The sequence below is a fragment of the Trachypithecus francoisi genome, unplaced genomic scaffold (assembly GCF_009764315.1).
Source record: "Trachypithecus francoisi isolate TF-2019V2 unplaced genomic scaffold, Tfra_2.0 Lachesis_group12, whole genome shotgun sequence".
NCBI classification, from domain to species: domain Eukaryota; kingdom Metazoa; phylum Chordata; class Mammalia; order Primates; family Cercopithecidae; genus Trachypithecus; species Trachypithecus francoisi.
In genome coordinates, this window is record NW_022681457.1 from 114707220 (window position 1) to 114943984 (window position 236765).

Below are 236765 nucleotides of genomic sequence, written 5' to 3' on the forward strand. Positions count from 1 at the left end.
CCTCCCGGCCAGCCCCTCTTCCTGCCTTCCCAGACCCCCAGGGCCCCGAGACTCTGCATCCCTCACCCCAAAGATGGGGAGACTGGGAGGGTGGCTGCTGTTGGGGGAGGCCCACATCCTGCCCAAGGAGGCAGGGCCTGGACTCCAGTCTCCGGAACTGCAGACCTGGGATCAAATCCAGACTCTGCCAATTACTGTGTGTCGTGGGCAAGTCACTCGACGTTTCCGAGCCTGTTTCCTAATCTGGAACGTGGGAACAATCATGGCAACTGCCTCATTGGTGGTTGTCTGAATTCAGTGGGTGGGCACCACCAATGGTGTGCCAAGGGCAGAGGGGCACGGACGGAGAAGCAGCCTGCCTGGGGTTCAGGCAATAAGGGGGTGTATTGTCTGGAGAGAATTTCAAAACACTAAAACTGCCGGGCGCGGTGGCTCAAGCCTGTAATCCCAGCACTTTGGGAGGCCGAGACGGGCGGATCACGAGGTCAGGAGATCGAGTCCATCCTGGCTAACACTGTGAAACCCCGTCTCTACTAAAAAATACAAAAAACTAGCCGGGCGAGGTGGCGGGCGCCTGTAGTCCCAGCTACTCGGGAGGCTGAGGCAGGAGAATGGCGTGAACCCGGAGGCGGAGCTTGCAGTGAGCTGAGATCCGGCCACTGCACTCCAGCCTGGGCGACAGAGCCAGACTCCGTCTCAAAAAAAAAAAAAAAAAAAAAAAAAAAACACTAAAACTGACGGTCTGGCCTGCTTGCTGCTTGCTTGCTTTTGCCTCCACGCCCAGGCTACTCTAGCCCTGGGGCAGAGCACGGCCACCCCCAACACTTGACCTTCTCTTTGGGCAAGAGGCCAGGCTGCTGGCTCAGGGCATAGGTCTAGGGGGGGCCCGGCTGAGATGCTCCTGTACCAATGGATGATGCCCCAGTGACTCCTCAGTGCCCCTTCCCAGCCTCAGGCCTCCATCTGCAGAACAGGAAGAGGCCGCAGCTCCTTGCCTTGGGCCCTGGCTGCACCCTAGGTCCTGGCCTCCTCTGTGCAGCCCCTGAGGGATGGTAGGGGCCCAGCTGCCAGCACCTGGCAGGGCGGAGCCTTTAGAGCTGGAGATCTGCAGTATGCCCAGAGGGAGGACTGAGGTGTACCTTGGCTGGGGAGTTAGGAAGCTGCCAGAGGAAACAATGAGGCTATAAAAAGAGCCCTTTGTTTACTGTAGGTGTACATCCTTGTGTGTCCTTGTGTGAAAGAGGGGCCAGCTTGGTGGAGGGGCTGAGCTTCCAGTGGGGAAGGGACCTGGTGGAGTCAGTGGCAGGGCAGAGTTGGAGGGGGGAACTTCACCCCCCTGCAGTGCCAACGTAGCCTCCCCAGGTAGCATCTGATGGCCTCACTGGCCTGAGGTGGCCCCTCCAGCCAGGCCTGTGGTGTGGTTGTACCTATGTTCCCTCAGCAAGGCTCAGCCCCAGCCCCCAGCCCAGAGGCCTGTGGCACCCCTGCCCGCCCTCCCAGGCCCAGCTCAGACTGCCTCTGCCAGCTTGTCCCTTGGGAGTGAGTCTGGGGCTGGTCCTGCATCCCAGGGTAGAATCCTGCCACGCGGTCTGTAAACTTCTCTGACCGATTCAGCCCTCTACCCCATCAGAAGGGCTGAGACTGTAGAGAGGCCATACCCTGGGAGGCACAGCCCAGACTCTGCCCCTCAGGGTTCTATCTGGAACCTTCCTTCCTAGCTCTCGCAGCTCCTCCCAGCGCCTCTGGCTGGCTTTGGAGGTGAGCCCTGAGCTGTCTGGCTGCCTCCCAGGACTCCCCCAGGCACTGCGAGAGTTAACTAGCCTAGCCCGTGCCAGCTGGGCCCCTGCCGAGCATTGAGCCCATCCGGAAATGCTGGCTGAGGACCTACTGGGCGCTGGGCTGGGAAGTGAGATGTGGGACTGAGGCTGCTGGACAGGACTGATGTGCAAATAGGCAGCAACGGTGCAGGGCCCTGCGGGAAGGGAACATCCGTGCCAGGGAGTGGAGCTGGTGGTCCCAGGCTCACCTGCAGGGGGCTGAGGCGGTTGGGAGGGTCCCTCAGAGCTCCTGCACCTGCCCAGGGTGGTGAGGGGTGTACTTCTCCTTGGCTTGTGATGTGGCTCATGGGACGGTCAGGGCAGGGTGGCCACGGAGGCCTCTGGGTTTACTGGGGACCGTTGGTCCCTGACTCTTCTCTGGCAGCTGGACTCAGGGCGGGAGGCTTGCTCATTTCTGTCTTGGGCTTGCTTGTTTCTGCAGCAGAGCCCGCTTCTCCTGACCACTCAGGTTGCACCAGTGATCTCTGGAGCCCCTGAGGTCACATGGTGCCAGCTCCTGCGGTTCTGTTCCCAGTCTAAGGGTTCCCCCAAAAGGTCATGTCTGAGAGCCACTTGCTTTTTCTGGCACATTCCCAGGGAGGTCCCCTGGGAAGCAGCTTCAGAAGCAGAACATGTTAGGAGGGAAATTTGTCAGGACAAGCCTGGGAGGTTAGGCTCAAACCTGGCAGCTGCCCAGGCCCTGCTGGGGTTCCCGCTTAAGCTGCTGATGCAGCTGCCGGGGCTGGGCGGGGCTTGCTTTTCCCACCCCCTCCCCAGGCTGTGTGGTCTATTTGAGGCCCAGACATTGGTCCTAAGGGAGAAGAAGGGCAAGAAGGGGTGTCCTAGTTCCCTGGCTGGTAACCAGGGATTCACCCCATGGCTCCTCTGAGATGCTGGGAGGATGAGCAGATGCTGGTGTGCAGAAGGGGCCGAGAGGCTTAGGGGATTAAGCTATTAGTGGTCATTAGGCAGTGGAGGAGGCTGGGCAGCGTGGGGAGGGGAGGGTGGCATGGCAGAGAGTGCTTGTCCAGGAGTCCAGGTGGGTCTACAGCCCACTCTGCCACTCACCCTGGGTAACTCCATCCTGTGTGTCTGAGCCTCCAGGGACTGTGAGCGTCATTCATGTTGTTCCCCAGAAATTCCCAGCTCTCTGCCTTCCAGGCCCTTAATGGGATTGTATCTCCCCACCCACTTTAGTTTGAGTGTGGCCCTAACTTGTTCATCCAATGAAATGTGGGCAGAAGTGAGAGTCATTTCGTAATGTTCCAGAAGTGGCTGCCCCATCAGCCTGAGTCCTGGCCACGAGCAAGAGAGGAAGTGTGAGGCCGGGCGTGGTGGCTCAAGCCTGTAATCCCAGCACTTTGGGAGGCCGAGACGGGCGGATCACGAGGTCAGGAGATGGAGACCATCCTGGCTAACACAGTGAAACCCTGTCTCTACTAAAAAAAATACAAAAAAAACTAGCCGGGCGAGGTGGCGGCGCCTGTAGTCCCGGCTCCTCGGGAGGCTGAGGCAGGAGAATGGCGGGAACCCAGGAGACGGAGCTTGCAGTGAGCTGAGATCCGGCCACTGCACTCCAGCCCGGGCGACAGAGCGAGACTCCGTCTCAAAAAAAAAAAAAAAAAGGAAGTGTGCTGTTTCATGCCCTGGGCATCTTGGGCTTGCTTGTTTCTGCAGCAGAACCCACCTCTCCTGACCACTCAGGTTGCACCGGTGATCTCTGGAGCCCGTGGTGCCGGCTCTTGCTCTTCTGTTCCCAGTCCAAGGGTTTCCCCAAAAGGTCATGACTGAGAGTCACTTGCTTTTTCTGGCATCTTTGGCATCACAAGTAAGGCTGTCCTGGTCCCCACCCTGGACCCTGCAAGGCAGTCCTGCCTTTTGCTGTTAGGACTCAATCTGCCCTTCTCAGCATGCGCAGCCCAAGGCCGTGGTGATAGGGCTCCTGTTAATCCAACCTCATCTGTCATCCCCCTGTTCTTCCCAATCCAGCCCCCAGCCTCCTTTTGTTCCTCAGATGCTGAGCTTCTCCCACTTTGGGGCTTTTGTGCCTGCTGTTCCTTTGCCTGGAATGTTCTTCCTCCGTGGCTGAATCCTTCTTCATGTTCAGATGTCAGCTCCAATGTCACCCCCTCAGAGTGTCCACCCTGACCACCCTATTTTGCTTTCCACTCTTTTTTTTGTCTGTCATCCAGGCTGGAGTGCAGTGGCGCAATCTCGGCTCACTGCAACCCCCACCTTCTGGGTTCAAGTGATTCTCCCGCCTCAGCCTCCCGCGTAACTGAAACTACAGGCATGTGCCACTGTGCCCGGCTCATTTTTGTATTTTTAGTAGAGATGGGGTTTCCCCATGTTGGCCAGGCTGATCTTGAACTCCTGACCTCAAGTGATCCATCTGCCTCAGACTCCTAAAGTGCTGGGATGACAGGCGTGAGCCACCGCGCCTGGCCTTGCTTTCCACTCTGTAACACACTCCTGTTTCCCGGTCTTATTTTTTTATTTGTGAATTTCTTTGTTTACTTGTTTATGTTTCGCGCCTCCCGCCAGAAGCCAAGCTGCATGGTTGGATCTTGTCTGGCTTCTTCACTGCCGTGTCCTCGGCACCTGCTATTTAGTGGGCTTTCCACAAGGGCTTGGTAGATGACTGAATAATCATGACCTTTGAGTGACTTCTCTGCTGAACCCTCTGTGGCCCACAGGTACCCTGATCCTATTTCCTGAACCAAAGTGGTGCTGACAACAAGGAAATCTGGGATCTAGAGAGGAGCGCATCCTCTTGGCTTCACAAGCTCATGTCCCTTAGGGGATGCTTCAGTGGGGCTGGGCCCTGGCACCGTGTGGCACCCCTGTGAGCCTGTCTTGGCTGATAAATCCATTCTGGGCTGCTGAAGGGGCCTGAGGACTTGTCTGGGCAGACTTTTTGGTTTGACTAGGATTACAGACAACAGAAACCCAACTCCAGCTGGCTCCCATCTCTGGAAGGCTCTCAAGGTAGCTCACAGGATTAAGGCAATTGTGCAGGGACCAGGGCCTCAGGGACTGCTTCCCAAATACCCTTTCCCTTTAGGAGCATTTATTCTGTTTCTGCTTGATTTTGCCTGTTGGCCTCATTATCTCCTGTGACAGACTGGCATCTCCTCCTATGGGGAGACATGACCCCTGGCAACTTCAGTAGAAAGGAGGCTGTTCTCCCAGCACACAAAACAATCCCAGGGTGATCTCCTGACTTCTAGACAGACAGCAACGCGGGGCGCCACACCTGCTTCCATGTCCCACCTGGCAGACACTGCCTGGGACAGAGGTGGGTCTACTAGTTTGCCAGGGCTGTTGTAACAAAGTACCACACTCTGGGTGGCTTACACAACAGAAACTCATTTTCTAACAATTCTAGAGACTGGAGGTCTGAAATTAAAATGTCAGCACGGGCCGGGCATGGTGGCTCATACCTGCAGTCCTAACATTTTGGGAGGCCAAGGCGGGTGGATTGCCGGGTATGGTGGTGTGCACCTGTAGTCCCAGCTATTTGAGAGGCTGAGGTACCGTACCCCTGTACTCCAGGGTGACAGAGCGAGACCCTGTCTCAAAACAAAAATGAAAACAAAAGGTCAACAGGGTTTGTTATTTCTTTTTATTATTTATTATTTATTTATTTATTTATTTATTTTGAGATGGAATGTCGCTTTGTTGCCCAGGCTGGAGTGCAGTGGCCGGATCTCAGCTCACTGCAATCTCTGCCCCCCAGGTTCACGCCTTTCTCCTGCCTCAGCCTCCCAAGTAGCTGGGACTAAAGGCGCCCGCCACCGCGCCCGGCTAGTTTTTTGTATTTTTTAGTAGAGACAGGGTTTCACCGTGTTAGCCAGGATGGTCTCGATCTCCTGACCTCGTGATCCACCCTTCCTCGGCCTCCCAAAGTGCTGGGATTACAGGCGTGAGCCATCGTGCCCGGCCCGTTCTTTCTTTTTAAAATTTATTTATTTGTTTATTTTTTGGAGACAGGATCTCACTCTGTCACCCATGCTGGAGTGCAGTGGTGTGATATCGGCTCACTGCAACCTCCACCTCCCGGGTTCAAGCAATTCTCCTGCCTCAGCCTCTCGAGTAGCCGGGACTACGGGCGCCCGCCACTGTGCCCGGCTAAGTTTTGTATTTTTAGTAGAGATGAGGTTTCCTCATCTTGCCCAGGCTGGTCTCAAACTCCTGGGCTCAATCTGCCAGCCTCAGCCTCCCAAAGTGCTGGGATTACAGGCATGAGCCACTGTGCCCAGCCTTAAAATTTTCTTTCCTTCCTTCCTTCCTTCCTTCTTTCCTTCCTTCCTTCCTTCCTTCTTCCCTCCCTCTTTTCTTTTCTTTTTTCTTTCTTTCCTTCCTTCCTTCCTCTTCCCTCCCTCTTTTCTTTTCTTTTTCTTTCTTTCCTTCCTTCCTTCTCTCTCTTTTTTTTTTTTTTCTTTCTTTCTTTTTCTTTCTTTCTTTCTTTCTTTCTTCTCTCTTTTTTTTCTTTCCTTCCTTCCTTCCTTCCTTCCTTCTTTTTTCTTCTTCTCTCTCTCTTTCCTTTCTTTATCTCTCTCTCTTTATTTTTTTCTCTCTCTCTTTCTTTCATTCTACATTCAGACTCCCAAGCAGTAATTGGCTCCTTCTGACAGCTGTGGGGAAGGTGTCCCGGGCCTCTCTCCTTGGCTTGCGTGCAGATGGCCGTCTTCCTCCTATGTCTCTTCATGTCGTCTTCCCTCTGTGAGTGTCTCCTAACCTCCTAACCTCCTCTTTTTTTTTTTTTTTCTTCTTTTTTTGAGATGGAGTCTTGCTCTGTCACCCAGGCTGGAGTACAGTGGTGCAATCTTGGCTCACTGCAAGCTTCGCCTCTGGGTTCATGCCATTCTCCTGCCTCAGCCTCCTGAATAGCTGGGACTACAGGCATCCGCCACCATGCCTGGCTAATTTTTTGTATTTTTAGTAGAGATGGGGTTTCACCGTGTTAGCCAGGATGGTCTCGATCTCCTGACCTCATGATCTGCCTGCCTCGGCCTCCCAAAGTGCTGGGATTACAGGCGTGAGCCACTGCGCCCAGCCCTAACCTCCTCTTTTTGTTTTTTGTTTTTTTGAGACAGAGTCTCACTCAGTTGCCCAGGCTGGAGTGCAGTGGCCGGATCTCAGCTCACTGCAAGCTCCGCCTCCTGGGTTGACGCCATTCTCCTGCCTCAGCCTCCCGAGTAGCTGGGACTACAGGCGCCCGCCACCTCGCCCGGCTAGGTTTTTTGTATTTTTTAGTAGAGACGGGGTTTCACCGTGTTAGCCAGGATGGTCTCGATCTCCTGACCTCGTGATCCGCCCGTCTTGGCCTCCCAAAGTGCTGGGATTACAGGCTTGAGCCACCGAGCCCGGCCCACCTCCTCTTTTTATAAGGACACCAGTCTTATTAGATTAGGGATCACCCTAATGACTGCATTTTAACTTGATAACCTCTGTAAAGACCCTGTCTCGAAATAAGGTCACATTCTGTGGTAGTGGGGGTTAGGACTTCAACATCTAAATTTTGGGTGGAGGGGACATAATTGAACCCATGTAACAGTGGACATTCTCCCCAGGGGTATCCCCCTCCTCACCGGTTCAAACTCCCTGGCCGAAAGCATGTGGCTTACAACCTGCCGGAAGAGAAAAGGACCCCATAATTGTGTTAATTGCCACAATACCAGATCTGCAATTAATATGCCACAGAACAAAGAAGAAATCCACTAATTGCACATAATTGGACCTAAACCACACCCTCTGCAGAGCCAGAGCTCCCCTTCATCCTGCTCAGGGCAAATCTCTGGGGGAAGCTCAGAGGTGGGGACAGACAGGACAGTGGGGCACCCTGGTTGGATCCTGTCTGGAGCCAGGCACCAAAGCCTGGCCTTTGTGGCTAGAGTTAAGATAAAGGTGTCCAAGGGCCTCTTAGCTTCAGGCTGCAGAAGCGAGGTTTCCAGAGCTTTCTGCAAGTCCCAACACTGTGGCAGCCTGACTGGGGCGTTAGCAGACACCTTGGCAGACACCTGGCTCAGGGAGGAAGTGATTCAGGCGCTTCGGGGGTTGTTCTCTGCAGCACGGTGTGACTCACATACTGGTGAGGACTATCTGGGGCCCTGGGGCAGGTCTGGGTTGACTTCGGAGACATAACGCTCAGGGCTGCCATTGCTCCTCATCCCTAGAGTGGCAGACAGGTCCAGGGGCAGATGGGCGAGTGCTGCAGCACGATGCTCGTGTCCCTTCCTCCTGGTGCCCATCTCAGCAGCAGGCCTGAGTGCTCTGTGTCTCTGTGGCCCCAGAGACAGGCTACTGGAGACTGTCCTGCCCCTGCTTGCCTCCTGCAGCTGGAAGCTGTCCTGCTCAGGCCTGGAAGCTGGCACTAGCTGTGGTCTTAACATGCAGCACCTCCTGCCCAGCGCTGGCGCCAGGCAGAGCCTCCCCCGCCCTCCATCGTGTGGGGGCTGCTTGCCCTCGGCCTACCCATCTGCCTCCTCCTTCAGCTCCCTGGCTTGGCTGCAGCAGAGCAGGGACAGAATGAGGCTTCAGCCTGCAGCTCAGGTGGTCTTTCTTCACCCACTCGGCACAGCTCCAAGCTGGGCCTGTGCTGCCAAGGATCAGGGGAGGAAGGGGATTCACAGACTCCTCAGCACCACCCCTCTCCGGGCCACTAGGTCATCCCTACTTCCCATGGTCCGGGCAGAGGGCGAGGAGCCCATGTTGCTCCAGCGCACCTGCCGTTTGCCTCCCTGCCTTTCCCAGGCTGCTCTGGGCTGCCTCCCTGGCTCCTGCTAAGTCAGCTGCAGGGAGGCTCATTGAGAAATCTCGGAGCCCCATCCACTGGCTGTAAGGGGAGAAGCCTGTCTTCCTCAGACCAGCGGTCTTCTCATTTGCATCCCCTAAATCAATGCCCTCTGATGATCAAAGTACCAGTGCTGCAACTTCAATGAGGCCGGCTGAGCGAGAAGGGAGAGGAGGCAGGAATTGCCCTCCCTTCCTGCTGCCCTTTCAGGCCCAAGGGGAACTGGAAAGCAGAGGCCCTGGGGGATCCCTGGCAGCAGGGTGCACACAGGAGTAGAAGCAGAGACGTCCCTCCCGGGGTAAGCTTTCCCTTCCCGGCTTTTCCCACAGGCTGGACGGGGAATAGGGCAGTGGCAGGCTCCTGTCAACAAGGCTTGCTGGGACGTTCTGGACCCCCAGATCAGGCATCTGGAGATCCCTGGGGGTGTGGGTCAGCTCCACAGGGAGGGTAGGCTCTGGGAGGAAGGCACCTAGCTGGGTCTCCCTCATCAGAGACCCAGGGACTTAGTCCTCAGCAACTCAAAAAATTAGAAGGATTTGGCCAGGTAGAGGGAGGAGGAGAGGAGGAGGGTCAGCCACACCTACCCTGTTCATGCCCTGGGGGTTGCGGGATGCCCAGTAATGGTCCTAGCTAGAACGAGAGCCACCACTCACTGAGCACTCACAGTGGGCCGGACACCTCAGACACCTGCATTTCATGTGTTATGTTGTTGCTGTTTTTTATACATGTGTTTTTTTTTTGTTTTTTTGTTTTTTTGTTTTTTGAAATGGAGTCTCACTCCGTTGTCCAGGTTGGAGTGCAGTGGTACGATCTCAGCTCGCTGCACCTCCACCTGCTGGGGTCAAGCAATTCTCCTGCCTCAGCCTCCCAAGTAGCTGAGATTACAGGCGCACACCACTACACCTGGCCGATTTTTGTATTTTTAGTAGAGACGGAGTTTCACTATGTTAGCCAGGCTCAAACTCCTGACATCAAGCAATCTGCCCACCTCAGCATCCCAAAGTGCTGGGGTTACAGGCATGAGCCACTGTGCCTAGCCCATGCTTTATCATGTTTAATCTGCACAACATCCCTATGAGGCCCGTGTCATTACTGTCCCTATTTTGTAGATGAGAAGATAGACAGGAGAAGCCACAGAACTAGGAAGCTGCAGAGCCAGGATTAAATGAGAGAAGGTTCAAGAAGTGTATGGACACCTGAAAGGGCTGCTTGCAAGTGAGGAGGCATGTCTGCACCAGTGTGAGTGCGTGCTCTGGCTTGAGATGATCAAGACAGGTTTGTCCTTACATAGAGAGGACTTCCTGGCAGCCTACGGTCAGGGATCCCCCTCCCGCCACTGCTCCATCCCCGAGTCTTGGCTCAACTCTGACACCCACCATATAATGAGTTTTCAGAGCTGGAGGGGGCTATCAAACAGGATGGACACCAGCAGCCAAGCAGTTCTTCCACCTTGGTGCCCCTCTGTCTTCTCATGGCCTTGCAGAAACGTTCACCATCAAAGCAGTAATGTGGGGAAGAGCGTCGGCTTTAGGGCTACAGATCTAGGTTTGAATCCTGGCTTTACCACTTTGCTGTGTGATTTTGGGCAAATTGCATAACCTCTCTGAGCCCCAGTGTCCTCTTCTGTAAAATAAGGATACTAATTGTATTCATAAGACCGGGCACAGTGGCTCACACCTGTAATCCCAGCACTTTGGGAGGCAGAGGCTGGTGGATCACTTGAGGCCAGGAGTTCAAGACCAGCTTGGCCAACATGGTGAAACCCCATCTCTACTAAAAAGACCAAAATTAGCTGGGTGTGGTGGCGGGTGCCTGTAATCCCAGCTACTAGGGAGGCTGAAGCAGGAGAATCACTTGAGCCTGGGAGGCAGAGGATGCAGTGAGTCAAAATTATGCCACTGCACTCCAGCCTGGATGACAGAGCGAGACTCCATCTCAAACATAATTAATAATAATAATAATTGTATTGATTGCATGGGATTGCCACCAGCATGAAATCAGAAAATGAATGTAGATTGTTTCCTGGAGGGTTACCCCACAGAACAATGTGTGGGTTGTATTTGTATTTCTAGATCTCTGGGGGTGGGATGGGTGTTAATCCGTTACCCAGAAGAGGAAGGAGGAAAAAGAGCCATGTCCACAAACAATTACGTGAGTGGGAGGCTGGAGAGGACTAGATGTCCTGAAGTCTGACTCTGATTTTTACTGAAGTTTTCTGGCCTAGGGAGTTTCAAGGTCAAGGAAAAAGCACCAAAAAGCTAGGGAAGCCTCATCTGAGGCCTGGCTCTGGTACTTCTAAGCTGGAAGGTCTTTTTTCAGACACAGGGTCTTGCTTTGTCACCTAGGCTGGAGTGCAGTGGTGCCATCATAGCTCACCGCAGCCTCGAACTCCTGGGCTCAAGTGATCCTCCTGCCTCAGCCTCCCGAGCAGCTGGGACTCAGGCACCTGCTACCATGCCCAACTAACTTTTTTCTTTGTTTGTTTGTTTGTTGGTACAAATGAGGTTTCACTATATTGCCCAGGCTGGTCTCGAACTCCTGGCCTCAAGATATCCTCCTGTCTCAGCCTCATCAAAGAGTTGAGATTACTGGTACGAGCCACTGTGCCTGGTCAGTTGAATGGTCTTGACAAGCCACTCAACCCCTCTAAACTCCTGCTTCCCACCAGTTAAAGGGGAATGATAAGAACCTCTATCCAGGAGATTCCTGTTAGACCCAAATGCATATAGATGCTCTTTGAAAAAGGGAGTATACTTAAAAATGCAAATGCTGACATCCTACATGAAAATGGTTATGATAGCATCATCATCTCCTTAGACTTTTCTTTCTTTCTTTCTTTTTTCTGAGACGGAGTCTCCCACTGTCACCCAGGCTGGAGTGCAGTGACGTGATCTCAGCTCACTGCAACCTCTGCCTCCCAGGTTCAAGCCATTCTCCTGCCTCAGCGCCTCCCAAGTAGCTGGGATTACAGGTGCCCGCCACTGCTCCGGCTAATTTTTGTATTTTTAGTAGAGATAGGGTTTCACCATATTGGCCATGGTTCGCCAGGCTGCTCTCAAACTCCTGACCTCAGGTCATCCACCTGCCTCAGCCTCCCAAAGTGCTGGGATTACAGGCGTGGCCACCATGCCCAGCTCCTCCTTAGACTTCTTTTTTTTTCCCCCCAGAGACAGAGTCTTGCTCTGTTGCCCAGGCTGGAGTGTAGTGGCGTGATCTTGGCTCACTGCAACCTCCACCTCCTGGATTCAAGCGATTCTCCTGCCTCAGCCTCCTGAGTGGCTGGGACTACAGGCATGTGTCACCATGCCCAGCTAATTTTTGTATTTTTAGTAGAGATGGGATTTCTCCATGTTGTTCAGGCTGGTCTCGATCTCCTGACCTCAGGTGATCTGCCCGCCTTGGCCTCCCAAAGTGCTGGGATTATAGGCGTAAACCACTGCACCCAGCCTAGACTTTTTTTTCTTTTCTTTTCTTTTTTTCTTTCTTTACTTATTTAGTTTTTTGAGATGGAGTCTCACTCTGTCACCCAGGCTGGAGTACAGTGGCATGATCTTGGCTCACTGCAACCTCCACCTCCCGGGTACACGCCATTCTCCTGCCTCAGCCTGAGTAGCTGGGACTACAGGAGCCTGCCACCATGCCCGGCTATTTTTTGTTTGTTTGTTTGTTTGTTTGTTTGTTTAGTAGAGACGGGGTTTCACGGTGTTAGCCAGGATGGTCTCGATCTCCTGACCTCGTGATCTGCCTGCCTTGGCCTCCCAAAGTGCTGGGATTACAGGTGTGAGCCACTGCACTTGGCCTTTTTTTTTTTTTTTAAACCACCATACCCAACAGCCTCCCCAAGTTCCAACATATATGATAGAGCTATGGATAGAACCCAGGTCTCCTGACTGTAAGCTTGGTGCTGTTTCCTCTGTGCCATTTCCTCTGCAATGTAGGGGAAGCCATGACCCTTCTGCCCCAGTTTCCCTCCTCTTTTGCTCCTCCCTGCAAACCCAGCCCAGTCCCTTGGCACTGGGGTACTATGTGTGGACAGGCACGTTGTGTTTGGCTTGTGTATTCCCAGAGGGTAGGGATCACGTTTGCCTACATGTTGTGTGCTGCATAGTGCGTTGGGGTGTATAATTCGTGCTGCAGAATAAAATAGCCGCCGCCTCCCCGCCACCACACACACACACAAGGGACCTCCCCCGGCTGCCCATCCACAGAGGGAAGGGGAACATGCTGTGTGTTGCCTTTGGTTTTGCAGTGGGAGGGAGCATGAGCACAAAACCCCAATCCTCGTCCCACCTTTGGGGGTGCAGACATGAGCTGCCTGGCCTCTGGGGAAGGTGAAGTTTTCTTTCTCTGGAAATTCACCAGCCAGCAATAGCTGATGCTTCATGCTTGGGAATGCTCTTAGTTCTTCCTTTGCAAATGGAGAGCCATAGAGAGCGTTAGAAAGAGTCTGAAATAGGCTTGGTGCGGTGGCTCATACCTGTAATCCCAGAACTTTGGGAGGCCAAGGTGGGCGGATCACCTGAGGTTGGGAGTTCGAGACCAGCATGACCAACATGGAGAAACCCCAACTCTACTAAAAATACAAAAATTAGCTGGGCGTGATGGTGCATGCCTGTAGTCCCAGCTACTCAGGAGGCTGAGGCAGGAGAATCACTTGAGCCCAGGAGGTGGAGGTTGCAGTGAGCCGAGATCACACCATTGCACTCCAGCCTGGGCAAAACTCCGTCTTAAAAAAAAAAAAAAAAGTATATCCTGACTTCCTGGAGACCACAGAAGTGCCTCCTCTTCCTCCTCCTCCCTCCTCCTCCTCTTCTTCTTCTTCTTTTGACAGAGTCTTGCTCTGTCACCAGGAAGAGTCTCGATCTCCTGACCTCGTGATCTACCCACTTTGGCCTCCCAAAGTGCTGGGATTACAGGCATGAGCCACCGCGCCCGGCCTGAAGTGCCCCTTCTTAAGTTAGGGTTGCTGCCACTGCCAGAGTAGCTTAAGGCTCCTAGCCATGAACAGTAATGGGTACTGGTAATAGCAGATGGTGGTTAACACCTGCTCCTAGGAATCGGCCCTGTGCTCTGCTTTGTGCGCATCACCTTATCTCTTCCTCACAACCACCCAGTGGGGAGGGCTCGTCTCTGTTTTACAGATGGAGATGCTAAGATTGGAGAGGTGAAGGGCCTTGCCCAAGGTCACACAGGTAGAAAGAGGCACAGATGGCAAAAGGTACAAAAAGGCTTCACTGCAGCATTCTGTAAAAACAAAAGATTGGAAACGACCCATCAACAGGGGAAAAATATTCCTCAATAAGGGGGACTGATTAAATAACTGGTAAATCCACGTGGGACAGCACTACGAAGCTAGGAAAACAAATGCGGAGCCGGGTGTGGGGGTTGCACACCCGAAGTCCCAGTGAGTTGGGAGGCTGAGGCAGGAGGATCGCTTGAACCCAGGAGTTCGAGGCTGCAGTGAGCTATGATCAGTGATCACCACTGTACCTGGGTGATGTGCCTGGGTGATGGAACAAGGCCCTGTTTCTAAAAAAAAAAAAAAAAAAAAAAAAAAAAAAAAAAAAAGGGCTGGGCGCAGTGGCTCAGGCCTGTAATCCCAGCACTTTGGGAGGCCGAGACAGGTGGATCACGAGGTCATGAGATCGAGACCATCCTGGCTAACACGGTGAAACCCCGTCTCTACTAAAAACACAAAAAATTAGCCGGGCGTGGTGGCGGGCGCCTGTAGTCCCAGCTACTCAGGAGGCTGAGGCAGGAGAATGGCGTGAACCCAGGAGGCGGAGCTTGCAGTGAGCCGAGATTGCGCCACTGCACTCCAGAATGGGTGACAGAGCAAGACTCCATCTCAAAAAAAAAAAAAAAAAAAAAAAGGCTGGCGCAGTGGCTCATGCCTGTAATCCAGCACTTTGGGAGGCGGAGATGGGCAGATCACGAGGTCAGGATATTGAGACTATCCTGGCTAACACAGTGAAACCCCATCTCTACTAAAAATACAAAAAAAATCCCAAAAAAATTAGCTGGGCATGGTGGCGGATGCCTGTAGTCCCAGCTACTTGAGAGGCTGAGGTAGGATAATGGCGTGAATCCAGGAGGCAGAGCTTGCAGTGAGCCGAGCTTGTGCCACTGTGCTCCAGCCTGGGTGACAGAGCAAGACTCCATCTCAAAAAAAAAAAAAAGACTGTATGTACTGCGTACTTTAATGGAGTGATCTCCAGGATGTTTTATGAAGTAAAAAAGGCAAGATACAGAGTAGCAGGTATAGGTATGATTTGCTGCCTTGTAGCTAAGAAAAGGGAAAGACATATATACAACTATTTGCTTATTCTAAAAAAAAAAAAAAAACAACCCACAATGGAAAGATAAACTAAAAATAGAAGAAATGGCAACCTATAAAAGAAGGAGGAGATAGAGAGGAGGAAACAGGAATAGATCTAGGCTTCTCTGAACACCCTGCTTTCTAGATATGACTTTGGAGCCATGGAAATTTTTTTTTTTTTAGACAGAGTCTCACTCTGTCACCCAGGCTGGAGTGCAGTTGGCTCACTGCAGCCTCTGCCTCCCGGGTTCCAGCAGTTCTCCTGCCTTAGTCTCCCTAGTAGCTGGGATTACAGGCACCTGCTGGGCTAATTTTTTTTTTTTTTTTTTTTGAGACAGAGTCTCGCTGTGTCGCCTAGGATGGAACGCAGTGGTGCGATCTCAGCTCACTGCAACCTCTGCCTCCCAGGGTTCAAGTGATTCTCCTGCCTCAGCCTCCCAAGTAGTAGTTGGGACTACGGGTACACGCCACCATGCCCGGCTAAGTTTTGTATTTTTAGTAGAGACTAAATTTAGGGTTTTGTCAAGTTGGCCGTGCTGGTCTCAAACTCCTGACCTCAAGCGATCTGCCAGCTTCAGCCTATTTTTTTTTTTTTTGTATTTTCAGTAGAAACCAGGTTTTGCAATGTTGGCCAGGCTGGTCTCAAACTCCAGACCTCAAATAATCTGCCTGCCTTGGCCTCCCAGAGCCACAGCACCCAGCCCAATATTTAATATACTACAAAGCAAAATCACATTGAAATTTTACCAAAAGGAAGGAAGTGGACAGAAATGGGTTTGCACCATTCTGTCCAACCAGAGTCTTTGCTCCTAAGCACAGCATCATTTTCCTTCTCGTTAATTATCCCTTTTAACAGCAGTGAAATGACCTGGCCAGGACATGAGAACACAGAGATAGGGCCACACCTTGTACTTTCTGGGGTTCTGGGTGGACTCTGGTGGTGGTTCTGGGTGCTGTGATTCTTTTTTTTTTTTTTTTTTTTTTTGAGACGGAGTCTCGCTCTGTCGCCCAGGCTGGAGTGCAATGGCCAGATCTCAGCTCACTGCAAGCTCCGCCCCCCGGGTTTACACCATTCTCCTGCCTCAGCCTCCCAAGTAGCTGGGACTACAGGCACCCGCCACCTCGCCCGGCTAGTTTTTTTGTATTTTTTAGTAGAGACGGGGTTTCACCGTATTAGCCAGGATGGTCTCGATCTCCTGACCTCATGATCCGCCCGTCTCAGCCTCCCAAAGTGCTGGGATTACAGGCTTGAGCCACCGTGTGATTCTTTCAGTAAAGAACTTTCAGGAGTTGGCCAGGAGTGGTGGCTCACGCCTGTAATCCCAGCACTTTGGGAGGCCGAGGCGGCCGGATCACGGGGTCAGGAGATCGAGACCATCCTGGATAACACGGTGAAACCCCGTCTCTACTAAAAAATACAAAAATTAGCCAGGCGTGGTGGCGGGCGCCTATAGTCCCAGCTACTCGGGAGGCTGAGGCAGGAGAATGGTGTGAACCCAGGAGGCGAAGCTTGCAGTGAGCGGAGATCACGCCACTGCACTCCAGCCTGGGTGACAGAGCGAGGCTCCATCTCAAAAAAAAAAAAAAAAGAAAGAACTTCCAGGAGTTTCTAATCAGTTGCTTTCATCAAGATTCTCATAACCTTCTCCTGCTGCCGCCTTCAGTGGGTTTGTTCCTGAGCACATCATTAGGAAATCAGCTATAGTAACTGCTTACCTGCCTCCGGCTCCGCTCCACAAACACCCGCCAAGCCCACACTGTGCAAAACAGTAATAACATGCCCGCCTGAGAATGACTCCATGGCTCCACACGGCCGCATTGCTGGCTAAGAGATTTCCTGCATGCGATCTCATTTCATCTTCACTGCAACTCTGGACCTGGGAGCTCATGTCCTCGGTGAGGAACTTCAGGCTTGAGATAGGCCTCAACAGTCGGAGGTGGCAAAGCCAGGGCTTGCTCGAAGCCCCACCTTCTCACTGTTCGGGAGCAGGCTGGCTCCAAGCTGTGGGATCCTGTGCAGGGGTTATTTTGGTATCTGTGGGGGTAATTTCACACTGAGGCTAAGGCTCCGTTTTGGGTTCAGATGGACATGAAATTGAATCTCAGGGGTCCAACTTTCTAGCAATGTACTCTTGAGCAAATTCGACATTTTCCTCATCTGTAAAATAGGAACAATAAAAGTATCTTTTTTTGTTTTTTGAGTTGGAGTCTTGCTCTGTCACCCACGCTTCAGTGCAGTGACACCATCTTGGCTCACTGCAACTTCTGCCTCCCAGGTTCAAGTGATTCGCCTGCCTCAGCCTCCCAAGTAGCTGGGATTACAAGTGCCCGCCACCACATCTGACTGATTTTTGTATTTTTAGTAGAGACAGAGTTTTGCCATGTTGGCCAGGCCGGTCTCAAACTCCTGGCCTCAAATGGTCTGCCCACCTCAGCCTCCCAAAGTGCTGGGATTATAGGCATGAGCCACTGTGCCCAGCCAAAAGTACCTTCTGTAAAGGATTGCTGGAAGCACATATGATATGTTATTATCATGATATGGTATCAGCAACAGTCATCTCAGAAGGTGCAGCATCTTGGAAAATTTTCTTGTGTTCGCTTCATTTACTATCTCAGATAGATTCACTATACATTCAAAAGTACAGATCTTCCTCCACCAGCTAACAAAGCCATCTCCTTATCCTCAAGTCTATGTTCCCAGCTCAGGACCGGTCTGGGTGATGCCTCATTCCCCATGGCTCCAGGGACCCTGATGCTGCCGCTTTGTCAGTGGCTGGCTCAGCTCAGGCAAGGCCCCTCTCCCAGCTAACCATAGCATAAGCCTGAATCGATCCCCATCTCAGGGCCATTAGGAGGATTAACTAATCCATCATGCGGGAAACCTCTGAAATGTGGCAATGTGGCTGAGGCTATTGTCAGGCAGAGCAGAAACCGAGTTTACTGGTTCCCCCATTTCCGAGACTTTCAAGCTGAGCCCTTGTGGCCGGACTCACTCTCATGTGGGCGAAATCCCAGCAGGTGCAGGTTGCACTGAGCTCACCAAGCCGCCTGTCTGCCCCATCTGACGCTGGATCTTTTTGATCTATCTCTTTGTTTCTTGAAGGGACAGTAAGGGTGAGAAGATAAAGGGATCAGGATTCCAGACACTGAAGAGCTTTTGTTTGTGTTTTTAATAGAACTGAACACATTAAATTTCCCCTCTTGGCATCATCAGCCTATGGACTGCAAACATAGTGCTGAGATTAAACCTTTCCGATTTTATGTTTTGCAAATCTCGAAGGTCCCTGGAAATCTACAGGGTACATTTTTTTTTCACCCTCTGAAATATGATCTCCATAATAATAAAACCTAACTCAGCAATTCCTTGAGTTCATCACTATTGAGTACCTACTGTGTTCGCTGGTATACTAGAAGCACAGAAGTCTTCTTCTTGAGGGGAAAAAGAAACTCTTATATCTAGAAATACCAGGCTCTATGTGGCACTTTCATTTATTTGCCACCTAGAGCCTGGTATTTCTAGATCTATGTGGCATAATTTCATTTAATTCTCACAACTCTAAGAAGTAGAGATTGTTCCATTTCACAGGTGAGGAAAGAGATTCTGAAAGTTCCATAACCTGTCCAAGGTCGTCTGCAGTCGCAGAGGCCAGCACCGAAGTCCAGTCCTGTCTGACTAGACCATCTGGGTCCTTCCCACTAGAATACAGTGGGGAGGAGAAAAAGACACTGATGGATTAGTCAGTCGACAGCACAGGCAGCAGATTATAAAGCTGAACTGTTTGGTTAGAGCAGCTGGGGGCTGGGGAGAGAGGGCTGGCAGGAGGACTTCCTGAAGGAGACAGCCCAGAAGCTCCTTGTAAGGACCTAAGGCTCGGGGTATGGGTGGAGGAGAAAGTGTGATGTTGACCCTGGGAGGGGAGTGAATAAGAGGAGACAGTGGCAGACAGCATGCCCTGAGGTCAGCTGGGTGGAGGATGGGAAGCCCGGCAGAGATGTCTGGACCTGATGAGGTGGCAGCAGGGAGGCCCTCACTGAGTTTATAACTCCAGGAGGGGCAGAAGCAATGGCAACATCCGTCACCAGGGGAGAGGATGACTCAAAGCCTTGGCTGGAAGGAATGGTAGGTGTGGCTTGGAGCCTGCTGGGGCCAGGCAGGTGCTTTGGGAAGGGTCCAGCCAAGGGGAGTCTGGTCTTCCTCAACCCAGGGGAGGGGGAGCAGGGGAAGGAAGGACAGACATTAGCAAGATGGAATCTTTAGGCTTTGGTGCAGGATGCTTACAGGGAACAAGGTGCAGGGAGCTGGATTCTAGATTGCTTTTGAAGCCTTCCCCAGGTCACACCACACCGCTGTTCCCAGTTGTTCCAGGTCTTCCTGTTGACTGCAGGATCAAGTCCATTCCCCCAATCTGGCCTCAATCTATGTTTTTGGGCTCTTTGCCCACTACTCTCCTAAGGAAGTCCTCTGCGCCCCACAAACCAGTCTCCACCCAACCTCCAGTGCTGCCCAGCCTCCTCCACCCCCACCTGGAGCAATGACATTCATGGATAGCTCTTCTAGCAGTCTCGAAAAATGAACATTTTAGTGTTCAACTTTTTGCTGTGATGTCTCCCTAATGCGAACATCCTGTCCTTGAGGGCTGATTCTTTTTACAATAGTTGTCCCAAGGGGGGAGTCATTTCACCTTTCTGACTTAGTTTCCTTATCTGCAAAATGGAGCCAATAGTGTCTCACAGGGTACAGTGCCTGCACACACGCCCATCCACAGCTGTTCCAGGCCTTTCCTCCACTGTGGGGGGTGCCAGGGGTCCAGAGGAGAGGAGGAGGGGGCCGCAGGACGCTGGGAAAATGGGAGGACCCCAAGATCCCTGTAGGGATCCACGGTAGAGGGGGAGGACTCGTCTGTCCTCTCTATCCATTCGGACCTCCGCTTTTCTAAGAACCAGCATCGCACTATGTCACTGAGAAAGAGCGCGCACACCAGCCGCCTTTAGAAAGTCTCAAATAGATTCCTTCAGTCAATTCAGGACAGACTCCCTTGGGGCAGGTCCCGGGGCGGGAGCCGGTGCGGGTAGTGCTGTGCGGCCCTTGACTGTTTACCAGGCGCGTTTCGCTGACCTGGTCTCCTGGACCCCCTTTCGTGACTCCTCTCATCACCTCTACCGGGGAGACGAGGACCCCGAGGTTCTGGGAGGCGACGCGACCTGCCCTAAGTGACAAGGGTCCTGGGTCGCACTCCCCTCGCCGAGGTCTGCGCTCCTCGGCGGAGCGGGTGGGAAGGATGAGTCCTCGGGGTGGAGAAGGAGGCGCGGGTCCCCGGGTACCGCTCGCCCGGCCTTAGGAGCCCGGGAGCGCGCGTGGGGACGCGGAGTTGAGGCTCTCCAGCTGCGGCCGGGGAAAGGGATACAGTCCCCCGAGCCCCTCCCGGCCGCTCGGAACCCACCCCAGCCGCGTCCCCGCGGGCGCGCGCTCCAGGCGGGGCCGATGGGCTCGGAGGCGCGCCCTCTCCCGGGTCCGCCGCGCGCGCTCCCTCCCCTCCCCTCCCCTTCCCTCCCAGGCCCGCGCGCTCCCCGGGTCCGCCGCGCGCGCGCCTCACGTCGCTCCCCATCCCCGCCCCTCCCGCCGCCACCCCGCCCCCGGCCGGGTACCCTCGCCGGACCCGAGAGAGAGCGTCGCCGCCATCTTAGTTGCTGCCGCTGCCTCCAGCAAGGCGCTGCTCCGAGGCGGGGAGGGCGCCGCGTCCCGAGCGCGCGGCCCAGCGTCACGGCGGCGGCGGCGGCGGCGGCGGCTCCTCCTTGGATCCCCGGAGCTCGCCGCGCCGCGGAGCAGCCGGCCCCCGGCCTCTAAAGCTCCGAGAGCTCCGCTCGGCGTCCCGCGCGCCTCCCTGCCGCTCCCGCCCCGGGCTGGCGATGCTGCGCCGCCCCGCGCCCGCGCTGGCCCCGGCCGCCCGGCTGTTGCTGGCCGGGCTGCTGTGCGGCGGCGGGGTCTGGGCCGCGCGAGGTAAGCCCCGGGGCCGGGCCGGGCCGGGCCGCTGGGTCGGTGCGGGATTCGGGTCCCGGTGCGGGGATTCGGGTCCCGGTGCGGGAGTAGGGTCGGATGCCGGGATTCGAGCCGGGATGCGGGGAGTCGTCGGGTCCGAGCACAGGGAGCCGGGTCAGGGCGTGGGGTTCGGGTCGGGGGTCGGGCTCGCGGAGCCGGGGTGCAGGAGATTGCGGGCGCGCTCTGCGGGCGTCCCGGGGAAGCCAGGCTCGGTCCCGGGCGGGGCACCTGGGTCTGAGCCGCCCCCACTGCAGCCCGGGGTGGTGGCTGCGCTGATTTGGGGGGACGTGCAGACGGGCCAAAGGGTCAGTCCGCCTGCTCAGCGGCGCACGCAGGCTGGGGCTGCACCCCTGGGTGAGATGCTGTGTGTACGTGTGCTCAGAGGTGCATCAGGCGGGGGGTGCACGCACAGTTTTGGTGTGTGCTTACATAAGAGCCCACTCCTCCGCATCCCGTTTCCAAGATCCCGATTCTCTGTTGCTGCACCGCGGACACCACGGCTTCGCCCCTTTCCGCCTCCTCCCAGGGTCCTTCAGACGTTGTCTGTTTCCAGTGGAGCCGAGGCTGAAACTTCGTGCTTCCCTCCCACCTTTTCACCCAAAGGTGAAATCGCGATGAGATTTGCGACCGCGGGCTCACCCAGTGTTAGAAATCTGCGTCTCTGCTACCCCTGGTGCCTTGGTGCAGTTTTTCTGACGGTCATTTAGACCGTAGAGGGTTAGATGCCCTCTACAAAAACGAGAAATCCCTCTGGTTCTTTAGGATTGTAGGACCGAAATTATTTTATGGCTCGGTGGGAAGTAATATTTCTTGGCTAATTTATTATTAGCTTTTAACCTTCATCCACTTAACCTTTTAAACCTCGCGTGTTCTCTGATATTGACTGGTCTTGCCAACGAAAAGCTTACGCATTGCAGATACAGTATTTGCTTCTGAGTGGATCTTGAAATCGTAAACATTTTCCTTGGCCTTAGAGCAAAGTAATCTAGGTGGAGTCTGTAGAATCTACTGTAGGCTTAAATTTGTTCTGATTTTTTTTTAATCAAAAGAAATTTTGGGGAGGAGGATTGATAGAAATCCAGATGAAATGGTCATATTTGAATTTAGCAAGCTTTAAAAAAAATTTTATTTTCCCTTCCCTGGCATGACATAAGGAGAGAAGTGTGGTGTTCACGAAATTAAAGGGCAGAGGCGGGAAATGCATCTTTTGTTCCATGTTCCTTTCTAAACATCGAGGATGATAAACTTTGAATACTTCTTTTATTTCATTTCTGACATTCTGTTGACTCTGCCAGATTCAGATCTTAGTCACTAAGTATCTCATTGCTGGCCATTTGATTTTTAAAAGTAACATCAAACTAAGTTTGAAATGTTCTTTCCAGATGTGGGTTGGAGGTCTGAAACTCTAATATATTCAAGAGAAATGTCAAAGTTTTGCTTCTCTTGGGGAAAACCCACACATTTTAAAAATATGTGCTTGGATTGGGTATTTTGGGAACAGTTTAAGTATATTTAGTTTAGTCAGTGATACCATTTCTTGTTAAAATTGGTGCTTTCTTAAATAGCACCTACATTTGTTAGTCATTATTTAATTGCCTTGGTTACTTAAACAGCATACATTTCAACTTTGAATATCTTCATTACCCGAGACCGACAGAAATGTTTTGTGAAAGATGTGTTGACTAGTTGAGTCATTTGTGATTTGCTTTCTCTTAAGTTTTTCTTGGTGCCGTTAGACAGTAGTTCAAGATTCTTAGTCTTCAGAATAAAGACATTTTACACATCAGTTATTTGGTCGCATTGGTTTTTTGTTCAGGTTGCAAGTTAGAAAATGTCTTGGAATTATTACACAAAATGCTAATAAAAACAATTTCATTTTGAAATATTACAAGTGAATTTCATGTGTAAATTTAGAGTTTGGAGACACTCTGTGGGCTCATTTTAAGAGATCATTTCAACTCATATCTGAAATTTTTACTGCTGTAAGGCAGTACGACATGAACTCCTGTTCATGCTGTAGCTATCTTTAGTAATCGTTAATGTTAGATTACGTAGAGACTGCTGGAGAAAATGATAAATTTTCTAATATAAATTACATCTTGACTATTAGTTTTATAGAGACCCTCAAATTTTATTTTAATTATAGCTGTAGTTCTCAAGAAATGTTGAGTAGAGCTGGGCGCAGTGGCTCGCGCCTATAATCCCAGCACTTTGGGAGGCCGAGGCTGGCGGATCACCTGAGGTCAGGAGTTCGAGACCAGCCTTGTCAACTTGGTGACACCCCGTCTCTACTAAAAATATAAAAATTAGCTGGGTGTGCTGGTGGGTGCCTGTAATCCTAGCTACTTGGGAGGCTGAGGCAGAAGAATTGCTTGAACCCAGGAGGTGGAGGTTACAGTGAGCCAAGATTGCGCCCCTGCACTCCAGCCTGGGTGACAAAGCAAGACTCCGTCTTAAAAACAAATTAAGTAAGCCAAAATATTAGAAGAAATATCTTTGGCGTGCCCTGGATGGTCATGTCCGTCGGCTACCTGCCTTCTTCATGGAGATCAGGAAATAGAACAGTGAAGCAGAGAAAATAGAAAGCTTATGTGAATATTTAAAAAACTCAACCGTGTAATGCATTTTGAAGCCACATAATAAATAAAAATCACTGTTATTTTTCCATTTGCACACAGACTTAGTGAGGCCTCTTCTCACCATCCTATTTGAAATCATTTCTCTTCCTGAACCCCTAAATCCTGTTTCCCTGCAAACACTTTTTCTTGTTTCCATAGCACTTAGCCCATTCTAACATGCCTTGTTGCTTACTTATTGAGTTGTTTACTGTCTGTTTCCCCTCTGTAGAACATATGCCCCAAGATGGAAGGGTGTCTGCTTTGCATATGTTTCCCGTCAGCAGCACACCGGAGGCATGCCAGTATTGTGTGATTGAATGAATGAATGGGTGCATGGATAACAGCATTTCAGTTTAGACAGCGTAGTAGCTTTGCATCCTAATTTTCACTTCACAGATAAATGCTATATACTGAAAAAAATTACATAGTGTAAAGTAAACTTACATTCTTTTTTTTTTTTTTGGGAGACAGAGTCTCATTCTGTCACCCAGGCTGGAGTGCATTGGGGAGATCTTGGCTCACTGCAACCTCTGCCTCCGGGGTTCAAGAGATTCTCCTGCCTCAGCCTCCCCAGTAGCTGGGACTACAGGCGTATGTCATCTCACTGGGCTCATTTTTTTTTTTTTTTTTTTTTTTGAGGCGGAGTCTCGGTCTGTCGCCCGGACTGGAGTGCAGTGGCCGGATCTCAGCTCACTGCAAGCTCCGCCTCCCGGGTTTACACCATTCTCCTGCCTCAGCCTCCCGAGTAGCTGGGACTACAGGCGCCCACCACTTCGCCCGGCTAGTTTTTGTATTTTTAGTAGAGATGGGGTTTCACCGTGTTAGCCAGGATGGTCTCGATCTCCTGACCTCGTGATCCGCCCGTCTCGGCCTCCCAAAGTGCTGGGATTACAGGCTTGAGCCACCGGCCCGGCCTGGGCTCATTTTTGTACTTTTAGTAGAGACAGGGTTTCACCATGTTGGCCAGGCTGGTCTGAACTCCTGACCTGAAGTGAGCCACCTGCCTCTGCCTCCCACAGTGCTGAGATTACAGATGTGAGCCACTGCACCCGGCCCAAACTTACTTTCTACAGTGTGGATGTGGGAATTCATTAGTGGGTAAATTTTCAAGGATCATGGGGCCAGCCTCAGTGGCTCATACCTGTAATTCTAGCACTTTGGGAGGACTAGACAGATCGCTTGAGCGCAGGAGTTTGAGACTAGCCTGGGCAACATGGTGAAACCTTGTCACTACAAAAATACCAAAAAAAAAAAAAAAGTTCAAGGATCCATTCTGTTGGTTGCAGTATTGGGGATATTAGATCATGAAACTCTGTCTCGGCCTTCGAAGGCTGTTGCTCTGTGGCTACACCTGTCAGTCCCTTTAAAAAAATACTGTAATTTTCAGCTTTTTTGGAAAGATGGTTTCTTAATTTGTTACCTCGTTTTTCATAAGTAATGATGTGGAAAAAAGTCATTCGAATATAGACCTCGGTATTATCCATAGTCTAACAATGTTAATACTGAATAAAAGTAAATAACATTTATTTCTCAAAGGAGACCTATAACAGCTGAAGAAATAATAAAATACGAACAATATTGAATATATTCCAATTTTAGAGCATTAACTCCGTTAACTGGAAACTTCAGTTAGCTGGAATTCATCCTTTGGCTGGATATTTTTTGGGAGAAAAAGCATAAAACCAAGCAGTTTTATAGGAATTATTTTTCAAAAGGAAGGTTTAGGAGGTCATACCATACATTATATGTGCCAGTATTTGATATTTAAGCCAAAAACAGCAACTAATATTTCAGTTTTAGTTACGAAGAATATGACCAATAAATGAAATTTTTGTGGGATATAAAATATAATTATTACACTGAAACTAGAAAATGCTATAATTTCATAGAACTAGCTGCAGGACTTAGTGAAGCTTATTAAACCAAGTCTAAGTGTTTAAAATGAGGAAGCTGAGATATGTTAAAATTTTAGAACTAAGGAAAAAAAAGTGCTGAGCTATTTTTATTATTGCTTTCTGAGACAGGAAAATATGTTTTTTAATATTTTTTTTTGGATAGAGTTTTCATTTATAAGAGTTGAAACAAAATAGAGATCTGATTATCCTAAAAATCCATCAAGAGTCTATTTCTTATGTATTCTGGTTGAGGGCTTAGATAATTAAAACTTGTTTTTTCAGTGGATCTTAATTTAGTATGAAGAGTTGATTGAAGGGGCCGGGCGCGGTGGCTCATGCCTGGAATCCCAACACTTTGGGAGGCTAAGGTGGGTGGATCACAAGGTCAGGAGACGCAAACCATCCTGACTAACACGGTGAAGCCCCATCTCTACTAAAAAAAATACAAAAGATTAGCCGGGCGTGATGGCGGGCGCCTGTACTCCCAGCTACTCCGGAGGCTGAGGCAGGAGAATGATGTGAACCTGGTAGGCGGAGCTTGCAGTGAGCCGAGATTGCGCTACTGTGCTCCAGCCTGGGTGAGAGAGCGAGACTGTCTCAAAAAAACAAAAAAGAGTTGCTTGAAGAAATGTGTCTTTGTAAGTGAAATTTAAAATGTTGATTTGCTACAAAATACAGATTTTAGTAGTGTTTCAGGACTACAGATTCAAGATTGGTGGAAATGATTTACACAATGTTATGTTTTTGCATTAAGAAATAACCAAGGCCTGGCACGGTGGCTCGTCTATAATCCCAGCACTTCGGGAGGCCGAGGCGGGTGGATCATGAGGTCAAGAGATGGAGACCATTCTGGCCAACATGATTAAACCCCGTGTCTACTAAAAGTACAAAAATTAGCCGGGTGTGGTGGTGTGTACCTGTAGTCCCAGCTACTCGGGAGGCTGAAGCAAGAGAATCGCTTCAACTTGGGAGGCGGAGGTTGCAGAAAGTGGAGATTGCACCACTGCACTCCTGCCTGGTGACAGAGTGAGACTCAGTCTCAAAAAACAAACAAACAAACAAACAAAAAACAACCAACCAAATGGCCAGGCATGGTAGCTCACACCTGTAATCCCAGTGCTTTGGGAGGCCAAGATGGGTGGATTGCTTGAGTCCGGGAGTTCAAGACCAGCCTATGCAACATGATGAAACCCCATCTCTACTAAAAATACAAAAGTAATAGCTGGGCATGGTGGCATATGCCTGTAGTCCTAGCTACTCAAGAGTCTGAGGCTGGAGAACTGATTGAACCTGGCAGGTTGAGGCTGCAGTGAGCCAAGGTCACACCACTTGCATTCCAGCCTGGGCGACAGAGCAAGACTCTGTCTCTAAAAAAAAAAAAAAAAAAAAAAAGCCAAACTAACAAGCCCTCAAAAGTGGTGTTTTGAGGCTATGCAAAGGCCATGTATAGGAACCCTCAAATGGTGACAGCATCCCCACTGTGTCAGCCTGACATACAATACCCATCTTTTCCCTAAGAGCCGCCACCACCTGGGACCTAGAATGCTGATCGTCTGATTTGATAGGTTCTTTCTCTCCTATGTTTTAGGTGTATTTTTGCTCATTTTTTGATTTAGTTTTAGGATATTATTATTAGATTAAAAATTTTCACGAGATCTGTTACTAAAGTTTTTAGTTTTAAAGGTTCTTGGCAGAGATTCACATACTTCAAAGTAACAGAGTTTAAAGCAGTTTAAATACCTGTAAAACGGCCGGGCGCGGTGGCTCAAGCCTGTAATCCAGCACTTTGGGAGGCCGAGACGGGCGGATCACGAGGTCAGGAGATCGAGACCATCCTGGCTAACACTGTGAAACCCCGTCTCTACTAAAAATAGAAAAAAATAGCCGGGCGAGGTGGCGGCGCCTGTAGTCCCAGCTACTCGGAGGTTGAGGCAGGAGAATGGCGGTAAACCCGGGAGGCGGAGCTTGCAGTGAGCTGAGATCCGGCCACTGCACTCCAGGCCGGCGACAGAGCGAGACTCCGTCTCAAAAAAAAAAAAAAAAAATAAATACCTGTAAAACATCTGAAAGTTGGCTGGGTGCGGTGGCTCACATCTGTAATCCCAGCACTTTGGGAGGCCAAGGCGGGCGGATCACCTGAGGTCGGGAGTTAGGGACCAGCCTGACCAACATGGAGAAACCCCATCTCTACTAAAAATATAAAATTAGCCGGGTGTGGTGGTGCATGCCTGTAATCCCAGCTACTCCGGAGGCTGAGGCAGGAGAATCGCTTGAACCAGGGAGGTGGAGGTTGCGGTGAGCCGAGATCGCGCCATTGTACTCCAGCCTGGGCAATGAGAGCAAAACTCCGTCTCAGGAAAAAAAAAAAAAAATCTGAAAGTTAACTTCCTTCCCATTCTGGAAACCCAATAAGAAGTATGTGGTAGCATATCAGAAGAAGAGTCATGTTTTTGCTTTTTTACTTTTTTGGTCAGACATGAATAATCATCTTAAAAAGAATGAATAGAAATAGTGTCTCACTGTGTTGCTCAGGCTGGTCTCGAACTCCTGGGCTCAATCAGTCCTCCCACCTCATCCTCCCAAAGAGCTGAGATTATAGACATGAGCTACCACACCCGGACGAAAAATCGTCTTTCAGCCGTCTGTTTCGTTCTGTCTCATTCTCCCGTGACAAGAACTTCTGTTGAGTCTGCCACTTTTCAAGCCTACCTTGATCTGTACTTTCTCTGAGTCATTGTGTAGGACAAAGGAGGACCACCAGCTGGGCGTGGTGGCTCACGCCTGTAATCCCAGCACTTTGGGAAGCTGAGGTGGGTGGATCACCTGAGGTCAGGAGTTCGACACCAGCCTGACCAACATGGAGAAACCCCGTCTCTACTAAAAATACACAATTAGCCGGACATGGTGGCACATGCCTGTAATCCCAGCTACTCGAGAGGCTGAGGCAGGAGAATTGCTTGAATCCAGGAGGCAGAGGTTGCGGTGAACCGAGATTGTACCACTGCACTCCAGCCTGGGCAACAAGAGCAAAACTCCATCTCAAAAAAAAAGGAAGACCACCTTTGTCACGCCACTGCACTCTAGCCTGGGTGACAGAGCCAGACTTTGTCTCAAAATAAAACAAAACAAAACAAACAAGAAAACCCATCTTTTTCTGCATCCACTCCTTTTTTTTTTTAAAGTAGCTTTATTGAGATATAATTCACACACCATAAAATTCAACCTTTTAAGGCATACAATTCAGTGATTTTAGTATATTCACAAAGTTGTGCAGCCATCACCACTGTCTAATTTCAGAACACTTTTATCACCCCCAAAAGAAACCCCATATCTGTTAGCGCTCATTCTCCATCTCCCTCCTCCTCCATCCGTTGGCAATCCCTAGTCTACTTTCTGTCTATGGATTTGCTTATTTTGGACATTTCATATCAAGTGAATCATAATATGTGGCCTTTTGTGACTAGCTTCTTTTGCTTAGTATGATATCTTCAAGGTTCATCCATGTTGTAGCATGTATCAGGACTTCGTTTCTTTTCACAGGTAAATAATATATCCTAGTAGGAATATAACACATTCTGTTTATCCGTGTATTCATTGATGGACATTTGGGTTATTTCCACTTTGTATTTGGAAAATACTACTATGAACATTTTTGTACAGGAATTTGTGTGGATGTATGTTTTCATTTCTCTTGGATATATACCCAAGTGGAATTGTTGGATCTTAGGGTACGTCTTAGATTTAACTTTTTAAATTAAAAAAAGTTTTTTTTTTTTGAGATGGAGTCTCACTCTATTGCCTAGGCTGGAGTGCAGTGATGTGATCTTTACTCACTGCAGCCTCCATCTCCCGGGTTCAAGAAATTCTCCTGCCTCAGCCTCCCGAGTAGCTGGGATTACAGGCGCCTGCCACCATGCCTGGCTAGTTTTTGTATTTTAGTAGAGACGAGGTTTCACCATGTTGGCCAGGCTGGTCTCCAACTCCTGACCTCAAGTGATCCACCTGCCTCGGCCTCCCAAAGTGCTGGGATTACAGGCGTGAGCACTATGCCCGGCCTGTGTTTAACATTTTGAGGAACTACCGGCTGGTTGTACAAAGTGGCTGCACCATCCTGTATCCGCTTGACCTCCGTAATCCCTCACAGGAGCATTTTTCTAATCAAATACACATTTCACAGTTTTCTAGTTTGTTAGAATTTTAAGTTGAATTTTTTCCTAGTCTAGGTGCAAACTGGCATTTCATCTAACCAATTCCTTCCTTTGCCATTGTCTCTCATATAATTTTTACCCCGGACTTTAGACTTTGAGTTGAAAGGAACTTTGAAAGTTCTTTCCTCGATACTTTAAATAGCCTTCCCTGTAAAACAGACGTTTCCTCATACGTCCCTGTGTGTTGATCATTCAGCCTCTGTTTGAACTCTATTGCTATGGGGCCCTTGCTAGCTCACAGAGCAACCCTTTTCTTAAAAACATTGAGCCTTTGGTTAGGTTTCCTTAGGACTGAATTTTATCACTCCTCTGTATTTTTGCAGGCATCCAGGCCTACAGTTCATTGTTTTTACCACCTCACACATTAAGAGAGGCCGAGAGCATTGAGGCCTAGGCCTGATTTCTGTGGATTTCTCAGGAATGAGCCTAGCACAGGGCTGCACGTGCAGTGTTTGGGGGCCACCCACCCAGTCACATACAGAGTCAGTATCCTGCTTCCAGGAACAGGGCTTCACCTAATGAAAGGGACTGGAAAAAACATGACAATTCTCAAACTGCAAGAAAGTGACGGCCGGGCGCGGTGGCTCAAGCCTGTAATCCCAGCACTTTGGGAGGCAGAGACGGGCAGATCACGAGGTCAGGAGATCGAGACCATCCTGGCTAACACGGTGAAACCCCGTCTCTACTAAAAAAATACAAAAAATTAGCCGGGCGAGATGGCGGGCGCCTGTAGTCCTAGCTACTCGGGAGGCTGAGGCGAGAGAATGGCGTAAACCCAGGAGGCGGAGCTTGAAGTGAGCTGAGATCCGGCCACTGCACTACAGCCTGGGCGACAGAGCTAGACTGCGTCTCAAAAAAAAAAAAAAAAAAAAAGTGACATTTCTTTTCTTTTTATTTTTCTTTTTATTTTTTGAGACGGGATCTTGTTCTGTTGCCCAGGTTGGAGTGTGGTGGCACAATCACAGCTCACTGCAGCCTCGACCTCCCCGGGCTCAAGCCATTCTCCCACCTCAGCCTCCCGAGTAGCTGGGACCACAGGTGCACACCACCACACCTGGCTAATTTTAAAATTTTTTAGAGACAGGGTCTTGCTATGTTGCCCAGGCTGGTCTCGAACTCTTGGGCTCAAGCAATCCGCCCTATTTGGCCCTTCAAAGTGCTGGGATTACAGGCGTGAGCCCCCATGTCCAGCCGACATTTCATTCATTCATTACATTTTTGTTATGCTAGTTGGCTAAAAATGTGCTTTGTTTAAAAGTAAATTATTTTTTCTAGTCCTTTGATTTTATTTAACTATTCCTCGTTTACCCAATCTTCAAACATAGAAAACACTTAGAAATACGTCTTTATATTCAAAGGGAATTTTAAAACTCAGTAAAAATGGATATCATCTTTGTTTACATACTTGAAGTATAGCAAAGACATTTTTATTCAGGCTGGAGTTCTGTGGCACGATCTCGGCTCACTGCAACCTCCGCCCTCCCAGGTTCAAGCAATCCTCCCACTTCAGTCCCCTGAGTAGCTGGAACTACAGGCACACTCTACCATGCTTGGCTAATTTATTTATTTATTTATTATTATTATTATTATTATTTTGTAGAGATGGGGTTTTACCATATTGCCCAGATTGGTCTCAAACTCCTGGACTCAAGCAATCTGCCTGCCTCCGCCTCCCAGAGTGCTAGGATTATAGGCATGAGCCACCATGCTCAGCCTAAAATTTTTCTTATATAGTCCTTTTGAGGACCACTTCAAAACAGTTGAATGTTATAAATTTAAATTGAAGAAATATAAAACTTTAGAATGATTTGTATGAGGTTGTCTATTAAGTGGCTTTTTTTTTTTTTTTTTTTGAGATGGAGTCTCGCTCTGTCGCCCAGGCTGGAGTGCAGTGGCCAGATCTCAGCTCACTGCAAGCTCCGCCTCCCGGGTTCACGCCATTCTCCTGTCTCAGCCTCCCGAGTAGCTGGGACTACAGGCGCCCGCCACTTCGCCTGGCTAGTTTTTTGTATTTTTTAGTAGAGACGGGGTTTCACCGTGTTAGCCAGGATGGTCTCGATCTCCTGACCTCGTGATCCGCCCGTTTCGGCCTCCCAAAGTGCTGGGATTACAGGCTTGAGCCACTGCGCCCGGCCAAGTGGCTTTTGAAGAATATGATTAATTCCATCTGAAATGCAGAATCTAGTCACACTGATTTTTTTTTTTGCATTTTTCAGATGTAGTTAATGATGAAGATTGATAGAACTAGCTACATAGTCCAAGGGGCCAATGCAAAATAAAGTGTGGGGCCCCTTGTTCAAAAATTATTAAAACTTTTTTTTTTGAGAGAGTCTCGCTGTGTTGCCCAGGCTGGAGTGCACTGGTGCGATCTCAGCTCACTATAACCTCATCCTCCTGGGTTTAAGCAATTCTAGTGCCTCAGCCTCCCGAGTAGCTGAGATTACAGACATGCACCAGCAAGCCCGGCTAATTTTTTGTACTTTTAGTAGAGACAGGGTTTCACCATGTTGCCCAAGACGGTCTCGAACTCCTGAGCTCAGGCACTCCACCTGCCTCAGCCTCCCAAAGTGTTAGGATTACAGGCGTGAGCCACTGCATCTGGCTCAAAAATTATAAAAAATTTCAAGATGACAGCAGGTTTTTCTTTTTGTTTTTTAGACAGAGTCTCACCCTGTCACCCAGGCTGGAGTGCAGTGGCGCATTCTTGGCGTACTGCAACCTCCACCTCCTGGGTTCAAGCAATTCTCATGCCTCAGCCTCCTGAGTAACTGGGATTACTAGGCACCCGCTACCATGCCCGGCTAATTTTTGTATTTTTAGTAGAGAGGGGGTTGCACCATGTTGGCCAGGCTGGTCCTGAATTCCTGACCTCGAGTGATCCTCCCGCCTCAGCCTCCCAGAGTACTGGGATTACAGGCTGAGCTACCTCACCTGGTTGGCAATAGGTTTTTTTTTTTTTTTTTGAGGTGGAGTTTCACTCTTGTTGCCTAGGCTACAATGCAATGGCATGATCTTGGCTCACCGCAACCTCCAGCTCCCAGGTTCAAGTGATTCTCCTGCCTCAGCCTCCCAAGTAGCTGGAATTACAGGCATGCATCACCACTGGTCTGGCTAATTTAGTATTTTTAATAGAGATGGGGTTTCTTTTTTTTTTTTTTTTTTTGAGACGGAGTCTTGCTCTGTTGCCCGGGCTGGAGTGCAGTGGCCGGATCTCAGCTCACTGCAAGCTCCGCCTCCCGGTTTCACGCCATTCTCCTGCCTCAGCCTCCCGAGTAGCTGGGACTACAGGCGCCCGCCACCTCGCCCGGCTAGTTTTTTGTATTTTTTTTTTTAGTAGAGACGGGGTTTCACCGTGTTAGCCAGGATGGTCTCGATCTCCTGACCTCGTGATCCGCCCGTCTCGGCCTCCCAAAGTGCTGGGATTACAGGCTTGAGCCACCGCGCCCGGCCGAGATGGGGTTTCTCTATGTTTGTCAGGCTGGTCTTGAACTCCCGACCTCAGGTGATCCGCTAGCCTCGGCCTCCCAAAGTGCTGGGATTACAGGCATGAGCCCACTGCGCCCGGCCGGCAATAGGTTTTTAAACCAACCTAGGGGCCCTTCTATGCCTGGCTCCTGGCACATGGAGGGAACCGGTCCTGAGTACTGATAAACTTAGATGACAGAGTATTAATAGTCGAATTGTGGGCCCAGGGCCTGAGATTTTCACCAGAGCTGCTTGTGCTCTGTGTCCCTGCTCAACTGCACCTCTGGTTGATGCTCCTCCCTCCCCTTGGGAGAAGATGCCTGCCTTTCATTCTCCGTGGTCTCAGGGTGCAGGCTTCCCGGTCATCTTTTCATCCCCAGCACCCAGCAAAGGACCGGCTGTACTCCATTCTCAGTAGACAGTGAGAACCAATGGTAGCCAGAGGCTCATGGAAGACTAGGGTCGCTTATGATTTGTGGGATTAAAGCCCTTGTGTTAAGCAGATTATGTTTACTTTTTTTTTTTTTTTGAGACTGAGTCTCACTCTGTCACCCAGTCTGGAGTGCAGTGGCGGGATCTCGGCTTACTACAACCTCTGCCTCCCAGTTCAAGCGATTCACCTGCCTCAGCCTCCCGAGTAGCTGGGATTACATGCACGCACCACCATGCCCAGCTAATTTTTTTTGTATTTTTAGTAGAGATGGGGTTTAACCATGTTAGCCAGGATGATCTCGATCTCCTGACCTCGTGACCCATCCACCTTGGCCTCCCAAAGTGCTGGGATTACAGGCATGAGCCACCGCGCCGGCTTGTGTTTACTTTTATTTTTATTTTATTTATTTATTTATTTTGAGACAGAGTCTCGCTCTGTCACCCAGGCTGTAGTACAGTGGCCGGATCTCAGCTCACTGCAAGCTCCGTCTCCCGGGTTCACACCATTCTCCTGCCTCAGCCTCCCGAGTAGCTGGGACTGCAGGTGCCCACCACCATGCCCGGCTAATTTTTTGTGTTTTTAGTAGAGATGGGGTTTCACCATGTTAGCCAGGATGGTCTCCTGACCTCGTGATCCGCCTGTCTTGGCCTCCCAAAGTGCTGGGGTTACAGATGTGAGCCACCGCACCCAGCCCTATGTTTACTTTTAAAATGCTTTGACTAACTCATGCTAGTTTCTTATTATCTATGGAATTAGTAACAAGGATAACAAATAATTAAAATTCTTGGATAATCCCTAATCTTTTTTTTTTTTCTTGCCATGCTTTTCAAGCATTTATCAGACTAGTAAGTAAATAGTAAAATGAACTGACTTGAATTTCATTTTCTCCTTAAGCTCCCTCACTCTGGGCTAAAATTATTAAAGGAACAGTGGGGGTGGGGAGTAACAGGTGGGGTACAGTCGTTTTGAGTTTTCGAGCCCCTCAGTTACTAGTGCCTTGTGACTAGTCGGTAGGGGACCTTGATATCCTGACTGATTATAAAGCCCTAAGTTGGCAAGGTCAGAGCTTGCTTCTGAGCTGTCTGTAAATGTCCATTGATACCAGCTCATGATTCCTGTAGAAAACGTTTTCATTTGGCAAGGGTTTAAAAAGTCCGTGCCCAAGTGTATGAGAGCCGCCTCTTGTTCAGCTAGGAAGCAGCGAATACATGTCTTCTAAACATTCAGAGCCTTGAATAGAGAATAAACACTGGCTTAAATGCTTTTTTATATGAAATCTGACATGTTAAAGCCTCTTCTAAATTGGAGCACGTACCACTGGGATAGTTTCATAACATAGCCTTTTCCCTCCCTTCTGGTGACTTTAATAACAACTATGACGTTAATGTTTGTTTGAATGAAATAATGTTTTAGAGAGGTCATTAATGCCACTGGTTAATACATATTTGCAGATTCAGTTGGTAAAGTTTATTAACCTTGTCTTTTTCTAGACTTTTTCTGAGTGTTCTTAGAAGGTTTGGGCTTTTTACCGCTACTTAAAACAGTGCATATGGCAGTGGGTCTGAGCAGATTGTGTTGACTGAATCTTTCTTGTTGCGTGTAAAGTATGTCATACATTGTTGTGAGGGTCCCAAGAGCAAGAGAATTGGTCAGAGAACAGAGAGGAAAGAGGATCCAGAGGTGTGTGGAATGAGGCATTCTAGATAGATGTGGTCACAATTTAGATTTTATTTTCATTTATTTATTTTTAATTTAATTAATTAATTTATTTATTTTGAGATGGGGTCTCACTCTGTCGCCCAGGCTGGAGTGCAGTGGCGCTATCTCAGCTCACTGCAATCTCCGCCTCCCAGGTTCAAGAGATTCTCCTGCTTCAGCCTCCTGAGTAGCTGGGACTACAGGCGTACACTGCCACACCTGGCTGATTTTTGTATTTGTAGTCGAGTTGGGGTTTCACCATGTTGGCCAGCCTAGTCTCGAACTCGTGACTTCAGGTGATCTATCTGCCTTGGCCTCCCTAAGTGCTGAGATTACAGGCGTGAGCCACCGTGCCCAGCCTTTACTTATTTACTTATTTATTTTTGAGACAGAGTATCATTCTGTTGCTCAGCCTGGAGTGCAGTGGCGCGATCTTGGCTCACTGCAACCTCCGCGTCCTGGGTTCAAGCAATTCTCCTGCCTCAGCCTCCCGAGTAGCTGGAATTAGAGGCATACACTCCCACACCTGACTAATTTTTGTATTTTTAGTAGAGATGGGGTTTCACCATGTTGGCCAGCCTGGTCTCGAACTCCTGACCTTAGATGATCCACCTGCCTCAGCCTCCCAAAGTGCTGGGATTACAGGCGTGAGCCACTGTACCCAACCTGCCCGCCCTCCCTCCTTCTTTCCTTCCTTCCTTCCTCACTCAGTCTCACTCTGTTGGCCAGGCTGGAGTGCAATGGCATGATCTTGGCTCACTGCAGCCTCTGCCTCCCAGGTTCAAGCTGTTCTCCTGCCTCAGCCTCCCGAGTAGCTGGGATCACAGGCACGCACCATCATGCCTGGCTAATTTTTGTATTTTTGTAGTTTTTTTGAGACGGAGTTTTGCTCTTTCCCTCAGGCTGGAGTGTGGTGGTGTGATCTCAGTTCACTGCAACCTCCGTCCCCCAGGTTCCAACAGTTCTCCTGTCTCACCCTCCTGAGTAGCTGGGATTATAGGCGCCCGCCACCATGCCCGGCTGATTTTTGTATTTTTAGTAGAGATGGGGTTTCGCCATGTTGGCCAGGTTGGTCTCGGACTCCTGACCTCATAATCCATCTGCCCAGACCTCCGAAAATGCTAGGATTATAGGCGTGAGCCACTGCTTGTATTTTTAGTAGTGATGGGGTTTTACCGTGTTGACCAGGCTGGTCTCAAACTCCTGATCTCAAGTGATCCAGCCTTCTTGACCTCCTAAAGCGCTGGAATTACAGGCATGAGCCACCCTGCCCGACCCAGTTTAGATGTTAGAGAAGTGAATGCAAGCATGAGAACCGAGGAGAGGCAGGTGGGTTGGTGATTAAGAGACCGTTCATGTTATCTTCAGGAATGCGTGGTACAGAGTGGTTTGCACAGGAGCCTGACTGCAGAGATCGAAGGACTGAATTATTCAGGGCTGGGTGCTGACCCAGGAAGGGGACAGACCATCAGGCAAGTAAGGAAGATCCAGGTCTGTGTGAGCGCTCCAGAGTGGCTCCTGGAGGCTGGGCGGTGTGTGTCTGATGGGCTGTCACGCACATCCTGTGTCTTCTCAGGGAGGACTCTCTGGGAGGCGTCTGGGGCCAGCGGACAGTGACAGTATAAGGCCGGAGGTCTAAATCTTGGCAGAGAATCAGGGCAGAGCCTGGAGGGCCATTGTTTCCCCTCAGCTTGGGCTGTGGGTGTTTTCAGGGTGTGAGGTTTTCACTGTGGTGGACAGAGTGAAGCTAGGGACAAAGGGAGAACAAACATAGGCCCCTCGGGCCAGATCTGGTTGTTGCTTAAGCCTGAGGGAGAAGGGAAAAGGGTTTCCTGAAGTTTCTATTATATCTGGAAACTCAGCCCAGTGGCGCAGGAGACCAGATGAGGATTTGGGACAGCAGCCTTGGCTCAGGGTAGAGCAGTCCTGGCTGTACTGTCTTACCGTTTGGAAACCCAAGTACAGACAGGTAAGCTGGGGCAAGCTGGGGCAGAGAGCAGTGATGGAACCCTGGCATCTGAGCAGCCCACAGCAGTGGCCAACCAGTGTGAGTCCATGCCTAGCTCTGGTCAGATTGAGGCCTTTTTCCTGAGAGCTTGGCACTTGTTACTCCTCCACTCAGTCTATCCCCAGGCCTGGGTAAACTGAACTCACCCCTTGCTGAAATTCCTGACCACCTCAGCTCATGGGATCTTCTAGCAATCATTGGCAAACTGCCTCAACCTAGCTTTGTCTTGATACATTGTTTCCTGGTACCTAAGCCCTTTCTGATTTGAAAAGATAACTCAGGCCGGGCGCGGTGGCTCAAGCCTGTAATCCCAGCACTTTGGGAGGCCGAGACGGGCGGATCACGAGGTCAGGAGATCGAGACCATCCTGGCTAATACGGTGAAACCCCGTCTCTACTAAAAAATACAAAAAACTAGCCGGGCGACGAGGCGGGCGCCTGTAGTCCCAGCTACTCGGGAGGCTGAGACAGGAGAATGGCGTGAACCCGGGAGGCGGAGCTTGCAGTGAGCTGAGATCCGCCACTGCACTCCAGCCTGGGCGGCAGAGCAAGACTCCGTCTCAAAAAAAAAAAAAAAAAAGATAACTCATATTGATCTGTTTGGAGTTCAAGTGGGAACCCAAATTGTATCTTCCCCATGGAAACTTGTTATAAACAATGCTTATAAAGCTCCAAAAGTGACTGTCAGAAGCATACTTAACCCATAACAAGTGCAAATTGGGCAAATTGGCAGTAAAATCCAGCGCATGCATGCACGTGCATACACGCTCACCCACCATTACAGTACAGTGCAGCTGAGCCTTGAACAACCAGGCTTTGAACTGCAGGGGTCCACTTGTGAGTGGATTGTTTTCAACCAAACGTGAATGGAAAATACAGTATTTGCTGGCGGTGAAACCCGCATATGGGAAGCGCTGGCTCTTTGAATACTTGGGTTCTGTAGGACCAACAACTTGAGTATATGTGGGTTCGGGTATAAACTGGGGTCCTGGTGGATTCAGGTATAGACTCTGGGGTCCTGGTGGATTCGGGTATAGACTCTGGGGACCTGGTGGATTTGGTTATAGACTGGGGTCCTGGTGGATTCTGGTATAGACTGGGGTCTTGGTGAATTTGGGTATAGACTGGGGTCCTGGTGGATTCAGGTATAGACTCTGGGGTCCTGGTGGATTCAGGTATAGACTGGGGTCCTGGTGGATTCAGGTATAGACTGGGGTCCTGGTGGATTCTGGTATAGACTGGGGTCCTGGTGGACTCAGGTATAGACTCTGGGGTCCTGGTGGATTTGGGTATAGACTGGGGTCCTGGTGGATTCAGGTATAGACTGGGGGTCCTGGTGAATTCGGGTATAGACTCTGGGGTCCTGGTGGGTTAGGGTATAGACTCTGGGGTCCCGGTGGATTCGGGTATAGACTGGGGTCCTGGTGGATTCGGGTATAGACTGGGGTCCTGGTGGATTCGGGTATAGACTGGGGTCCTGGTGGATTCGGGTATAGACTGGGGTCCTGGAACCACTACCCTGGCGGGTACAGAGGAGCCGCTATCATTCTGTAAACCAGCAGTGAGGCGCTGGTTCAGATGGAGTGATGGGAGGCACTGGAGTGGCAGCGCCGCAGCATTCTGTGGGGGCGGCAGCCACAATCAGTGGCCCTGTGACTCCCACCTTGGATGAAGGGGCTAGGGGACTGAGGTACCAGAGAAGGGTTGTGAAGGAGGCAGAAGCCTAGTTCCTGGAGTCCTAGGTGACTGAGCCAGTGAGAAGAAAAGGAGCGAGAAAGTAGCGAGAAATCTGACTGGGATCTGCAGAAGGACGTCAGGAAGCCCAGGGAGGAGGGGGCCCCCATGCCCAGGCGGAGGCACCGCCTCTAAGGGCAGGAAGGTGTTGAGGTGGAGGAGAGGCAGGAGAGCTGCAAGCCGGGGCAGTGGGCCCTCTGCAAGCAGCCACCTCTGCAGGCACTGCCTCCGCACGGTGGCCATGCCTTTCAGGGGATGCTCACTGCTGTACACTGTGTAGAGGAATGATTTACGGCCAGACACACTTAGTGTTTTTCATCAAAGAATTTAACTGAAGTGTTGCTATTTAAAATCGTTACTTGAATTTACCAAGTTCCTAAATCTATATGAAGTAAATTTACTCCTTTGTATAGAGGCATTTTACTAAAGTCAGTGTAAAAAATGTATTTGATATAACTCCCAGATATTCTAGTGAGGTGTATCATGTATCACTTAATATTATCTCTGCTAGAAGTTGTCCTTTGTAAATAATGGTGACATAGTCCACGTAGTGACTTCTAATGTAAGAATGCAGTGATCAATTGCAGGCTTCCCCTTGAAACTCATCTAGGATGAGAGATGGGTCTCCCTAGGTGTGTGACATAGACAGGTGTGGTTAGGTCAGTGGGGTCTTGGTCATGTAAGCTTGGGAAGCGCTGTTAAAAACAGGTTTCGTTACTGCAGGGCTTCTCACAGTCTTGAATGTACTTGGAGGAATTGCTGAGCCGGGGGTAAAACCAACTCACTTGATCTGGGACTCTTTCTGTGACGCCTGTGGCACCAGTGTCCCAGGGAACGCACTTTAGGCAGTGCTGCTCCAGGCCTGTCCCCCGCCCTTACTGTAGAACGAGAAAACACAGTCCAAAACAGAATGAAAGTAAGGAAAATGACTTAAAATACTGCCTCTCTGATATCATTAGCATCAACATTTTGTGTCTGTTTTTATAGATTTCTTTCTTTGTAAAAATTAATCTACATAAAGTTTTAAACAAAATGCAATCATATTCTACAGGGTATTTTGTAACGTTCTCTTAAAGTCATGCATTCAGCAGACATTTGCACCAGGTATGGTGTGTAGTAGAATTGAACCCAACCTAACCCTTTAGGGTTCCCAGATTGTTTGGTCTCAGGACCTCTGGGCTCAGAAATTACCGTGGACTTTAAAGAGCTTGTGGTTACGTGTTTTTGTTTGTTTTTTCGAGAGGGAGTTTTGCTCTTATCAGGCTGGAGTGAAGTGGCGTGATCTCGGCTCACTGTAACATGCACCTCCCCGCACTGCCTCCCCTCTGGGTTCAAGCAATTCTCCTGCCTCAGCCTCTGGAGTAGCTGGGATTATAGGCACCCACCTCCATGCCCAGCTAATTTTTGTATTTTTGAGTAGAGACAGGATTTCGCCATGTTGGCCAGGCTGGTCTCGAACTCCTGACCTCAGGTGATCCACCTGCCTTGGCCTCCCAAAGTGATAAGATTACAGGCTTGAGTCACTGCGCCCAGCCATATGTGGGTTTTATCTGTGGATGTTTATTAGAAATGAAAAGTGAGAACCTATTAATGTAATTATTAAATTATTTAAAATAGCAATGATAAACCCATTGCATGGTGACTTAAATAACTTTTTTTTTTTTTTTTTTGAGACAGAGTCTTGCTCTGTAACCCAGGCTGGAGTGCAGTGGCCGGATCTCGGCTCACTGCAAGCTCCGCCTCCTGGGTTCACGCCATTCTCCTGCCTCAGCCTCCCGAGTAGCTGGGACTACAGGCGCCCGCCACCTCGCCCAGCTAGTTTTTTGTATTTTTTAGTAGAGACGGGGTTTCACCGTGTTAGCCAGGATGGTCTCGATCTCCTGACCTCGTGATCCGCCCGTCTCTGCCCCCCAAAGTGCTGGGATTACAGGCTTGAGCCACCGCGCCCGGCCTGTTTGCTTTGTTTTTATGAAAAATCTTTTCGGCTGTTCTCAGAATCTGGTTTTACGCATGGAATAGCTGTGCATGGGCCTGTACCCGGGCTGCTGGTCTTGGTGGGAGAGGTTGAGAGCTGCTCTTCTGGGCGCTTTGTTGGTTTGTTTTGGTGTTGTCCTTGATTACCAATGATTTGGCTTTTGCCTAGACTATATCCCATAAATCCAGTTTCCTCTTGAGAGGTTATCTAATCCCTTCCACCCTTTTATGATAGAATCCTTTGCTTTTAAAATCTGGCAGCATGCCTTCCCACTTAAATAAGCTCTGTTTGCTCGTATATTATTTTTGCATTAGAATGTTAAGTACTTTTAGCCGGGCGTGGCGGCTCATGCCTGTAATCCCAGCACTTTGGGAGGCTGAGGCGGGAGGATCACTTGGGCCCAGGAGTTTGAGACCAGCTTGGACAACAGAGCGAGACCTTGTCTCTACAAAAAATAAAAAATTAGCTAGGCGTGGTGGCGGGTGCCTGTGGCCCCAGTTACTTGAGATGCTGAGGTGGGAGGATCCTTTGAGCCCTGGAGCTTGAGGCTGCAGTGAGCCCTTATCGTGCCACTGCACTCCAGCCTGGGCGACAAAGTGAGACTCTGTCCAAAAAAAAAAAAAAAAAAAAATCAACTCCTGAATTATATGGCTAGAATTCTAGAAATGGAAGGGGCTTGAGAAATCATTTAGCCCAGCCAGCCTATTTTAGCAAAGAGGAAACAGGTGAAGTTGTTACTGTCGTCAGTGTGGTACTTTGGTAGTTCAGAATAGGGCAAGTAGGAACGAACAGGGGGATCTGGTCTGGGGTGTCTTTAACCCTGTTTCCCTATAATAGAGAAGATTCAGAAGGCATACATTCGGGTGAGTCTGTACCTCTTTCATGTACAGTTGAGTCAGGAAAGTAGATTATAAAATTAGAGTGGAGTTTAAAAAATCTGGATGGATAGTACATCCTATTAACAAAGTCCCATTATTTGAAAATTTGTAACACTTTTTAATGTGAACATCTCAGAGATTTGCACACTCTGTGGAACTCACAGTTGCAGAGTTGACAAGAGCTTTAGAAATGGTCTGGCTGGGGCAGCTTTTGATGTAGGATCCTCTTCATAACGTGGCCTGACATCAGTTAGCCAGGCCCTGCTGGAATTCTTCTAATCAGAGAGCATCTTTCTATTTTGGAGGGAAGCATTCCTTGTCAGAAAGTCCAAGGGTCTCAGTTCTGCTTAAATTTTGGCACTACAAGAGCGTAGTGGATCAGTTAGGAGCATGAACTCTGAACCAAACTGTTGAGGTTCAGACCCCAGGTCTGCGGCTCGTTAGCTATGTGATCTTGGACATCTTGCTTAATCTCTCTGTGCCTCAGTTTCTTCATCTGTAAAATGGGGAGGATAATAATAATACCCCTCTCACAGAGTGGGTGAGAGGATTGAACCAACTTTGTAAAATACTTAGAATACTATAGTAAACATGTGTTTGCGTTTTTTTTGTTTGCTTTGTTGAGGGTTTTTGCATCTGTGTTCATGAGAGATACTGGTATGTAGTTTTCTTGTAACATCTTTGGTTTTGATAGAATAATGGTGGCTGAGGCCGGATGCGATGTCTCACGCCTGTAATCCCAGCACTGTGGGAGGCCAAGGCGGGCGGATCACCTGAGGTCAGAAGTTCGAGATCAGCCTGACCAACATGGAGAAATCCTGTCTCTAATAAAAGTAGAAAAAATTCCCCGGGCGTGGTGGCACATGCGCATAATCCCAGTTACTTGGGAGGCTGAGGCAGGAGAATCACTTGAACCTGGGAGGCGGAGGTTGCAGTGAGCCGAGATCGTGCCATTGCACTCCAGCCTGGGCAACAAGAGCGAAACTCTGTCTCAAAAACAAACAAACAAAAAATAATGGTGGCCTCATAGAATAAGTGAGGAAGTATTCCCTTTGCTTCTGTTTTCTGGAAGAGATGTAGATAATTGGTGGAATTTCTTTTTTTTTTTTTGAGACGGGGTCTCACTGTCGCCCGGGCTGGAGTGCAGTGGCCGGATCTCAGCTCACTGCAAGCTCTGCCTCCCAGGTTTACGCCATTCTCCTGCCTCAGCCTCCCGAGTAGCTGGGACTACAGGCGCCTGCCACCTCGCCCAGCTAGTTTTTTGTATTTTTAGTAGAGACGGGGTTTCACCGTGTTAGCCAGGATGGTCTCGATCTCCTGACCTCGTGATCCGCCCGTCTCGGCCTCCCAAAGTGCTGGGATTACAGGCTTGAGCCACCGCGCCCGGCCAATTGGTGGAATTTCTTCCTTAAATGTTTGGTACAGTTCACCAGTGAACCCATCTGGGTCTAGTACTTTTCATTTTGGAAGGTTATTTACTATTTACTTTCTCTAAGAGATACAGGTCTATATAGATTGTGTGCTTTTTCTTGGGTGAGTTTTGGCAGATTGTATCTTCCAAGGAACTGATAAATTTCATATAGGTTATCAAATTTTTAGGCATAGAGTTGTTCATAATATTTCTTATTTATTTGTTTATTTATGTATTTATTTTTGAGATGGAGTTTTGCTCTTGTTGTCCAGGCTGGAATGCAATGGCTCACTGCAACGTCCACCTCCCGGGTCAAGCAATTCTCCTGCCTCAGCCTCCCGAGTAGCTGGGATTACAGGCATGCCCCACCACACCCAGCTAATTTTGTATTTTTAGTAGCGACGGTTTCTCCATGTTGGTCAGGGTGGTCTCGAACTCCTGATCTCAGGTGATCCCCCTGCCTCGGCCTCCCAAAGTGCTGAGATTACAGGTGTGGGCCACCACACCCAGCCTCTTATTTATATGTTTTTTTTTTTTGAGACTGAGTCTCACTCTGTCTCCCAGGCTGGAGTGCAATGGTGTGATCTTGGCTTACTGCAGCCTCTGCCTCCACCTCCCAGGTTCCAGCTATTCTCCTGCGTCAGCCTCCTGAATAACTGCGATTACAGGCACATGCCACCACGCTCCTGGCTAATTTTTTTGTATTTTTTTTCTTATTTATTTGTTTATTTTATTTTGTTTTATTTTATTTTATTTTATTTTATTTTATTTTATTTTTGAGATGGAGTCTTGCTCTGTTGCCCAGGCTTGAGTGCAGTGGCACAATCACGGCTCATTGCAAGCTCCGCTTCCCGGGTTCACGCCATTCTCCTGCCTCAGCCTCCCAAGTAGCTGAGACTACAGGCGCCCACCATCACGCCTAGCTAATTTTTTTTTTTTTTTTTTAGTAGAGACGGAGTTTCACCGTGTTACCCAGGATGGTCTCGATCTCCTGACCTCGTGATCTGCCCGCCTCGGCCTTCCAAAGTGCTGGGATTACAGGCATGAGCCACCGCGCCCGGCCCCTTTATTTATCTTTTTAATGTCCGTGGAGTCTATAGTGGTGTTCCCGCTTTCATTTCTGATATTAGAAATTTGTGTCTTCTCTCTTTTTTTCATAGTTAGCCTGGCTAGAGACTTATCAGTTTTACTGATTTTTTTTTTCAGAAAACCTGCTTTTGATTTTTGTTGCTTTTCTCTTTTGAGTTCCTTTTTCAGTTTTATTGATTTTTGTTTCAGTTTTTATTTCATTTTCTTGTGCTCTCTTTGTATTTAATCTGCTGACCTTTTTCTAGTTTCCTAAGGTTGAAGCTTATATAATTGATTTTAGTTCTTTCTTCTTTTCTAATATATATATATTAAATGCTTAAATTTTCCACTAAGCACTGCTTTCACTATATCCCACAGATTTTGATAAATTATATTTTCTTTTTCATTTAGTTCAAAACATTTAAAAATTTCTTGAGATTTCTTTTTTGATCCATGTGTTATTTATACATTTTTTTTTTTTTTTGAGACGGAATCTTGCTCTGTCACCCAGGCTGGAGTGCAGTGGCATGGTCTCCCGGGTTCAAGTGATTCTCCTGTCTCAGCCTCCCAGGCAGCTGGGATTACAGGCACCCGCCACCACGCCTGGCTAATTTTTTTATTTTTAGTAGAGACGGGGTTTCACCGTGTTGGCTAGGCTGGTCTGGATCTCTTGACCTCATGATCTGCCTGCCTCGGCATCTCAAAATGATGGGATTATAGGCGTGAATCTCCAGCCTGGCCTTTTTTTTTTTTTTTTTGAGAGATGGAGTCTTGCTCTGTTGCCCAGGCTGGAGTGCAGTGGTGCAATCTCGGCTCACTGCAACCTCCGCCTCCTGGGTTCAAGTGATTCTCCTGCCTCAGCCTCTTGAGTAGCTGGGACTACAGGCGCACGTCACCATGTCCCGCTAATTTTTTGTATTTTAGTAGAGACAGAGTTTCACCATGTTCCACAGGCTCGTCTCAAACTCCTGAGCTCAGGCAATCTGCCCGCCTAGGTCTCTCAAAGTGCTGGGATTACAGGCGTGACCCACCACGCCCAGCCTACAAATATGTTGTTTAATATCCAAGTATTTTGGGATTTTCCAGGTATCTTTCTGTTGTTGAGTTTTAGTTTAATTCCATTGTGGTGTAAGAGCTGCAGACATTGCATAATTTCTATTCTTCTAAATGTTTAAGGTGTTAAGAAGAACAGAAGGCTCTGGCATATTTCCAAATGGTTATTTTTCCCTTCACCCTGCTAGAAGTATGAGATGATTTTCTTTGATATTTATTATGAGAACCTGGTAGGGCTCCTGGAGGTTAAACTCAGAAAAGCATAGGAGGGACAGTGACTGGGTTTCCCTGGAATTTTTTTTTTTTTTGAGATGGAATCTCGCTCTGTTGCCCAGGCTGGAGTGCAGTGGCAGGATCTCGGCTCACTGCAAACTCCGCCTCCTGGGTTCACGCCATTCTCCTTCCTCAGGCTCTGGAGTAGCTGGGACTACAGGCGTGTGCCACCAAGCCCGGATAATTTTTTGTATTTTTAGTAGAGACAGGGTTTCACCGTGTTAGCCAGGATGGTCTCTATCTCCTGACCTTGTGATCCGCCCGTCTCGGCCTCCCAAAGTGCTGGGATTACAGGCGTGAGCCACCGCGCCCGGCTCCCTGGAAATTTTGACTCTCAGAGTTCTGCACGTTGAACTCCAGCAGTTTGTCAATTACAGCTTAGGTTTTCCTGCCCTGGCACTGGTTTCCATGGAGGTTTCTGCTCTGTAAATTGTGATTCCTTGTGTATTTGCCTGTGTCTCCAATTTTTAAAATTTATTTATTTATTTCTTTTTTGAGACAGGGTCTTGCTCTGTCACCCAGGCTGGAGTGCAGTGGCATGATCAGGGCTCACTGGATCCTCGACCTCCTGGGCTCAAGTGGTCCTCCCATCTCTGCCTCCTGAGTAGCTGGGATCATGGGTGTGCGCCACTATGCCCGGCTAATTTATTTTGATTTAGTAGAGATGAGGTCTCACTTTGTTGCCAGGCTGGTCTCAAAATCCTGGGCTCAAGCGATCCTCCTGCCCCGCCCTCCCAAAGTGTGCTGGGATTACAGGTGCGAGCCGCCACACCCAGCCTGTGTCTCCAGTTTTGGGGGCAGCAATTGCCTTGTGATCTCACTTCTCTTAGGGATCTGAGAATAGTTCTTGATTTTTCAGTTTGTTTGGTTTTTTTTACTTGTTATTAGGACAGAGTAGCAACTTCTAATCTCCTAACATGCTGGACTGGAAACTGGAAGCCCCAGCATCACATTTTAAAATGTACAATCCAGTGGCATTTAGTACATTCAGCATTGTGCAACTACCACCTCTATCTAGTTCCAAAATGTTTTCGTCATCCCAAAAGAAAACCTCATACCCATTAAACAGGCATTCGCTACTCACTTCTGCCCCCAGCACTTGGCAACCACTAATCGGCTTTCTGTCTCTATGGATTTACTTATTTTGGATATTTCATATAAGTGGAGGAATCATATGATATGTGACCTTTTATGTCTGGCTTCTTTCACTTAGCTGAATGTTTCCGAGTTTCATCATGGTTTTGAGGCTCACACACGTTGTGGATGTCAGTACTTCATTCCTTTTACGGTTCCTTGTTTGGGTAGACTGCATTTTGTTTGTCCATTCATCTGCTGATGCAGGTTTTAGGATGGTTTTGCCTGTTGGCTGTTGTGAGTAGTGCTGCTGTGATGATTCATTCATAAGTATTTGAGTACCTGTTTTCAGTTCTTCTGGATGTATACCTAGGAGTGGAATATCTGGGTCATACAGTTTTTCTTTTCTTTCTTTTTCCCTCCCCCTCCCCCTCCCCCTCCTCCCCCTCCCCCTCCCCCCCCCCTCCTCCCCCTCCCCCTCCCCCTCCTCCCCCTCCCCCTTCCCCTCCTCCCCCTCCCCCTTCCCCTCCTCCCCCTCCCCCTCCCCCTCCCCCTCCCCCTTCCCCTCCCTCCCCCTCCCCCTCCCCCTCCCCCCCTCCTCCCCCTCCCCCTCCCCCTCCCCCTCCCCCTCCTCCCCCCCTCCCCCTCCTCCCCCTCCCCCCTCCCCCTCCCCCTTCCCCTCCTCCCCCTCCCCCTTCCCCTCCCCCTCCCCCTTCCCCTCCCCCTTCCCCTCCCTCCCCTTCCCCTCCCCTCCCCCTCACCTCTCCTTTCCCCTGTCTTTCTTTCTTGACGGAGTCTCACTCTGTTGCCCAAGCTGGAGTGCAGTGGCGCCATCTCAGCTCACTGCAACCTTCATCTCCCGGGTTCAAGCACTTCTCCTGCCTCAGCCTCCTGAGTAGCTGGGATTATAGGCATGTACCCGCACACCTGGCTAATTTTTGTATTTTTAGTAAAGATGAGGTTTCACCATGTTGGCCAGGCTGGTCTCGAACTCCTGGTCACAAGTGATCTGCCTGCCTCATACAGTATTCTATTTTTAATTCATTAAGGAACGGCCAATCAGTAGCTGAAATATTTTAACATTCCTGCCAGGAAAGGGAATTTACCTTGTCCTCCCCTCTCTCTCTCCATACCAGCTTCTTTCATTTCCTAGCCAAGCCTCCTCTGTTCCTTCAGCTGTTTTTCATGTCACTTTGTTTCCAAAATCTCCACCAGCCAGCCTTGCCTTGTCTTGCCTTCCCTTCCCTTCCCTTTTTTTTGAGGGAACACGGTCTTGCTTTGTCACCCGGGCAGGGGTACAGTAGCATAATCATAGCTCACTGCAACCTCCAGCTCCTGGGCCCACATGATCCTCCTGCCTGAGCCTCCCAAGTAGGTGGGACTACAGACATGCACCATCACGCCAGGCTAATTTAAAAAAATATATATTTTTTAGAGATTGGGGTCTCGTTAAAGTTGACCAGGTTGGTCTTGAACTACTGGCTTAAGTGATCATCCCCACCTTGGCCTCTAAAGGGATAGAGTTACAGGCATGAGCCACCATGGCCAGCTTGATTGATTTTCTTTCTCTCCTCTCCCTCCCTCCCCCTTCCTCTCTCCCCATTTTCTTTCTTTTTGACAGGGTCTCACTATATTGCCCAGTCAGGACTCAGACTCCTGGATGGGTTCAAGGGTCCTCCTGCCTGAGCCTCCTGAGTCCAGCTTGATTTCTTTCTCTTTGGATGCCTTTCAGATGGGGCCAACGTTTTAACAGAATTCCTGACTCAAGGACAGCCTTGGAGTCGCATGGGGCTAGCGTTCCCTTGTCTAAGTGTCTCAGCAGCCTTGTCACACTGAATTTTATTTAACTCCAACCCCAAGTCCCCCTGCCACACGCCAGTGTTTAACCATGCTTCTCATCTTCAAACTTGATGTTTTGTTCTAGTGTGAGTCTGCATTTATCTCTGCTGCATTTCATCTTGCTGTATTTGACTCTCGACTCTGCTCCGTCAAGCAGTTTTGAATCCTGACTCCACATTCCATCTGTTCATTCTGGCTTCGTGTTATTTTCAAATTTGATGTAATGGTTGAAGAGAGCTAACCAAGTATGATGCCTTTGAAAGGTTACCAGAGGTCGTTGCAGGTTTCCATGCGTTTATTATTCACTGACCTTTTGGGTGGCCATTAAACCTGTTTTAAATTCACCCATCTTTATTTTCATCCAGTTTTCATTTCACCGTCTTGTCCTCAGTCACAAGGAAATTAGGAGATGCCTGGTCAAATGCTTTTTTTTTTTTTTTTTTTTTTGAGACAGTCTTGCCCTGTCGCCCAGGCCGGAGTGCAGTGGCATGCTCTCGACTCACTGCAACCTCTGCCTCCCAGGTTCAAGCAGTTCTCCTGCTTCAGCCCCGCAAGTAGCTGGGATTACAGGCGCCTGCCTCCACACCCAGCTAATTTTTGTGTGTTTAGTAGAGACGGGGTTTCACCATGTTGGCCAGGCTGGTCTCAAACTCCTGACCTCAGGTGATCTGGCTGCTTTGGCCTCCCGGAGTGCTGGGATTACAGGCATCAGCCACCACGCCGGCCTAAGATTTTTTTGGGGGGCGGGGCAGGGTCTTGTTCTGTTGCCCAGGCTGGAGTTCAGTAGTGCCATCATCGCTCGCTGCAGCCTCAATCTCCTGGGCTCAAGCAGTTCTCCTGCCTCAGCCTCCCAAGTAGCCAGGACTATAGGCATGCACCACCATGCTTGGCTAATTTTAAATTTTTCTGTAGAGACAGGGTCTCACTATGTTGCCCAGGCTGGTCTCTTAACTCCTGGCCTCAAATGATCCTCCTGCGTTGGCCTCCCCAAAGTGCTGGGATTGCAGGCGTGAGCCACCGCGCCCAGTGACCCCCCACACCCAGTGAACCACCACGCCCAATGAACCCCCGCGCCCAGCGAGCCCCGCAGGCAGTGAGTGCCGCACCCAGTGAGTCCCCGCACCCAGCGAGCCCCGCAGGCAGTGAGCCCCACACCCAGTGAGCTCCCGCGTCCAGTGAGCCCCCGCGCCCAGCCAGTGTCCTTTATTTCCATAAAATAAGGAAAGTACATTTTTTTCTTTTTCCTTCATGTCTTCCCCAATCTTGGACTGTAGTTCTCTTATCCTTCTATTGGTTCTGCCATTTTTAATAAAAATAAACCTGCTTCTTGAGTGACTCAGTGGCAGAATAAGATTGAGTGGTTTTGTTTTCTGTTGCTCTAAAAATGTTAATATTTGGCTGGGCGTGGTGGCTCACGCCTGTAATCCCAGCACTTTGGGAGGCCAAGGCGGTCGGATCACCTGAGCTCAAGAGTTTGAGACCAGCCTGACCAACGTGGAGAAACCCTGTCTCTACTAAAAACACAAAAATTAGCCTGTGTGGTGGCGCATACCTGTAATCCCAGCTACGCGAGAGTCTGAGTCTGGAGAATCTATTGAACCCAGGAGGCGGAGTCTGCAGTGAGCCGAGGTCGGCCCACTGCACTCCAGCCTGGGCAACAAGAACAAAACTCTACCTCAAAAAAAAAAAAAAAGTTAATATTTGTTTTATAAATGATATAGGAATTCTATGCACAAGCATTACTCTTTCTATTGTTAGTAATTTAGGAATGTAAATAGTAAAAGAACAAAAAAAAAAATAGGGGAGCAAAGACAGAATCTTGATTTTTTTTTTTTTCCTAATTAGCCTTCATGGATTTATTAGACAATCCTAGTCAGTTGGTGACAGAATTTTGGGTAATAACTGTTAAGAACTCGGCATTGATAATGAATACCATCGGGCCTTGAATACTGTGTGGACTGTTTTGAACTATATATGATCAAGTTTTCCGTTGTATGTGAAGGTCAGGAGACAAAAAACATATACAGAACTTGGAAATTACCCTAGTCTGTTATGTTTTGATTCAGGACAGTGCCCTGTCCTATTTTAATTCAAGACAAATGTGATCATGATAAAGAAGAAAGAAAAGGCCAGACCTAGCCTGTATTTTCTGATAACGTTGCAAAGTGGGAAATTGAAGGAAATCATGGCATGTATTGTTGTGTAGCTAAATTCCTGCCTGGCTTGGATTGTAAGAGTTAATTGAAGGCCAGATGTGGTGGCTCAAACGCCTGTAATCCCAGCACTTTGGGAGGCTGAAGCAGGTAGATCACTTGAGGCCAGGAGTTCGAGACCAGCCTGGCCAACATGGCGAAACCCTGTCTCTACTAAAAATACAAAAACTAGCTGGGCGTGGTGATGCATGCCTGTGATCTCAGCTACTTGGGAGTCTGAGGCACGTGAATCGCTTGAGCCTGGGAGGAGGAGGTTGCAGTAAGCTGAGATTGCATCTCTGCATTCCAGCCTGGGCGACAGAGGGAGACTCAATCTCAAAAAAACAACAGTTAATTGGTAAGTGAAAGTACCAGCAGGTGGAAATGTTCTGATAGTGATTTGGCAGTGGATTTGTTCCCCTGGTGCTCTGTATTTAATTCTGTGGAGAACTGCGTCAGAGTGTACATACTCTAGACAATTTGCCCGACTGGCTTATTAATGAAGGTGACTAGACAAGGTATGAACTGAGGAAAGCTCAGGGCTCTGTTCTGAAAACATGTTCCTCCACCAGCCTGCAAAGTGCCTGCATTGCTTACCCTGTTTTTATGTTAAATCGCTGAGGTTCTTTACAAAGTGTGAGTGCCTTAAGTCATTACCGATCATTAGCACCCACCTCCAATTATGTTTCTTGGACTAAGTGGCCAGTGTTAGTGTGGCTGTGAAGAAACGGGAAGTTGGAGCAGGAGAGTTCTGACCCGACTGATGGGGAAAGTTATCTGTTGGAAACCCTGACCCACCAGGGGAAGCTCTAGGAAGCTGGTAGCAGCATGGACAGAAAGGCAGTGGGTATCACTGAAGATGATATTCCCAACTTTGCGTTGTTTTGCCTGTGGGAAATTCCGTACGTTACATTTCAGAGGTTTTGAGACAATTTTGCTTCAGGGAGGCTGGTGCTAAAACACAAGCTAGCAGCAGTGGCTGTAACTGGTGCCGCTGGCAAGTAAATCTCTTAGAAGAGCAAAGCTGAAGACCCCACCTGAGGCGGGACATACAGAGGGCAAAAAGCGATTCAGAGTCAAAGTGGAAATTGCCCAGGAAGGCTGATAGCCTCCCTTCTTTGCTTACAAGAAAGCTTTCGAATGGGCTCCATTCATGAACCTTCTGTGAGGCCATTGTTCTCTGCTGGGGAGTGCATCAAAGTGTTCAACAGCAAACCTGTCAGCCCCAGGTCAGACTGATTGTCTCAGATTCGAAGCTGGGACCCAGCGGGCGCAGTTTAACGGGGTTGTCTAGAAGATCCTGCCTGGCGCCCCATTACGGCCCATGGCTGCCGTGGATGGTTGGGGGCGTGCTGTTTACTATCTGAGGTTTGATCTCCCCTCGTCTGTTAGGATCCTCGTTTTAGGCTGGGCGCAGTGGCTCACGCCTGTAATCCCAGCACTTTAGGAGGCTGAGGTGGGTGGATCACCTTATGTCAGGAGTTCGAGACCAGCCTGGCCAACCTGGTGAAACCCTGTCTCTACTAAAAATACAAAAATTAGCTGGGTGTGGGGGCACGTGCCTATAGTCCCAGCTACTAGGGAGACTGAGGCAGGAGAATCGCTTGAACCTGGAAGGTGGAGGTTGCCGTTAGCCGAGATCACATCACTGCACTCCAGGCTGGGTGGACAGAGCAAGACTCCGTCTCAAAAGAAAAAAAAAAGGGGGGGGGGATCTGCGTTTTAATCGAGATTTCTCCAGTTTCCCACCTTTGCTTACTCTAGAGAGAAATGTTGGAATGAGAGAGAGGCTGTCCACCTCTGTCTCTTCCTCTGCCCCCTTCTCACTCCGTTTCACAGAACTTAGCTCTGGAATAGTACTCAACATTCACATGTGGACAGCTGCTTCTGAGGGTACGGAGCTTGAGAAAACTAGCAGAACCCTGGACCCCACCCCTGCTCCCAGCCACCGTGGTCCAAGACCCCGAAGCTCCCTGGGGATTTTTACCTGCAAACCTGCTGTTGTTTCAGGGACCCATCTTCATGCATCCTCTCTGGGGTATTCTGGGATTCAGGCCCAGTGCATGCTCTGTTTCCAGGGATACGGTAGCCAAGGGCATGGTTCCCGACACCCGTGGCTGGAGTCTGTGTACCTGGTGATTAATACCCTACAGCCATCCTGTAGGGTGGAATCCCGTGACCCCAGGAGCACTTCCGCCCGGACTCTCCCAAGGTTACAGCCCAATCATGAGGGAGACCCCTTATTTCCTAAATGTTAAAGAGTGGCCTTTCCTGTGCATCTCGCCTGCAGCTTTGGAACTTCTGGAAGGATTGTGCTAAAGCCTTTGCTGCTGGAAATCTCACTGCTGTAGGTGGACATGAGGCTGTCTGCTGGAGAGGCTGCCACATCGCACCGGTGACATTCAAGAGAGACTGCCAGCCATGGCACGTGAGAGTCGTTTAGGAGGCTCAGGATGGAAGTCAGTGTGGAATGCCGGCATTGCTGTTACACTTGCTGCTTATGTTTTGCGTTGGTGCCTGGCCTGGTTTTTTTGTTTTTTTTCCTGAAATGGAGTCTCACTCTGTCACCTGGGCTGGAGTGCAGTGGTGCTATGTTAGCTCACTGTAACCTCCACCTCCCAGGTTCAAATGATTCTCCTGCCCCAGCCTCCTGAGTAGCTGGGATTACAGGTGCCCACCACCATGCCCAGCTAATTTTTGTATTTTTAGTAGAGACATGATTTCTCCATGTTGGCCAGGCTGGTCTGGAACTCCTGACCTCAGGTGATCACCCCGCCTCGGCCTCCCAAAGTGTTGGGATTACAGACATGAGCCACTGGGCCCGGCCAGAAATCTTAACATTAAACTAAAAAGGATTTGGGGCTGGGCGTGGTAGCTCACACCTGTAATCCCAGCACTTTGGGAGGCCAAGGCAGGCGGATCACTTAAGGTCAGGAGTTCAAGACCAGTTTGGCCAACATGCTGAAAAGTGGGCATGGTGGCGGGCACCTGTAATCCCAACTATTCAGGAAGCTGAGGCAGGAGAATTGCTTGAACCCAGGAGGCAGAGGTTGCAGTGAGCTGAGATTGTGCCACTGCACTCCAGCCTGGGTGACACAGTGAGACTCCATTTCAAAAACAAAAAAAAGAAAATAGAAGGATTTGAGCTGGGCGTCGTGGCTCCTGTAATCCCAGCTCTTTGGGAGGCCAAGGCAGGGGGATTGCTTGAGCCCAGGAATTCAAGACCAGCTTGGGCAACACAGTGAGACCCCCTTCTGTACAAAAAAATTTTTAAACTGGCTGGACATGGTGGCTCCCCAGCTACTCAGGAGGCTGAGGCAGAAGGATTTCTGGAGTCTAGGAGTTGGAGGCTGCAGCCTGGGCAACAGAGCAAAAAGCCTGTTATCTGAAGAAGTTGTGAACTTTGCTTTAGGAAGTCCTGCCACTGTAACTACAAACCTTCAGTTCTTTGTCTTTCAGCTTTGGGATGCTATATTTAAGCCAGGTTTAACAGCAGAAACATTAATTCCATCTGTTTTTTTTTTTTTTTTAATCCTAATTTTTAAAAGCACATTTGTGATCATCACACCCTGATTTTTCAAAAATAGCCTTGTGACTGTTGCTGCCTCTTGCCTTTCATGTAGCTGAATCCGCTGGAAGACAAGCCCCACTGGTCAGCAAAAGGGAGCCCACAGTGCCTGACCTGTGCTGTGAAATATGCGTAATATTTGATGCTGAGTATACAAAGTTGGATATATTCATGCCAGTGGAATTTTCAGAATTTTCAAAAGAAAAGTGAATTGAAATATATTGACGAAAGATTTTAATGGCAATCTCAATAAAATATTTAAAATGTCCTCAACAAAACAAAATCAAGACAAACAATGTATAAAAAGAATTATACACCATGACCATATAGGATCTAGTCCACATACATAAGGCTGTTTCAACATTAGACAGTCAGTAACTCACCTATCAACATGCTAAAAAAGTCACATCATACCAATTAATGCCGAAATAGCATTTCAGAAGATGCTATTCATTCATTCATGATAAAAACTCTCAAAGTTAGGAATAGAGGGGATATCTCTCAATTTGATAAATAACATCTACGAAAACCTACTTAATAAACATACTTAAAGGAGAAAAAAGAATTGGCAACATTGTGGAAACCCCTCAGCATTACTGTTCAAGGTTGTCAGTGCTTTCATTTTTCTTTCGTAGTGGAATTCAGAGTGAATCAACACAAACTTACCCTACAGAGAGAGAAATGTGTCTTGAGTGAAATTATTTGATACACCAAACAAGCAGATAAATAGGAACCCTGATTAGGTATTTGATGATATTAAGTAATTGTGAATTTTTAGGTAGTATTGCCATTATGGTTAGTTTTATTTATTTTACTTTACTTTTTTTTTTTTTTTTTTTTTTTTTTTGTTGAGACGGAGTCTTGCTCTGTCGCCCAGGCTGGAGTGCAGTGGCCGGATCTCAGCTCACTGCAAGCTCCGCCTCCCGGGTTTACGCCATTCTCCTGCCTCAGCCTCCCGAGTAGCTGGGACTTTACTTTTTTAGATAGGGTCTTGCTCTGTTGCCCAGGCTGGAGTGCAGTGGTGCAGTTATAACTCAATGCAGCCTCTACCAGCCAGGCTCAAGTGATTCTCCCACTTCAGCCTCCCAAGTAGCTGGGACTACAGGCATGCATCACCACACCTGGCTAATTTTTGTATTTTTTACTAGAGATGGATTTCCCCATGTTGCCTTAGCTGGTTTTGAACTCTTGGGCTCAATCAGTCCACCTTCCTTAGCCTCCCAAAGTGCTGGGATTACAGGTGTGAGCCACCTGTCCCAGCTTATTTTATTTTTTACCTTTAAGCTCTATTGGACTTGATATGGTTAGTTTTAAAAAGAGTTATCTTTTAGAGATGTATGATGCGGTATTGAGAGGGGAAGTTATACGATGTCTGACGTTTGCTTCAAAATAAATGAAATCAGTGTTGGGAGTGGGAGTGAAGTCAAACAAGATTCGCTCTACGTGGATCTTTTTTTATTTTATTTTGTTTATTTTATTGAGACGGAGTCTTGCTCTGTCGCCGCAGCTGGAGTGCAGTGGCACCATCTTAGCTCACTGCAAGCTCGACCGCCTGGGTTGATGCCATTCTCCTGCCTCAGCCTCCTGAGTAGCTGGGACTACAGGTGCCCGCCACCACACCCGGCTAATTTGTGTGTGTGTGTGTGTGTGTGTGTGGTGTGTTTTTAGTAGACACGGGATTGCACCATGTTAGCCAGGATGGTCTCGATCTCCTGTCCTCGTGAGGAGATCTCCTGATCTGCCTGCTTCGGCCTCCCAAAGTGCTGGGATTACAGGTGTGAGCCACCGCACCCAACCTAGAATGATCATATTCTCTATTTTTATTTTTTTGAGACAGGGTCTCACTCTGTCATGCAGGCTGGAGTGCAGTGGCACCATTTTGGCATTATGCAGCCTCAACCTCCCAGGCTCAGGTCATCCTCCCACCTCAGCCTCCCAAGTAAGTGGGACTACAGGTGTGGCACCACCATGCCTGGCTAATTTTCCTATTTTTTGTAGAGACGGGGTCTCACCATGTTGGCCAGGCTGATCTTGAACTCCAGAGCTCAAGCGATCCACCTGCCTCAGCCTCCTAAAGTGCTGGGATTATAGGTTTGAGCCACTACGCCGGACCCTTAGTCAAATAGTCGAATTCATAATGACAGAAAATAGAATTTTTTTTTTTTTTTTTTTTTTTTTTTTTTTTGAGACGGAGTCTCGCTCTGCCACCCAGGCTGGAGTGCAATGGCCGGATCTCAGCTCACTGCAGCTCCGCCTCCCGGGTTTACGCTATTCTCCTGCTCAGCCTCCCGAGTAGCTGGGACTACAGGCGCCCGCTACCTCGCCCGGCTAGTTTTTTTGTATTCTTTTAGTAGAGACGAGGTTTCACCGTGTTAGCCAGATGGTCTCGATCTCCTGACCTCGTGATCCGCCCGTCTCGGCCTCCCAAAGTGCTGGGATTACAGGCTTGAGCCACCGCGCCCGGCCGAAAATAGAATTTAATGGGTGCAAGATGAAATAAATTCTAGGGACAGATAGTGGTGGTGATGGCTGGACAACAGTGTGAATGTACTTAATGCTGCTGGCCTGTACACTTAAAAATGATTAAGATGGTAAATTTTTGTATTGTGTATTTCCCATGTTACAAAAACTTGTTTGGAATTTGGAGGAAAAATTAGAAGGCCCACTTTAAGCTTTCAAAAGTTGGAATTATAGGAAGTATGGATTACTTTGCGGATTCTGTTTCAAATTAATATTTTAATCTATCATGATACAAGCTCTGAGAGGGCAGGGGCTGTCTTACCTACCATTATTTTCTTGGTACCTAGAAGACTACCTGGGCCTCAAGAAAGACAGATGGATGGATGGAAGAAGGGGGAAACAGAAGCCCCTTCCCCTGGATTCTCCTGTCCTGTCATTCCTCCTTAGCTCTCAGTTCTAGCTGGGGACAGCCCTGTCTCCGTGTGCGGGAGATACCTAGACTCTAAACTACAGTCTCAGCCCAGCCCCTTCCCCTTCTAATCTCATCCCTGCAGCCACCTCTTCACCCCTGACTTGGTTCTCGGGGCTCTCCTGGCATCCCACCCTGAGGCTTGTGTGCAGGGGTCTGGTCCCCTTGCTTCCTTTTTAGCGTTCAGGGTGGGATGTGCACCACGGAGGAGGACATGGGGGTTCCTCCTCGATCTGTTCCTGCTCATTCCCTGGTCTTGTCTCATGACACCCCCATGCATGCCTTGCGCTCCCCAACACGAGGAGCCCCGTGTAGCTCTCAGGCCCTGTGAGCTGGGTAGTGGTGAGCCCACGCCCAGCCGTAGACTCCCTGGTGGCGGACAGGCAGGTGCCCCAGCCTGTGAGCAAGGGAGTGGATCCGTATGTGCAGAGCTTGCAAACTGCTCTCACCTTTCTTTCTCCTTCCTTCCTTCCTTCCTTCTTCCTTCCTTCCTTCCTTCCTTCCTTCCTTCCTTCTCTCTCTCTTTCCTTTCTTTCTTTCTTTCTTTCTTTCTTTCTTTCCTTTCTTTCCTTTCTTTTCTTTCTTTCTTTCTTTCTCTTTCTTTCTTTCTTTCTTTCTTTCTTTCTTTCTTCTTCTTTCTTTCTTTCCTTTCTTTTCTTTCTTTCTTTTCTTTTTCTTTTCTTTTCTTTTCTTTTTTCTTTTCTGACAGAGTCTGGATGGATTGACTCCACTCCCAGCTGGAGTGGAGTGCAGTGGTGCAATCTTGGCTCACTGCAACCTCCACCTCCCGGGTTCAAGCAATTCTCCTGCCTCAGCCCCCCGAGTAGCTGGGATTATAGGCATGCGTCACGACACCTGGCTAATTTTTAGTATTTTCAGTAGAGATGGGGTTTCGCCATGTTGGCCAGGCTGGTCTTGAACTCTTGACTTCAGGTGATCCACCTGCCTCGGCCTCCCAAAGTGCTGGGATTACAGTCATGAGCCACCACACCTGGCCTCACCTTTCATAGGATAACTACATTGCGTGTAACAGTATGTGGTGGTATGATGCTTGTCCTGTGAAAAGTGAATAAATGCAGGGAAAGTTTCACTGTACTATTAAAAAGATAATTGTTCTGTTAGCTTAAGAATTTGACACTTAATATGTGTGTTTTTTTGTTTGTTTTGAGGCAGGGTCTCACTCTGTCACCCAGTCTGGAGTGCAGTGGTGTGATCTCAGCTCACTGCAGCCTCCACCTCCCAGGCTCAAGCGATTCTCATGCCTCAGCCTCTCAAGTAGCTGGGAGGTCCCAAGTAGCTCACAAGTGCACCACCATGCCCGGCTAATTTTTTTCCTATTTTTTGTAGAGACAGGGTTTTATCATTTTGCCCAGGCTGGTCTCGAACTCCTAAACTCAAGCGATCCACCCACCTCAGCCTCCCAAATTGCTGGGATGACAGGCATGACCTACCGTGCCTGGCCTTAATGTGTTTTTATTTTAAAAATTAACTTCAAGCTGGGTGGGGTGTCCCATGCCTGTAAGACAGAGTGAGACCCTGACTTGGGGAAAAAAAAAAAAAAAAAAAAAAGAAATTCACATCAGTGTGATGCACAGTTTATTAAAGTGGCTCTTTTTAAAGTGCACAAGTGATGTTCATGTGGACGTTGTCGGTTTTCCTTAACGAGGTAGATATGAGTCAGTGGTTCTCAAGGGAGGAGGGAGGAGGATTGCCTCCAGGGGATCTTGGGGAATGTCTGGAGACACTTCTGGTTGGCACATCTTTGCGGGGAGGCTGCGGGCATCCAGTGGTTTTGAGGCTGGGCTGCTGCTGAACATCCCACAATGCACGGGACAGCCCCACAGCTAAACGTCGTCTGGCCCAGAAGGTCTGTCGTGCTGTTGAGAAACCCTGATCTAAATAATGTCTAAGCTATGTATTTGGTATTTCTTTTTTTTTTTTTTTTTTGAGACGGAGTCTCGCTCTGCCGCCCAGGCTGGAGTGCAGTGGCCGGATCTCAGCTCACTGCAAGCTCTGCCTCCCGGGTTTACGCCATTCTCCTGCCTCAGCCTCCCAAGTAGCTGGGACTACGGGAGCCCGCCACGTCGCCCGGCTAGTTTTTTGTATTTTTTTTTAGTAGAGACAGGGTTTCACCGTGTTAGCCAGGATGGTCTCGATCTCCTGACCTCGTGATCCGCCTGTCTCGGCCTCCCAAAGTGCTGGGATTACAGGCTTGAGCCACCGCACCCGGCCTGTATTTGGTATTTCAATCAACACTTTAAGATTTAGTTTATTTGGGATTCTGATGAAGAAACCCTTAAACCTGTGCATACAGAATCTGTCTAGAGATTCTTTGGAAGTGTTCAGTCTTTGGGAAAAAAAATAAGAGTAACTAAAAAATCTGTTTTACAGCTGGGTGCAGTGGGTCACGCCTGTAATCCCAGCACTTTGGGAGACTGAGGCAGGCAGATCACATGAGGCCAGGAGTCCGAGACCAGACTGGCCAATATGGTGAAACCCTGTCTCCACTAAAAATACAAAATTTAGCCAGACATGATGGATCACCTGAGGTTAGGAGTTCAAGAGCAGCCTGGCCAACATGATGAAAACCCCTCTCCACTAAAAATGCCAAAAATTAGCCAGGAGTGGTGGCACACACTGTAGTTTTATTGCACTTCAGCCTGGGTGACAGAGCGAGACCCTCAAAAAAAAAAAAAAAAAAAAAAAAAGGAATTTATGACTAGGGACCGTACTTAGAGACCCAGAGAGAATGCCTTTCTATATTTTTATTTTAAAACTGTGGATAGGCTGGGCGCGGTGGCTCAAGCCTGTAATCCCAGCACTTTGGGAGGGCGAGACGGGCGGATCACGAGGTCAGGAGATCGAGACCATCCTGGCTAACACGGTGAAACCCCGTCTCTACTAAAAAAATACAAAAAACTAGCCGGGCGAGGTGGCAGGTGCCTGTAGTCCCAGCCACTCGGGAGGCTGAGGCAGGAGAATGGCGTAAACCCGGGAGGCGGAGCTTGCAGTGAGCTGAGGTCCAGCCACTGCACTCAAGCCTGGGCGACAGAGCGAGACTCCATCTCAAAAAACAAAACAAAACAAAAAAAACTGTGGATATTTTACCTGTTCCAAATGCTTTTTTGAGGAAAAAAAGAATCAGCTGGAGATTTTAAACATAGAGTTTAAGACACTTTTCTAGGCAGGTCATCTTTGACAAAGGTGTACTAGTTCGCCTTTGGAATAGCAGGATTTTAAAATCGAAGCCTGAGAACTTGGAGCGTGCAAGGGCACCTGTCGCCACCTGCTGGCAGTGTTCCTTAATTGCAGGTTCTTATGATAGACCAAGGGTTAAAGTTGAGTCTGCAAATAAAACATGTAACATCATCTAGGATTTATAGGTGAGATGCCAACAGTCTCTTGAAATATTTAACTGTTGTTATTTAAGGGCAGACGTGATCAACCTATGTGTCCGGATAAGAGGCACACATCACACTCTTGTTTGAAACAGTGGATTTCTTTTTTCCGTAGAGATAGTCTTGCTCTCCCTGGGGCTGGACTGCAGTGGTGAGATCACTGGTTAGAGTGAGATCACAGCAGCCTCTAACTCCTGGGCTGAAACATTCCTCCTATCTCAGCCTCCCGAGTAGCTGGGACTACAGGCATGTGCCACCATGCCAGCTATTTTTTTTTTTTTCCCCAAGATGGAGTCTCGCTTTGTCACCCAGGCTGGAGTGCAGTGATGTAATCTCTGCTCACTGCAAGCTCCACCCCCCAGGTTCAAGAGATTCCCCTGCCTCAACCTTCTGAGTAGCTGGGGTTACAGGCACATGCCACCACGCCGATTAATGTTTTTTTTTTTTTTGAGATGGAGTTTTGCTTCTGTCACCCAGGCTGGAGTGCAGTGGTGCAATCTTGGCTCACTGTAACCTCCACCTCCCTAGTTCAAGCAATTCTCCTGCCTCAGCCTCCTGAGTATCTGGTATTACAGGCACCTGCCACCGTGCCCAGCTAATTTTTGGTTTTGTTTTTGTTTTTCTTGAGATAGAGTTTCACTCTTGTTGCCCAGGCTGGAGTGCAATAGCGTGATCTTGGCTCACTACAACCTCTGCCTCCCAGGTTCAAGCAATTCCCCGGTCTCAGCCTCCCAAGTAGCTGGGGTTACAGGCACCCACCACCACGCCTGGCTAATTTTTGTGTTTTTATTAGAGACAGGGTTTTACCACGTTTGCCAGGCTGGTCTCGAACTCCTGACCTCAAGCCATCTACCCACCTCGGTCTCCCAAAGTGCTGGTATTACAGGCATGAGACACCATGCGGCCAATTTTTGTATTTTTTTAGTGGAGACGGGGTTTCACCATGGCTGGTCTCGAACTCCTGACCTCAGATGATCCGCCCGTCTCAGCCTCCCAAAGCGCTGGGATTACAGGTGCGAGACACTGTGCCCGGCCTAATTTTTTGTATTTTTAGTAGAAACAGTTTCACCACGTTGGTCAGGCTGGTCTCAAACTCCTGACCTCAGGTGATCCCCCCACCTCAGCCTCCCAAAGTGTTGGGATTATAGGCATGAGCCACTGTGCCTAGCCTAATTTTTTAAAACATTTATTTATAGAGACGGGATCACACCTTGTCACCCAGGCTGCTCTCAAACTTCTAGACTCAAGCAGTCCTCCTACCTGGGCCTCCCAATTGGGATTATGGGTGTGAGCCACTGGAGGAACAAACAAAAATTAAGAAACACCTTCGCAGTATCTTTTGAATTCCCAGCTCCAAAGCTATCTTCTCCGTGAGGGAATTCATAAACCAGGGCAACCGATCTGATTTGTACATTCAAGGTTTCTTAAATATTCACTCATTTCCCAAATAGTTCCTGCGTGTGTGCTGAGCATAGTTCCACGTATTGGGAATTGCGGGAGATACCTAGACTCTAAACTGCAGTCTCAGCCCAGCCCCTTCCTCACAGTCCGTGTGTGTGTGTGTGTGTGTGTGTGTGTGTGTGTGTGTGTGTTGGGGAGGAGAAATAACACCACCACCTTTTGATACTTGGTGGGTGCCAGACACTCTTCTGAGCATTTTACTTGTAATGACCTGTGATTGCATGTTTAATCACACAACGACCTATGCGATGGGGACTGTTATTGTCCTCGTTTTATAGATGAGGAAGCGAAGGCCCTGAGGTTGCAGGCCCTTGGGAGCCCATGCGGGGACCACCCAGGCCACTGGGCCCCGGGCTCCAGTGCCCTCCCCTGCTGTCTTCTCCCCAGGTGTTGGAACAGAGGGACAGAGTGAGGGTGGTGAGAGCAGCAGGAAGGACCTTTTGAACAGAGAGCCCGAGTGAGATAATGAGTCCCTGAAACCCTGGCAGGATGCGAGAGGGCAGAATTGTAACAATATTAAGACATTATTTGGGCCGGGCGCGGTGGCTCAAGCCTGTAATCCCAGCACTTTGGGAGGCCGAGACGGGCGGATCACGAGGCCAGGAGATAGAGACCATCCTGGCTAACACGGTGAAATCCCGTCTCTAACTAAAAAATACAAAAAAACTAGCCGGGCGAGCTGGCGGGCGCCTGTAGTCCCAGCTACTCCGGAGGCTGAGGCAGGAGAATAGCGTGAACCCGGGAGGCGGAGCTTGCAGTGAGCTGAGATCCGGCCACTGCACTCCAGCCTGGGCGACAGAGCAAGACTCTGTCTCAAAAAAAAAAAAAGACATTATTTGACATTTTTCTCACTCTCTTAGGCTTCACTGTGGCATTTTCTAGAGACTGTATGCAGGGGAGCAGGGCAGCATGCTGAGTGCAGGGGGAGTGGGGGCAGAGATGAGAACCCAGGTGTCTTCTGTGAAAGCAGACAACAAAGATTTGCGGAAACGGAAAACTGTTGCCAGTTCTCTTAGTAAGCTTTGTTTTCAGAAAGTTATTTTCATAAAAATATTATTTATGTGAATGTATTATATAATGTGTTTCATTTTTAAATGAGTTAATAAGTTTTTTTTTTTTTTTTGAGACGGAGTCTCGCTCTGTCGCCCAGGCTGGAGTGCAGTGGCCGGATCTCAGCTCACTGCAAGCTCCGCCTCCCGGGTTTACGCCATTCTCTCGCCTCAGCCTCCCGAGTAGCTGGGACTACAGGCGCCCGCCATCTCGCCCGGCTAATTTTTTGTATTTTTTTAGTAGAGACGGGGTTTCACCGTGTTAGCCAGGATGGTCTCGATCTCCTGACCTCGTGATCCGCCCGTCTCGGCCTCCCAAAGTGCTGGGATTACAGGCGTGAGCCACCGCGCCCGGCCAATAAGTATTAAAATTATCTTTTTTTGTTGTTGTTGTTTGAGACATAGTCTCACTCTGTTGCCCAGGCTGGAGTGCAGTGGTGAGATCTCAGCTCACTGCAGCCTTCTCCTCCCGGGTTCAAGTGATTCTCCTGCCTCAGCCTCCTGAGTAGCTGGGACTACAGGCATGTGCCACCACGCCCAGCTAATTTTTGTATTTTTAGTAAAGACAGGAGGGTTTCGCCATATTGGTCAGGCTGGCCTTGAACTCCTGAATTCAAGTGATCTGCCTGCCTCGGGCTCCCAGAGTGCTGGGATTACAGGCGTGAGCCACCACGCCCAGGCTTTTCTTTTTTTTCTTTTTCTTTTGTGAGACAGAGTCTCGCTCTGTCATCGAGGCTGGAGCGCAGTGGTGCGATCTTGGCTCACTGCAACCTCCACCTGCTGGATTCAAGCAGTTCTCCTGCCTCAGCCTCCTGAGTAGCTGGGTCTACAGGTGCGTGTCACCACACCCAGCTGATTTTTGTATTTTTAGTAAAGACAGGAGGGTTTCACCATGTTGGCCAGGCTGGTCTCAAACTCATGACCTCAAGTGATCTGACCCATCTCCCAACACACTGGGAATTACAGGCATGAGACATCACCCCCGGGCTGGTTTTAATTTTCAGTGTAGTAAATGCTGATAGATAGATGGATGGATGGATGGATGGATGATCAACTGACTGACCAATCCATTTAAACAAAAGCTGTTTGGGGCCCTCAGTAACTTTTTGGTGAACAGGGACCTGAGACCCCAAAGTTGAAGACCCACTGTTGTAGAAGCTTCACTCTGGTTGCTGAGTAAGAACCGGGAACAGGGAGGCTGATTACTTGGCTTTTGTGGCCTTTCAGGTGAGCAGGAAGGAGGATAAGAAATGGCTGTGTCTGAGTGTATTCGTATGTATGTGGATTTTTTAAAAAAATGTAAACTACAGCAAACTTTTCCCATCTCTACCATTTTGAAGGGTGCAGTTCAGTGATGTCAAGTACATTCCCATCATTGTGCAGCCAGTCTCCAAACTCCTTTCATCTCACAAAACCGAAAGTTTATACCCATTAAACAATGACTCCTCAGGGTCTGAATTTATTTAGAAAGTGAAGCCAGAAGGATTTGCTCTTGGCTTGGATGTGGTGTGTACAAATGTCTGGTAAATGTTTCATTAATTAGAGAGGAGGCAGTGGCTTGGTGCGGTGGCTCACGCCTGAAATCCCAGCACTTTGGGAGGCCGAGGTGGGCGGATCATGAGGTCAGGAGTTGGTAGACCAGCCTGGCCAACATGGTGAAACCCCGTCTCTACTAAAAATGCAAAAACTGAGCGTGGTGGTGCTCGCCTGTAATCCCAGCTACTCGGGAGGCTGAGGCAGGAGAATTGCTTGAACCTGAGAGACGGAGGTTGTAGTGAGCCGAGATTGCACCATTGCACTCCAGCCTGGGTGACAGAGCAAGGCTCCATCTCAAAAAAAAAAAAAAAAAAGAGGAGGCAGCTTTGTTCTGGTCTGTCTTCCTTCCAGATGCAAGCCTTCACACCTACTCTGAGTCTTACACGTAAGCATGAGCCTCCTCCCCGTGTGCCACTCTGGGGAAGGTGCAGGTACAGCAGAGGTAGCATCACATCCTGGAATATTACACGAAGATCCTTCTGAATTGACTCACACTTACAGAACCTGAGTGGTTCAATAAGTAGACCCCGTCTACTTGGAAACAAAGTTTTGAAACCATCTCTTTCCATCTTTTCAGATCAGCTTAATCGAGGAGTCCCCTGGTTCATTCATACTCTGAGGTTATAATGGAAGCTGTTAACCCCCCCTCCTTTTTTTTTTTTTTGAGACGGAGTCTCGCTCTGTCTCCCAGGCTGGAGTGCAGTGGCGCGATCTCGGCTCACTGCAAGCTCCGCCTCCTGGGTTCATGCCATTCTCCTGTCTCAGCCTCCTGAGTAGCTGGGACTACAGGCGCCCGCCACCACGCCCAGCTAAATTTTTGTATTTTTAGTAGAGACGGGGTTTCACCGTATTAGCCAGGATGATCTCGATCTCCTGACCTTGTGATCTGCCTGCCTCGGCCTCCCAAAGTGCTGGGATTACAGGCGTGAGCCACCACGCCCGGCCGGAAGCTGTTAACCCTCTTAAGGTGAACATACAAGGAAAGTGGAAAGATTTGAAGTGTGGGACAGCGCCCTCAGTATGCGTGTGGAGGTACTACAGGCTCAGGGAGGGATTCATGGCCACCAGGAGGATGTCTGACACTGACTCCCAGGAGCCAAGCCCCAGGCTAAGCAAAGTGGACTGGGGCTAGTCTTCTCAGGGAAGTGAGGTCTGCAGTGGCCAAAAAAGCAAAAGTAGCAGTTCTGGTAGAGTATCAGTCAGGAAGGAACAAGATAGCACTTCTCCAGTGATCTGGGCCATCACCATGAGGAGGGTGGGGGTGTGTTAAGAGATCAGTTTGTCAGAGGCATTTGAACCAGGGTGACTCCATCTTGGATAGGCGCTGGATGAAATAAGTCTGAGATCTATTGGGCTGCATTCCTAGGAGGTGAAGGCATTCTGAGTCACAGGATGATATAGGAGGTCAGCACAAGACACAGGTCACAAAGACCTTGCCTATAAGGCAGGTTGCCGTAAAGAAGCTGGCCAAAACCCACCAAAACCAAGATAGGGACGAAAGTGACTTCTGGTCGTCCTCACTGCTCATTATATGCTAATTATAATACATTAGCATGCCAAGAGGCCCACCAGCACCTTGACGGTTTACAAATGCCATGGCAACGTCAGGAAGTTACTCTGTGTGGTCTAAAAGGGGGAGGAGCCCTCCGTTTCGTGAATTTCCCCATATCTTTCCAGGAAAACTCATGAATAATCCACCCTTTGTTTAGCATATAATCAAGAAATAACCATAAAAATAGCTGACCAGCAGCCCTCAGGGCTGCTCTGCTGGTGGCGTGGCCGTTCTTTCTTCCTTTACTTTCTTAATAAAGTTGCCTTCACTTTATGGACTTGCCCCGAATTCTTACTGTGTGAAGTCCAGTAACACCGTCTTGGGGGCTGGATTGGGACACTTTTCCGGTAATAAGTTAATGTGCTTAAGGTCACGCAGCTCATAATAGAGGAGACTGGAATTGGACCCCAAGCCTAACTCTAAAGTGAATTATTCTCTTTTTTTTTTTTTTTTTTTTTTTTTTAGGCAGAGTCTTGCTCTGTCGCCCAGTCTGGAGTGCAGTGGCACTATCTGGCTCACTGCAACCTCCACCTCAGGTTAAGGCGACTCTGCCTCAGCCTCCCAAGTAGCTGGGATTACAGGTGTGTGCCACCACGCCTGGCTAATTTTTGTTTTTAGTAAAGACAGGGTTTCAACATGTTGGCCAGGCTGGTCACGAACTCCTGACCTCAGGTGATCCGCCCTCATCAGCCTCCTAAAGCGCTGGGATTATAGGCGTGAGCCACCATGCCCGGATGGATTGTTCTTAAATACTCTTGTTTTCAGTCAAGTGGTGGGTTTTTCTGAAATTCTGCATTTAGTTTTATTTTAATACTTTATTGTGTTTTGCAACTTTGCTTTACATTATTGTTAGTAATACGAATTTAAAATTAATATTGGGCAGCTGGGCACGGTGGCTTAATGAGCGAGAGAGCTGAGATCGTACCACTGTGTTCCAGCCTGGGCAACAGAGAAAAAAGAAAAAAATAGGCTGGGCGCGGTGGCTCAAGCCTGTAATCCCAGCACTTTGGGAGGCCGAGACGGGCGGATCACGAGGTCAGGAGATCGAGACCATCCTGGCCAACACGGTGAAACCCCGTCTCTACTAAAAAATACAAAAAACTAGCCGGGCGAGGTGGCGGGCGCCTGTAGTCCCAGCTACTTGGGAGGCTGAGGCAGGAGAATGGTGTGAACCCGGGAGACGGAGCTTGCAGTGAGCTGAGATCCGGCCACTGCACTCCAGCAGCCTGGGCGACAGAGCAAGACTCTGTCTCAAAAAAAAAAATTAAAAAAAAGTACAAAAAACTAGCCGGGCGAGGTGGCTGGTGCCTGTAGTCCCAGCTACTCGGGAGGCTGAGGCAGGAGTAATGGCATAAACCTGGGAGGCGGAGCTTGCAGTGAGCCGAGATCCGGCCACTGTGCTCCAGCCTGGGCGACAGACTGAGACTCCGTCTCAAAAAAAAAAAAAAAGAAAAAAGTAATAATACTGGGGCCAGGTGCCATGGCTCACGCCTGTAATCCCAACACTTTGGGAGGCCAAGGCAGGCAAATCACTTGAGCCCAGGAGCTTAAGACCAGCCTGGGCAACATGGTGAAACCCTGTCTGTACAAAGAGTTTTAAAAAAAAAAGTAGCCAAGTGTGGTGGTGCAAACACATAGTCCCAGCTATGTGCCTGGAGTCCCAGCTCCATAGTCCCTGGGAGGCTGAGTGGGGAGGATCACCTGAGCCTGGGAGATTGAGGCTGCAGTGAGCCATGATTACACCACTGTGCTCCAGCCTGGGTGACAGAGCAAGACTCTGTCTCAAAAAATCGTAAAGAAATGAAAATGCTGTAACTTTTCAGTGATAGACTGAAAACAGAGATAGTCTTTCTGTAGCCATCAGTCTTTTTTTTTTCTTGATTTCTAGAGCAATTTATTTCTTATTTCTAGTTGCTTCATGGATTCGGATAATTTCTACTTTACTTATTCTGGAATTTAGAATTTCATCTCATTTGGGTCTTGATACCAGATTTTGCGACAGAACTGTGAACACTGCCTTCAAGCCTAATGAGAGTTTTATTATTTTATAGTAAGTGTTTGTCTTCAGAAGTAGTGGAGTTGAAAATCCTATTTCTAACCTCGTCTATTCTTTGTTTTAAACGCAGTTAACAAGCACAAGCCCTGGCTGGAGCCCACCTACCATGGCATAGTCACGGAGAACGACAACACAGTGCTCCTCGACCCCCCTCTGATCGCACTGGACAAAGATGCGCCTCTGCGATTTGCAGGTAGGAACGGGGTTTTCACTGACACTTGAGGAATCTGGCCCAGTCAGGAAGCGTTCCGCACATCCCATTTGGATAATGCTCAGCGTTTCTGAAAATGTCTCCATAGCTAAGGGTTATTTGTAGCTCCTTTGTACCATGTTTGTTTGTTTTTTTTCCTTTTAATAGTTGGGGTAGCTGACAAAAAGGCCTGTTCTTATAGTTGAAAAGCAAGCTGTTTAATTTCATTGCATCATTTTTTTCTTTGTCTTAATGTAGCCAGATAACACCTAGACTGGTGCATCCTTGGCTCTAGTGTGCACACGGAGTACGTGAGGAATGTAGAGACAGTGGGTCTGGGAGGACCTGAGATTCTGCCTTTCTCACCTGCTCATAGGTGCTGCTGGTGCTGCTGGTCCTCGAGTGGTGTGGAGCCAGAGAATCACAGCGCCAGGGGTTCCTTGCATTACCTAGATTTCCATGTCCTGAGAAGACTTATTTGAAGAAGTTGAGCAGTCTTTATAGAGGAATGCTTTTGGCATAGATTTTACCTTCAGTGAATTTTTAACTTGAGTTACTTCATAAGATTGTAGCCTCCGTCTTTATAGAGACAAACCTGTAGCATTGCTTTGGAGATTTTCATACTATAATAACATTTAATAACGTTTTCCAAGTCAGAGCTGTTCTGGCTTCACATTGGGTCCTTAACTGATGGAGAATGGACTGTGTCACCTTTTTTCTGCCTCAGAGTTGGAATTGACATTGTAAAGTTAATTTTTAAGAGTTGTTTTCGCATATTTTTCCAGATCAAATCTTCTCCTGCATGGCTGGGCACAGTGACTCACGCCCGTAATCTCAGCACTGTGGGAGGCTGAGGCAGGAGGATTGCTTGAGTCTAGCAGGTGGAGGCTGCAGTGAGCTGTGATTGTGCCACTGCACTCCAGCCTGGGCAACAGAGCAAGACCCCATCTCAGAAAACAAAACAAACAAAAACTTCTCATATTAAAGAGTGTTCTGGCTGGGCACAGGGGCTTACACCTGTAATCCCAGCACTCTGGGAGGGCGAGGTGGGCGGATCAACAGGTCAGGAGATTGAGACCATCCTGGCTAACACAGTGAAAACCTGTCTCTACTAAAAATATATATATAAAAATATTAGCCAGGTGTGGTGGCGGGTGCCTGTAGTTCCAGCTACTCAGGAGGCTGAGGCAGGAGAATGGCGTGAACCCGGGAGGCGGACGTTGCAGTGAGTCGAGATTGTGCCACTGCACTCCAGCCTGGGCGACAGAGCGAGACTCTGTTTCAAAAAAAAAAAAGACTGTTCTGTTTGCCTAGGGACAAATAAGAAAAATTGGATGAATTTGTATGAAATGTATGTTAATTTTACTATAGTAAGTTGAGGGAAATAAACATGAGTTTGTTTCTGAAGAGCTGTTTGAAAAATAAATGTGTACTTCATTCTGTTTAAGAGCTGCATCACATTTTCAGCACCCTCACCTGTGAACCAGCTTGTGCTGTAAAGATAGAGCCTTCCAAGTTGTTTTGTGTGTTTATTGATTTTCAGAGATAAATCTGATGAAAAGGACAGTAGAGGCAGTACCCCATGCCGCAAACACACATAGCATTTGTCCAGTTGCTGGGGTGATTATTTTTGTTTTTTTCCCCAGATTTTTTTTTTTTCTTCTTCTGAAACAGAGTCTTGCTCTGTTGCCCAGGCTGGAGTGCAGTGGCGCCATCTTGGCTCACTGCACCCTCCGCCTCCCGGGTTCAAGCAATTCTCTTGCCCCCGCCTCCTGAGTAGCTGGGATTACAGGCGCCCGCCACCATGCCCAGCTAATTTTTGTATTTTTACTAGAGATGGGGTTTCACCATGTTGGCCAGGCTGGTCTCGAACCCCTGACCTTGTGATCCGCCAGCCTCAGCCTCCCAAAGTGCTGGGATTACAGGCGTGAGCCACCATGCCCGTCCTAATGTATTTTTAGTAGAGACGAGGTTTCAATATGTTCAGGCTGGTGTCGAACTCCTGGCCTCAGGTGATCCACCTGCCTTGGCCTTGAAAAGTATTAGTGGATAGATCATTTTAACAGAATTATTTAGCTTAAGTTTTTGAGCAGTTTTATGTACATTTCTGACATTTTATGCATTTCAGGAAGTGACTGCAGTTCAGGCTTCAATATTTGCCCCCTCAGGTCCTCCTTTGCCTTGTGAAGTATCAGCGGTCCTGTTGTTCGTGCAGCGTGATCCTACTATGTTGTTAATAATTGATGCACTATTTTATTTTTTATTTTATTTTATTTATTTTGTTTTTGAGATGGTGTCTTGCTTTGTTGCCTAGGCTGTAGTGCAGTGGTGCAATCTTGGCTCACTGCAACCTCCGCCTCACAGATTCAAGTAATTCTCCTGCCTCAGCCTCCCATTAGCCGGGATTACAGGTGCCCGCCACCATGCCCAGCTAATTTTTGTATTTTTAGTAGAGACAGGGTTTCACCATGTTGGCCAGGCTGGTCTTGAACTCCTGACCTAAGGTGATCCTCCCGTCTTGGCCTCCCAAAGTGCTGGGATTACAGGTGTGAGCCACCATGCCCAGCCAATAATGCATGCACTTATAAAGCATGCATAGCAATATCCCAGGCACTACTCTACGTACTGTACAAATATAAATATGTATTTAATCCCCCATAACCATAAGATAATAAATACACTTTTCTGCATTAAAGGCAGGAACTGGAGGCACAGAATGGTTAAGCTGTTGCTCTGGGTATGTAGCTGGTCGGTGGTGCAGAGGCAGGGCTCCAGCCCAGGCAGGAAGGCTGTCTGCTATGATGCGGTAGCTACATATGTAACTGCACGAAGTTCACAAGGAAATAAGAAATGAAATATACGTGGAGTGTTAACTTTGTTTTTTTTTTTGAGACGGAGTCTTGCTCTTTCGCCCGGGCTGGAGTGCAGTGGCCAGATCTCAGCTCACTGCAAGCTCCGCCTCCCGGGTTTTACGCCATTCTCCTGCCTCAGCCTCCGGAGTAGCTGGGACTATAGGCGCCCGCCACCTCGCCCGGCTAGTTTTTTGTATTTTTAATAGAGACGGGGTTTCACCGTGTTAGCCAGGATGGTCTCGATCTCCTGACCTCGTGATCCGCCCATCTCGGCCTCCCAAAGTGCTGGGATTACAGGCTTGAGCCACCGCGCCCGGCCGAGTGTTAACTTTGAAGGAAAAAGTCGTATCAATGAAATACCTTTTTTTTTTTTACTGTATTTTTTTATTTTATTTTATGTATATTTCTATTTTTTTTTTTTTTTTTTTTTGAGACGGAGTCTTGCTCTGTCCCCCTGGCTGGAGTGCAGTGGTGCGGTCTCGGCTCACTGCAAGCTCCGCCTCCTGGGTTCACTCCATTCTCCTGCCTCAGCCTCCCGAGTAGCTGGGACTACAGACGCTGGCCGCCACCGCGCCCAGCTAATTTTTTGTATTTTTAGTAGAGACGGGGTTTTCACCATGGTCTCGATCTCCTGACCTTGTGATCCACCTGCCTCGGCCTCCCAAAGTGCTGGGATTAAGATATTCTAGATGAAATAATACTTATACAGGTTTATTTTTTAGAGATTCTCAGGCTTTTTGCTGATGTACAAAAATTGTATGTTGTGATATGTATATATTTTAACTGTATAGAAAAGCAATTTAAATCCAAGCTATAGTGGTAACTTGGTTGTATTTACCATAGTGGATAGATAAGTCAGTATTTTCCTTTTGGATATTTTCATGGGGGAAGCACAGTTACTCTTATATATAATATTTTTTCTTTCTTTTTTCTTTTTTGGAGATAATTCATATGCCACAAAAATTACCCTTTTAAAGTGTACAGCTCATTGAATTTTAGAATGTTGGCCAAAAACCATGCACCTGCCAACCACTGTCTAACTCCAGAACATTTTCGGCACCCCAAAAAGGAACCCTTGCACTAAGTAGCAGTCAACCCTCAGTCTCCTCCACTCCCCAGCCCTGGCAGCCACTACAGATTTCTCTATTCTGGATAATCATGTAAATGCACTGTGGCTTTTTGTGATGGGCGTCTCACTTCCAGCGTGATGATTTCACAGTTTACCTGTGTTAGGTGCCTAGCAGCCTCTCATTACTTTTTTTTTTTTTGAGAGCGGAGTCTCGCTGTGTCGCCCAGGCTGGAGTGCAGTGGCGCGATCTCGGCTCACTGCAAGCTCCGCCTCCCAGGTTCCCGCCATTCTCCCACCTCAGCCTCCGAGTAGCTGGGACTACAGGCGCCCGCCGCCGCGCCCGGCTAGTTTTTTGTATTTTTAGTAGAGACAGGGTTTCACCGTGTTAGCCAGGAGGGTCTCGATCTCCTGACCTCGTGATCCACCCGCCTCGGCCTCCCAAAGTGCTGGGATTACAGGCTTGAGCCACCGCGCCTGGCCTCATTACTTTTTTATTGCTGGATATTATTCCATTCTGTGAATAGACCACATTTTGTTTCTCTGTTCATCCACTGATGGACATTTGGTTTGCTTCTACTTTTTGGCTATTATGGGTCATGCTGCTGTGAACATTCCTGTACAGGTCTTTGTGTGGACATAGGTTTTCGGTCCTTTAGTATACACACAAGAGTGCAGCTGATCCCTCTGACTGAAGTGTGGGGTGCTGTCCCTCTGCTGGAGGAGTGGGCAGCTACATGGAGGGAAGGGAGCACCTGACCTGCTGCCATATCCCTCCTTACCTCCCTCCTTCCTTCCCTCCTTCCTTTCCTCCTTCCCTCCTTTCCTCCCTCCCTCCCTCCGTCCTTTCCTTCCTCTCTCTCTCCTTCCCTCCTTCCCTCCCTCCCTCCCTCCCTCTGTCCTTTCCTTCCTCTCTCCTTCCTTCCTTCCTTCCCTCCTCCCTCCCTCCCTCCTCTGTCCTTTCCTTCCTCCTCTCTCCTTCCCTCCCTCCCTCCATCTGTCCTTTCCTTCCTCTCTCTCTCCTTCCCTCCTTCCCTCCCTCCGTCCTTTCCTTCCTCTCTCTCTCCTTCCCTCCTTCCCCCTCCCTCCCTCTGTCTTTCCTTCCTCTCTCCTTCCTCCTTCCCTCCCTCCCCCCTCCCTCCTCTGTCCTTTCCTCCCTCTCTCCTTCCTTCCTTCCTCCCTCCCTCCCTCTGTCCTTTCCTCCTCTCTCCTTCCTTCCTTCCCTCCCTCCCTCCCTCTGTCCTTTCCTTCCTCTCTCTCTCCTTCCCTCCCTCCCTCCATCTGTCCTTCCTTCCTCTCTTCCTCCTTCCCTCCTTCCTTCCCTTCATCCCTCCCTCCTTCTGTTCCCCCTTCCCTCACTCCCTTCTTCCCTCCTTCCCCCTTTTCCTCCCTCCCTCCCGCCCTGCCTGCCTTCCTCCTTCCCTCCCTCTTTCCCTCCCTCCTTTACTTTCTCCCTTTGTTTCTTCCTCCCTCCCTCCCTCTTCTGTTGCTTTGGTGCCACCCAGCACAGAACCCTGCCCCCATGGTGCCACCCAGCACAGAACCCTGCCCCCATGGTGCCACCCAGCACGGAACCCTGCCCCCATGGTGCCACCCAGCACGGAACCCTGCCCCCATGGTGCCACCCAGCACGGAACCCTGCCCCCATGGTGCCACCCAGCACAGAACAGGACCCTATGAGACTGAGCAGGGAGGTCAGGAGCAGAGACCCTGGAGCTGACGGACTAGTGAGTGACTCGTAGCTCTTCTGCTTACTGGCTGTGTGGCCTTAGGCAAATTGCTTACCCTTTCTTTGCCTGTGTTTCATCATTTCTAAAAGGATACAGTGTCACAGACCTCACTGGTTGGGGGAATGTTAGCTTCTTTATTCATACATGTGAAGAGCTTTAAACCATGCCTGGTACGGTAATTACTACCTACAGTGTTTGCTGCTGCTGCTATTACTAATAATAGAATCTTTTAAAAATTTTTTTCTTTTTTTTTTTTTTTTTTTTTGAGATGGAGTCTTGCTCTGTCGCCCGGGCTGGAGTGCAGTGGCCGGCTCTCAGCTCACTGCAAGCTCCGCCTCCCGGGTTCACGCCATTCTCCTGTCTCAGCCTCCCGAGTAGCTGGGACTACAGGCGCCCGCCTCATCGCCCGGCTCGTTTTTTGTATTTTTTAGTAGAGACGGGGTTTCACCGTATTAGCCAGGATGGTCTCGATCTCCTGACCTCGTGATCCGCCCGTCTCGGCCTCCCAAAGTGCTGGGATTACAGGCTTGAGCCACCGCACCCGGCCTAAAAATATTTTTTCACTTAACATTTTGTGAGAAATATTTTCTCATCTTTCTACAAAAGTCGTTATAGTGTTGCGTTTTCTTACAGTTTCTTAAGTATTTTTTGGATAAGAGAGAGGCTAGACCTGGAGCCTTATTTTCATCTTAGATTGATTTGAGTGATGACATTGAGTTTAATTTCGCACCATGTTGGGGAGGGGGGTAGTGGTGGCATCTAATGTTTATTGAGTGCCTGCAGTGTGGCAGAGCTTGCTCTGAGGGCCCGGTGTGGGTTACTTTCTCTGATTCTTTTCAGCAGTTTGTTTTTGAGATGGAGTCTTGCGCTATTGCCCAGGCTGGAGTGCAGTGGTGCGATCTCGGCTCACTGCAACCTCTGCCTCCTGGGTTCAAGAAATTCTCCTGCCTCAGCCTCCGGAGTAGCTGGGACTACAAGTGCACGCCACCATGCCTGGCTAACTTTTTGTATTTTTTAGTAGAGACGGGGTTTCACCGTGCTCCCCAGGCTGGTCGCAAACTCCTGAGCTCAAGCAATCTGCCCGCCTCGGCTTCCCAAAGTGCTGGGATTACAGGCGTGAGCCACTGCGCCTGGCCTCTCTTCCCCAGTCTTATGCAGTAGACATGCCCACTGTCCCTGTTCTCCAGGTGAGGAACCAGGCTCAGCGTGTCTGCCAGCTGCGTGACAGCAGGAGAAGCTACTTTGTTCCCCACTTTATCCCCAAAACCTCCGTCAGTGCCTGGGACACAGTCACTGCATAGATACTTGTAGAGGGAGGAGATGAGTCTGCCCAGGATCACACAGCTCGTAAATGACAGAGCCACCTCAGGGCCCAGCTCACTGTGTGAACATTCTGGTTCATCGTGTGATCCCACTACAAGGGGTGTGTGTGTGTGTGTGTGTGTGTGTGTGTGTGTGTGTAGCTATAGGAGTTCACTTATCAGAGCTCTGAAATGAATGCACGTGCAATGCTGGGAGCTTAGTCACTGAAGCTCCTTGTAAGTCATCACTAATCAGACATTCACGATGAAGATCCAGTCTCACCTGGATTGTTTCCTTGGGGTGAAATTCAGGTACAGAGTCTTGGTATTTGTCAAGTGTTTTAGGAAATTTAAATGATTCGGTTTCTAGTTCTCCTCCTTCTCCTTAATCTGCTGAAAGCCTGAGTAGTCACAGGTCAGAAAACAATTTTTGCATTTTATTATTTATTTATTTATTTTGGAGACAGAGTCTGGCTATGTTGCCCAGGCTGGAGTGCAGTGGCGTGATCTCGGCTCACTGCAACCTCTGTCTTCCAGGTTCAAGCAATTCTCATGCCTCAGCCTCCCGAGTAGCTGGGGTTACAGGCGTGCACCACCACAGGCCAGCTAATTTTTTGTATTTTTAGTAGAGACGGGGTTTCACCATGTTGGCCAGGCTGGTCTCAAACTCCAGGCCTCAAGTGATCCTCCACCTTGGCCTCCCTAAAGTGCTGGGATTACAGGTGTGAGCCACTGTGCCCGGCCTATTTTTTTTTTAATTTTATATATTTCACGGAGAGTTACAAGCTTGAGCCTCGTGTGTGGGCCACAGGGTTGGGGCCTTGAAGATAATGTGTTCTGTTCTTGTCAGAAGCCGTGCCTCCTCTCCCTGCTTCCTCTTCAGAGCTCCTCCTTCTAGGAGGTGGTGGTGTTCTAGCAAGCTCTTCCCTGCCTTCCCAGATTAAGTATGGATGTTTTACGAGATTGGTTGAACCATAATGATACAGATAGAATCCAAAAGAACTTTCAGGGCAAGAATGGGAACTTTGTTTTCACTGATAGTCAGAGCCCACCCAGGGGCCTTGTGAAACTCTTGTCTGTGTTCTTCGTTATGAATGCGATTCCCATGTCCTGAGCGTGGCCAGTGGGGTTTACTGCTGCGTTTCACTGCCCAGTTTTGCTTGTTTAGCACATGTAACTGAACTGACCTTGTGTTTGCAGTAGTGAGTTGGTCGACCTGCATGAAATTGCCTTTTTTTTTTTTTTTTTTTTGAGACAGAGTCGCACTCTGTCACCCAGACTAGAGTGCAGTGGCGCGATCTCGGCTCACTGCAACCTCCGCCTCCCAGGTTCAAGTGATTCTCCTGCCTCAGCCTCCTGAGTAGCCGGGAGCTGGGATTACAGGCGCCCGCCACCATGCCTGGCTAATTATTGTATTTTTAGTAGAGAAAGGGTTTTGCCATGTTGGCCAGGCTGGTCGCAAACAACTGACCTCAGGTGATCCACCTGCCTCAGTCTCCCAGAGTGCTGGGAATATAGGTGGAGCAACGGCACGCGGCCTCCTTTTTTTTTTTTCTTTTTTTGAGATGGAGTCCCTGCCTCCCGGGTTCAAGTGATTTCAGCTGATTTTTGTATTTTTAGTAGAGACAGGGTTTCACCATGTTGGCCAGGCTGGTCTCGAACTCTTGACCTCAAGATCCCCCTGCCTCGGCCTCCTAAAGTGCTAGGATTACAGGCTTGAGCCACCACACCAGGCCAATTTTTTTTTTTTTTTTGAGATGGAGTCTCGCTCTTGTTGCCTAAGCTGGAGTGCAATGACGTGATCTCGGCTCACTGGAACCTCCACCTCCCAGGTTCAAGCGATTCTCCTGCCTCAGCCTCCCTAGTAGCTGGGATTACAGGTGCCCACCACTATGCCTGGCTAATTTTGTATTTTTAGTAGAGATGGGGTTTCTCCATGTTGATCAGGCTGGTCTTGAACTCCCAACCTCGGGTGATCTGTCTGCCTGCCAAAGTGCTGGGATTACAGGGCTGAGCCACTGCGCCTGGCCCCAGTTTTTTAATGTTGAAATATTAAAATATTTGAAAACAAAATGACATTTCACATGCTTCAGCGTAATTGAAGGCAATAATCCATTGAGTAACAATTTTAAGTAAGTAGCTGAATGTTAGGACAGATGCTTCCTCTTAACCGTGACTGACTTGAATGAACCCATTTTGGATGTAGGCGCCACCCAGGAAGAGTTTGGGATCAGTAATGGTTAAATACTAGGTAGCTATGCTAGGTCTTCTGGAGAATATAAAAAAAGCGTAAAAGTTGGTTCCTGTTCTCGAAGCCACTGATAATCTAGGTAAGAGGGCCAAGCCAACACTGGCAAAGGATACTAGGAAACTTGCATTTCAGCACCAAGTGACAGAGGCAACGATGGTGTGGGCTCAGGAGGCAAGTGCTGAGGTTTGGATGTGTGTCTCCTCCAGACCTGATGTGGACATTTTTTTTTTTTTTTGAGACAGTGTCTTGCTTTGTCACCCAGGCTGGAGTGCAGTGGCACAATCTCAGCTCACTGCAAGCTCCGCCTCCCGGATTCACGCCATTCTCCTGCCTCAGCCTCCCGAGTAGCTGGGACTACAGGCGCCCGCCACTATGGCTGGCTAATTTTTGTATTTTTAGTAGAGACGGGGTTTCACCATGTTAGCCAAGAAGGTCTGGATCTCCTGACCTGGTGATCCGCCCGCCTCGGCCTCCCAAAGTGCTGGGATTATAGGCTTGAGCCACCGCACCTGGCCTTTTTTATTTTTTTTTTTAAAGATGGAACTTCACTTCATCACCTAGGCTGGAGTGCAGCGATGGGATCTCAGCTCACTGCAACCTCTGCCTCAGAAAATCAAGCGATTCTCCCGCCTCAGCCTTCCGAGTAGCTGGGATTACAGGCCTGTACCAGCACACCTGGCTAATTTTTGTTTTTTTAGTAGAGACAGGGTTTCAGCATGTTACCTAGGCTGGCCTTGAACCCCTGACCTCAAGTGATCCACCTGCCTCGGCCTCCCAAAGTGTTGGGATTACAGACGTGAGCCATGGTGCCCCTACCTGAAACTTTATCCCAGTGTTGGAGATGGGTCTCATGGGAGGTGTTGGGGTCACAGCGGGTGAATCCTTCATGAATAGATTAATGTTATCCCTGGCTGTAGGGTGAGGTGTTGGGGTGGGGGATAGTGGGTGAATTCTCATTCTTTTAGTTCCCGCAAGAGCTGGTTGCTAAAAAGAGCCTGTGGTTGCTCCTCCTCCTCCTCCCCCATCCCTCTCTCTCTCTTTCTCCCTCACCATGTGATTTCTGCACAGCCTTCCGCTGTGAGTAGAAGTAGCCTGAGGCCCTCACCAGATGCAGATGCCCAACCTTGAACTTCCCAGCCATCAGAAGTATGAGCCAAAGAAACCTTTTTTGTTTATAACTTACCCAGCCTCAAGTCTTCCTTTGCAGCAACACTGAATGGACTGAGACAGCCCAGAAGTGGTTCATTAGGCAGGGCTCAAGCCCTGTAAAGGGTGGGTGGAGTTTGCACAGGCAGTGAAGGGAGGGGAAAGGTGGGAGCAGAGGTGGGAACTGGAGAGGCCTCCCAGGGTAGGTGACCAGGTCAGCTTGTGTGGCGTGGGGTGTGGAGGAGCACAGTGTTGGAAGTCAACTTGAGTCCACCTGATTTCCATTGCTAGGCTGAATGGATGCATGGGGTTTTCCAGTGCTATGCCCGGATCACCTGGGGTCCTGGTGTAGCGTGCAGGTTCCTGAGCTCCATGCTCGGTCACCTAGTCTGTACCTCCAGGAGTGGCACCTGAGAAATCCATACCAGCCAGCTAGGTTTGCGAATCCCCGATGGGCCACCTTCCCACGTCTGTAGACCGTCTGTGTTAGAGTCATCTGGCAGTGCTTGCTCAAAATACAGATCACTGGGCTCTGTCCCTAGAACCACCAAGTCAGAATTTCTATGGATGGAGCTTGGAAACCACATTTTTTAACAAGCTTCCCAGACCATTTTTGACACACTAGAATTTGAGAGCCACTACTGTAGTCCGTGAGGAACTTGCGAGAGCGTAACTCTTGGAGTCTATGTGTGGTTATTGTTATGCGTATTTAAGGTACCCTAGGCTGGGCGCGGTGGCTCACACCTGTATTCCCAGCACTTTGGGAGGCCAAGGCAGGTGGATCACTTGAGGTCAGGAGTTTGAGACCAGCCTGGCCAACATGGCAAAACCCTGTCTCTACTAAAACTACAAAAATTAGCCAGGCGTGGTGGTGCATGCCTGTAGTCCCAGCTACTTGGGAGGCTGAGGCACAAGAATCACTTGAACGCAGGAGGTGGAGGTTGCAGTGAGCCAAGGTTGTGCCATTGCACTGCAGCCTGGGTGACAGAGCGAGATTCTGTCTCAGAAAAAAAAAAAAAGGTACCCTGAAAAACTCTACTGATTAGAGACACTTACGAGCTTGTTCCAGAAATCAGCCTGGACCAGTAAGCAAGGAAGCCAGAGGTCACCAAACATCAGGGACAGGCCGGACACCCAGCCATTGACTGTGGGCACCAAGGCCAAGTGGAGCAGAGAGAAGTGGATAGTTGCTACTCAGCAAGTGTCCATTTTCTTTTTCTTTTTTTTTTTTTTTTGAGACGAAATCTCACTGTCGCCCAGGTTGGAGTACAGTGGCATGATTTCGGCTCACTGCAACATGTGCCTCCCCAGTTCAAGCGATTCTCGTGCCTCAGCCTCCTGAGTAGCTGGAATTACAGGCGCCTGCCACCGTGTCCAGCTAATTTTTGTATTTTTAGTAGGGATGGGGTCTTACCATATTGGCCAGGCTGGTCTCGAACTCCTGACCTCAGATGATCCACCCACCTCAGCCTCCCAAAGTGCTGGAATTACAGGTGTGGGCACCACACCCGGCCCATTTTCTCTTCTTTACAGCCCCTTCATCCCTTTCCCATTGGGCACAGATCAGTGGATCCACAACCTGTTACCCCACCTCCCCCAGCCAAGTGTGTGGACAGTGTGAGCTAGACTGAACAGATGCCCCTCCTCGAAGTTTGAATGGTGAGTGGAGTGCCAGTGGATGCTAAGAATAGTTACGGTTCGGGTCTGTCTGTCCAGGTGGTTTTGCAGTGGGACTGTTGTGGTTCCTATTTCCTGGTCTCCAGCCGCCTTGGCTTCCGCCTGTTTCCAAGTCCCTTTCTCTGGCCTACAGTCAGTTCCATGAGTTCTCGATAGTTTTCCAATCAGTTTCCTTTTGCTAAGTTACCTAGAAAGGATTTCTGTTGCTTACAATCAGAGAACCTTAGCTGTTATACGGAAGGAGTGAAGGAAACACTTGCAATATCAGAGCAGGGTCTCCTGAGAGCTGGGAGACATGTGGGAGAGGCCATCCTCAGATTAGGAAGAAGACTTTGACAAAGAACAGCAGGGCCAGCCTGAAGCTGGGGTTTCTCAAAGGCACAGATGAGGAAAGTGAGGGCAAAGTGTTGTCAGCTGAGAACCCTGCACATGGCTTTGGATATCCAGAAGTCAAATCTAGACTTTGTTGGGTTCATGCATTTTTCATATTTTTATGTTTTGCTTTAAAAAAAATTCCTTTAAAACAATTTTTTAAAACTTTTATTTTTGGACATGGTCTCGCTCTGTTGCCCAGAGTACAGAGGCTGCAGTGGCATGATCATGGCTCACTACAGCCTTAACATCCCAGGCCCAGGTGATTCTCCCACCGTAGGCTCCCAGGTAGGTGGGACCACAGGCACACGCCACCACGCCCGGCTAATTTTTGTATTTTTGGTAGAGACAGGATTTCACCTTGTTGGTCAGGCTGGTCTCGAATTCCTGACCTCAGGTGATCCACCCGCCTCAGCTCCCAAAGTGCTGGAATTACAGGTGTGGGCACCACACCCGGCCCATTTTCTCTTCTTTACAGCCCCTTCATCCCTTTCCCATTGGGCACAGATCAGTGGATCCACAACCTGTTACCCCACCTCCCCCAGCCAAGTGTGTGGACAGTGTGAGCTAGACTGAACAGATGCCCCTCCTCGAAGTTTGAATGGTGAGTGGAGTGCCAGTGGATGCTAAGAATAGTTACGGTTCGGGTCTGTCTGTCCAGGTGGTTTTGCAGTGGGACTGTTGTGGTTCCTATTTCCTGGTCTCCAGCCGCCTTGGCTTCCGCCTGTTCCAAGTCCCTTTCTCTGGCCTACAGTCAGTTCCATGAGTTCTCGATAGTTTTCCAATCAGTTTCCTTTTGCTAAGTTACCTAGAAAGGATTTCTGTTGCTTACAATCAGAGAACCTTAGCTGTTATACGGAAGGAGTGAAGGAAACACTTGCAATATCAGAGCAGGGTCTCCTGAGAGCTGGGAGACATGTGGGAGAGGCCATCCTCAGATTAGGAAGAAGACTTTGACAAAGAACAGCAGGGCCAGCCTGAAGCTGGGGTTTCTCAAAGGCACAGATGAGGAAAGTGAGGGCAAAGTGTTGTCAGCTGAGAACCCTGCACATGGCTTTGGATATCCAGAAGTCAAATCTAGACTTTGTTGGGTTCATGCATTTTTCATATTTTTATGTTTTGCTTTAAAAAAAATTCCTTTAAAACAATTTTTTAAAACTTTTATTTTTGGACATGGTCTCGCTCTGTTGCCCAGAGTACAGAGGCTGCAGTGGCATGATCATGGCTCACTACAGCCTTAACATCCCAGGCCCAGGTGATTCTCCCACCGTAGGCTCCCAGGTAGGTGGGACCACAGGCACACGCCACCACGCCCGGCTAATTTTTGTATTTTTGGTAGAGACAGGATTTCACCTTGTTGGTCAGGCTGGTCTCGAATTCCTGACCTCAGGTGATCCACCCGCCTCAGCCTCCCAAAGTGCTGGGATTACAGGTGTGAGCTACCAGGCCTGCCCTTCAAATTTCTATTTTTTTTTTTTTTTTTTTGAGACGAAGTCTTGCTCAGTTGCCCAGGCTGGAGTGCAGTGGTGTGATCTTGGCTCACTGCAAGCTCCGCCTCCCAGGTTCACGCCATTCTCCTGTCTCAGCTTCCCAAATAGCTGGGACTACAGGCGCTCACCACCACGCCCAGCTAATTTTTTTTTTTTTTTTTTTTTTAGTAGAGATGGGGTTTCACCACATTAGCCAGGATGGTCTCGATCACCTGACCTCGTGATCCACCCGCCTTGGCCTCCCAAAGTGTTGGGATTACAGGCGTGAGCCACCGTGCCCAGCCTCAATCTTAAGTTCCTTTTGACCATTTTAGATGATCTCAGGGGAATGAAGGTTTGGGGAAAGAGCCTGGGAAGGATTTGGCCCATTCCTAGGCGATCCTAGCTAGAGAGGTTGTCTGGGAAACCTGGTTGGGTGTTTTCAGCTTAGTAAAAGCAGGGTTTTAGGTAAATTTGCCCAGTAGAGCCAGCTGAATTGAGTGGGAGGGAGCAGGGCAGAAAGGAACTGGGATGTGAGAGGCGATTCTGAGAGGTCCTTCCCTGCAACCGATGAGGTTGTTCGAGGTTGAGAGAGGCTGAGTTTAGGATAGCGAGGGGTGGAGCTGCACCTTCATATGTGATGATGCCGTAGCATACATTTAACTACTGTGAACTGGGGCGGGCGTGGTGGCTCATGCCTGTAATCCTAGCACTGAGGGAGGCTGAGGCAGGTGGATCGCTTGAGCTCAGGAGTTCAAGACCAGCCTGGGCAACATGGTGAAACCCCACCTCTACCAAAAAAAAAGTAATAATAATTAAAAAAATAAAGCTGGGAATGGGTGGCACGCACTGGTGGTCCCAGCTTCTCCCAGCTTCTCGGGAGGCTGAGGTGGGAGAATCGCTTGAATTCAGGAGGTGGAGGTCCTATCTATTCCCCTAAAAATCCCTTAAATGTCTCCTTGGGACAGCGCCTAGTTCTACCGTCATTGTATCTCATGAGAGGTACTATGATAGCTGTAACTTGTTCAGTCACCCTGCCTTGCTGCAGTCCGATCCGTCTTCCTTATTAAAAGTAGAGTTTTAGGTTGAATGCACAGATGGCCACTTAAGGTGGGCGTAGGGCTGACCCTGCAGATGGCTTAGCAGACCCTGCAGTGATGGGCTCAGTTGTAAGGCTGGTGCAGAAGACCCAGGTCTGCCTGAGTTTTGCAAAGCCCACACTGCACCTGCCGCCTCGAACTACCAACCTGGTGAGTTGTTTTTTTAAGTCCTTGTAGGTAAAGGACCCAGCCTGACTAGCAATTTAATAAGTACTGGTGGATTTGAGGTACCATATCCCGTTGGTGGAACTCATTAAAGTAGCTAATGTTAATATTCAGAATATTGAGTATTCTGAGAGCTAGGTTTGTACCATTGCATTCCAGTCTGGGCAACAGAGGGAAACCCTGTCTCTAAAACTACCAACAAGCAGGAAATCTGCACTTACCTATGGAGAGACCTGTGTCAGGAAAGCAGACCACAGTCACCATCATTAATGTCAATTCAGGTGATGTGGAACTGCCTCGCTATTTTCTCTGCAGAACAGTCAACTCCAAGTCAAAAACTGAAGTTTTACCCAAATTAAAGCTGGGCAACCTAAATTACTTTAAAATGTATTATGCAATGTTAATATGCATCAAAACATGTAATATTGTGAATTAGCACATCCTGGAAAACATGTGGACACATCTGGTACTGGCAGGTTACTCATGGGTGGCTCTGTAGAGCAGAGACGAGCAAATCTTTTCTGTGAAGAACTAGATAGGACTATTTTAAGCTTTGGGGCCCCTCGGATCTCTTTCGCAATGATGTAACTCTGCAACAACCTCCGCCCTTGCAGTGTGAAAGCAGAGACCATACATTAAATAAATGAGCATGTTTGTGTTCCAGTAAAATATATTTATAGAAACTGTATTTGAGGCCGGGCTGGTGGCTCACGCCTGTAATCTCAGCACTTTGGGAGGCAGAGGTGGGCGGATCACGAGGTCAGGAGATCAAGACCATCCTGGCTAACACAGTGAAACCCTGTCTCTACTGAAAATACAAAAACAAAAAAATCAGCCGGACGTGGTGGCGGGCACCTGTAATCCCAGCTACTCGGGACGCTGAGATGAGAGAATGGCATGAACACAGGAGGTGGAGCTTGCAGTGAGCCGAGATCGTGCCACTGCACTCCAGCCTGGGCGACAGAGCAAGACTCCATCTCCAAACAAAAAGAAAAAAAGAAAAGAAACTGTATTTGAAATTCATGTAATTTTCTCATGTTATGAAGTTCTGTGTTAAAAGGTAAAAATTGTTTTTAGCGTGTGAGCTGTTCAAAATCAGGAACAGGTTGGACTTTCTGGAAACGACAGTTTACAGACCCCTAATTCAAAACAGCTCTGTCCAGGGGGACCTGCCGTGCCAAGGGGAGTGCTCTGCGTCCACTGTCTCCTTGCAGCAGCCACCAGCCACATGTGGCTACTGGACCCTTGAGAACCAGCCAGTGTAACTGAGGAACTGGATTCTTCACATTGTTTGATGTGCAGTGCAGGCGTACAGAGGCTCTTGTACACGTGGGGCAGCAAACAGGGACAGAAATAATCATGACACCATTGTTTTTAAACAGCAAAAAACAACTGATGGCATTTTCACACAATGGAAAATGATTGTAATAATAGCAAACATTTGTTAAGTGCTCTCTTTCTGCCACGCAATGTTTTAAGCACGTTACATGTTTTGACACGTGGATTCTCACTGTATGTAGTAGTGAAAATGAATAAACTATGTAACTACCTATCCCAGCAGGGATGAATGAATCTTAGACACACTAAGTTGCATGAAAAAGCAAGTCACGGCCAGGCACGGTGGCTCACGCCTATAATCCCAGCGCTTTGGGAGGCCAAGGCGGGTGGATCACTTGAGGTCAGGAGTTCAAGACCAGCCTGGCCAGTACGGTGAAATCCCATCTGTACTAAAAATACAAAAATTAGCCGGGCTTGGTGGCAGGCGCCTGTAATCCCAGCTGCTTGGGAGCCTGAGGCGTGAGAATCACTTGAACCCAGGGATCTGAGGTTGCAGTGAGCTGAGATGCCACCACTGTACTCCAGCCTGGGCAACAGAGCGAGACTCTCTCAAAAAAAAAAAAAAAAAAGAAACGAAAAAGCAAGTCAGAAAAACTACATGCCACGTGATACCATTTTTAAAACCTTAAAACCAAGCAAAATGAAACAACACTGCAGGGGAAATAAATGGTAGAACTATTATCAGAGCAAGGGAATTCAGGCCATGTTACCTTTGGGGGAGAGCAGGTGCCACCTGTGAGGGCCCACTGTGTTGAGGGGCAGCAGAATTCCTGACCTGTTCACATTTCCACTCCTCCATAGTAAAGGGTGTATAAGCAGCATGTATACTGACTTGGTAGAACAGAGCTTTCGTATAATAAAAACAATGACAATTGTAGCATCCGTATCGCTAGTTTCGAATCTGGTTTCTATTCACATTTAAGCAGATGCTCCATTAGCGGAGGGGTTTATGTTTGTTGCCTTGGTTGGGTACTTTGGATTAGAAAAACATTGTTATTTTTTTCAGTTCAAGAACAAAGGGTTAAAACCTTTTGCTCCGGCCGGGCACAGTGGCTCACGCCTGTAATCCCAGCACTTTGTGAGGCTGAGGCGGGTGGATCATGAGGTCAGGAGATCGAGACCATCCTGGCTAATATGGTGAAACCCCGTCTCTACTAAAAATACAAAAAAAATTTAGCTGGGCGTGGTGGCAGTCGCCTGTAGTCCCAGCTACTCAGGAGGCTGAGGTAGGAGAATGGCGTGAACCCGGGAGGCGGAGCTTGCAGTGATCTGAGATTGTGCCACTGCACTCCAGCCTGGGTGACTGAGCAAGGCTCCACCTCAAAAAAACAAAAAACAAAAACAAAACCTTTTGCTCAAATTTTTGTTTCATTAAATCTACTGGTGGGTTGAATGTTACCGAATCTAGCTGAGAGAATTTAGGTTGGAAATGAACATCTGAAAACTGCAAAATAACAAATAGATGTACTTCTTCATGGTTTGTCACTAGAGTGTTCATTAAAAGAAAAATCCTAATGACACCTGAGGGTGTTAGGACGCTTCATTTAAGAGTATTTCATCTCTAAATTAATAACTTCAGAATTATGCAGTAGTTCATGGTAAGTTGGATTCAAAGTGACATTTTGTTCCTGAAGATTAGGTTTCGCTGTAGCAATCCTAGAAGCCAGTCAATGAGCTTATTGTTGAATAATGTGTCAAGCTTTTCTGTGTAATTTGTGCACCTTTGACTTTTTTCCTTATTATTCGGTCTTCATTCTTTCCTGTATTACTGACATGGGTTTATCTTTTCTCCCTTTAGAGAGTTTTGAGGTGACAGTCACCAAAGAAGGTGATAAAGGGTTCTTTCTTCCCCTCTTATGAATATTAACCCACTAACTTGTTTATAAAATTGGGAATCAGCCCTTAAACAGAAGAAACTGTCATGCTCTTTTATCCTTATTTATTCTCCTACTTTGTTTCTATTTTAAAGTATATTGATGGAAATTGTATGTAACCAGACCCTTGGTTAGAAATATCTAGAAATCAGACATCCATTTGAACTGTATGGATAATACTGTACATTTTTGTTTAATCGAACTTCAGAGATTTGCTTTGTAACAATTTTCTATTAGTTGGAATTGTGGAAGAAGTGCAGTCTTATTTTCATGTGAAATAAGTTTTGTGGAGTTTTACATAGACATCAAAACATTTATACTGTTCTCCCATGGACAAGAATGGAAACATAGATTTTTAACTCCTAATGAAGCTTGTGAGCCAATTTAGATGTAGAGAAGTTCCCAGGCTGGTGTCTTTTTCAGGTTTGATAGGATAAAGTACGAAACAAAGGCAAGTCTAGCCAGTCCCTCCCATAATAGAAACTGTGTCTGAATCGTGGATGATAAAATAGCTGTTGAAATGGATGCCTGACGAGTTGGTATTTCTACCTTTCTCATTGAGTAGTTTGTTTTGATTCCCTAATTTTAGCCAGGCTCATTGCACAGGAAGACTTGTTTCCTTTGATTTTTTTTTTTTTTGACAGAATTTCTGTAATTATGGTGCTGATCCTATATCTCACGCTTCCTCCTCTCTCAACACATAACTGCGTTTTAGCTTCTCTCTGGTCCAAATCAAAACTGGCTGCCAGCCCTCCCAGGAGCTGGGGCAGCGCTGGTGTTCTCAGGCCTGGCTGTGTGCTAATGAGACTCCTTTTACCCTCGAGCTATCTAAGTGCTCCTGTGGAATGCCTGTCTATATTTTCTTCTCTCTCTTTTGTATTCCTGCATGAATGGATGCAAAGTAAACAAGTTGCTTGGAAAGCCAGAATCTGCTTCATCTTACTAAAGTCCCAGAACTTCCCCATGTTTAAAGCACAGTGCCCCGCTTTGTCCACGGACCCTCCAAACCCCTGGCTGCCGAATTGTTGTCATTTATTTTCTTTGGGGGTGGAGAGTGGGGGGAGGAGGGCAAGGTGCAGAGGATCTGCGTGGTAGGAATTCTAACCTGTTCTGCTTTGACTCCCTAGGTGAGATTTGTGGATTTAAAATTCACGGGCAGAATGTTCCCTTTGATGCAGTGGTAGTGGATAAATCCACTGGTGAGGGAGTCATTCGCTCCAAAGAGAAACTGGACTGTGAGCTGCAGAAAGACTACTCATTCACCATCCAGGCCTATGATTGTGGGAAGGGACCTGATGGCACCAATGTGAAGAAGTCTCATAAGTAAGCAAGCTGGACAAACAGTGAAAGTAACCCACCGAGTACATGTGTGTGTGCGGAACGAAAATAGTGGTGACTGTTCCCCGCTCCCCAAGACTGCGTTTTTCAAGTAGGCAGAAGAGAGTTCTCAAATATCCACAATTCGATTGTAAACTCTTGGAGGGCAGGAATCATGTCTGTCTACCCTTGTATACAGCTCCTAGCAAGAGCCTCGCTCACATTAGGCATATTAGGTTTTTGGGGGTTTTTTTGTTTGTTTTTTGAGATGGAGTTTCGCTCCTGTTGCCCAGGCTGGAGTGCAATGGCATGATCTTGGCTCGCCGCAACCTTCGCCTCCCAAGTTCAAGCGATTCTCCTGCCTCAGCCTCCTGCGTAGCTGGGATTACAGGCATGTGCCACCACACCCAGCTAATTTTGTATTTTTAGGAGAGACGGGGTTTGTCCATGTTGGTCAGGCTGGTTTTGAACTCCTGAGCTCAGGTGATCCGCCCGCCTGGGCCTCCTAAAGTGCTGGGATTATAGGCGTGAGCCGCGCCTGGCTTTTTTCAGATGGAGTTTCGCCGTTTCACCCAGCTGGAGTTTAGTGGCAAGATCTCGTCTCATTGCAACCTCCGCCTTCTGGTTTCAAGCGATTTTCCTGCCTCAGCCTGGGATTACAGGTGCCCGCCACCACGCCTGGCTGATTTTTGCATTTTTAGTAGAGAAGGGTTTCACCATGTTGGCCAGGCTGGTCTCAAACTCCTGACCTCATTATCTGCCTGCCTCGGCCTCCCAAAGTGCTGGGATTACAGGCGTGAGCCACCGCACCTGTCCTAGGTTTTTAATGAGCGAGTGAATAATTTTATCACACCAAATACTCTATTAAAGAAAGGCCCGGCCGGGCGCGGTGGCTCAAGCCTGTAATCCCAGCACTTTGGGAGGCCGAGACGGGCGGATCACGAGGTCAGGAGATCGAGACCATCTGGCTAATACGGTGAAACCCCGTCTCTACTAAAAAATACAAAAAACTAGCGGGCGACGAGGCGGGCGCCTGTAGTCCCAGCTACTCGGGAGGCTGAGGCAGGAGAATGGCGTAAACCGGGAGGCGGAGCTTGCAGTGAGCTGAGAACGGCCACTGCACTCCAGCCTGGGCGGCAGAGCAAGACTCCGTCTCAGAAAAAAAAAAAAAAAGAAAGGCCCTACGTTAAAAATTCAAAAAATCTGCGTCTCCCTTAGGAAGTTTATTTTGTTGTCATGTTTATCTTTTGCTGTAATTCCTAAGGGCATAAACTTAATCATTGTTGGCCAGGCACAGTGGCTCACACCTGTAATCTCAGCACTTTGGGAGGCTGAGGTGGGAGGATCACTTGAGACCAGGAGTTTGAGACCAGGAGACCAGCCTAGACAATGTAGAAGACGCCATGTCTACAGAGCAGAAACAGTTAGCCAGGTGCGGTGTCACACGCCTGTGGGCTCAGCTACTTGGGAGGCTAAGGCAGGAGGACTGCTTGAGCCCAGGAGGTGGAGGATGCAGTGAGCCATGATTATGCCACTGTACTCCAGCCTGAGTGTCAGAGTGAGACCCTGTCCCTAAAAAAAACAACAACAACAAAAAATTGGCCAGGCACAGTGGCTCACGCCTGTAGTCCAGCACTTTGGAGGCCGAGACGGGCGGATCACGAGGTCAGGAGATCGAGACCATCCTGGCTAATACGGTGAAACCCCGTCTCTACTAAAAAATACAAAAAACTAGCCGGGCGACGAGGCGGGCGCCTGTAGTCCCAGCTACTCGGGAGGCTGAGGCAGGAGAATGGCGTAAACCCGGGAGGCGGAGCTTGCAGTGAGCTGAGAACCGGCCACTGCACTCCAGCCTGGGCGGCAGAGCAAGACTCCGTCTCAGAAAAAAAAAAAAGAAAGGCCCTACGTTAAAAATTCAAAAAATCTGCGTCTCCCTTAGGAAGTTTATTTTGTTGTCATGTTTATCTTTTGCTGTAATTCCTAAGGGCATAAACTTAATCATTGTTGGCCAGGCACAGTGGCTCACACCTGTAATCTCAGCACTTTGGGAGGCTGAGGTGGGAGGATCACTTGAGACCAGGAGTTTGAGACCAGGAGACCAGCCTAGACAATGTAGAAGACGCCATGTCTACAGAGCAGAAACAGTTAGCCAGGTGCGGTGTCACACGCCTGTGGGCTCAGCTACTTGGGAGGCTAAGGCAGGAGGACTGCTTGAGCCCAGGAGGTGGAGGATGCAGTGAGCCATGATTATGCCACTGTACTCCAGCCTGAGTGTCAGAGTGAGACCCTGTCCCTAAAAAACAACAACAACAAAAAATTGGCCAGGCACAGTGGCTCACGCCTGTAGTCCCAGCACTTTGGGAGGCCGAGGCAGGCAGATTCCCTGAGGTGATTTTCACCCGAGGTCAGGAGTTCATGACCAGCCTGGCCAACATGGAGAAAGCCTGTCACTACTAAAAATATAAAATTAACTGGGCGTGGTGGCACGTGACTGTAGTCCATGCTTCTCTGGAGACTGAGGCAGGAGAATCACTTGAACCTGGGAGGTGGAGGTTGCAGTGAGCCGAGATCACGCCATTGCATTGCAGCCTGGGCGAAAAGAGTGAAACTCTGTCTTAAAAAAAAAAAAAAAAGCACTGCTGGTGGAAGTAGGCTGACTTGCTGCCACAATCCTGAGTGTGTTGCTGCACCTCCTGCCAGTTAGGAACTGCAGGTGTAACAGGGCTTTGGACAAGATAGCATAGAACAGGGGTCACCATACCCCCGGGCGTGGGCCAGTACTGGTCCGTGGCTAGTTAGGAACTGGCCCACACAGCAGGAGGTCAACAGCATGTGAGCGAGTGAGCATTACTGCCTGAGCTCCACCTCCCGTCAGATCAGCAGCGTCAGATCAGCGGCAGCATCAGGTTCTCATAGGAGTGCGAACCCTATTGTGAACTGTGCATGTGAGGGATCTAGGTTGCATGCTGCTTATGAGAATCGACTGCCTGATGATCTGAGGTGGGGCAGTTTCATCCCCAAACCGTCCTCCCACCCCCATCTATGGAGAAATTGCCTTCCATGAAACTAGTCCTTGGTGCCAGAAAGGTTGGGGACCGCTGGTGTTCTCAAGTCAGGCGTCTACAATTAGATTGTAAGCTCTAGTCTTTTCTCCACCACTTGCTAGCCCTTTGGCATTGTGCAAATTTAATTTTGTTGAGTCTGTTTCTATTTCTTTTGTTCTGTTTACCTTTTTTTTTTGAGGCAGAGTCTCGCTCTGTCACCCAGGGCAGAGTGCAGTGGCACAGTCTCGGCTCACTGCAACCTCCACCTCCAGGGTTCAAGCGATTCTCCTGCCTCAGCCTCCCAAGTAGCTGGGATTACAGGCACACGCCACCACACCCGGCTAATTTTTGTATTTTTGGTAGAGACGGGGTTTCACCATGTTGGCCAGGCTGGTCTTGAACTCTGACCTCTGGTGACCCTCCCGCCTCGGCCTCCCAAAGTGCTGGGATAGGTGTGAGCCACCATTCCTGGCCTTGAGTCTCAGTGTCTCCTTAGCACATCTACTAAAGAAGGGTATGTGGGTGAGATGGTGTCACATAACCCATTGTGAGGGTCAGACCGACAGCATTGGGATGAGGAGGCTCATGGTGAGCAGAGGGTGCAGCGCCCCAGTGAGTCACTCCTCTTTTTCCGCAGCGTAACGTTATTGTTTCCCTTGAAAAGGTCATATTTTGACCAAAGTCCTTGTCTGATTCAGAAGCATGCCCTGCCCAGTAGCCCTGGAAACCTGCAGTTGTCTTTATTTATAGCCAGGTCTGCTGGCACCCTAATTTTCTTGGTCACTGAGCTGGGGTATTGACAGGCTGGGGTAACGGCCTGCCCCTCCCGAGCGCTTCCATTTGTTGAATCAGGACCTGGTGAGGCCATGGTCTCTAGCCTGTTCCCTAGAATTAGGACAGAATTCGTTTGAACTCTCAGAATCAAACCATTTTATGCTTTCTCTGTTTCATACCCCTTCTTCCCTTGGCTCTATTTTTTTTCTGGATTTGGCGACAAAATATGTTTCAACTTTAAAATTGGAGAGCAAACAGACGTCTGGTATTGTTTATCTCCCTTCTGCCTGTCCTGTCCCATGTTGTCAAAAAAAACACCCAAGACTCTTTTATTTTAGATGATTGCTTTTTTGCTTTATTCTTAGGATATGGAAGAATTGACCCAAATCCCTCTTTTAACTTTCTGTTATCTCCACATTGAATGAAAAGCAGTGAATAACTTGGTTTAATTTTTGACTTCATCATATGAAATTCATGAAACAGGGTATCAGAAACAGGAAATTTTAAAGTAAGGCAGAATTGGTATCTTTTGTAAACACACACACACACACACACACACACACACACACACTGACACCGAAAACAAGCAAAAAAACTGTATTTTTCTCCCTCCCTTCATCCAGAGCAACTGTCCACATTCAGGTGAACGACGTGAATGAGTATGCGCCCGTGTTCAAGGAGAAGTCCTACAAAGCCACAGTCATCGAGGGGAAGCAGTACGACAGCATTTTGAGGGTGGAGGCCATGGATGCCGACTGCTCCCCTCAGTTCAGCCAGATTTGCAGCTACGAAATCATCACTCCAGATGTGCCCTTTACTGTCGACAAAGATGGTAAGAACGGAGGAGCGCGCTTTCCTTAGTTGGGTAGACAGTCCCTGCCAACCCCACTGACTTTACACCCCAGCTTCTGTGCTTTGTCAGAACTCCACGAAACTCACAAATTGGAGACCTAACCTGGTGTGCTTTTGCTTTTAATTGTAAAAGCATTTAAGTTCCTACTTTGTCCCCTGACAGCTTCTTCTCTGGAACCTGAAAGTCCTGTATTCTCTTGTTTTTTTTGCTTTCCCACCAAAATCAAATAAAAATCCTCCCACCTGACAGGGCTTTATTTTTTTAATCTTCTTAACTTTCAGTCCACATGCATCTGTATGAGACTGACCTTTACATTTAGTTTGTCTAATTTTCTGTTCTTCATTAAGTTTTTTGTTTTTGTTTTTGTGGTTTTTTTGAGACATAGTCTCACTGTGTTCCCCAGGCTGGAGTACAGTGGCACAATCTCAGCTTACTGCAAGCTCCGCCTCCCGGGTTTACGCCATTCTCCTGCCTCAGCCTCCGAGTAGCTGGGACTACAGGCGCCCGCCACCTCGCCCGGCTAGTTCTTTTTTTTTTTTTTTTTTTTTGTATTTTTTAGTAGAGACGGGGTTTCACCGTGTTAGCCAGGATGGTCTCGATCTCCTGACCTCGTGATCTGCCCGTCTCGGCCTCCCAAAGCGCTGGGATTACAGGCTTGAGCCACTGCGCCCGGCGTTTTTTTGTATTTTTAGTACAGACGGGGTTTCACCATGTTGGCCAGGCTGGTCTTGAAGTCCTGACCTCAGGTGATCCGCCCACCTTGGCCTTCCAAAGTGCTGGGATTACGTGCGTGAGCCACCATGCCTGGCCATGTTCTCCATTAAGGTAGAATGTCCTGCCACATCTTTTTTCTTTTTCTTTTTTGAAAGGTCTTGCTCTGTCGCCCAGGCTGGAATGTAGTGGTGCAATCATTGCTCACTGTAACCTTGACCTTCTGGGCTCAAGGGATCCTCCTGCCACAACCTCGCTAGTAGCTGGGACTGCAGGCACACACCTGTAGTCCCAGCTACTTGGGAGGCTGAGGTGGGAGAATCCCTTGAACCCGGGAGGCAGAGGTTGCAGTGAGCCGAGACTGGGCCACTGCACTCCAGCCTGGGCCACAGAGTGAGGCCCTGCTCCAAAAATAAAAAATAATACGACGTTTGCATTGTTAATTAATGCACAGTCCAGAATCTTTGATGGAATTATGGACGTTGCAAACACGTTCCAGAGATCTGTACTCACGTTCACAAAGCAGGCTTCTGTGCAGTGGGTGGGGTTAGGAAATCTCTTTCTTTTAAGAAAGCAAATGATCAGTGATCTTGTATTTAATACTTGAGGTGCTTGAATGATTTTGTCTTTTTAATTCTCTTAATGCATGTAAACAGTTAAATCTTAATGGACAGCCCAACATAACACTGGGAGAGTAAGTGGAGACTGAGTTGTGTAGCTCCGTCTCTTCTGTTGAAACTCTTCAGGGTGGATTTAGTGTGTGTTTGGGCTCAGGGAGGACACGTTGCAGGTTAAGCATCACAAGCATATGTTTATTTTTGGCTGAGTACTTACAGGGCTTAAAGTGTATGCATTTTATCTTTCCGCCTAGGACAACAAAAGTAAAACCAGCATGGGTTTTGCTTCTCACTGTTGTTTTTGCCCCCTGAAAGGTTATATAAAAAACACAGAGAAGTTAAACTATGGGAAAGAACATCAGTATAAGCTGACCGTCACTGCCTATGACTGTGGGAAGAAAAGAGCCACAGAAGATGTTTTGGTGAAGATCAGCGTTAAGCCCACCTGCGTCCCTGGGTGGCAAGGTGAGCCTCCTTCTCTCCCCGGTGCTCACATCTGTTCTTAAAACTGATATGGGTGGCAAGGTGAGCCTCCTTCTCTCCCCGGTGTTCACATCTGTTCTTAAAACTGATATGGGTGGCAAGGTGAGCCTCCTTCTCTCCCCGGTGTTCACATCTGTTCTTAAAACTGATATGGGTGGCAAGGTGAGCCTCATTCTCTCCCCGGTGCTCACATCTGTTCTTTTTTTTTTTTTTTTTTGAGACGGAGTCTTGCTCTGTCACCAGGCTGGAGTGCAGTGGCGCGATCTCAGCTCACTGAAAGCTCCGCCTCCCGGGTTTACGCCATTCTCCTGCCTCAGCCTCCCGGGTAGCTGGTACTACAGGCGCCCGCCACCATGCCCGGCTGGTTTTTTGTATTTTTAGTAGAGACGGGATTTCACCATGTTTGCCAGGATGGTCTCGATCTCCTGACCTTGTGATCCGCCCACCTCGGCCTCCCTAAGTGCTGGGATTACAGGTGTGAGCCGCCACGCCTGGCCACATCTGTTCTTAAAACTGATACGCCGCAGCAACCTAAGGTGTGTGTTTTCCTTCTCTCCTCCCCTGCTCATCTGTGGACCAACACAGGATGGAACAATAGGATTGAGTATGAGCCGGGCACGGGCGCGTTGGCCGTCTTTCCAAATATCCACCTGGAGACATGTGACGAGCCAGTTGCCTCAGTACAGGCCACAGTGGAGCTAGAAACCAGCCACATAGGGAAAGGCTGCGACCGAGACACCTACTCGGAGAAGTCCCTCCACCGGCTCTGTGGTAAGGAGACCAGGCGTTCCTGCATCCGGCTGGCTTCAGTGAAGGTGGGAGGGACCTTTACAACTGGAAGTACTTGTGTGTGTTGTGTTCCTGATTATAAACTGTGATAGAGAATCTGCACTTCTGAAATGAACTTTGCTGCCTTGCTGGCTAGTTTTAATACTGGATGGGCTTTGAATATGTTCAAACATCTTATTGAATATGTTGTGTATATGTGCAATTTTTTTTTTTTTTTTGAGACGGGGTCTTGCTCTGCTGCCCAGGCTGGAGCGCAGTGGCTGGATCTCAGCTCACTGCAAGCTCCGCTTCCCGGGTTTACGCCATTCTCCTGCCTCAGCCTCCTGAGTAGCTGGGACTACAGGCACCCGCCTTGTCGCCCGGCTAGTTTTTTGTATTTTTTAATAGAGACGGGGTTTCACTGTATTAGCCAGGATGGTCTCGATCTCCTGACCTCGTGATCCACCCGTCTCGGCCTCCCAAAGTGCTGGGATTACAGGCTTGAGCCACCACGCCCGGCCATATATGTGCATTTTAAGAACCACTGGTGGCCAGGTATAGTGGCTTATGCCTGTAATTCCAGCACTTTAGGAGGCTGAGGTGGGAAGGTCACTTGAGCCCAGGAGTTTGAGACCAGCCTGGGCAATACAGCGAGACCCCATCTCTACAAAAAAATTGAAAAATTAACTGGGGATGTTGGCATGCACCTGCAGTTCCAGCTACTCAGCAGGCTGAGGTGGGAGGATCACCAGAACCCGGGAGATTGAGGCTGCAGTGAGCCGTGATGGCACCATTGCACTCCAGCCCAGGCAATAGAGCGAGACCCTGTTTTAAAAAAACCGGCCGGGCGCAGTGGCTCAAGCCTGTAATCCCAGCACTTTGGGAGGCCGAGACGGGCGGATCATGAGGTCAGGAGATCGAGACCATCCTGGCTAACACGGTGAAACCCCGTCTCTACTAAAAAAAATACAAAAAATTAGCCGGGCGAGATGGCGGGCGCCTGTAGTCCTAGCTACTCGGGAGGCTGAGGCGAGAGAATGGCGTAAACCCAGGAGGCGGAGCTTGCAGTGAGCTGAGATCCGGCCACTGCACTCCAGCCTGGGCGACAGAGCGAGACTCGTCTCAAAAAAAAAAAAAAAAAAAAAAACCACTGATTTGAAGGAAGTATTTCTCCAACATACATTGAGAATCATCCAATAAGGGCTTCTATAGGAGTACATGGAGTGAGTTTTACATGAAATGAGATGTTTACTTACAAACTGAAGAAAAAGGCCAGGGTGCGGGGGCTCATGCCTGTAATCTTAGCACTTCAGGAGGCTGAGGTGGATAGATTGCTTGAGCTCAGGAGTTCGAGACCAGCCTGGGCAATATGGCGAAACTCTTGTCTCTGCAAAAAAAAATACAAAAACTAGCCAGGCGTGGTGGTGCACGCCTGTAGTCCCAACTACTTGGGAGGCTGAGGGAGGAGGATCGCTTGAGCCCAGGAGGTGGACGTTGCAGTAAGCCATGGTCACACCACTGCATTCCAGTCTGGATGACAGAGTGAGAACCTGTCTCAAAAAGAACGGAAGGAAAAATATAAGTAATACGATAGCTTTTGACAAACATGAACTAGAAAATCAAGACTAAAGATAGCCACATCTAACTTAGAATCTTCATAGACTTTCTATATCACAATATTGTGTGGAGAAATTGAGAGACAGAATTACTGGGAGACCCACCGGAAGGCTAGGTCTCTCTCTTTACTGTTGGCTGTGGATATTTTTCTGGCTTATCTAAATGAAGAAGAAGTGAGGTATGGATGGCTGTCATGGAAGATGCTGAGGGAAGAGCATGTAGTTGGCTGGTGATAAATCCCACTAAATGAAGCACTGTTTTCATAAACTGGAAGGGTCTTTTGTGTTTCAAGAGCTACTTGGAAACAGCTTTTCAGGGAGCATTTTCTTAAACTGATCAATCTTTTCACTAGCCTGATAACAACCATGAGATTTAGGTTACTGGTTTTCTTACATAATTGAAAATTATCCAGATCACTTGAGGTTAGGAGTTCAAGACCAGCCTGATCAACATGATGAAACTCCGTCTCTACTAAAAATACAAAACTTAGCCAGGCGTGGTGCCGGGTGCCTGTAATCCCAGCTACTCGGGAGGCTGAGGCAGGAGAATCACTTGAACCCGGGAGGTTGCAGTGAGCCAAGAGTGTGCTACTACTCTTCAGCCTAGGTGACAAAGCTAGACTTTGTCTTAGGAAAAAAAAAAAAAGAGCTGGGCGCAGTGGCTCAAGCCTGTAATCCCAGCACTTTGGGAGGCCGAGGCGGGTGGATCACGAGGTCAGGAGATCGAGACCATCCTGGCTAACACTGTGAAACCCCGTCTCTACTAAAGAAATACAAAAAACTAGCCGGGCGAGGTCAGGCGCCTGTAGTCCCAGCTACTCGGGAGGCTGAGGCAGAAGAATGGCATGAACCCGGGAGGCGGAGCTTGCAGTGAGCTGAGATCCGGCCACTGCACTCCAGCCTGGGCAACAGAGCAAGACTCCGTCTCAAAAAAAAAAAAAAAAAAATCAGCCGGGCGCGGTGGCTCAAGCCTGTAATCCCAGCACTTTGGGAGGCCGAGACGGGCGGATCACGAGGTCAGGAGATCGAGACCATCCTGGCTAATACGGTGAAACCCCGTCTCTACTAAAAATACAAAAACTAGCCGGGCGAGGTGGCGGGCGCCTGTAGTCCCAGCTACTTGGGAGGCTGAGGCAGGAGAATGGCAGAAACCCAGGAGGCGGAGCTTGCAGTGAGCTGAGATCTGGCCACTGCACTCCAGTCCGGGCGACAGAGCAAGACTCCGCCTCAAAAAAAAAAAAAAAAAAAAATCAAAAAATTAGCCAGGTGTGGTGGCGGGCGCTTGTAGTCCCAGCTACTCAGGAGGCTGAGGCAGGAGAATGGCGTGAACCCGAGAGGCGGAGCTTGCAGTGAGCTGAGATCCAGCCACTGCACTCCAGCCTGGGTGACAGAGCAAGACTCCGCTTCAAAAAAAAAGAAAAGAAAAGAAAAGAAAAAAAATTATCATGTGGTAAATAAACCAAAGGAGAAAACTAGACATTATGCTGCCACAGCCTGATGATGAGTATACTGGGGTGTGGCAACTCCGAATCCAACTATTCGTAATTGTCACCTCAATATATGTAAGTCAGGAGGTCTGGTGCATTTTCTGTTTTAAACCATGCATATAAGTATAGTGTATAAAATTTATTCTGTTTCTCATTTCATAGTATTAAGTGAATTTTTTTTCAGCAGAATAAACTTAGGAAGAATAGAAAGAATTTGAGTGCTTACTATATACCAGGCACTTTTTTTTTCTTTTTTCTTTTTTCTTTTTTTTTTTTTTTTTTTTTTTTTTTTTGAGGCGGAGTCTCGCTCTGTCGCCCAGGCTGGAGTGCAGTGGCCGGATCTCAGCTCACTGCAAGCTCCGCCTCCCGGGTTTACGCCATTCTCCTGCCTCAGCCTCCCGAGTAGCTGGGACTACAGGCGCCCGCCACCTCGCCCGGCTAGTTTTTGTATTTTTAGTAGAGACGGGGTTTCACTGTATTAGCCAGGAGGGTCTCGATCTCCTGACCTCGTGATCCGCCCGTCTCGGCCTCCCAAAGTGCTGGGATTACAGGCTTGAGCCACCGCGCCCGGCCTCTTTTTTTCTTTTTTCTTTGAGACAGAGTCTCCCTCTGTCGCCCAGACTGGAGTGCAATAGTGCAATCTTGGCTCACTGCAACTTCTGCCTCCCGGGTTCAAGTGATTCTCCCGCGTCAGCCTCCCAAGTAGCTGGGATTACAGGCAACCACCATCATGCCCGGCTACTTTTTGCATTTTTAGTAGAGACAGGGTTTTACCATGTTGGCCAGGCTAGTCTCCAACTCCTGACCTCAAGTGATCCACCCACCTCGGCCTCCCAAAGTGCTGGGATTACAAGCGTGAGCCACCATGCCTGGCCTTACGCCAGGTACTTCTATGTGTGTTTTAGCATAGTCTTTCCAGCAAGCCTACAGAGTAAGTGGGTATTGACCTTGTTATAGAGGAATTAAACAGTTGAGACTAAAGCAGATTAAGTAGCTTGCTGAAGGCCACATATTCAGGAGCTGAGGTTTTAGTGTGTGTGTGGTTTTTTTTTTTTTTTTTTTTAAGACAGAGTCTCGCTGTCACCCAGGCTGGAATGCAATGGTGCTATCTTGGCTCACTGCAACCTCCACTTCCCGTGTTAAAGTGATTCTCCCACCTCAGCCTCCCAAGTAGCTGGAATTACAGGCATCTGCCATCATGCCTGGCTAATTTTTGTATTTTTGTAGAGACAGAGTTTTACCATGATGGCCAGGCTGGTCTTGAACTCTTGACCTCAGTTGATCTGCCCTCCTCAGCCTCCCAAAGTTCTGGGATTACAGGCGCAAGCCACCACGCCTAGCCTCAGGAGCTAAGATTTGGACTAAGGTCTTCTGTTACTCTCTAAAAGACCAGGCTGGTCCAGCCAAGGCCTGCTGCTCTGAGTAATAGCTTAGTCAAGAAGGAGCTTGCAAAATCTTTTCCTGTGGACAAAAAAAAATTTTTTTTAATTTGAATGTGGCAATACGTAACAACAGTTGGAAAACATTCTTTGTGTTCTTTGACTTAGTAATTTCATTTCTAGGAATTTATTTTAAGGGAATAGTCATGGAGACACACAAAGCTGTGCATGCAGGTGAGGTTTAATAGGAAAAGGTTAGGGACAGCCTCAGTGCCCACCTGGGAGGCTGGTCAGTAAGTGATGCTGTATCTGTACAATGAAATGCTATTCATGCCAGGCGTGGTGGCTCACACCTATAATCCCAGCACTTTGGAAGTCTGAGGCGGATGGATTGCTTGAGCCCAGTAGTTGGAGACTAGCCTGGGCAACATGGCGAAACCCCGTCTCTACAAAAAACACAAAAATTAGCTGGGCATGGTGGCACGTGCCTGTGGTGCCAGCTACTTTGGAGGCTGAGGTGGGAGGATTGCTTGAGCTCGGGTGGTTGAGGCTGCATTTAAACCAACTCTGTACTGCAGCCTGGGCAACAGAGGAGACCCTGTCTCAGAGAGAAAGAAAGAAAGAAAGAAATACTATTCAGATATTTTAAATTACATGATAGAAGACTGTTACTAGGAATATATATACATATTATGCACATACATAGCAGGACTCCACTTTTATTTTATTTATGTATATTTTGAGACAGGGTCGCACTCGCCCAAGCTGGAGTGTGGTGGCACAATCACAGATCACTGCAGCCTCAACCTCCTGGGCTCAAGTGATCCTCCCATCTCAGCCTCCCAAATAGCTGGGACTACAGGGATACACCACCACACCTGGCTAATTTTTGTGTTTTTTGTATTGATGGGGTTTCGCCATGTTGTCCAGGCTGATCTCCAACTCCTGGGCTGAAGCGATCTGTGTGCCTTGGCCTCCCAAAGTGCTGGGGTTACAGGTGTGAGCCACCATACCAGGCCAGGACTCCCATTGTTCTAAGAAAACACATCATTTTTGGGTATATTTATCAAAGGAAGAATGGGTGTTTATACTGAAATGGTATAATTTGGATCAGATTACAAGAAATGCTTCTTTTCCCTTCTTTTTTTTTTTGAGGTGGATTCTTGCTCCGTTGCCCAGGCTGGAGTGCAGGGGCACGATCTTGGCTCACTGCAGGCTCCACCTCCCAGGTTCATGCCATTCTCCTGCCTCAGCCTCCCAAGTAGCTGGGACTATAGGCACCCACCACCACGCCCGGCTAATTTTTTGTATTTTTAGTAGAGACGGTGTTTCACCATGTTAGCCAGGATGGTCTTGATCTCCTGACCTTGTGATCCGCCTGCCTTGGCCTCCCAAAGTGCTGGGATTACAGGCGTGAGCTACCACGCCTGGCCCTTTCCCTTCCTTATACAAATCCATGGTTGTTACTTTTATTTTTGTAATTTAAAACCCTGATTTTTGAAGAGAAGTAAACTGAAAGGTCCAAGCATGGTGGCTCATGCCTGTAATCCCAACACTTTGGGAGGCCGAGGTGGGCAGATCACGGGGTCAGGAGTTCGAGACCAGCCTGGCCAACATGGTGAAACTCCAGCTCTACTGAAAATGCAAAAATTAGCCAGGCATAGAGGCGCGTGCCTGTAATCCCAGCTACTCAGGAGGCTGAGGCAGGAGAATCGCTTGAACCCTGGAGGTGGAGGATGCAGTGAACCAAGATTGCGCCACTGTACTCCAGCCTGGGTGACAGAGCAAGACTCTGTCTTGAAAGAAAAAAAAAAAAAAGTAAACTGGAGCCAGCAGATTGCCTAAGTGTAAGACAAGCATGTGCCTGGGGGCTTGAGGTGCGCGGGACCTCTGGCTCCTCACGTGAGTTTCACTGAGCACTGTGGCTTCAGGTGCCGCCGCGGGCACTGCCGAGCTCCTGCCATCTCCAAGTGGCTCCCTGAACTGGACTGTGGGTCTCCCCACCGACAATGGCCACGACAGCGACCAGGTGTTTGAGTTCAATGGCACCCAGGCAGTGAGGATCCCGGATGGCATCGTGTCGGTCAGCCCCAAAGAGCCATTCACCATCTCCGTGTGGATGAGACACGGGCCTTTTGGCAGGAAGAAGGAGACGATTCTTTGCAGTTCTGACAAAACAGGTAGGGTAATAGCTCTGCAAGCGATGCCAGGCCCCAGTGTCCAGTGGGGTGGATGCCGGCAGTGGACTCCCTCTCCTTTCCCAGGGCCCTCTGCCAGGCCTGGTGCTCGTAGGCCATGTGCTGTGCTGTGTGCCTGGGGCAAGTCCCCGAGAGCCACGGCCTGGGCATTTGGATATTTGCCGTTGTTGCTCAGTGGGGTCCACGGTGATCACAGGCTCCGCTTCTCAGGAAAGGCCGGGTGTATTTGTTTCTAAGCTCTGCTTTGGCTCAGCTGAAGAGTTCATTTATGCAGATGAAATTGTATCTTCAAAATCCATTCAAGAAACAGCTTTTATTTCTCCTTTGGGTCTTTAGTTGGCAATTTACCCGTAGAAACTGCCTTTGCAGATATGAATCGGCACCACTACTCGCTCTACGTCCATGGGTGCCGGCTGATCTTCCTCCTCCGTCAGGATCCTTCTGAGGAGAAGAAATACAGACCTACAGAATTCCACTGGAAGTTGAATCAGGTGAGTGAATTGAAAATGCACTAACAGCTGGGCAAGCTGCTCACGTCTGTAACCCCAGCCCTTTGGGCGGCTGAGGCATGAGGATTGCTTGAGCCCAGGGGTTCGAGACCAGCCTGGGCAACATACTGAGATCCTATCTCTACAAAAAAAACAACAACAAAAAAACCATGAAAATTAGCTGGGCATGGTGGCACACGCCTGTAGTCCCGGCTACTTGGGGAGCTGAGGTGGGAGGATTGATGGAGCCCAGGAGGTCAAGGCTGCAATGAGCCGCGATTGTGCCACTGCACTCCAGCCTGGATGACAGAGTGAGACTCCGTCTCAAAAGAAAAAGAAAAACACTAATTATGATCTTCTAAGAGAGAGTAAAGCAGGTACTGCAACCTTGCACATGACTGGCTGTGTATAGTCAGTGTATATTTATAATTTTATGATTTCTGTGTCTGTGGGTAATAGGGTAGCAAATTAAATCTGACAACTTTCCACTAAAAGCCTACATTTTCCCCCATATATTGTATATATACAGTATTGCTATAAAAATTGTGTATTTTATATTCAAAATACTGTTATTGAAATAAGCAGTTTGCTTAAAATTGGGATTGAAGCTGGGCATGGTGGCTCACACCTGTAATCCCAGCACTTGGGAGGCTGAGGCAAGTGGATCACCTGAGGGTCAGGAGTTCGAGACCAGCCTGACCAATATGGTGAAACCCCGTCTCTACTAAAAATACAAAAATTAGCTGGGCATGGTGGGTGTGTGCCTGTAATCCCAGCTACTTGGGAGGCTGAGACAGAATTGCTTGAACCCGGCCGGGCGCGGTGGCTCAAGCCTGTAATCCCAGCACTTTGGGAGGCTGAGACGGGCGAATCATGAGGTCAGGAGATCAAGACCATCCTGCCTAACATGGTGAAACTCCGTCTCTACTAAAAAATACAAAAAAACTAGCCGGGTGTGGTGGCGGGCGCCTGTAGTCCCAGCTACTCGGAAGGCTGAGGCAGGAGGATGGCGTGAACCTGGGAGGAGGAGCTTGCAGTGAGCTGAGATCCGGCCACTGCACTCCAGGCTGGGCGACAGAGCAAGACTCCGTCTCAAAAAAAAAAAAAAAAAGAATTACTTGAACCCGGGAGGCGAAGGTTGCAGTGAGCCAAGATTGCGCCATTGCACTCCAGCCTGGGCGACAGAGTGAGACTCTATCTCAAATAAATAAATAAAATACAATTGCGGCCGCACGCGGTGGCTCAAGCCTGTAATCCCAGCACTTTGGGAGGCCGAGACGGGTGGATCACTAGGTCAGGAGATCGAGACCATCCTGGCTAACACGGTGAAACCCCCGTCTCTACTAAAAAATACAAAAAAAAAAAACTAGCCGGGCGAGGTGGCGAGTGCCTGTAGTCCCACCCACTTGGGGGTCTGAGGCAGGAGAGTGGCCTAAACCCGGGAGGCGGAGCTTGCAGTGAGCTGAGATCCGGCCACTGCACTCCAGCCTGGGCGACAGAGCCAGATTCCGTCTCAAAAAAAAAAAAAAAAAATACAATTGGGATTGAGATCCTTGTGTTTATTTATGTGTCATTTAAAGCCTTGGCTCTCAAACTGTGCCAGGGAGCTCCAGGTGAATCAGCAGTTCTCGGCATCACAGAATATCTTAAATTTTCAAGGAACCAGCAATCTTGGCACCTTTCAGGTGCCACACAAACTGCTTCTTGAACTAGTTGACAGTTTTGACCTTAGATAAAGTTACATTCCTTTTGATGATGTCATGCCTTTGCAAAGCTAATTTTCTTTTTGGTGGTGGTGGTGGTGGTGAGGTTTTTTTTTTTTTTTTTTTTTGAGACGGAGTGTCACTCTGTCGAGTGCAGTGGGACGATCTTGCCCTGCTAATTTTTGTATTTTTAGTAGAGACGAGGTTTCACCATATTGGCCAGGCTAGTCTTGAACTCCTGACCTCAAGTGATGCGCCCACTTTAGCCTCCCAAAGTGCTGGGCATGAGCCACTGTGCCCAGCCGCAAAGCTAATGTTTTAGCAGTTGCTGTGATAAAAAGCAAATATCCTGTGAAAAACCCCACATGTTATAGGAAACAAGAGAGCACTGTAAAATGAGAAACCTCATTAAAATCAGAATAGATCATTTCTTCTTTTGAGGTAGAGTTGGGATGAGAAGGAAACCTTTGGCCTTATCATCATTTATTTGTCTTGTGGAGTTAGTGGGCAAAAGCTGACATGTTATATGTGCCTGCAGTTGCTAAAATATAATATTGTCTAAAATAATCATAGAATAGATAAAAGTAAAAGAGAATACATGAGAAAAGAAAAAGTATATGATAGTGGAAAGATGAAGTGGGTGTCCAGTTGGTAGCATTCATCTCTTTTTTTTTTTTTTGAAACGGAGTTTCGCTCTTGTTGCCCAGGCTGGAGTGCAGTGGTGCCATTTCAGCTCACTGCAAGCCTGCAAGCTCCGCCTCCTGGATTCAAGCAATTCTCCTGCCTCAGCCTCCTGAGTAGCTGGGATTACAGGCATGCGCCACCATACCGTGCTAATTTTTGTATTTTTAGTAGAGATGGGGTTTCTCCATGTTGGTCAGGCTGGGTAGCATTCATTTCTTATTGGTGTATTTTTTTATTTATGTGAGTGATTATTTCTCAGAAACTATTACCATAATTATTTTCAAGAAACTACAGAGGCCAGGCACAGTGGCTGAAGCCTGGAATCACAGCACTTTGAGAGACCGAGACAGGTGGATCACGAGGTCAGGAGATCGTGACCATTCTGGCTAACATGGTGAAACCCCATCTTTACTAAAAATACAAAAAATTAGCCGGGCATGATGGCGGGCACCTGTAGTCCCAGCTACTCGTGAGGCTGAGGCAGGAGAATGGTGTGAACCTGGGAGGTGGAGCTTGCTGTGAGCCGAGATTGTGCCACTGCACACCAGCCTGGGCAAAAGAGCGAGACTCCATCTCAAAAAAAAAGAAAAGAAACTAAAGAAAGGCGTTGTCCTGGAAAAATATTTTTCAACATAGGTAGACATTTTGGATACAGTTCTGTTATGGTAGCCATATTCTGTATGTATATATTTAGTATCTTCTAAGTATATACTGTTTAAAAATGTATTATGGAAAATTTCAGACTTATATAAAAGCAGACAGATTAGTGTAAAGAACAGCACTGTGTGCCCTTATACCTTCAACAACTGCCAACTCTTGGTCAGTCTTGTTTCATTGTTACCCCTATTCACTGCTGAAAATTTTTATTATGCCCTCAAATATTACTTAATAATTTTCAATAAATCCCAAATAGAGCATTTCATTCTTGTAGACGCCTATATGTCAGTACGTATCTCTGATAGACTAGCAAAATCACAACACTCTTTCACATTAAAAAAAAAAACTAACAGTAAAATTACTAATATGATCAAATAGCCAATGTTCAGATTCCAAGTAGCTTCATAAATGTTTTTGTTTTTACAATTTGTTTGAGATACAACCCAGATAAGGGGCCCGCCATTGCAGCTGGCTGATGCGGTTTCACACGCTCATTCATCACGGGATGGGAACACAGTTTGATTTGGGGTGCGCTTAGAGCTGATGTTCATATTTATTGAGATTATCAACTTTGAGTTGGAAAATAAAATACATGTACTGTGGTATACCTTATTCTGAGATTAAAGGCACTTGCTCTGTCACCAGGCTGGATTGCAGTGGTGCAATCTCAGCTCACTGTAACCTTTGTCTCCCAGGTTCAAACAATTCTTGTGCCTCAGCCTCCTAAGTAGCTGGGTCTATAGGCGTGCACCACCACACCTGGCTAATTTTTGTAATTTCAGTAGAGATGGGTTTTGGCTATGTTGGCCAGGCTGGTCTCAAACTCCTGACCTCAAGTGATCTCACCTTGGCTTCCCAAAGTGCTAGGATTACAGGCGTGAACCACTGCGCCTGGCCTAAAGGCACTTTTTGTTTTTATTCAGAAAAGGAATGGCCAGTGGCAAACTAACTCAACCCTTTAGAGGGTGAGTATCCGGCTTGCCCATACAGGAACTTCCTGGTGCTATGCTATTGGCAGAGCAGAACTGGGCAGCTCCCTGCTTGGGCTGTGTCCTGTGGTTAGTGAGCAATGCATGCCACGTAGTTTAGACATGCCCTAGAGAGGCTTGACTTCTTTTGGTGAGATGTATTTGCAGATATTTTGTGGTTAGATTTTCTTCATCCTTTTCCTTCTAGGAAGACCTTTGTTTTGGGTGACTTGGTTTCCATGGGCATTGATGAGAAGGAAAGTGGACATCTCACCGCCTCCCCTTCCCTTTGCCTCTGTAGGTCTGTGATGAGGAATGGCACCACTACGTCCTCAATGTGGAATTCCCGAGCGTGACTCTCTATGTGGATGGCACGTCCCACGAGCCCTTCTCTGTGACTGAGGATTACCCGCTCCATCCATCCAAGATAGAAACTCAGCTCGTGGTGGGTGCTTGCTGGCAAGGTAACTGTCATTGCCCCCAGCCCTCGACTCGAGAATTAAGTTGTACCTCTTTACTAGGTTGGTGGCAGCAGGCTGTGATCAGCGTCTTACAGCCTTACCTTCGTGTCCTGGATCTTTTCCTTCCGTTTCCTGTGTACATCCTGTTTGGGGACATGGCCGATGCCCCGCTCTAGCTAGTGTAGCTCTATCTGTGGGTGCTCCATAAAGGTGATAGGACTGACCACACCGTCACCTTTCCCGGAAACCCAGGAGGGAGCGTTGCACAGAGGGAGAGTGCAGTGGGGGGAACTGTTTTATGAATTAATCCGTCTATTGAAAGGTTCACAAGGACAAAGAGGCAACAGCAAGAGTCAGGCAGAGAAATAAAGGACACAGAAGTAGAAGCGTGCCTTGGACCTGGAGGACTCTTCCAGAGTGTTTATCACTTGGTGACCTGGTAGGAGGGCTGCGAGGGCTCTGTTCACCCTCAGCAAGGGCCACGCATGGGGAGGGTTCCCTGGAAGTCTGCTGAGAGGGGACACGGTGACCACCAGCCACCAGTGCTTGTTACTTGTACTTACCAAGTGGCAGCTTGTGTGCCAACTCCTTTATACACGTCATCTCACCTAAACCTTAAAATCCCTTTTTTATAGCTGAAGAATCTCAGGCCCAGAGACGCAACAAGCCAAGCGTCACCCAGCTGATTAATCAGGAGCTAGGGTTTTGAATTTTTTTACTTTGAAAAGCCTGTGGGCCAGGCGTGGTGTCTCACGCCTATAATGCCAGCACTTTGGGAGACCAAGGCAGGCCGATACCTTGAGGTCAGAAGTTCGAGACCAGCCTGGCCAACATGGTGAAACCCCGTCTCTACTAAATATACAAAAATTAGCCAGGCATGATGGCGTGTGCCTGTGGTCCCAGCTACTCGGTAGGCTCAGGCAGGAGAATCAGTTGAACCGGGAGGGAGAGGCTGCCTGAGCCGAGAATACCCCATTACACTCGAGCCTGAGCAACAGAGTGAGACCCTGTCTCAAAAGAAAAAGAAAAACCTCTGTATTCCGGGCCCACACTCAGACCCACCAGATCAGTGTTTTTATTATTGTTATTATTTTAATTTTTTATAAACATGGGGTCTCACTGTGTTGCCCAGGCTGAGCTCAAACTCCTGGGCTCAAGAGATCCTCCCACCTCAGACTCCTAAAGTACTGGGATTACAGGTGTGAGCCACCGCGCCCGTCTCAGACCTGGGGTTTTAAGCCCTTTTTTGTGCCATGGAGCCCTTGGGTGGTCTGGCAAGGCGGATAGATCCCTTCTTACTAGTCTACAAAATAAATATTTAGGATTTCAGGGCAGTGAGTTCAACTGAAATATCGTTATTAACATCCTGAAATACCACATTTGTGAAACAGTAACACCGGTGGTACTTTATGTTAACAAATGAAGACCCAGCTTTAGCAGCAGGTCCAACAGTGGTGTAAGTTCCAAGTCCTGAGGGCTGTGTGAGGATCCCGGTGGCAGCTGCAACAGCTATGGCCTGATAGGCAAACATCAGTGCCTTCTTTTGGTGACAAAAGTTGCAGTCATTGCTAACACTGCTGTGATGTGTAGCCTACATTTATAACCAAAGGAAGTGCTGAATTTCAGAAGTTAGTGGAAATAAGCATATCATTTTTCCTATCCAAGTTCATGGAACCCACCGCAGAGGTTCCTGATTGCCACTTTGACCCTTGCACTAGACTCTGTGCTGTGTCATTTCAAGATGTCATCATCAATTACTTTTTGATTTTTTTTTTCTCCCTGTGGAAACATTGTACCTCGAGTAAGGTTAGAAATTTATGAAAGATAGCTGGGCACAGTGGCTCACACCTGTAATCCCAGCACCTTGGGAGACAGAGGCAGGCGGATCACTCGAGATCAGGAGTTCGAGACCAGCCTGGCCAACACGGCAAAACCCTGTCCTTACTAAAAATACATAAATTAGCCGGGCGTGGTGGCGTGCGCCTGTAATCCCAGTTACTTGGGAGACAGGAGAATCACTTGAACCTGGGAGGCAGAGGTTGCAGTGAGCCAAGATCATACCACTGCACTCCAGCCTGGGCAACAGAGTGAGACTCTGTCTCAAAACAAACAAACAAAAGCCCCACAGATTCTTTAACATTCAGTTAACAGGAGAGAGGATCTCCTCTTCTTGTTTTTCGGTGGATTCTGCCACTTTTGCTACACCTTTGCCGTGGAGAGCTTGGGCTGTGGGCAGCGGCTTCACTCCCTTCTACCAGCGTGTTGTAGGGGAATCTTGGTGTGTCTGGAGGTTGCACAGTCCTATGACTCACATGGGCTTCGCCTGGATACAACTCTAGCTTTGCCCCTCGACGCGTCCCCACACAGCCGCAGCCCAAAAGGGGCCCCAGCACATCATAGAGGGGAGGGCTACAGGGCTGCAGGGCTTGAGGAGCGGCCTTTCTCCTACAACATGACCTGGAGAGTGCTGGTTCTGTGCTCAGCCGCCACATGTGGGCCTTTCTGGTAGGTCGTTATAGTCAGGACACTGGATCCAGGAGCTAGAGGAGCTGAAGGTGGTTAGGGTCCCCAGGTCCACAGTAGGCTATGCTTCCCTAGGTGGGTTCCTTAGCCTCTGCATCTCCCTCTCATTCAGAAAAAGTTATTAAAAATGTCTTCTTTCCTCTAGCACCCAAAGGTTAACCGCTAGACAGCTATAAACTTGTTTGGAGCTTCCAAAATACACGGACTTCCGCATGTTTACTTTGTACCAGGCTTTGGACACGTGTGTGCTATGCCGTTTTGTCTGCACAGTGTCCTCCCTATTAGGAGAAGAGGTGCTGTTGATCTGGAACTTGGTGTTGTTTATATCGGGAACAGCGCTGCAGCCCAGGCTCACCCTCTGTAGAGTGTCCCACTTCATAGCACGGACTGGGGAGGGGGACGGATGCCATGTGTATACTTTCATTCATCTTATTTTGAATCGAACGTATGTTTTGGCAAGGAGGATGTGGGAAGGTGGAATAAAAGAAGAAAACAGAAGCGTGGGGTTGGGGGTGGGAAATGTCACTTCTAGGAAAAGGTGATTCAGTACAGGCTTGCATCCAGATGGGTGCATCCCAGAGCGGGATCACAAAGGAATTCTCTCTTCTTGTTTTACACTTGGTTGCCTCACACCTGGTTTTCGAGGTCTGGTTTGAAGGCCCTAACCTCTTGGTCCTTTTCTGTTGTCTTTGTCTTGCTTTTCCACAGAGTTTTCAGGAGTTGAAAATGACAATGAAACTGAGCCTGTGACTGTGGCCTCTGCAGGTTGCTGGATTTTTTTCCTTACATTCGCTATTGTGTTTCATTTAAAGATGAGATACTGATTCATTCCACGTGTAGCATGAAATGCCCCAGTTGCATTTTGGCCCCGGACACCATCTGAGCCGCTTCCCTGCATTGCGCTTCCCCATTGCTTCATGGAGTTCCCTTTTCTGCCCATTCTGACCCCAGCTGGAGTGAGGACAAATGACATCTCAGGCAGTGCACGCATGGGACTTTCCCCCCCATCCAGTTTGACCCTGACCCCACTGCATGAGGCTCCCTGCTTTTTCAATCTCACAGGCAGGGTTTGGGAAGCCGCCTCGTGACTGTCATGCGGCTGAACCACAAGACAGGAAAAGACTTGTTTCTAGATATTCTGTCCTGGTTGGCAGTAAATTTTAAATAGACTGTTTGTTTGTTTGTTTGTTTTTGAGATGGAGTCTTGCTCTGTTGTCCAGGGTGTAGTGGCGCGACCTTGGCTCACTGCAACCTCTGCCTCCTGGGTGCAAGCAATACTCCCGCCTCAGCCTCCCGAGTAGCTGGGACTACAGGCATGCACCACCATGCCTAGCTAGTTTTTGTATTTTTAGTAGAGATGAGGTTTCGCCAGGCTGGTCTCGAACTCCTGACCTCAGGTAATCCACCCACCTCAGCCTCCCAAAGTGCTGGGATTACAGGCATGGGCGTTTCTTAGAAGCCTCAATTCCTAGTGATGATTTACAGTGCCTGATTTCCGTACCAGAATGAGACACATGCTGAAAATGTGTCCCTTTTCCTTCTTCAGTTTAAGAACAAGGTTTAGTGTAACCTGTTTTTGGCTCTTTGTTGTCATCTCTCAAGGGCCATTTTCTGGGTTTTGGTTTTCCTTGTAACATCTGCACATCTCAGCAGTCCTCAGGAGGAGGCAGGAAGGATGGGACTCAATACCATAGCATCCTTGAAATAGGCCGTTTTGTGCAGGGAGTATTTTAAGCCTCCCTTTTATCCTCCCTGCCTCGCTTCTGTGGGTTCATTCCCCAGGGCGTGCCAGGTAGAGAAAACAGCCACGTGGAACCCAGCCACCTGAGAAGGCAGTGGCTGGAGAGGCTGGTGGCGTAGGAAGTGTCACCATGCACCCTGGTGATGAGAACAGGGTAGGTAGGCCACCTTACCGGGGAGTGGCCAGAGGTGTGGGGACCCTCAGGGAACCTCTTGGCTTCAGGTGAGGCGCCCCCAACTCTCCCTTTCTCCAGGCCATGTGCATGATCATAAACGGTTTAATTTCTTCATTGCGCTTCCATGTAGATTGCAAGGCTAACAGGACATGGTATGAACTAACTCGCATGTCCATCCACCGAGCTGCCAGCACCGGTAACACCATCTTGAGTGAGAAGTGAGTTGGGTGATGCTGAGCTGCACGCCTGACTTCCACCTTTTCTCCCGACCCGAAGGTGGTGACCTGCACATGACCCAGTATTTCCGAGGCAATCTGGCTGGCTTAACTCTCCGTTCCGGGAAACTCGCAGATAAGAAGGTGATCGATTGTCTGTATACCTGCAAGGAGGGACTGGACCTGCAGGTCCCCGAAGACAGTGGCAGAGGCGTGCAGGTAATACGGAGCCCTCCACGGAGCAGCTCCACGGAGGCTGCAGCCCCAGAGGCTGGTGGGATGAGGGAGTCATCTGTGATTGATCCGTTTACTGTTGGGTTAAAGAGTTGTGTTTGCTGGACTTAAACGAGCTTTTCTTTTTCAAGTCAGCAATTCCAATCGACCCCAGGCCAGTCCCCTTTGAAGAGGCATCCATGGTTTCAGCTCCTGCAGTTACCGCCTTATTCCCCTTCTCTGTGTGTCTGATGTGATTTCAGATCCAAGCACACCCCAGTCGGTTGGTATTGACCTTGGAGGGAGAAGACATCGGGGAGTTGGATAAAGCCATGCAGCACATCTCATACCTGAACTCCCGGCAGTTCCCCACGCCCGGAATTCGCAGACTCAAAATCACCAGCACAATCAAGTACGTCCTGATTTTCAACAGTAGGCCTGTTTCACCCAATGACACTTGTATATTTAGGTTCTTAAGACAGCCTAACCCCTTCTGTAAGGAAAGGTGAGCCATCATGTGTTACCGGAAAGTGTGTAGGGGAGAGATCTGAGTGACATTTATGCATCATGTTTGCAAGTGTGTTCCTGGAGTGGCCCCGGCAGGTGTTAGTAGGGGCCTGTATATCCCACCTCCATGTGCCTTTGCACAGGTGGGCTCCAAGATCGGCTCCCAAAGCCCTGACCCTTCCCCATTTTTTGCTGGCAGGTGTTTTAACGAGGCCACCTGCATTTCGGTCCCCCCGGTAGATGGCTACGTGATGGTTTTACAGCCCGAGGAGCCCAAGATCAGCCTGAGCGGCGTCCACCATTTTGCCCGAGCAGCTTCTGAATTTGAAAGCTCAGAAGGGGTGTTCCTTTTCCCTGAGCTTCGCATCATCAGCACCATCACGAGAGAAGTGGAGCCTGAAGGGGACGGGGCTGAGGACCCCACAGGTAATGTGCTCTGTGGGGCACGGCCTCCCTTGCCTCGGCCAGAAACCCCGCTGTGGCTGTGTGACTTGCAGGGCTCTGTCTTTGTGGGATTTTGGGAGGTTTTAGTGTTTTGTTGGTGTTCTCTTGGGTGTGCTTCTGGAATCTGACCCGTGAGCTGGAGCTCAGGGTGATCTCTGGAATCCCATCTGGAGGGGTCTTGCATCTTTTCCTGGTCGCTGTCAGGCTTTGAGATGTGGCTTGAGGTTGAGGGGCTTGAGGGCACTTGCGGGAGACACTGCTTGTGCCTGCCAGGCTGGTCAGCCCATGGGGGCACAATGTCCCCACAATTCTTACTCGAGACACAGGAAACTCCCCCATTTCTTTTTCTTTTTCTTTCTTTTTCTTTTTTTGAGTTGGAGGCTCGCTCTGTCACCCGGGCTGGAGTGCAGTGATGCGATCTTGGCTCACTGCAGCCTCCACCTCCTGGGTTCAAGTGATTCTCCTGCCTCAGCCTCCCAAGTAGCTGGGATTACAGGGACCCACCATGACGCCCGGTTAATTTTTGCATTTTTAGTAGAGACGGGGTTTCACCCTGTTGGCCATGCTGGTCTCGAACTCCTAACCTCAGGTGATCCACCCACCTCGGCCTCCCAAAGTGCTGGGATTACAGTCATGAGCCACCGCATCTGGCCATTTCTTAAAGCAACTCAGGCTTCCGTCATTGGTCCTTACAAAAGCCATGTAGGTTTGGGGTGAGCTGGCAGGGCATCGAGTGTGTCCCGCCACGCTGGGCCCCACTGCTCCTACTGTATTTCTGGTTGGGCCTCTTTTGCAGTTCAAGAATCACTGGTGTCTGAGGAGGTCGTGCACGACCTGGATACCTGTGAGGTCACAGTGGAGGGAGAGGAGCTGAACCACGAGCAGGAAAGCCTAGAAGTGGACATGGCCCGCGTGCAGCAGAAGGGCATCGAAGTGAGCAGCTCTGAGCTGGGCATGACCTTCACAGGTAAGGGGACCGTCGCAGCCATGCTGGGGAGCCAGGCCGCAACAGGGGACCTTGAGAGCTCTTGGCTGGCTGCCGCCTGCCATCTGAGAATGTTGAGTTATCTTAGAGGGAGATGGGGAAGGAGCACGTTCACTGGGATCATTGTTGGCTGCATGCACACTCCTGTCTCCTGGACAGGAATCGGATGGGTAGCCACTACTCTCTGAAGGGGGAGGGTTGAGGCGTGAGATGGCATATCCCCCGCAGAGGGAAGAATGCCCCTGTGCACACTGCATTTATTCCCATGGCTGGAAAGCCAACTTGTGTGACCCGTTGGCCTAGCTAACCCGGTGTCTGATTGAGCCTGCTTGTGCTGACGGCTGCAGCCCTGCCCATGCTCCTGCCCTAAGCCACCTAGCAGTCTTCTCCCTTTCCATCCCTGCAGGTGTGGACACCATGGCCAGCTACGAGGAGGTTTTGCACCTCCTGCGCTATCGGAACTGGCACGCCAGGTCCTTGCTTGACCGGAAGTTTAAGCTCATCTGCTCGGAGCTGAATGGCCGCTACATCAGCAACGAATTTAAGGTGGAGGTGAGTACAGGGCTCCCACAGAGCAGGGCCAATAGCAGCAGTGAGTGAGTGCTCTGATTCGCAGCCCTGATGTGCACAAATGCCAACCCTTAGAGCATTCATGGTGGCAGCTGTACAGGCTCATGCTAGGGGGTTGCCTTTCCAGCCTGGGGCCTGCTGCAGGTTACACCTGGGCTTGTTGGAGTGACAGGTTATGTTTGGGGTGGGCTGGGGTGGGGGCTGCTCCCCTTTCCCCCGCTGCCTCAGCCTGAGTTGTAGCCAAAGGAACCTTGGAGGGAGGTGACAAAGAGCAAGTGGTAGTTACTGCCTCTGGGGCTTCTTGAGATTTCCCATGAGAGAAACAGGAGGATGCTGTTTGATTGATTGATTGATTGATTGATTGATTGATTGAGACGAGTTCTCACTATGTTGCCCAGGCTGGTCTTGTCCCCACTGGGCTCAAGCAGTCCACCTGCCTTGGCCTCCCAAAGTGCTAGGATTACAGGCATGAGCCACTGTGGCCAGCCAAGGACGCTGTTATAGAAAGAGCAGCACCCAGGGAACCAAACGTTCTTTGCATTTGTGCCCGGTCACTGGCCCTTCTGTGAATGAAGTCGAGTCTTCGGCCCAGGTTGAGAGGGGCTCACGCAGGGACCCGCACGGGCAGGACCAGTACTGCTGAGGCTGGTGATGGTGACTCACAGGTCACACTGACTAGAGGGCAGCTCATCCTGCTCTGAGGTCGTCTACAGACCTATCCAGCAGCTGCTTCCTCGCTCAGGCCCTCTGTGGCCTGGAGAAAATTGACCCAAAGTTACTCTTAGCAATGGAACATCTCACCATGCACTCAAGAGCAGAATGCTACATTCGGTGCTGCAGAACCGATGCCTGTTTTGTTTGAGCCAAAGGGGAACAGACTTGAAAGGAAATCAAGGGTAGTGATTGGCGTTGTCTTTCACACGACTGTGGTTTGAGGAAAAAAGGTCTACGCCAGTGCTTCCCAAACAACCCGTGGGGAGGGGCCCTCAGCTTGTTTTTCTGCTCTTGTTTTGAGCATAATCTTTTATAAAATGCAATAAAAATGGATTGCAGCCAGGTGCGTGGTGCTTGTCTGTAGTCCCAGCTACCTGAGAGGCTGATGGGGGAGGATTACTTGAGCACAGAAGTTCCAGGCTGCAGTGAGTCGTGATCATGTCTGTGAACAGCTGCTGTGCTCCAGCCTGGGCAGCACAGCAAGACCCAGTCTTAACAAATAATAATAATAATTAGAAAAGTGATACATTGCTGGAATGTCTAACAACACTAGATTGTTACAGCAGTTTCTAAGTGCTTATTACTCTCTTTTGTTTGGTTGGTTTTTATTTTTCTTTTTTCGTTTTTGTTTTTTAACTGCTTACTCTGGATTTTTTTTTTTCTCTGTCTTTTTCCCCTAGCTCCATTTGCCCCCAGCTGCAGTCCAGGAGCCACTCAGAGTGGCACTGGTCATGCCAGCTGCGGGACTCCACTGTCACCTCTTGGACAGGCTCAGGATGTCTCCAGCGTTCCTTTCTCTTTCTGTGCTGTAGGTGAATGTCATCCACACGGCCAACCCTGTGGAACACGCCAACCACATGGCTGCCCAGCCACAGTTCGTGCACCCGGAACACCGCTCCTTCGTTGACCTGTCAGGCCACAACCTGGCCAACCCCCACCCATTTGCAGGTAGGACAAGGGGAGGGAGACCGAGCAGAGATGCTCCATGCCGTCCGCCCTGCCCCCACCCCACCGTGGGCACAGCCTCCTGCTCAGCATGACTGCCGGTCAGTCCCTGTCCCCGTTATTCCCCGTCACACACAAGAAAACGAAAGTCCTCACAGAGAGCAGATGACGCCACCCGCAGCCATAGAGCAGGATGTGGCCGAGCCAGATTCAAGGCCCATGCTGAGCTTTTCCTGGTATTTCCTCCTGGCCTCTGGGTTCAGATGAAGCATGCTGTCCAGACCGTTTTGACCGGGCACAGCCGAGGAGGTCAAGGGCACGGTGGCCCTCTGGGCTGAGTGACCTCACTCACGCCCGCCCCCTCGTTCTCCCACAGTCGTCCCCAGCACTGCGACCGTTGTGATTGTGGTGTGCGTCAGCTTCCTGGTGTTCATGATCATCCTGGGGGTGTTTCGGATCCGTGCCGCACATCAGCGGACCATGCGGGATCAGGACACCGGGAAGGAGAACGAGATGGACTGGGACGACTCCGCCTTGACCATCACCGTCAACCCCATGGAGGTAGGAGCGGGCAGGCGACCTCCAAGACTGAGAGGCAGTACAGGCCAGGGCCTCCGAGAGGTCAGTATGGCGCGGCTCCTTCGGGTTCACACGCTTTCCATCGCATCATCTGCTCAGCAAGCCTGGGGCTTAGGTGTCTTCATGGGTAAACCGAGGCTCAGAGAGGCCTTATTCAAGGCCGTGCTGCCTACTAAGTGTGGAGATGAGCCGTGCCAGGGCTGGGCGCTCCTGGGCCATGGGACTCCTGAGAGAGTTCTCTGGTGGGGTAGCCGAGGTGCTGTCCCCAGCTGCTTTGTATGTGGGTGACTCCATGGGTACTGACTGGAGCTTTGTTTTCCCTTCACTTCTTTTTTGTTGTTGTTGAGATGGAGTCTCGCTCTGTTGCCCAGGCTGGAGTGCAGTGGCACCATCTTGGCTCACTGCAAGCTCCGCCTCACAGGTTCACGCCATTCTCCTGCCTCAGCCTCCCAAGTAGCTGGGACTACAGGCGCCCGCCACTATGCCCGGCTAATTTTTTGTACTTTTAGTAGAGACGGGGTTTCACCGTGTTAGCCAGGATGGTCTCGATCTCCTGACCTCGTGATCCGCCCACCTCGGCCTCCCAAAGTGCGGGGATTACAGGCGTGAGCCACTGCGCTTGGCCTTCCCTTCACTTCTGGCTACTCTGTCGCTGGGGAGGGAGACGCTGGGGCAAGTTCTCCTTCCTCTGTGGCTGTGGAGAAGAGAATGCCGGGTGACGGGGCTGTGGGCAGGGCCGGACTCACGTGGCCGTGACCTCTCCTTGCCAGACCTACGAGGACCAGCATAGCAGTGAGGAGGAGGAGGAGGAGGAGGAGGAAGAGGAGAGCGAGGACGGCGAGGAAGAAGATGACATCACCAGTGCAGAGTCGGAGAGCAGCGAGGAGGAGGAGGGGGAGCAGGGCGACCCCCAGAACGCGACCCGGCAGCAGCAGCTGGAATGGGATGACTCCACCCTCAGCTACTGACCCGCGCACCCAGCCACTTTGGTTTCTGCTTCCAAAGACTCTGCTGCCATCTGTTCTCCCAGTCCCAAGGGTCCACGATGTACAAAGTTATTTCAGCCAGTAGGTGTGCAGACCCCTCCCCGCCACGATCGTCGCCGTGCTTGGTGTGTAGGACCCTAGGCTCCCGCCTGCCCTCTGCCTGGTCGCTCTCTTCAGTCCCACGAGGAGCCGACACGTCCTCTCTGGCCGCCATCCGGCTCGCACAGGGGCCTCGCAGCGCCTCAGGCCCTGCATTTGTGTCTGGAGTCTCCCCCGCCCCGGGGAGAGGACGCTGGCCCCTCGCACTCCAGAAAAGCCATGCCAGCTGGACTCGTTGACAAAGGGTAAAACATGCTCACTCCCACCTGGTAATCATTTTTTTCTTTTTTTAAAAAAAGTTTTTATTTTTTCCAAACTAGTGCATGTATAAATAATGGCAGGATGGGGGGTACTGTGTAGATGATTAACTGACTTTTTAATATTTTGTAAATAAATCGGATTCCTTGTGTCCTTTGTGCTAGTGTAACCCGGGACTGGAATGTAAAGTCAAGTTCAGAGCTCTGAGCACGGGCTCTTCCCACCGGGCCCTCCCTCCCCCGACCCTGAAGGGAGAGGCCCAGCCCCATCCCAGCCCCTGCTCAGGTCTGAGTGTGGCCGGGAGTCAGGGTCACAGGCCTTTAGCTGTGCTGCTCAAGAGACTGGATCAGGGCCGCCCTTTGGCAGCTACAAGTAGCCGGGCTTCACCTTTGGGATTCGACCTGTTCCTAATTTGGCGTGGGGTCCGGGGGTGCGGGGTCCCTGGCCCCTTTTCCACACTCCTCCGACAGCAGCTCCCTGCGCAGTGGCCTGGTCTCACCGTGTGCAGCCTTGTGGTTTATGCTTAGATGTGCATTTCCCTGCTGGTAAAAGGAGACACTGACAGGTGTCCTGCAGACCGGCTGACCACTCCCTTCGGAGAAGGTAGGAGGCCTGAGTGATCCGTACTCAGAACGTCCAGCAGAGACCCATGGCCTGAAGGCAAAGTGCTGGAATTTTCCAAAACAGCCTGTTCTCTCCTGTCTCCTCCCCAGAGCCCCCGCCCCCGGGGGATGCCTCCTGCCACCGGGGGGGTTGAAATCCCTCTCCCCCAGGAGCCCTGCTGCTGTGCTTGGTGGTAGGGCAAAAGGAGAGAAAACAGTCATGGTCTAAAACCCACATAGCACTTTGCTCTTAGTTACATGTAAACTTTTAGATTTCTAAAACGGGTGGGCAATCATTCTGAATACTGTTCTGTGACCCTGACTGCTGGTTCTGAGGACACTGGTGGCTGTGCTGTGCTGTGTGTGGCCATCCTCCATGTCCTGTCCCTGTAGCTGCTCCGTTTAGACAGCGGACAGACACGCCCAGGGGACGTCCTCATGCTGTCACTGCGCGGTTTCCCTTCGCAGATGTGTATATTGATGAGTGACAGGTCAGAAAGTGTATCTGCTACAATAAAGTTCTGGTTCTAACTCCAGCCGGAGCGGGGTTTGTCTTCTCTCCTGTTTTGGTTTTAAACCTGCACTCCCTTGTTTCTTTTTGAGCCGAGAACATAAGAATATAAAAAGGCTTTTTCTTTCTTTTCATCTGCATTTACTTCTCATTTCAAGGTTTCACAGAGTGCTGGTCTCAACCCACATCAGTGATACTGACAACTCGCCTTCCCCAGACAGAAACATGAAATGACTTAAAAAAATAGAAAATATTCTTCTCGCCAGGCACACAAGACTGTACACCCAAACCAGAAACGCTGTGGCTGTGCAAAGTGTGCTCCCACGCCCGCGCACACAGGCGCACTTAAATAAATAACACACGCACGCACGGCTTTCCCCATTTCAAAAAGGCAGACAGTCTGGTGAGTTTCAGCACTTGCTAGGAACAGGCGTGTGGCCAGGGAGGTGCCCCGCGGGTAGCACTGGCTGCTGACGGACCCCTGGTGGACCAGAACAGAGCTGGCACCTGAGCCGCTGAGCAGGCGGCTACTTCTGGCTCTGTTGAGTTTTGGAAGACCTTTGAGAAATCAACGGCATCACCGGGTAGGTCCTGAGTCCACGGTTGATACGTGAGGATCACCTGGGGGCTGCTAAAAGCCCACAGTCCTAGCCCCATCTGCAGAGTTGGCTTCTGAAGGCTGGGAGAAGCCCTGGAACCTGCATTTCTAAAGCTGTTCAAATCCAGGCCTTTGGAGGCTTAAGACTAAGCCTGCACCATTTCAAACTAAACAGTCAGAGAGAAAGATCCCAGCATGTGTCCTCGCTCTCACACTCCGGGTACCTGAGCACTCTCACAGCAGGTTCCCAAAAGAGATCTGGCCTCATCCTTTTGTTAAAACCTGCTTTCAGAGGTGGCTTAGATAATGGCAGAGTGGGCCGGGCACGGTGTCAGGCTTGTAATGCCAGCACTTTGGGAGGCTGAGGAGGGTGGATCACCTGGAGGTCAGGAGTTCGAGACCAGCCTGGCCAACATGTTGAACACGTCTCTACTAAAAATACAAAAATTAGCTGGCTATGGTGGTACACGCCTAACCCCAGCTACTCAGGAGGCTGAGTACCTGGGAGGCTCAGAACCCGGGAGGTGGAGGTTACAGTGAGCCAAGATTGCACCACTGTGCTCCAGCCTGGGCAACTGAGACCCCATCTCAAAAAAAAAAAAATGAGATAATGGCAGAGTATTCGCCTCTGACCCGCCTTCGCCTTCGTGTGTGACCAGGGTGAGCTACATGAGGCCCAGATCTCTTTCACACGCCCTGAGGACCAGCGTAGATTCTCCTTTATGGGGCTGGGCCTGATCTGCCCAGTCGTAGAGGTGTGGTGAGTCATCTATTATTTTCTTACCTGCAAACAAAATCACTTTACAGCAGAGAGAGGTGAGGGAATCCTCGTACCCAAGACCCACTTGAAAAGTGGAGCGCAAACATCCCTGAATCTAGAGGGTACCCAGGGCACCTTGGGGAGCTGCCAGAACTCAGTCTAGGGAGGACACACAGGGTGGGTTGCACAAGGATCAGGGCGTCCTGTCGGACAGTAGGCACCAGGTGACTGCCAGGCGCCAGGACCCAGGCAGTCTGGCGGGAGGCCTGGGAAGAAGGTTACCCCGGGAGGAGAACAGTCTTTGCTGGGCCCAGATCCACCAGCTGGAAGACTTGGGGTGACAGTCCTCAGCCGAGAGCCAGGTGCAGCCTCGAGGGGCCCAGCACCGTTGCTGCACAAAGGAGGCATTTCCGTTTATGGCTGTTTAGCTCCTTAGACATTTCAAGTCATAAATAAATAACCAGTGTAAACAAAAGGCAGCTGTGTAGGTTCTTTTTGCAGTTCAGGCTCTTCAGCCCCTTTAGGACAACCAACGTGCCTGGTCCCCACGGCCCGCGGCTGCCTCCTCTCGGGCCCAGGGCTGGGAGGAGCCGCTACTGCCTGTTGTCCTTGGACACGTTGTGGGCCAGCCAGTTCACTTTGGTTTTCCAGCTCTCACGGAGGGCTTCATTAAACTTCACTCGGAAGTGCTTCAGCGCCTCCTCCTCTGTTTTCCCCAGTGCCAGGGAGTCCTGCAAACAAATCACAGCGGTGTCCGCGTTAAGGGGACCCGGACCTTGCTCTGAGGTGCGGCCCTCTCTGGGGACTGCAGAGTCACTGCATGAAGGGGTTAGCAGAGAGCCCCCGGCATCGCAGGAAAAGCTCTCGATTCCGATGCCACCCTCAAATGAAGGTACCAAAGATGTCTTGGCCCCAGAGCCCCTAGTTCCCAGGTGACCTCGCCTCCCCCACTGGAGAAGTGGCTCTGGGAGGAGCGTGGGAGCAGCTTCCTTCTGCAGGGATTGGACACCAGAGGGAAGGTCCTGGCAAGCATGTGTGGCCCCAGCAGCCTCACCGCCCCACCCTACCTTCTCACATGGAGAGGACACAGCAAGGGAAAAATATATATAAATATATATATATATATATATATATTTATTTATTTATTTTTTTTTTTTGAGACAGTCTTACTCTGTCGCCCAGGCTGGAGTGCAGTGGCACGATCTCGGCTCACTGCAACCTCTGCCCCCAAGGTTCAAGTGATTCTTCTGCCTCAGCCTCCTGAGTAGCTGGGATTAGAGGTGCCTGCTACCACACCTGGCTAACTTTTCTATTTTTAGTAGAGACAGGGTTTCACCATGTTGGTCAGACTGGTCTCGAACTCCTGACCTCATGATCCACCTGCCTCGGCCTCCCAAAGTGCTAGGATTACAGGTGTGCACCATCATGCCCGGCTAATTTTGTATTTTTAGTAGAGATGGGGTTTCTCCATGTTGGTCAGGCTGGTCTCAAACTCCTGACCTCAGGTGATCCGCCCACCTTGGCCTCCCAAAGTGCTGGGATTACAGGCGTGAGCCACTGCGCCCGGCCGAAAAATATCTTTTAGAAGGCAGAGGGAGCCAGATCTCATGTGGTCCAGTGGATACCTGAAAGCCCCACAGCCCCTGAGCACAGTGGCCCAACTCGGAGAGGTCGCTACACATCTGCCACTAGGTGGAACCATGCCCAGGTGGCTCAACTCTGCTCCAGCCACTTTCCCCTCCAGTGCCCACCAACCCTACTGCTGGGTCCTGGGATGGCATAAGGCACTCAGAGCTCAGTGCCCTTTGGGGCCTGCTGCACTCAGGGCCCTCCTAGGTCAAATTGCTCGGGGGCAGGCCTTGGAAGGCCATTGGCGATAGAAGACTCCTGCCCGGCACATACCTTGAGGTACTGGATGTCTTTGGAGCAGCTGAGCTCAGGCAGGCCTGCCGCCCGCATCAGGGCAAAGAGGTGGAGGAAGAGAAGCCCGTGGCGCCGCAGGATGGTGTAGGCCCTTTCACAGTAGCCCCGGAACCTGCAGGTGGGGGGCACAGGAGGTGAGGCTCTGGGACCTCCCAGCCACAGGCCAGAGGGCCGCTCTGCATTCAACCAGCCCCTTCCCTGAAGGCACCTGCCCTTGCCCTGGAAATGGGTGGACACAAGGCCCCCGGTTCTTCTAACTGACCCCCATGCCCCAGCCAGCCTCCTGCTATACGACCCACAAACCTGCCCACATTGCCCAAAAGGGGCACTGCAGGGCGGAGCAGGGGCATGTTCCAAACCCATCACCAGCTGGGGTGAGGGGCCAAGTTTGGGGCTGAGAGCTGAGCCCCATCCTGCACCCTGCCTAGGAACCTCTGCCTTGTTCCCTGGGGCCCCACACTGAGGGGCATCTGGTGGGGCTCAGGCACTCTCACCTTTCAAATTTCTCACTATTATTAGTCTTCCCCTGCTGAATCACATGGACAAAGTCATAGGTGAGGATGAATGGGACACGCTCGCGGTTGATTCCAAACTTGGTCTTGAAATTCCCCAGAAAGTGGCCAAAATCAATGTGGAACAGCTGAGGGGAGAGGAGAGGAGGGGGAGGATTGAGAAGGTGTCAGAGAGGAGAGAATCCAGGGGAGACAGAAGCCAGCAGGGCTGGGGGACCCCTCACAGAGCTGTGTGCCGGGCAGAAGGGCCAGCAGGCTGGGGTCCCCGCAGCAGCTGCCAGCACCACCCCCTATACCTGCCCACTCTCTCGGATCATGATGTTGTCACTGTGCCGATCGCCGATGCCCAGCACGTATGTGGCCACACAGTAGCCAGCACAGGAGAGGGTGAACTCCTCAATGGCTCGATCCAGGGCCTCCCTGGGTGGGGAAGATTGAAAACCATGGCCACACCATTTTGCAGCTCCTCCTACCAAGAAGTGGGTTATTACTCCCTCTCCCCTTGAATCTGGCCCTGTGATTTGCTTTGACCAACAGAACATGGAGAACACAACACCGGACATCGCTTGCAGATGCTACTCCAGAGCCAAGGCCTGAAGACACCTGCAGATCTTGAACCCCACACCCTCAATACAGAGCCATGGAGGGAACGTGAGGCTGCTAAATGAGGAGGCCACATGCAGAGGCATCACAGACAGCTGGCACCAAGGCCCCAGGAATGAGACGCGTTATCTCAGACCCTGCTGGCCCAGTTAAGGCACCAGATGAGAAGAGCTGCACGAGTGATTATGCGGAACCAGCAGAAGGGCCGCCTGGCTGAGCCCAGCCCTAAGCTGCAGATTTGTGAGCCAATCTTAAATGGCTGTTTTTTTTTTTTTTTGGAGACGGAGTCTCGCTCTGTCGCCCAAACTGGAGTGCAGTGGCCGGATCTCAGCTCACTGCAAGCTCCACCTTTAGGGTTCACACCATTCTCCTGCCTCAGCCTCCCGAGTAGCTGGGACTATAGGCGCCCGCCACCTTGCCCGGCTAGTTTTTTGTATTTTTTAGTAGAGACGGGGTTTCACCGGGTTAGCCAGGAGGGTCTCGATCTCCTGACCTTGTGATCTGCCCGTCTCGGCCTCCCAAAGTGCTGGGATTACAGGCTTGAGCCACTGTGCCTGGCCAAATGGCTGTTTTTTAAGGCCCTGCACTTTGGATGGTGTTGCATAGCAAGAGACTGATACTTGGGGAACAGAGACCTGCTTCACCCTAACCCAGACACAGGCTGGTCCTCAACTCAGCCAAATAGCCACAGAGATGGTCTGAGGCCCCTCCCCGCTCCTTTGCTCTGACAGGCTAGGCCTCCCACTCCACACCTCCTTTCTAAGAGGAGGGCCTGAAACCCACCCCGGGTTCTTGGACTTCAGCCAGTTGAGCAGGGCATCCTTGTTGAAGGCGGCTGTGGCTGCCATGTTGCTCTTGTTGAGCTGGATGTTGGCAATGGTGTCTGAGCGGAGTACCACCTCAATGAGGCCTGTGCGGTCCCCGGTGGGGAGGCAGCCGTAGGGGGTCATCCTAGGCAAGTGGGAAGAGGGACGGGCAAATGGCATGGTCAAGGGCTGTCCCTGAGGCCACCTGAGCCCCAGAAACTCATGGTGCCCCCAAAAGCCACAGAAGATGCTGTTGCCCACATTGCTAAAAAAGCAAGGGAGCGATGCTGGCTCCTTGGAGATGCCAGCACCAGCACCTGAGGTGCAGAAAGCACCATGGCTAAGCTCACGTTTGCTTGGAATAGAACCGGCCAGAGGCCTTGGGAGAAGATGCTACTGCTTCCCAAGATGGGCTAAGGGAGCCAGGGGTACCCAGGCAACTAAAGCAACAGAGCACGGTACACGCGAAGCCCCAGGAGTGGCCTTCATGCATACTGCTGCCCACTGCCTCCTGGCCTAGAGTTAAACTGCTCCCAGCTCTTCCTAGGACAGCCCTTTCCCCAGCTAAGATGGTCATGCCGCCTTCGACAAGGACCCTTCCAGAGGCACAGACTCCCAGGCTAGGCACAGACACCAAGGGACAGCGGGGTGGGGGCTCTCACCTCAGGTCCAGCCCCTCCTGCTTCCACAGGACGTCCATGAGCTGGATCATCTGCAGGGTCAGCATGTCCTGCCGGAGGTCTGTGCCACCAGCCAGTGGGAGGAGAAGTATGAGTTTCTGGTAGGTTCTCTGCTTCCAGCCACACCCAAGCTCCTAAGTCCCAGGATTCTGTCTTCTCCACCCCCACTCTAGGAGCACCCCAGGACCCCCCAGGGCAGCACAGGTAGGGTGTGGGGAGGCCAGGCCCTCACCATCCCCGTTCTTAAAGATGATGCCCACGCTGCCGCCGCTGCCTGCCTCCTCGTTGCTGTACATGATCCACAGGGGCTTCATCTTGGAGTCCATGAAGGTGCACTGCTCCACACTGCCAGGACAGAGAGCGAGCAGTCAGAGGGGGCTCCTTCGCCGGCCTCCCAGGGGTGGGAGGAGCCCTCATGGTGGGGCTTGGGCTCACCAGACTTCAGCCAGCAGGGTGCTGGGGTCGAGTGGGGACTGCAGGTGGGAGAGGGCCTCTAGGTAGGCCTCCTGCCGCATGCACAAGTGCATCAGCTCCTTCGTCTGGGGCTTGGGGGTCTTCTGAGAGCTCAGCTTGACGAAGTCGTTCAGTGCCTTCAGTTTGCTCAGTGCTTCCCCCTGGTGGGCAGATGGGAGAGTGGCAGTGGGCAGGTCCCAGCCTCCGCCCGGCCCTGGGGATTCTCAGAGGCTCAGGGCCGCCCCTGCCCATCCCCAGGGCCCTGAGCCTCACCTGCTTCATCAGCACCTTCATGTGGTGGGTGCTGCCCCTGCAGTAGGCCTCCAAGATGAGGCCGAAGCGCAGGGCCACTGACGGCACGTGCATCTCAGAGCTGGAAGGGGAAGGGAGGGCTGAGCCTCACCAGGCAGGACCACGCAGCCCTTCCCACCCAGCAGGACCTAGCGAGGCCAGGACATCCAGGCCTGCTGGAAACGTCCCCCATGGCCTTCCGGGGTGACTCAGGGGCTGGGATTCCCACAGAACGGCTGGGGCGAGTCCCGCTACCGGAGGTGCCAGAAAAGGAAGTGGCCGATCTTGCGGTTGGCCAGGGCCCGGTCCAGCAGGAATTTGGTCAGCTCGCAGTCCAGGTAGGACTCGTACTTTAGCACCTGCACCAGCTGCAGCAAGTACTGGAACAGCTCATCATCCCTGCAGGGAAGGAAGGCGCTGGGGCCTGGAGCTCCCTGACTCAGGACAGGAGGGAGCTCCCTCGGCAGCCAGACGGAGGCCAGGCAGGAGGGAGCAAGCCCATGGGAAGGTTCAGGCCCCACCCAGAGCCCACGTCCTGGCAGCCAGGACACAGCTGCCCTCTGGAGAAGTGGGGAGTGCCCAGCTGGGACTCACGTCAGTTTCCGCAGCGACTTGATGGCGAAGGAGCCTACATGGCAATCAGGGAAGCTGAAGTCCAGCAGCTCCAGGGCGCTCAGGACAGGCAGCTCCGGCCAGGAGCACAGCAGGTAGAGCATCTGCGGGGAGCAGAGGCCAAGGTCAGGCTTTGGGGTGGCCGGGGTCAGGGTGGAGGTGGCCAGGGTCAGGGTGGAGGTGGTCGGGGTCAGGGTGAGGGTTGGCCGGGGTCAGGGTGTGGGTTGGCCGGGGTCAGGGTGTGGGTTGGCCGGGGTCAGGGTCAGGGTGAGGGTTGGCCGGGGTCAGGGTGGTGGGTAGCCAGATGCTGTGGTCTGCCCCCAGCTCCACCCTCAGGTGCCCCTCCCCACCCACCTGGGCCACATCCTCGTGCTTGTTCCACTTGGTGACCAGCAGCAGCCGGGCTAGCGCCTCTGGGAAGTGCTCCTGGACTTCGTGCCGCAGCTTCCACACCAGGTCCTTCTCATGCTCATACAGCTCCCCAGACCCCCGCCGCTCCAGGATTTCCCGCAGCTGCAGCTGCTGAGGGGTATGGGCAGGGGTGAGGGCTCTGACTCCATGCCGGCTCCGTGCCCCCACCCCACACCCCCACCTCACTCACCTCCTCCTCAGTGACATGTACACACTCACTGTGCCGCCCCAGCTCCAAGATCTGCAACAAACAGTTGCACTCAGCGTCCCCCGGGGCCTGGACCAGCCCAGGCACGACCCCCAGGCAGGGGGTCACCACCCCGATCATCCTTGAGGGGGCGCTGTCCCGTGCATGGAGGCATATCCACAGCAGCTCTGGCCTCCACCCACGAGATGCCAAGAGCATCCCTCCCAGCAGCTGTGACAACCGAAAATGTCATCAGACTGCGCAGCATCCCTGCAGGCAAAATGGCCCCTGGGAAGACCCCAGATATGCCTGGTAGCCCAGCCCCAACATGGCCAGGGAGCACTCTCTGAAGAGCTCCAGGAGCAGGGCCAGGAGAACTCCTCGTCAGCCCCTCAGCCTCACGTGGCGGGGCCCCCACTGACCTTCTCCAGGGTGGGATAGTACACGGGGTGCGGGGCCACCTCAGGCAGGCAGATGAGCAGGGCGGCGGCGCTATCCGTGTTGGGGTTACTATGCACAGTGCCTGTGGGGTTCAGCAGCTCGCCCTTCTCATCTGAACACAGGGGCAGAGGAAGTTGTAGAGTGGAGACCAGCATCTCTGGGACCCTCACATTCCCAACGCCTCTCCCTCCCGGGCCTGGGCCAACCTGGGACGGAGGGCCACATGTAGAGACAGCGTTCCCCAGTCTTAAGCTGGTCCTTGTAGTCAAACAGCATGAGGTTGGCCCAGGCAATGGGGCAATCCTGCAGGAGGACAGGGCAGGTGAGGACAGCCACTCCGGGCCCTCCAGACCCAACTTCACTGCCCTCCCCCCGGCACCCCACCCGAGAAGACCCAGAGCCCAGCTAAGGTCTCCCCACCAGACCCCCGGGAGGCCCTGCCTGGGGAAGGAGAGGAGTCGCATTTTTCTCTTTCCTCTCAGGGCTCCAGAGGTGAAGCCAGCCGACATCTGCTGCCCCCTCCTGTTCCCACTCTCACCCCTACTCAGGCTTTTTTTTTTTTTTTTTTTGAGACGGAGTCTTGCTCTGTCACCCAGGCTGGAGTGTAGTGGCGCGATCTCGGCTCACTGCAATGTCCGCCTCCTGGGTTCAAGCAATTCTCCTGCCTCAGCCTCCCAAGTAGCTGAGATTACAGGCATGCACCACCACGCCTGGCTAATTTTTTTGCATTTTTATTAGAGACGGGGTTTCACCATATTGGCCAGGCTGGTCTCAAACTCCTGACCTTGTGAGCCGCCCGTCTTGGCCTCCCAGAGTGCTGGGATTACAGGCATGAGCCACCACGCCCAGCCCTCCTGGCTTCTTGAGAAATCCCCAGACGGCACAGCCCGGAGGCCAGCCCAACCCAGCTCAGCTCGGAGTGAATCAGCCCCAAAGGGAGCCACATCCTGGGACCATGACTCAGCACCCAGTCACTGCGCCTCCAGGCCAGCCACTAAGTCAGGCTTTTCTGCTCCAGGGATGACACTGTGCTTATCCTTCCATCCCAGGGCACTACCTGCAGGTTCCTGCAGGACCACAGCCCAGGCCAGATACTCTGAGGCAGCATGCACAGGAGCCCAGGAGCCCAGAGTGTCCCTCGAGCAGGGCTGGTGGCCAGACTGGGGTGGACGAGGAGGCTGGGGTCCACAGCAATCCCAGGACTCCCATCCCCAGGCTGTGTGCTTGCCGGGAGGAGAGTGGTGAGTGGCCCAGCAAGGGGCTGCGCTGGCTCTCCGGGGCCTGCACCCCTCCCCGCCGGCCCCGGGACCCACCGCCTTCTTGCACTTCTTCTTGGTGGAGCGAGCCTTCTTGGCTTTCTCGATCACGGCGTACAGTGCGAAGCAGAGACGGGCCATGCGGGGCAGGTCGCAGATGTTGATGTCGAACTCCAGCCGCTGCTTCCACACAGGTTCCGAGCACACACTCACCTCTGTGCTGGACACCGTCTTGCACAGCATCTCGTTGCCGTGGAAAAGCCCTGCCTGCACCACCAGCTGTAGAAGGTGCCAGGATGAGGGGTGAGGGGTGAGGAGGCCCAGCCCCTCTCCCCTCCCCTTAAGGAGGTGTCAATCTCCCCCTTGCATGTCCTCAGGTGGGTCTGAACTCTACTTCCCACACGAAGGAAGGTGGTGCAGCACAGGGAAGGCCTGAGGGGCACGCGTGGCCCTGGGGTGAGGGAGGATACCATGGGCTGGGCACGGGTGCCCTTGTCTCAGCTCCCCCAACTCTGGGGACCTCGGGACATGTCCATTCCCCACTCCAGGCTTCAGTTTCCCCATCAGGGATCCGGAACTCCAGGGACCCTTGCTCTAACATCCTAGGGCTCCCCGGACTTCTCAGATTCCTAGGAGTCCATGTGGGTGGGGAAGGACTTTTCCTGCCACCTGATGTCTGGCCCCCTCCAATTCCATCTGACACCACCCCCCTGGAAGTCCCTCTGATCCAATCCCCCTCGATTCCTGCCACAGGAACCCAGACCTGCCCTGCTTATACAATTTTCCCAGTGAAACACACTCCAGGCAGGAGAGCCAACCTGAGGACTCAGGTATCATGTCCTGCAAATAGGACAATAAAACCCATGCCTGCAGGCTGTTGTGATGGAGCGTGTGAAAGTGTGAAGACAACAGGGAGGGGGGCTCAGCCCCCGGGGGTTGAGGCAGGTGCAGCCCTCACAGGCCGCAGGCACCATCCTGGTGCCTCCAGGGAGCGCCACAGCCCCCGGCCCAGCTGGACCCAGCCCCTCTTCCATGCCCGGCCCCTCTCCCAGCTCTGCAGCCCCGGATCCCTGGGCTGAACCTGGCCCCACAACCTCCACCAAAGCCAAATACCCAGAAGGCTGCTTGGCCCACGTTTCTAGGAATGGCCTCCAGGGCCGACTGGCCCGCCCCCTTCCCACTTCCTGTTTTCAAGCCGCTCACAGCGCCCCAGGCAGGGATGCTGGGTAATGTGGTCAGGTGGCTTTCATGTGATCCCCCTCCTTCCTCTGCTGCCCCTCCAGGAAACAGCCACCTTGTTGGTGCAAAAAAACAGTGTCTCCCCCACCTATCCCAGGAGCCCCACCTTCATCCGCTCGTCGGCGTTCACTTTGCTGCCCTGGATGAGCTCGATGCAGAACGGCTGCTCCAGGGACCACAGGGACACAGAGGAGGGCTGGGGGCCGGGGAGGCAGGGCTGTTAACACGGCTCAAAGAACAGCTTGTCTCCCTGGCCGATGGTGAGGCCCGTGACCACTCGGGGGCGGGTGAGAGGGTCACAGGTTTGCGGCCAGGCTTGGGCCTGTCCACAATGCTATCCTTTACCAGAAAACCTGCCATGCGGGCTTCCCAGGGGGGCCCAACACCCCTGAGCTCTGCAGAGGAGAAGGGCAGCTGGTGAGCCAGGCATGGGGCTGCCCTGCACCCACAGCGGTCCCACAGGCTCCCAGCCCAGGACGCTGGGCAGCTGTGTTGGCTTCCCCAGCTCAAAGCCCCAACCCTCCATACCAAGGGCCCCTGGACCCATGGCCAGTAGCACCTGGAGTTGAACGCCAGGCAGGAAGAAGGGGTGGCTCGGAGGGGAGGCGGAAGGCGCCATCTCACCTTCTTTGCAGGAATGGGAGGCGGTTTGGCACGTGGTTTCTGGACCTGGGGAGCAGGGTTGCTCTGCTCATCCCGCATGGCGAGGATGGAGGAGGAATGGACCATGGTCAGGTGAGGGGTCAGCCCACTGTGCAGGCAGCTGCAGATGTACTGAGACGGGGCGCAGGGTGAGCGGCCGGTGGGGTGGCCCCAACCACTCCCTGGACACCAGGATTCCCAGGATCCCCCAAGCTGCCCACTGCCTGTCTCAGGCCCTGGGGGAGGGGAGGACTTCCTGCTGGTCTTTCCTGCCCCACCTCCACCTCTCAAAGACAGAGCCCATCCTTGTGCTCTCAGAGAGGGCCAGCCCTACCAGGGGATGCTCTGGTGGTGACCTAAAGGCCTGGCTCAGCAGGCTCAAGATGTGCTCAAATGTCAGCTCCCCAACTCCCACCCAGGACCCGTCCAGGGCGGCGGGAGCCCCAAGTGCAGCAGGCCTCAGCGGCCTCACCTGGAACTGGCAGAGCGGGTAGCTGCCGTACAGGTACTCATGCCTGCCGTTCACCTGCAGCGTGTAGTCTTCCGGCTGTTCCACCAGCAGCTGCCGGAACACCGTGGCCTTCTTCCGCAGGGCACAGGCCATCAGCGCCAGCGGCACGTCCTTGGTGGACACCTGGAAGGTGAAGCTCTCCTGTGGGGAGGAGGGAGGTGAGTCCTCTGCCCTCGAGGCACCCCGGGGTTCTGGGGCACAGGGCAGGGTTGCCTATTTGCCCCCAAGGACAGGGTCTGGGGAGTTCACGGACGACACTGGGAAATATTTGTTCAAAGAATGAACTGATGCCCAAAGCCCCGCACCACTTGGTCATCCTGCCACGTCGAGCTTGCCTGGGGGGACGTTCAGCTGAGCCCTACACATGCACAGACACCTGGCAAACACCATCTGATGCCACTGGGGGAGGGGGGCCTGCGGATGACTGAGGAGTTTCACGGAGGAAGTGCTCCCCATGGACAGAGCAGCCTGGATGCCGCAGGCTACGAACGGGCTCACCTCGCTGCCCTCAAACTTGACGTTGACTAGGAGGGCCCGGTTTGGGAGCCGCAGGGTGCCAGGCCCCCAGGTTCGCGCCGAGGGCTCCAGCTGCAGGGGGAAGCTGTACTGCAACCAGGCCTCCCAGTCCAGCTGCTGCCGGCGGGCGGCCGTCTCCTCGCAGAACTGGCACATCTTGGCACGAAAGTCGTTCACTTCTGGGTCACACAAGGAGTCAAACTCGTGGAGGCCTGCGGGGCGGGGAGGGCTGGGTCAGCGGGCAGGGCAGGCAGGGCCAGCCCAGCCACACGGCCCACCCGGCAGGGCTACCTTTGCCGATGAGGAGGCTGATCTGCGAGTTGATGAGCTTCTTCACGCGGTCGCCCTCGCGGGCCACCAGGCGCAGGACTGGCAGGAAGGGCTGCACGTCGCACAGACGCCGTTGCTCATCCTCCAGCTCCTGCTGCTCCGCCGTCTGGTTGATGCAGGTGAACACATAGGCCTCGGGGCCACTGAGCATGTGGAAGAGTGGCTCATACTGGGCGCGGTGCCACAGCAGCTGGGGGGACAGTCACCGGTAAGCCCCTCCACCCAAGGCAGCCACTGGGAGGTGGGAGGCTGAGGGCAGATGGAGAGCTGGCCTCCAGCCTGGGGGGTCCAAACCTCCCAGAGGGCAGAGGCAGACCCCAAGATCTGCGCTCTGTGCAGCCCCCCAGGTGCTGACCATGGGTGGACAGGCTTCTCTACTGCTGCCCTTCTGTGGGGGCAGCTGGGAGGTGCTGAGATCTGGGGCTGGCACCACGTCCTACAGGCTCCCCTGCCAGAGCGCAGGACTACCCTAGGTCACTCCAGAGATGGGTGGCCATGACCTTCACGCAGCCCAGCTAACTGTCCTGGGGTTCTTCACCTATTTATTTTATTTTTGAGATGGAGTCCCACTCTGTCGCCCAGGTTGGAGTGCAGTGGCACAATCTTGGCTCACTGCAACCTCCGCTTCCCAGGTTCAAGTGATTCTTTTGCCTCAGTCTCCCGAATAGCTGGGATTATAGGCAGGCACCACCATGCCTGGCTAAATTTTTTTTTTTTTTTTGAGACGGAGTCTCGCTCTGTCGCCCAGGCTGGAGTGCAGTGGCCGGATCTCAGCTCACTGCAAGCTCCGCCTCCCGGGTTCACACCATTCTCCTGCCTCAGCCTCCCGAGTAGCTGGGACTACAGGCACCCGCCACCTCGCCCGGCTAGTTTTTTGTATTTTTTTTTTAGTAGAGACGGGGTTTCACCGGGTTAGCCAGGATGGTCTCGATCTCCTGACCTTGTGATCCGCCCACCTCGGCCTCCCAAAGTACTGGGATTACAGGCTTGAGCCACCGCGCCCGGCCCTGGCTAAATTTTTTGTATTTCTTTTTGTTGGCCAGGCTGGTCTCAAACTCCTGACATCAGGTGATCCACCCACCTCGGCCTCCCAAAGTGCTGGGATTACGGGTATGAGCCACCGCGCCTGACAACCCTGATTTTTAAATGTTGGTAACGAACTCAAAAATATTTAACACAGCGAGGGGGCCCAAAGAGAATTCTCCATGGAGTGTATGCCTTGGGGTGACGGGCCTCCAGCTCTCCCAAGCAACAAACAGTTGAAAGGTTTTCACTGAGTCACAAAGACGATGGGAAAGGAGGAAAGTTCCCAGTGTTGCTACCAAGGGCAACGGCTAACTATGGTCTGTCAAGCAGTGAGATGGCGCCAAGCTGTGACAGTCTAGGGACTGTCTAGCAGCTCTATGTGCTGGCCTGGAGGGGTCCAAGGTATGTCATTAAGTGAGGGGAAAACCCCAAGATCTAGAGCAGCAGGTGTGAGTCAAGCCCATTTCCATTAAAACACAAAACAGGCCGGGCGCGGTGGCTCACACCTGTAATCCCAGCACTTTGGGAGGCCGAGACGGGCGGATCACAAAGTCAGGAGATCAAGACCATCCTGGCTAACACGGTGAAACCCCGTCTCTACTAAAAAATACAAAAAAAACTAGCTGGGCGAGGTGGTGGGTGCCTGTAGTCCCAGCTACTTGGGAGGCTGAGGCAGGAGAATGGCGTAAACCCGGGAGGCGGAGCTTGCAGTGAGCCGAGATCCGGCCATTGCACTCCAGCTTGGGCAACAGAGTGAGACTCTGTCTCAAAAAAAAAAAATAAACAAAAACAAAACATAAAAACCCTAATAAACATACTGATTAACATAGGCCAGGGGTTAGTAAACCACCGTTTTCCTGGTCAAATCCACCTGCCACTTGGTTAACCCCACAAAGCCACGCCCCTTCATTTACATATCACACCCAGGGCTGCTCCTGTCCTATAGTGGCAAGACTGAATCATGGTAACAGATAACAGAGCCAGCCAGCAACTGCTAAAATATTTACTATCTGGCCCCTGGGATAAATACAAATATGAAGAATCGGGACCAAATCGAGATGTGTATGCTATGCCTCTGCACTGTTTGCATTTTAATAACCCACATGCACAGCTCTGTAAGTGGAAAAATAAGACTGATTTAAAATGACATCTAGCTCAGGTGCGGTGGCTCACTCCTGTAATCCCAGTACTTTGGGAGGCTGAGGTGGGAGGATCACTTGAGCACAGGAGATCATGGCCAGCCTGGGCAACATAGTAAGACTCCAGCCGGGTGCGGTGGCTCAAGCCTGTAATCCCAGCAGTTTGGGAGGCCAAGACGGGCGGATCACGAGGTCAGGAGATCGAGACCATCCTGGCTAACACGGTGAAACCCCGTCTCTACTAAAAAATACAAAAAACTAGCCGGGCGAGGTGGCGGGCGCCTGTAGTCCCAGCTACTCGGGAGGGTGAGGCAGGAGAATGGCGTGAACCCGGGAGGCGGAGCTTGCAGTGAGCTAAGATCCGGCCACTGCACTCCAGCCCTGGCGACAGAGTGAGACTCCGTCTCAAAAAAAAAAAAAAAAAAAAATAGTAAGACTCCATCTATACAAAAATTAAAAAAATTAGCTGGTTACGCTGGCATGCACCTGTAGTCCCAGCTACTCAGGAGGCTGAGGTGGGGGAATCATTTGAGTCTAGGAGGCTGAGGCTGCCGTGAGCTATGATCATGCCACTGCACTGCAGCCTGGATGACAGAGCAAGACCCTATCTCAAAAAAAAAAAAGTATAGGCCGGGCGCGGTGGCTCAAGCCTGTAATCCCAGCACTTTGGAAGGCCGAGACGGGCGGATCACGAGGTCAGGAGATCGAGACCATCCTGGCTAATACGGTGAAACCCCGTCTCTACTTAAAAATACAAAAAAAACTAGCCGGGCGACGAGGCGGGCGCCTGTAGTCCCAGCTACTCGGGAGGCTGAGGCAGGAGAATGGCATAAACCCGGGAGGCGGAGCTTGCAGTGAGCTGAGATCCGGCCACTGCACTCCAGGCTGGTGGCAGAGCAAGACTCCGTCTCAAAAAAAAAAAAAAAAAAAAAAAAGTATAAAAATAAAAAACTAAAATGATATCTGTAGCTTGGGCAACATGGCAAGGTCTTACCGCTACAAAAATAAATAAATAAATAAAATTAGCCAGGCGTGGTGGTGTATGCCTGTAGTCCCAGCTACTCAGTAGGCTAAGATGGGAAGATCGCTTGAGCCCAGGAGGTCAAGGCTGCAAAGGAGCTAGGATTATGCCACTGCATTCCAGCCTGGGCAACAAAGTGAGATCCTTCTCAAGCAAAATAAAATACAATGGTATCTATATAAAGTTAATAACGTGAATAAGATGTTATATTGTTAACTCAAAAAAAAGATATGAAAGGTCATAATCAGAATTATCACAAAAAACAACACTGTACATAGAGGAGAAAACAGGCAATAGCCAAAGTATTCACTGTGGCTGTCTCATATGGCTGGATCAGAGGTAATTTTTTTCCTTTTTCCACTTTTTCTTCTTTTCCTACATTTTCTTTTTTATTTGTGTTCGTTTTTGTTTATTTATTTTTGTATTTTACAGACGGGGTTTCACTCTGTCACTCAGGCTGGAGTGCAGTGGCGGATCATGGCTCACTGCAGCCTCAAACTCCCAGGCTCAAGTGATCCTCCTGCCTCAGCCTCCTGAGTAGCTAGGATTACAGGCACATGTCACCACACAGGCTAATTCTTTTTTTGAGACATTGTTTTGCTCTTGCTACCCAGGCTGGAATGCAATGGCCCGATCTTGGTTCACTGCAACCTCCACCTCCCAGGTTCAAGCAATTCTCCTGCCTCAGCCTCCTGAGTAGCTGGGATTACAGGCATCCACCACCATGCCTGGCTAATTTTTTGTATTTTTAGTAGAGATGAGGATTCACCGTGTTGGCCAGGATGGTCTCAAACTCCTGACCTCAGGTGACCTACCCACCTCCACCTCCCAAAGTGCTGATAAGAGACGTGAGCCACCATGCCTGGCCCTGGCTAATTTTTTTATTTTTTATTTTCTGTAGAGGCAGGGTTTTGTCATGTTGCCCAGGCTGGTCTTGAACTCCTGGGCTCAAGCAATTCTCCTGCCTTAGCCTCCGAAAGTTCTGGGATTATAGGCATGAGCCACCATGCCCAGCCTTTTCCTAAATTGTAATGTCCATATTATTCTTCCAGTAGAAGGAAAAAGAAACTTAATTTTTAAAGACATCTCCCAGAAAGAGAAGAAGAAAAAACTCTCAAAGATGATCCATTACTTCTTTCGTTTGTTTTCCCTGCTCCCAAGTATAGCTTTTAAAATTCTGGGATAAGGGCCAGGTGCAATGGCTCATGGCTGTAATCCCAGCACTCTGGGAGGCCGAGGCAGGCAGATCACTTGAGGTCAGGAGTTTGAGACGAGCCTGGCCAACATAGCGAAATCCCGTTTCTACTAAAAATACAAAAATCAGCTGGGCATGGTGGCACGTGCCTGTAGTCCCAGCTACTTGGGAGGCTGAAGCAGGAAAATCGCTTGAACCTGGGAGGCAGAGGTTGGTTGCAGTGAGCCAAGATCGCACCACTGCACTCCAGCCTGGGCAACAGAGTGAAACCCTGTCTCAAAAAATAAAAATAAAATAAAATTCTGGGATAAGGTCCTGCCCTCCCACAGCCTAATGCATGATCCCTCAAGTCCCATGCTTAGTAAGGGGCACAAGCCCTTTTGGTCACAAGACAATATCCACCAAATATCATCCACATATTTTATCCTTTGACTCAGTAGTCCATCCTGAAGAGTATTCAACAAACCAAAATCTCTTTCCAAAGATGTTGTTTACAATTAGCCTATAGTCCCAGCTACTCGGGAGGCTGAGGCAGGAGAATGGTGTGAACCCAGGAGGCAGAGCTTGCAGTGAGCCGAGATCGCGCCACTGCACTCCAGCCTGGGCGACAGAGCAAGACTCCATCTTAAAAAAAAAAAAAAAAGAAAGATGTTGTTTACTACGGCAACAGCTTTAAAGACAAAAGACCTGTAAACCACTTAGGCAGCCTTAGGATGGAGTGTGGTTTCATATATGATGGCACATTCTAGCCTGGGCAACATGGTGAAACCCCAGCTCTACAAAAAATACAAAAAAAAAAAAAAAATTAGCTGGGTGTGATGGCACGTGCCTGTGGTCCCAGCTACTCAGGAGGCTGAGGCACAAGAATTGCTTGAGCCTGGGAGGCGGAGGTTGCGGTCAGCTGAGATCATGCCACTGCACTCCAGCCTGGGTTACAGAGCGAGACCATCTCAAAAACAAAAAACACCATTATTGGCCGGGCGCGGTGGCTCACGCCTGTAATCTCAGCACTTCGGGAGGCCCAGGCGGGAGGATCACCTGAGGTCGGGAGTTTGAGACCAGCCTGACCAACATGGAGAAACCCCGTTTCTACTAAAAATACAAAATTAGCCAGGCATGATGGCGCACACCTATATTCCCAGCTACTCAGGAGGCTGAGGTGGAGGAATCGCTTGAACCCGGGAGTTGGAGGTTGTGGTGAGCCAAGATTGCACCATTGCACACCAACTTGGGCAATAAGAGCGAAACTCCATCTCAAAAAAAAACACACACATACAAAAACCCCATTATTTATCTCTTAAAATTCTCATCTGAGGATCCCAAGTCTGAAAAGCAATGCATCTGTCCATCTGTCTGTCCGTCTGTCTGTCTGTCTCTCTCTCTCTCTGAACACCAAGGTCTGAGGACCGGATGGAGGCTGTACCTGCTTGATGGTGCTGAGGTTGGCATTGCGGGACACAGGGAAGTTCAGGTAGACCCCTGTGGGCAGCAGGAAGTCAACCACGACGCTCTGATTCTCCTCCTTGGTCCAGAATTCCATGGGGCAGTCCACCCCAGGGGGCATCCTGCGCTGTTACTTCCCAGATGCCAGTGGTCCTAAAAATCAAGCAATGGCAAAATGAGCTACCTCAGCTGGGCTGGGTGAGGCCTTTGGAAGGGACTCCCTGGAAAACAGTGGGGTCCTTGGACGGCAGGAAGCTCAGCAGTGAGTTCCCGACCTGCGGGCACAAAAAGCTCGCCTCCCTCAGGGCTTCGTCCTGCCCAGGGTGGCTTGTGGCTCCTACCACTCTGAGCCACGGCCTCAGCTGCCTCTTCTCCCAGGCAGACACTGCATGTCCTCCCCACAGCAGCACTCACAGCAAACCATCTTTCCTCAGGAACACACATCCACGAAACCCAGTCATGGCCACCAGCTGGCACAGAAGGGAGACGGCAGGACAGCTGGTCAGGGATCCTGAGACCTGAGAGGCCTAAGGCTGCAGTTCTTAGAAATACATTTTTATTGACTGATTGATTGACTGACTGAGCCGGAGTCTTGCTCTGTCACCCAGGCTGTAGTGCAGTGGCACTACCTGGGCTCACTGCAATCTCTGCCTCCTGGTTCCAGAGATTCTCCTGCCTCAGCCTCCTAAGTAGCTGGAATTACAGGCATGTGTTACCACATCTGGCTAATTTTTATACTTTCGTAGAGACAAGGTTTCACCATGTTGGCCAGACTGGTCTTGAACTCCTGACTTCAAGTGATCCGCCCACCTCAGCCGCCCAAAGTTCTGGGATCACAGGCATGAGCCACCATGCCCAGCTGTGAAATAATTTTTTGAAACAGGATCTCAATTTGATGCGCCAACTGGAGTACAGTGGTGCCATCATAGCTCACTGTAACAGAAATTCCTAGGTTCAAGAGATGTTCCCATCTCACCCTCCCAAGTAGCTGGGCCTACTGGTGCGCACCACTAAACCTGGCTAATTTTTAACTGTTCTGTAGAGACAGTCTCACTATATTGCCCAGGCTGGTCTTGAACTCCTAGGTTCAAGGGATCTTCTCACTCTGGCCTCCCAAAGTACTGGGATTACAGGCATGAGCCACCACACCCAGCCTCTTTGAAACTTTCTGACCAGAAACCAAAAGGCTTAAAAATGGCTTTGGTCATCTAATAATTGGTTAAAATATTCCAATCAGGCCGGGCGCAGTGGCTCATGCCTGTAATCCCAGCACTTTGGGAGGCCCAGGCAGGCGGATCACCTAAGGTCATGAGTTCAAGACCAGCCTGACCAATATGATGAAACCCTGTCTCTACTAAAAATAAAAAATTAGCCGGGCATGGTGGTGCATGCCTGTAATCCTAGCTACCCAGGAGGCTGACACAGGAGAATCGCTTGAACCCAGGAGCTGGAGGTTGCAGTGAGCTGAGATCGCACCACTGCACTCCAGCCTAGGCAACCAGAGCAAAACTCCGTCTCAAAAAAAAAAAAAAGAAAGAAAATTTCATACCAAACCCTCCAGTCATACCCACCCGCAGTAACAAAATGTTACAAACACAAAGGACCTGGTGAATCCCCTCTTCCAGGTCCCCTACTCCCTTCCCCACCTCTAGCCTACTCCACTGCAGGTTAGCAGTACCTGGAGTCTGATTATCATTTCCATACATGTTTTTTGTTTTGTTTTGTTGAAACAGAGTCTTGCTCTGTAGCCCAGACTGGAGTACAGTGGCGCAATCTCAGCTCTTGGGTTCAAGCGATTCTCCTGCCTCAGCCTCCCAAGTAGCTAGGATTACAGGCACCTGCCACTACGTCCAACTAATTTTTTTTTGTTTTTTTTTTTGAGACGGAGTCTCACTCTGTTGCCCAGGCTGCAGTGCAGTGGCGCGATCTCGGCTCACTGCAAGCTCCGCCTCCCAGGTTCACACCATTCTCCTGCCTCAGCCTCCGAGTAGCTGGGACTACAGGCGCCCACCACCACGCTCGGCTAATGTTTTGTATTTTTAGTAGAGACGGGGTTTCACCGTGTTAGCCAGGATGGTCTCAATCTCCTGACCTCGTGATCCAGGCGTGAGCCACCACACCTGGCCCTAATTTTTGTATTTTTAGTAGACAGGGTTTCACCATGTTGGCCAGGATGGTCTCAAACTCCTGACCTCAAGTGATCCACCTGTCTTGGGCTCCCAAAGTGCTGGGATGACAGGCATGAGCCACTGGGCCCGGCCTCCATGCATGTTTTTATATTTTTATTATACCAACACGTACCCACATCCAATTCCCAGTACTACTGTGTGCTTTAACTCTGCGTACGGTCAGGCATGGTGGCTTACACCTGCAGTTCCAGCACTTTGGGAGGCTGACACGGGTAGATGACTTGAGGCCAGGAGTTCGAGACCAGCCTGGCCAACATGGCAAAATCCTGTCTCTACTAAAAATACAAAAATTAGCTGGGTGCGGTGGTCCATGCCTGTAATCCCAGCTACTCGGGAGGCTGAGGCATGACAATCGCTTGAACCCACCCAGGAGGCAGAGGTTGCAGTGAGCAGAGATTGTGCCACTGCACTCCAGCCTGGACGACAGAGTGAGACTCTGTCTCAAACAAACAAACAAACAAACAAAAAGTCTGCATGTATACACAGAGTCTTCTGCAACCTGCTTTGGTCACTAACTGTGCTGTTTTTTTTTTTTTTTTTTTGAGATGGAGTCTTGCTCTGTTGCCCAGGCTGGAGTGCAGTGGAGGGATCTCGGCTCACTGCAAGCTCTGCCTCCCAGGTTCACACCATTCTCCTGCCTCAGCCTCCCGAGTAGCTGGGACTACAGGTGCCGGCCACCACACCGGCTAATTTTTGTATTTTTTAGTAGAGACAGGGGTTGCATGGTGTTAGCCAGGATGGTCTTAATATCCTGACCTTGTGATCCGCCCGCCTCGGCCTCCCAAAGTGCTGGGATTATAGGCGTGAGCCACTACACCCGGCCCCTTTTTTTTTTTTTTTTTGAGATGGAGTCTCGCTCTGTCACCCAGGCTGGAGTGCAGTGGCACAGTCTCAGCTCACTGCAAGCTCTGCCTCCCGGGTTCACGCTATTCTCCTGCCTCAGCCTCCCGAGTAGCTGGGACTACAGGCGCCGCCACCTCATCGGCTAACTTTTTGGTGTTTTTAGTAGAGATGAGGTTTCACTGTGTTAGCCAGGATGGTCTCGATCTCCTGACCTCATGATCCGCCTGCCTTGGCCTCCCAAAGTTCTGGGATTACAGGCGTGAGCCACCACACCCGGCCCTCACTGTGCTGTTCTTTAGATTTACCCAGGCAGACACACGTGGCTTTAGTTCATTTGTTTTATCTCTTGCACAATATTTCATTGTGTAAAGAAGCCACAATTAGAAGAGATCATGTCCTTTGCAAGAACATGGATGGAGCTGGAGGCCATTATCCTCAGCCAACTAATGTAGTAACAGAAAACCAAACACCATAGGGTCTCACCTGTAAGTGGGAGCTAAATGATGAGAACGCATGGACACACAGAGGGGAGCAGCACGCACTGGGGCCTGAGGGTGGAGGGTGGGATTCGGGAGAGGATCAGGAAGAATAACTCATGGGTACTAGGCTTAACACCTGGGTGACGACATCATCTGTATGACAAATCCCCATGCCACAAGTTTACCTATATAACAAACCTGCAAGGTACCCCTGAACTTAAAATAAAAGTTACATGAAGAAAAAGGAAAAATGTAACACTCAAGAAAAAAAAAAAAAAAGAAACCACAATTTATTTACCCTCTCTCTTGTTGAAGACTAAAGGCTGGTTTCTACTTCTCTTGGTTACTTTTAACGATGCTACAATGTATGTTCTTGAATACATCGCCCTGTGCTCATCTGAGAGTGCTTAGTGTTGGGGGCTCAAGAAAAAGACAAGGGGAACCACATACGTCATGTCCAGCTTACCAGAAGCCATTTTAAAAAGAGTGAAAAGACTGGGGTCAAGGTGGCTCATGCCTGTCATCCCAGTGCTTTGGGAGGCCAAGGTAGGAGGATCACTTGAGGCCAAGAGTTAGAGACTAGCCTGGGCAACATAGTGAGAGCCCATCTCTAAAAAAAAAAAAATTAAAAATTAGCCAAGCATGGTGGAGCGTGCCTGTATCCCCAGCTACTTGGAAGCTGAGGTGGAAGGCTCACTTGAGCCTGGGAGTTTGAGATACTATGATGATCACTGCACGCCAGCTTGGCAACACAGCAAGATCATGTCTCAAAAAAAAAAAAAAAAAAAAGAGAAAAGAAATTAAAAAAAAAAAACCAAAAAGAGTGAAAAGGCACAGATAAAATGAAGCTCCATTATGTATTTTATTTAACCCAATATATCCAAAAGATAGTCATTTAAACACATCATCAATAGAGAAAATTACTAATGAGATATTTTGACATTTATTTTGGTATCGAGTCTTTGAAACCTGGTGTGCGTTTTAAATTTGGAGTATAGTGCAATTTCATTTCTAGATTATCTATCATCAGAAATACTTGATCTCAGTGTAGATTTTATACAATCTACAGGTGAAAAGTAGATTCTGGCCTGTAATCCCAGCACTTTGGGAGGCCGAGACAGGCGGATCACGAGGTCAGGAGATCGAGACCATCCTGGCTAATACGGTGAAACCCTGTCTCTACTTAAAAATACAAAAAACTAGCCGGGCGACGAGGCGGGCGCCTGTAGTCCCAGCTACTCGGGAGGCTGAGGCAGGAGAATGGCATAAACCCGGGAGGCGGAGCTTGCAGTGAGCTGAGATCCGGCCACTGCACTCCAGCCTGGGTGGCAGAGCAAGACTCCGTCTCAAAAAAAAAAAAAAAAAAAAAAAAAAAAGAAAAGTAGATTCACAGACCCAGGTTGTTTCTTTCTTTTTTTTTTTTTTCTTTTCTGTTGAGACGGGGTCTCACTCTGTTGCCCAGGCTGGAGTACAGTGGCCCAATCATAGCTCACTGAACACTCCAGCGCCTGGGCTCAAGCGATCCTCCAGCCTCAGCCTCCTGAGTAGGTGGGACTACAAGCTTGCGCCACCATGCCCTGCTAATTTTTTTTTTGATACAGGTTCTTGCTATGTTGCCCAGGTTGGTCTCAAACTCCTGGGCTCAAGTGATCCTCCCACCTCGGCCTCTCTAAGTGCTGTCATTACAGGTGTGAGCTCCTAGCCAGACCCACTTTGTTCTAAACACACTTAAGGCTGGGCGCAGTGGTTCGTTCCTGTAATCCCAGCACTTTGGGAGGCCAAAGCAGTTGGATTGCTTGAGTTTGAGACCAGCCTGAGCAACATGGCAAAACTCTGTCTCTACCGAAAAAAAAAAAAAAAAAAAAAAAAAAAAAAAATCCAATAAATGAATCATACAGCAATTTTAAATTAAATTAAATGTTTTAAAATTCCATTCCTCACACTATCCACATTTCAAGTCTCAAGAGTCACATGTGGCATCACCTATGATAGGTATAACCACATCATTAACTTTACTAAATATCACCACATTGTCCCTAAGGCGGTGGTGCCTGTCAGCAATCCCAGAACCATGGTATGGTGATCAGTCTCTAGATTTTCGTCAACACTTGGTATTGTCAAATGTACTCATTTTTGCCAATCTGATGTGAATGAAATTATCTGTTTGAATTTGCATTTTCCTGATTTTCCATAAAACCTTTATTTTCTGCAAATAGCCTACTTACTATAACCTTGGCCCATTTTCCTGTGGGGTTACTTATTTTTCTTAATGGTTTGTAGAATTTCTTTATATATTCTAGATTCCACTCCTTTGTTGACGGAATGAGTGGGAAATATGTTCTAATGAGTCACCTTTTTGCTTTGCTTATGGTGTGTTTTTGGTGAGTAGAAGGTTTTTTGTTGTTGCTGTTTGTTTTGTTTTGTTTTGTTTTAGGAGACAGAGTCTCACTCTGTCATCCAGGCTGGAGTGCAGTGGCACAATCACAGCTCACTGCAGCCCCAACCTCCCAGGCTCAGGTGGTCCTCCCAACCTCAGGCTCCCAAGTAGCTGGGACTACAGGCATGTGCCACTACATCCTTTTTTTTTTTTTTGTATTTTTAACAGAGACTTTTAAAAAATGTATGTTTTTAGTAGGGACTAGTCCCAAACTCAAGTGATCCACTGGCCTCCGTCTCCCAAAGTGCTGGCATTACAAGCATGAGCCATCACGCCCAGCCTGGTGAGTAGAAGTTTTTAATGTTGATGCAGTCAAATTATCAATCTTTGCCTTTATGATTTATGATTTTTATCCTTTAAGAAAAGATTTCTCTACTTAAAGATCACATTCTCTTGGATTTAAAAGACTTGTAAAAATAGTTGAGAAGAAATACTTGGTTTAAGGCAGGTGTTCTTTGGGTGGCAGCACTGGCTGGGCCCAGGCCTCACCGTCAGCTGGACCCCAGCTGCCCTGAGGAGCGAGAGCTGCACATCTCTAGGCGCTGCCACTGCTGATTGCCACTTCCTCTGATTGCAAAACCACATCCTACTTTGGGTTCCTCTTGCTGAGAGTGGCCAGACCAAAGTCTTCCTTTTGTTTCCAAACTTGGGGGGGTGAGGCGTGGTGGCTCACGCCTGTAATCCCAGCACTTTGGGAGGCTGAGGCAGGTGGATCACTTTCAGTTCAGGCGTTGGTGACCAGCCTGCGAAACATGGCAAAACCCCGTCTCTAAACAAAATATAAAAATTAGCCGGGCATGGTGGCTCACGCCTGTAGTCCCAGCTACTAGGGAGGCTGAGGCTGGAGGATTGCTTGAGCCAGGGAAGTGGAGGTTGCAGTTAGCTGAGATCGTGCCACTGCACTCCAGCCTGGGCAACAGAGTGAGCCCCTGTCTCAAAAACAAAACAAAACAAAAAAACGACTTGGGAGAGAGTCAGGAATCCTGGAGAATCCACTTACAATATGAAATGGGCTTTGACCATGCTTGGAAAGTCAGGGGCAGCTTTGGCCACTCAGTCTGGTGAGGCCCAAGATGAACACATGAGGCATGAGCTCCCAGGGACTCCAACCCACAGCCTGGGTTCCAGGAAAACACACCCCTCACTCTCCTACCCCTTAGCACTCTGGAAATGAAGTCTTCAACACACCATACCTAAATGGGATACAGGGAAATACGTTCACAGAAAACCTCATTCCTAATAGAGAAAGTCTCAGACTGGTCTGCACAGGACATCAAATGCCAGGTCCTGTCACCCCTGAGACAGGACAGGAGAAAGTGGAAGTGCCTTCCCTCTCTCTGAGCCAAGAACCTCTCTCTAGCCCAGTGGCCAACCAGCCCTAACTCTTCCCTGAATGAAGCCCAGAGCCACAGCTCTCCAGTATATATGGGACAGAGATGACAGTGAGTACAGGGACTTCGGAAATGTCCCAAGAATGCAAACCAGAACCACCACTTTGGAAAACCGTTTGGCAGTATCTACTAAAGTTGAACATGCCTATGTCCTAGGACTCAGCAATTCCGCTCCTAAGTATACACTCCAGAGAACTGCAAATACATGTATATTTAGCAAAAGACACAGGCAAGAGTGTCTATGGCATCACTGTTCATGATGGCTCCGAAGCGGAAACTTCCCAAATGCACATCAACAGAATGAGGAATAGCAAAATGATGTGTGGCACTCTCTCTGAGCAGAATGTTATATAGCAATGAGAACGAACAGTCTACAAGTCCACACAACAGTATCAATGACTCTCACACACATAAAGCTGGGCAAAAGAAGCTGCCCACAAAAAAAATCTGTGCTCATGACTCCAGCTGTACAAAGAAACAAACAGAGGCAGAATGAATAAATCTATGGTGGCAAAAGAAGAAATAGGGGGCCGGGCGCGGTGGCTCAAGCCTGTAATCCCAGCACTTTGGGAGGCCAAGACGGGCGGGTCACGAGGTCAGGAGATCGAGACCATCCTGGCTAACACGGTGAAACCCCGTCTCTACTAAAAAAATACAAAAAAAAAAAAAACTAGCTGGGCGAGATGGCGGGCGCCTGTAGTCCCAGCTACTGGGGAGGCTGAGGCAGGGAGAATGGCGTAAGCCCAGGAGGCGGAGCTTGCAGTGAGCTGAGATCCAGCCACTGCACTCCAGCCTGGGCAACAGAGCCAGACTCTGTCTCAAAAAAAAAAAAAAGAAGAAGAAGAAATAGGGGTTACCCCAGGTTTGGGGGGAGAGTGACTAGAAGGGCGCATGGGAGGCTCCTGGGTGCTGGTAACTTTATGTTTTTGTTTTTTTTAAAATCTGGGAGCTGGGGACTTTTCAAAAACTCAACATACTCAGTCCAAGTGGTTCTGATAAGCTGACTTCACTCCTAGCTACCTGGATAGCCTGAGACTCAGACACAGCCAATCAGGGGCCTGAGTGTGCCTGGGCCATGGGGATTGGCTTGGAGGTGGGAATGAGACTTAGGCCCAGCCAATCACTGCATGTTATCTCCCTGACTATAGGGTTCCATATGACTATCAAGTCAGTCCAATGGGTTTTGACATTTAGGCTTCTCTGGGACTTCTTCTTGGGGTAGCAGAAATGACGGACTGTCTACCTAGAGCTGCTAGCAACTGTTTGCTGTCTTTAGGGGCAGAACCTGAGAAGAGACCAACACAGAGGAAAGGGGGGCTAAAGCAGACAGTACAAGCCTGGGTCCTGAGGACGAACTTTGATTCCCTGGATCCAGCCATGCCTGAAGCTAGGGTCTATCCCTGGACTCTTTAGTCTTATCAGCCAATAAACCCCCTCTGCCTTTGTTCCTTTTTTAACTTGCAGCAGTTTGAGCTGAGTTTTCGGCCGCTTACAGCTAAAAACATCTATTTTCATTACTGCAGCTGCACTTCCATTTTTAGAAACTTCTAGTGTTTAAAAAGTTTTTTCCCTGACCGGACACGGTGGCTCATGCCTGTAATCCCAGCACTGTGGGAGGCCAAGGCAGGTGGATCACTTGAAGTCAGGAGTTTGAGACCAGCCAGCTCAACACGGTGAAATCCTGTCTCTACTAAAAATATAAAAATTAGCCGGGCGTGGTGGCACATGCCTGTAATCCCAGCTACGCGGGAGGCTGAGGGAGGAAAATCGCTTGAACCTGGGAGGCGGAGTTTGCAGTGGGCCGAGATGGCGCCACTGTACTGCAGCCTGGACAGCAAGAGCGAAACTCTGTCTCAAAAAAAAAAAAAAAAAAAAAAAAAAGAAGGAAAGAAAAATTCTTTCCTTGGAAGTGGACCTGCCTCTAATAGTCAAACTCCGATCGCTGTGCTGCCCTCTAGAGGCACACATAGGAGTCCACAGGACCACTGGATGGCGGCCCCATCTGGCCCTAAGGCGTCTCTTCAGCCCAGGCATTCCCCAAACCACTCACTGTTCTCCCTATGATACAGTTTTTAGACCATTTGGCCACAGTTTGGTACTCCAAGCTAACAAGATGTTCCAGGGCAGCACTCTGGGAGGCCAAGGCAGGTAGATCACCTGAGGTCAGGAGTTCGAGTCCAGCCTGGCCAACATGGTGAAACCCCATCTCTACTAAAAATACAAAAATTAGGGCCGGGCGCGGTGGCTCAAGCCTGTAATCCCAGCACTTTGGGAGGCCGAGACGGGCGGATCACGAGGTCAGGAGATCGAGACCATCCTGGCTAACACAGTGAAACCCCGTCTCTACTAAAAATACAAAAACTAGCCGGGCGAGGTGGCGGGCGCCTGTAGTCCCAGCTACTCGGGAGGCTGAGGCAGGAGAATGGCGTAAACCCGGGAGGCGGAGCTTGCAGTGAGCTGAGATCCGGCCACTGCACTGCAGTCCGGGCGACAGAGCGAGACTCCGCCTCAAAAAAAAAAAAAAAATACAAAAATTAGCCAGGCGTGGTGGCTCTCGCCTGTAATCCCAGCTACTTGGGAGGCTGAGGCAGGAGAATCACTTGAACCCAGGAGGCAGAAGTCGCAGTGAGCCAAGATCACACCACTGCACTTCAGCAGTGGGCAACAGAGCGATACTCCATCTCCAAAAAAAAAACCCCCCAAAAAAGATGCTACAGACAGGGCCTGGCAGGTCGAGCTGTAGAAGAATGTTCTGGGCACCGAGCTCCTATTTGCTTAGCCTAAAAGTATTTCATGCTCCCCCACTCTCACCCCAAGGCAGATTTTTGGTGGCCACAGCACTGAACTCATTGGCTGCCAGCCCTCCAGGGATTTTTCACAGTAAGCCAGGTTCTCCCTGCCTGTACAGGAACATGAATTTCCTGATCGAAATGAAGGAATTCACAATTATCCTTGGTAATTTCATCTTCTGAACATAATTGGCTCTCATATCTTATTGGATTTTTTTTTTTTTTTTTTTTTTTTAAGACAGAGTCTTGCTCTGTCGCCCAGGCTGGAGTGCAGTGGCGCGATCTCTGCTGGCTGCAACCCCCACCTCCCAGGTTCAAGGGATTCTCCTGCCTCAGCCTCCTGAGTAGCTGGGATTACAGGGGCCTGCCACCCTGCCTGGCTAATTTTTTGTATTTTTAGTAGAGACAGTGTTTTGCCACATTAGCCAGGCTGGTCCTGAACCCCTGACCTCAGGTGATCTGCCCGCCTTGGCCTCCCAAAGTGCCAGGATTACAGGTGTGAGCCACTACGCCCAGCTTTGATTTGATGTTTTGTCTCTGTCACTCAGTCTGAGGTAGATTCATTTATCCCACCAGTATCTATAGAGCCTGATTAAGTGCCAGAAATTACACGAGGTGCTGGGGATCTCGTGGAAAAGGGACTCAAGTCTTCCAGAACTGGCCACTACAGCTGGAGCAGGGAGTGGTGGGCGTGGAGGGGAGGGTGTGGCATGAGCAAGTCGAAGAGTTCAACTGGGCTGGGTTTTGCACAGCCTTCAGAACAAGGACTGGCACCTACGGCAGCCCTGGAGGATTTTAGGTGAGGGAGTGTGGGATGTGATTCTCATCCACAACTATGCTGCTGGCTGCTGTGTGGAAGGACTGCGGAGAAGCAGGGACGAAGAGGAGTGGGGGGCAGGGGAAGAGACCAGTGCCACCAATGACAGTGGCTTGACCCAGAAGGAGACGTCACTGGAGAGCAACAGAATCCAGACATACTTAGACCAGAGGGACCCCTGGGGGCGGTGCAGGAGGAGTTTGGGCTTGGGAGATGGGAGTGGTGGTGGGAATTTACTGAGACATGGAAGGAAGAGATTTCTGGTGGGATAAGAAAGCCAGAGCCGATGAATCTATTAGACTAGATGAATCTCAGCTGCTTAATGAACATCTACGTAAAGACTGCCAGGGGCAAACTCCCCAGTTGGAGAGCTGGGGACAGATCTGTGGAGTCAGCAGGCTACAGTCAGATGTGGAGCCAGGGGGCAGGTGAGATGGCCTAGACACAGAGAGGGAAGCTGGGGTGGCATCATGGAATGATGGACTGTGACCAATCCCTCCTGACTCATCGAGAATCCTGAGGCATGACTTCTGTGTCCACATCTAAGTCATTCATAAAATATCCAAGGAAACAGGATAAGAACACAATTCCTTCCACCTTCCCACCTCCTGGCCAGCATGATCCACAGAAACAGCTGCGCGAAGCAGAGCCCTCCCGCACACGGGGTTCTCTCCAGGACACCACGCCACCCTTACAATCTGTCCTGAAATGTTCCCCTTGGTCCTCTTTCTGGAGCCCAAGGTTGAAGAACAGCGTCCCAGCTGTGAACATCTGAGGGATCTGACCTCAGCTACTTGAGAGGTTGAGCCACAAGAATCACTTGAACCGGGGAGGGGGAGGTTGCAATGAGCCAAAATCACGCCACTGCACTCCAGCCTGGACAACAGAGTGAGACTCTGTCTCAAAAATAAATAAATATTTTAAAATTAAATAAGTTAAAAAGAAAACAAATAGATAAACAAGATGTTTCAGGTAGTAAAAGCACTCGAATATAATAACAAGGGGCTTGCAGGGAGCATGTCCTTTGGATGGCGGGTCAGGGAAGGGTCCTCGGGTGAGATCGTTCTGAAGTTGAGGCTCAAGTAAGAGAAGGATCCAGCAAAGAGCCACAAAATAGGGTTCCGGGCAGTGGGGACAGAAAGTCCAAAGGCCCGAGCCGGGTGTGCTGGCTCACACCTGTAATCCCAGCACTTTGGGAGGCCGAGGCAGGCAAATCTCTTGAGGCCAGGAGTTCAAGACCAGCCTGGCCCATCAGGTGAAACCCTGTCTCCTTTTTTTTTTTTTTTCTGTCGCCCGGACTGGAGTGCAGTGGCCGGATCCCAGCTCACTGCAAGCTCCGCCTCCCGGGTTTACACCATTCTCCTGCCTCAGCCTCCCGAGTAGCTGGGACTACAGGCGCCCGCCACCTTGCCCGGCTAGTTTTTGTATTTTTAGTAGAGACGGGGTTTCACTGTGTTAGCCAGGATGGTCTTGATCTCCTGACCTCGTGATCTGCCCGTCTTGGCCTCCCAAAGTGCTGGGATTACAGGCTTGAGCCACCGCGCCCGGCCGAAACCCTGTCTCTATTAAAAAACACAAAAGATTAGCCAGGCAAGGTAGCACACACCTGTAATCCCAGCTACTTGGGAGGATGAGGCAGGGGAATCCTTGAGCCTCGGAGGCAGAGGTTGCAGTGAGCCAAGATTGTACCATTGCACTCCAGCCTGGGCAACAAGAGTGAGACTCTATCTCAAAAAAAAAAAAAAGAAAGTGGGACCAGGCGCGGTGGCTCACGCCTGTAATCCCAGTAATTTGGGAGGCCAAGGCGGGCGGATCACGAGGTCAGGACATCGAGACCATCCTGGCTAACACTGTGAAACCCCATCTCTACTAAAAATACAAAAAAATTAGCCAGGCGAGGTGGTGGGCGCCTGTAGTCCCAGCTACTCAGGAGGCTGAGGCAGGAGAATGGCATGAACCTGGGAGGGGGAGCTTGCAGTGAGCCGAGATCACGCCACCGCACTCCAGCCTGGGCGACAGAGCAGACTCCATCTCAAAAAAAAGAAAAGAAAGTACAACAAAGGCCCTGAGGCAGGAGGCAGGTGCCTGAAGTCAAGGGCCTGAAGTGGGGTGACTGGGAGAGACAGTGAGTCTGACCCTGCAGAGCCCTGCAGCCATGGTGAGGAGTCCAGGTTTGGTTATCACTGCAAGGAGAAATCACTGGAGGGTTTTAAGCAGAGGACTGAGGCGGCCTGATTTTATGCTTTACAAAGATGGCTTTGGCTGCTGTGGGAAAATGGAAGGGAGTGAGGCCAGAATGGAAGCAGGAAAGCAATGAGGAGACGTGTGCAGGACCCAGGCAAGAGCTGGCAGGGCTGGGTTGATGAGGGGACGTGCTGGGCTCACATGCCCCAAAATGCCCAAACTCATCCCAGCAGCCTACTCTTTTTTTGGCATGGGATGCAGAGAGGGTCTCGTTCTATCGCCCTGGCTGGAGTACAGTGTCACCATCATAGCTCACTGTAGCCCTGACCTCCCCCAAGCTCAAGAGATCCTCCCGCCTCAGCCTCCCAAGTAGCTGGGAATACAGACACAAATCACTGTGCGGAGCTTGCTTTATTTATTTTGTAAGGGCAGGGCCTCCCTATGTTGCCCAGGCTGGTCTCAAATTCCTGGGCTCTAGTGATCCTCCTGCGTCGGCCTCTGAAAGTGTTAGGATCATGAGCATGAGCCTGGCCTCCAAAACAAAGATTTCTGACCTCTACTGCTGCCATCAGAAAAAAATAAGCCAACTACCCTGAAAAAAAAATGTTATTCCCACCATCTCATCATCATCCTAGTTCACGGCCCACCAGGGAGGCCACAGGCCTGCACCCAGGCGGAGGCCTCGGATACTACACATCAAAATCAAGAGAAAGAAATATCCATGGCCTCAGACCTGGTAACTTTGGGAATTTGGGGATTATCCTAAAGAAGCAATTCAAAAGTCAAAAAAGCTCTATACACAAAGAGATTCATTGTGGTATTATTTGTGAAAGTGATAAGGAAACGTCTAAATACATGAATTAACTCAATGAAACTGAACACAGTCATCAAAATGACACCTGGGCAGACTACACAACACGGCAAATATTCCACACATTAAGTGCACATTTATCATTGTGACATATGCTTGTTGATAAAGCATGTTAGAAAGCATAGGAAGGCTGGCCATGGTGGCTCACTCCTGTAATCCCAGCACTTTGGGAGGCCGAGGCAGGTGGATCACCTGAGGTTGGGAGTTCGAGACCAGCCTGCCCAACATAGCAAAACCCTGTCTCTACTAAAAACACAAAATTAGTTGGGCGTGGTGGCGCATGCCTGTAATCCCAGCTACTTGGGAGGGTGAGGCAGGAGAATCCCTTGAACCTGGGAGGCGGAGGTTACAGTGAGCTGAGATCGTGCCATTGCACACCAGCCTGGGCTGTAAGAGTGAAACTCCGTCTCCAAAAAAAAAAAAAAAGCAGCATAGAAAAAATGAAATGTTATGAATGAATATGGATGTCATAATAACTTTATTATTTTAATTTTATAGGAAGGTTATGCAAATACATAGTTTTATTTCTTTTTTCTTCTTCTTATTTGAGACAAGGTCTGGGTCTGTTTCCCAGACTGGAGTGCAGTGGTGCAATCTCGGTGCACTCTGCCTTCCAGGCTCAAGCCATCCTCTCATCACAGCTCCCCAAATAGCTGTGACTACAGGTGCACGCCACTACACCCAGCTATTCCTTTGCATTTTTTGTAGAGACAGAGTTTCGCCACGTTGGGAGACTAGCACTCAGTCTCCCAAAGTGCTAGGATTACAAGCGTGAGCCACCACGCTCAGCACTTTTTTTGTTTTACAGACAGGGTCTCACTTTGTTGCCTATGCTACAGTGCAGTGGCGTGATCATGGCTCACTGCAGCCTTCAACTCCTGAGCTCAAGTGATCCTCTCAGCTCAGCCTCCCCAGTAGCTGGGACTACAGGTGCATACCACCATGCCCAGCTAATTTAAATTTTTTTGTTGTTAAAAAAATAATAATAAAATACACTTTTTGTTGTCTTGAAATGGGTTCTCACTATGTTGCCCAGGCTGTTCTCAAACTCCTGGGCTCAAGCAATCTTCCCACGTTGGCCTCCCAAAGTCCTGGGATTACAGGCGTGAGCCACTGTAATTAATTAATTTTAATTAATTTAAAAAATCAAGTACATGATTTTTTAAATTAATTAAAACTAAAACTCTTACAGTACAAAGTAGCAGTCCTCTGACCTCAATTTCCACATATATACCACACCCAATAATTTCAGTTGCTTCTTTAAGTATTTATCTCTATATTTCCATTTTTTATTTAAAATTTTTGTGTTTTTATACCTCAGGCAAAATTTTTAAAAAAATTTACGAAAATAGAGACAAGGTCTTCCTATGTTGCCCTGTCTGGTTTTGAACTCCTGGGCTCAAGTGATCTTCCTGCCTTGGGTTCCAAAGTGTTGGGATTACAGTCGTGAGCCACCCCACCATCAAATTTTAACTTCCTACCTTAGAAAATGAGTTTGGGGGCCAGGCGCTGTGGCTCACGCCTGTAATCCCAGCACTTTGGGAGGCCACGGTGGGTGGATCGCTTGAGCCCAGAAATTTGCGACCAGTCTGGGCAACATGGCAAAACCCTGTCTCTACAAAAAAGATAAAAAATTAGCTGGGCATGGTGGCATACACATGTAGTCCCAGCTCGGGGGCTGAGGCAGGAGGATTGCTTGAGCCTAGGAGGTTGAGGCTGCAGTGAGTCGTGATCGCACCGCTGCACTCCAGTCTGGGTAACAAAGAAAGACCTTATCTCAAAAAAAAGAAGTCTTTAATGTACTTTTCATTTGAATGACAATTTCCCTCAGAATTAATTAATTCTCAGAAATTTAAAAGCACTGACCCATTTTCTTGTAGTTTCTTTCTTTTTTTTTTTTTGGGACTGAGTCTCGCTTTGTCACCCAAGCTGGAGAGTGCAGTAGCACACTCTTGGCTCACTGCAGCCTCCACCTCCTGGGTTCAAGTGATTCTACTGCCTCAGCCTCCCAAGTAGCTGGGATTACAGGCACATGCCACCACGCCCAGCTAATTTTTGTATTTTTAGTAGGGACGGGGTTTCACCATGTTGGCCAGGCTGGTCTCGAACTCCTGACCTAGTGGTCCACCCACCTCAGTCTCACAAAGTGCTGGATTACAGGTGTGAGCCACCGCACCCAGCCTGTCTTGTAGTTTCTACTGCTGCTTTTGAAAAGTCCGAAGCTGGGCCGGGCGCGGTGGCTCACGCCTGTAATCCCAGCACTTTGGGCGGCTGATGTGGGCGGATCACAAGGTCAGAAGATCGAGACCATCCTGGCTAACATGGTGAAACCCTGTCTCTACTAAAAATACAAAAAATTAGCCGGGCATAGTGGCGGGCGCCTGCAGTCCCAGCTACTCGGGAGGCTGAGGCAGGAGAATGGCGTAAACCCGGGAGGCGGAGCTTGCAGTGAGCTGAGATCTGGCCACTGCACTCCAGCCTGGGAGACACAGCGAGACTCCATCTCAAAAAAAAAAAAAAAAAAAGTAGAAATGCCTTCAGTTCTAGAATGGTTTCCTATATACTTTTCCTTCCTCCGTTTCTCTTGCCTTTTTTTCTTGAGTTCCTATGTGGTGCATGTTGGGTCTCCTGGACTGAAGTCAATTTTTTCTATATTTTCTTTCCTATTTTCCATCTCTTAAGTCTTTGTGTTCTACTTTCTGGAAATTGGTTTTTCACTCTTCCAACTCTTCTGTGGAAATTTTTACTTCTGCTATTTTTACTTCTGCTATCTTAATACCTATGAGCTTATTATTTTATGAATGTGCCTTTTTTTCCCAAACAACCATGTTTGTGACTTCTCAATTTTGTTTTTTCTTTTTCTGTTCATTTGGGTCTCTGTCTTTCACACTAGAAGTCTCTCTCTGTCTCTCTCTCTTTTTTTTTTTTTTTTTTTGAGACAGGGTCTCACTCTGTCACCCAGGTTGGAGTGCAGTGATATGATCACGGCTCACTGCAGCCTCAACCTCTCAGGCTCAAGCAATCCTCCCACCTCAGCCTCCCAAGTAGCTGGGACTACAAGCATGTGTCACCATGCCTGGCTAGTTTTTTATTTTATGTAGAGAGAGGATTTCTCTACGTTGCCCAGGATGGTCTCAAACTCCTGGGCTTAAGCAAACCTCCTGCCTCAGCCTCCCGAAGTGCTGGGATTACAGGCCTGAGCTACCACGTCTAGCCTGTAAATCTCATTCTATGTGGGATGGCCCTTGGCTGCCCATTCACATCTAAGGGAAAGGCACTAACCCTGCTTGTACACAGGTAGGGCTAGTTGCTCAGTAGGCTTCAGTGTGAAGTGATAAAGCAATAAGCTGGCTTTCTTTATTCTTTGAGACGGAGTCTCACTCTGTCGCCCACGCTGGAGTGCAGTGGCGCGATCTTGGCTCACTGCAACCTCCGCCTCCCAGGTTCAAGCTACTCTCCCGCCTCAGCCTCCCAAGTTGCTGGGATTACAGGTGTGCACCACCACGCCCAGGTAATTTTTGTTTTTTTTTTTTTTTTTGAGACGGAGTCTTGCTCTGTCGCCCAGGCTGGAGTGCAGTGGCCGGTCTCAGCTCACTGCAAGCTCCGCCTCCCGGGTTCACGCCATTCTCCTGCCTCAGCCTCCCGAGTAGCTGGGACTACAGGCGCCCGCCACCTCGCCCGGCTAATTTTTTGTATTTTTTAGTAGAGACGGGGTTTCATCATGTTAACCAGGATGGTCTCGATCTCCTGACCTCGTGATCCGCCCGTCTCGGCCTCCCAAAGTGCTGGGATTACAGGCTTGAGCCACCGCGCCCGGCCAATTTTTGTATTTTTAGTAGAGATGGGGTTTCGCCATGTTGGCCAGGCTGGTCTCAAACTCCGGCCTCAAGTGATCCTCCCCCCTCAGCCTCCCAAAGCACTGGGATTACAGGTGTGAGCCACCGTGCCTAGCAACAAGCTGGCTTTTCAACAAGGTCCCCCTCAATGTCAATATGTGATAGTTTATTTTTTTTTTGTGAGATCAGTTTGCTCAGACAGAAGTTCTCCAAGGGCCTGCCCAGAGGCTGTATGGAAGCTGCGGTATTCGGGAAGCCACCCAGGAGATGGTCTCACTGCTCGACACACAAACTCCTCTCCTGTCCTGGGCTGGGCCAACCTCTCTGAAACACTGCCTGCCGGAAACCTGCCACCTGCTGGGGTGGGGAAGGGAACCATCTGGCTATGTGGCCTGGGTGGGTGGTCTATCACCCTACCATGCTCTAGCAAGTAATCTTCCTGCTTCCCGCCCACCCTGCACATACCACCTTTCGAAGCAACTCCATCCCCAAAGCTCCCATTCCTTTGCCTTTTCCACCTGCTTCCCCCATAGCCCAAGACGTTCGACATTCTCCACTCAGCTTCCCACTAGCCTATCGGTTTCCTGTCCTGAAAAGGTTTTGTTCATACCACCCTCCTCAACCATTTACTTTTCTGTTTTTTTTTTTTTTTTTAATTTACATTTTTTCGGCCGGGCGCGGTGGCTCACACCTGTAATCCCAGCACTTTGGGAGGCCAAGGCGGGCGGATCACGAGGTCAGGCGATCGAGACCATCCTGGCTAACACAGTGAAACCCTGTCTCTACTAAAAATACAAAAATTTAGCCGGGCGTGGTGGCGGGTGCCTGTAGTCCCAGCTACTTGGGAGGCTGAGGCAGGAGAATGGCATAAACCCAGGAGGCGGAGCTTGCAGTGAGCCAAGATCGCGCCACTGCACTCCAGCCTGGGCGACACAGCGAGACTCCGTCTCAAAAAAAAAAAAAAAAATTTACATTTTTTTCTTATTCCTTTACTTTCATTTTAGTGGGATTTTGAATCAGAGCAGAGAAATACGTATACATTCAATTGTTATGTTTATGTCAAAGTCTATAATAATACTTACTAATAAATAAAAATAAAGTTTTACAAGGTGCAGACACAGGTCAGGGCACAGTGGCTGACGCCTGTAATCCCAGCGCTTTGGGAGGCTGAGGCAGGTGGATCCCTTGAGGTCAGGAGTTCGAGACCAGCCTGGCCAACATGGCAAAACCATGTCTCTACTGAAAAAAAAAAAAAAAAAAAAAACTAGCTGGGCACGGTGGCACACACCTGTAGTCCCAGCTACTTGGGAGGCTGAGGCAGAAGAATTGCTTGAACCCGGGAGGCGTAGGTGGCAGTGAGCCGAGATTGCATCATTGCACTCCAGCCTGGGCAACAGAGTAAGACTCCATCTCACAAAAATGAAATAAAAAATAAATAATAAATAAAAGATACAGATAGAATTCTCTCTGAGGGGTTTGGGGGAGGATACTCCAACAAGGAAACAGTGGTTTTCTCTGGTGCAGGGTGGGGTGGCGGTAAGACTATAGACGAGTATGCTTGTATTTTTTGGTATTTTCCAAACTTGACATTAATTTCATATTTTTATAAATAAAAAAGCATGAGGATTAAAAATATTATTAAAAGGCATTTTCTGAGACAAAGATCAAGTCAGTATAAATAGATGTGTGGAAGAAATTCTAATCCTCCAACAGGGGTCTACATGATCCATGGCTTCTGCTTATATGCAGAGGAGCGCTGGGGTTCCAAAGAAGCACCGCAGGCCTTCAGAGGTAGGTGGGAGTGGGACAGGGTGCTGAGCAGAAGGAGTTCTGGGCTAGTTTCTCTTATAGTGGCTCTCTGTTTTGATCTGGTTTATCGGTTAAAATTCTGGTTTATATTTTTATTTTATTTTATTTTTTTTTGAGATGGAGTCTCATTCTGTCGCCTGGGCTGGAGTGCAGTGGTACAGTCTCAGCTCACTGCAACCTCCGCCTCCTGGGTACAAGTGATTCTCCTGCCTCAGCAACCCGAGTAGCTGGGATTACAAGCGCCTAACACTACACCTAGCTAATTTTTTGTATTTTTAGTAGAAACGGGGCTTCACTATGTTGGCCGGGCTGGTCTCGAACTCCTGACCTTGTGATTCGCCCATCTTGGCCTCCCAAAGTGCTGGGATTACAGGTGTGAACCACCGTACCCGGCCTATATTTTGATTTTTAAAAAGAGATCCACAATCATCAAACAAGTTTGGAAAGTACCAACAAAGATCTAGAGAAAATGAGGCTGAGGTTCAGGAAAAAGCCTTTAAGGACGACACCACACTCTAACCCCTTTCCATCCTGAAATGACAGTATTGGCTCCAGTGGAATTCTGGGTACACACAGAATACATTATGCACCGAAAGAGCTTGCAAGGGGACCGGGAGGTATCGCAGTCATGGAGCTCACAAGCCAGACCCAGCTATCCCAGGCTCCCAAATGGGTGTATGTACCCAACGTCCGGCCAGTGTCGGTGTCTGGCCTCAGTGTCCCCATTTGCACCATGAAAGGACTGCATTCATCTTCTAAGCTAATGTCCTACAACTCCAAAGAGCATCCTCTTACTGAGACAGTGACTGCCAGCTCTCTGGAGCTACAGAATGGTCCCACCTAGGGACTCCTTGAGAAGCAATACAGAATTATAAACATCCAATCCACTTCCTCCAGAAAACTTTTAATATTTCTCTCCCCAGTCTGGCCAGCCCAACGTTACCATGGCCAGAGTGAGTCAAATACCAAATGCTGCAGCTTAATAACGGGCTCCAGGACTCCTCAAAGCAAAGCCATTCCTTCTTTTCCCAGGCGGCAGTATCTCTCTCCTGGGAATGGCTGAGGTCTAGTTCACTTCCCCGTTCATTCGCTCCTAGCACCAATCTGGGTCACTCTCTTCCTTTGGGCATGCTAGTCCTATGGAGAAGTCTTCCTTTGGCTGGAGAGTCGGGGAGGAGGGGTTTTGTTCACATGCTTAACCTATCTACAAAATAACATCTCCTTTCCCTTCCCCCACGCACTTGGCCCATTCCCCCAACCTACCTCTCTGGAATAGTCCAAGCAACACCAGCAAAGCCCCCTCCGCCTGGCAGATTAAAGATGCTTTAGAATCAATGCGTGTCATCCCGCCCTGGCCCGACTCCTTATCTGTTGGAAAAAAAAGAAAAGAAAGAAAGAAAGAAAACTATTTTAACAAGAGAGAATTTCAGAAACCTGTGCATTCTCTTATAGGACGTTAGCTCAAAATCAACTGCCTCATCTCCGTCTCTCCTTTTTGCAAACCAATCACATTCCACTTGATCGGCCTTTCTTGCCATCTGCGTCAATGCCACCCCCAGCTCCCTTTGGTGGTACTGAAACCAACCACAGGAGCATTTCCAGTGCCTGGAGCAGGAATGTGCACTCAGATGACTCAGATCGTTTTTAGAGCTGTTTGTTGGTTTTGTTTGGTTTTTGAAAGCAAAGTAATTGATCTGAGCCAAGCCTGGGTTCGAGTTCCATTCGATGGGTGCAAAAAGCAGGTTGGTGAACTTGAAGTCTTTATTCCCCATGTGGATCTGTTTTCAAGGCCCAGGTCTAAAGGAAAACCCATCCCCTATTGGGCTGGAGATAAAAAGGAAGAGTGTGAGGGGAGAGGCCGCCCACTCCTTGCATCTGTGGTGCTTCTTCCCCCACCTCAGCCGCTCCAGGAAATAATAGAACCCCAAAGAGGGAAAAAAAGGCACTAGAGCACCAGCCCAGTCTAAAGACCCAACCCCTTCTCCCAACCCCAGGCCCTGGGCATAGCTACCTCCACAGCTGGGAGACTTCAGCCCAGAGCCCACTAGGTGGGCTTAGATTTAGCACAAAACCAAAACCACCGGCTTCTCCAAGAGTCAAACGGCAGAGCCCTAGGAACCCGCTGGAAAAGGCAGTTGCAGGAACACATTTCCAAAGGACCAAGCTGGAGTCCTCCCTGCGGCCTCCATCCCTGTAAAGATGCTCCCTTCCCTCAACATCCAGGAGAGAGTGGCAAGCACTTCGCAAGGCACTGCCACCAAACAGGAGGTCAGCACCAAAGGCTAAGGAAGAAATCCCTTCCATTGCTGACCAATTAAGAGACTGGCTAATACCCATTACCACGACAAATTATAGCAGCTCTGGCACAGGAAAATGAGACATGATCATAAGGAAAGCCCTTTCAAAACAGGAAAGACAAAGCAGAGGGAGCCGAGAAGGAAAAGAAGGAGAGAATTCGTCCTCAGGAATTCGGGTCAGGAAATAAGGAGCCAGGACAAAATCCACAAGAGAGCGGCCAGGGAGAAAGCGCTCCCCCGGGGAGGAAGCCGCAGGACCTCAGGATCCGGGTCTGCCACCCTCTAGCACCCCCCCCCCCCGGGTTCAAGGGCACAGCTCAGGAGGGACAGAGCGCAGGAGGCTTGGTCCCGAATCGGGGGCAGGGGGAGGGGAGGATGCGCACAGCCACTGCTGGGTCCCCGACAAGTAAACAGCCTGCCCCGAACAGGCGCGTCCTCGTACGAAGCCCGCTGGAGGCCCCACGGATCCCATCAAGGGCAGCAGCCGAGAAACCTGGGATTCCCGACCCCCGGGGGGCACAAAAGGAAGCAACCAGATTAGGAGAGGAGAGCGTCGCGCGGCCCACAGCTGAGAATCCCACGGCGAGCGCAACCCCCTGCCTCGGCCCCCCCAGCCCCCACGACCCCGGACCCCCGATCGCCTCCACCGACCCTGCCCACCCCGCCCCAGGCGGACAAAGCCCGGGGCTGGGCGGGGTGGGACGCCCGGCGGGGCTAGGGGCGGGGCACGGGGACCCCGCAGACGCCCGCACAGGTGGGCTCCGTACCGGGTGTCGGTGCCGGGGGCGGGGCCCGATCTCCCTGGAGACAGTTGCCCAGGGGACACAGCAGGCGGGTCCCGGAGTGACGGGAGGACGCCAGCCTCCGGGCAGCGGCGCAGGGCCGGCGGGGGCCGGAGGGCAGGCCCGCCGCGCGAGGTGCAGGCGAGCGGGGCTCGGCGGAGGGGCGCGGCCCGGGGCGGGGCCGGGACTACGGGCAGGCGGGGCGGGACGCCGGCTGGGGGCGGGGCATCCCCGGGGCTGGGGCGGGGCCGGGGCCGGCCGCGGCGCGGGCACCGTCGGCAAATTCTCACACCCCCAGCCGGGAGAAGCACCGGAGCGCACACGGGCGGCGGAGAGCGGAGTGGACGCTGCAAATCCTCCCCGACCCCCGCTGTTCTCGCCCGCAGGCCCACGACGCTGCCAGGCGGGGCCCTTGGGGTTCGCGCCCTGATCCCCAGAGCAACCGCGGGACCCCGACGGCGCGCGCACGCTGGCTCTGGCCTAGGTCTCGCCTTACAACCAATAAATAGAAAGCGCCACCTGCAAAACAAGGGAGGGCTGGTCGTCCACCAAACTGCTTTCCGCTCCCCGCTTTGCAAGGCATCCGCAGAAAGGGCGGGGTACTGGACCCAGGTCACAGAACCGGAGCCAGGCTCACCCGAGTAATTGGCCAGCCCGGGCTCTGGGCTCAAATCCAACCTGATGGCTGTTCCCCAGCTGATGGGCTTTCCATCGGGCGTTCCCTTATATATGAGATTTAGAAAATAAATGAGTGTACCCAGGACTTTCACTAATGCATCTACCCATTACAACGGGCGCTGTGCGTGCAGTAACAACGCCGAGACAATCCTTGCCCCGCACTTAAAAAAAAACTCCGGGCGCTCTAGTGTTTTTGTTTTTGAGACAGGGTCTTGCTCTGTTGCCCTGGCTGTGGTGCAGTGGTGCGATCATAGCTCACTGCAGTCTCTACCTCTCTGGCTCAATCGATCCTCCCACCTCAGCCTCCCGTGTAGCTGGAGTCACAAGTGCGCATCACTTCACCCAGCTAATTTTTAAAATTTTTTTGTAGAGGTGGGGGGGGGCTCTAACTATGTTGCCTACGCTGGTCTCGAACTCCTGGGCTCAAGCCATCCTACCGCGTCAGCCTCCCAAACTGCTCGAGCAGGCGCTCCAGTTTTTATCCAGGCATCTACACTGTAAGGTAGATGTTGTTCTCCCTTGGTTGTGACTGGGGAAGCCGAAGCTCGGCGGGCAGGGACTCTTACCCTTATGCACTCACACAGACACAGTCTGCACAGCCTCTTGGGCCGAGCTAGCCCTGGCACCAGTTTGGTTTGGTACTGAACCTATACCCTTCTTGCTCTGCAAGGGCCCATTTCCCCTTAGAATATTCTTTTGGGTCCACAGCACAAGACTTAAACCTTTGCCACAGGGGGAAGCAGAGGAGGAAGCGGAGTGCGAGCACCAGAATCAACCCTGGCATGTCCCGCGGAGTGGGAGAAAGTGGTTTGAAGAACATTCCTTGGTGGTCCTAATTGCTGCACGTGAGGTCAAGGCAGGGCCCGCCCATCCCAGGCAGATGAGCTCCAGGAGTCTTCCTCGTGCCTGCGAAGACGGCAAGGAGAAAACACGGCCGGCCGGAAGCCCCCGGAGAATCTCGAAGAAGCCCGGAATGAAAGGACTAGGCGGCGGGGACCCGGAACTCCCCAGTCAGGGCGCGCGCAGCTCAGGCCTGACGCTTCCCTCCGCCCTCGGCGGCCTCTGCGTCCTCCCAGCACCTGGCAGCCCTGCCAGGGGTCCCGGATGCCCAGAGCACCCCAAGGAGGAGAGAGGAGAGAGGGGGGCCAGAGTGGGAGGGGCACCCCCTTCCCTGGCCGTCCCTAGAAGTCACACACAGACATTCACTCAAAAAGACAAGCTTGCATGCAGATGCTTACACACAGACACAGGCGCAATCATGTAAACGGACACACAGAGACCACTGACGCTCATGCTCATACACGCGCTCTCGCTCTTCACACCCTGCACCAGGCGGGCACTCACCTACCCGCACCCTTGCTGCGCTTTCGCAGATCCCGGGACAGGGCGGAGCCCGGGCGGGGGGTTGGAGACCGCCCCCGGCCCCGCCCCCCACGCTCTCCCACCTCTCCCTCCCTCCTCCCGTCCTCCGCCTGCGGGAGGGGAGCGGTGCAGCAGACATCCGAGGGCAGCTAGGAACCCCTGACCCAATCGGCGGGTGAGTCAGGCCCCCTGCAGGCCACCCCGGACCCCCCAGGGCGGGGGATTTCCCCAAGATGAGCCATCAGCCACCGGAAGTCACGCCGGACCTTGGACGGGCAGACGGAGGCTGGGAGGAGTTCTGGGTGCTGAGCCCCAAACCTGGTAAGTACAATGATCCCGAGGCTAGGACACCAAAGAGATTTTCCAAAGGGCAAACGCGCTTCAGAGGTTCCTCCACCCCCATTCCCCACGTGTGGGAGCCCTCCTCCCCAGCGGCCCCGTCCTGCAATCGTCCCCCGGCGTGAAGACTTCCCATGATCTCCAGCATGGATGGACTGAAACACAAGTTTCAGTCAAGCTCAAACACAAGGTCCCCATCAGCAATGGAACCCAGTGATTCGCTGGGGGTTCAAATTGGGAATGTCAGGCACGGGTGTCTCTGAAGCCCAGAGAAAAACCCAAGATACTTTGAAATGGCAAAAGCCCCCAAAAGTCACTTTCCTGTATTGCCATGATGAACTGGAACTGCCCTGACAAATTCCAAAAAGATAGAGACCATAATAAATTGTTTGGAGAATAATTAAAAGAGTGAATACAGATGCATGGAAAATCTCTAGAACAGTGCCTGGCACTCATATTAAGTATTGGCTCTCACACATGGATAACAGACACAAGGAGACGAAGTGACTTGCCCCAGGTCGCACAACTAGTTAGTGGCAGAGATGGAGGAAAAAACCAGTCTCTAATTCTTTGTTCACAGCTCAGGTACCTTAAATCCTTTCTGAAATTGAGAGTGTAAATAATTTAGTGGATAAATAAATGAATTTGGCCGGGCACGGTGGCTCAAGCCTGTAATCCCAGCACTTTAGGAGGCCGAGACGGGTGGATCACGAGGTCAGGAGATCGAGACCATCCTGGCTAACATGGTGAAACCTCGTCTCTACTAAAAAAAAAAAAAACTAGCCGGGCGTGGTGGCCGGCGCCTGTAGTCCCAGCTACTCGGGAGGCTGAGGCAGGAGAATGGCGTGAACCTGGGAGGCGGAGCTTGCAGTGAGCTGAGATCCGGCCACTGCACTCCAGCCTGGGTGACAGCGAGACTCCATCTCAAAAAAAAATAAAATAAAATAAAATAAAATAAATGAATTTGACCACTGTTAAATATTAGAATAGACCTGGAACAGTGGTTTACGCCTATAGTCCCAGCACTTTGGGAGACCAGGGCAGGAGGATCACTTGAGCTCAGGAGTTCAACACCAGCCTAGGCCACATAGTGAGACCCCGTCTCTATTTTAAAAAGAAAAGAAAAATCAGAGTAAATTAAGGTGGGCATGGTGGCTCACTCCTGTAGTCTCAGCACTTTGGGAGGCCGAGGTGGGAGGATCATTTAAAGCCAGGAGTTTAAGAATAACCTGGGTAAAACAGCGAACCCTCGTCTCTACTTAAAAAAAAAAAAAAAAAAATTAGCCTGGCATGGTGGCATTTGCCTGTAGTCCTAGCTAGTTAGGAGGCTGAGGGAGAAGGATTGCTTGGCCCAGGAGTCTGCAGTGAGCTATGTTGGAGCCACTGCACTCCAGCCTGGTGACAGAGCAAGACCTTGTCTTTTTTTTTTTTTTTTTTTTTTTGAGGCGGAGTCTCGCTCTGTCGCCCAGACTGGAGTGCAGTGGCCGGATCTCAGCTCACTGCAAGCTCCGCCTCCTGGGTTTACGCCATTCTTCTGCCTCAGCCTCCCTAGTAGCTGGGACTACAGGCGTCCGCCACCTCGCCCGGCTAGTTTTTTTGTATCTTTTAGTAGAGACGGGGTTTCACCGTGTTAGGCAGGATGGTCTTGATCTCCTGACCTCGTGATCCGCCCGTCTCGGCCTCCCAAAGTGCTGGGATTACAGGCTTGAGCCACCGCGCCCGGCCAAGACCTTGTCTTAAAAAAAAAAAAAAAAAAAAAAAAAAAAAAAAAAGGCCGGGCGCGGTGGCTCAAGCCTGTAATCCCAGCACTTTGGAGGCCGAGACGGGCGGATCACAAGGTCAGGAGATCGAGACCATCCTGGCTAACACGGTGAAACCCCGTCTCTACTAAAAGATACAAAAAAAAAAACTAGCCGGGCGAAGTGGCAGGCGCCTGTAGTCCCAGCTACTCCGGAGGCTGAGGCAGGAGAATGGCGTAAACCCGGGAGGCGGAGCTTGCAGTGAGCTGAGATCCGGCCACTGCACTCCAGCCTGGGAGACAGAGCCAGACTCCGTCTCAAAAAAAAAAAAAAAAAAAAAAAAAAAAATCAGAATAGAGAAATTAGATTCCTGCCCTTCTACTTGCTACTAAAAGGGCCAATTCTCTTGTTAAATCCCCAAACGGAAGGCAGGGAACCAAATGAGCCTCTGCTCCCACTCACTGGAGCCCTTGTTCCCTTCAAGGAGCCCTAGAAGACCTGACACTTTGTGATGTGTGATTTCATCACACTTTTGCTGTGATGAAATCTCAACTTCTCCCGAACGCTCACCAATATCCCAACCTCCAACCTTGCTGGAATTCTGCTATTCTTTTTTTTTTTTTTTGAGACAGAGTCTTGCTCTGTTGCTCAGGCTGGAGTGCAGTGGCGCGATCTTTGCTCACTGCAAGCTCCACCTCCCAGGTTCATGCCATTCTCCTGCCTCAGCCTTCCAAGTAGCTGGGACTACAGGCACCCGCCAGCACGCCCGGCTAATTTTGCTTTTGTATTTTTAGTAGAGACGGGGTTTCACGGTGTTAGCCAGGATGGTCTCGATCTCCTGACCTCGTGATCCGCCTGCCTCGGCCTCTCAAAGTGCTGGGATTACAGGCATGAGCCACCAGCGCGCCCGGCCTCTGCTATTCTCTTTCTAACTCAAATTGGCATTCAGCATTTCTAGATGTGGTCAGATAAGACACCACTGCTGAATGGGGACAAGACCAGGAAGGCTAAAGTCAGAAAAAAATAAGATGCAAAGCCAGGCACCACTGAGGGCGCATGTAGCTGCAGCTACTCACAGGCTGAGGCAGGAGGATTGCTTGAGTCTGAGGCTGCAGCGTGCTATTGACAGCACCTGTGAATAGTCACTGCACTCCAGCCTGGACAACATAGTGAGATACTCATCTCTTTAAAAAAATTTTAAGTATAACCGCTGGGCGCAGTGGCTCACACCTGTAATCCCGGCAGTTTGGGAGGCTGAGGAGGGTGGATCACCTGAAGTCAGGAGTTCGAGACTGGCCTGGCCAACATGGTGAAATACCATCTCTACTAAAAATACGAGAATTAGCCAGGTGTGGTGGTGCATGCCTGTGATCCAGGCTACTCAGAAGGCTGAGGCACGAGAATCGCTTGAACCTGGGAGGCGGAGGTTTCAGTGAGCCCAGATCAAGCCACTGCACTCCAGCCTGGGCAACTGAGAGAGACTCCATCTCAGAAAAACAAACAAACAAAATTAAGTATAACCAAAAAAAAAAAAAACAACTAAAGACAACACCAAAAAAAAAACAACAACAAAAAAAACAGTTACATGTTTGTTTTTCATTCAATTAGAATAAACAGGAGGGCTCCAAAAAACAATCCTCAAAGGAGAGTTTCCATATTTTCTCACATATTCCAACCCTCGATATTTTTATTCTCAAAGCACAAGAATGAGGGACCTAATTACAAGAGACCCCTGCTCTCCTGCCATCCTTACATATTTTCATTTATCTTTGAGATTCTCACCCCCGGGTAACTCAAAAAGTGGCTCATCTGTAGTTAAAAAGCAAAGTTAATTAGCATCTGGCACTTCCTTCTTTCCTTCCTCAATTCTCCAACCTTAGACTAAAAGTCTGTCTTAATTGAGGGGCTTCCTGAGTTTGTGACCTGGGGCAGGAGTTGAGGGGTTGAGGATATAAGCAGAGAAGGGAAAGAAAAAAAAAAAAAAGCTTAGGTTTGCAGGTTTGCATCGCTCATTCTTTTTTCTTTTCCTTTTTTTTCTTTTCTTTTTTTTTGAGACAGCGTCTCACACTGTGGCCCAGGCTGGAGTGCAGAGACGCAGTCACAGGTACTCAACTCCACCGACTTGGGTGATCCTCCCACCTCAGCCTCCCAAGTAGCTGAGTGTGTGCCACCATGCCCAACTAATTTTTAATTTTTGTAGCGATGAGGTCTTGCTGTGTTGTCCAGGCTGGTCTCAAACTCCTAGGCTCAAGGGATCTGCCTGCCTCGGCCTCACAAAGTGTTGGGATTACAGACGTGAGCCATCACACCTGGCTGCATTGCTCTTTCTTTTTTTTTTTGAGACGGAGTCTCTGTCGCCCAGGCTGGAGTTCAGTGGCACCATCTCAGCTCACTGCAACCTCAGCCTCTTGGTTTCAAGCGATTCTCCTCTCTCAGCCTGCCAAGTAGCTGGGATTACAGGGGCCCGCCACCATGCCTGGCTAATTTTTGTATTTTCAGTACAGACTGGGTTTCATCATGTTGGCCAGGCTGGTCTCGAACTTCTGACCCCAAGTGATCCACCCTCCTTGGCCTCCCAAAGTACTGGGATTACAGGCGTGAGCCACTGCGCCCAGCCTGCATTGCTCACTCTTTCAAGTATCAACCAAAAAGCATGTGTAGCTCGTGGTTGCGGGGAATCCTCCCATTGAGAGATGGCCTCTGTGTCCCCTCTTAAATCTGAGTGGGCTAGGCTGGGCGCGGTGGCTCAAGCCTGTAATCCCAGCACTTTGGGAGGCCGAGACGGGCGGATCACGAGGTCAGGAGATCGAGACCATCCTGGCTAACACGGTGAAACCCCGTCTCTACTAAAAAATACAAAAACTAGCCGGGCGAGGTGGCGGGCGCCTGTAGTCCCAGCTACTCGGGAGGCTGAGGCAGGAGAATGGCGTAAACCTGGGAGGCGGAGCTTGCAGTGAGCTGAGATCCGGCCACTGCACTCCAGTCCAGGCGACAGAGCGAGACTCCGCCTAAAAAAAAAAAAAAAAAATCTGAGTAGGCTTGTCGCTGCCAAGAGAGTATGGCAGCAGAGATGCTAAGTGACTTGAGAGGTGGGGCCATAAGAAGCCATGCGACTTCCTCCTTGGTGTAGAATGCTGGCTCTTGGAACTCTGAGCATTAAGTTAGAAGTCTGGGGCCGGGCGCGGTGGCTCAAGCCTGTAATCCCAGCACTTTGGGAGGCCGAGACGGGCGGATCACGAGGTCAGGAGATCGAGACCATCCTGGCTAACACGGTGAAACCCCATCTCTACTAAAAATACAAAAACTAGCCGGGCGAAGTGGCGGGCGCCTGTAGTCCCAGCTACTCGGGAGGCTGAGGCAGGAGAATGGCGTGAACCCGGGAGGCGGAGCTTGCAGTGAGCTGAGATCTGGCCACTGCACTCCAGTCCGGGCGACAGAGCAGACTCCGCCTCAAAAAAAAAAAAAAAAAGAAGTCTGACTACCCTGACGCTGCCACGCAGTGACACAGCCCAGGCAAGCCAGAAACATAAACCATGTGGAGGCCCTCAAGTTGACAGTCCCACCTGAGCCCAACCTTCGAGTCATCCCACCCAGGTACCAGACATGAGTGAAGAAACTTCCATATGATTCCAGACCCCACCTGTTCAAGTTGTTACCAACCCCTTGAGAGTCTTCCCAGCTGATTCCAGATATCATGGAGCAGAGTCAGGCCGTCCTGCTGAGCTCTGTCTGAATTCCCGGTCCCTGGGACCGTGAGCATCACAGTGTTGCTTTACACCGCTGAGCTTGGAGTAGGTTGTTTTGCAGCAGGAGATCCCTAGAACTCTGAAGATTTCCTAAAATCCTCAAAACAACCCCACTAAATAGTTACGATAGTCATCTTCATGAGGAAACTGAGGCCAAAGGCATGCACTGGGTGCCACTGCACTCCAGCCTGGGTGACAGAGCGAGACTCCATCTCAAAAAAATAAAAAAGTTTCCCCTGACCACCTGGAAAGAAGATTCACACCCAGTTCTCGCAGGCATGCTTTCCCAGATGCCTAAGCCACGGCTCTTTCCACAAAAGGGGCCTTACACATGCCTCAAAGGATGGTCCTCTTCCGGAAATGAGCGGATGCTACAGTGAGAGTCACCCAATGACGCAGGAAAGTCGATCCTTGCTGAAAGCTCCAAAAGGGGCAGTAAATTTGGGACAAAGGATTTAAATGGCAGGGGCAAACTTGTACAATATCTTCTTTAAGAGGTGGTCAAATAGAAACAGGTTCAAGACAGACTTTGAATAGGTTGCGGGGCAAGTGTCTCTTACAGAGGAGTCACGGGGTCAGAATGATTTGCCCCTTTGAGGTTGGTTTCAGAGTCAGAATCTCATACGACAGAGAAGCTAGAGGTTGGACCTAAACAGTCCTTCCCCGCACACCAACAGAGTCTGTGGATGAAAGAGCCTTTTTCTGGAGAGAGTCCACGCTTTTTGGCAGGTTTTCAAAGGGATTTAAAATCTGAAACAGGTTAGGAAGCACTGGGTGATGTGGCTCTAGGGTAGGTGGAAGATGGCGTTTTTTTCTTTCTTTCTTTTTTGGAGACAGGGTCTGGCTCTGTCACCCAGACTGGAGTCCAATGCCATCATAGGCTCACTGCAGCCTCAGCCTCTTAGACTCAAGCGATCCTCCCACCTCAGCCTCTCAAGCAGCTGGGACTAGAGGCCATGTGCCACCATGCCTGGGTAGTTTTTTGTGTGGTTTTTTTGTAGACACGGGGTTTCCCTATATTGCCCAGGTTGGTCTCAAGTGATCCTCTTGCCTTGGCCTCCCAAAGTTCTAGGATTACAGGCGACAGCCACAGTGCCCGGTCGGATTTTTGTTTTTTTGTTTTTTTGGGTTTTTTTTTTGAGATTAAGTTTTGCTCTTGTTGCACAGGCTAAACTACAATGGCACGATCTCAGCTCACTGCAACCTCTGCCTCCCAGGCACAAGTGATTCTCCTGCCTCGGCCTCCCAAGCACCCTGGGATTACAGGCACGTGCCACCACGCCCAGCTAATTTCGTATTTTTAGTACAGACGGGGGTTTCACCATGTTGGGTGGGCTGGTCTCGAACTCCTGACCTCAGGTGATCTGCCTGCCTTGGATCTCTCAAAGTGCTGGGATTACAGGCATGAGTCACCATGCCCAGCCCAAATTCTTCTTCTTTTTTTTTTTTAGTTTGGCAAATCTATATTTTACAAACTTTGAATAACTAGTATTGATTCCATATGATTAAAAACATACAGTATGCATGAATAAACACATAAAATGTACGGCATACATATTTAAAACATCCGCATGCATAATCTGGAAGATCATGGCCTATAATCCCCAGATATAGGCTCTGCTGTAATTTTTGTTTGTTTAGACAGGGTCTCACTTTGTCACTCAGGCTGGAATGCAGTGGCGCGAAGCAATCCTCCTGCCTCATCCCCTCAAGTAGCTGAGGCTACAGACACACGTCACCACACCCGGCTAATATTTGTATTTTAGTAGAGACAAGGTTTCACCATGTTGACCAGGCAGGTCTTGAACTCCGGACCTCAAGTGATCCACCCGCCTCAGCCTCCCAAAGTGCTGGGATTACAGGCGTGAGCCACCGCCGCCTGGCCAGCTGCTGCAATCTTAAGATGGCCACATAATATCTCTTAAAACTACAAATTCCGGGAGACTGAGGCAGGAGAATGGCGTGAACCCGGGAGGCGGAGCTTGCAGTGAGCTGAGATCCGGCCACTGCACTCCAGCCTGGGCAACAGAGCGAGACTCCGTCTCAAAAAAAAAAAAAAAAAAAAACTACAAATTCCACTTCCCTTCTTCTGTCCCGACCTCAACTTAATCACACATACCCCGCCTCCCAAAACACACACACACTCACGACAGTCCCCCTGTCAAGTGTCAGCTATGTGGCAGTTCGCCCCATTCTCCTGGGGTCAGATCTGCAGCTGGCTACCTGCCCAGGCACTTAGCACTCAGGCCCTCCTTCCCCACCCGGCTGTCGGCTTAGGGGTCCTCCTCCACCTATCCTCATGGGATCTGCAGACAACCCTGTAAGCTCTGAGCTAAAGAGGAAGAAATCCTAGGGATGACATAGAGGGCTCTAGACACCTCATCCCAACAGTCATTGTCCTGGTCACACTCTCTCCTTGGCAGGGGTCCCGTGACAGTGCTTCTATTCTCAGAGCAGGTCTCGGGGCCACTCCTGCCCCTGGGAGCCTCTGGGACCGGGTCAGACTCTGTCCCACAGCACAGCCTCTTCATCTTTCATCAGGCTCGTCTTCAGGGCTACAGCGGCCAGCCCCCATGACTAGGCACCTGATGTCCATTTTCTCATTAAACATCATGATAAGCCCTGAAGGCAGGCATTCAGATTTATTAATGAGGAAAGTGGGACTGAAGGAAAGTGGGAAGGAAATGGGGTTGGGTTTATTCTGGAGGCTGCTCTTAACCACTGTACCACACTGTCTCTCCCAGGCCAGTGCACTGGAGCCAGATGGTGTCAACTGCCAGCTCAAGGACACCTAGGTCAACTTCCCAAAAGAGGCCCCGGGGTTGGGCAAGGAGGCCATGGAGACTGCAGAGGCCAGGCCTTGCTTGCCCCTGGCACTGGGGAAAAGGGGCACCACCCTAGCCAACTGGGGAAGGGCCAGGAACTAGAAGCTGCATCCTTCTGCCCACTCTCACTGTAGAGGATCAGAGTCCAAGACACCAACTCCATCAGACACAAGGACCTTCAAGAGCAAGGAACTAGGCTGGGCACGGTGGCTTATGCACTTTCGGGGGCTGAGGCGGGAGGATCACTTGAGCCCATGAGTTTGAGACCAGCCTGGGCAACATAGCAAGACCCCATATCTACAAAAAAATTAAAAACTAGCTTGGTGTGGCCAGGCACGGTGGCTCACACCTATAATCCCAGCACTTTGGGAGGCCGAGGTGGGCGGATCATGAGGTCAGGAGTTCAGGACCAGCCTGGCCAATGTGGTGAAACCCCGTGTATACTAAAAATACAAAAATTAGCCGGGCATGGTGGCAGGCCCCTGTAATCCCAGCTACTTGGGAGGCTGAGGCAGGAGAATCACTTGAACCCGGGAGGCAGAGGTTGCAGTAAGCCAAGATCGCGCCACTGCACTCCAGCCTGGGGGACATGAGCAAGACTTCGTCTCAAAAAAAAAAAAAAAAAAAAAAAAAAAATTAGCTTGGTGTGATGGTGCACACAGTAGTCCTAGTCCTAACTGCTCAGGAGGCCAAGGCAGGAGGATCCCTTGAGCCCAGGAGGTCGAGGTTGCGATAAACTGTGATCTCATCACTCTAGCGTGGATGACAGAGCGAGACCCTATCCCTAAGAAAAGGAAGAAACAAAACAAAAACAAGGAACTCTGCCTGGGAGTCCAAATAAGTCCTGGGAAGGTGGGGACGGGGGAGTGGGGGTGGGGGTACAAGTGAAAAGGAGCCAGGAAGCCCCTCTCGCATGGCCGCCTGACTCCCAGAGGCTTTCTGAGTCCTCCTCCCTGGGATCCGGACCCCCCTCCCCCAGCTAAGCACTTCTTCCTGGGAAAAAGCCCACATTTGGAGGCAGCATGGTGCAGGGTTAGGAGCAGCCGCTGCCACTTTCTGGCTGGGTAAGACTTAGGTAAGTTACTTCCCCTTTCTGTGCCTCAGTTTCCCCATCTGTAAAGTGGGAATCACAGTAGTACTTACCAAACAGGGTTATCATAAGGCTAATTAGCTTCGTATTTATTTATTTATTTTTTCTTTCTTTCTTTCTTTTTTTTTTTTTTTTTTTTTTTTTTTACATCGTCCAGGCTGGAGTGCAGTGGGGCAATCTCGGCTCACTGCAACCTCTGCCTCCCAGGCTCAAGCGATCCTCCACCTCAGTCTCTGGAGTAGCTGGGCCTACAGATGCGCATCATCATGCCTGGCTAAATTTTGTATTTTTTTGTAGAGATGGGGTTTTGCCATGTTGCCCAGGCTAGTCTCAAACTCCTGAGTTCAAGTGATCTGGGATTACAGGCATGAACCACGGTATCTGGCTAGCTTAGCATTTTCTTTTCTTTTTTTTTTTTTTTGAAACAGAGTCTCGCTCTATCACCCAGGCTGGAGTGCTGTGGCCGGATCTCGGCTCACTGCAAGCTCTGCCTCCTGGGTTTACGCCATTCTCCTGCCTCAGCCTCCGGAGTAGCTGGGACTACAGGCGCCCGCCACCTCGCCCGGCTAGTTTAGCATTTTCTTTTCTTTTTTGAGATGGAGCCTTGCTCTGTCGCCCAGGCTGGAGTGCAGTGGCACGATCTTAGCTCACTGCAGTCTCCGCCTCTCCGGTTCAAGCAATTCTCCTGTCTCAGCCTCCTGAGTAGCCGGAATTACAGGCACCCACCCCCACACCCGGCTAATTTTTGCATTTTTAGTAGAGACGGGGTTTTACCATATTGGTCAGACTGGTCTTGAACTCCTGACCTCAGGTGATCTACCCGCCTCGGCCTCCCAAAGTGCTGGGATTACAGGCGTGAGCCACCACGCCCGGCCCAAGCTTCGTATTTTCAAAGTGCCCAGGACACTGCCTGGCACAGGGTACGTACCACAAAACTGTTTATTGTTATTGTTATTAGATACAGAAACGGGAAGCTAGGTTAATGAAAATGGCAACTTTCAGCTGGCAAACGGCAAATCTCCTAAGTACAAATGCCACTGACAGGACCCACAGGAAAAGAAACTTTCCACGATGCCTCCCTTCTACAGCATGTGCCCTCAGAGTGAGGGGTTCCCCTAGTCTAGGAGAGATTTCTAGGTTGAACCTGCCTCTGGCCTAGGCTGTGTGATCCCTACATCTTACCCTGACTCCTACCTAGCAGAATCAGGGGTGAATAGTGCTCTCCATCCCCTCATCAAACACCCTGGCCAATGGTCTCTACATGCTGACCACTCCCGGGATGCCATGGAGTCAGGCCCTCCTTCCTGTCTCTGCATGCCCACAGAGGTCGCCATGCCTGCTCCAATCAGACGGCAGTTGTTTACCTGTGTCATCACATAATGTAATTATTACATAAGAGGGTGCACCCTGGGTGTGAAAAGAGCTGATTTCATGAAGAAAACAAAGCTGAGTGCTTCAGAAACCTAGTAAAAGACAAGTCACCCAATAAAACAAACTTCAGGTAGAATTATGGAATTAGACCAGGCGAGACAACTGTAAAAACTCAGCAGGAATTATTAAAATGTAGAAGGAAGGCGGGACGCTGTGGCTCACATCTGTAATTCTGGCACTTTGGGAGGCTGAGGTGGGAGGAATGCTTGAGCCCAGGAGTTCAAGACCAGCCTAGGCAACATAGTCAGACTTCGTCTCTACTAAAAATCAAAAAAACTAGCTAAGGCCAGGCATGGTGGCTCGCACCTGTAATCCCAGTACTTTAGGAGGCCGAGGTGAGTGGATCACTTGAAGTAAGGAGTTCGAGATCAGCCCGAACAACATAGTGAAACCCTGTCTCTGCTAAAACACAAAAATTAGCCGGATGTGATGTTGTGCACGCCTGTAATCCTAGCTACTCGGGAGGCTGAGGCAAGAGGTTTGCTTGAACCGGAGGCAGAGGTTGCAGTGAGCTGAGATCGCACCATTGCACTCCAGCTTGGGCAACAGAGCAAGGCTCTGTTTAAAAAAATTAAAAAAACAAAAAAGTAACCAGGTGTGTGTGATCCCTGCTGCTTAGGGGGCTGAGGCAGGAAGATGGGTTAAGGCCAGGTGGTCAAGGCTGCAGAAAACCGTGATCAAACCACTGCCCTCCAGCCTAGGTGACAGAGCGAGACCCTGTCACCCCAAAAAAAGTAGGATAAAAAAAGTGGATTGGCCGGGCGCGGTGGCTCAAGCCTGTAATCCCAGCACTTTGGGAGGCCGAGACGGGCGGATCATGAGGTCAGGAGGTCAAGACCATCCTGGCTAACCCGGTGAAACCCCGTCTCTACTAAAAAATACAAAAAACTAGGCGGGCGAGGTGGCAGGTGCCTGTAGTCCCAGCTACTCGGGAGGCTGAGGCAGGAGAATGGCGTGAACCCGGGAGGCGGAGCTTGCAGTGAGCTGAGATCCGGCCACTGCACTCCAGCCTGGGGGACACAGCGAGACTCCATCTCAAAAAAAAAAAAAAAAAAAAGTGGATTATACATTGCATGTACGCCTTATACAGAAAGATGAACCTATGGCCTACGCAAACATAAGCCCTTGGCCATCTAAGAGCAGATCAGGGAACCAACATACACTTATATGTTTTAAGTGAAGACGAAATATTTATTGGGAAGGGAGAAAAAACAGTAGCTGGCATCCATAGCAACTTCTCCAGGTGAGCAGTGCTGGAGAGGTATATAGGACTCTGTGTGGCCCGTCACAGAAAAAAATAAAATAAAATGTTTACATTTGAGGTAATGCATTTTAATAATTCTCTACCTAAACCAAAGTCAGTTACTCAACCAACAAATCACATTGGATTAAAGAGCTATTAAACTATTTGTTTCTCCACCAGGCACAGTGGCTCACACCTATAATCTCAACACTTTGGGAGGCCTAAGTGGGAAGATTTCTTGAGCCCAGGAGTTGGAGACCAGCCTGGGCAACACAGCAAGACCCTTGTCTCTACAGAAAATGAAAAAATTAGCCAGGCATGGCGGTGTGCACTTGGGAGCTACTCAGGAGGCTGAGGCAGGATCACTTGAGCTCAAGAGTTCAAGGCTGCATTGAGCTATGATGGCACCACTGCAGTCCAGCCCAGGAGACAGAGTGAGACCCTGTCTCTAAAAATAAATAAATGAATAATCTCGGCATTTCTCATCCTAATTGCGTCTAATGGTTCATCATCCCCTTTGGCCCTAATCCACATTTTTAAAACTCTGGTTGGAGTCACTGTGGTGGGAGTAGCGGAAGCCATAGAAAAAACATCAACTTCCCAGAGCACCCATTTGACTCTAAAGTTAGGGGAAAATATGCTTTATAGTAAAATAAACATGGATATATCATGGAATCGAATGTAAATTTAACATTAGCATTAAAAATAGAAGTTGCAGCTTCAAAGCGAGGTCGCAGTTGGGGTGGGCAGCTGCAGGCTAGCGCTGGATATCCCATCTCTTCAGGCTGGAGGGATGGTGGGAAAGTTGGAGAAACATGGCCCATCAGGGTCAAGGTTACTGCCAGCTGCCCGGCCATCTCCTACCCACTCCACCTGGGAACCCGCAGCACAAGGGCTCCTGGGGTGCTGCCTTGTGAGCCTCACAGGTGACACCAGAATCCACTGCTGTGGCCAAGGTCACCGGAGGGCAGACCTCACTGTGAGATGCCATACCTTCCAGTCCAGGCTCCTTGAGCGGGGCCAGGGGTGGCTCTTGCCACCATCCTGGGGGAAGAAGAAAATGGCCTGCTCTAGATCTCACTTCCAGCAGTATTTGCCTCAGATACCCAAGCTCCTTCCTACCTTGAAAGGCTAGAAAACACTGACAAAGCCAGATGTAGTGGCTCATGTCTGTAATTCCAGCACTTTGGGGGGGGCCGAGGCAGGAGGATCTCTTGAGCCTAGGAATTCAAGAGCAGCCTGGGCAACATAGCAAAATGGGATATTTATTGACACATGCTCTGTGCATTCCATCTGAGTCATTCATGGGAAGATCAAATAAGGTAATGGATGAATAAAGCTTACTACACAAGAACTCATGACAAGAACACCTGTCATTAAAATCCACTCTGAGCCAGGCTGAGCAGGGCTCACCCATAGTCCCAGCAACTTGAGAGGCTGAGGTGGGAGGATCATTTGTGCCCAGGAGTTCAAGACCAGGCCTGGTGGCTCACACCTATAATCCCAGCACTTTGGAAGGCCAAGGTGGGTAGATCTCTTGGGCCCAGGAGTTGGAGACTAGTCTGGGCAACATGGTGAAACCCTGTCTTCCGCTGAAATACAAAATTAGTGGGGTGTGGTGGTATGAACCCATACTGCTGGCTACTTGGGAGGCTGCAGTGGGAGAATCGCTTGAGCCCAGGAGATCAATGATGTAGTGAGACATGATTGCACCACTGCACTCCAACCTGGGCGTCAGAGTGAGATCTTATCTCAAAAAAAGACCATCCTGGACAGTAGAGTGAGACCCCAGTTTCTAAATAAATAAATTTTTAGGCCAGACGCAGTGGCTCACGCTTATAATCCCAGAACTTTGGGAGGCTAAGATGGGCAGATCACTTGAGGTGAGAAGTTCGAGACCAGCCTGGCCAACATGGTGAAACCCCATCTCTACCAGAAATACAAAACTTAGCAGGGTGTGGTGGTGGGTACCTGTGGTCCCAGCTACTCGGGAGGCTGAGGCATGAGAACAGCTTGAACCAGGGAGGCAGAGGCTTCAGTGAGCCAAGATCGCACCACTGCACTCCAGCCTCGGTGACAGAGCAAGACTCCGTCTCAAAAATAAACAAATTGTTTTTAAAAATCCATTCCCTACCACAGTGTGGGCCTCAAAGATTCATTCATCCAATAGGTAAAAACTGCAACTTTTTGGGTACCCATAACCTGGTCCAGGTGTTTCACTGTTTCCAACCTTTACGACAGCTTTACGACAATCCAGTCAAAGAGGTACTGTCATCCTAATTCTCGGATGAGAACCCAGAAACTTAAATAACTTGTCAAGATCCCCTACATGTTAAGTGTCAAAGTCAAGATAGGAAGCCTCTAATTCTAAAACTCTTGCTTTTGATGCTAATCTGAAGCTAACTTTTTATTCATTCTCAAAACACGGTCCTGCTGGAGAAATGGAGCCATTCACATCTTGGGAAACTATCACATATTAGATGTGCTGCACTCAATTTAAAAATAGACCACACATCATCACCGGTTTCCAAATGACAGCAGACGGGCTCTTATTAAAATACTCACCACACCACACAATAGGGAAAAAAAGATTCATGACCTGGTCATGGCTCCTGGATGCCTGAAACCATCAGAAACAGAAGTTGTGGTCTGGAGAGTACATCCTTCCCTTGGCTCTGAATATGAGGAACTTTTTTTTTTTTTTTTGAGATGGAATTTCACTCTTGTCACCCAGGCTAGAGTGTAACCTCCACCTCCTGGGTTCAAGTGATTCTCCTGTCTCAGCCTCCCAAGTAGCTGGGATTACAGGCACCCACCACCACACCCGGCTAATTTTTGTATTTTTAGTAGAGACAGGGTTTCATTATGTTGGCCAGGCTGGTCTCAAACTCCTGACCTCAGGTGATCCACCTGCTTTGGCCTCCCAAGTGTTGGGATTACAGGCGTGAGCCACCGCGCCTGGCGAGAAACATTTTCTTTTTTTTTTTTTTTTGAGAGGGCGTCTCGCTCTGTGGCCCAGGCTAGAGTGCAGTGGCCGGATCTTGGCTCACTGCAAGCTCCGCCTCCCAGGTTTATGCTATTCTCCTGCCTCAGCCTCCCTAGTAACTGGGACTACAGGTGCACGCCACCTCGCCCAGCTAGTTTTTTTGTATTTTTTAGTAGAGACGGGGTTTCACCAGGTTAGCCAGGATGGTCTCGATCGCCTAACCTCGTGATCCACCCGTCTCAGCCTCCCAAAGTGTTGGGATTACAGGCGTGATGCTCTGCGCCTGGCGAGAAACATTTTCAATGGAATTTTTTAGAAGGATGTGTAAGGAGGCCGGGCGCGGTGGCTCAAGCCTGTAATCCCAGCACTTTGGGAGGCCAGACGGGCGGATCACGAGGTCAGGAGATCGAGACCATCCTGGCTAATACGGCGAAACCCCGTCTCTACTAAAAAATGCAAACAACTAGCCGGGCGACGAGGCGGGCGCCTGTAGTCCCAGCTACTCGGGAGGCTGAGACAGGAGAATAGCGTGAACCCGGGAGGCGGAGCTTGCAGTGCTGAGAGCCGGCCACTGCACTCCATCCTGGGCGGCAGAGCAAGACTCCGTCTCAAAAAAAAAAAAAAAAAGAAGGATTGTAAGGAGAAAGTTGGGGTTTTTGTTTTTCCTCCTAGAAGAAAATTCTCATGAAGTAGTTCATTTGAGACCAAGATCCTGGTGTTACTAACTTCCTCTTCAACAGCAGGTCAGCAGTAAAGAGGAAAATGCAGGCATCAAGCACACCCTGTTTGCGTGACTTTCCTCTCCTCCCTTAAGGCTCCTTGAGGCCCACTCAAAACGAAAGCCAAGGCCACTCTAAAGGGTTTAAGAGGCCTGGCGCAGGTTCATGCCCGTAATCCCAGTACTTTGGGAGGCCGAGGCAGGAAGATCGCTTGAGCCCAGGAGTTCGAGACCTGAACCAATGTATACTTTTCATGTACTATTTTATGATTTTACCTACAATTCCTGTCTTCCCAAAATGCATAAAACCAAACTGTAACCTGACCATCTTGGGTACACTTTCTCAGGACCTCCTGAGACTGTTTCTTGGGCCATGGTCACTCATGTTGACTCAGAATAAGCCTGGGCAACAAAAGACCTCCATCTCTACAAAAAGCTACAAAAATTACCCAGGCGTGGTGGCATGTGCCTACTGTCCCAACTACTAGGTGTGTGGATCACTTGAACCCAGGAGGTTAAGGCTGCAATGAGCTATGACTGCTCCACTGCATTGCAGCCTGGGTGACAGAGCAAGACCCTGTCTCAAAAAACAATTAATTAGAAATATAAATAATTAAAAGGTTTCAAGAGCAGGCATTATGGGCAGCAACCCAAGCTAGAGTCAAAGCCCCAGATTCTGTCTCCTGAAATACCTGAGGAATCCACCCAGCTGCCTCAGTTTCCCAAACAGCATATAGGGTCATCTGAATGTGAGCAGCAGAACAGTCACCAAGACAAATTTTGGACCTGAACAAAACCATTAGTGAGTCCTTAGCCCCATTTCCATGCTACAGAGGCTGCAGGACCACAGCAGACTCAGGGTCCTGGAGACACAGCCCCATCAGCCCCTACTCATCTGCTCAGGAAGCTAAGACCACCTGGGATAGGTTCACCGGCTTGCCCAGGGAGGCTCACACCCACATCCAGTCAGCCAGCCAAGAACACAGACTATTTGGAGAGAAAGAGGTTGTCAGCTCCCCTTCTGGGACCATCTACCTCTAGGGCAGAAAAATCAATCTGCTATAGATTAAAACAAAATGAATCTTGAGGGAGAATAGAGACTTATTAATTTACATTAATATATAACAAGAATAAGGGGAAGGATGGGAGAGGGGTAAGGGATAAAAGACTATACACTGCATACAGTGTACACTGCTTGGGTGACAGGTGCACCAAAATCTCAGAAATCACCACTACTCGTTATATAGTTACTCGTATAACTAAAAACCACCTATACCCCAAAAACTACTGAAATAAAAATAAAAATAAAGTATTTGCCAAACCAAAAAAAAAAAAGAACAGCTAATATTGAGAGTATCAACTATGTGGCAGGTGATGTTCATTATCTAATTTACCTTATTTAATCCTTCAGACAAACCTAGGAATAGGTCCCTTTAAGGTTCATTTTACAGACAGGGAAATAGAGGATCAGAGAGGTTAAGTAGTCTCCTCAAAGTCACACAGCTGGGAAGTGGAAGAGCTATGGTTTGAATCTGAATTTGTCCAACACTAGCGTTCATGGGTTTAAGTACTGCATTACTGAATGCATCTTTAAATGCATCATTTAAAGATGAATCCAGCTCCCAGGGAGTTGGTTCACTGGACGACTAAGGAAGTGCAACCCTCATGCTATACATCCAGCAGTAAAGAGAAAGAAAGCTATTTAAACTCTTTGGCAATAAAATAACTAGGTTTTACACCAGGCGTGGTGGCTCTCTCCTGTAATCCCAGCACTTTGGGAGGCCAAGGCGGGAAGATCACTTGAGCCCAGGAGTCCAGACCATCCTGGGCAAAATGGTGAAACCCTGTCTTCACAAAAAAAAAAAAAAAAAAAAAAAATTAGCTAGGCATGGTGGCGGCACCTGTAGTCCAGCTACTTGGGAGGCTAAGGTGGGAGGATCACTTGAGCCCAGGAGGTCAGGCTGCAATAAGCTGTGACTGCACCAGGACACTCCAGTGTGGGGGACAGAGTGAAACCCTATCTCAAAAAATAATAATAATAAATAAATAAAAGAAAAAGAAAAGGAAGATACGTTTTAAATAATTACCTTCTGAGCCTATTAGCAAAACAGTCTTTCGGCCGGGTGCGGTGGCTCACGCCTGTAATCCTAGCACTTTCGGAGGCTGAGGTGGGCGGATCACAAGGTCAGGAGATCGAGACCATCCTGGCTAACACAGTGAAACCCCGTCTCTACTAAAACTACAAAAAATTAGCCGGGTATGGTGGTGGGTGCCTGTAATCCCAACTACTTGGGAGGCTGAGGCAGGAGAATGGCGTGAACCCGGGAGGCAGAGCTTGCAGTGAGCCAAGATCGCACCACTGCACTCTAGCCTGGGCGAAAGAGTGAGACTGTCTCAGAAACAAAACAAAACACACACAAAAAAATTCTTTCAATGTTATTCAATGAATGCTGGCAAGGATGTTATGAAACTATTATATGTCACTGGAATAAATTGCTCACCAAGGCTGGAGTTCGGTGGTGTGATCATCACCCCTAGCAACTTGAATTCCTGGGCTCAAGCGATCCTCTCGCCTCAGCCTCCCAAGGAGCTGGGATTACAGGTGCATGCCACTGTGCCCAGCTAATTTTTAAAAACAATTTTTGGCTGGGCGCAGTGGCTCCTGCCTATAATCCTAGCACTTTGGGAGGCAGAGGCAGGCAGATTGCCTGAGCTCAGGAGTTCGAGACCAGCTTGGAAAACATGGTGAAACTCCCTCTCTACTAAATATAAAAAATTAGGCCGGGCGCAGTGGCTCACACCTATAATCCCAGCACTTTGGGAGGCCGAGGCGGGCAGACTGCCTGAGCTCAGGAGTTTGAGACCAGCCCAGGCAACATGGTGAAACCCCGTCTCTACTAAAATACAAAAAATTGGCTGGGCATGACGGCGTGGGCCTGTAGTCCCAGCTACGGGAGGTTGAGGTAGGAGAATCACTTGAACCCGGGAGGCAGAGGTTGCAGTGAGCCAAGATCACACCACAGTACTCCAGCCTGGGTGACAGACTGAGACTCTGCCTCAAAAAAAAAAAAAGAAAGAAAGAAAGAAAAGACCGGGCGCAGTGGCTCATGCCTGTAATCCTAGCACTTTGGGAGACTGAGGCGGATGGATCACCTAAGGTCAGCAGTTCGAGACCAGCCTGGCCAACATGGTGAAACGCTGTCTCTACCAAAAATACAAAAAATTAGCTGGGCGTGATGGCAGGCACCTGTAATCCCAGCTACTCTGGAGGCTGAGGCAGGAGAATCGCTTGAAGCCAGGAGGAAGTTGCAGTGAGCCGAGATTGTGCCATTGCACTCCAGACTGGGTGACAGATCAAAACTTTTGTCTCAAAAAAAGACAAAAATTAGCTGGGCACGGTGGCGGGCAGCTGTAGTCTCAAGCTACTTGAAAGGCTGAGGCAGAAGAATAGCTTGAACCCAGGAGGAGGAGGTTGCAGTGAGCGCAGATCGCACCACTGTACTCCAGCCTGGGTGACAAAGCAAGACTCCGTCTTGAGGGAAAAAAATAAGAATGAAAGGGCTGATAGGATGATGAAAGCTGAAATGTTTAAACAGAAAGAAGTTGTATCTCCTTTACCTAAATATTTTATGAGAATGGATATGGTATCTGACTGGGGAATATTTCCCCTGCCTACTATTGGAAAACAGAAAGCACGTAAATCCCCTCCTCAAGCAGTATTAATTGGACACGTCAATGTCCAAACCGAGCCCACACAGCGTAGAATAGAAGCTGCAGTGCTGGCATGTGCTGGCATGAGTGAATTCCGTTCGACAGCCCTGTGCAGAATGTAAACCGGAGCTACGGCAAGAGACTGCGAGTGCCTCCCAGAGACGAGGTGACTACTGGGACTTTGGACAAGTGCATTTCCACTTGAGGGGCATTTACTACCTTGCCATGGGGTATTAACCAAAGCTACCCCTATGACTGATATGACTGAAGAACAGGAAATTATTTTTTTCAGGTTTTTTTTTTTTTTTTTTTTTTTGACAGGCTCTCGCTCTGTTACCCAGGCTGAAATGCAGTAGCGCAATCACGGCTCACTGAAGCCTTCACCTCCAGGGCTCAGGCAACCCTCCTGCCTCAGCTTCCCAAGTAGCTGGGATCACAGGCGCACACCACCACACCCAGCTAATTGCTTTTATTTTTTGTAGGACAGGGTCTCCCTTATGTTGCCCAGGCTGGTCTCGAACTCCTGGGCTCTAGCGATCTTCCCATCTTGGCCTCCCAATGTGCTAGGATTACAGGTGTCAGCCACCACACCCAGCTAGAAGGACAGAAAATAATCTTGAAGACTGAAATACCCAGGACATCTTGGGTGATGTCAAGGAAACACTAACAGGGATGACAGTGTCCACAAGAGTTCCCTAATATGACAGAAATCATTTATACAGGATGGCATTACCTGGGGAAGGCAAGCAGGGGATACTCACATGAGCAGGGAGCCTCTTTTCCCCTAGGACTGACTCTGGAACTCTGATGAGCAGCCGGATTCTGTAGCACCCAACAAACAGCTCTCACCTGACCAAACAGGAGCTGCTGGGTTGGTGGCTACAGTTCCAAGGTGAACGATGCCTCGTTTGGAAAGATGCCAATCTGATCAAAGATGGTAAAAACAAATCAGCTCTAAGAGCCGAAATGCATGTTGTTTTCCCAGCAGTGATGGGAGAACTGAACAGTGTAAAACCTCCTGTATCTGTGCAGGGCTTTGGGTGCCAGTTCACCCTCCCCTTGTGGGTGGTGGTCAACAGCCTGGCCATACATTTAGACAGGAGGGCAATGGAAACCTGACCTATTAAATGGATATTTCTTTTTTTTTTTTTTTTTTTTTGAGACGGAGTCTCGCTCTGTCACCCAGGCTGGAGTGCAGTAGCCGGATCTCAGCTCACTGCAAGCTCTGCCTCCCGGTTTACACCATTCTCCTGCCTCAGCCTCCCGAGTAGCTGGGACTACAGGCGCCCGCCACCTCCCCCGGCTCGTTTTTTGTATTTTTTTTTTTTTTTTTAGTAGAGACGGGGTTTCACCATGTTAGCCAGGATGGTCTCGATCTCCTGACCTCGTGATCCACCCATCTCGGCCTCCCAAAGTGCTGGGATTACAGGCTTGAGCCACCGCGCCCGGCCTAAACGGATATTTCTTTGGGACATAGCCCTATAGAAAATGAGGGGTAGGCTGGGTGTGGTGGTTCATGCCTGTAATCCCAGTACTTTGGGAGGTCAAGGCAGATGGATTACTCGAGATTAGGAGTTCAAGCCCAGCCTGGGCAACATGGTGAAACCCTGTCTCTACTAAAACTACAAAAATTAGCCAAGCATGGTGATGCCTGCCTGTAGTCCCAGCTACTTGGAAGGCTGAGGCAGGAGAATCGCTTGGACCTGGGAGGTGGAGGGTGCAGTGAGCTGAGATCACGCCACTGCACTCCAGGCTGGGCGACAGAGCGAGACTCTGTCTCAAAAAAAAAAAAAGAAAAGAAAAAAGAAAACGAGGGGTGCATTAAAGTCAGATCTGTTAATGTCCATCAGAAGAGCCTTCTAGGTTTGGAAGGTGACAGGAATCAACAGGTAGATATCAACAGGTAAATATCCCACATGCTCCCTTGAAGTGGCCACCTGGGTCCGTGAATTGAGGGGATAGGGGCCCTGCAGCGGTGCAGAGATGGGCTGGATCTAGCATGTTCCTCCGCACCCTCTCGGGTGCATAATGCCAGGAAGAACTGTTCCGTGTGCCAGTGAGAGAGACAGACACTGCACAGGGCTGTGGAGTAGATTCCCTGGTCGGAGGCCCTGAGCATAGCTGGCAAGTGAGACTGAGGCTGGTAGCCCTGGGGGCTACAACTGGGTCTTGAATAGACGCTGACTTGGAGTGGGCTTTGCTTCCCCAGTGGAAAGTGCAAATGCTCAGGGTGCCAGAGCCAAACCAGAACAGAAGACACCGCGTGGGTTTGGATGGCTGTTATTTCTTCAGACCACAGAACATGCTGTACAGCTCATAACGTCCAGCTACGGGCCGGACAGAGAGACGGCCTCCGCAGAGCACTAGTTTGATAAAGAAACGGAACCACGGCCGGGTGTGGCGGCTCACGCCTGTAATTCCAGCACTTTGGGAGGCCGAGGAGGGTGGATCACCTGAGGTCAGGAGTTCGAGATCAGCCTGGCCAACATGGCAAAACCCCGTCTCTACTAAAAATACAAAACTTAGCTAGGCGTGGTGGTGGGCACCTGTAATCCCAGCTACTTGGGAGGCTGAGACAGGAGAATTGCTAGAACCCCGGGAAGTGGAGGTTGCAGTGAGCCGAGATCTTGCCACTTCACTTCACTTTTCAGCTTGGGAAAAAGAGCGAGACCCTGTCTCAAAAAAAAAAAAGAAAGAAAGAAAAAAGAAATGGAACCGCTCTCCCGTTTTGTGGCCATCACCCAAGGCGGAGTGGCCCAAATTAAGTTCAATACTTTTGTGACTTAGGACCACAGCAAGAACCACAAAAGGCATTTTTATGCACCTTCCCATATTTGCAGAAAGAGAGATTATGTCTTCCCCTCTTTCCAAAGAGCTGAGGCAAAAGCCTAAGTTCAGGTTGTGTGAGGACACTATAAAGGCCAGCAGATCGGCAAAGTGGTCCAGGTTTAAAGGAAGAAATATGTCATCTACACTGAATGAGTGCAGGGGGAAAAGTCTAATGGTACAACCGTCCATGCCAGCATTCATCCCAGCCAGGGTGTTACCATTAGGCTAACACTGGACAATGACCACAAAAAGATCCTTAAATGGGCCAGGTGTGGTAGCACATGCCTGTAATCCCAGCACTTTGGAAGGCCAAGACAAAAGGATCTCTTGAGCTAAGAAGTTCAAGACCAACCTGGGCAACACAGCAAGACCTTGTCTCTTCTAAAAAAAAAAAAAATTTTTTTTTGAGATTGAGTCTGGCTCTGTCGCCCAGGTTGGAGTGCAGTGGCACAATCTCAGCTCACTGCAATCTCCACCTCCCAAGTTAAGGGTTCAAGTGATTTTCCTGCCTCAGCCTCCCAAGTAGCTAGGACTACAGGCATGCACCACCATGTTTGGCTTATTTATTTATTTATTTAATTTATTCATTTTTGAGACACAGTCTCACTCTGTCGCCCAGGCTGGAGTGCAGTGGCACAATCTCAGCTCACTGCAATCTCCACCTCCCAAGTTAAGGGTTCAAGTGATTTTCCTGCCTCAGCCTCCCAAGTAGCTAGGACTACAGGCATGCACCACCATGTTTGGCTTATTTATTTATTTATTTATTCATTCATTCATTCATTCATTCATTTTTGAGACACAGTCTCACTCTGTCGCCCAGGCTGGAGTGCAGTGGCACAATCTCAGGCTCACTGCAAGCTCCGCCTCCCGGGTTCACATCATTCTCCTGCCTCAGCCTCCCAAGTAGCTGGGACCACAGGCGCCCGCCACCCACGCCCAGCTAACTTTTTGTATTTTTACTAGAGATGGGTTTTCACCGTGTTAGCCAGGATGGTCTCGATCTCTTAACCTCATGATCTGCCCGCCTCAGCCTCCCAAAGTGCTGGGATTACAGGTGTGAGCCACCGCGCCTGGTCCATTTTTGTATTTTTTTTGTAGAGATAGGGTTTCACCATGTTGGCCATGCTGGTTTCAAACTCCTGATCCTAAGTAATCCACCTGCTCTGGCCTCAAAAAGTGCTGGGATTACAGGTGTGAGCCACCACACCCGACTGAAAACTACTAATGAGCCAATGTTAAGTGAAAAAAAGCCAATTCCAAAAGCACATGCCTAGCTGCTCAAAAAAATTAAAAACTGAATTATCACATGATCCAGCAATTTGGGTATATACCCGAGAGAACTGAAAGCAGGGACTTCAACAGATATCTGTCCACCCATGTTCACAGTGCAGCATTATTCACAGGAGTCATAAAGTGGGAGCAACACAAGTGCCCATCAGGTGAATGAACAAAAGAACATGCTCCTGGCCGGGCGCAGTGGCTCATGCCTGTAATCCCAGCACTTTGGGAAGCTGAGGCGAGCAGATCGTTTGAGGTCAGGAGTTTGAGACCAGCCTGACCAACACGGAGAAACCCCGTCTCTGCTAAAAATACAAAACTAGCTGGGTGTGGTGGCACATGCCTGTACTCCCAGCTACTTGGGAGGCTGAGGCAGGAGAATCACTTAAACCTGAGAGGCGGAGGCTGCGGTGAGCCGAGATCGCACCATTGCACTCCAGCCTGGGTGACAAGAGTGAAAATCTGTCTCAAAAAAAATACAAAAATTAGCCAGGTGTAGTGGTGCATACCTGTAATTCCAGCTACTCAGGAGGCCGAGGCAGGAGAATTGCTTGAATCAGGGAGGCGGAGCTTGCAGTGAGGCTGAGATCACGTCACTGCACTCCAGCCTGGGTGACAGAGCAAGACACTGTCTCAAAAAAAAAAAAAAAAAAAAAAAAAAGAGAATGTAGTATCTACACACACTGGAATGTCCAGCCTAAAAATGAAAGAAATTCTGAAACTTGCTCCCACAGGGATTAAGTGTCAAGAAAGCATACGCTAAATTAATGAAGCCAGCCTTAAAAAGACAAATACTGTAGGATTCCACTCCTGTGCAGTACCTAGAGTTGTCAAAAGCACAGAGACAGCAGAATGGTTGCCAGGGCTGGGAGGAGAGGGGAGTTCGTGTTTAAGGGGAAAAGAATTTCAATTTTGCAACATGAAAAAAATGTCTGGGGGTGGGTGGTGGTGACGGCTGCACAATAGTGTGAATGTACTAAATCCCACAGAACTGTACTCTTAAAAACGCTTAAAATGGTAAATTTTATGTTATGTATATTTTAAAATTAAAACATGAAAATTAAGATAAAACCATATGCCTACTAATTACAACTAAATTATTTTGTATTTATTATTATTATTATTTTTTGAGATGGAGTCTTGCTCTGTTGCCCAAGCTGGAGTGCAATGGCGCTATCCCAGCTCACTGCAAGCTCCGCCTCCTGGGTTCACGCCATTCTCCTGCCTCAGCCTCCCGAGTAGCTGGGACCACAGGTGCCCGCCACCACGCCTGGCTAATTTTTTTGTATTTTTTTAGTAGACACAGGGTTTCACCGTGTTAGCCAGGATGGTCTCGATCTCCTGACCTCGTGATCCCCCCACCTCAGCCTCCCAAAGTGCTGGGATTACAGGTGTGAGTCACTGCGCCCGGCCTATTTTTTATCTTACTTTAAGTTCTGGGATACATGTGCAGGACATGCAGGTTTGCTCCATAGGTAAACGTGTGCCATGGTGATTTGCTGCACCTATCAACCCATCACCTGGGTATTAAGCCCTGCATGCATTAGCTATTTATTCTGATCTCTCCCACCCCCCACCCCTCACCAACAAGCCCCAGTGTGTGTTGCTCCCCTCCCTGTGTCCATGTGTTCTCGTAGTTACAACTAAGTTAAAATGCATGTCCAAGAGAAGTTAATGGAAAGGACACCCAAATGGGCAACCGCTGTGTTGGGCAAGAGGGATGATAATAAACGGCTTCTGTTTCTAATCCACTCCACACCAGCTCCTTTGCAGATACCGCATGGATTGCTATGTGCCTGGCACTTTACACAGGATAATATACAAAATCCTCAAGACTAACAGGTAGGTATTGCTATCTCAGTGTTACAACTGGACTCTGAGGTTCTGATGGGTTCAGCAACTTGCCCAAGGTCACCCAGCAGATAAAAAGTGGCTGAGTGGCCAGGCCCAGCACTTTGGGAGGCCAAGGCGGGTGGATCACCTGAGGTCAGGAGTTTGAGACCAGTCTGGCCAACATGGCAAAACCCCGTCTCTACTAAAACTACAAAAATTAGCCAGGTATGTAATCTCAGCTACTCAGGAGGCTGAGGCAGAAGAATCGCTTGAACCTGGGAGGCGGAGGTTGCAGTGAGCCAAGATCCCACCACTGCACTCCAGCCTGCACTGCACTCCAGCCTGGGCAACAGAGTGAGACTCTGCCTCAAAAAAAAAAAAAGTGGCTGGGAAAAAACCCAGTTCAACTGACTCCAAAGACAGTACATTCTCTTCCATGTGGCAATCCCCCTCAAACCACCACCTCACCCAGCCCCACCCTCACCTGGACATAAATGACTATCTTTTTTTTTTTTTTTTTTTTTCTGAGACAGGGTCTCGCTCTGTCACCCAGGCTGGAGTGCAGTGTTGCAATCACAGCTCACTGCAGCCTTAAATTCCTGGACTCACGTAATCCTCCCACCTTAGTCTCCCACGTAGCTGGGGCTACAGGCGTGCATCGCAACGCCCAGCTAATTTGTTTTTATTTTTTGCAGAGATGGGGGTCTCACTGTATTGCCCAGGCTGGTCTCAAACTCCTAGGCTCAAATGTTCCTCCTTCCCTAGCCTCCCAAAGTGTTAGGAATACAGGCATGAACCACCCTGCCTAGCCATAAATGGTTTGCCAAAGGTTCAAAAACAAGGCCGATTATGCTTCCCTATTGATAAGAAAGCACTTCTTCCAGATTTCATGACCAACATAGACAAGAGCAATGCCCCCACTGTGCCTGACGCAAGAGGGGGGCCCAGCCCTTCCCAAGAGCCCCGGAGCACCTCACCCAGTCATTCTCCCATGTCCTTATCCACCCCTCCCACAAACTTCAATGACGAACGGGGCTCCCCAAACCCCTCCCAGTGCCACTAGCCCCATACCATGTCCTGGGGTAAGAGGTGGGAACAGAGCAGCATCTGTGTCCCCATCTGAGCCCTCCCCTGACCACTGCCAGTGGCTGCCCAACAGACGAAAGTTCAAAATGTGAGGGGCTATGTGATCTCAGAGAGAGAGAGAGCAGTCCTGGGCTGGGAATGGGCTGCAGAGGGCAGGGATTGTTGTTGAAGATAAAGAGGGAGGAGTTTGTTGGAGACGGAAAGTAAGAGAAGCATTTCTCCTCCTGAGCTCCAGAAGTTAGCCCAGGAGGTTAGGGGTGGGGTGAGGAGGGGTGGGGTGGGCTGCCAGTTCATAAAAGTTGGGGAATGGCAAGCAGGAAGGAGGCCGGGATCAACGGTCCAGCAGAGATCACCAGGCACTCTGACATCTTTGCCTAAAGTCACCCAGGGGAAAGTGGCAGAACAGGGCAGCTTCCCTGCTAAGATAACAGCACTCCCCACCGTCCCCAGAAAACACAGAAAGACATTCCTGTTTATCTGCAGTGGGCTGAATGGTAGCCCCCACAAAGCTAGGTCTTAACCCCCAGGACCTGGACATTATCCGGAAAAAGAATAATGTGGAAAATGGGTCTTTGCTGATGTAAGTAAGTTAAGGATCCTGAAATGATTTCTACCTGAATTATCCCAGGGAGCCCTAAACCCAAAGACAGGCGTCCTTATAAACCCAGACACATGGAGGAGACGCCCTTGTGAAGACGGAGGCAGAGACTGGAGTGATGCAGCCGCAGGCCAAGATACGCTGTAGCCTCCAGAAGGAAAAGCAAAGAAGGATTATCCCCCTACAGCCCCCAGAGGGAGTGAGGCCTTGCTGATGCCTTAATTTTTAACTTCTGGCCTCCAGAACTGTGAGAGAATACATTTCCTTTTTTTTTTTTGAGATGGAGTTTCGCTCTGTCACCCAGGCTAGAGTGCAGTGGTGCAGTCTAGCTCACTGCAACCTCTGCCTCCTGGGTTCAAGAGATTCTCTTGTCTCAGCCTCCCAAATAGCTGGGACTACAGGCATGTGCCACCACGCCTGGCTAATTTTTGTATTTTTAGTAGAGACGGGGCTTCACCATTTTGGCCAGGTTGGTCTCGAACTCCTGACCTCAAGTGATCTGCCCACCTCAGCCTCCCGAAGTGCTGGGATTACAGGCGTGAGCCACCACACCCAGCCCATTTCTGTTATTTTCTTTTAGTGACAGGATCTCGCGATGTTGCCCAGGTTGTAGTGTCATGGCTACTCACAGGCTCCATCATGGCTCACTGCAGCCTCAAACTCCTGGGCACAAATGATCCTCCCACCTCAGCCTCCCAAGTAGCTGAAACTATAAGCATGTACATTTCTGTTGTTTTAAGCCACAAAGTTTGAGGTCATTTATTACAGCAACTACAGGAGGTTAACAACAGTTGAGCATCCCAAATCTGAAATCTAAAACGTTTCAAAATCTGAAATCATGATCGAATACAAAACTCTTTGGAGCATTTTATTTTATTTTATTTTATTTTATTTATTTTTTTGAGACGGAGTCTTGCTCTGTCACCCAGGCTGGAGCACAGTGGAGCCATCTTGGCTCACTGCAAGCTCTTCCTCCCAGGTTCATGCCATTCTCCTGCCTCAGCCTCCAGAGTAGCTGGGACTACAGGCACCCGCCGCCACGCCCGGCTAATTTTTTGTATTTTCAGTAGAGATGGGATTTCACCATGTTAGCCAGGATGGTCTCGATCTCCTGACCTGGTGATCCGCCCGCCTCAGCCTCCCAAAGTGCTGGGATTACAGGCGTGAGCTGCTGCGCCCGGCCACTCTTTGGAGCATTTCAGATGTCAGATATTTGGATTTGGAATGCCCAGTTGGTAAGCATATAATGCAAATATTCCAAAATCCAAAATCCAACCCATTTCTGGTCCCAAGCATTTTGGATAAGGGATATTTAACCTGTACAGCATCCCTCCAGGACAAAAAATCCCAAAAAGGTCCATCCCTTTCTGCATCTCCTCCTCCCCCACCCTACTCCTGGCACCTCCCACTCTTCCGGCATTTTCTCTAAGTGGAAGCAATTTCCCCCAATATGAGTGAAACAAGCCAACTGAAATACCATTTTAGAAATGCCGCACCCTTCACTGTGATCACTTCCCCTGTGCTCAGAATGCAATAGGAAGGCTGGGCATGGTGGCTCACGCCTTTAAACCTAGCACTTTGGGAGGCCAAGGTGGACGGATCACCTGAGGTCAGGAGTTTGAGACCAGCCTGGCCAACATGGCAAAACACCGTCTCTGCTAAAAATATTAAAAATAGTTGGCCATAGTGGCGCATGTCTGTAATCCTAGCTACTCGGGTGGTTGAGGTGGGAGAATCGCTTGAACCTGGGAGGCAGAGGTTGCAGTGAGCCGAGATCACACCGCTGCACTCCAGCCTGGGCAACAAAGTGAGACTCCATCTCAAAAAAAAAAAAAAAGAAAGAAAGAAAGAAGAAAAAAGAAAATAATAGGAAAAGGGACCCATTTCCAGGAGTCCTGACCCTTATCCGAGGTGGTGAGGTTGTCACTTGTGGGGAGGGAGGGGAGTTTCATGCATATCCAGCCAGTGCAGCCGGAAGGGGAACTTTCACAGGCCCCAGGGACTGTGCTGGCCCTCAGGGAGGGGAGGGTGGCCCATTATTTTGGTAGGACCCACAGAGAGCCACAGTGTTTAGCTGCAATAAAAAAAGGGTGGCGAGGGGTTCCTGGGTTTTTTATTTTTTCCATCTTGAAACTGGCAGCATTTCTGATATGATTGCTGGGGATTTCCACCAACCAAATTAAAGACAATTCAGTCTTAGTGTTAACTGTAGGGAGAGAAACGTGGCGTTTTGCAACCTTCGCTAATTATGAAACACTCTCACCAGTACCAAGATGACAATATTTTCCTCCCTCTCAAACAAGCCAGGCTCTGCCATCCTCCAGTGGACAGGGCCCTTGCTTGTCTCTTCCATCCTGGGGCACTGCTTCTAGACTATCTTCTCTAACAGCTTTGCTGGGAGACACGCTTGTCCCCTGGGGAATAGCTGAAGCCACCCTTCTGGCTGAAAGAGCTTTTTTTTTTTTTTTTGAGATGGAGTCTCACTCTGTTGTCCAGGCTGGAGTGTAGTAGCACACTCTCAGCTCACTGCAACCTCCACCTCCCGGGTTGAAGCCATTCTCCTGCCTCCACCTCCCGAGTAGCTGGGATTACAGGTGCGCATCACCACACCCAGCTAATTTTTTTTGCATTTTTTGTAGAGACAGGGATTCACCATGTTGGCCAAGACGGTCTTGAACTCCTGACCTCAAGTGATCCGCTCACCTCGGCCTCCCAAAGTGCTGGGATTACAGGCGTGAGCCACCGCGCCTGGCCTGAAAGAACTTTCTGAAGGCCCCACGTTAAGGAAACATTTGCTGGGGCCCCAAACCCCACCATCAGGCCCACACCAGCAGCTGGCCTCAGGGAGGGAGGGAACTGCTCTCTACACAAAAATGGTTTTGAAAATAACCCAGCCAAAGGGGAATTGCTTCATCCGTTGCACATTCACTTCTCCCTTTCACTGTGCAATTGAAGAAAAACAAGGTGAAGCAGGAACCGACTCTCACCATCCCCACTCCCACCCCCATGAATTCCATCGGACACTCTTGTGCGAAAGCGGACTGGCTCTGGGGGCTGGCCTCCAACCACTGGTGGACTGTCCGTCCTGTAACCCCCCAGGGGCCGATGCCCTCCCACTCTGCCTGCTCTGTTCTTAGCATAGCCCCTGGGCCCCCGTGAGATCTCAGGAAATACTTGCTAAACATAGTACCGGAGGAGAAACGGAGCCCACAGCTTAGTGCAAAGACCTGGCGGCGTGGACTGAGGCTGCACAAACGCAGAAACGCGCTTTTCCTGCTAGAAGGGGACATCCGCATGGTCGGGAGTACCTCTGGGGCACGTGACTTAATTCCAGAAACATCTAAGTGAGCAGTGTGGCCAATGTAGTCTGTTTCTGAACACGGGCTGAGGGGTGGGGGAAGTGGGGCTCAGAAGGAGGCTAGCTTAGTTGTCTCTCGAGCAGGCAACTGGGTTGTTGTTACATTTTTCAGAGATGGGCTCTTGCTCTGTCACCCAGGCGGGAGCGCAGTGGCACTGTAATAGCTAACTGCAACCTTGAACTCCTGGCTTCAAGTGATCCTCCCGTCTGGGGCTCCCAAAGCTCTGGGATGACAGGTATGAGCTACCGCTCTCAGCCACAACCGGGATTTAAGAGCACTCCTCCAGCCCACTCCAGTGTCTTCCATCATTCTGTGCAAGTACCAAAAGAGGACCAAGCCCAGGAAGCCGCCAGCAGGCCTCTCACCAGCCAAGATGGCTGGAATCCTAATATCAAGAAATGAAACTCCAGCAGGCCATGGAAATGCTAAGGGGTTGGCATTTCTGCTCTAGAGAGAGCCAAAGAGAAAGCTCTATTTATATCTCCTTGCGTTTGGTCGCAGCCTCATCAACCAAAAGAACCTTCCGCCCCACTCAACACATCAATCAAATTGGGGAGGGGGTGTGAATGGCAGCAGCGGGTGTTACAGAGGAGTCTCAAGGGTATCTTAGAGGGTGCCTCTGGAAAGTCGTCCCCTCCAAATCCCCCCAAGATAATTACTAGGATATTCTCCTTACCCCGCCAGCAACGGCACCCCCAGATGATTAAACGCGCTGGCGTCGGAAAGAGCTGGGATTCTGGAGGAGCTACTTGTAAACTGTGTGGGTTGGTGAGTTATTTAACTTTTCTGAGCCTTCGTTGCCTTAACTGTAAAACGAAGACAACACCACTCAGTTCCTACGGTTGTCCATCTGAAATCACCTAGGTAAGAATGACCAGTTCTTTGGGGAGTAATGTCCCTATGGTACCATTCAATTGACAAGAACACCAAGGCACCGTCAGGCACTCCTGGAAGAGAGCAGGGCGTTAGCCCTTGGTCTCAAAGTCCTTGGGAGCAGGGCTCCAATCTTCCCCTCCGAGAGCCCCGAGTGAGGAAGCCCCCTCCCACTCCAACCCACGGCACACCCGCCCCACATCCACGCGCGGCTGTGTCCAGCATTTCAGAGGTGGGACTTCTAAGGAGCCGGCGGGAAAAAGCCCCCTTAATGGAGTCTGGTGGGGTTCAAGATCCGCAGGTCCCTCCTTCCAGGGAACACCCACACCAAGAGAGAGCTGGCCCATCAGCCCCGCGCTCCATCCGCAAACTGGGCAGATCCCAGGGGGGCCACGCAAGGAAACTGCACCTTGGCCGCTCCAGGGCGCCCCCCACCCGCGACTCCGGAAATCTCGCCCCTACCTGCTTCACCCTCGCCCCACCCAGAGCGCACTTTTCGGGACCTCCCAGCGGCCCTTCCCTGGTTCTCTGGACCCCAGTCTCCCCCCCCACCGCAACGCCCCCATCCTGGTGCCCACGAAAGGTCATGCCAGTTCCCCTCTTCCCTATCTCAAAGGAGGAGGTGCAGATGAGGAAGCCTAAATAAAAACAGGAAACTCGATTTTTTTAAAAAGCCTCATTCAGGCTGAATTACGGGTAAGAGTATTTTATAAAAAAGTCCGGAAATGCAAAGCTGGGGGCGGTTTTGCCGGCGTAACCCCGGCTCGGCCGCAGATCCGGAGCTGATCTTGCCTGCGCCGCTGCAGCAAACGCGGCGAACAGCGCGGGCGGCCCGGGACGGGGAGGCGGGGCGCGGGTCCACAAGCGGGGAGGAAGCCCCGGAAACTTCCACCCCGGTCCCTCTGCAGCTCCGCTCCCCACTTGCCCGGGCTGGGAAGGGCGCACAGGACCCGGGCGCCGGCGAACTGTGCGCAGCCCACTCTCCGCGCCAGGGCACTCGGGCGACACCGCCAGCGCGCTCTCTGTGGACCCAGCGGCCGTACAGAGGAGGTCCCTGGTCCTCTCGCCAGCGCTCGGAGCGGGCGCACGCGCTGAGCGCTTCCAGTTTCCTCTTGCGTTGGCCGGCGCACCGGAGGCCGCACCGCCGCTGGGAGCTCAGCCGAAACCCAGCCGCCGGGCCAGGCGCGCAGTGCAGGCGCCGGAGAGCTGCGCGCGCCTCTCTCGGCGGGCCCACGGGGGACGGCCCGGGGCCTCTAGGGCAGGCCCCGCTCAGGTCCCAGCAGCCCGGTCCCTGGGGCTCCCAGGGCCCGGCTCGCTAGACGCGGGGAGGTGCCCAGGGCCAGGGCGCATGGGCTGTGTGTGCCGGAGAGACGCCCGCCGGCCAGCCCCACGGCCCCGAGCGCAGCCGCGGCTCCCAAAGCCCCTGGCCGCGGTCCTCTTCCGACCTCCCCTGATGCAGCCCGCGGCGATCGCTTACCGTCCTGGCGCAGCTGGCAGGGCTGGGCGGCTCGGCTCGCGGCCGCTCGGAGCGACGGCGCTGGGCGCGAGTGAGCCTCGAGGGAGGGAGGCGGGGCGCGGCGGGGCGCCCCGCCTGCTGCCAGCCCGCACACTCCACTTCCCACTTTGTTTCCTTTTCACTTACAACAGGAAAAACAACAGGTCCCCCAGGGCCTCGCCTTTCCCCGCCGCCCACACCCCCAAGCTCGCCTACTGCTAGAGGGGGCATCATCCCAGGTGCCTCTGGAAGCTGCACCTTGCCCTTCTACAAAACAAGTTTTCTTTTTATGCAAAGGAAAACGACCATATAAAGGTCCTAAGCGCTCCGCCTTCACGCAGGAAAGAATTTCAACAGCAGCGGGAGAAAGGCTGAGAGCGGGAGACAGAGAAGGGGTAACCTGCAGCTCTAGGCACCCAGGGACCCCCCAAGCGCCACTGCGAGGTGACCAGTGTTGGGGCTCAGGACACACACCCAAAATATGACTGTGGGAGACCAGCATGTGCCACCCCAAAATGTACTTCTTCAGCATATTTTGAAGGGATTATTCTTAGAAACTGAAGGCATAGGAGTAGCTCTGAAAGGCTGTCCTTTTGTAAAATGATTTATATATATAAAGAAAATCTCCAGGCTTGGCACTGTGGCTCACTCCTGCAGTCCCAGCAATTTGGGAGGCCGAGGTGGGAGGATCGCTTGAGCGCAGGAATTCGGGCCAGCCTGGGCAACATAGGGAAACCCCTGTCTCTACAAAAAATTTAAAAATTAGCCAGTCGTGGTGGTGCACACATTGTAGTCCCAGCTACTCGGGAGGCTGAGGTGGGAGGATGGCTTGAGCCAGGGAGATGGAGGCTACAGTGATCCATGATTGCATCACTGCACTCCAGCCTGGGAAGCAAAGTGAGACCCTGTGTCAAAAACAGAAAAGGAAAATCTCCATTGGTAAAGTATTAGTATCAGGCAGAGGGCTGTTCAGAGCTAACTTTTCTTACCTGAAAAATTTTATCTGCATAAGAAGACAAGCTTCATTCACTGTACCCTCTTCTCCCCTCATTCTCCCTTAACTTGTGTACCACCTCCCCAGGATCCCAAGCCTCTATTCTTTTTTTTTTCTTTTCTCCTTTTTTTTTTTTTTTTTTTTTTTTGAGACAGAGTCTCGCTCTGTCGCCCCAGCTGGAGTGCAGTGGTGCGATCTCAGCTCATTGCAACCTCTGCCTCCCGGGTTCACGCCATTCTCCTTCCTCAGCCTCCCAAGTAGCTGGGACTACAGGCGCCCCCCCACCATGCCCAGTTTATTTTTTGCATTTTTAGTAGAGATGGGGTTTCACTGTGTTAGTCAGGATGGTCTTGATTTCCTGACCTCGTGATCTGCCCGCTTCGGCCTCCAAAAGTGCTGGGATTACGGGCATGAGCCACCACACCCAGCGAGAAGGACTTTTTCTACCCAAGAGATGCATGGGCCTCTTAGGACCACCTTGGGCCCTGTGCCTGCTGGCTCCAGAGGCTGCAACAAGCAGAGGCCCAGGTCAGGTATAATGGCTCATGCCTGTAGTCCCCAGCACTTTGGGAGGACGAGGCTGGAGGATCACTTGAGACCAGGAGTTTGAGACCAGCCTGGGTGACATGGCAAAACCCAGTCTCTACAAAAAAAAAAAATAGAAAAAATTAGCCGGTGTAGTGGTGTGCACCTGTAGTTCCAGCTTCTCGGGAGGCTGAGGTGGAAGGATCACCTGAGCCCTGGAGGTCGAGGCTGCAGTGAGCCATAACTGTTCCACTGCACTCCAGCCTGGGTGACAGAGTGAGATTCTGCCTCGAAAAAAAGAAAAAAAGAGAGGCCCAGAGACCATTATTCCAGCCAGGAAAGGGGAGAGGGCTTGGGTAAGATGGAGCGGCTTTCTAAATTGTCCCAGGTTTTTGTTTTTTGTTTTTTTGTTTTTTGAGACAGGGTCTTGCTCTGTCACCCAGGCTGGAGTGCAGTGGCATGATCTCGGCTCACTGCAACCTTGCCTCCTGGGTTCAAGCGATTCTCATGTCTCAGTCTCCCAAGTAGCTGGGACTGCAGGTACGTGCCACCATGGCTGGTTAATTTTTGTATTTTTTAGTAGAGACGGGGTTTCACCATGTTGGCCAGGCTGGTCTGAAACTCAGACCTCAGGTGATCTGCCCGCCTCAGCCTCCAAAAGTGCTGGGATTACAGGCATAAGCCACTGTGCCCAGCCTGGTCCAGGTTTTCTAAGATGCAGGCTACAGGTTCTGTATTCTCCAGTGGACACTTGCAGAGGAGCCAGGAAGGACCACGGGTCCCTTTTGGAAGGAACGTTGGACCTGTCCCCAGGAATGCACACTAACATCCTTCCTAGTGGAACGTCTGAGGCTCACAGTCTCATGCCTACCCCAGGCTGCGACCACTGGCCCTTAGCAGCAGTCTCTAGCCTGCTTCAAGGATGCCAAGAACCAGAAAAGAAATGGACATTTCAGAAGGAACTCTAACGACCGACCGAGCAGCCTGTCCTGAGGCTTCCTAACACCTGGCCCTAACCATGCTTTGGCTAGGCTGCACTTTCAGTGCTGCTCTCTGGTCTTCAGAGTTTGTTGCAAGAAAGAGCCAAATGAGGAATGATTTTGCATCTTCCAAAGGAATTCTTCATTGAATATGTATTTGCTGACAGCAATTCAAATCATGCTTTTTACTATGCAAGACACTGCCAGGAGAATGAGGCATGCCAAGTTGCCAAGCGCTAAGATGTGCCTTACATATTGTTCTCTTTGATACCCGTGAAGGAAACCAGAATATGTCCCCCCAAAATATACCTCTTTGACATAAATATTTTTGAGCTGAAGGCAATTAAGAAGCAGCAAGCAGATGAAGAGATCTTTCTATCCTCTCCCCCTTTCTGCCTGTTAAATAAAATTTGCAGGAAGCCATTGATTGGGACAAGACCCCTGTAGCGGGTCCAGCAGACCAAACCAATATGGAGTCACTCATGCTAAATGAAACTAATTAACTTAAGAGTATACACATGTAGCAAATAGCTGAGTTTTTGTCAGTTACAACAGCTGAGCTTTAGTAGATCTTAGGTGGCCAACTGATTCAAACAAAGCAAACACTGTAACCAATTAAGCTCTATAGCTTACTTCTGTTTTCCATCCATAAACACTCTGTGTTGCTGACTGAAGCCCTTTGAACCTGTCCCGGTTCTGTGGGACTCCCAATTTTAGACTCATGAGTGGGCCAGGGTGACTCATGCCTGGAATTCCAACATTTTGGGAGGCTGAGGCTAGAGGATCAAGACCAGTCTGAGCAACACAGTGAGACCTCATCTTTACAAAAAATAAAACATTAGCCAGGCATGGTGGCATGTGCCTGTAGTTTTAGCTACGTGGGAGGCTGAGGTAAGAGGATCACTTGAGCCCAGAAATTCAAGGTTGCAGTGAGCTGTGATCTCACCTCTGCAATCCAGCCTGGGTGACAAAGTGAGACCATGTCTCTAAAAATAATAATAATTGTAAGTAGAATCATGAATAAAAGCTAAGATCTGTAAACTAAATTTGTATAATCTTGACTTTTAAAAGATGATTATTGTTTTGTTATTATTTTGAGACAGGGTTTCATTCTGTCACCCAGGCTGGAGTACGGTAGTGCAGTCTCAGCTCATTGCAACCTCTGTCTCCTAGGCCCAAGTGACCCTCCCATCTCAGCCTCCCAAGTAGCTGGGAGTACAGGCACGGGCTAATTTTTTTGTAGAGACAGGGTTTTGTCATGTCGCCCAGGCTGCTCTCAAACTCCTGGACTCAAGCAATCTGCCAGCCTCAGCCTCCCAAAGTGCTGGGATTACAGCTGTGAACCATCATGCCCTGCCAGTCTTGGCTTTTTTTTTTTTCCAGACGGAATCTTGCTTTTGTAACCGAGATTGGAGTGCAATGACACGATCTCGGCTCACTGCAACCTTCACCTCCCATGTTCAAGCAATTCTCCTACCTCAGCCTCCTGAGTACCTGGACTACAGGCGCCCGCCACCCCCAGCTCATTTTTTTTTTTTTTTTTTTTTTTTTTTTGAGATGGAGTCTCATTCTGTCACCCAGGCTGGAGTGCAGTGGCACGATTTTGGCTCACTGCAACCCCCGTCTCCCGAGTTCAAGTGCTTTTCCTGCCTCAGCCTCCTGAGTAGCTGGGACTACAGGTGCATACCACCATGCCTGGCTAATTTTTTGTATTTTTAGTAGAGACAAGGTTTCACTATGTTAGCCAAGCTGGTCTCAAACTCCTGACCTCATGATCCGCTCACCTCAGCCTCCCAAAGTGCTGGGATTACAGGCGTGAGCCACCAAGCCCGGCCCTAATTTTTGTATTTTTAGTAGAGACAGAGTTTCAGCATGTTGGCCAGGCTGGTCTCCGACTCCTGACCTCAGGTGATCTGCCCACCTCGGCCTCCCAAAGCTCTGGAACCACAGGTGCGAGCCACCACACCTGGCTCAGTCTTGACTTTTTACATGCCTAAATACAGGACATAAATTCTACTTTACTGGAGACAATGATTATCAGCTCGGAGACACCAGAAAAGTCTACAAACAAACCTTCCTCCATTCATTTTCTCCCATATATTTACCTTCCTGCGGTTTCCTACCTCTGGAAGTCTAAAGTTGCTTTCCCTTGTCTTGTCACTTCTTGAAAATTCATTCTTCTTTGTCAAAGATTCTGGATAAGCCGGAGTTCTGAGCCACTGCTTCGGGTCACCTTTCATTGCGGTTTCTGCCTCGTGATGTGCACTGCATGTGTTAATCAACTTGCTTGGTTTTCGTGTGAATCTGTCTTTTGTTACAGCGGGCTGACCCAACTACGAACTTACGGGGACTGAGGAGAAGTTATATTTTCTCCCTGATACCTACAACTGCCCAGCAAGGCAAATCTTATCGCCAGTTTACGGATGAGAAAACTGAGGCTCAGGAAAGTTGAGTCCTTTTTCCGGGCCACACGGTCTATAAATATCTATTATGACAACTTCTTCCAGATCCTTGCTACTTTCACCATGCCATGGGTCTCGTTAGGCCTCCATCCTAAGAAGTTTCACTTTCGGCTAGGTGCGTTGGCTCCCGCCTGTAATCCCAGCACTTTGGGAGGCTGCGGTGGGCGGATCACCTGAGGCCAGAAGTTCACGACGAGCCTGGCCAACAGGTGAAACTCTATCTCTACTAAAAATACAAAACATTAGCTGGGTGTGGTGGTGGGCACCTGTAATCTCAGCTACTCAGGAGGCTGAGGCAGGAGAATTGCTTAAACCTGGAAAGTAGAGGTGCAGTGAGCCAAGATCATGCCATTGCACTCCAGCCTGGGCAACAAGAGCGAAACTCTATCTCAAAAACAAAAACAAAAAAAGCCATTCCTGGTGGCAGGCACTTGTAATCCCAGCTACTTGGGAGGCTGAGGCAGGAGAGTTGCCTCAGTGAGCTGAGATCATGCCATTGCACTCCAACCTGGGCAACAAGAGCGAAGCTTCATCTAAAAAAAAAAAAAAAAAAATAGAATTTCACTTTCCTGAAAACCTGATACACTTCCTTTTTGAGACCATGACCCTAGGGACTTATCATGACCTCTCTTTTGCTTGGGGCACCAGGAAGCTTAAGCTAAATTTAACATTCAAGCTGGACAAGTGGTGGCTCACGCCTGTAATCCCAGCACTTTGGCAGGGGGATCACCTGAGGTCAGGAGTTCGCGACTAGACTGGCCAACATGGAGAAATCCCGTCTCTACTAAAAATACAAAAATTAGCCGGGCATGGTGATGGGTGCCTGTAATCCCAACTACTCAGGAGGCTGAGGCACGAGAATCACTTGAACCCAGGAGGCAGAGGTGGCAGTGAGCCAAGGTTGCACCACTGCACTCCAGCTTGGGTGACAGAACAAGACTCCATCTCAAAAAAAAAAAAAAAAAAAAAAGAAAAGAAAAGAAAAAGGGGCCGGGCGCGGTGGCTCAAGCCTGTAATCCTAGCACTTTGGGAGGCCGAGACGGGCGGATCGCGAGGTCAGGAGATCGAGACCATCCTGGCTAACACGGTGAAACCCCGTCTCTACTAAAAACTACAAAAAACTAGCCGGGCGAGGTGGCGGCGCCTGTAGTCCCAGCTACCTGGGAGGCTGAGGCAGGAGAATGGCATGAACCCCGGAGGCGTAGCTTGCAGTGAGCTGAGATCCGGCCACTGCACTCCAGCCTGGGCGATAGAGCTAGACTCCGTCTCAAAAAAAAAAAAAAAAAAAAAAAGAAAAAGGAAAATAGTGCTGGAGGTCTGGGCAAGCTCTGTGGAAGGGCCTGCAGTATGCTTCTGCCCGTCCAAGCCTGTTCTCCACTGACCAGCCCCACCCTTTAATGACTAACACCTCTTTTCTCTTCCATCAAATGTGGCCCAAGTATTTCCCAATCAGTATTAATTTCCTGAGAAAGGAGCAGAGGGTCACAGAGCTGATGTAAGTAACGCATGTTGGTTGACTTTCCTGCAGCTAAGGGGCCATTTTTCTTCTAGGATTGCTGTCCATTCTCCACTGCAACTAGTTCATTTTTTTGACAATTCAAAGGGAACTTGAGGTAGCTTCCTCCAAGGCACACATGACAACAGTTAAAGCGAGAGAGCTCAGAAACTGCATGGAGGAAGGCAGCGAGCGATTCTGTCAGGAACTTGAGGAACGATGACGGCTGTTCTTGAAGGTTAAATTTATTTATTTATTTATTTATTTATTTATTTGCGATGGAGTCTTCCTCATCACCCAGGCTGGAATGCAGGAGTGAGATCTCCGCTCACTGCAACCTCCGCTTCCTGGGTTCAAGTGATTCTCCTGCCTCAGCCTCCCAAGTAGCTGTAACTACCTACAGGCGCCTGCCACCACACCCAGCTAAGTTTGTATTTTTAGCAGAGACAGGGTTTCACCATGTTGGCCAGGCTGGTCTCAAACTCCTGACCTCAGGTGATCCGCCTGAGTCAGCCTCCCAAAATGCTGGGATTCCAGGCGTGAGCCACCACTCCAGCCCAGGCTTTCTTCTTTCCGGTAACCCTGTCCTGCAGAACTTCCCCTCCAAAAGCCAAGCAACTCACAGCTTCTTCTCACAAACACTGCAAATATTTTTGCTCTGCTCAACCCGGAGTGGCTTCACCACCACCACCCACGCATGCCCACAAGAAGGGTTATCGCAGGGCAGCCATTCCGAGCACCCATGTAGTGGGGGCTGCAAGTTTGAGAAGCCCACTTCAGCCCCTGCACAAGGGACTCCAGACACCTGCCTCCACGCCCCATCCTGGCAGGAAACCCCCTTTGCTGGGTGTGGGTCTTTTCCTTCCAGGCGAGGCAGAAACTACCCAGCTCGAGTCTTTACCCTTTTACTTTGGCCAGGAAAAGTGTGGTGAAGCTTGGGGGTTAAGAGCACCTTCTTTGGAACCAGACTGCCTGGCCCTGCCACTGTGGAGCTGTGTGACCTTAGGTGACTTAACCTCTCTGCACGTCTGCTTCCTCATCTGTAGCCTGGGGATACTAATAATGGTGCTCAACTTTCAGAACTGTTGTTGGGATTAAATGAATTAATATATGTAAAACGCTTGTAACTGTGCCTGACACAGAGGGCACCCTCAGAAAATGTGAGTTTTTGAGCTATCCTAGTTATATTCTACAACGGCATCTTTGGGCTTTGCAGGATTGGATGTTTCTGCTCTAGAAGAGTTTTTCTTTCCTTCCCCTCCCTTCCTCCCTCCTTCCCCTCCCTCCCTCCCTCCTTCCCCTCCCTCCCTCCCTCCCTCTCCCTCCCTCCCTCCTTCCCCTCCCCCCTCCCTCCCCCCTCCCTCCCTCCCCCTCCCTCTTCCCTTCCCCTCCCTCCCTCCCCCTCCCTCCTTCCCTTCCCCTCCCTCCCTCCTTCCCCTCCCTCCTTCCCCTCCCTCCCTCCCTCCTTCCCCTCCCTCCTTCCCCTCCCTCCTTCCCCTCCCTCCCTCCCTCCTTCCCCTCCCTCCCTCCCTCCCTCCCTCCCTCCTTCCTTCCTTCCTTCCTTCCTTTCCCTCTCTCTCTCACTTTCTGTCTTTCTTTCTTCAGATGGAGTCTCACTCTGTCACCCAGGCTGCAGAGCAGTTGTGTGATCTCAGCTCACTGCAACCTCCACCTCCCGGGTTCAAGCAATTCTCCTGCCTCAGCCTCCTGAGTAGCTGGGTATGGTGTCGCGCATCTGTAATCCCAGCTAATTTTTTGTATATTTAGTAGAGATAGGGTTTCACCATGTTAGCCAGGATGGTCTTGATCTCCTGACCTCGTGATCCGCCCGCCTTGTGCTGGGATTACAGGCATAAGCCACCATGCCTGGCCTTTCCTTCTTTCTCTTTCTTTTCTTCCTTTCTCTTCTTTCTTTTCTTTGAGACAGGATTTTGTTCCTCAGGCTGGAGTGCAGTGGTATGATCATGGCTCACCTCAGCCTCAACCTATTGGCTCCAGCAATCCCCCTCCCACCACAGCCTCCCAAGTAGCTGGGACCACAGGCGTGTGCCACCACACCAGGCTAATTTTTTTATCTTTGGAGATGAGGTCTCGCTATGTTGCCCAGGCTAGTCTTGAACTCCTGGGCTCAAGTGATCCACCTTCCTTGGCCTCCCAATGCGCTGGGATGACAGGCATAAGCCACCATGCCTGGCCAAGAGCATTTTTCAATAGCAGCAACAGCAGGTTGTGACACGCTAGTGTGCTGGAGAACCATTCAGTGGGTCAAGATTTTTTTTTTTTTTTTTTAAACAGAGTCTCGCTCTTTCGCCCAGGCTGGAGTGCAGTGGTGCAATCTCGGCTCACTGCAAGCTCCGCCTCCCGGGTTCACGCCATTCTCTTGCCTCAGCCTCCCGAGTAGCTGGGACTATAGGCGCCTGCCACTGCGCCTGGCTAATTTTTTGTGTTTTTAGTAGAGACGGGGTTTCACCATGTCAGCCAGGATGGTCTCGATCTCCTGACCTCATGATCCACCCGCCTCGGCTTCCCAAAGTGCTGGGATTACAGGCATGAGCCACCGCGTCTGGCAAGGGCTGGGCATGGTGACTCACGCCTGTAATCCCAGCACTTTGGGAGGCCAAGGCAAGGGGATCACCTGAAGTCGGGAGTTCGAGACCAGCCTGGGCAACATGGTGAAACCCCGTCTACATTAAAAATACAAAAATTATCTGGGCATGGTGGTGCACGTGTGTATTCCCAGGTACTCAGGAGGCTGAGGCAGGAGAACTGCTTGAACCCGGGATGTGGAGGTTGCAGTGAGCCAAGATCGCACCATTGCACTCCAGCCTGGGCAACAGAGTGAGACGCTGGTTCAAAATAAATAAATTAATTAAATTAAATTTTACAATAGAACAGAAAGACGGTGTCAGGCTGCACTCCCTGTAGTAAGGGCGGGTGTTCCTCCCCCAGGCTTTGGTTCCATTCCTAGGTGTGAGTGTGTGTAAAGTCAAGATGTCAGATGCATTTCTTACTGTAGGTTCCAGTCAACACAACTCGAAAGCTGCTGCCCTGGATCACAGGAGGGTGATGGCAAAGAAAAGGCAGAGCAGATGTTTAGAGAAGAAGGCCAAGGTCAGGTTCCACTCCTAGAAAGTCTGACTTGCAAGAACTCGGGCTCCAAGGAATGCTGAGAGGTGGCCAGGCAGGAATACCTGGGGAAAAGGAGCTGGGAGTCTCTGGCCTTGCACCCTCCATCGCTAGGTTGTGACTGGTGGGCTGGAGAATGACTTAGAGGGTCAGGGGTCGTGGGTTTTGCAGGTAGAGGGGATGGTGCCCCTCGTACTTGATTCTGGGCCAGAGCAGACAGCGCAGAGGTGGCCCAGTGCTCCAGGACTCCAGGGCAGGAATGAGCTGGTGAAGATTGTGTTTCTAGGTCCAGATAGATGGGGGCTCCACAGAAATTATTTCTGTAAAACACACATACTCAAAACCCAGGCTACCTAGGGTTCACATCCCTGCCCCACCATCTGTCGGCTGTGTGACCTCGAAGGAGTCACTTCTGCCTCAGTTTCCCCATCTGGCACAAGGGAACAATAATGCACCCTCTGGCCCAGGGCTGGGGGAGGGTTCCATGAATCCGTAGTCCCACTTCTGATACAAAGTTCAAGAGGTGGTGGAGGAAGTGGGGGAGCAGCAGAGTTAGGGGTCAGGCACCTGGATTCAACCTCATGCCCTCCATACACTGGAGGTGACCTGGGCTTTGCAACACTGATTCATTCAGCAAGTGTGTATCTTGCAGCAAGCTGTGCCTGTTACGGTTGGGCTCTGGAGATGCAGCACTGGACAAGCCCCAGGCCTGCCGCCCCCACAACCCCTGGGGTTTATACTCAGTAAGGAAGAGAAACTAAGAAGAATAAAAATAAGATACAGTGTTGTGCTGCAAAGAAATGTAAGATAGGAGGAAAGAGACAGGGGAAGGGGGACTACAGAGCCAGGAAGGCCTCCCTGAGGTCAGGACACCGGAGCTGAGCACGGATCTGGATGAGCTGACGGAGGAGAAGCCGCATGGGTCTCGAAGGCCAGAGCATTGCAAGCTTTGGCAAGAAATGGTGCAAAGGCCCTCCTGGGCAATGGTGGCATGCTGGAGGCAGGGAGGCCCAGGTTGGGTGCAGATAGCAAGGAGGATCAGGGAGGGGACAGCTGAGGATTTGGGGTTTGACCAAAAGAGCACTGAGAAGCAGAGGGAAGGTTCCAGGCTGAGCCAGGGAGTGGTGGGACTGTGATTCACAGGTGAAAAAGCCTGTAACACACACACACACACACACACACACACACATTTCCTTGCTCAAATGGAAAAAGCTAGAAGCAACAACACTCCAGGAGCAAGGAGGATGCACCAGCATCTTGATTTTCGTTTCTTTTTTTTTTTTTTTCTTTTTTTTGAGACAGAGTTTTGCTCTTGTTGCACAGGCTGGAGTGCAATGGCACAGTCTCGGCTCACTGCAACCTCTGCCTCCCAGGTTCAAGAGATCTCCTCCTGCCTCAGCCTCCCAAGTAGCTGGGATTACAGGTGTCCACCACCATGCCCTGCTAATTTTTGTATTTTTAGTAGAGATGGGGTTTTACCATGTTGGTCAGGCTGGTCTTGAACTCCTGACTTCAGGTGATCCAACTGCCTTGGCCTCCCAAAGTGCTGGGATTACAGGTGTGAGCCACCGTGCCTGGCCTGGATCTTGGTTTCTGATACCATTTTCCTCCACAAAAGGAACCAGGGCTCCCTGGGGAAATTAGCAATTCTAGGATGAGGGCAAGAAAAGGACAGATGAAACCAGAGCATCTTTTTTTTTTTTTTTTTTTTGAGACGGAGTCTCGCTCTGTCACCCAGGCTGGAGTGCAGTGGCCAGATCTCAGCTCACTGCAAGCTCCACTTCCCGGGTTCATGCCATTCTCCTGCCTCAGCCTCCCGAGTAGCTGGGACTACAGGCACCCGCCACCTCGCCCGGCTAGTTTTTTGTATTTTTTAGTAGAGACGGGGTTTCACCGTGTTAGCCAGGATGGTCTTGATCTCCTGACCTCGTGATCTACCTGTCTTGGCCTCCCAAAGTGCTGGGATTACAGGCTTGAGCCACCACACCCGGCCGAAACCGGAGCATCTTAAAGTTCCGGAAAGAAAAGAAGTGCTTCCAAACAAAACATCACAATGATGGGTGCATATCTGGGAGGTCACAGCGATGAACTGAAAAAGCTTCCAGTGGCCAAAGCTAGAACAACTTGAGCAACAAAAGAAAGAAAGGAGGTCAGGCATGGTGGCTCCCACCTGTAATCCTAGCACTTTGGGAGGGTGAGGCAAGAGGACTATCTAAACTGAGGAGTTCAAGACTAGCCTAGGCAACATAGTAAGCCCTCGTCTCCACTAAAAATAAAAACAAATTCAAAAAAAATTAGCCAGGCATAGTGGTGGGTGCCTGTAATCCCAGCTACTTGGGAGGCTGAGGCTCAAGAATCACTTGAACCTGGGAGGTGGAGGTTGCAGTGAGCCGAGATCACGCCACTGCACTCCAGCCTGGGCAACAGAGCAAGACTCCATCTCAAATAAATAAATGCATGCATGAATGAATGAATGAATGAATGAATGAAGTAACCTTGGATTATAACCCATGGTATACAATTGATATCCATGCGTCTACACTGACACAGCTAAATGGCTGAATACATAAATCTATGGGGGAGAACAGTCAAGTCTCCTGTGCAGAATTCCAAAGAATGTATGTCACCCTCAAGGAGGTGGAGTCCAATTCTCCATCCCACACCTGCCGGCTGCACCTGGTGACTTCCTTCCAAAAAGTAAAGTGTGGAAGCGGGGAGGGGGACAAAGAGTAACTTCACCTAAGTGGAGATTCTCAGCAAACGTGACCTCAGCCAGGTGACCAAGGTCAACATTGGCAGCGCTAAGTCATGTTGAAAGCATGTCCCGCTGATACGGTGAGATGACAGTGGTACTTTTCCTCCCAAGAACCTATAACCCCTGTGTAATCACAAAAGAAGCGGCCGGGCACGGTGGCTCAAGCCTGTAATCCCAGCACTTTGGGAGGCCAAGACGGGCGGATCACAAGGTCAGGAGATCGAGACCATCCTGGCTAACACGGTGAAACCCCGTCTCTACTAAAAATACAAAAACTAGCCAGGCGTGATGGCAAGTGCCTGTAATCCCAGCTACTTGGAAGGCTGAGGCAGGAGAATCACTTGAACCTGGGAGGCAGAGGTTGCAGTGAGCTGAGATCGTGCGACTGCACTCCAGTCTGGGTGACAGAACTAGACTCCATCTTGGGGGAAAAAAGAAATTAGCTGGGCATGGTGGCACGCTCCTGTACTCCCAGCTACTCAGGAAGTCAAGGTGGGAGGATTGCTTGAGCCCAGGAGGTCAAGATGGTAGTGAGCTATGATGGAGCCACTACACTTGAGCCTGGGTGACAGAGCAGAGACCTTGGCTCAAAACAAACAAAAAAACTAAAGTAGGCCAGGCACGATGACTCACGCCTATAATCCCAACACTTTGGGAGGCCGAGGCGGGTGGATCTCTTGAGGCTAGGAGTTCAAGACCAGCCTGGCCAACATGGTGAAACCCTATCTCTACTAAAAATACAAAAATTAGCCAGACATGGTGGCACCTGCCTGTAATCCCAGCTACTCGGGAGGCTGAGGTAGGAGAATCGCTTGAGCCCAGGAGGCAGAGGTTGCAGAGAGCTGAGATTGTGCCACTACACTCCAGCCTGGACAACACAGAGAGACTGTGTCTCAAAAAAAAAACCAAAAAACAAACAAACAAAAAACCCTGAAGACAACGGTTGAGGTTGAGGGGCAGGCAGAGGCACAGCCCCAGAACAGGGAGGCCCAAAACTCCAGAAAGTGAGGCCTTGTTCTCCCAACCCTGCCCTGGAAAGTCTGTCCTTAGGGGTGGAGGGGCCTCAGCCTCCCCTTCTGGGGGCCCTGAAATGCAGCCCTGCCCCCAAACCTTCAGTCTGTTTCTTCTGTAAAAATGAGGTTTGTTACTCAAACTTCAGAGAAATTGTGAGGCTAAAAATAGAGGTTTTAGCGAAAGTGGTTTAGAGACAAATAAAAGCTTTGCAAATAGGTTACCCTCTCGGGGGTGCTCAGCAGGATGGAGCTGGGCCCTGCCCCATCCGCCACTATGCAGGGTGCTCCTGCTGCAAAAGCCTCTATCGCTCTAGATAAATACCCACTCTCGGTAGTTAGCCCTCTATCTTGAAAAGCACCTAGTGTGTGAAGCAACCCCAGGTGAAACCCCAAAATCCTCTATGAGAAGGAATAGAAATGGTTACTTTTTCCCAGGACAGAAAGACAGGACGAAAAAGTGTACATCCAGGAGAGGGAAAAGGTTTAGGATTAGAAGAAACCATTTTCCACACGTAGGGAGTTGAATGGTGGCCTCCAAAAAGATATGTCCGGATCCTAATCCCAGGCCGGAGGTGATGGCTCACTCTTGTAATCCCAACACTTTGGCAGGACAAGGTGGGCAGATGGCTTGAGCCCAGGAGTTTGAGACCAGCCTGGGCAACATGACAAAATCTCATCTCCACAAAAGCTAGCAGGTCATGGTGGTGGGCACCTGTAGTCCCAGTTCCTCCTGAGGTTGAGGCGGGAGGATCACTTGAGCCCAGAAAGCAGAGGTTGCAGTGAGCCGAGATCGCACCACTGCACTCCAGCCTGGGCGACAGAGCAAGACTCTGTCTCAAAAAAAAAAAAGTTGCAAAAGGGTCAGATGATTGAAGTTTTTACAACATTGGAAGCGGGGTTTGGAGGTTCTGCAGGGAGGGGTGACAACCTATGGGGAGGTGAGGGAGGTGTGAGTGCACAGGGAGTGAAAAGGTGCAGATAACGGCTCTCAGGTAACTTTGGAACTGTCCTCAGCAGAACAGGTGATGGTCTGTAGCAATCTATCTGGGCGGTTGCCTGTAAGTCTCTTTTCCTCTGATAGGATCTTTCCTAGACCCGTCTTTAGGCTGATAAGGAGCCTCAGAGTAAGCCTCTGCTTGCATTCAGTACTTACTCACGTAGAGCTCCTTTATTTTTACATTTATTTATTTATTTATTTATTTTGAGACAGAGTCTCGCTCTATTGACCAGGCTGGAGTACAATGGCACGATCTCAACTCACTGCAACCTCTGCCTCCTGGGTTCAAGCAATTCTTCTGCCTCAGCCTCCCAAGTAGCTGGGAATACAGGTGCCTGCCACCACGCCTGGCTAATTATTTTTGTATTTTTAGTAGAGATGGGATTTCACCATGTTGGCCAGGCTGGTCTCAAAGTCCTGACCTCAAGTGATCCGCCTGCCTTGGCCTCCCAAAGTGCTAGGATTACAGGCGTGAGCCATGGCGCCTGGCCTAGAACTCCTTTACAGGTGTATGGTTTTTACAAAAGAACAACTTTTCAGAGGTATTCCTGTGTCTGCAGTTTATCTAAAGAGCCATCTCAAAATATGCAAAGAAATATATTTGGGGTGGCAGATTTTAGTCTGCCACAGAGCAATGTGGCCACAAGCCAAGGAGTGCTAGGAGCTGCCAGAAGCTGGAAGAGGCTAGTAAGGATCCTCCCATACGGCCTCCAGAGAGAGCACGGCCCTGCCTCCACTGTGACTTCGGACTTCTGACTACCTGAACTGGAAGAGAATAAACTGGCTGTTTATTTACTTATTTATTAAGACAGGATCTTGCTCTGTCACCCAGGCTGGAGTGCAGTGGTATGATCATGGCTCAGTGCAGCCTCGCTCTCCTGGCTTAAGTAATCCTGTGGCGTAGCTGGGACTGTAGGCGCACACCACCATGTCTATCTAATTTTTATAATTTTGTAGAGATGGAGTTTCACTATGTTTCCTGGGCTGGTCTCAAACTCCTGGGTTCAAGCAATCCTACCACCTCGGCCTCCCATAGTACTGGGATCACAGGTGTGAACCACCATGCCTGGCCTCTTCTATGGATTATTATGCAGCCAATAAAATGAGAAGTATACAGATGTGGCCTCAGGCTGGGTGCAGTGGCTCACATCTGTAATCCTAGCACTTTGGGAGGCCAAGGCGGGCAGATCACGAGGTCAGGAGTTCAAGATCAGCCTGGCCAACATGGTGAAACCCCATCTCTACTAAAAATACAAAAATTAGCTGGGTGTGGTGGCGGGTGCCTGTAATCCCAGCTACTCAGGAGGCTGAGGCAGGAGAATTGCTTGAACCCAGAAGGCAGAGGTTGCAGTGAGCTGAGATCATGCCACTGCACTCCAGCCCAGGCAACAGAGTGAGACTCCATCTCAAAATAATAAAAACATAAAAAAAGATGTGGCCTCGTGGAAAGGGTTTGGGCCTCACAATCAAATGGAAAAAGGCAGATACACTGCTGGGCAATCAGCCATGGCCTTTCATGCATCATCCTGCTTCGTTCTCTAGTAATGCCCTGTGATCGCTGCTGTTACGGCCTCCATTTTACTAGTTAAGAAACCGAGGCAGTGCCATAGCTGGGCGTGGTGGTTGACACTTGTAATCCCAGCACTTTGGGAGGCCAAGGCAGGTGGATCACTTGAGACCAGGAGCTCGAGACCAGCCTGGCCAACATGCAGAAACTTTGTTTCTACTAAAAATACAAAAATTAGCTGGGTGTGGTGGCGGGTGCCTGTAATCCCAGCTACTCAGGAGGCTGAGGCAGGAGAATTGCTTGAACCCAGAAGGCAGAGGTTGCAGTGAGCTGAGATCATGCCACTGCACTCCAGCCCAGGCAACAGAGTGAGACTCCATCTCAAAATAATAAAAACATAAAAAAAGATGTGGCCTCGTGGAAAGGGTTTGGGCCTCACAATCAAATGGAAAAAGGCAGATACACTGCTGGGCAATCAGCCATGGCCTTTCATGCATCATCCTGCTTCGTTCTCTAGTAATGCCCTGTGATCGCTGCTGTTACGGCCTCCATTTTACTAGTTAAGAAACCGAGGCAGTGCCATAGCTGGGCGTGGTGGTTGACACTTGTAATCCCAGCACTTTGGGAGGCCAAGGCAGGTGGATCACTTGAGACCAGGAGCTCGAGACCAGCCTGGCCAACATGCAGAAACTTTGTTTCTACTAAAAATACAAAAATTAGCCAGACATGGTGGCAGGCACCTGTAATCCCTCAGTGGGTGAGGCTGAGGCACAAGAATCACCTGAATCTGGGAGGCAGCGTTTGCAGTGAGCTGAGATTGTGTCACTGCACTCCAGCCTGGGCAACAGAGCAAGACTGTCTCAAAAAAAAAAAAAAAAGAAAGAAAGAAAAGAAAGAAACCATGCCATAGGTAACTTGCCAAGGTTGCCAACTTGATAGGTGGAGGTTTATGAACTCTATCCACCTAAGCCCTGAGCTGTGAGCTTCGCTGTCCTTGGTGGCCTTTCTATAACCCTGAAGCCAGGTAGAAGGAGGGGCGTAGGGCTTATTGGACAAGAGATAACATTCAGTTGGCCCATGAACCAAAAATGGGAGAAAGAAAATGTGTCACATCACCACCTGGAGCGCCAGCCTCTGCCTTCTCCCTATGGCCGGAACCGTCCAGAGAAAGGCATGGCACATCCACTTAAAAGAAGAGTAAGCAGCCACTGAAAATGACAATTCTGAAGACCCACAGCATCATGGGAAATGATGGTGTCTTCTGGTGAAAAAACTCAATGCAAAGCCCGGTGAGGTGGCTCATGCCTGTAATCCCAGCACTTTGGGAGGCCCAGGTAGGAGAATCATCTGAGGCTAGGAGTTCAAGACCAGCCAGGCCAACATGGTGAAACCCTGTCTCTACTAAAAATACAAAAATTAGCCAGGTATGGTGGCGAGCACCTGTAATCCCAGCTACTGGGGAGGCTGAAGCATGAGAATTGCTTAAACCCAGGAGGTGGAGGCTGAAGTGAGCCAAGATTGCACCACTGCACTCCAGCCTGAGCAACAGAGCGAGACCCTGCCCCCCACCCAAAAAAAATGCAGAATTGTTTGTACCTGGGTCACAACTGTGTGTGACATACACACATGGGCACAGTGGGAGGGGACTTAGAACAGTGGGAGGGGACTTAGAACAAGGAAAGCTGGGAGACAAGTGGGGTTTCAAACGTTTTCTTTCCATTTTTGTCTGTCTGCTCACATTTTGCTAATGATGTAATAAAAACACATAAATGTAAGATAAAAAACTGGGCATTTATTCATTTACTTCCTTTCCCAAGTCAGAGCGAACCCCTCTGGCTGCTTATATCAGGATTTTGGATGGGCAGGTGTTTTATCTGTCTGGGCTCCAGGCCCTATTTGTTGCAGCCAGATGCTCACATGTCTGCCTGCACCATCAGTAACAGGAGCAGCCCCATACAGGGATGGGAACCCACTAGAAGGACTCCTTTGGGAATGCACTTGGCATGGGAGAAGTCTGTCAGTGGACAGCAGAGCCTCAACCAATGGGAGCTGTAATCCAGGCAATTGCAAGATGGCAAGAACACAGCGCTATGGCAATGGATGCCCAGCTCCGGCTCTAGGAGATCCCTCACGCATCCACGTGGCTACACCAGCAGTCTCCAGTCAGGTGTGACTGCCCAGCATGCCCTTGACCCTATCCAAGTTGATTAGACCAGGGGTGGTCACCTGACCCAAGGCGAGCCAGTTAACGATTTCCCTGGGAATATGGAATTGGAATCAAGGGAATAGAGTTAGTGTTCTTTAGATACCTGGAGCGTGGGTGGTCTAACATGGAAGCCAGGGAGCTGCAGGGCCTCTTACGCCCTCAAAAGGACTAAAGAAATCAGAGGAGCGGATATGCAGAGGAAGAGAGATTGGGGGAGAATCATGTAGCAGATGCATAGAGAGGAAGAGAGAGACACAGATGAGAAACAAAATTCTCATCTTTCCAGCTCCTGGTTCCTGTAGCTTTTTTTTTTCAAGACGGAGTCTTGCTCTGTCACCCAGGCTGGAGTACAGTGGTGCAATCTTGACTCACTGCAACCTCCACCTCCCAGGTTCAAGCTATTCTCCTGCCTCGGCCTCCTGAGTAACTGGGATTACAGGAGTGCACCACCACGCTTGGCTAAGAGAGGGGGTTTCACTATGCTGGCCAGGCTGGTCTCGAACTCCTGACGTCAGGTGACCCACCCGTCTCGGCCTCCCAAAGTGCTGGGATTACAGGCGTGAGCCACCACGCCTGGTGTAAATTTCCCTCTTCCTACAAGGACACCCAAGTTCAATGTAACTTCATCTCAACTAATTACATCTGCAAAGACCTTATTTCCAATTAAGATCACATTCTGAGGTTCTGGGTAAGCACAAATTTTGGGAAGGCAATAGCTCAGTATAAAATCTCTTGAGTTGGATATTATTATTCAAAACAAAAAAATCCCAAATATAACAGATATTGGTGTCAGAAGTGGGGTGTTAAGAAACAATTTTTCAAAGAAAGTATGAAACTAGCTGACTCGATGCAGAGTGAGGGGCAATGAGGTTTTCCTATTTTTGGATGGGACACTGTCAGTTCTTGTTTTGCGTTAATAGATCAGTTAAACTATTTTCAGTGATCTCATAGGAGTCAAAGGCTGAAGCTTTAAGAAACTTGGAGGCTGGACGCAGTGACTCATGCCTGTAATCCCAGCGATTTGGGAGGCCAAGGAGGGCAGATAACTTGAACTCAGGAGTCTGAGACCAGCCTGGGCAACATGGTGAGGCCGCATCTCTACAAAAAATACAAAAATTAGGGCCGGGCGTGGTAGCTCACGCCTGTAATCCCAGCACTTTGGGAGGGTGAGGCTGGTGGATCACATGAGGTAAGGAGTTCGAGACCAGCCTGGCCAACATGGTGAAACCCTGTCTTTGCTAAAAATGCAAAAATTAGCCAGGCCTGGTAATGCATGCCTGTAATCCCAGCTACTCAGGAGGCTGAGGCAGGAGAATCGCTTGAACCTGGAAGGCGGAGGCTGTAGTGAGCTGAGATCATGTCACTGCACTCCAGCCTAAGTGACAGAGTGAGACTTCGTCTCAAAATAAATAAATAAATAAATAAATAAATAAAACAAAAATTAACCAGGTATGGTGGCACACACTTGTGGTCCCAGCTACTCAGGAGGCTGAGAAGGGAGGATCACCTGAGCTCCGGAGTAGAAGTTGCAGTGAGCCAAGATCACGCCACTGCACTCTAGCCTGGGCAACAGCAAGACCCGGTCTAAAAAAAAGGAAAAAAAGAATGTGAGCCTAGCAACTGGAATGAGAATATCTGGAAAGAGCCACAGGAGCACACAACCCTTAACCTCTGGTCTCTGGTCCCTCTTAAGTACTTCCTCTTCCCAGACAAACATGATGGTATCTCCTATTGTCCAGTGGTAGAAGGGCAGGCAGGGGTAGCGTTCCAAGAGAAATTAGAGAAAAAAAATCTTTCTATCCCAAGCCAGATGATTATTTCCTCTTTTCACTCTTATGCTGAAAGAAGAAATTAGCCTTCATATTTGCTGCTAAGAAACCCGAACCTTGGGGACACGACCCAGTCTAAGGCTGAATGGTCAACTGCATGAGACGTCATGACATTATCTGGGCATGATGGCTCACGCCTGTATTCCCAGCACTTTGGGAGGCTGAGGCAGGAGGATCGCCTGAGGTCAGGAGTTCGAGACCAGCCTGGCCAAAATAGTGAAACCCCGTTTCTACTAAAAATACAAAAAATTAGCTGGGCCTGGTGGTGAGCGCCTGTAATCCCAGCTACTAGGGAGGCTGAGGCAGGAGAATCACTTGAACCCGGGAAGCAGAGGTTGCAGTGAGCCAAGATCACGCCATCGCACTCCAGCCTGGGCAACAAGAGTGACATTGATTGTTGGTAAATGGCATGATCCCAAATAAAAGTTACAGGCAACCAACTGGCGTTTTACGAGAGTTGAAAATCAGGAAACCAAGCCAGACAAATTGGGGTTTGTGATATCTCATCCACCTGGAGAATTCCTAAGCCAAAGTACCAGCACCAACAGGAATCGGGTTGCTAAGGTGACTGTATCACCTCCTAGAAGCCGCCTTCCCAAGAAACTCTCAAGGGTAGGTCTGAGAGACTCTAGACTAGAAGGGATCTAGAGATTCCTTCTCCATGGGCAGAACTTGGGGTAGTCACATCTGTCGACAAAGGGGCCAAGGAAGGTAGCCACAGAGCAAATCCCTGGTGATACCTTGTTCCTAATGTTCAATGTACCCGACCCATCTGGAATGCTGTGGCATGTGCTTTGTATACTGCATCCACATTTTTGCTCTATAGATAAGTATGGTAGGAGAGGTTAAATTGATCTGTTCCTCTGTTGAGAGGATCCTGGAGAGCAACCAGAGAGGAGATTCAGCAGAAACAGCGGGCAACTGGGCATAACGGCACATGGCTGCAGTCCCAGTTACTTGGGAGGCTGAGGCGGGAGGATTGCTTGAGCCCAGGAGTTTGAGGCTATAGTGCACTATCCTTGCACCTGTGAATAGCCACTGCACTCCAACCCGGCCACATAGCTGAGACCCTGTCTCTTTACAAAAAAGGAAGAAACTGGGTGCAATGGCTCACGCCTGTAATCCCAGCACTTTGGGAAGCAGAGGCGGCCGGATCACCTGAGGCTGGGAGTTGGAGACCAGCCTGACCAACATGGAGAAACCCCATCTCTACTAAAAAGACAAAATTAGCTGGGCGTGGTGGTGCATGCCTGTAATCCCAGCTACTCGGGAGGCTGAAACAGGAGAATTGCTTGAACCTGGGAGGCAGAGGTTGTGGAGAGCTGAGATCGCGCCATTGCACTCCAGCCTGGGCAACAAGAGCAAAACTCTGTCTCAAAAAATCAAATAAATAAAAATTAAAAAGGAAGAAAAAGGAAGGAAGGAAGGAAGGAAGGGAGGGAGGGAGGGAGGGAGGGAGGGTATCAGATGAAGATGGCAGCTCTGAGAATAGAGCCCTGAATGCAACAGTTTGACATAGTGACATGGCTTGGATCACCTCAGTTGACAGGGGAGAGATATTTGAGGTTGACTTTGAGGTGTGGCAGGACCAGGTAAAGCAAGGACAACTGGAATAGGGATATCTGCGAAAAGCCAAAGGAGTTGGGCAAGGGCCTGTGTGCTGGGCAGGACCAGAATGGAATGAACTAGAATGGACACCACTGGCCTGAAGGCCATTAGGCCAACTTGCCCCCCTCCCTTTTTTTTTCTCTTAGTTGGGGTCTTGCTCTGTCACCCACACTGTCACCCAGGCTGGAGTGCAGTGGCACGATCTCAGGTCACTGCAACCACCACCTCCAGGGTTCAAGCGATTCTCCTGCCTCAGCCTACTGAGCAGCTGGGATTACAGGCATCTGCCACCATGCCCAGCTAATTTTTTGTATTTTTAGTAGAGATGGGGTTTCACCATTTATCCAGGCTAGTCTTGAACTCCTGGCCTCAAGTGATCTGCCTGTCTTGGCCTCCCGAAGTGCTGGGATTACAGGCACCAGCCACTGTGCCCGGCTGGTCTGACCCCTTTCTGGTAACCCTTTGTCATGTACCCATGAGGACAGATGCTTAGTGTTCACACTGGACCACCAGCTAGCTGAACGGACTGGAAGGGAGGCCTGGCTCCAACACAGGCTGATCAAGTCCTTTTCAGGGAAGTGGGCTTGAGACTACACATAGTTCTCTTTGGGTGAAGGGGTCCAAGAGGTAGCAGCTTGGCAGGTGTGATGCAGGTGGGCAGATGGGGGCAGACAGGTGAGTGGTGCTGAGAAGTGTCCCTGGGCTGTCTGCAGCTCTGGGTCTGATAAGAGCACCCTGCATCTCTGCTGTAAAGTTAGTCCCCTTTCCTGCTTGAGCAAAAGGGAGCTGGTTTCTGAGCTTAGGCTGGGGCATGAACTCTGTCCTGGGGTACAGGGTGAAGTTACAGCTTTCGAACAATTGGGTGACCAATCATCTGAATGGAGCCAACCCAGCCAGCCTCCCAGGGTCACCTCTCATCACTTCCCCTCTCTGCCCTCCCTGCTGGGCCAAGAGCCGGGACCTGTAGCTCCAGAACATTCCAGGCTCACTGTCTGACTCTGGGCCTTTGCACATGCTGTTCCCTTTACCTGGAGTGCCCTTCCCCACACTTCCTTCTGCCCTGTCCTGCACACACACACACACACACGTGCACTTTCTCTGCTAACTACTCAGTAGAATTCGGGCCGTGCACAGATGTTACCTGCTTTGGCCCCCTTGCCCCAAGGAGCCCCTCCTCATACTGCAGGCTGTATCATCCCCCTCCCAGCACTCAGTCTACTCAACTGTGATTTCTTATTCACTCAGCTGCTCCTGAGTGACTCTGCATGGATCTGGACTGGCTCCTGGGCTGCCTCCCTGTGTTTGGCACCCAGAGGGTGTCGCCAGTCATGAAGGAATACATGAATGATGTGGTCATGAAGGGGCAAGGTGATGCTTTGCCCAGGGGCAGGGGGCTGTAGCCGAGGAAGAGAAAGGACAAGTGTCCACATCCCAGCCAGTGCAGGAACAGCTCCTTCACACCCTTCAAGGAGAGGCCTGACGCCGAGTGACCCTGCAGTCCATGATCCAAGGCCTGACGGCCTCCGGGGAGTAGGGAGGCTGGACTCACCTGTCAGAGTGGTCCCTCTGCCCCTGGTATCACCGGACAGATGTGGGTCCAGCCTGGATCAGTCCATCCCTGGAGTCATTCTCAAGCCTAGGGAAAAATGCTGTTTCCAGAGTGAGGACCGCACTGAGGACTCCTCTGCTCCCCCCATGGGCCAGCCCCCAGCCTCCTTAGCATCCTCAGCTACTCTGAGCTGGAGCCTGCAGAGCGCAAAGCACACTCCTCTCACAACCTCGTGGCGTCCTGGGCGCCTCCGACCCCAGGGCTTCCTTCCCAGGCAGGCCTCCGCCTCCGCCCCCACTCGCCCCTCACCCCATGAAAGGGTAATAGCGCAAAATTCGTTGGGGAGAAAAACAGGAAGTGGAGAGCGAGACTGCAGAAGCGCTCCCCAGACAAGTGTGGCAGCCCGTCCACCGCAGCCTTACGGGAAAGTGGTCAGGGGCAGTCCCGGTCTGGCTGCGGGGGTGGGAGAGCCCAGGGCAAGCGGGGAGTCCAGCGAGGACCCTGCTGCGAGGGGCTTTGTTTTCAGACTGAACTTCACACCTGCACCCAGCCTCTGACATCTTAGCTCACCTTCTCCCAGCAGCTCCCCAAGGTTGAGATCATTACCCCATTTTATAGACAGGCAGGTGCACTCAGAGAAGTGAAGTGACTTGGCCAAGGTCACACAGCCTTTCCCACGGCGGGGTCATGGCTCCTCGATTCTTTCTCAGGCTTTGATTTCTATTTGTGGTATGTTTTTGTTCTAGGCCTCTGAGCGCGGTGGGTGGGGATGGGGGGCAGGGAGTGCTGTTTCTGGCTTCTCAGCACATCCTCATTCTCGGCTGGTGGTAAGAAAGGGGAGAGGGTCAGCTGCTGAGGACCGTCCTCCCCGGGGGTTCGTGGAATGTGTGAGCTGGGAGGACAGGTGCCCCGGCCTCTTTCTTGGAGAAGAGGAGAAGGAGCCTGGGGAGAAGGCACCCTGCTGACAACCGCAGAGGGAGGGCACCAACCCCCAGCACAAACTCAGGTAGGTGTGGCCCTGAAGCCCCAGGACTCAGAACTTCAAGTGAGTTCAGACTCACCCTTTCCTCCCGGGGCCGAAACTCACAGCAGCCCCAGGCCTTAGAGGTGCCAGTGGCCTGAGACCCCCCGGGGAAGAGGTGACCTCAGGTGGCCTCACTGGGGTGACAGTGGGGAGAGAACCCGCTGAAAATACCCCCCACCCAGGCCCACCCCTCACTTGGGTCATGAAGCCCCCTCGCCCTGCCTGCCCCACCCCAGGACAGACCACAGACGGTAAACAGGGGCTTCTGGGGACCCTCCCATGGAGTTCCCACCACCCAACCTTTTGCTTCCGGGGCCCTGGGGGATCTGAGTCCTCGGGATCACCCTTACTGCCCAGGGTCACCCTGGTCTTGACCGCAGCTCATCTCTCCTTCACCACCCACTCCTCCACCCTGGCCACCACCTCTTCCCCTCCAGCTGCCTCTGGAAATCCCCCCAACATTCCACGGAGCCCTCAAACTCAACACACCTCCAACCAGTCTCACCAGGGCCACCAACTCTGAGCCACCTCCATGTGAGGAAGGCAAGGAAGGCACTCTGCCCGGTCACTGAGGCCGAAACCCCAGAGCTGAGCTGTGGCCTCCACTCACCCACCACAGAACCATCCTCCATCCACAGCAGGGGTGCCTTTCCCAGAAGGCTCTGGGGCTGCTTAGACCACAGCAGAGGCCAGTGCTCAACTTTTAGAATTGTTGTTGGAAATAATTAATTCATATATGTAAAACTGCTTGGCCGGGCGCGGTGGCTCAAGCCTGTAATCCCAGCACTTTGGGAGATGGGCGGATCACGAGGTCAGGAGATCGAGACCATCCTGGCTAACAAGGTGAAACCCCGTCTCTACTAAAAAATACAAAAAAAACTAGCCGGGCGAGGTGGCGGGCACCTGTAGTCCCAGCTACTCAGGAGGCTGAGGCAGGAGAATGGCGTAAACCTGGGAGGTGGAGCTTGCAGTGAGCTGAGATCCGGCCACTGCACTCCAGCCTGGGCAACAGAGCTAGACTCCGTCTCAAAAAAATAAAATAAAATAAACTGCTTGTAACTGAGCCTGACACAGAGTGAACCCCAGAAAATGTGAGTGTTTGAGCTATCCTTCTAGTATATTTCAGAACGGCATCTTTGGGCTTTGTGAGACTGGATGTTTCTGCTCTAAAAGAAGAATATTTTTCTTTCTTTATTTTTGAAACTGAGTCTCACTCTGTCACCCAGGCTGGAGCACAGTGGCGCAATCTTGGCTCACTGCAACCTCCACCTCCCGGGTTCAAGCGATTCTCCTGCCTCAGCCTCCTGAGTAGCTGGAGTTACAGGAATGCGCCACCACACACGGCTAATTTTTGTATTTTTTCGTAGAGACAGGGTTTCACCATGTTGGCCAGGCTGATCTCAAACTCGTGACCTCAGGTGATCCACTGGCCTCAGCCTCCCAAAGTGTTGGGATTACAGGCGTCTCTCTCTGTTGCCCAGGCTGGATTGCAGTGGCACGATCTCAGCTTACTGCAGCCTCAACCCCCTGGCTCCTGCGGGAGGTGCTGTCTGCCTCCGTGGTTCCTCCACTGTTCTCAGATCGACAGTGGGGCTCTGCCACCCGCAGCCTCTGCTCCCTGTCACCGTGGGCTGCGGGGTTGCAGAACTAGAAACAAGAGGCCCCCCGGCCTTCAGCATTGAAGGCCCTTCCTCTCTCTACTGCCTTTGGGCACAATCATCCCTCAGCATCAACAGCACCCGGGGCCAGCGGTGAATGTGGCCACGATAAGAGAGGCCTGGCCGCCCTTCCCTTTGTGCAGGAGACTCAGCCCTGGTCCTCAGCCATCCCAGCATCACAGGGAACTAGAATCATGAGTTAATATCTGTGAAGTGCCCTGAACCTCGCCAGACCTGGACGAGAACTCAGTACACATGTTATCATCATCACCACTACTGTCACCTAATTTAATCCTCACAGCCGCCCTGTGAGATCAGTGAAATGGTCCCACTGCACAGGCGCTAGGTCTGAGGTGGAGAGGGGCGAGGCCGCGCGCCTTCGTGCAGGCAGCTGCCCAGGGATTCAAACCCTAGTCTGTTGGATGCTCCTGCTCGCAGCCTCGTGCACGGCTTTCAGTCTCCGCGGGTGTGGGGCCGGCTGTGGAGGTGCACGCCTCTGTGCTGCCACCACCCCTGCAGGAGGCAAGGAGGCCGCGACCGAGTCCGGGTGCCGGGAGCCTTAGGCCGCCCAGCCGCGCTTCTCCCCTGGGCATCCGCTCCCCTACCTCGCGGCCTCCGGGTTGGGCGCCCGGAAAAAGCGCGTGGCGCCACCTGGTGGCGATGCCTGGCCAAGGCCACAGCCGCCTGCAACCCTCAGCCCCCGGCTCAGCGGCTCCCCCTGCTGCCCGCTCGGCGGCGCCGCGTGGTTTCCGCCGCATTCTCGGGACTGGGAACGCGGAATTCACTTTCTCTCCTGCCCGCTTCCTCCAGGGATGGGGAAATGAGCGTAAACCCTGGCAGGTACTGAGTCAGCAAAGCTCATTTTGTTGAAACTGTGTTTTGTGTCCCTCCAAACCTCCCATTCCGTTTTTGTTTTTGTTTTTGTTTTTTTTGAGACGGAGTCTGGCTCTGTAGTCCAAGCTGGAGTGCAATGGTGCGATCTCGGCTCACTGCAACCTCCACCTCCTGGGTTCAAGCGAGCCTCCTGCCTCAGCCTCCCGAGTAGCTGGGATTACAGGCGTGCACCACCACACCTAGCTAAATGTATTTTTAGTAGAGATGGGGTTTCACCATGTTGGCCAGGCTGGTCTTGAACTTCTGACCTCAGGTGATCCGCCCCCGCCTTGGCCTACCAAAGTGCTGAGATTACAGCTATGAGCCACCGCGCCTGGCCTCCTTTCTTAATTCCTGCATTGCAAGTGGCAGATTGTTCTAGAGCCGCCTGCTGCAGCCTTAGTACTGGCAGCTCAGCCTGCTGCTGACCCTCCCCTCCTCCCTGCCCAGCTCTACGGCCCTGTGCCCCGGACCCTCTCTCCAGCAGCCTAGGGGGCATCCCCATCCAGGCACTTGCAGGTCCCCGCAAATAGAATCTGCCCCAACCCGACTCCCCACCCACCCCTGGCTCACTCTTCCTTTCTGCTTCAGTGAAAGCTGTCCCCCTCTCTCCTCTGTGGTCAAAGCAGAAACCCCCAACAAGGTTCACTTCTCTCTCTTGCCCGCCGCCTCATGCAGGTGTTGCCAAGTCTCGCTGTCTGAGATGGTCAAGGGACGGGACTACAGGTTACACCCATTCATTCTGCACTTTACCAAATGCCACCAGTATCCCTGAGAATACAGCAGTGACCAAGTCCCTGCCCTGGAGGATCTTCTAGTGGGTGGATGGGCGGGGCTGATGATACATAAACAGACAAGTACATTCCTAACACCTCGCACAGTGTAAGCGCCATGGAGAAGAGTAAAATGGGGTAGGGCCCTTGGTCACCAGTGCCAGGTCTCAGGTGCCCCCTCACCCCACTTGGGCTCCCACACCCCACAAATTGCCTTTCTCACTCCACTCTGACTCACTGACAGGACTCCCTCCTTTCCACCCCTGCCAGGCTCTGTTACCTCCCAGCAGGTCGCCCTCCTGGGTGACTTCCACACTCACCTGGCTACGGGTCTGATGGCCATACCTGGCCACCCAGGGGGGCCGCTGCATGGCTTGCCGCTCCCCCAGTGCCTTCTGGACTGAATTTCTAAGGAAGTGAAGGAAATAAATGAAAGGCAAAGAGGGAGAGCTGTCCCTCAACTTGATATTATATTTTGAAAAATCTGCCAGGCGTGGTGGCTCATGCCTGTAATCCTAGCACCTTGGGAGGCCAAGGTGGGCAGACTGCCCGAGATCAGGAGTTTGAGACCATCCTGGCCAACATGGTGAAACCCTATCTCTACTAAAAATGCAAAAATTAGTCGGATGTGGGTGCACATGTCTGTAATCCCAGCTTCTTGGGAGGCTAAGGCAGGAGAATCGCTTGAACCCAGGAGGTGGAGGTGGCAGTGAGCCGAAATCATGCCACTCTACTCCAGCCTGGGTGACAGAGCGAGACTCCATCTCAAAAAAGAAAAAAGAAAAATTTTGTGGTCTGGCACGGTGGCTCATGCCTGTAATCCCTGCCCTTTGGGAGGCTTAGCTGGGAGACTCGCTTGAGGCCAAGAGTTTAAGACCAGTCTGGGCAACATAGCAAGACCCCGCCTCTACAAAAGATTTTAAAAACTGGGTGTGGTGGTGCGTACCTGTGGTCCTAGCTACTTAGGAGGCTGAGGCAGGAGGATTGCTTGAGCCCAGGAGTTTGAGGCAGTGAGCTGATTATGCCATTGCACTTCAGCCTGGGCAACAGAGTAAGACCCTGTCTCTAAAATAAATAAAAAGAGAAAAATCTCAAACTCTCAAAAAAAAAAAAAAAAAAACCCAACAAACAAAATGTTCAATGAAGACAAATATCCTAAAGAAAGTTATCTCCAGCCCAGGCGCGGTGGCTCAAGCCTGTAATCCCAGCACTTTGGGAGGCCGAGACGAGCGGATCACGAGGTCAGGAGATTGAGACCATCCTGGCTAACACAGTGAAACCCCGTCTCTACTAAAAAATACAAAAAACTAGCCGGGCGAGGTGGCGGGCGCCTGTAGTCCCAGCTACTCGGGAGGCTGAGGCAGGAGAATGGCGTGAACCCGGGAGGCGGAGCTTGCAGTGAGCTGAGATCCGGCCACTGCACTCCAGCCTGGGCGACAGAGCGAGACTCCGTCTCAAAAAAAAAAAAGAAAGAAAGTTATCTCCAGATGGGAGGGAAAATGGCTGCCTGTTTGCGAGCTGATAGTGGGAATAATCTAGGAAAAAGGAAACCCGGTGAGGAGGAAGAAGAGGGAGAGGAGGGAGTGGGGCGGCTGCTGGATCTGGGTCCTTGAGCAGACTGGGATCAGGTGTGGTGGGTGGAGGGTGGGGGGTGTGGACTGGGATGGGAGCATGGACAGTTCGGCTACTGTGATAGGTGGGAAGGCAGAGGACAGGGAACCTGGGTCCATAGCCTAGTAGAGTCAGTTTCTCCTACCTTGTCACCTCCATTCAACTGAACCTTCTAACTCCAGACTGACCCTCCCTCCCTCCCTCCCCCTCCCTCCCTCCCTCCCTTTCCTTCCTTCCTTCCTTCTTCTCTCTTCCTTCCTTCCTCTCCCTCCCTCCCTCCCTCTTTCTTTCTTTCCTTCCTTTCTCTTCTTTCCTTTTCTTTCTCTTTCTTTCTTTCATTCGTTCTTTTTTCTTTCATTTCTTTCCCCCTCTTTCTTTCCTTCCCCCCTCCTTTCTTTTCTTTTCTTTCTCTTTCTTTCTTTCTTTCTTTCTTTCGAGTCTTGCTGTGTCTTTCAAGCTGGAATGCAATGGCGTGATCTAGGCTCACTGCAACCTCCACCACCTGGGTTCAAGTGATTCTCATACCTCAGCCTCCCTAGCAGCTGGTATTACAGGCATGTGCCACCACGCCCGGCTAACTTTTGTAATTTTAGTAGAGACAGGGTTTCAGCATGCTGGCCAGGCTGGTCTTGAACTCCTGACCTCAAGTGATCCACTCACCTCGACCTCCCAAAGTGCTGGGATTACAGGCGTGAGCCACCTCGCCCAGCTATTATATGTGTTTTCTAAAAAGTTTGGGCTGGGCATGGTGGCTCACGCCTGTAATCCCAGCACTTTGAGAGGCCAAGGCAGGAGGATTGCTTGAGCCCAGAAGTTCAAGATCAGCCTAGGCAACATAGTGAGACCCCATCTCTAAAAAAAATTAAAAAGTCGAGGGTGGTGGGATGCCCCTGTAGTCCCAGCTACACAGGAGGCTGAGGTAGGAGGATAGCCTGAGCCCAGCAGTTCAAGGTTGCAGTGAGCCGTGATTGTGCCACTGCACTCTATCCTGGGAGACAGAGGGAGACCCTGTCTCAAAAAAAAAAAAAAGTTTCAGCCACTCATAAATTCAAATAGGCAATTGTTTGGAATGAGAGAGGTCTAAAATATTTTTCAAATATAGAAGTCTTTCTAATTTAAAATATCCATCTTTTAGCCACGGATAATTAAAATTTCAATGATGTATTTATTCTAATAGTGACTCAGTCCAATCCACTTCTTCATGGAAAGCCCAGGAGGTAATTTTCCAGGTTAGCAATAAGTTTTTGTTTTTTTTTGAGACAGAGTTTTGCTCTTGTTGCCCAGACTGGAGTGCAATGGTGTGATCTCAGCTTACTGCAACCCCCGCCTCCTGGGTTCAAGCGACTCTCCTGCTTCAGCCTCCCGAGTAGCTGGGATTACAAGCATGAGCCACCATGCCCAGCTAATTGTGTATTTTTAGTAGAGACAGGGTTTTTCCACGTTGGTCTGGCTGGTTATGAACTCCTGACCTCAAGTGATCTGCCTGCCTCAGCCTCCCAAAGTGCTGGGATTAATAAGTTTTTATCATAGAGTCAAGGGGTGTTTTCTGGAATGAGCATAGAAGAGGCAGTCTCAATGATCACTCTCAGGAATAGGCTCAGATGGTAAAAGACTCTTTTTTTTTTTTTTTTGAGATGGGTTTTCGCTCTGTCACCCAGGCTGGAGTGTAATGGCACGATCTTGGCTCACTGCAACCTCCACCTCCTGGGTTCAAGTGATCCTCCTGCCTCAGCCTCCCGAGTAGCTGGGATTACAGGTGTGCACCACCACACCTAGCTAATTTTTTTGTAGTTTTAGTAGAGACGGGGTTTCACCATGTCGGTCAGGCTGGTCTTGAACTCCTGACCTCACGTGATCTACCTGCCTTGGACTCCCAAAGTGCTGAGATTACAGGCGTGAGCCACTGTGCCTGGGTGGCAAGACTCTTGTTGCCACAGCCAGTTAAGGATGGTGTTTGTGTATAAGGTACTTCTTTTTTTTTTGCAACGGAGTCTCGCTCTGTCACCCAGGCTGGAGTGCAGTGGCCAGATCTCAGCTCACTGCAAGCTCCGCCTCCCGGGTTTACGCCATTCTCCTGCCTCAGCCTCCCGAGTAGCTGGGACTACAGGCGCCCGCCACCTCGCCCGGCTAGTTTTTTTTTGTATTTTTTAGTAGAGACGGGGTTTCACCGTGTTAGCCAGGATGGTCTCGATCTCCTGACCTCGTGATCCACCCGTCTCGGCCTCCCAAAGTGCTGGGATTACAGGCTTGAGCCACCGCGCCCGGCCAAGGTACTTCTATACACATGTTGGGGTGCTGCCAGTCACAGGTGCATTAATCTGTGATACTGGGTAGGTCCTCTTAGGGTGGGATTTTCCTGGGACTAACCAAGCAGCATGCGTTGAGATGATAAAGTCCCCTTAGATGGGACTTTCTCAAACTCCCCTGAGAGCTTGGCACATTCAGAACAGAGAGTATCCTGCCTAAAATTTCGTGTGTCTTGGGGTTCCCAATCTTTTCAGATTGGACACTGGATGTCACCCCAAAATCATGCCCCCCGGATGATGAAGACTAAGAGAGAGTGCTCCCTCTTGTCACAAGTCAAGCTCTCGAGGACATACAACAATCCAAGAGGGAACCTGATATAGTTTGGCTATTTGTCCCCCCAAGTCTCCTGCTGGATTGTAACTGCCAATGCTGGAGGTGGCACCTGATGGGAGGTGATTGGATCATGGAGTGGATTTCTCATAAATGGTTTAGCATCATCTCCTTGGTGCTGTCCTTGAGATAGTGAGTGACATCTCATGAGATCGGTTGTTTGAAAGTGCGTGGCACCTTCTCCCACCCGTGTCTGCTCTTGTCATGTGCTGTGCCTGCCCCCACCTCGCCTTCTGCATGAGTAAAGGCTCCCTGGGGCTTCCCGGAAGCCAGGTGGATGTCAGCAGCATGCCTCCTGTACAGCCTGCAGAACCATGAGCCAATTAATCCTCTTTTCTGTATAAATTACCCAGTCTCAGGTATTTCTTTATAGCAATGCAAGAAATGTGCGGGCCAGGCGCAGTTGCTCATGCCTCTAATCCCAGCACTTTGGGAGGCTGAGGTGGGTGGATGACCTGAGGTCAGGAGTTCAAGACCAGCCTGGCCAACATGGTGAAACCCAGTCTCTACTAAAAATACAAAAATTAGCTGGGCACGCTGGCATGCACCTGCAATCCCAGCTACTCAGGAGGCTGAGGCAGGAGAATTGCTTGAAACCGGAAGGCAAAGGTTGCAGTGAGCCGATTGCACCACTGCACTCTAGCCTGGGCGACAAGAGCAAAACTCCGTCTCAAAAAAATAAATAAATAATAAATAAATAAATAAATAAATAAATAAAGGACTGTCTAACACAAAACCTTATCCGGTTTTTATTTTGGGGACTCCGAGCAAGATTTGTCTAAATAGAAGCTGACCTGGTTAGAACAGCAAAACCGACCAGTATGCAGGGCCAGCTTGAACAATGGACCTCTAGGAGTTTTAGGTCTGTGTTCCACCCTATGGTGCCCTTGTCTGTGACAGAACAAGACAGAAAGACAAAGACAGAGGAAAATACTATTTCTGGGGGAAAAGGATCAGACAATATGAATATTCATACCAAAAAGCACACCAAGCCAGGCGCGGTGGCTCACGCCTGTCATCCCAGCACTTTGGGAGGCCGAGGTGGGTGGATCACCTGAGGTCAGGAGTTCTAAACCAGCCTGGCCAACATGGCAAAACCTGTCTTTACTAAAAATACAAAAATTAGCCAAGCGTGGTGGCAGGCACCCATAATCCCAGCTACTCAGAAGGCTGAGGCAGGGGAATTGCTTATACCTGGGAGGTGGAGGTTGCAGTGATCCAAGATCGCACCATTGCACTCCAGCCTGGGTGACAGAGCAAGACTCTGTTTAAAAGAAAAAAAAAGGGCCGGGCGCGGTGGCTCAAGCCTGTAATCCCAGCACTTTGGGAGGCTGAGACGGGCGGATCACGAGGTCAGGAGATCAAGACCATCCTGGCTAATATGGTGAAACCCTGTCTCTACTAAAAAATACAAAAAACTAGCCGGGCGAGGTGGCGGTGCCTGTAGTCCCAGCTACTCAGGAGGCTGAGGCAGGAGAATGGCGTAAACCCGGGAGGCGGAGCTTGCAGTGAGCTGAGATCTGGCCACTGCACTCCAGCCTGGGCGACAGAGCGAGACTCCGTCTCAAAAAAAAAAAAAAAGTACACCAGAGTTGCTATACCCAAGACTAAATCATACAAATCTTTTTCTCTCATTAATCAAGATTTTGGAGAGGAAAAAGAGATAAACAGTAATTTTCACCATCTGCTCAACCACACTCTACAGAGAGAGAGGCCAGTAGCCTGGCTGGTAAGAATTTCTCACACTTCTGCTGGCTTCTTGGGCCCTAGGTTCCCTTGACTACAGCTTCCAGAAGAGCAGAGTGGTTTTGGAATCCTGCTTACCGTGCCAAAACTACAGGGGTCCAGGGCAAACTTCTCCTTCCATCTCTGAAGGTTTGATGCAAATCAACCGAAAAAAGGCAGATTAAGAGGAGAAAAGGGCTACTTGGTAGGACGAGGCAGCAGGGTCACCTGAGCCCGGGAGTTTAAGGCTGTAGTGTGCTGTGGTCATGCCTGTGAAAAACCACTGCACTCTAGCGCAGGCAACATAAGTGAGACCCTGTATCAAAAAAAAAAAAAAAAAAAAAGAAAGGAAAAAAGGCATACAAATTTATTAACCATGGTATTGCAGCAAAGAAAGAGTTTAGGACCGGGTGCTGTGGCTCATGCCTGTAATCTCAGCACTTTGGGAGACGGAGGCGGGCAGATTACCTGAGGTTGGGAGTTTGAGATCAGCCTGGCTAGTGTGGTGAAACCCCGTCTCTACTAAGTATACAAAATTAGCCGGGCGTGGTGGCGGGTGCCTGTAGTCCTAGCTACTCCAGAGGCTGAGGCAGGAGAATCACTTGAACCCGGGAGGCAGAGCCTGCAGTGAGCCGGGATCGTGCCACTGCACTCCAACCTGGGCAACAGTGAGACTCCGTCTCAAAAAAAAAAAAAAAAAAAAGAGTTTAATTATTAATAATTCGAGCCCAGCCACATGGAAGATGGAGTTACTATTGAAATCAGTCTCCCCAAAGCTCGGAGGTTAGGGGGGTTTTCAAGGACAGTTTCGTGGGCAGGGGCTCGGGGATGGATGCTGCTGATTGGTTTGGGATAAAACCACAGGGTGTAGAAAATGGCCCATCTATCTCTGGCTGAGGTTACAGGACTGGTTGAGTCATTAGTCATGAGTCTGGAGGGGATCAGTCTGAAAAACATCTCGAAAGACCAATCCTAGGTTCTACAATAGTGATGTTATCTATAGGAGCAACTCGGGAAGTCACAGATCTTGTGACCTCTGGTCATATGACTCCTGAGCAGTAAGGAATTATAGAAACCATGCCTCCTTTTTGGAGATGGAGTCTCACTCTGTTGCCCAGGCTGGAGTGCAGTGGCATGATCTCGGCTCACTGCAACCTCTGCCTCCCGGGTTCAAGCGATTCTCCTGCCTCAGCCTCCCGAGTAGCTGGGATTACAGGTGCCTGCCACGACACCTGGCCAATTTTTTGTATTTTCAGTAGAGACGGGGTTTCACTATGTTGGTCAGGCTGGTTGAACTCTGGTCAGGCTGGTCGAACTCTGGTCAGGCTGGTCAAACTCCTGACCTTGTGATCTGCTCACTTCGGCCTCCCAAAGTGCTGGGATTACAGGTGTGAGCCACTGCGCCCAGCATGAATTTTCGTTCACTGAAATTTTTTTTAGAGACAGTCTTGCTCTGTTACCCAGAGCTGGAGTGCAGTGGCGCGATCTCGGCTCACTGCAACCTCCGCCTCCCAGGTTCAAGCAATTCTCCTGCCTTAGTCTCCCAAGTAGCTGGGATTACAAGTGCCTGCCACCATGCCCGACTAATTTTTTTTTGTTTTGTATCTTTTTCTTTTTCTTTTCTTTTTCTTTTTTTTTTGAGATGCGTCTCGCTCTGTCGCCCTGGCTGGAGTGCAGTGGCCGGATCTCAGCTCACTGCAAGCTCTGCCTCCTGGGTTTACGCCATTCTCCTGCCTCAGCCTCCCGAGTACCTGGGACTACAGGTGCCCGCCACCTTGCCCGGCTAGTTTTTTGTATTTTTTAGTAGAGACAGGGTTTCACCGGGTTAGCCAGGATGGTCTCGATCTCCTGACCTCGTAATCCGCCCGTCTCGGCCTCCCAAAGTGCTGGGATTACAGGCATGAGCCACCGAGCCCAGTCTTTTTTTTGTATTTTTAGTACAGACGGAGTTTCATGGTGTTGGCCAGACTGGTCTTGAACTCCTGAACTCATGATCCATCTGCCTTGGCCTCCCAAAGTGCTGAGATTACAGGTGTGAGCCACTGCACCCAGCCAACTATGCCTACATTTTAACAAAATTCAAGCTCCTCCCGTAATCTTAATCTTGTGACCTTTCATTAATCTTACAAAGGCAGTTTCAGCCCTAAAACAAGGATGGCTCAGTTGTAGGGAGGGACTATTATCATCCTTGCTTCAAAGTTAAACTATAAACTGAATTCCCCCCAAGGCTAGCTTGGCCCACGGCCAGGACTGAGTGAGGACAGCCAGCCTGGGAAGCTAGAAGCAAGATGGAGTCAGCCATGTTAGATTCCTCTCACGGTCGTAATCTCTGCAAAGGCAGTTTCGATCTGAAGTGTAGAAATTCGGGATTGTTTACAAAGATAAAGTTTAGGGCCACTTAACAGAATTTCAACATATTTCTCTATAAGGCTTAATGCAATCCGATTAGTTGAGGTGGTCTTTTTCTTTCAGGAAAGGTATATTTTAACCTTAACACTGAAGATGTAACAGACCTTTGTGCCATCTGGTCTGAGTTAGGCACAGGACAATAGAGGAGGCGGTTAATTTATAACAAAGATCAGTGATTGGAGGGGAAGGAGGTCTGGTCTCTGGTCTCTCCTAGTCATTTACAGAACAAGAACAATGAGGAAGAAAGTTAATCTGCAATCTAAGAAGGGCAGGAGTTAGAAACATGCTATGTGAATCAGTCTCCAGGGCTTAATTCCCTTCTGCCTTAGTAAATTTAGAAGGTCTCCAAATTTTATTTTCTTTCACAAGTCAAAATTCTAAGAACCCAGTTGGGCGCGGTGGCTCACACTTGTAATCCCAGCACTTCGAGAGGCCGAGGCAGGTGGATCACGAGGTCAGGAGTTCGAGACCAGCCTGGCCAACATGATGAAACCCAGTCTCTACTAAAAATACAAATATTAGCCAGGCGTGGTGGCGGGCACCTGTAATCCTAGCTACTCGGGAGGCTGAGGCAGAAGAATCGCTGGAACCCAGGAGGCAGAAGTTGCAGTGAGCCGAGATCATGGCACTGCATTCCAGCCTGGGTGATAGAACTAGACTTCGTCTCAAAGAAAAATTATAAGAACCCAGAGGGATCCTTGTATCAGGACTTGCTGCTCTCTCGCACCCAGGCCATTTGTATAGGAGGTAAGACCCCATCCCAAGGCATAGGTCAGAGGTATGTATGTATGCATTTATCTTTGAGACAGAGTCTTGCTCTGTTGCCCAGGCTGCAGTGCAGTGGTGCAATCTTGGCTCACTGCAACCTCCCCGTCTCGGGTTCAAGCCATTCTTGGTCTCAGCCTCTGGAGTAGCTGGGATTATAGGCGCCTGCCACCACCAAGCCCGGCTAATGTTTTGTGTTTTTAGTAGAGATGGGGTTTCGCCATGCTGGCCAGGCTGGTCTCGAATTCCTGACCTCAAGTGATCGGCCCACCTTGGCCTCCCAAAGTGCTGGGATTACAGGCGTGAGCTACTGCACCCGGCCCAGAGGCATTTATTTAAAATGTGCAATAAAAGTGTTCTGAGCTTCCCTTATGTACATAGGACTTCCTATAACTTATCTCCCATGCAGCTGAGCCTCTAGCTGAGCATGCCTTGCCAACTTTAATTAAGCCTAAATACCCAACAGCAGGTGGCTGCTGAAGGAATCCAGGAAATAACATCCCAAAATATGCCGCATTGCTATGATGATGACTTCAAACTGAAGGCATTTGGAAAACAGCAAATGCACAAAGGGGCTTTTCCTGGATTTCTCTTATCCGATTAAAGGTAGGTTGTCTGGAAGGAAGCTAATTGTCATAAAAACCCTCCCTGGGAATCTTTATCTATCAGAGAAGATGAACATGCATCCAGAGTCCAATCTAGAAGGGACTGGAAGTTAACACTCTGTCCAGACAGGCTCTTATTTATTCTTTTCATTTTGCCAGAAGGGGTGGAGGCACAACCCCATCATTGCTTAAAAAAAAATTATGATATAGGCTGGGCACAGTGGCTCACACTTGTAATCCCAGCATTTTGGGAGGCTGAGGCAGGTGGATCACGAGGTCAGGAGATGGAGACCATCCTGGCTAACACGGTGAAACCCCATCTCTACTAAAAATACAAAAAATTAGCCGGGTGTGGTGGCAGGCGCCTGTAGTCCCAGCTACTCGGGAGGCTGAGGCAGGAGAATGAGGTGAACCTGGGAGGCGGAGCTTGCAGTGAGCCGAGGTGACGCCACTGCACTCCAGTGCGGGCGACAGAGCGAGATTCCATCTCAAAAAAAAAAAAAAATTATGGTATGAAGATGAAAATGTCCATTCCCGTCCCTGCACCGCCAGACTGAGGGGGTGGGAAGGATCTATACCCTGACCCCCATCTGAGTCTTAAACCGCACAGACTCTCTGAGTATGGAGTATGGGTGGCACAGGCACCTTCCCCATAACAGTTCTAAGGAAGCAAAGTGATCAATGGATCCAGTTTCCCCAGTGTCTTCCAGCATGAGACTGGTGAGGAGCTGCCACCTGGGACACCCCCAGTGGCCCTCATGTAACTGCCCAGATAGAGCCGATTTATCAAGACACGGAAAATTAGCTGGGCATGGTAGTGGGTGCCTGTAATCCCAGCTACTTGGGAGGCTGAAACAGGAGAATCACTTGAACCCAGGAGACGGAGGTTGCAGTGAGCTGAGATCGTGCTACTCTACTCCAGCCTGGGTGACAGAGCAAGACTCTGTCTCAAAACAAAACAAAACAAACAAACAAAATGCTGGGTGTAGAAATTGCAAAAGGAAGACTAATTCACACACAGTTGGTTAAACAGGAGACCAGAGTTTTGCTATTACTCAATTTACCCTCCTGGAAAATTCAGAGACTAGGGTTTTTAAAAGACAGTTTGGCAGGTGGCTAGAGGGTGGGTGCCGCTGATTGGTTGCGGATGCAGTCATAGGGGTATGGAAACTGGTCCTCCTCTGCTGAGTCCACTTCTGGGTAGGGGCCACAGGACCAGCTGAGTCCTGAGTCTCTGGCCAGGTGGAGTCATCTGGTCTTCAGAAATACAAAAGTCTGAAAAGATATCACAAAAGGCCTATCTTAAATTGTACAATTAGTGACGTTACTTACAGGAACAACTGGAGAAATTGCAAATCTTAGGAGCCCCGGAACAATGGCTGGTAATCATTTATTACTACACTTACATTTTACAGAATTCAGGCCCCTCTCACAATCCTGACCTCGTAGACTTTCATTAGTCTTACCAATCCGGTTTAGTTTTGGGAAGGGTTATTACTATCATCCTTGCTTTAAGGTTAAACCATAAACTACCAGCACTTTGGGAGGCCGAGACGGGCGGATCACGAGGTCAGGAGATCGAGACCATCCTGGCTAACCCGGTGAAACCCCGTCTCTACTAAAAAAAATACAAAAAACTAGCCGGGCGAGGTGGCAGGCGCCTGTAGTCCCAGCTACTCAGGAGGCTGAGGCAGGAGAATGGCGTGAACCTGGGAGGCGGAGCTTGCAGTGAGCTGAGATCCGGCCACTGCACTCCAGCCTGGGCGACAGAGCGAGACTCCGTCTCAAAAAAAAAAAAACCATAAACTAAATTCCTCCCAAAATTAGCTTGGCCCACACCCCCGGAAATAGTCAAGGGCAGTTTGGAGGTTAAAGGCAAGAGGGAGTTGCTTAGCTTAGGTCAGATCTCTCTCTCTTTTTTTTTTGAAACAAAGTCTTGCTCTGTCACCCAGGCTGGAGTGCAGTGGCACAGTCTCAGCTCACTGCAGCCTCCATCTCCCAGGTGCAAGTGATTCTCCTGCCTCAGCCTCCCCAGTTGCTGGGATTACAGGCACGCACCCGCCACCATGCCCAGCTAATTTTTGTATTTTTAGTAGAGACGGGCTTTCACCATGTTGGCCAGGCTGGTCTCAAACTCCTGACCTCCAATGATTCGCCACCTCGGCCTGCCAACATGCTGGGATTATAAGGCATGAGCCACCACACCCAGTCCTCTGCTGTCTCTTCTGTAATTCATTATTTGTGACTGTTCCTTTAATCCTGTCTTCCCCTCCCATCCACAATGTTAGCTCAAGTGTCAGAGGTATTTGAACCAGAGCAACTCCATCTTGAATAGGAGCTGGGTGAAGAAGCTGAGACCTACTGGGCTGAATTCCCAGACGGTTATGGCATTCTAAGTCACAGGATGAGACAGGGGGTCAGCACAAGACACGGGTCATAAAGACCTTGCTGAGAAAACAGGTTGCAATAAAGAAGCCGGCTAAAAGCCACCAAAACCAAGATGGTGACAAGAATGACCAGAGGTGACAAGAGGTCTGGGGTGACACAAGCTCTGACCCTCTAGTGAGCTGAGGCAGGATGCTGGAAGGTTCCCAGGCTGAATGAAGCCGCCTTTGCAAAAATTATAATAGTGAGAAAATTATGACAGTGAAAGAGATCTGGCCAGGTGCGGTGACTCACACCTGTATGTAATCCCAGCGCTTTGGGAGGCCAAGGTGGGTGTATCGCCTGAGGTGAGGAGTTTGAGACCAGCCTGGCCAATATGGTGAAACCCTGTTTCTGTTAAAAATACAAAAATTAGCCGGGTGTGGTGGCACATGCCTGTAATCCCAGCTACTGGGGAGGCTGAGGCAGGAGAATTGCTTGAACCCGGGAGGCAGAAGTCGCAGTGAGCCAAGATCACACCATCACGCTTCAGCCCAGACGACCAGTGCAAGACTCCATCTCAAAAAAAAAAAAAAAATTCATTCGGCACCAATACATCTGCACTCCTGTCTGATGTTCCAGGTAGAGGGGGTTACAGTTCCCGCATTCTTGTGTTACTGGAAAGAGGTCCTGATCCAGACCCCAAGAGAGGATTCTTGGATCTCACACAAGAAATAATTCAGGGCAAATCCACAGTGCAAAGCAAAAGCAAATTTATTAAGTGGTGAAAGAATGGCTAGTCCATTATTTCAGCCCCATGGGCTGCTCTGGTTATTTTTATGGCTATTTCTTGATGATATGCTAAACAAGGGGTGGATTATTCATGCCTCTCCTTTTTAGAACCATAGGGGATAACTTCCTGACGTTGCCATGGCATCTGTAAACTGCCATGGCACTGGTGGGAGTATAGCAGTGAGGACGACCAGAGGTCACTCTTTATTTATTTATTTATTTATTTTTTGAGACAGTGTCTCACTCTGTCATCAGGCTGGAGTGCAGGGGGACGATCTCAGCTCACTGCAACCTCCGCCTCCTAGGTTTAAGCAATTCTCCTGCCTCAGCCTCCCGAGTAGCTGGGACTACAGGTGTGTACCACCACGTCCACCTAATTTTTGTATTTTTAGTAGAGATGGGGTTCTTTTCTTTTTTTTTTTTTTGAGACAGGCTAGCTCTGTCACCCAGGCTGGAGTGCAGTGGCGCGATCTCAGCTCACTGCAAGCTCCGCCTCCCAGGTTCATGCCATTCTCCTACCTCAGTCTCCAGAGTAGCTGGGACCACAGGCGCCCACCACCATGCTGAGCTAATTTTTTGTATTTTTAGTAAAGACGGGGTTTCACTGTGTTAGCCAGGATGGTCTCGATCTGACCTCGTGATCTGCCTGCCTCGGCCTGCCAAAGTGCTGGGATTACAGTCGTGAGCCACTGTGCCCGGCCTGAGATGGGGTTTCACCATGTTGACCAGAATGGTCTCGAACTCCCGACCTCAGGTGATCTGTCCACCTCAGCCTCCCAAGGTGTTGGGATTACAGGCGT

General features: G+C 50.2%; 3 protein-coding genes across 13 annotated transcripts; 2 read left to right on the forward strand and 1 right to left on the reverse strand.

Annotated features, from left to right (window-relative positions):
* Positions 1-20051: 20051 nt before the first annotated feature.
* Positions 20052-119176, forward strand: CLSTN1 (calsyntenin 1). 3 transcript variants are annotated; one of them, XM_033228461.1, is made up of 19 exons: positions 20052-20930; positions 68410-68532; positions 86795-86824; positions 87998-88193; positions 92629-92837; positions 94502-94651; positions 95255-95440; positions 101851-102099; positions 102487-102608; positions 106919-107081; positions 110310-110366; positions 111794-111951; positions 112209-112357; positions 112652-112878; positions 113693-113863; positions 114288-114433; positions 115978-116113; positions 116487-116671; positions 117460-119176. In XM_033228461.1, exons 1-19 carry the CDS (start codon positions 20840-20842, stop codon positions 117655-117657), a joined length of 2946 nt encoding a protein of 981 aa, XP_033084352.1. In that variant the 5' UTR covers positions 20052-20839; the 3' UTR covers positions 117658-119176. The 3 variants fall into 3 exon arrangements, with proteins under 3 accessions (XP_033084352.1, XP_033084354.1, XP_033084353.1); XM_033228463.1 differs by lacking the exon at positions 110310-110366; XM_033228462.1 differs by lacking the exon at positions 86795-86824.
* Positions 119177-119263: 87 nt separating this feature from the next.
* Positions 119264-218975, reverse strand: PIK3CD (phosphatidylinositol-4,5-bisphosphate 3-kinase catalytic subunit delta). 9 transcript variants are annotated; one of them, XM_033228451.1, is made up of 25 exons: positions 195666-195754; positions 183094-183256; positions 158649-158753; positions 137721-137893; positions 131878-132106; positions 131569-131798; positions 131032-131211; positions 130542-130691; positions 130024-130113; positions 128736-128957; positions 127629-127725; positions 127404-127534; positions 126985-127035; positions 126738-126905; positions 126366-126487; positions 126027-126170; positions 125754-125853; positions 125463-125641; positions 125260-125372; positions 125010-125088; positions 124325-124492; positions 123235-123358; positions 122921-123066; positions 122406-122538; positions 119274-121234 (listed from the first exon to the last, which is right to left on the reverse strand). In XM_033228451.1, the coding sequence occupies exons 4-25, from the start codon at positions 137859-137861 to the stop codon at positions 121097-121099; spliced, it is 3135 nt and encodes a 1044-aa protein (XP_033084342.1). In that variant the 5' UTR covers positions 137862-137893; positions 158649-158753; positions 183094-183256; positions 195666-195754; the 3' UTR covers positions 119274-121096. The 9 variants fall into 9 exon arrangements, with proteins under 9 accessions (XP_033084348.1, XP_033084351.1, XP_033084349.1 ...); XM_033228457.1 differs by lacking the exons at positions 183094-183256; positions 195666-195754 and adding an exon at positions 160450-160627 and having other exon boundaries at positions 119264-121234; positions 126738-126902; XM_033228458.1 differs by lacking the exon at positions 183094-183256 and having other exon boundaries at positions 119270-121234; positions 130542-130604; positions 195666-195809.
* On the forward strand, positions 192589-194867 carry LOC117093350 (putative uncharacterized protein PIK3CD-AS1). The gene is given in 2 exon segments (XM_033228465.1): positions 192589-193300; positions 193453-194867. Coding segments are annotated over 2 exon segments (603 nt in total). The 5' UTR covers positions 192589-192962; the 3' UTR covers positions 193718-194867.
* Positions 218976-236765: the final 17790 nt, after the last annotated feature.

What these genes read in the sequence shown, in the direction of transcription:
- CLSTN1 (XM_033228461.1), top strand. Translation starts at nt 20,840, where the DNA reads ATGCTGCGCCGCCCCGCGCCCGCGCTGGCCCCGGCCGCCCGGCTGTTG. An exon ending in TTGCAGTTCTGACAAAACAG is followed by an intron (nt 102,100 to 102,486) that starts GTAGGGTAATAG and finishes CTGCCTTTGCAG; the next exon opens with ATATGAATCGGCACCACTAC. An exon ending in TCACCGTCAACCCCATGGAG is followed by an intron (nt 116,672 to 117,459) that starts GTAGGAGCGGGC and finishes TCTCCTTGCCAG; the next exon opens with ACCTACGAGGACCAGCATAG.
- PIK3CD (XM_033228450.1), bottom strand. Translation starts at nt 137,861, where the DNA reads ATGCCCCCTGGGGTGGACTGCCCCATGGAATTCTGGACCAAGGAGGAG. An exon ending in TGAAGGTGCTGATGAAGCAG is followed by an intron (nt 125,642 to 125,753) that starts GTGAGGCTCAGG and finishes TCTGCCCACCAG; the next exon opens with GGGGAAGCACTGAGCAAACT. An exon ending in CATCTTTAAGAACGGGGATG is followed by an intron (nt 125,089 to 125,259) that starts GTGAGGGCCTGG and finishes CTGGTGGCACAG; the next exon opens with ACCTCCGGCAGGACATGCTG.